Source organism: Hemibagrus wyckioides, linkage group LG07 (assembly GCF_019097595.1).
Source record: "Hemibagrus wyckioides isolate EC202008001 linkage group LG07, SWU_Hwy_1.0, whole genome shotgun sequence".
NCBI classification, from domain to species: domain Eukaryota; kingdom Metazoa; phylum Chordata; class Actinopteri; order Siluriformes; family Bagridae; genus Hemibagrus; species Hemibagrus wyckioides.
Window position 1 is genome coordinate 19,314,901 of NC_080716.1, and position 205,000 is coordinate 19,519,900.

At 39.3% G+C, this 205,000-nt stretch overlaps 9 protein-coding genes across 18 annotated transcripts in view; 1 reads left to right on the plus strand and 8 right to left on the minus strand.

The window, feature by feature from the left end:
• The window catches only part of LOC131355966 (insulin receptor substrate 2-B), a 19,315-nt gene extending 6,811 nt beyond the window's left edge, over nucleotides 1-12,504 (minus strand). The window contains exons 1-2 of one of the 2 annotated variants that reach the window (XM_058394616.1): nucleotides 8,658-12,504; nucleotides 1,193-1,286 (exon numbers count right to left, since the gene is read on the minus strand). In XM_058394616.1, the coding sequence (XP_058250599.1) occupies nucleotides 1,219-1,286; nucleotides 8,658-12,192 (3,603 nt within the window). In that variant the 5' untranslated portion in view covers nucleotides 12,193-12,504 and the 3' untranslated portion in view covers nucleotides 1,193-1,218. The remainder of the gene's footprint in view (nucleotides 1-1,192; nucleotides 1,287-8,657) is intronic. The other variant, XM_058394617.1, reaches the window with a different exon arrangement.
• A 4,548-nt stretch (nucleotides 12,505-17,052) lies between these two features.
• On the minus strand, nucleotides 17,053-38,309 carry gc2 (guanylyl cyclase 2). The gene is made up of 20 exons (XM_058394010.1): nucleotides 38,281-38,309; nucleotides 34,313-34,384; nucleotides 32,683-33,534; nucleotides 32,270-32,574; nucleotides 29,897-30,251; nucleotides 29,657-29,741; nucleotides 29,443-29,539; nucleotides 29,240-29,365; nucleotides 29,068-29,148; nucleotides 27,417-27,593; nucleotides 26,895-27,051; nucleotides 26,531-26,680; nucleotides 26,257-26,405; nucleotides 24,934-25,097; nucleotides 24,421-24,613; nucleotides 22,265-22,439; nucleotides 22,005-22,103; nucleotides 21,800-21,894; nucleotides 19,791-19,876; nucleotides 17,053-18,660 (listed from the first exon to the last, which is right to left on the minus strand). Exons 3-20 carry the CDS (start codon nucleotides 33,443-33,445, stop codon nucleotides 18,540-18,542), a joined length of 3,378 nt encoding a protein of 1,125 aa, XP_058249993.1. The 5' UTR covers nucleotides 33,446-33,534; nucleotides 34,313-34,384; nucleotides 38,281-38,309; the 3' UTR covers nucleotides 17,053-18,539.
• A 3,880-nt stretch (nucleotides 38,310-42,189) lies between these two features.
• On the minus strand, nucleotides 42,190-45,282 carry rasl11a (RAS-like, family 11, member A). The gene is made up of 4 exons (XM_058394049.1): nucleotides 44,716-45,282; nucleotides 44,310-44,366; nucleotides 44,135-44,217; nucleotides 42,190-43,527 (listed from the first exon to the last, which is right to left on the minus strand). Exons 1-4 carry the CDS (start codon nucleotides 44,861-44,863, stop codon nucleotides 43,057-43,059), a joined length of 759 nt encoding a protein of 252 aa, XP_058250032.1. The 5' UTR covers nucleotides 44,864-45,282; the 3' UTR covers nucleotides 42,190-43,056.
• An 807-nt stretch (nucleotides 45,283-46,089) lies between these two features.
• usp12b (ubiquitin specific peptidase 12b) lies at nucleotides 46,090-53,754 on the plus strand. The gene is given in 10 exon segments (XM_058394048.1): nucleotides 46,090-46,293; nucleotides 46,296-46,433; nucleotides 48,282-48,362; nucleotides 48,730-48,943; nucleotides 49,780-50,042; nucleotides 50,305-50,381; nucleotides 51,318-51,401; nucleotides 51,559-51,756; nucleotides 51,876-51,954; nucleotides 53,092-53,754. Coding segments are annotated over 10 exon segments (1,425 nt in total). The 5' UTR covers nucleotides 46,090-46,104; the 3' UTR covers nucleotides 53,194-53,754.
• Nucleotides 53,755-56,175: 2,421 nt separating this feature from the next.
• Nucleotides 56,176-95,099, minus strand: arhgap36 (Rho GTPase activating protein 36). 4 transcript variants are annotated; one of them, XM_058394044.1, is made up of 12 exons: nucleotides 94,641-95,099; nucleotides 77,696-77,852; nucleotides 73,000-73,068; nucleotides 69,166-69,446; nucleotides 63,934-64,135; nucleotides 62,401-62,456; nucleotides 61,826-61,976; nucleotides 61,583-61,731; nucleotides 60,954-61,130; nucleotides 60,700-60,788; nucleotides 60,378-60,574; nucleotides 56,176-58,974 (listed from the first exon to the last, which is right to left on the minus strand). In XM_058394044.1, the coding sequence occupies exons 1-12, from the start codon at nucleotides 94,728-94,730 to the stop codon at nucleotides 58,646-58,648; spliced, it is 1,947 nt and encodes a 648-aa protein (XP_058250027.1). In that variant the 5' UTR covers nucleotides 94,731-95,099; the 3' UTR covers nucleotides 56,176-58,645. The 4 variants fall into 4 exon arrangements, with proteins under 4 accessions (XP_058250027.1, XP_058250028.1, XP_058250029.1 ...); XM_058394045.1 differs by lacking the exon at nucleotides 94,641-95,099 and adding an exon at nucleotides 85,903-86,148; XM_058394046.1 differs by lacking the exon at nucleotides 94,641-95,099 and adding an exon at nucleotides 78,003-78,022.
• A 1,295-nt stretch (nucleotides 95,100-96,394) lies between these two features.
• On the minus strand, nucleotides 96,395-165,940 carry nhsl2 (NHS-like 2). Of its 5 annotated transcripts, none has more exons than XM_058394168.1 (8): nucleotides 164,782-165,940; nucleotides 111,010-111,162; nucleotides 105,302-105,441; nucleotides 104,611-104,800; nucleotides 102,700-102,828; nucleotides 99,961-102,465; nucleotides 99,684-99,816; nucleotides 96,395-99,546 (listed from the first exon to the last, which is right to left on the minus strand). In XM_058394168.1, exons 1-8 carry the CDS (start codon nucleotides 165,059-165,061, stop codon nucleotides 99,231-99,233), a joined length of 3,846 nt encoding a protein of 1,281 aa, XP_058250151.1. In that variant the 5' UTR covers nucleotides 165,062-165,940; the 3' UTR covers nucleotides 96,395-99,230. The 5 variants fall into 5 exon arrangements, with proteins under 5 accessions (XP_058250151.1, XP_058250154.1, XP_058250155.1 ...); XM_058394171.1 differs by lacking the exon at nucleotides 164,782-165,940 and adding an exon at nucleotides 154,820-155,130; XM_058394172.1 differs by lacking the exon at nucleotides 164,782-165,940 and adding an exon at nucleotides 128,695-129,021.
• Nucleotides 165,941-169,563: 3,623 nt separating this feature from the next.
• rps4x (ribosomal protein S4 X-linked) lies at nucleotides 169,564-174,114 on the minus strand. Its single transcript, XM_058394174.1, has 7 exons — nucleotides 174,048-174,114; nucleotides 173,452-173,529; nucleotides 173,156-173,336; nucleotides 171,282-171,379; nucleotides 170,517-170,688; nucleotides 170,134-170,291; nucleotides 169,564-169,724 (listed from the first exon to the last, which is right to left on the minus strand). Exons 1-7 carry the CDS (start codon nucleotides 174,048-174,050, stop codon nucleotides 169,623-169,625), a joined length of 792 nt encoding a protein of 263 aa, XP_058250157.1. The 5' UTR covers nucleotides 174,051-174,114; the 3' UTR covers nucleotides 169,564-169,622.
• A 2,354-nt stretch (nucleotides 174,115-176,468) lies between these two features.
• cited1 (Cbp/p300-interacting transactivator, with Glu/Asp-rich carboxy-terminal domain, 1) lies at nucleotides 176,469-180,089 on the minus strand. Its single transcript, XM_058396069.1, has 2 exons — nucleotides 179,855-180,089; nucleotides 176,469-178,173 (listed from the first exon to the last, which is right to left on the minus strand). The coding sequence occupies exon 2, from the start codon at nucleotides 178,158-178,160 to the stop codon at nucleotides 177,693-177,695; it is 468 nt and encodes a 155-aa protein (XP_058252052.1). The 5' UTR covers nucleotides 178,161-178,173; nucleotides 179,855-180,089; the 3' UTR covers nucleotides 176,469-177,692.
• Nucleotides 180,090-184,655: 4,566 nt separating this feature from the next.
• The window catches only part of hdac8 (histone deacetylase 8), a 24,025-nt gene continuing 3,680 nt past the window's right edge, over nucleotides 184,656-205,000 (minus strand). For both annotated transcript variants that reach the window (XM_058395647.1, XM_058395648.1), the window contains 9 exons: nucleotides 202,625-202,755; nucleotides 201,134-201,275; nucleotides 199,903-200,015; nucleotides 199,622-199,699; nucleotides 198,547-198,655; nucleotides 198,264-198,436; nucleotides 197,524-197,618; nucleotides 189,878-189,983; nucleotides 184,656-185,417 (listed from right to left, as the gene is read on the minus strand). In XM_058395647.1, coding sequence (XP_058251630.1) covers nucleotides 185,395-185,417; nucleotides 189,878-189,983; nucleotides 197,524-197,618; nucleotides 198,264-198,436; nucleotides 198,547-198,655; nucleotides 199,622-199,699; nucleotides 199,903-200,015; nucleotides 201,134-201,275; nucleotides 202,625-202,755 — 970 coding nt within the window. In that variant the 3' untranslated portion in view covers nucleotides 184,656-185,394. The remainder of the gene's footprint in view (nucleotides 185,418-189,877; nucleotides 189,984-197,523; nucleotides 197,619-198,263; nucleotides 198,437-198,546; nucleotides 198,656-199,621; nucleotides 199,700-199,902; nucleotides 200,016-201,133; nucleotides 201,276-202,624; nucleotides 202,756-205,000) is intronic.

Consider the following 205,000-nt stretch of genomic DNA (forward strand, 5'->3'; position numbering starts at 1 on the left):
TTAAAACGTCCCAGGGTTTATCCTCGCTGTTGTATTGAAAAAAACAGCAGACGTTTTTTTTTTTTTTTAATAATGAAACAAAACTGCTGATCTCATTTCATCCAGTTTCATCCCACTTGACCTCTCCCTCGCTTCTGCAGCTAGGCAGTGGGGTCATGTGCTAGCCTGGCTTGACCCTAGTGTGAACAATCGATGCTTTTGATAAAAGGTTTTGTCTGACCAAACAAAGGCATCAAGGACACAATGTGATGGGTTTTTTTTCCGGCTTGAAGCAGGAGAAATGCTGCTAGTGCACCATGTGAGTGACAGCCGGCTTCACTAAAGCACTACAGGTCCATGAGTTGCTCCTGGCACACGACCCCAGCACACATCAGCAACCAGCAAAACAACATGACCGAAGGTTATGTAAGGAGTGGCTAACATGACGGGCATGGCCCAGTGAACTAGACCTGTGCTGAGCATTTTGCAGTTTATGCCAGTAACACAATGTTACTGAGGATGCGCATGGGTGCCAGCGTGCTATAACTGGAAGGATGAAGGTGCCAGAAATGGTTATGCAATGTACTGCGAAAACATCCATCACACAATAATGCTATTATGGTCACTTCTAAACATATCACTACATTAAATTTGATAGGTCATATGAATAGAAGGCATATCCAGTACACAGTACAAGAGCGAGTCAAATTTAGAGGCAAAGCTTCTGCATGCTAGAAGCCATGATGCATGAGGACACTATACATCACGTCCAACAGTGAAGATGCCACTGGTGCACATTTTATACAGCATTCTGAAAATATTTCAAGTGCACGATATAAGCCATAATTCGGAAAAGTGTAATACGAATCCATGGCTAATGGAAAGAAACTCTGGGGATCTCTGTGGGCCTTTCATTTTCTCTGTGCTATGATGCAAGCACTGCAGCAGAGTAACCAAAACCCAAATCCCACATCCTCTTAAAGCATTTTAAAAGTGGATGATGGGGAAAGAAGAGGCAAGAGGGAGGAGGGGGTGTAGCTTGGGCACGGCTAAAGTCCTGGCTGAAGTCCTACGTCACCACTCGGTGCTGATCCTGGCTTCCAGTGTGTCACTGCATAGCTCCAGCAAACCTGATGAGTATATCCAAGTACAATATCCACAATAGCCTGGTGCTATAAGTGGAACAATGACCACACTCCTGCCATGTACTCACACCAGGCTCCACTTCAGGAGCCTATTTTAAGGTGTACTGTTCCACCCGTAGGTACTGGGGTTATCCCTGTCCCAATTGGCAATGTCCACGCTCCCTGTACCAAGAAGAAGGACAGACAGACAGAGACACTTAACAACATTTAACTCTTTTACCAGTACACAGGTGTCTCATCCTGCCAGCAGAATGAAAATCGACTTATTGGACATTTTCAATCATCATAAACAAATGCATTATTTTATCATTGCAGGTCTGGTAGAAAATTAGTCAGTACACTTCTGGTTTTTAGCGCAAGATGTTTTTTTCATCTGTTTTGGATAAACTTCTGCAGAATTTCAGTGGTTGAATAGGACGCCTTCAAATTTTAGATGCTTATGAACAAGCACTTGGGGCATCTGAGAGAAGGGAAAGAGGTTTTATGTCACCATTTACTTTAAAAATAGAGATGTTTATGTGGGGAAAAAAACAAGCTTTTTTTCTATGAAAGTTTTGCCCTTTATAAGATGGATTAAAAAATAAATTCTTATAAAAAAAAAAAAAAAAAAACCCCTACAAATTCTTAAAGCTGAGTGTCTACTTTAATACGAGTCATTAACCTCAACTGTGGAGTGGGGCATGATAAAGAAATTCACTGCTGAACCTGGAGACAAGAAAACCTCTGGTAAAAAAAAAAGGCCTCTGGTAAAAAGAGTTAAAGAAATTCTTAAAGTGTAGCGTGTCAATTATTTCTAAAATACAATAAATGGCACCAAAACAGAAAGTAGTAGTTGAAAGAAACTTGAACTAGGCTCAGACACAAAAATGACCAAGTGCCTAATTCATCCCTTCTAAATCCTATAGCAGGATGACAGTAACTGAGATCACACCAGGTCAAGAGAGCAAGCTCAATGCTTTAGCACAACACAATTAACTCGGGTTACACACTCAACTGTCTGAACTGAAGGTCTCTCATACTCGTCCATCGTCTTCTCTTCGGCTCTTACCACCTTCCCTAATGGCTCTCCGTTTCCGGTACTGGCAATCTAACTGGAGTATAAATACGCAACCTAATATCTCCGATAAGCCCGGGGTGGAACCGCACATTTAATAATGCTCATGTTCTAATAACGATCACATTTCAAGTCAATTAAGTCAATTAACTGCAATATCGAGTTTAGCTGAAGTTCTATGGACGGCTATTATGGTAATATTTTAATAGATAACCAAGCTTCATTTCCTCTAGTGTGCAAGTTCATGAGCTGTTGGTTCATGTTTTGAGTTTATTAGGAGATACACTATATTGCCAAAAGTATTCGCTCACCTGCCTTGACTCGCATATGAACTTAAGTGACATCCCATTCCTAATCCATAGGGTTCAATATGACGTCGGTCCACCCTTTGCAGCTATAACAGCTTCAACTCTTCTGGGAAGGCTGTCCACAAGGTTTAGGAGTGTGTTTATAGGAATTTTTGACCATTCTTCCAGAGGCGCATTTGTGAGGTCACACACTGATGTTGGACGAGAAGGCCTGGCTCTCAGTCTCCGCTCTAATTTATCCCAAAAGTGTTCTATCAGGTTGAGGTCAGGACTCTGTGCAGGCCAGTCAAGTTCATCCACACCAGACTCTGTCATCCATGTCTTTATGGACCTTGCTTTGTGCACTGGAGCACAGTCATGTTGGAAGAGGAAGGGGCCAGCTCCAAACTGTTCCCACAAAGTTGGGAGCATGAAATTGTCCAAAATGTCTTGGTATGCTGAAGCATTCAGAGTTCCTTTCACTGGAACTAAGGGGCCAAGCCCAGCTCCTGAAAAACAACCCCACACCATAATCCCCCCTCCACCAAACTTTACACTTGGCACAATGCAGTCAGACAAGTACCGTTCTCCTGGCAACCGCCAAACCCAGACTCATCCATCAGATTGCCAGATGGAGAAGCGCGATTCGTCACTCCAGAGAACGCGTCTCCACTGCTCTAGAGTCCAGTGGCGGCGTGCTTTACACCACTGCATCCGACGCTTTGCATTGCACTTGGTGATGTATGGCTTGGATGCAGCTGCTCAGCCATGGAAACCCATTCCATGAAGCTCTCTGCGCACTGTTCTTGAGCTAATCTGAAGGCCACATGAAGTTTGGAGGTCTGTAGCGATTGACTCTGCAGAAAGTTGGCGACCTCTTCGCACTATGCGCCTCAGCATCCGCTGACCCCACTCCGTCAGTTTACGTGGCCTACCACTTCGTGGCTGAGTTGCTGTCGTTCCCAAACACTTCCACGTTCTTATAATACAGCTGACAGTTGACTGTGGAATATTTAGGAGCGAGGAAATTTCACGACTGGATTTGTTGCACAGGTGGCATCCTATCACAGTTCCACGCTGGAATTCACTGAGCTCCTGAGGGCGACCCATTCTTTCACAAATGTTTGTAAAAACAGTCTGCATGCCTAGGTGCTTGATTTTATACACCTGTGGCCATGGAAGTGATTGGAACACCTGATTCTGATTATTTGGATGGGTGAGCGAATACTTTTGGCAATATAGTGTATCTGGTTTATTTATATAGCTGAAGACTTTTATTTTGATTGATCAAAATGTTATTTAGACAGGGAGTGGAAGACGGGCATATAATGATCATGATCAGGTCACTGAGGTGGACTGATGAACAGAAGGCAGCTGTTCAGTCTGGGCTTTGTAGTGTCAGAGCAGGCAAAGCTGCTGGGATTTAACACCCTTACTCGAAAGAACCAGACATTCCTTGAAGTCCTGAAATGACTGCGCAACTCACTACTAGCCCAAGCTGACCGGATAAATGTGCTCCCTGAATGTGACACAATCCAGGTGTGCTACAGACAGGTGAGCACTTCCTGTGTCCCATTTTGAACCCTGTGTATCTGCTTGAGGCACACGGCCTCGCTGCTGGAGAGGGATTTATGACGTTTCCATGAATTTGGTTATGACGAATTTTGCGGTGCGCTCACAGCACAACAGACGCGCTTATTTGCATAGTTAAGCCTTGCCACATGTTGCATGTTGAGACAGATTTTGTTGCACCGCGACCAGCACTGCGTGAACGCAGCAGAGCGCTGAAATGTAATGAGTCGGATGTGGCAAGGCGAATTTAAAAGAACAGAAGAGTCTGAGAATGCACGCTCGAACTGAAGCGACCGTCACGATTCTTCTGAATTCAGAACCTTAAAGGGTTTTTTAAACTTTTAATCCTACATAAAAGCAGCCGGCCAATCAGGTTCTAGCTTTAGGCATTGTTTTAAATTAACTAATAAAATAAATAAATAAATAAAATTATTTACAAGTATGAAAATATTTATTTATGTATTGTATTTATTTATATTGATTGATTTATTCTTTTACAAAAGGAGGGATTGTCTAAATATTTGTTTGGCTTAGTGAATGAGTACAAGGAGATTAAAGACATGACTAATCTCAACGCAAAAGGCAAAGAGGAATCTAATCTTTGTTCTTAATGAAGCCAAACAAATAAACTAGTTAATTAGCCAGTGTCCTCGTTAAGCTGGAGCTCTAACAGTGCTGGTCTGGTTACATCAACGGTAAAGACGTGATTAAAATCGGTCCAATCATTTGAACACGTTTCCCTCTTCTGCTGTGAAAAGAACAGAAATCCTGTTTAATCAAAGCTTGTTTAAAAGTCTACAGGAAGTTCTCGGGGCATTATGCAAAACGTGTATCTTTGACGAACGCTTCACACCCAGAGATCCCATGACAGGGTTTAGAGCAGGACATAAAGCAGCTACTGAAAGTGAGTGAGCTTCTTCAGGCAAATGTGTTTTTGTATTAAACCTCTGTAGAAGTTGTCCATTGAACGATGGTACGAGTTGTGTTAACACCTAGCTACATTCTACCTTCACAACACATTCGTAAGCACCACAAATATTTTACACGGGAGGATTTATGAAAGGTGTTGGTCACGCAAGATGACAACTTTGTGTCGGAAAAGAATAACCACCACCACCAGTTATTAATATGAGCTGCTGCATTACTGTTAATTTGTTTTTCTTTTATTCAAACCTTGTTAGTTATTAGCTTGTTTTTCTTTTTAAATATTCTTTTCACACTACAGGAAAATGTGTTGAAATTCCTGCTCATGTTAAACACACACACACATGCTGAGTGTACTATGTTTGTGGTATAATTTTAACTTTAATACAGAACAAATTCCTGAATCTACAATATTAAGAATGCTGTAATGTAGATATAATGCATATGGCTGCATCAGATACCCTATAGCTTGATCCTAATGACATACTACCTCTATCACATTCCCAAAACGTGTGTGTGTCTGACAAGTAAGCATATTTCTAATGCACTGATCTTTTAGGTAAACAAAACTGTAAAACTGACAATGAATATCTGAATATTAACATGAAACATTTTGAATAAATAAAGAAAGTTTAGTTAAAACTTTTGTGAGTGCGTGTCTGTGTACAGATGCATATGCATAACACCCACAGGCACAGCATGCAGTGTTCTGGACCAAGGTGTTCTTGTCATTTCTTAAAACTAATTTGGGGCTTTACAAGTGCAAACGGAACACACACACACACACACACACAATAGCAAGTATACACCCACCCACTCTCGTATATAATCATGATAGCAAGGACACACCCAGACAGACAGACAGAGAGACACACAAACAAACAACAGCAGTTTCATTTACATTGCTGGTTTAAGTGTGTTCTTCAGTATAAACGTTTTTGTCACCACTTTAAATGACACGTGTGGGGTGAGGAACACGCGTTCATGTGTGGGCATAATGAGTCGACCCAAAACTGTCACTGATTCACTAATCACTACACACAAACATGGGGTCAAGGTTTCTTTAAGGAGGGGTGTGCAGCATGCATGTAAAAGGGAGTAGAGGTCAAAGTTTCAGTGTGGAGCTGAGGAGAGCATTAAACTTGTTCACGGACAAACAACAAAAGTCTATAACTGATTACACACCCTGTGATGTTCCTCAAGAATTTCTCATTATGTAGCTGTAAATTCCAGGTTAGCATACTTTTTGGACTTCATAGACACTGGTGGCTATGGAAAAAAAAAGAGAAAAGAACCCACCCACAAGAAATCTCCACATCACACTCCACATCTATTGGTCAGCCAACCAAAGCGTGGCTGCGTGGGTGGACGCCTGGCTGGAAATGCAGTTAAAGAAACATCTGTCGCATGAGACTTATGTTTTCAGCATGAAAGTGCTGACATGGATAAGAGGTAAAATCCTTAGTAGCTGCTGTGGTCAGTTGTGTCTGAAGCAGTAAACAAGGGTGTGATGTACCAAAGAGGCATGAGGCTCTGGCAAACCTGCTGCAAGTTACCTAAATGAACAGAATGGCTCGGCTTTACCTGTTTATTACTCTGGAATTGCAAAAAACAGATACATAACCTGTCGTGCCACCTGCCAACACAAATCCTGGCTGCTATTATAGCACAGCTCACTATCCTGGCAGATCGGGGCATTCCCAAGTAACAGATCATCAGACATTTTGGACGATGTGGACTATTTTAGTGTAATGTATCAGACAAACTGCTTGCAATAGTTTTAATACACTCCTTAACATGCCTTATGGGGCATTCACAACCCAACACAGAGTGTAGAGTAGTAAATGTCAACAGCTCACATTGAATGGCACGGTCACTACACTTGCTCCTAGATCTTCCTGATTGATAACTCCTTCATGCCCCTTGCCCTCTCAATGCCCTGTTGTGGTGCCTCATCTAACCCAAACAAACACATAAGCTCACTGTCAGAAAACTCAGAGCAGCTCGATAAATCTGTCTTGGGTAGATCACCCGAGACGAAAATAGCTTGTTTCTATCCTTTTTCACCTCTGTAAAAAGAAGTCTCCACTCCAGTGTGAATACACTGGCCTGTCCTGTTTACCTCAAGCTGTTTGAAAAGCCATGCCAGACAGCCAGCAGTGAAAAGCATCGTGTGGTGATTGAGGCACATTCCTGTGTAGCTATGCGCTCGCTAATTTACATTCCAACACCACAAAGAGGGCACATCTTCCAAAACCCAGATGGGCTGTCACACTGCCATTGCCAAAAACACTGCAGCAGTGGCCAAACACCACAGAAACACTACAAAGTAAGAGTAGAATCAGAGAACGTGGTCAGGGCATGTCTGATAATGCAGTGGGTTACGACTTAATATGACTATGCTGTAGCGGGCTACCCAGGTAGAAGCGCAGCATGACAGGAAGTGCAACTGTAACATTTCTCAGCAGTTAGGTGTTTCCTGTGTAAAAAAAAAAAAAAAAAAAAAAAAAAAAAAAAAAAGTGTGCCACAACAACCGGGCCAATTAGACTTCAAAGAAATCAGAGTGCTTGTCAGCAAAACATGCACATGCACGCTCTACAAACAGACCCCCACACACACCTGGGGAGGGGGTGCGACATGGGGGCAGAGGGAACAGCTGAACTTCAGCAGATCACACAGAGTTCAAAGTTTAGATGCTTATTGACAGTTCAGGATTTTCTCCCTTAGAAATGAAAGTATTAGGCAACATAAAACCTAATATACACAACACACACACACACACATCCATGGTCACACTCACACAGGTGGTGCCTCTCCCTGTCTTTTCCTCTTTCCCTCATTCTCTCATCTCTACCTCAACTACATGATAAACAAATGAGTCAGCCAGGGCTTGCTGAGAACACTGACTCATTCTCCCCTCATTTTCACTCACACACACACACACACACACACACACACACACACATACACAGAGTATATTTTTCTGCCAAGCACCAAACCGACCCAGGAAGATCTTGACATAAGTGAGATAGAACGATAAATAAGCTGTGAAATAAGGATGACGAGGACTACTACAGAGGACACTAGCTGTCACAGTGTTGTGTGACCAAAATATGAACAATTCTTTGTCCAATATAATTCAATAACATGACGTCGATTTAGGTCCATGCAACAAATATCTGGAGCTCAAAAAAGGATTCGCACAGCTACTGAAACAGACCCTGCTGTGTCGCTTCTAGTGAGTGGAAAGAGGTCGCCATAATGAATACAAACATGGACTCTAGACAACATTGCGAACTACAATAACACACAGGGTCTTTGATCCTTTGCATTCAGTATCTTAACAAGCCTTCATGATTTACTGCAGATTTTTTACTACATATATGTTTGAGTGTGGTTACTTTTACACAGCAGACTAATGGATAAAATGCAGCAGGATTAAGAGGCTCTGCCTCCACACATAAACATACTCATCTCCCAAGGGAGCAGGTTTCAAATGAGGTTAAGTGACTGATGTATTTACCACAATAGTTCGAGCAGAACTTTAGGGAATATTAATAAAATACTCTGTGGTGCTCTGTGGTTTATAAAGCATGCAACAGGTGGAAAAAGGTGGAGTAAACAATCCCCTGATAAATAACTGACTAAGTGTATGTTTAAAATAACAAATGAAGCTAACAAAGTTGCATGCTCACCTTTAGAAGCTGCAGTGATTTGCTCAGATTTAGCGAAATCTATGCTGGCGTATTCCCCATTTTCTGGAAGGAGCACACCAGAGGCCGGCATCTGGGGTTCAGCGCTGGCACTCTCAGTGCCTTGGTCCTCTCTCAGATCCAGGGCAATGTAATTGAGGCCATTTTGGTGTTCCACAGATACAGTCCTTCTGGTTCTCACAGAAGATGCACTTGCTTCAGCTTGGTCTGATTTGAAGCCCGGTGCTTCCTCCGTGTCACCTGCTACTTTGTTCTCCACACACATCCATGTGCTGTCGAAGGATGATGAGCTCTGCCACTTATTATCTGCCACCTGAGGAACAGTGCTAGGCACTGAGGCGCTGTTATCCAGGCCGTTCGCTCCAGTCACTTCCGTAGATGTGAAAGTCTCAGAGCAGTGTCTCCGTCTGCCCTGGGGGTCAGCACGGATAACCTTTGGCTCAACAGGTGTGCTAGAGCTTGGATACCTCTGCTCACAAACACTAAGGTGTTGCAGCATAGTTGTGGGGCTTTTACGTTCCTCACGCCAGCCACAGCTCATCTCGGTGTAGTCATCCGGCTGTCCCAAAGCGACTCCGCCACCACTGGTACGAATGTATGTAGGAGGGTTCCAAGGGGCCACCAGTGATGAACGTGAAGACTGGCTTTTGGGTGGAAGCCCATCTACCTCCAAGCTCATGTAATCCTGGGGAAGGGGAGAGTGCCGGTCCTGCCGGTGGGTGCTTTGGCTGGTGAGAGCGTCCTCTGTAGTGAGCGAGTATGTAGCCTGGTCACTGAACTCAATGTTAATGTACTCTCCAGGACTGGAGGGACATTCCACCATCTCACTGGCTTGTAAAGACCCATGGAAACTGCGCCGGCTAAGAGGGAGGCGGTTTGGACGTGAAGAATGGCGATTCATATCGCTACAGCCATTGTGCTCGGGTGTGGTACTCGGAGAGATGTAGGCAGGTTTGGCAGGTGAACTCATGGGAACGTATTCATCATGCTCACGACGATGTTTTGCTGGGGTTTTATATGAACGTGGTAGAGAGAAATACGAGCTGCAGGAATTGGGTTTCTCAGGAGCGGTAAGTGTGTAGTAATTGTCATTAGAAAATTTTCTTCTGCCCGTCACAGGCCTGCTCTGAGACATATCCATGTATTCTCCATTTTCAGGATGCTCATTTGCTCTCTGTCTAAGGCCTCTGCCGCTAATGTGAGGGCTGGCTGGCATCGGGGAGTCTGCACCCCCACTCACACCTGGGAGCATCATCATGTAGCCTTGTGAGTCCATGTGCTGAGAGGGAGGTGAGGAAACACTCTGAATTTGTGGGGAGGCACAGACAAGAGGACTGGGTTGCATAGGCATGTAATCTGTATCTCGAGCAGAGGGCACCACCCCAGCCATCATGGGCATGTATCCGTCGTCTTTAAAAGAGTCAGCAGCCCGTAATGCGGGGGGGTGGTCCTGGCTGTGTTCGGAGCTGGAGCTGTAATCAGAACGAAGTGATGAGGAGATGGATGCAAGCTGACCATTACTGCCCAGAAAGCTTCCCTCAGCTACAGCCTCGTCCAGCGAGAAGTTGGTCTGAGTCATCTTCTGGTAAACAGCTACTCCAACTGCACTGCTTGCCCCCACCTGTCTGGAAAAAGAAGGAGTGCGCCTCCTAAACAAGCGTGACTCTTCATCAGCAGTTTCATCACGGGAAGCATCCCCAGCACTCCCACTGAACATGTCTCGGCTCCAGCCCATAGCCATGTAGTCACTGAGGCAGTGCTCCTCCCGGATGGGTGGAGTGTTGCTCAGTGAGTCAGGTGTGTTGCTTCGTACTCTGAAGTAGCGGAAGTCTCCAGGGCTGGAGCCATATTCATCAGACGAGTTGAAGCCTCCGTCACTGGGCGAACCGCAGATGGAAGCGCTGGAAGGCCGGGTGTTGGTATCGGTGACAGAACCATGGCCACTGCTGCTAGACATACTGACAGGACTAGTAGTGGAGGGGAAATGAGACACCGGAAGTGAGGCAGAACGCGCATGGTAGGTGGCACCTGGTGGGGCTCGTACATATCGACTCCCCATCCCACCACTGCTTTCCTGTCTACCTAAATTAGCACGGGCTGTATTAAGGTGGATCAGGCTGCCTGTAACTGACCGGAACGGGCGGTTCATAGTGCCCTCGCCTTCACTGGAGGTGCGAAACCTGTATCCACTTGCACCACTGCTTTTACTGCTAGGTGGGGTGCCAACCACAGACTCAGCCCTAGAGCGCCTCTGCAGTCCTGTCTGACTGGGTGGGAGGTTTCCCAGGTGGCGCCGGGTGGTCATGAAAGCCATAGGGTTAGAGCCTGACGATTGACTTTTACTCCTTGGCCTGAACTCGGCATAGGCCTTCAGAGCCTTCATTGTATCTAAAATGGTCTCATGCATACTCTGAGCCACCACAGAATCGTCAACCTGCATCCATAACTCGCCGGGACCAATTGAAGAGGAGCGTCCAACCTCTATAAAGAAGAAACTCTCAGAGTGACCACAGCGCCTAATGTTCATAAGCTGCAAATTTACACACGGGGTCTCAGAGTTTAGTTTTACTAGGTGGATAGTTTTAGAAGAGAGGCACAGTCTATACACACCCGTGAGATTCTTAGTTTGCCCTAGGCCCTTAGGTTTCACGTTTACCTGCCAGACCTCTTTGAAGACGGTCCCTGGCGTTACTGTACCGTAGCCGTCGTCGAGCTCGTCGGCCTCCGAGTGGCCTTTTTTGCCTTCACTCATCAGGTCGCTGAGAGCCAAGTACCAGTCTTCTTGCTCTTGCTCATTTTCGGCCACAATCGCAAAATATTCATCCTTGGTATAGAGAGCTATGAGGTGTTTGTTCTTTGAATCCGCCCTTTTGTTTACAGTGAAGCACTGGTAGAGATAAATCACGCGTTTGGGAGGAGAAGCGCTCGCTGCAGCAGCAGCAGCAGCACCGGCAGAAGCGGCGGCGACAGAGCGAAGGCTACTTCGGAACTTCTTCTCACTATCATAGTACTCCAATCGGCTCGGCCCTGAACGGCTCGCCGAGCGCAAAACGAAAAACCTCTTATGGCCGTGTTTTTGCTTTCTCAGGTAACCGCACTTCCTAATGTCGTCCAGTCCGTCTGTAGCAGCGGCGCCGGTGTGAACAGCCATGGCAGTGGCAGATGAGGTAGTCTGTGTGTGGCTCGCAGCAGCAGAAGCAGCAGAGTCCTCATGTGCTGGTTTAAGAGAAGACAGGAGACTTTTTCGCGCCGGAGACTGTTGATAGTTTTCGTGATCAAAATGTTGTTGTTGGTGGTGGTGGTGATTGTGGTGGTCCTGCGGTTGATGAGCGTTTGGCGGCGCAGCCTGCTGGTGTTGATGGAAGCGAGCGTCGCCGCCGCCGTTAAGCGGAGAAGAAGGGGGATCCCCGCCGGAGGGGCCGCCGTTTGAAGCTGGTTTAGCTCCGACAGTCCTCTGCTGCGCTTCCAGGATCAGCATGGCGGCGTTGCCTTCTGGATAATTCGCAAGATTTGCCATTTAGTTAGTACACGTTAGGTTCAAGTTTATCTTCGCCTTAGTGTTGCGCTATGAGACCCCATTCTTGTTTGGGGAGGGAGGGAGGGAGGGGGTCGTGTTCTCCTCCGGCAGCGGCGCAATTTATTCCTCCCGATGATGCGCTCCTCTGAGCCGCCTCAGGAAAACGCAGCCAACGCGACAAGAATTCAAGCCAAGCCACTGCAACATGACCACATTACCCGTTTCTATTATCGGTAAGATCCTAGCGGCGCTGCCAATCTGCTTTCTCACTCCCTCTGTACACACATCTCTATGGACCGCGGCACAAACAACACGTGACCTCTGCGTCATCCGGCTACAGGCGGGAGCACGCTGCAAATGCCGTGATCTAAATGGTCTAGCTGCCGGACCCTGCAGCGACACTGAGCCAATCGTAGCGCCGCATGCGCAGGCCTCGTCAATCCGCCCAGCGAATCACTGAGCTGCGAGTTTCCTTCCAGAAGAGAAAAATATCCGCTGAAGAATTGATTGACAGCGCTATTGTCCAATAGGATGACGAGTCTCAGTGACACGCCCCGTTTTTACTGTTGTTACTGAGACGGGCATTTAAATTTACAGGCATGCTGCAACAAGTTGGCTGTTTTCCTGCTTGTTAAGCACATAACCATGTTCTTTCACTTTGAGTGGCATTGCACAAGAAAGCGGAGCTTTTTCTCGTGCAAACCGACATAGTGCATCAGTATAAAATACAGCTGAGGTATATAGTAAGATCATGTCATCTGGCAGAGTTAGCAGCGGTGGCTAAGCTAACGTTGTTCGTCATCACTACGGTGCTGTCAAAGCTCTTCTTCCTTAAAGGAAAACTCCACCCTGGAGCACATAAAATGTTTATAGTGAAATATCTGTGATGTGCTAAGTGGTGCTGATTTACTGGTTGGTGCTGTATTTTCGTCTTTCACGAAGATGTTAGAGGTCTTCTTACTCTGACGTCACTGGGTGACATAGTAAGTTGTCTTTATGTGTCACATATACATTCATTCGTTGCATTTCCCATCCTTGGGTGTTGGGGTCAGAGTGCAGGGTCAGCCATGATACAGCACCCCTGGAGCAGGGTTGGTTGGGGGCCTTCATATAATTCCACTGCCCGTTCATATAATTCACATAATCACTCTTAAAATTAATCATAGTAATCATAGCTGGAATCTGTATGTTCATATTGAAATTACTTTGCTGAAGAAAATGAAATGCAGAGATATACATAAGCATGATTGTATACATAATACAAGCATGGCAGAACATGATATTTATTTATTTATTCATTCAGTTTTTTAAGCTATTTTAATAAACTTTCAAACTTAATGGACACCTCATGTCATTTTGCATGTGTTTATGTCCCAATGAGTCTACCTTTAGAAGTGGTTAGAGATCTGCAATCTAATACACAATTAGAGTACCCATGATTGCAGGTGTGTGAGTGTTAGCAGGCCAGAGAGAGGTCTATTAAGATTAAAAATTCAGTTTCGTCATGCATAAGGCATGTACAGAAACCATGTGGATGTTATTACAGAGACACGACTGCTTTCAACGTTTCATACATTACTGTGATAGCATCAAGTTGTAACACCTGGGCTGCAGTTATCATTCACACTGCAATTACATTACAGATCTATACAGCTTTACATTTCAACAGCAATTTACCTTTCAGTCATTTCAGTTTTAATAAGAAAGGAATTTGATGGGGACGGTTCAAGCATGGTAGTGCAGCAGGTAACAAGCTGCCTCACAGCTTCAAGGTCCAAGATTTGAAGCTGAACTTGCATTAGTGTCTGTTTGGAGTTTCAGTGCAGGTTATTGTGTCCTCCGGGTTCTTTGTGTGGATTGTGGGGGAAAAAAAACAGTGAGGCACATAGCAAGATAAATCAGGCAGACATCAAAGGAAGCAGGCTAAATGTACTTTGTTAGTGTGATGGTGTGATCCAGTTGTTGGATAAACTGGAACATTGACTGCATCCCAGGTTTCCTCGCCCAACTTCAGATCTCACTAATGCTCTTATAGCTGAATAAACCCAAATCTCCACAGCCACGGTCTGAAATCTAATGAAAAGCCTTCCCAGAAGAGTGGAGGTTATTATAACAAAGGGAGACTAAATCTGGAATGGGATGTTCAGCAAGCACAGACGAATGTGATGATCAAGTGTCCAAAAAATTCTGGTCATTTAGTGTTTTTTTGGCTTGATAAAACCAATTCTACACAATTTGCGAAAAATGTGAAATTTGATGATGAACATGGCAACAAAAAAAACCTCCCAGATGCTGTAGATCCTCACCTCATGCCTATTGTTCCCATCCTGCACCTCTGCCTTGACCAAGATAAAGTGTTTACTAGATACTGGAAGTACAGGACAAACTGTGCTCAAGCCAGGTATTCACACAATGGAAACACGTTGCATGCTTGTACTGTACTGTGTGTACTGCCCATTATTCCTAGGGTTTGTAAGCAGTGCCAGACTGAGTGCCAGGCAGTCCATAACTTACTACAACACCTTTCCCAGACTGACAGCGGAAATGTGTTCGATGGTCATGTCTTGTCTCGTTGCCCAGTGGAAAGTTCTGTAATGGTATTTGTATTTTTATAAGGGGTCATACATTGCCTGATGACAGCGTACTTAATGTGTGCATAATATCTTGAGCTTGTAAAGAAAGATACTTAATTTTTGGAACTGGTTTAATTATTTCTCATATATAATATACAGACCAGATCTAACACACACACAATTAGTCAATTAATTAATTAATTATTGCATTTTTGAGTGCCTGGACCAGTCAGATGTATCTGATGTGTGTTTTTATGAGCCTGATGATACGCCACAGGCAGGGGAGGAAATACTTTAGTTATTGCAATTTATTATTTACATATTATTACATATTTGGCATACTTATACTTTACTTAAGCATTGCTGAAATTGTACTCTAAAATATCACGTAGTTGTAATCACATTTCCAAGAATACAAATGTACTTCTTGCTCATTAGATTTTTATTTAGTACTCATTACATATCACAAAGCCCTTTTTTTGCTTATCCAGATAATAACTCTACACTTTGTGCCAATCGAATGTGATCAGTATAGTTTCCAGTCATTTCAGTGATAGCTATCAGTGTCTGAACATGATTAAGCTGCAGCATGAAACCTGAGCACGAACTCTCCTGGCCTGACCTCAGTTAAATGTTTTAATGCGCTAGATGTAGAAAAGAAATAAAATGTCATCTTTGCCTCCGTAGAAGGCATGAACTTCATCTAATGTGAAAAAGCATGTTGAGGTAAGTTTCACTAATGCAAACTGGCTATATTTATCTCAATTAGACTGAATCTTTGTTATTGCTAGTTTAAACTAGCAAGGTAGCATGTCTAATTCCAGCTAATGGTTAATAATGTTTATTTACAGGATATTTTATTTCTGATTGATTTATTAGCAAACAGCGTAGCACTACTCATGCACAAATCCAGTAAAACTTACAGAGATAGGAATGATATCTTCAGGCAAAAGGCCATTAAGTCGAATTTAATCTTCGACTTAAAAAAAAAAAAGTTAATTTAATTCCAATGAGTAATTTATACTTTCCCATAATTTCTAAGTAGTTTGTCCACACCTTATCACAGGAAATTGGATATAAAGTAGTGTTATATGAAAATAATAAATGGAATAAGTAAAGTTAGTAGTAAATTAAGACACAATCTCAGGTATACTAGTTAGAAGTGTAGAGTTCACAAAGTCTACACTAAAAGCCAGGCTTGTGCACCTCACCTCTTAGTAATGACTCAGTTGCTCCTTCAAGTGGTAGATGACATGAATAACCCCAATTTTACAATTTCCTTCAATTCACTAACTAATAAAAAACAGAACCTATTTAATGTCTTTTTAAATATTGTGCCAGATATTTAAATTGTGTAGCTTTGACAAATTACAGTAGAAAAAAAAAATGAAATAACACTTTGAAAGAAGATTCTTGACTGTATTCAAGTCTTCTTAAGAATTATGTCTCGTACTATGCTGTAGAAAAATTATTAGGATGTTTTAAATACTAAAAATGTCACCCATTTCAAGGCCTATATATATATATATATATATATATATATATATATACTGTATTACTGTATATGATATTTTTTGAGGGCTATTTTTTGTGCTGGTTAATAGGGAATAGGGAAAAAGGAAGCTTTTAATTAGAAAGCTTGTAAACCATGTTCTGGCCTGTAGGACATTTTGTAAAAACAAGAGTAAGTTTCAAAATCTCTTTTTTGTTTAGTGTAAGAAAAAAATGGCTCCTTTCTTCATGCTCAGTAAAAGCATGAAGACTCTCTTCACTCTTCACCCTGAAATTGTAGTACTGCCGGTAAATACCCATCTACGTCAAAGAGAAAGGGGGAAAAAAAGCAAGTTCTTTGATCCTGACTTGTTAAAATGATTTGGCAACACATCCCCTAACAGAAGGTGAAGAACTGCTCTTGAGAAGTGAACATGATATTGCTCACATTTTCGCTTTGTAGTTTTGATGTATTAATACCGTCTAATAACAACAACGGCCTCATTTGTCATATTTGCACAGATAATCATTTCCAGAAACATGTTCAGGAGTATGTTATAATCTACATGCAGGATGACAGAGAGGCTTTAGGCTTGTGTAATCTGGTTAAGGGTGACCTTGTCACTCTTTGTACTTCTTATATAGAGCCACTTGGCCTAATCCACACAACATCTAGGTCACCATCTGCTGCTTTTACACCTCTGACCACAAAACGGCGTTGTTTCATAGGAAGTCAGTGTTATTGCCTGCTCACAAAACTAATAAACACACACACTGCTGAAATAAAAGCCAGATTTTATTGTTAATGGACAATTTCATTAATTCAACATCAATTTCTTTCTTTTTTACCTTTAAATAAAAGTGTGTTGTGGCTAAAAGAACTGCAGTTTGGACCTGTTTGCATTGCTGACACTCCTGATCCAACTAACTAACCGAACCCTTCAGTCAGAGCTGCACTTGGAAAGTGGAATATTTGAGAGCCACTTGCTTAAAATATGGCCTCAATCAATGTCTACCAATTCCAACAGAGATCGGTCCCAACCTGTAATCTCTTGCACCTGATCATCTGCTTAGCTGGATCAGGTGTAGCAGATTATGGCTTGAATTAAACACTGCAGGTTGGCAGATCGTCCAGAGGAGCTGGTCAGTGTCCTAAATACACAAGTTCAATATTTATATCTGAATTTCATTCTAAACTCATTTGGAATTGTTCCCTGATGTCATGGTAGTACAGAGATTTTGTTTTGTCTTCAGTGATCATTTTTAGTTACATCATAGCTATAAAAAAAACCCAGACACTGTACATTTGACATGTTTGCATCTCTGAGACTGTACAAGTCCATACATTGCTAAAAGGTTTGTGCATTAATGACATCCATGGGAGTCCATGCTAAACATACCCCTTATTAAGATATGTCTGTCTGAACAAAAATTTTCAGTAATAGTCCTAAGGTCTATTCTAACACCATACCATGTCAATAGATCAGTCTAGTAGATATGGAAACTATATGCAGTTCCATTCAGCCCTAATTATACCATGAACAGTTAAACATATAAGTATGGTTTCTTTTTTATGCACCAAGTTTCTGCTCCTTATTTCCTGGCCAGGACAAAGACGACCCGGTTAGGAAGTTTTCTCCTCAGGCGAGAAGGACATTTCTTTCCTATAGATGATAGGAACCAGAGTTTGAAATTTGTATGCAATGGAAAGCACTCAGGTCTTTTATCCCTTCATCCAATCTCTTACCCTCACTTCTATGGCTCTCTGTCGATGTCTCTGTCTATCTCTTTGCTGCTGATCCAATCCTCCTCCTGCTGAGCAATGGATTCCTGGTGGATAATTTTAGTTCCTCATGTGGCTTGTGTCACAAAGGTGCTTCATATTCAGAATAGACCTGTAATCTCTCAGGATGGAGTTCAAGATGGAGAGGCAGTGCTGGAATATTCCACCTGGTAATTGTGTGTGTGTCACTTGTAGCAGTTTAATTCATTTATAGATCATTCAGTCCCAAAACGAGAAGTTACAGCAAAAGTCTCTGAAATGCACAAGGAGACATGCCTTCCCAAACTCAAACAGAAGCCATTAATAATAAAGCAGAAGTCCTGGTTTTAGAGACACACCAACCCAACTACAGGCAGTAGTAAATATCCAGAGCTCAAACCACCTTGACCAGACCAAGGGAAAAAAGAAGAAGGCTGATGTATAAAGATGAATAAAGGACTTCCTGGTTGCATTTGTTAACTGCATGAAGTTCCTGTCTCAAGAGCACGGGTGAAGGGTTGTCAGTGATGGTGCATCATGATGTTGTCTTCATCAGCCAGAGTAATCTGGGCCACCTGACGCACGGCAGAGATCTTCTTCACCGCCTTCTGAAGCATCAACTTAAAGTCCTTGTTCTCTGGCCTAAAAAACAACACACAATAAAGAGCGAACATCAGCCTAATCACTTAAATACTTTATTAAACACATTCATTAGCTGTAGATGCATTGAAGATAAATATTTTGATTATTTATGCCAGGGCTGTCCAATCTTATACGCAGTGGGTTGGCATGCAAGGTGCAGGTTTTCATTCCAATCACGCAGGAGCCGCACCTGATTCAACCTGTTTAAAGAGTTGATCTTGGCTTTTGGTCGACTCAGGAGCGGTTTCTGCTTGGTTGGAATAAAAACCTGAACCCACACCGGCCCTGTCTGGTTATTATTGAACACCCCTGATTTAGGCCTACATTAAGACATTTATATTTGTAACCCTAGGAGGACATATAGAACAGAACAGACAACACAAATAGACACATCTGCATGCCAAACATAGCCGGTATCCGCTTTTCAAAAGCCGGCCACATTCACAGCTATCCATACCAGAAGAGTGCAATGCCATCTGAAAAGAGAGAGCATGTAGAACTGCTATATTTGACTGCACAAATCATGTATCTTCCAAGGCCAAAAACAGAGGGGTTAAAATCTCATTGCATCAGGTTTATAAAGATTTATTTCACTTTGTTTACAGTCTTTATACTGAAGTGGGAAAGATCTTCATTAATATCCTTGAAGGAGTCTCAGCACCAGCTTCTGAAACTGAACAGCTTTGTAAGCTATTCAGTACATGTACACACACACACGCACACACAATGATGGCTGCTATAAAAAATGTAAAAAAAAAAAAAAATAATAATAAAATAATGATAACTGGCAAAAAATAGCTTGAGAAACATAACTTGAAAGTAGAAGAACTGAGTTAATTCATAGTTGGAGAATGTAGTTCAAATATAATGGCACAGATGTGCTAATTGTGTTCCATGTCTCCTATCTCCGACACCACATTCAGTAATGTTATACATTCTCCATGCATAACATTACCTCAGTTATTCTTCTTTGCAAGCTCTTTCTCCGCTTTCCGCCTCTTGTATGCAGCTATTTCCTCCATCTGCAAGCCATGTGCCATTTGCCTGTAAAATATATTAGACAGGATGAACAAGAAAGACACACACAGACACACTGCCAGGTCATTGGCCATGGGATGGCCCACTCTTACCCTGACTTTAGTTCAGGTGGGACAGGAAGTGGTTTGGTGAAACTGTCTCTTCCAATGAGCCAGTAGGTCTCTTCTGTGCCTTTGCCCTGAGGAGAAAAAGCAGTTGAGAGTGTCAGTGTGGAAATAATGTATCATGTGCACAGAAACAGAAAAGGCAGAATGTCAGTTAACAACATAATATGTAAGATATAGCTCTTTTCCAAATGTAGAAAATGAATTAAATTGATTTGAGAACTAATACCTAATCAATCAATCAATCAATCAATCACTTAAATTCCCAGTTAAACCAGTTGATGTCCACTGTAGCATCATTGTAGCTTCTGCTATCCACCTTAAGATTCAGATGTGCTTATGTGTTCTTATGAGAGATGCTTTTCTGCTCCCCATAGTTATTTGAGTTACTGTAGACTTCCTGTCAATTCATGAATAAACCATTTTAATGGCTGTTCATGGGTTTGGATCTTAAATGTTTCCGGTTGTCATGCACATTCAAAACATTGACTGGAGGGATATTAAGCTCGTTCATTTAATCATGTGATTCAAAACATTTAAATTAGGACTGTGTTGCTCAGTGCTTGGGTGTTGTCTAAGACGAGAAACTAACTTACAAGCTTTAATGTCGAGCCTTGATATGTGTGTGGCTATATCTATGTATGTGACAACCCATGAAAACCACATACTTAATGTATTTTGTATTGTCATTCATCAGCAAATATTTTTCCTTACCTTCAAGGAACTAGAAAGCTTGCTTGGTGAGTCTTGGGTGACTAAAATAGAGGTAACTGCCTCCCTACTCTGAACTGCTCTTTGTCTGATTGACTTGGAAAATTCAATGTCTGGCACTGGTTTGACTTGTTCCAACTGTACCACAGACAAGACAAATGTCGTCTACACTTAGAAATAGTTCTAAGCTTCCAGTTTGCGATAAACCTTTACAGCTTCTCTCATATATAGACACACATCAGTTTCAACCAGACAATGATACACATCTGGATACGTTACTTGAGGTAAACAATTTAGTTTTTGACTGAAAAGTTGTTGCTTGAAAGTCTTATTTAGAGAGTCTGGTAATTCCAACTGATCATTTGTTTAGAGTTTTTGCAAATACCTTTACCATTCAATTTGACCCTGAATCAAAAAGTACATGCTTCTCATTTTGTTTTGACAGATCTGTGATTTAAAAATAGTACCACCAGAAATGTTTCAGGATCAGATATGCACAGTAGCATTGCAATGTTTGTTATTGTTTACATTCTTGACATGGTCTATACAGGAGTCTATACTGATTAGATTTTTTTTTTTTTTTTTTTGCATTATTGTAGAGAAAATCTTAGCTCAGCAGTTTCTGTAATATTCAAAGCAGACTGTCTGGCACTAACAAGCATGCCACAGTCCAAGTCACAGAGAACACATTTTCCCCATCGTGATGTGTGATCTGAACATTAAGTGAATTTTACCTATTTCTGCATGATTTTATGCATTGCAATGTTGTCACATCTTGCACAATGAACAAGAGCACAGGTGTTTCTAATAAAGTGGCTGGTGTATATTCACTGGAATAGCTGTGTGTATCTTCAGTGACCACTTTATCCTTTATCTCTGAAAAACTGGGTGTGATGTGTAGACTGACATTGAATGGTTGTGTGTCTCAGGGCACATACACAAAAATTTACACAAAAAAAAACCAGGCAATTGGCCAGCTGTAGGTATTTTTTGTGATGCGGGAGGCACCTGGAAAACCTGGAGGAAACCAGCACAGACACAGGGAGAACACTGCACAGAAACTCTTAACTCAGTAGCAAATTTTGATCCATGGGGTACATTTAAATTTATATTTATATTTATTTGGCAGACACTCTTATCCATTTATCTGATTTATACAACTGAGCAGCTGAGGGTTAGGACCCTTGCTCAAGAGCCCAGAATAGGCAGCTTGGCAGTGGGGGGATTTGGACCTGAGTAAATATTTCTATTGCTGGATCTCTGAGCAAAGTGGCCTTGAGTCTTACCTTGAGTTCAATCCTCCCTCTTAACTGGACTTTATATCCTGCATTCAGTGCCATTAGGATTTTAACTGTGCTGGAATGAACATGAATCCGATATGCTGTAGGAATTCAAGAGCACAAATCAGTTACAGTACATGATCAGAACCTAAAGATATAATATTCAGATATAATATTCATCAGATATGAGTTTGATGTCTTTTTAACTCACGCATCCCTGTGGACTCCATTCTAGAAGCCGTGTTTACTGTGTCTCCAAACAGACAGTACCTGGGCATAGTCAAGCCCACAACACCAGCTACACAAGGACCTACACAAGGACATACATGTGTAAATCAACAGCTATGTACTCTATTTTCGCAATGATCAGAATCACTACTGAAAAATTCACCTCACAAGTGCAGGTAGGAAAAGTAGGAAAAGTACTTGCTGCAGGACATTCTACATACAAAAAATGACAAGTTGTCTGACCTGTGTGAAGTCCTATTCGGATTCGGACCGGGACATCAGGCATGTGTCTCATTTTAAATGTCCCCACAGCACTGAGGATATCCAGAGCCATGTTGGAAATCTCAGCTGCATGGCGGTTCTCGTTGGGCACAGGCAAACCTGATGCCACCATGTAGGCATCACCTATTGTCTCAACCTGGATATAAGAGAAAGAGAGAGAGAGAGAGAGAGATAGAGGAAAGGCATGGTAAAGTAAGTATTATACAATTGGTTTTAATTCCATTTTGTTCCAGTGGAAGAGGAAGAAGCCTTCATTTGTCATATATAGATCACAGCACAGTAAAATTCTTTCCTTCACATGATTGTTAGGGTTGGATTAGTCAGAAAGTAAAAACTTGAGGCCTTTTGAAGTCGTCATCTGATTGGTTGGATTGTACAGGATTTCTGGGTGATGGGCATGTCATGGTCCACCTGGAAACCAAGCCGTGGTGACGCTCTGCTTCCTCACGGAAGAAAAGTCATCATGTTTACAACTGTGACAATGATCGCTTATAAGAATCAGCTAAATGCTGGATTTTCCAAATTATGGGAAGTTATTGATATAGACTCATTAATTTGGACGACTTTCTTAAAAGAACGGCCTATGGTTGTTTTTGTACAGACTTTACATTTTTACCCCCTAAACCTGACTGAACAAAACAAACTGTGATTGGTTGCTTCACATGTCAGTCAGGCACACACTTGGGCAGTTCTTATCCAATTAAAGCTGCTATGGAGTCCAGGCCTTCTGCTGTCAGTCTTAAGGTCTGGCTATGTGAGTCTAGGGTTGTAGTCAGAGCCCAGGGTCAGCCATGATGCAGCGCCCCTGAAGTAGAGAGGGTTAAAAGCTTTGCCCAAAGGACCAACAGTGGCAGCTGTGTGGTGCTGGGGCTTGAAACCCCAACCTTCAGATCAGTAACCCTGAGCCTTGAGCCACCACTGCCTCAATTAAAGTAAACAATTGAACATGGAACATATGGGCTAAAATAACAACACTGATAAAAATGAACATGAGGATCTCCAGTCACATTAAACTACATAGTTATTGTGTGAAGCATCAGTGACAATAATACACATTAGACACAGTTAAGGGTGCTATATCAGCCAGCAGCATATACAATCAAGGCATCTAAATTTTGCCCTAGCACAGAATAGCAGGAACCTACAATACTGCATCGCATTAGACAGACACAGGCAATACTTTTTTACGTTCATTCCCGGTATTCAATAGTAACAAAGCCTCCAATCTGCAAATATTGTCACAACTGATTGACACCATCTTCAGTTTTTACTGGTTGAGCCCCTAGACTAGGATATGAGGAGTCTATACACCACCTAGTTTATGCTCAGTGCCAAGTGTGGCAAGCTCAAATCAACCCTGTGAAATCTATGTATCATGATCATTTTAAGCCTGTGTCCCACCACCATAAAAGTATCTTTAAAGCATTTTTACACTGAACCTAGCAGTTTGTTCTCTCTTGGACAGACTACTAATGAACCAGTGGTTCAAGGATTTCAACATATGGAAATATCAGTTTCAGAAGAATGAGACATTTCTAAAAAACAAGTTTGACAGATGTTTAAACAGATGAGTCACTGGTAGTCTTCAAGCAGTCTTCATGTAGACCTACCCCTTTCTGAAATACTTATTTGTTGTTTAACTTGTTTAAAAATCAACTCAACATATTTATTGATAAAAAGTACTTCTGTAATTTGCTCTGGATAAGGACGTCTGCCAAATGCCATAAATATAAATGTAATGTAAATGCCAGTGGATTTATGTTCCCATCACCCAGAACACAGATGCTAATTTACAGAAATCTTTCAAGGAGATATTATTGTAATACAGAATTATTTCTTGTAAATACAGGGTGATATGTTACTTTATGACTGTGCTGGAAGGTTTTGGCAGGTGATCCTTATCAACTTTGGTGCTTATTCAGGTTCAGAGGATTATAGTTACATGCATAATTTGTATTCACTAACACATACACCAATTTAAGGCAAATAGCCTTAAATTAGACACAGTGAGAGTTACTCCATCATACATTGAGTGCTGTTATATTCTTGGTACAGTAAATACAGTAAATGAATCTGACTCCACCAGATGTCTCACTCCCTGGCCAAATAACAGTTACCTTGTACACATCATGGTTGCTGATGATTGCGTCAAAGAGTGTGTAGAGGTCGTTAAGAAGGTCCACCACCTCGATGGGCTCACTGTTGGCTGAGATTGTAGTGAAGCCAACAATATCACTGAAGTAGACAGTGACACTGTCAAAGTACTCCGGTTTTACTGTGGTTCCCAACTTCAGAGCCTCGGCCACTGACCTGGAGCAGAGGGAAAGTATGAAAACAACAAGAGCTTGAGATTGTGTGCATGTGTGTGTCAAGTGGTACATACAGTTGAGTACAGTAAGAGTTTACTACCAAGAATATAGAGCTTACAGAAATCAGCTCATCAGAGAACATCGGGACAATTTCTTCAGGTCTCAGAAACGAATATTTTCTTTCATATATATTGTATTGAAATACTGACAATTTTTTTTATCTCTTTAACAAAACATCATATTAAATGACTATATAGATAAATGTCCTGTATTACAAAATTGAAATATATTCCATATGGGTCTGTTATTTATTCTACTCACGGTGGCAGCATCTGTGTGAGCAGTTTCTCAGTCTTCTGTTTCTCAATTTCTAGCTCCTCTGTCCTTTCCCTGATCAGCTCCTCCAGGTTAGAGGAGTACTGCTCCAGCATCCTCAACATGGAGTCTATGATGTTAGTCTTCTTCCCTTTATTTATGTTCTTGAACTGAAGAAAGGAAAGGGAGAGGTAGTGGTCGGCCTCATACAGAGAAGGACAGCTTTCTACAGTTTTTGTTGTCTTTTTTATTCTATTCAAGGTTACTCTAGTAAAGTTTTCCATATGTTGCATTGTAACATGTAGTTGAAATCATTTTATACTCTAACAAAATAATCATTGGTCCTGCTTCTTTATTAAAAACCGTTTAAGATTATTTAAAAACTAAAGCCCCATCCATACGCATACAGATATTTTTAAAATGTCTTTTTTTTTTAATCTGTTTTTGGTCAAAGTCTTTTTAAATCACCCTCACATTGTCTGTGTGGATGAGAAACATGTTTTTATGATATTGCAAGGTTGACCTTCTCATATCTGTTACAGCTTTGTGTGATTGATGAGTGTACTAGAAATTATTCAATAATATGTTTGCAGTTTTTCGCTTTGTTTTATTAAGTATGCTCTTATGTAGTACATCCAGCTGTTCATCAGTCCACACTTTTGAATTTGCATATTTGGTTTAAGAACCTTTGTCAAATTTTCACATATATCCTTCTTTACACATACATTATTTTTGAGGTTTTAACTATTGCCACTGGGCTGGCATGCTCCAAATAGGTTTGCAATTTCATGTGGACTGAAATAGTTTTTAAAAACACAATTCTTGTTAAAGGGAAGTAGATGTTTTGTCTTCCCATTCCCAATCCATGTTTATGTCTTCTTAATGATGACTCTGACTTATGTGCAAGTTTAATACAAAAGAGAATGATGTTTGCTGGTTTTACGTCTGCAAATAAGATAAATAATGCAGAACAGGTTTACACCGCACATGTGTGCAAAAACATATTGGATTAATAGCCTCCTTATAATAGTGAATTGTGAGTATGCAACAGCACAAATCAATAAAACCAAACCTGGGATCATTGCCTGTCGATATTTCTCTTCCAATATATTATATCATATAAAGAAATGATTATATAATGTAACCCTCTTTTTTTCTTGTCAGACTGTCAAATTACAACAGACAATATGTCTGTTATTCCTCCTTCCTCGATTGTTTGTTTTAATGATATTAGTTTGTTTATATTTTAAAGACAATAAAAAGTTGATTAAACAAAAAATATAAAGCTTCCCCCCCCCAGAAAATGGGACGAGTGAAAAGGTGGGCCACCTGATCAAAGATCTCATCAAATGTTGGTCTCCTCTCAGGTTGCTCATTCCAGCACTGCTTCATTAGCTGGATGCACTCCAGGGGAGCATGGTCTGGAGATACAGTGGGTCTGCACAGTGGCGGAGGCTTCCTCACCTTCTGAACAATTTCTGTTGTGATCAAAACAAATTTAAATACAGAGGATTGCACACCCAAGGGAGAGGCAATCAAGGCCACTAGTGAACTAATTAAGTATTATAAACTCTTCTAAAATATGCCTGACAGATGAACCTACCCTGAGCAGATTGCTCTAACATACAAAAAGGTGGCCCTCGTACCACCACTTCCTGCATGATAATGGAGAAGCTGTAAACATCCCCTGCCAGACTGCCTTTCAGCCCTGGATAAGAACTTCTCAAGATCTCAGGGGCTGTCCACAGCAGCTCTGTGTAGAGTCCAGAACAGAGAACAAATGTAAGTAGTGTGGTATATAGACATGCATGGACAAGTCCAGGCATGAGACCTAAACCTCAACAATTCTCAAGAGGCTGGCAAACTAAACACAAGCCACCAGGGATCATATGGATAGTACAGAAACCTGGTATCTGCATGAGTAAGTTGAACAGATGAAACAGCTAACAATGTGCACACACACTCACCCTCAGCCACTGGCTCTATGTATGGAAACCTCTGAGACTCCAGCACTTCGTTGTAGCCGTAGTCAGTCACTTTGAGCACAAAACGTCCATCAACCACACAGTTTCTGGACTTCAGCCTTCCGTGACATACATTCCTGTGGTGAAGGTATTTCATTCCCTACATGCCAGAAACATCCACACACAAACAGTCATTTTATAACCTGCCTCATTTATTAGCTTAAGCAAATACACCTATGTCTAGACCAAATATTTCACATCAAATCCATCAAGTTCTTTTCTTTCGAGGTTTGTGGTCTTTCTCCTACATTACCTTTATGGCATTTGGCAGACACTCTTACCATTAGCAACTTACATTTATCTCATTTATACAATTGAGGTTTTAAGGGCTTTGCTCAGGGGCCCAGCAGTGGCAGCTTGGTGGTCCTGCGATTTGACCTTACAGCCTTCTGATCTGTTGCCTTGACCACCAAGCTACCACTGCTTCTAAATAACAGTCATTTTATGACTAATAGAGAGCATTACCTTAATGAGGTCTAGCAGGAGGGAAGATTTAAACATCCAGTCCAGTTTGACATCGTCATTATGCAGCAGATCTTCCAGGCTGCCACGGGAACAGTACTCTGTCACTATGGCAAAGACTCCACAGTCGTGAAAGAAGCCCATGAAAGGGTTAACGTTTTCATGCCTCATGTCTTTCATCTGCAGATGAAAATGTAAATGTTGTATTAATCACTTTGCATGCAAAAAGGATGGAAATGAGAGAAGGCATGCTAAATGAAGATCTAAAAGATGTACAGTTGCTAACAAGCATTAGTCTTTACACATTTTTATTGTTTTGAATAAAATGCATTTATTTTCCACCAATTCGCTAGACTACACATCTATGTGTAAAATTGGAAGCACACAATTGCATGGAATGTCTTTGTATGCTTTTAATATTAATTTTACATCAATGGATCTAAGACAAACCCCAGCCACTGGATGCAGTGCTGGTGTCAAGCCCGGATAAAAATGGGAGGGTTGCGTCAGGAAGGGCATCCGGCATAAAACCCGTACGAAGTTGTTGTGCGGACCAATTGGCCTGTTGTGGCAACCCCTCACACACGTAGGGAGAAGCCGAAAGATCAACAACAACAACAACATCAATGGATCTAAGAAACCAGTTCCAGCATGACAATGCCCATGTATGCAAAGCCTGATCCATAAAGACATGGTTTCCTGAGGCTGGTGTAAGGAACTCAACTGGCATACACAGTGCCCTGATCTCAACCTCACTGACCATCTTTGAGATTAATTGTCCCATTGTAATTAACTCCCGGGTCTTCTTGTTTGATATCAGGGCCTAACCTCAATGATGTTCTTATGCCTTAATGGGCATAAATATAGACATAGGTATGTGCCAAAATTTTGTGGAAACCTTCCTCGGAAATTGGAGGCTCTCAGCAAAGAACAGCAAAATAGGAGTTACCTCTCTATCAATGCCTATGGTTTTGGAATGGGACATTAAAGAAGTACGTAGGAGTGTGATTCTCTTTTTTCCACACATTTTTGGCTATATAGGGTATGTATCTCTACTGCCAAATTGGCACATGTTTATGTACTGAAAAATTATTACATTCATGTTCAGAACAAAATGCTAGGATTTGATTTAGAAAAGTACCAAATAGTAGATGGAACTAAATCAAAATCAAAAGGCCCATAGGGAGTGGTCTGAGTCAGAGGGATAGCAACAGCACAGCATGTCTAGCATCACATAACGAATCCTCAAACAACCCATCCAATACAAAGTGGCTAATTTCATTCTGAGATGTCCTCTAGAGAAAGTTTGAGCAAAATAGGTAAGCAAACATGCAGCTGTTTGAATTTGACAATAAGGCATTTCTCTGTTCACATGCAGTCACTGATTTTTTTTTTTACAGTCCATTTATAGAAGGAGTTATTTTCCTCCCACATTAGTTATTAGTTGCTTAACCCAACAGAACAGCTGGAAAGATGTAATCAAGTTAATTTATAACTATGGTTTGTATTCCGAAGTGATTGTGTGTGTACATATAGAGGTTTTGAAACAGTGCTTTTGTTAATAACCGATGCCTGATTACACCCACTCCTCAAAACAAAGTCTAAGGTTTGAAGTACAAGCATTTAGAGATGGAACAATCTAGCAATGACTCACCAGTTCAAACACATCAGTGGTACTTGGGTTAATACTCCGAAAATTCCCATGGGGAAGTCGTTTTAGCCAAGCCCAATCTCCCTGCAAAACAAGTGGGATTAAAAATATGAACTGTATGTAAGTCTTTCAATCTTCTGTTAAATTTCTGAAATATTCACTGAATATGTTATACCTCAAAGATGGCGACGTTTGAATTCTCATAGGTGGCTGGAGATTGACTAGAGAATGGAGAGGTGTGGCTGCGCTCTGAGAGGCTTTTTCTTGTATCACTGGTCTTGCTTTCTTCCAAACTCATCTTCTGGATTTGGGAAGGTGTGTCAGTCATTAGTGTGTATCTTTATTGTTTGTGTTTGAATGAAATCCTTGAAAAATTACCTTGTTACTTAGTGATGGATTGATGAAGGTGACATCAGCCAAGGTCAATAGGATTTTATTTGGACCTCGGACTAATTGAATCTGAGTGAGTCGTCGCCTAGAAGGCATAATGGTAAGAACGATTATGCATTAAACACATATTAATCTTTCTTTACTATTTTAGGTTATATAGTAGATAAAAAAAAGAGAGAAGTATATAGCAACATGATTTTACCTTATAAAGTAAACAGAAGCAACAAAAGAGAAGATTAGTAGAAAGACACAGATGAAGAAAATAATTAGATGGATAGGATCCACGCCTGTTGAAAGATGGAAAGAATTTTTGGACCAAGTCATAATCATGGATCTTGTAAAAGATATGAATGCCTGTGTGTTTGTGTTTTTGAGTGTTTGTGTGTGTGTGTGTTTGTTTGTGTGTGTGTGTGTGTGTGTGTGTGTGTGTGTGTCCTCCCACCTCCACCACAGATGATTCCTTGTGTGAACCAGCATTTGGAGTCAGTCTTAGGCGGCCCATATCGGGGAAAGTGAATGGACTGACCAAGAAAGTGTACCATGTCCGTCTCCATTTCTATTCGGTAGCAAGGCCTCATTTCCCAAGATAAGCCATCTGTATCCAGCACAACATAATCCAGTAGACCCAAGCCTGAATGACTTGTGTGGATGGGGTGACTGAAACCCTTGAATGTCAGGTTATGTGCATGCTGGGCCAGATTATCACCAGACATCCACTGTCTTGATGCTTTCAAACTCTGCATGGCATGGGCCATGAACAGGATAGAGGAATAGATGGTACCAAACAGAGGGGACACCTGTAAGATTAAAAAATAGGTATTATGTCTAAAACGTATTGCAGTCATTCATGCAAATGAATTGCCTCAGCAAAAAGCGATAGGTACAACCATTGTAGTGTAACACTGGAGAGATACTTACAAAGAGATCTAATATAGTGGCTCTGAGGTTATAGCAGCTAACAGATAGATATTGTTGGACTCTTGAACAAGTCATTTTACTTTGAATTGCTTGGATTGCAATTCTAAGTTTTACTATAAATATAAATATAGAGCAGGTAATCTTCTTTTACAAGTGCAATATCTATGACTTCTACTTGATCCATGCATTTGTCCCTGACTACTGTCATAACTATGACAAAGAAATCTGTGTTCTTTCTTCAGTGACCACCAGCCTGTTGCACTCACACCAATCATCAAGCAGCTGCCATTAAACACATAAAGAGTGGTGTACCCCTCACAGTGGTGGGCCATCAGAGCCAGCAAGGCCTTCTCTGCTGGCCTAAACAGCAGTAATCTAAATCACTGACTTGCATTTTAATATATTTAATATATTTTTCCATAAATGTGTATTAAATTATTCCAAATAGTCTATTCTTTACATTTCATAGCTTTTCTCTTGGTTGCACTGCTTCCAGTAGTGTATATTTATGATAAGAGTATTTATCCAATCATATTTCAGCCAGTGGCTGACATCATGTGTTGCCAGGGTGAAAGAAATCTGCCTTAAGGCCTTCAGAATCAATAGTGCAGGCGTCCGTAGCTTAAAATAGGTGGCAATGAAATTGTTACTTTAACCAATCAGATTTCGAGTTGGCATTACTGGGGCCATCTAGCGGGCGTACGAATACATCAGCAATTTCCCATCCTTTGATTGGATAATTGGAGTAGTCAGAGGCAGTGAACCGCACAAACTAAATAAAATATATATATTTTAACTCACAATGGCTGACAGAGGAGAAGAAGTCAGTTTGGTCGCAGACATTCTTACAAACGCATTTTCAAGGCAGACTGTAATAAAATTGACTATTCCTTGTAAGGTGTGAAATACTGTAGCCTAATTTCTTTTTTACTTTGCTATATAACGGTTGATTAGCATCTATTGCCGTGGCGTCATAATGATGGTATAGAGGTGGATTAATTCAGGAAGGACACCAGTGAAGGCCTAGGTGTGAAGTGTACTGCCCGTTACTGACCCCTCATTACATTTTACCTATCACTCAAACCATTCCATGGAGGATGCCATATCCTCTTTCTTTTAGCTCAGATTGCATCATCAAGTTTGCTGATGATGAGTGATGAGACCCATCAGAAACTTTGACAAGTTAGTATAGAGAGAGTGATGAAGGACAAAAAAATCTATTAATGTTGAAAAGAAGATTGTTGGATTCAGAAACCTGGTGATCAGTCTCTACTGCACATCATGAAAGACTTCACCTGGACTTTCAAAACAGCCATTAGTGACTTCATATGATGAGGAGGATCAATAAAGTAATACACCACTCCTCTTTAATCTGTACCACTTTTTTACAGGGAAATAATACAATGACCAGATCTAACTGTGTGGTATTGCCACTGTGCTGATTGTGTGAACAGTTTAATAGATTACCGGGGTCTCGTTTCCCACTATGCAGACCTCTTTCCATAAACACTGCACCCCAAAGGCCCTTCTCTGAAACATTCAGACTACTGAACACACTGCTACCTGCAACACCAACTTCAAGGCCCATCCAACATCCCCCTTTGATTATCAGTGTTAATCAGCACTTAGAGCAGAATTCTGTGGACTGGCTTATGCTCTTAAAGGCTATGCTAATAATGGTACTATGGATGCTTTAGGAAATTACATTTTGTTCCAGTGTATACAAGGTGTATATGAATGACAGTAAAATACTATATAAGGTTTATGCTGAATGACAGAAGAAATCAACCAGATGCTAAACCAATTAATTAAACCAAATATCAATATAAACCACAAATACTTTGAGCACTTCCCCAGTTTGAGTGACTTTTTCAACCCACACTTACTGTCTTCTCACCTGGTGGGGTTTAATGTTCTTGGGAATCTCTCCGTTGGTCTGTGCCTCAATGTAAGTTTGATAAAATGAGTGCCGTTCAGGAGATTCCACAGTGATTGTAAGCACAGCATCATAAGCATGCAGCAGCTTGCTATTGTTGGGAAGGATGTATTGAGAAAGGTTCTGGTAGGGCAAGCTGTACAGGAGGGTGTCATAGGGCACAAATACCATGGAGCCTTCTGTCATCCTCATATCATGGGCCATCTCAAGAAGCATCTGCTGATCTTTGCCCCCTATTAAGACGGAGTGCATACAGAGGATGACCACTAGAGTATGACAGAAAGAGAGATAAAATGAATGATAGAGAACTGGCAAGAGAAGCTATTGACATGCATTATTACTGTACATTTCTACAAGGGGAACCTTTAACTCACAGCGTAGGTTTTCTACCCTCTTGACCTTGGCTAGGGTCTTGCGCATGCTGACCATGTCCTTCCCAATAGCTGCCACTATGCCAACAGGCATACCATGGCTGCGCAATGTGTTGGCTACCTTGTTTGCAGTCTCTATCCAGATGTCATCACCTGAGGAAATGATACCCACGTGAGCCCAGTGGAAGTGTCGCATGAAATGCAGCAGCACAAGAGAGGGCACGGGCATAGTGCGGACAAACGTGGGGTGGTTGCTTCTGGCATCCAGCTCATCACCAATACATGACCAGGAGAACACAGCTTTGTTCCAGCTTTTCGCCAGAAGGGATGCTGTGTCACAGTAACCTGGGTTGACTGGCCCAATAAAGGCAGACGCCCGCACATAGTAGCCAAGGAAGTGGGAGAGAGCCTGCGATGTCTCACAATCTTCCTCCAGGATGACATAATCAAAAGTGACCCCAGGATAGAGAGATGGGTCCTGGTTGATACGACTTACAGCTATTTGTGCTGCTGCACTGGGATAAGCTTTGGCAAAGAGTAGGTCACAGGACCATGGCCCGACCACCCCTACTCGAAAGATAGAAGCAGCAGTGGATACAGGATAAAGGAGGCACAACAGGATTACAGAGGCCCAGAAGTGCCAAGAGGAACAGGAGAAGAGATGGCCATACTGATGGGGGTAGGGTGAACATTTATCACTGGTCTGGAGTCCTTGGCTGGCCCATTCTGGTGGTAAATTATAGAAGGCACAGAGCCGCCGTCGCATCTCAGGACTACGGCTCAGTAAGGTTGGTGTGCTCTGGAGCCCACTAGGTGTCACATCAGAGGTGTCATCGTTGGAGCCTACCCATAGTTCTGTGCAAGAGAAAATCAAAGAGTTGGTATTCAGTAGTAGTAAATAGCTCTACATAAGTGGTTGATTTTCTCGAGATTATAACCGTAATCTATAAATGTGTTGTAAAAAACCATCCAGATCTATGTTGTGGTAAGTAATAGAGGGATTAAGAGTAAGAATCGGATCAGTACAATCCTTTTAAGTGTACACTATGTCCTATAACTACATACTGCTGTGAGACATTACAATCATCCATTCACAAATTACATTGGAGGATGAAGCGATTTGAGGGTTTAGGTGACTTTTTGAAAATATCATAGTAGCACTTTCGAGTGACTTAGCAAAGCAAACAGTGAATGCACTTTAAGAGGTTGTCCTTTAAGCATCCCCATTACTGCATACAATGAGAACCATCTGTCTTCTTAAAAAGACATTAAGCATTGGTTTCAAAATAGTATCTGACTACTACAGAACCAATTGCAAGACTGCAAAAAATTACAGTAGGATTATCTAATTATGTCTGTGCAGTTTATTCTAATCCTTCTTCAGTAAAGGTCTTCAAGATACCAAATATGTGCATGTTAAACCTTTTAATTCCATTACAAAATTATGTTAAATTTTAACAGCTATTGCAGAGGGCTGTTTCCTTCTGGATGTTGGTATACATCTACGCACCAATCACTATTTTCAAAGTCTAGAGTTGCTAACCAAAATGCACTGTCTTGGCTTGCTCACTGCAATACAATTGCCACGATCAATACATTCACTAACATAGATGTACAAATAGTGTTTACTTACCAATTCTATTTGATAAAGTAAATTTGGATGATCAGTTGCATAGCGCCTTATCATCATCCGTAAAGCGTAAACCTGCAGACCACCAACATTTCACATGCATTAAAATCCAGGAAAAACTGTCTTGGTCTAGTTTTACAGTCATTATGAATCTAAATATGAACTAAATATGAACAGAACGGTATCCAGAAGAAAGCCATTGGTGGTGCAGAGGCCCTAACGGGGCTCCAGCCAGCATTAGGTTACATTTCTAATCCTCTCCAAGTCTCCTCTTCCTGAAGTGACGGCATAGCCGACCTCAAGTGAATGACCTGAAGATTATATCAATCCAATTTTGAGCCAACTGATTTCTTTCTTTTGATTATTTATCTCAGAGCACTCCCTAATCCACACATAATGTAGACTGAAGTTAAGTTTGAAACAACATTATCCGCTAACTGGCCATGATGAAAATTAAAGGTCATTTAATAAGACAATGCTTATATATATAGCAGGCATGAAAACAATTTCATAACAATATAATGGATTACGTTATATCAGTTAGGATATCAAGCGGCTCATTAGTAGAGCAACTAGTAGGTGGTCTTGTACTTGAATGGTTTTGCAGTTGAGTTGATCCTCTAGATCAACCACATGATCCTATTAGTATTTATTATTGCAGTTGTTTTGGAAAGATGTTAAGTGTATTCCCAGAGGAGCGTGTGAAATCACCAACTTAAGGCAGAACCAGATGCCCTACTAGCATGAGTGCCTGAAACCTCAATGCCCTTATAAAGCTAAAGGAGACAGGCACGGCACACAGAGCTACTAGTTGTGGAATATGGATTGACTTGGAGCTGGTGCAAAAACAATGTTTGGCAGATCTCTGGGTGAGTGATAGCAATCTGGTCAAAGACAACTCATTATTATCTGTGAATGTAGGAGAGACAGGCAATGTCAACAGTGGCCTGTCAAAGCAACATAAGCATTTCCTGAGAAAGTGCAAATGTCTGGATAATAATGTCAACTTTATAATTATAAATAAGAGAGAGAGAGAGAGAGAGAGAGAGAGAGAGAGAGAGAATAATAGATGAATAACCCAACCAACATCCAGTCAACATTCAGGCTCTCACAAATAAATATTTGTTTGGAAGTATTGTGAGTAATATTGTAATATTGATATCTATATATTTTGACAGCCACATGTTTTGCCTCTTTTACTTCTTTTAATTTTTTTTAAGGTTCAGGTGATTTATGTAGCATTTCATGGCTGCAGTTGAAGATCAGATCAAAGATTTAGGACAGCCGGAATTCATCAAATTACATGTTTGACACCAGTGCATGTTTTCAGATCTACATGTAGTGCCTTGTTATACAGAATGGAGGCAGTAGAATACAGATTTGCATTGCATGAACGCTGATGGTGTTCAGCGGTCCACCGGGATACAAATGTACAATTATGCCGTTTACAAAGACGTTCCTGCTGAGGTTTCAGAACATAAAATTAACTGGAGTTGTCAGCTTTTTGCACCCCTGATCTGGTTTCTCCATCCTGGAACTTTAGCGTTGATATCTGCTTTCTCTTTATCACACCCAGCCAAAAGCCTGTACAAATGCATTCCCTCACTAAATATTTTCTTATGTTGTTAGTGACCAGTGAGAATTCTTGAATTATTACACTGTTTGGCAAAAAGATATGCTTGTGTTTTCTATGTTGGAAATATTAAAAATATTCAGCAGTGCTTCAGTGTTTCCATGTCTTCATCGTGATTTAGACATACAGAGAAATTAATAGCACTGATACATGATTCAAGTGAAGTAATCTCTTTATCTCTTGAACTTTTTCACCACTTCCTTTTCTCTGCTTTAATTCCACTACAAATTCAACCTGATGTTGAAATTCATCACAGGAGAAACTTGACCATTTTTCCTGTAGTAAATCTCTGCCATCAGCACAACACCCAGTGACCATATTGGGTAAGAATCTTAAAAAAGATCTGCTTCTGATTCTGGTTTGTTTTAAAGTGTGAATGTTTCCCTAGAGGACAAGGTTCCAAGTAGAACCATTTTAGGGAGCTAAGAACTCTTAAGGTCCTTTGGTTATCTGTAGGATTTGTGTAGTATCTCTTAGTAGAGGATGGACCAGACTACAGTAAACTTATTTATACTTGCCAACAGGCAAAAGAAAAAAAAAAACACTGGTTGGCAGTGTTACAAAATGCTGTGTTTGAACATGCTGATAAAGTCTGAGAGTCAATCAAGCTCTGTAGACCTCATCAACTACTCTTTTAGTCAGATGATTGAGATCATGTAGTAGATACCTACACATGTCTGCCTACAGAACAGTTTGGGATCATTCTCTAAGTGCTGTTGGGGTTGCAGCAAGATCAGTTCAGAATGAAATGAGGATGAAAGTAAGAAAGAGAGGGAGGGAGGGATAGGAAGAAATAATTGAATAATGGCTAAATAAATTAATAAGTAAGTAAGTAAGTAAATACATAAATGGGGACGGGTGAAAAGGGGGATGAGGGAAGACAAGAAAGTTTGGATAGATGGATTGAAGATAACAAAATAAATTGAGAAGAATTGGGAAGATGGAAGAAAGATTGGATGAACAGATGGATGGAAAAAACAGCCAACCGACCAAACAAACATACAAATAAATAAATAAATGAACAGATAGATAAATGTGGAAGAATGGATGGGAGTAAAGGAGTAAGGAAGGAAGGAATAAAGAAAACATAAATTAATACATATATATATATAAACACAGGAGTTGTAAGAATGGGCCTTGGCTGAATTGTTCCTGCAGAAAGAACAGTAAATGTCCTTCCACAGTTTGTATGATTTGTTTATAGAGTAGTTAAACGAGCACAGTGAATATGCTGAAAGGTCATTTTTGTGGGACTTTTGATCCAACTCCCAAAATCACATTGCAAATTTCATTTATTTCAGACCGGTCATTGAACTTCAGTGTCATTTCACCAAACTGGTGAATTTTCAACTTTGAAAATGTGAAATATAAAGTAAGTTCCAAACATTTTTTAAATATCCATTAAATGAAGACAGCTTAAAATGAGAAGAAATTGTAGTGTGCCATCTCAGGCACTTCTTATTTTATTTTCAGTCATTTCTTATTTTATGATTATTTATCTATCTCATGTCATCCCTGTCATTTGTTCCTTTACAGACTCAAGCATTACTATATGCTATAGTTTTAATTTCACACATATCAGCACTATTTCAGTCCCTCTATTCATTGGGATTGTTTAAATTGTTAAATTGTCTTTTCTTCTTCTCCTCCTGTATTAGAGTATTATTGAGCCAGTTCTTATCTATAAGGCCATTTCTTTATTTCATTTGCTTACAGCTGTTAATAAGAACAAACTTTTAATAATGCCTCGGCTGGTAGGAATGGTATTCCTACTCATAATTCATCAGACTGTGTCACTTCAGTCATGCTTCGAAAAGCACATATAATCCTAAATAATCCAGATCACCCACTCCATCTGTATTTCGCACCAAGACTAATATTAACTATACCAACAATGCTCACTAAAATGTAACTGATGCTCATATGCTATCCAGAATGAATGATATAAGCAAGTAGCTCAATAATACACCTAGAATGACCTTCGAAAATGTTTGCATTTTACATAGGTAAACTTTAAATACAGTGTGGTTAATGTGACACCTAATCTATGTCATCCCTGTTACTCATATGTCAAAACCTGTTACTCTGGAAAATGAACTGGGCTGACTATTTCATGCAAATTTGCCAATTGTTAGCTAATATGTCAAGGTCACAAATGCACGTTGCAGATTCTGAAAGGATGTTACTTGTCGATATTGCTTATATTAAGTTAAATAAATAACTTTAAAACTTACTTTAAAAAATGGTAACTATATCGACATTGCATGATGTCCCCTTTTTAGTCTAACCTCATAAATCATCAATAATAGAACATTATAGAAGAGAGAGAGAACGTTACTTGTGTTTTAACTGTTGGAATCCTGGTTGAGAGATGATGTAACTTCCTGGAAGTGATGTCACTGGAAAGTACCATTATTTCATTAAGGGTTTTTGGTGACTTATACTAAAAACATTGCTTAATAATGAGACTATGCTTAGAACAATATGCAGATGTGATTTTTGTATCATTTTGTCTTTAATTTGCAAAGGGTCCTGCTAAAAAAGTGAGGGACAAGGCCAAAAACTTTAGCCTTATCAGCATAATTGCAATTTTAATGATTTAAAATAATATTTACCTTGCTTTAATTTGTTGTAGTATTAATAAAAGAACACATAGTATTGTTCTTCCATGTTTTTAAATCACAAATTTATTTGTTGTTATAGTAATTCTATGTCTGATTATTTCATAGGGATGCAACAGGCACCAATTTTATGGAATGACCCTTCATGTGATCCAAGTCCACTGTTAACAGCGATATCATGCAGTTCATCCTTCATTAAAATAAGTGGTGAAACCTCCTAAATCAGTAGGGACTGAAGTTATTATTCTAGCTATTATTTTGTAGCAGGACTTGCATGAGGTTTGCGCTATACTAACTAAAGCTAAAGCGAATCAGCAGGACTTCCTGTTACCAGATACACTATATGTCTAAAGAATTACATTTTCATCAATATTCCCAAATACAGGCAGAGAGGGAGAACTGGCTGTTCTTTATTTCTGCATGTGTGTAAGATATTTATGACCTTGTGAGGACATTTGGCTGCTCAAATTGAGGAAAGTGGCTTTTTAAAGAAAGAAAGAAAGAAAGAAAGAAAGAAAGAAAGAAAGAAAGAAAGAAAGAAAGAAAGAAAGAAAGAAAGAAAGAAAGAAAGAAAGAAAGAAAGAAAGAAAGAAAGAAAGAAAGAAAGAAAGAAAGAAAGAAAGAAAGAAAGAAAGAAAGAAAGAAAGAAACTTAAACAAGTTAAAGTATTTCCTTTTGGTTGCTGAGGATAAGGATGGGGTTAGATTTATACTACTATTCAAAAGTTTGGGATCACTTTGAAATTTCCTTGTTTTCCAAAGAAAAAACTTATATCTTTTTTATTGAAATAACTGTTACATTTTTATCCATTTCAAAAACATTAAATGAATCAGATGATTTTTAAAGAAAGATCTATGTTGCAGCACAGAGGCTCATTATCAGCAACCATCAGTCTTCTGTTTCAATCTCATGTTATGTTTACTTATCCAAGCTTATCATTTTATAAGGCTAATTAAGGGAACAATAAAAGTTAGGTTAGTTTAGTACCTGGAGCATCAGGAGTATGGAGTGGGTTTGTTTACAGGCTTAAAATGGCCAGAAAGAACGAACCTTCTTTCTTTTCATGGTAAGAACTTATCTTACCATGCTGTCATAGAACAGTGCAAACTGGTTCTAACCAGAAGAGAAAAGGGAGTGGGAGTTCCCAGTGAACAACTGGAAAACAAGGAAATTTCCAAGTGATCGCAAACATTTAAACATTAGTGTAGGTGTAGGTTTAGCCTTGTTTATCTGCATTAAAAATTGTTTTTGCAAGCACAGTATGATAAAGAAAATGTGTGTGAGTGTGTGTGTAAGCACACACGTCTTCCTCTGTTTGTACTCCAATGTCCTGCATATCGGTGTCCATCATGTTTCAGAGACGTTTATTGCTGCTCTTGGAACAAATGCAGAGATCTGGAACATATCAAAAAGAAAGTAGAGCAAACTTTCAAAGAACCTGAAACAGAAACAGTATAGGCCACAGATTATTAACATGAAATAAACTCAGGCAGGCTAAAAGATGTCATTCAAGCACAGACATCAGTCAGCTTTGTCAGCTCTGGAGACTTCATGCGTCATAAATCCAGTTTAGTTCTGTCCACATTCCTGACACCTGATCGTAAAGCACCCTGAGCCTAAGACAAGCACAATATGAATGATTTCCTTTGCAAACAATGAGCTACAGCTGCTGGTGAAAAGATGATCATTAGCCATGGATGTATGTCTTCACTTAATGCCTCAGACTTTATTTCTTTAGCTTTTGTGGAAAATGGCCCCAAGACCTTTTCCTGACATTCCAGTCAATATCATGACCTTCCAAATCTTTTTCCCCTTGTGTTTCTTTTTTCTCCTTCTCTTTTCCACTTGGTTCAGTTTCTCCTTGTCCCACTTCCTCTCTCGCTCTGCCCTCTCCACTGGGAGGTGTTTGCTCAAGTTTCCTGACTTGGTGATAACACAGTGGGAGAGAAAATGTCCCATGACTGTTCCTCCCCTACAGCTGTTTCTTCACAAGTTCAGTGCTGATGAGCATTTCCACATAAAACATCTCCCAGACAAGCATTTCCACATAAAGCATCATTTCACAAACAATGACCCGGACTCCTCTGACCCTCCCGCTCTGAATGGCGATAAACATGAATTTTTCTGCATGTCTCACTAGCTGTTGTTAGCAAGCTGTATCTGAGCACAGGAAGTCATTATCATGATGTTCAGAGACATCCGTCTTGTTGGAAGAAAACATGTTGTAGTAATTAGCACTCTTAATCCCCTCAGTCATGCATATATTTGTGACAAAAAAAAAAATAGTTTTTTGTTAGAAACTTTTTAAATGATTGTTGTTTTGAAAATGAATTCAAAATTCAATTCAATTCCATTTTTTTGGGTAGCATTTTTAATGGACATTGTCTCAAACTAGCTTTAAAGAAATATAAAAATTCAGAACAAAAAATCACAAAACAAAGTTTAAAATGTAAATTTTAATGTAATTTAATGAGCAAGCCAGTGGCAAGAAAAAACTCCTTGAAACGATACGAGGAAGAAACCTTAAAAACTAGACTCAGTGGAAAGCCATTCACATCTGGGAGACACTGGAGACTGCGATTAAATCGTTTCTTTATATAGTCAGTGAAATTATGTTATTATTCATTATATATTATGTCATTATATAAATATGAGTGTCAGTGTGATTTCTGAATTCATTATGGACTAAACATAAATTCCTACCAGCTGAAGCCTTCAAATGTTCAATGATGGAGACCCGAGGGCAAGACCAAATGTCACAACAGCAGCTCAAAAGCCATCGCCATGGTCACCAAGTGGTCTCCAAGTGGTACTATCAATTATTACTTTCACATGAAGATTTATTTGGTCTAATTGAGCCATTTACTTCAGGCCTGTATCTAATGATGAGATGAAGATGATGTCTGCATCATAGCTCCATAAATCTAAATAAGGGCACATGCAGTTAATCACTGACGGCATAGTGTGATGTTCCTGATGTGACCCAGACTTGATTACTTTACAACACCACCACATACTACTACTGTATACAATTTGCCAACAGTTGTGTAAACAGTCAGTGTGGAAAACTTTTTTAGGATCTGCAGATGTCCTGATCATTTCCGCAAATCTGAATTTCATAAATATTTGTTTTAGGCCTACATTCAGCCGAAGGTGAAAATGTGAATGCGCCCTACAGAGAGACAGACTGTGGAGTACACACTGGAACTCAACTGTAGTGCACGAGTTTCAACTCCTCTGTTCATTATCAAGCTAGCTATTATCATACCAGACTGTGGAAACAAGAAACTGAACGTTATTGCAGACCTCAAAAACAAATTTGTTTTGTAATTTGAGGGCCATGATTATGTATGTTTCATATAATATACACAGCATATGCCAGAAACAATTAAAGCCTTTCCTTTTTAGCTAAATGCCAGTACATGACCCAAAGAGCAAAAAAGCACTACATGCAGGGGCATGAAAAGTCTTATAATAGCTTTAAAATGTGGAAATTATTACAGAATCCTCTATATCCCTATTCTGTTTATATATAGGCCTATGTATAATCAGCAGGATCTATAATTGGAAAGAATGCCTGTGTGTTTCTGACAGGAATTTAGCAATAAAGAAAAGAAACTACAAAATGTATCAAAATGTCACTTTTACTTACACAACTTTTTCTTTGTTTACAATAGAAAAACGAGACACTCTGCAGTGAAATGTGCTTCTGATCAGGACAGGAAAATCAAAGGTTAAAGGTCAAAGGAACAAGATTGGAGGTCAAAGGCTGTTTGCGATGAATGAACACATTCAAGAATATCCGTTACAGGGAAGCAGCTTCGAGCTGTAATCCCCCTAACAAGTTGGAAAGGATAAATAAAAGAATAACTGAATAAAATATGAAACATTCACCCAACCTCTGGTTTGGCTTCACACAGCCTAAGTGAGTCAAAGTTCATGAGAACCACCAGATGCTTGTCCTTCTTCCTATATATGGAAATCAGCCAGACAGGGAATCTTAGAAATAACTTTATAACTAAAAATAATTGCTCTTATTCATGGGCAGTTATTCCAAATAAAAAAAAAAAAATTCCATCTAAGGGTGTTTAAGAGTTCTACTCGTCTCAAAGCTTACTTTAGCACACAACAATAATGAAAAAGCAAGCCCCAGGCATTTTCTTAGCCAATCATTTCATAACACATCATCTCTGTATTTCTGACGAATGCTAAAACAAGGTTATGAGCTAAAATTACAAATTGTCAAAAAACATATCTTTAACATAACGTATCTTTATTTATCATTAATATATTATAATCATACATCAGTAATGATATATCGTTATATCATTCTAGATATTAGTGTTCTTCCAGGCAAAGATCGTCTCTGTAAAAAATCAAATCAAAGTTTATTTTTCCCCTAGTATATACTAGAGATACAGGCATACTGCAATGAAAAATCAATTTAAAATACATGTTAGGGTTTTTTGACTCCTCAGCCTGTGACTCAATCATCACACTGCAGTTGTTGATTTCCCTCTAGATGAGAGCACTTGCCGGAATCTTCTCTTCAGCTCCTGCATGTTGGGACTCTTTGGCCGAGCAAGGTGCAGTCCTCCCCTCCTTTTCTCTCCGTTCACCCCTCCCAGTGCCCGGCTCACCTCCTGGCACAAATGCAGGAATGCTGCCTGCACGCCCTCATGGTTCTCCCGGGCTGAAGCCTCAAAATAGTGTCCTCCGAGCTCAGCTGCCAGGGTCTGGCCCTCGTCTGCTGGTACCTGGCGCGCCCGCAACAGGTCACTCTTGTTGCCTACCAGGATGATGGGAATGTTGCCGCTTGGATGGATGCGGCGTACATGCTCATAGAGCGGCTGAATGGTCCGGTAGCTGTGCATGTCCGTAATGGAAAAGACCAGGACGTAGCCGTCTGCCCAGTAGATGGAGCGGTTAATCTGTTCCTGGCAGTACAGACCCTCTGCATCATCCTGTAAAAGAAATACATAAAGGACAATAAAAGTTAGTGCAAAAAAATTGAGTATGAAAGAGATTAATACTAGGCTGCAGCAGGCAAGAAAAAAAATTACATTCTAGAGGAACACTCTGTTTTAATGATTGCACAAGTTTGTGTATCCATGACTGTTGTTTCAACACAGCAAGTCGAAAAAACCTAAAGTATGCCAAGACAAGCAAACTGAGCTAGACCGCTAGAAAATGGTGTCCAAGATCAGGAGTGACACATCCTGCAGCACCAGGCCTGTTTGCAGCCTTGTACTGATATGTGTTGAAAAATGAGCAATTTTAACTGAGAAATAACAATTAAGACGGGAGTCTGGACCAGGAAACTGTGATCAGAGCTGAAAAACACTCTCTCCCCCTTCTCACTATAATGACCCTCTGACTCAGAACACCCTCGTTATCTCCACTCCCACATTCTTTGCCTGCAGGGGAAAATGTTTGAACTAAAATTACCCTCGAGGTTCATCAGAAGCCTGCTGAGGTTCCGGAGGTAAAGACTGCATGACCTACATGCATGACACCCAGATTAGATACGGAGCGAGACAGGAAACAGACGTTGATGATGCACTGAATTACCTGCAGCGAGACACAAGGAGTGTCCTGCACTTGTAGAGAAACCTGCTCTCCTTCAAGATTGATCTTTCTTGAATACAAGGCCCCTGGAGAAAGGAATAAGCAGGTTTTCGTTGTTATGGTTACTTGGTTTATGATCCAATAGTTAGAAAATGTTTGAATGTTGTAGGGGTGTTACCTGTGTTGGCTTCATAATCACCGATGAACCTCTTGGTCAAAAATCGTACTATTAAGGCTGCAAAGTGTAATAAAACAAACATTTTTTAAATAATAAATTCACAAGAAAAATGGTATATAGTGAAAATATTTTTCCCCACATGCATCTGTGTGTCGCCCTCTGGAGGACAGCTTCTCCTCAATCCTGCCTGATAATCAGAAACTTTCACATTCAAGTTGATTCTTTGTGCTGTCTTGTATACACGGGATTTATCCCACACTATACCCAGGTTATGATAAGAGATGCTGATGCATATCAAATCCCTCGAGAGCAGCACACTGATACTAGGTTACAGCACCAATAGTTGTAGCTTCTTTTACATGCTTCAGATAAAATAACGAAAAACAAAAAAAAAGTTGATTGTTACCTGTTTTCCCGACGTTACTAGCTCCAAGAACGACTATTTTCACATTTTTATTAGGCACACAGTCCAGGCCCGGGTACTCTGGTATGGGGACTAGCAGAAAGTTGCCAGAGCCGGTGCTCATTGTTCTCGGCTGCTCGGGAAGACGCATTTAGAGAGCTGGCGACTTCATCCGAGTGCCTACGAATTGATGGCAGATCTTAGACTTATCCAAACAGCTCTCTCTCCCAGTTCTCCAAACGCATTCTCATAACTGTGCCCGCATTGAGGAAATGATCTTGACAAACGCCTCTCTGAATGAGAAAGAGTCCAGGCGTACTCCAGACACTCGCTCGCGCTTCCTCGGGCGCTTTTATTCCGGCGGATATGTTTCTCAGATACTCTTGATGTCAGTAATCCTTATTGCAATTGAACTGGATCCTTGTGATCGTGTGCAGAAAGTGTGTCTCCTTAATGTAGCACTGAGTTTATGTGTGAGCACACAGCTTTGCATATAAAGCCGCTCCAAGAGAGAGCTGAGGGGCGGACGATGACACCCATGACAAAGCACACTGCTCTGAAACCCTGCGCTCTGACACATCCGGAACTCAGAAACATCCGGACTGCACTGAAGGGGGAAAGGAAAGAAATTTACTTTTTTTTTGGCCATATGTTAATATAATCTTTATACATTTATGCATTCTATCTAACATTAAAAAAAAACCTTTTGTGACCATCAAATTGATGAGACATTTTGTTTACATTTTTTTTATTGATGAAGCAGAAATTGTACTGTGCAAACACCTCCAGGAAAACAAGCACTTACAGAAAGCTTTTCACATGTAAAACGTAACAAAAAAAGATTTGCAAAAAAATAATAAAAAAAATAGGAGTAAACAATGACAAATAGAGGAAAGTGGATTGTACCTCATGAATCATGAATAATATCACCAAAACAGCTTTCAACAGTGTTTTTTTTTAGCAATTTAACACATTTTAAAAAATTATTATTATTATTATTATTATTATTATTATAAGTTAAATAAAAAAAAGATTTGAGAGAGTAGACTGTGAATTTGAAAACTTTATTTATTAATTTATATGTCTCATACAAAATAAATGAATAAATAAATTTAAAAAATAAAAATAAAAGTTATTAAAAAGATATATTCTTGGAAGTATCAGTATAATTATCATTTAATACTATTTTCAATTAAAGGATTTGGGTTAAATGAGGCTAGAAATTAGACCGACATTTCTGCAGCTACTGACATCATATTATTATTATTATTGTTATTAAAGTTTCCATTCATTAATTACTTGAAATTGAACGACTTTTTAACCATAATCATTTTTAAAATGCTGTTTATTTTCCTCTTCCCCATATTCAGCTCCAGTATCTAGAGTCGCTCTATGAGAATTGCTCACTTGCTTCCTTCCCAGAACAGAGACTCTCCCCTGAGCGAGTGCACACTGTGCAGAGTGCGCATGCGTGGAGATGTCGCGCATGCGCACTGCACACCGGACAGGGACGCAAGTCTTGCAGTGACAGGCGGACGCTCCTCGTTCTGTGTCCAGCTGCTGGACAGGCGAAAGATTTTGCTGTTTTTTGTTTTTTTAAATACCGGAAATCAAGCCTTTTGTGGCTGTCACGGTTTTACAGCTGGGGTTTGGTCCAGTATGGCGGCAGACGGATGGAAATACTGATGACAGTCCGAAAGATCGCCTCGATATGTACGATGGTGGGTTTTTAAATTTTTTTTCCTGATATAGCTGGACTGTGTGTGTGTGTCCGTGTGTCCGTGTGTGTGTGTGTGTGTGTGTGTGTGTGTCCGTGTCCACTGCGTGTAGCCGGTGTTTGGGTTCAGCTAACAAGCACAGGAAGGTAAACAGCTAGCAGGCAGAGACACCGTGTCATCCTAGCACAGGAGATCTCCTCAAAGTTTGCCCAGCAGTCGAGCTCTGGTTATTGCTGAATCAGCGCTCCTGAGATATAATTCCGCTGAAGAGAATATTTGATGATTGACTTATTTAGCATTTTGGAGCCTTCAATCAGTGTAAAAATGAGCGAGTTGGTCTCTCAAGCTGGGAAAAGTAAGCTAGTTAGCTATGTAGAGCTAGCCTCTAAGCTAGTGGACCCAGCCTGTGTCCGTGCATGATTCAGCCAGGGCGTCTCCATGGGCCAGGTTTAACCTGTAGTAACCTGTCTTGTTAAAAAAAAAACTGTAAATATGTTATATGAGTAAACATAACGCTTGTAGGAATGTATATGAGTCTTTCATTTGCTGTGTTTGTGTGCATTTTCCTAACTTCACGTCTACACACACACACTGCACTGTAACACAAAGCAATTAGTTTGCACGTTGTGAAGTGAACAGGTTTCATTTAATTGAGGTTAACGTGTTAAACGTCACTGCCAGCATCAGTTCACACGACAGAAGTGCTAATTCAGAGTGAGTCATCCTGCTCCATCTCTCTTCGTGTTGTTGTGTTTCTGTTTGTTATTGGAGACAGCACTGGTCTGTTTTTCCCCCTTTCACTTAAACACTCCTTTTCATTCTGTATGTTTAGTTACCTAGCATACTCTTGCATAATGTGTGTGTGTGTGTGTGTGCTGTGTGCTGTCTGTCCTAACAGCCAAGGTCATACATTCTTAGAAATAAAGCTACCAAATAGTGTTCACTGAGGTGGTATAGTGTAGACTAGAAGCTACTTAAAGGTGCACCTCATGCACCTTTCCAGGAATAAGATATACACTAAAGGTATAAAAGACGTACATTTGTTGTGGGAAGTTGTAGCTTAGTGGTTGTTGGACTACTGATCTGAAGGTTGTGAGTTTGAATCCCAGGTCCAGCACTGCTGGGCCCCTGAGCAAGGCCCTTAGCCCTCGGTTGCTCAGTTGTATAAAAAATGAGATGGAAATGTAAGTTGTTCTGGATAAGGGCGTCTGCCAAATGCCAGAAATGTAAATAGTACCTTTTGTTTCTGAGTGTATTGAAACCTGTTCATTTAATCTCATGATTAGGGATGTACTAATTAGACAGTGAGCATTGTGACTCGAATGTCTTTTGTGTCTTAAGTGCATATTGCGTTTACTTAAGTTGGCTCAAATTCACTTTGCCTTAGATGATTCGTTTGTAAAGACCCGGTTTGTTTATCAGTATCGGCATCAGCTGATACTCACGGCTCTTACACTGGTAGAAATTGAAAATGGTAAGAGTAGGAATGGTGTGTTGTTATAATTGAATAGGAATGGTGTGTTATTATTTTTATGCCGTTTTACTGACCTCAAGATGAGAATCCACGGAGTGTCACACACACGCTCAGGCTATACTTAAGCTTTGTGCTTTACTTCAGATGACCAGAGCCACTGTTCCCTTTCAGATGTTAAAAACAGTGCTGGGCTGCTTGCAGGTGCTTGGATTGTACTGAACATGTGTTTCCGAGTGCGCGGGCATCCTGTTAATGTCGAGACTTCCCCCAACAGGATGTTCCTGTTCATTTTAACAGGACAGTCTTGTCAGGTAGTAACTTTCAATAGCGATAGTGTGAGAGCTTGAGATAATAACCCTTGTGGATTTGTTTTTCAGGGCGCCAATGCCTCAGCTTTGGAGAAGGAGATTGGACCAGAACAGTTCCCTGTAAATGAACACTACTTTGGTCTGGTTAATGTAAGTGACCTGAGTTTTTGCATCACTGAGTAGGTTAACAATACAGCTTTCCTAAATATATCTCTGACACCTGCAAATCTGGTGCTGGTCTGTGGACCATATTAGTTACTTCCGCTTTATAAAAAAAAAAAAGGACCTTTAACACCTGTTCTTATCTGCAAACCTAGCAGCTTATCTGGTTTTAAAAGCCTCCTGCTTTAAAATTGATGACAGGGTATAATTAATATTTACTTACTGAACGAACACGCCTTCAAGCCCGTAGAATACGCTAACCAGCTTTTATCTGACTTTGTATTAAAAAAAAAAAAAATCACTAATTCATCTCCCTTGCTTCTCCTTTCTCTTCCTGTGGGACTTTTTTTTGCAGTTTGGCAACACCTGCTACTGTAACTCAGTGCTGCAGGCTCTGTATTTCTGTCGTCCGTTTCGGGAGAAAGTACTGGCCTACAAGGTGCAGCCACGGCGCAAAGAGAGTCTGCTCACCTGCCTGGCAGATCTCTTCAACAGCATCGCTACTCAGAAGAAGAAAGTGGGAGTCATCCCTCCTAAGAAGTTCATCTCACGCCTGAGGAAGGAAAACGGTACCACAAAAATGTTGTTAAGAGTGACATTCCTGACTAGACCATGTCTTCATCCATCAGCATGAAGCTGATGTAGTGCAAGGGTGAAGCCACTAATAACAAACCAGTTGATTTAAAGTTTAATCTGATCTACTTTTCCACTGAGGAGTCGGTTAGAGGTTGTCGTTCATCGTCTCCCGGCTTGAGCGAGTACTGGATTGATCACAGTGACGTCTTTATTTTATCGAGCACTGATGCAAGCATTACGGAACAAAACAACCTTCTTCCTGTCTTATCAGCTGCTTAGTTAATTATCTTGTTTATTCTAACATTATTTATGTTTTTGACAGAAAGGTTCAGTGGTGGCTCGTTGCTAATGATGGAAGGAAAAATCCACGCCATGAATAAATTAAATTGAGTCACTAGACAAAAATAATAATAAGTAGAAGCGCAAATAACATTGCAGATGTTACAGATGTACTAAAATGACTCAGTACTCAGTTTGGATGGAAATTATTAGCCATGCTGCTGTTATGCCACTGAAATCATGGTTTGTGCTGTTCATCTCTGTCGGGTTTTAACATATTAAACTGCAGGCTGAGAAATCAAGCAATGAAATTAACTAACCAGGCTTATTGACTTTTTTTTTTTAAACTTTTACCTTGGGCACAATAGCATTAAAGTGTGTAATGGAGGAAAAAAACATAGCTTTATTTCAAAATTAGATACCTGATAAAACCTTTCTTGAAATGGGTTTGTTGGCACATCATATAAATTCTGTCACACCACATTCCTCTCACACTTTAGTGTATTTGAATCAACGTATAATTCTTCCTTATATATGTTTCCTGTATTAGAGTTGTTTGACAACTACATGCAGCAAGATGCTCACGAGTTCCTCAACTACCTGCTCAACACCATCGCCGACCTGCTGCAGGAGGAGAAGAGCCAGGAGCGGCAGCAGAATGGCAAGGTGGTACAAAATGGAGGAGGAGGAGGAAGCGGAAGCGGGAGCAACACGGGAGAGGCAGAATCAGCCGAGAAGAACCAACAGACGTGGGTGCATGAGATCTTCCAGGGCACACTGACCAATGAGACACGCTGCCTCAACTGTGAAGCGGTGAGTTGAAGAGAACAAGCTGTCTAACAGAGCAGCGTAGTGGAAGTCTATTTAAAGAGCATTCAATAAATGAGTGTTATAATGTTTATTTGTAGAAAGGAAACAAGTCATGCATGGTTATTTTAGAAACATTTTATTTCATATCTCTTGTAATTCATCTTAAACCTAGATCCTGCTGATGATTAGATATTCAAACAAATCTGTTCATAAATTAATAGACATGTGAAAAATAATAACAGTTCCTTTCATGTTCACCCCTCAGGTAAGCAGTAAAGATGAGGATTTCTTGGATCTCTCTGTGGATGTGGAGCAGAACACATCCATCACACACTGTCTCAGGTAAATCCATACCTGATGAGGAACCAAAATATATCTGCTTGAGAGTAACACATCCAGTAGCGTATTACATGTTCCATTCCTTCATCCACAAAGCACTTTAATGCTATGCACGACATTCTGTTAGCTAGCTAGTTAACAAGCTGAACATATTACTGCAGTGGATAGTTGTTCATTTATAAAAAACCATAAGCAGCAAGAAAGCTCTGGTCACTGGTTCCATCCCTATGATGTTATCAGTTTTAGCTGCAGTTTACTTCAGTTAAACTCCGTGAGATGTGAGAACGCTACAGGCATTGCAGAGCGAACCAAACTGAAGGCTCATTCGTGAGCAAAACCACAATGTCCACTGAACTACCAAAAATGTAGTGGGTAGAAAATAGCAGGATGTCTTTTCAAATTTACTCCCTTAAGAATAAAATTGTACACCACCCCAATAAGATTATTTTTATCGTTTGTTTATAGAATGTTGTAAACCTTTACTGCACATCTCTGAAGCTGGCATATAAAAAAAAACACAGCATAGCCTACTCAAATGATATGGCAAAAAGATTAATAATAATAATAATACTCGTCATAATATACATTACTGTGTATTGTCATTGCTTTTATAAAGTTTGTGAAACGTGATTATATCTGATTAAACATTAAAATCTATTTTTGGCCAGAAAAATGTTTCGTATCACAAATGTATTTTTATTTTAGAGTTTGGTTCTATTGTTCATTTTGTTAGTAAAGTCTTAGCACATTTCTCCATATTGTATTTGCAGAAGTGAAGATCACGTGTTGCAGTATGGTATCCATATTATCCACCTTGTACTGCCTTGGCTCGTGACGGTCACTGTGCTGACATGAGAATAAAGATCTGTCAGTTTTCAGTGATTTTAAAGCAGTGGTCATTATTAATCTAACATTTCACAAATGTCTCTCCCTATGCAGGGGCTTCAGTAACACGGAGACGTTATGCAGCGAATACAAGTACTACTGTGAGCAGTGTCGGAGTAAGCAGGAGGCACAGAAACGGTACTTTTTGATCTGTATACAGATACAGCCTTTTACAGGCTTCTTAACTCAGCAGTAACAGTACAGCTGCTGGACACAGTAATCCCATCTGGCTTGTGTGTTGTGCCTCAGCAATCAGCTAAAAACAACACGAGCTCACCCTTCTTTTTCTCTTCAGGATGCGTGTGAAGAAATTACCCATGATCCTCGCCCTGCACCTAAAGCGCTTTAAGTATATGGACCAGCTGCATCGCTACACCAAACTGTCCTATCGTGTGGTCTTCCCTCTGGAGCTGAGGCTCTTCAATACCTCCGGTGACGCCACCAACCCCGACCGTCTCTATGACCTTGTGGCTGTTGTAGTGCACTGTGGGAGGTAGGAGTTTGTTCAAGACCACTAGAACATTCATCAGTGCCAGTAAAAACTGTGTGCTTGGTAGAATATGTCTTTGCTCATGCCATCTAACTGCTTTTCATTTCCTTTTTCTATTTCAGTGGTCCAAATCGTGGTCATTACATCACTATAGTGAAAAGTCACGGCTTCTGGTTGCTGTTTGATGACGATATCGTAGAGGTGAGACTGAACACCTGCTATTGCTGTTGCTGATTATAGAAGTCTTTTCTACTTATATTTTCTGTGAACTGAAAAGGGGATGTGGTAAGTGAGTATTAAAATGAATTAGTTTGATAGTGGCTGGTTTCTGTTTGACACATTTAAACCGTGGAAATTTGTTCTGATTTGTGTGCATGCATAGATAGAATGCAGTTTGAACAGCGGGTGGGAAAAATAAGTGTAAAAATAATCCTGTGTCATGTGTCGAGGATTGATTAAGTTTCAGCCTAGCACCGGTCTGGACTACTGTGTCTTGGACTAAATCCTTTCAGTCTGGTCTGAAGTTGTTTGTAATTTATGAAAGATTGATTTATAAGACAGGGTGCTGCTTTCTTTTTGTTCTTATTGGCAGAAAAGTGTGTATCTCATGCAGTGCAAAGCAATCATTATGCAAGAAAAGGGTTTTTAAAGAAACACCATCTGTTATTTGTGTTCCACATTAATTGTTTAGTCTCATGATTTAGTAAAACCACAACAGCAAGGTAGACCAAACTGTAGACGTAGACAGGATTTCCTATGGCAAACGATGCTGCTGGACTCTTTTGTCTTGGAAAAAATGTCAGGGCTATTCTGCAGGTTAAGCCTGAAGGACAGCTGTATGAATTCATGGTTTGAAACACAAGCTGTTTAATAAACGCCAGTAGAGAAGTACAGGAGCGGTGTGCTGTGCACGCAGGAGGTGAAAATATTGTGTTGTTGAGGGTGACGAGTCATATGGCTGCTCAGTGCTGATCTTAATGGATTAGTCAGGCTCCAGAGTGCATTAGAAGAACACAGATTAGCTTTATTTCCACTGTGGGGCATCTTTCCAACACACTGAGAGCTGGATGTGAAGTTTCCACAGTGTACGATGCCGCCAGTCTGCTGGGATTCCTTGCAGATCCACTTTATTTCCCTGAGGCTAGACTCAAACTGCTGGTAGACATCAGTCTGCCAGTTTCCGCTCTTTTACTTCTTTTCATTCCTGCTTGATTATGTTTCTATTTTGTCCTGAGACTTTCTTTCTTTTTTTTTTTTTTTAAACTGTTTATCCATTGACATGAATAGGTTTGAAAGGATGTTCACAGCAATGTTTATGTCTCTTTTTTTTGTGTTTAGAAAATAGATGCCCAAGCAATAGAGGAGTTCTATGGGCTGACGTCTGACATTTCCAAAAACTCAGAGTCAGGCTACATCCTCTTTTACCAGTCCAGAGACTGAGCCAATGGCAGCGTGCGAATGGGACCGCTTTGGCTTTATGAAAGTCAGGCTGAGGCAGAAGGCGGGGTTTGGGCTACGTACGCCCCCACTTCAGACCCTCTCAGACGAGCCCCGAGTCATCTAGGTGAGCCTTTGCTCTGGAGCAGCCAGCAAACAGAAGGCAGGAGCAGTTGATTCCAGAGTGATGTGAGTGGCGCAGTCATCTCCATACAGGCGTAATGGAAGTTTGGAGGTTTTCAGTCATCAGTCATCCCACAGACACACACTCTCCATCAGTCAGCACAGAAAAAAAATAACTCTTGATGGCTTATGGAAAACGTTACGGTTTTATGTGAAACCAGTGACGTGGAGTTCTGGTGTTTTGCCATTCATTTCTGCATGACACTTTGCTTTATGCTTTGTCATGGAGGTGTGTACTGTAAAAGCTAATGCTCTTTTGGCACAGAGAACATGATAAACGTAATCACCTGTAAACATCTTGAAACGGTCAGAGACACTCTCTTTCACTAGACCTTCATTCGCTGTGAAAACACACCACACTGTTTGCCCACTAGGTATCCGGCTATTTATGATCATCTCTTATAACTAGAGTCAAGAGATCATGTTATATGTTGCAATAATATGATGCACCTCTGCTCTAGCTCGGTGACCTAGTTTGGCTGGTTTCGAGTTGTATTATTTTACTGTGTTTTTCTTTGAAAAGATATAAGCAATCATTTACAATGATCTTAGGGAGGAAAAAAGCTTCTGGGTTGCCAGTGTCGTGGAACAGAGAGGATGGTGGGTACGGGCACAGTGCCGGTACCGTGGTTTAGTAATAAGATTGGTTTGAGTTTATTGTTTGGGATTGAGCCATTTACATTCAGACAAGCGAATGCAGTGCTTTTGAATGTCATGCGGTGCACACTTGGTGGAACACACACTACGGCAGTGTGCACTTTGTAGAATGTAATAGAAAACTTGGATTTAATAATGGCACACTTGGATACAAGGGCATCACTTGATTATTTATTGCTATTGCTGGAAAGTTCTCTGTTGACGATTCAGTTGAGCGAGAGAATTCGTTTCACAAGGGATCCAGACCTCGCATTTACAGACCTGGATAGTTCATGGCTTTAAATGAGTAGCTAGAATCTTGTACTCATTATCTCCAAGCCGCTGTTGTTTCCTTCTCGTTGTACTTGGTAAATATTTAACTGGATATCTGTGGATAAAGGAAGTGAAGCAAAGCATGGCAGGTCGTTTTTTTTCTTCTTCTTTGGTGCGACCAGAAACATGTTCCCAGAACAGTCAAACTAAAGCTTGTTCCAAAAACGCAAAAGTGCAAAACTGAAGCATTATGGGTTGTCAGAAGAGCTAAATTCCCTACAACCAGCCGTGTCTGGATTTCACAAAATCACTGAAGTGCAAAGAACAGCATAGGCATGTGACAGTATGAGCTGTTTTTAAATGCTCATGTGCATTTGCAGTAATCCCAGTCTGACATCACTGGAGCAGAGATATGTTTGGTAAATATAACCCCTGGTTGTTGTGGACTTTTTTTTTTTTTTTTCCTTTTTCAGCTTTGCTAGTAAACATATCCAGTCACTGACATTAAGGGGGTGTCAGAAGTGAATGCTGTCCCATTCTGCTGGTTCCCAGCTGATTAATAGGCTCCGTGAGCCGACCTGTGGCTTATAAACATGTCTACAGGAACATGCACATACCCGAAAAGGAAGATGTGGTAATCTTCCACTGAATGAAAAAGGCACAAATGCCCTCATAACAACCTTGTAGCTTAAAAGCATGTTTTAATTTACTTTTGTTTTGTTCATCCAGACCTCTTCCCTACACGGTAGTATCAGTTCAGTGTGTGTTTTTACTGAGATATGGCCTTCAGGAGAATTTGTCAACACCGCTTTTTTTTCTCTTTTCTACTTATCTGTGAGGGGTTTTAACCTGCTGCTGACAAATTTCCACCAATCATATAGAAATCTGTGTTTCGGCTGTTATATAACATGTATAAAATGTTCTAAATGGGTAATAAGAACAAGAATTTTGCCACACAAAGGAATACTCCAGTGGTTTTCAAACCCAGTATCATATGTGCAATTGCCATGGACAAGAACTCGGACATGTTTCTCTGGACCGAGAAATAAAAATCAAATCTGTTTAATGAAACTAATTCCTATTGGAAGTCTAAGTGGAGAAATTCTTGTCTCTAGTAAATGCTGCATATCTAGGGAGACTGGGTGGAAAAAACACTGCGATTAAGGCATGTGCAATTACTTACACTGACGTAAGGTGAAACGTCGTATTTATAACATTTTATACTTCTTTTATAGCAGCCTTAATTTAACTATTAACAATAAACCCGCAATAACTGGATACTTCGTATGTCCAATTTAGGTAAACAGAGTAACAGAAAGACGATGAAGCCTTTTTTTTTTTTTTTTTTGGTCAATTTTATAATTTATATCAAATTCTAGCTTTATATTTTCTTATATATGTTATGTTAATTATTCTTTCATATGGAATGCCACTGGTGCCGTGGACTTGAGCAAATCGTTGCTACAGAAATCCATGATTAAAAACGTCAGATTCTGTTCAGCTGCATCCCAGCGATCATTTTGTTTAAAGACACTTCTGCACTGATCCTAGTGAATGAATGTTGATTATTTCGCATTTAAAGCCAGCTTGCAGATGTCAAGCGCAAGTCTGTGTAACGCAGCACTGGAGTCCTGTGAGTCATGTGATCACCCACCCTAAACCACTGCCCGTCAATGTTGCACTTTTGACAATGTACAGATTGTAATGAAAACAAAAAAAGTGGAGTGAATGGAGTAACTGAAAGATGGTGTTGGTTCTCAATAAAAGCAACAAAATAAAAAAAAAAATCTACTGCTCTGATGTATGTGTTGTATTGGAGAATAATGTCCATTAACCATGTTTACATTGCTGATAATATTTATTCAGATAATGTCAGTACAGTATGTTGTGCCATCAGATGATTTAACAGCAATGATACTTTTATTTATGTATAGATAAAGACAGTTTATTGGATTATGTGCCTTGTACATTCTATTTACACCATCGAGAGAGAGAGGTTTTTATGTAACGTCTGCCTCCTTGTGGTTCAGTGTGCTACTACACCTTCTGTGTTCATCTTCGCTGACCGTCGCTCCACTCTTACTCAAAAGAATTCTCCCAAAGTAAAAAAAAACAAAAACAAAACTGATTAGTAGAAAAATGCTTATATGATCTCTAAAAAAAGTTCACCTTGCCACGGTTTCCCGCTCAACTTTTTGCACATTGAGTCTGGTCTCTGAAGAAGTTTTGGAGAGAAGGCCTTCTGGATCATCTGTAAGGAAACAGATGCAACAGCATCCTTTTGGTCATCTGGTTCATATACAAGAAAATGCAAGAAAAATTCACTGGCCAAAATTTATGATTATACTTTTATTTGAAAGCATTGTTCATACTGGTACACACATCTCTAAAGGAGATAAAAGCAGCTGCCTTGGCCAAGAAGACCACAGAGTTTCTGAAAGGAGGAGGAAACTAGAAATGCACTGGAATGTAGGAATGGGATAATTAAAACCTTACTTTCAAAAGGTAGAGCAGAAAAAAAAACTATACTGCAATGTTGTACTGGCATTAATTCCGTCTAATTCTAAATCTTGATCACTATAAAGTCTAAAAGCTGTACTTTTTTATTCAACCTGTGAATATTCTGTATATATGCACTTATGTAGACTTTTTTAAGATGACGAAATGGAAATTTTCTCCAGCTTTGGTGGACATGCAGGTTTCATTTACTAATTTGATTTATATTATGATTACAGCATTAATAGAATATAAGTAGGATGTTAACAATGCAGTTAACACTTGCACTCACTGATGTCCAAATTTTAACATTTTGTTGTTTTGCTTAATATTTCTGAAAACACCTGTGAGTTGTTTGTGTCTGAATTATGGCAAAAAAAAATTAAACAAAAAATATCAGGATATTTTGACAACTTTAAAATACCATGAATCTAATTCACCAAAAAGAAATATCATTATTTCTTACATTTTGCATTAGCTATCTTCCCATAATTTAAAATAAGAGATGTTGTGTAAAATGAGCACAGCAGTGAAAATAGTCAGTCTGGATAATGATATGAACGTCTGAAGCCTTTGCTAGCCGAGTGTGATTTCCTCACACAGTGAAAGCTACAGTCTGATCACATGGTGATATAGTGACATGGACATTAGCCTAAACAAATTCAAATCAAAATGTCTGTGACGTTTCAGTGTCCTCGGTCAGAATGAAATCTAAAAAGTGCAGCTGTCTCTATTCTCACTTTCACGGGTAAACAGAGTGCTAAATCTTTAAAGTACTGTAAATTTACATGTGCTTGTCATCATGGAGGAACATAATTCAACTCAGGAAAGTCTGTACTTTTTAGAATTATATCCAGTAGATAATACGCATTCAACCTATGAGTATATAAAAATGAACAGAACCACTATTCAGCCAGAATGAGAAATCCTGCCTCCTAAAAATTACATATTGAATTCATTAGTTTGTAAGCTGAAATGCTGCAACAAACACTGTTTAAAGCAGATGTAATCACTGACTTAGTATTCGGCTAAATTAATGCAGGCTTTGTTATCATGTTAACTTACACTGTAAATAATGGAACCTTAGTGTATATGTTGTGTATATTTATTTCCCTGAGCCCTTTCTAACTCGCTTTAATCAGTGCTCTTTTCCCCCCAAAAAGTCTCTTGTAAGTCAACTCATCAGCTAAATCTCAGGCTCTTAATACTCTGACTCAAGACGTCTTAATCCCAAAGTGTTGAGTCTGAGACGAAGGGTTTGGGAATCGCAGTTTTGTAGTGTGAGTTCTGGGTGTGATATGAAGTGGGTGAAACAGTGAAATTGTCTTGGCACTTGGAGGTTCCTTGGAGATTTCGGCTCTGTGGGAGTTATTTAATTCTGTTCAATTTATTTTGAACAAATCTGCACAGAACGATTGCATAAATTCTTGTAAAAGACTAATGAACATTTTAATATTTATATAATCTTACACTATAGAACCTCCATGTTAACGGCTCAAATTTTGCAGTGAAATTCCTTGTTTTAGAGCTCTGTGGTCACATTCATTTTTATCAAAAACTAATCCCACGTATACACTTTCTACACATAATCGTGCCTTTTAGGTTTCTATATTTCCGGTAAACAGTGCCTTCATTTCTCTCCTGGAGTTTGTAACATCGCCTTACATAAACATGCACTGCATGGAAACCACAAAACAAAGGGAGCAGGAAGATTAGCGATTGCAAAAATATATATATATATATATATCATATCTACAAGGTGTTTTATTATAAGGTGTGTTTCTGTAGTAGGGGAGTATTTCAGTCTCTAGGAAGCAGGTGAAGAAGTCCACACACTCTATGCACACTACACTAGGCCATCTAGGGGTCATACTACAGTCTCTGAGCCTGACACCTTGCCAGTGAAAAAGTCCCAGAAGTTGCTTGGTTGCTTGTTGTCCTCTGAAGTAGAGGAGGCACTGGAGCCCTGTCGCACCCACACACTTCTTTCTTTCAGGCTCTGAGGCTGGGAGGTGTCATCCTGCAGTCGGTGACTGAACTGTACACCCTCGACCGGAGTGGAAAGCCCCGTGCCCCCCTGTAGCTCTCGCTCTTCAGTCTGGAGCTGGGTAGACGGGTGGACGAGACTCAGCAGGTTGTGATGGGAATGGAACTGTCGCATGTTGGCTATGGATTTGGATGAAGTGTCTGAAGTGCCTAAAGCAACACACAAACCCACAAACAACACAAAACACAAATCACAAACACTTAAACTTTGTTTATTTTGGGTCAAAATTTGCATTAAATATTTATTCTAAAAATGGAACAAAACAACCTTTCTAACATGGAAATATATGTGTACTCAACTCACTATAACGAACATTAATAATAAAACTATTTTGTTTTTATACTATATTGCCAAAAGTTTTGGGACTTTAGGAGTGTGTTTATGGGAATTATGGGAAGCGCATTTGTGAGGTCAGGCACTGCTGTTGGACGAGAACGCCTGGCTCACAGTCTCTGCTCTAATTCATCCCAAATGTATCAGGTTGAGGTCAGGACTCTGTGGAGGCCAGTCAAATTCCTCCACACCAAACTCTCTCATCCATGTCTTTATGGACCTTGTTTTGTGCACTGGTGTGCAGTCATATTGGAACAGGAAGGGGTCATCCCCAAACTGTTCCCACAAAGTTGGGAGCTTGAAATTGTCCAAAATGTCTTGGTATGCTGAAGCATTAAAAGTTCCTTTCACTGGAACTAAGAGGCCAAAAACAACACCCAGAACGTTTGGCGATGTAGTGTATGTATCATAACTACCAAATTGTTTATGGGCTTGGCTCTGGATACACCATGACCCTGACCAAGAGAGAGTGATTAATAAAGATAACGAAGAATGACAAGAAATGGGATTTCAGATGGCTTTTCACACTTGAAATAGTTAGCTCTAGGTTATTGTAAACTGAGTATATATTATTTCATATTTCAGACAGACTTCACCTGACGTTAACAATTAATCCAGTGTATTCATAATCTCACGTTTCATACTGTAGATTCCTAAACCCTAGGTTAACCTTCTTATTTGCTGTGTCAACAATCATGACTGGATAAATACAGTGTGTGACCACTTTAAATAATGGTTTATCTCATGCACCAAAAATGGACTTCAGTGCCTGAGCAGGTATTGTTAGCTTTTTAATCTTTTTTGGCCTTATAAGATGTGTTGCGTAGTTGACAAGGCGTTCGTTGATATCCAACTTCCACTAACTTTACAGTGTCACATATTTCGCCCTTGCTACAGTGTACAATTCAGTGTTTTGCTGCATGACGCTATCGAACCATTTTTGTACATCCTGGTTTTCATGTGGTATGAGTTACATGCTGTTCAGTTTCTGACTCAGTGTCTGTTACTCAACATTTAGTAATAAGATTGTAACAGCATCATTTCATGCTATAAACTGTTGGCACTATGTTGCCACTGTAAAATTCATGCTAACCCTTCTTCACAGGATAAACTCCTGGTAAAACCTACTTCCAAATTATCAGCGTGAAACAAGGTGTGGTTAAACACAGTATACAAAGCCCTCAATTGAATTGTGGAGCCAGCAGTGACTGAGACTCACGTTTGCTGTTGGTGCTGACACGTAGCGCGTTGAAAAAAACCTCACTGCTCAGACTGCTTCCACCAGCAGTGTCTGTGAACAAAGGGGACACAGCCTCGATAGGTGACATGTCATCACTGGACTGACCCACTGAGTCCAGAGACGTCTGAGTGTCCCTGCGTAGTCCCAATTCTGGCTCCACTGTCATGCTGCTCCCACTGTAACATGGTAAGACAGGTGTATTCAGAAAATATTACCTAAACCTTATTCATTTCTAAGATTCAATAAATCAGGAACAATTTCAGAGAATCAGTGAAGAGTTCCTTTGATCCTGTTTCTCTACCTGAGTTTCCTGCGTAGCAGGTAGTCAATGACATCTGGATCGGTCTGAATGAGACTCATAAGCACCTCCTGCTGGAGCTCTGCTGAAACCTACAACCAATCAACGTGTGAGAATACTGACTCAAAATCATTCCTGACTTTATATGATTGTTATGCATTACATATATGATTATTGAAACAGGATGCAGCTTCTATAACACTCATATCTCAGTATGAGTCTCTCTCTCTCTCTCTCTCTCTCTCTCTCTCTCTCACCGTGAAGAGATATTTGTAGTGCTGGATTAAGAGCAAGGTGACTGAGATGATGGCAGCACTGTCCTCGATGCCCATTGCCTCAGGCTTCAGATCTTTATCTGATCCCTTCTCCTTCTGCAGCAGGTTGGGCCCAAAAATCACGGCCAAGTTACCTGCTGTCATCTTATTACCTGGGATCTGAAAAATAAAGTAAAGAGAAGAGACGGTGAGCTGTGCAGCAAGGAAATGTAAAACTGCACTAATGAAATAATACTTCCCACTGTCTGGGTTTTATAGACATGGAAACAATGTGAAGTGTGATTCTGAAAACTTCATAAAATAATAATGGAAACAACAGCAACACAAAAAAGTTTAGTTTGTTGGAAATTTGATCTCCTTAAACATTCAGTTCATGTGATGCCACAATCATAGCACTAATAACTGTTACATTTCTGAAATATGGACATTTTACTGGAAGATCACATGACCTCTTATATATACCCTTGTGCAGGCAATGCCTGTTCAAATGTTATAAACATTATGCTGGAATTGCCTTAAAGCTATTATGATGATGATAGTTGCAGTGCTGCAGTAGTAGGAAGATCTGTGTGTGTGTGTGAGAGAGAGAGAGAGAGAGATAGGTGTTCTACCTCCTGCTGGTCAGGGCCGACGGAGTCATGAGCGTGCTCCTGAACTGTGTGTAATAAACTCAGCAGCCTCAGCAGAGTGTCACAGTTACACGGAGGCAACAGATACAACAGCTGCTGCAGGTATGCCAACTGATCAGCACCCCACAAATCTGCAATGTGCATGTATATGCCATGTTTATACTCAAGCGCACATAACTGAGTGTAGATCTATGAGTTTGCATGAGTGTGTGTGTGCGTGCTTACTGTTAGCATGTAGAAACGCGCAGTAGAGCTCTCTGGGCAGCAGAGGGTCCGGCATGTCCCTCAGGAACTCCTTTAATAGCGCTGCCACATCATGAACACTGTGTTCATCATCCAGTACAACATCTGTTCCACTGTCAAAGTCCTCACGCAGCTGAGACCAACACACATATTTTAACAGACGTACACAGGCACAAATGAACAGTAAACCATACAAGCATTCAAATATAAATATATAATTATTATTCTATACCCTTTTGAGACCCTGACCTATTTTCTACTAGAAAAAGGATAAGTATTTAATGGAGACTACAAAGCACTTCTGTATGTAAGACAAGGACATCTGTTGCTGTAAACGCTTTATAAATATACTCACACACTTACTACAGACAGCCTCTAAGGAATTACATAAGTAGGAAGGTGCTACATAGACTGAATAATATAAAATACAATGTAAATATATTACATGTTCTTTATAGCAAAGGTATCTGATGGCTAGAGCATATGTTGTGCTTGAAAAGGAGACTGCATGCTTTAGGCTAAATTGACACTAGGGGGTAGTGTGAGCTGAGACTCACTTGGCGGACTCTCTTTTTAGAGCTTCCAACTCGGAAAATCCCCACTGTCTGCAACCCTGAAGAGGAAAGAAGAAGGCGACATAAAGAGCACACACTCCGTTTATTCGGATTCTGTGTAGGTTAATTCTTCTCAGAAAAACATACCTGTAATGCTATTTCCACACATCAAGCCTTAAAGCCTTCATCAACATTACATCTAGTTCTGTGCATATGTGTATCTTCTAAAATCACAGCAGTGTCATTTATGCATGTAGTGAGCAAGGTACATAACAGGAACAGAGTGCTTAGCAAAATATAACTGGTTAAATATTTGAAGCTGCAAAAATATGATAATTAAGAATCTCATTAAATAAATTAAAGGTGCAGTCAGCTATTTTACAGCTATTTTATTTAATGGATTTATGGATTTAATTATCCAGGAGACAGGATAACTGAGCAGTTAAGGAGTAAGGGACTCACTTCAGTGAAAGACCTTCAGTGGCAGTCTAGGTGTTGTAGAAATAAAGTCCAAAGCTTTAACCAGTGAGCCACCACTGCCTGATATTGGTGGACGTTTGCTAAAGTTTGCCTGAATTCAAAATTCAGAGACCAATACAGCTTCTCTTTCATTGTTTCCTCCAAAACACCTGCACATGCACTACTTGGGGTAGAAAGGCCTGAGCAATGAGGTTATATAACCAAATATTGATGATGACTGACAGAAGGTAATCACCCATGATGCATGGGGGAAAAGAATGAATAGGGATAATAGTGATAGCCTACAAATTTTGATTTGATTCTGTGGATCTCCTTTTTAATTTGGTTTAAAACCAGTTACTGCCAAACAGAGGATAATGACTTTCTCATCATCCATGTCTGCATCAGTGGACTGGCGATATTATCGATAATCCTAATATGTTAATAAGGAAATATTGTGATTATTTTTACTAGCTCTAACAGAAATACTGAATTCTTGTACAGGTGGAGGATGTTTGTGAATTGACACGCAACATGGTTAAGAAGTAATGTTGCGGTGAGCCACAGTTTTTGTTTCTGCTCTTGTTTTCCATGACTGGGTTACGACAGAGATCTTTCAGCAGTGTCAGAATACGAGGAGAACTTGAAAAAGTGTTTTGACTTTCAAAATCACTGACCACACCTTTAAACATTCTCCTGGTCAGTTTATACAAGATGACATAGTAGAAGATAGCACTTTATTAATCTTCGGTGAGAAATTCCTTTTTCACAGCTGCAGACAAGAGACATTAATGTGTCATATAAAAAAAAGAGCATAAGTATATATAAACCTAGAATTTTAAACTGAAGTTCTGGCAATGAATTAAAAAAAAAAAAAGGTCATTATGCAGCATGGATCTGAAGAAAGTACCGTAAACTGTGCAGGGATGTACTACCAAGAGGAGTTAAGGACAGAATTGTGCAAGAAATTGTGGGAGAAAAGGCTTAATGTACTGTAGAGCATTGATTTCAGCATGTAGTGGGTGTGTGGGTTCGGTTCTAATGACTAAGAGCCTGTTCGTATCCTGCAGTGCTCACCGTATGTGTCTATGTGCTGGCAGCAGCGTTCCATGACACGTGGCACCTGTCTGTAAATGGGATTCAGGCTCAGTTTGGTCTGCGTGCGGCCCGTTGGCGTCTTCTTGATATCCAATTCGTTCGGATGAGAGAGCTGCAGTGCCTCAAGCAGCCTGGACTGACTTTCTACCAAATCTGAGATGGAGTCCACTGACAATCCTCCCTAGAGAAAAACAGCATGGGAGAAATGAGAAGAAATTGAAACTTTATTTTGTGTTGACTTTTCACTCGAAAGTTAAAGACATGCAAAGAAAAAAGAACACAGTAACTGAGAGAGAGAGAGAGAGAGAGAGAGAGAGAGAGAGACCTGCACATGTGAAATTTCAACTGATTTTATCCAACTATTTCTCATTTGTATAGTAAGAATGATAAATGATATACAGAGTTAAAGAAAACAAAGTGAAATTTTCTCCACTGTTTAATAGTTCACATTAATCCAAGATGTTGAGTCCTGAGCAACTTACTCAGATCCATCATTCCCATTCTTAGCTTTATATGTCTAGAGAGCAAATAATGATTCTTTTCTCCTCAGATTTGCTTTCTGAATCCGATTCAAACTGAGAATTTGATTCAGACTCTGAATTGACCTTTAGTAGCCCAGTACATACTTGTCTATAATAAGAAGCTGACTCGGTTGAATTCGACTCAGCTGAATTTAAGTTGGTTGAATTTGATTTTCTTGAATTTAACTCAGTTGTGTTTGGCTCAGTTGAATTTAACTCAGTTGTATTTGGCTCAGTTGAATTTAACTCAGTTTAATTTAACTCGGTTGTATTTGACTTGGTTGAATTTGACTCAGATATATTTGACTAAGTTTAATTTAACTCAGTTGTATTTGACTCAGTTTAATTTAACTTGGTTGTATTTGACTCAGTTGAATTTGACTCAGATGTTTTTGGCTAAGTTTAATTTAACTCGATTGTGTTTGACTCGGTTGAATTTGACTCAGATGTATTTGATTAAGTTTGATTTATCTCAGTTTGATTTGACTCAGTTCAACCCTGACTCAGATGTATTTGAGTCAATTGAATTTCACTCAGCTGAATTTGACTCGGTTGAATTTGATTCAGATGTGTATGACTCAGCTGAATTTGATTTAATGGAATTTGAAGAATGAAATAACAAAGATAAGGACACAGATAACTCAGATAACATTTGCTAACACAGATAACACGTATTTGTGCTATGTACAATAATAAAAACAATATTTCAGACAAGGGAGCGAGCTGTGCACAGATAGATACTGCACAGAATAGTTTCTGCAAAAACACAGTTCTGACAGTGACGTGATCATCATGTTTGTGGGTTCGTGTTAAAGTGTTCTGTATTGTAAATTCTTGCAGCTGCTTCGTGGCCAAAAGATTGTCACTCTATTTTTGCTGGACATAACAAAGATTTCACTCCATAAGTGGCTGTCTGAGTGAAAAGGCAATGGAAAATACATTAGCATGCAATTACTGCAAATCCTTTTTTAGTCATGAAAAAGTTCAAATGCCGGAATGTAAACACATTTTCAGTGGGGCCCTTTAGTTACTCATCCATTAGATCAGCCACCCAGTGACTGATCACTGGTGCAGCGGTTTCTACCTCACACCACTAGTTCACAGGGTTGGGCTTATGTAATTTGGCTCAGTGGAAAGAGAGATACGGATCTAGGACGTTCACGCTGTGCAGGAGCCACCCAGAGAGAGGCAGTCTCCATTCCCACTGAGCTGCAGGCACTGCACAGGAACCGGTGCTATTTTAACCACATGATACCTGCTGACTATCCACTGCTGCCTTTCTCACTCCACAGCAATGCAGTGATATACTCTATTATCAAATTAATAGAGTAACTTTTATTTTATGTTTCATGCTGCAGCACTGTTCTGAATCGGATTGGCCAGCAGCCTTTAAATCATTTTCTGTAACAGCAGCTCTGACACGAGTTATGGCTGCAAGGCAAAATGAAAAGTTTATATAAATGCACTTGTTCTAATAAGTTACTGATTTATAGATACAGCTCATTTACAGGGAACCTTTACAGCAGACTCTGGAAAGACAGCTTGACAGGAAAAGCTGTTTTCTTTAGATTTTCAGACACAGGGAAGCCTTCAGGGCTCTGCAGTTTGTCTGAAACATGGAAAGCTGCATTTCCTTGTCTTTGGTATATATTTGAAAAAAGAAATCCTGGTGAAGGAATGACTGTTTCAATGTAAGTGATAACAGCTAACTGGAGAAAATTATCCCATCTTTAGTTTACTTTAAAAAAGAAGAGGAATTGATGCCAATGTGCTAAGGTATAAAAGGGCACAAGTCTTCAGATATCATTGCCATGGCCAGCTCTATTTCTACACAATTATACTGCAATATAATAAAGTTAATATTTTCTTTTTGTCTAAATTTTGTTAAAAGATTTTCTTTTATATTTTTATGATTATGTTTATACAGCAATAAAGCTGACTCTGATTCTGATTCTTGCATACTTCCTCAATAGGTTTCAGCAACCCAAAGTTCATCAAAACTCTAGCTGGGTTCTGAATAACAGTATCTTTAGTTATGGTATGTGTTTTATAAATAATACAAATCAAATGGTGATTAGTGATTCGATTATCTTTATCCACTTCACTTTATCTTCCTTCTATCACATTATTCGGCTGTGTTTCATCTGCTCCCCTGAGTGTTATTCCTGAAAATATACTTCTGCACTCAAAGCATTTCTGCAGTTCCCATGTCTATCTACACAAGGGATTAAAATTTGGATCAGCTTTCTTCTTCATCTGATAAAAAGGAGAAGGCTCTCTGCCACTTTAAATAATCAAGTCTAAGGCTTAATAAAGCCAACACTGATAAGGAAAACTTAAACGGCTTTAGCAGTTTAACCTCCGCACCAACCCCAACCCTTCGCAGTACAATATTCCACAAAGCAGTCGTTACAAAGAAAACATGCACATGCTTACACACAGGCATGCTCTTGTTTACAGATATGCATAACTAATCTCAAACCCAGTCACACATACTGTATGATATGGACCTTATTTGCTTCATTTTTGAGTCTGTTTATTTCGCCTCCAGTTTCTTGCTTGTCTTCTGGTTTCCAGTCATCTAAAACTGTGCTTTGAAACATCTTTAGACTTCATAGGGAGATATGAATTGTGACATTTCCTCAGTAGGTTTCAGGATCTAAGCTGTTATCCACTGCTATGGACCGAATTTCATAAACACTTCATTTTTCCTGAATGCAGCTGAATAAGCTGATCAGTAAGTAAGTCAGACTCAGAATCAGAATTGGAATCAGACTCAGAATTGCACTTTTCTGGCTTAGTACACTTCTCTATAATAGAATTTGGCTTGGTTAAATTTGACTCTGTTGAATTTGACTCATCTGAGTTTGACTTGTTTGAATTTGACTCGGTTGAAGTTGACTCAGCTGAATTTGACTCGGATGAATCGGACTCGTTGAATTTGACTCTACTGACTTTGATTCGGTTAAATTTGACTTACCCATGTCTCAGATAATATAGAATGACTTAGGGATTCGTATATAGAAGTGAATACATACATTAAAGTTTTTTTTCATTCAAATTTCATGGCTGTGATTCAGCGCAGGCACAAAGCCGTAACAGTTCTTTAAACAAAACGTTACTATTGAATGAGTGACATTAGGGCAAAATCTTTTATTTATTTTTTTTCCTTCTCCAGCATAAATAGATCATAAGGAAGGAAGTCTCTCTTTAGAGCTTTATATGAAGGTGCTCTGGTGAAATTGGTGCCTTTTCTTCTTTTTCAATTTCATCTTAAGGGCTTTCCTATTGGTCAAAAGTTATATTGTAATGTGCACTGATGATTTCCCTAACTCTACTGTAATAACTTTTTCAAACAACACACACACACTGAAAGGTCTCAATGAGGTTATAGGAAATTTTTATGCACCGTTGCAATGCTGCTCAGCCAAACAGATTAGTGAACGAACTGTTGTACAAAAATGCACATGATGCTGGACTGTGGTCAGTACAACCTGAACCTAGCTCACTATCCCAGCAAACAGTGTTTAATGCACTACTTACTGTATATTTTATATTAGCACACTCTCAATTCAATTATAATTTTTAAGACGGAAAATGAAGTGATGCCACAAACAGACTTTCCACCAGATTTACTGGTAGCCATATAGGTCTGGTATCTGCTCTCTTCTTCTGTTCCATGGTGCATGATGGGACAAGCTACAAATTGTTCATGAATCCATGTTTTATTTGACCAATATATTACATACACTGGGACATTTTAGTGTTCTCCTGCTGCGTTCAAATAGAACTTCATGCTAGAATTTATGCTTTGAACATAAGACGTCACACTGTACCATAAAGAATCTTTTACTATTGCTGCATCTACTAAAACTCTACAACCAAAAGAAAGTCCATGTTAATAACTTGTCTAATTTTAAGTAAGATTATAGTAGTATTTGTTTTATCTCAATCAACACAGAGATACATTTATTTATATATATATATATATATATATATATATACACACCACTGACCAGACATTTGTTGCTTGGTCATGTAATTAGATCATTATCTATATTATTATATTTTTAGCTGGTTTTAGCTTTTGTCCCAACTTAAAAATACCCAGCTTGAAATATTTCCAAGCTCCACATTAGAAGTTAAGAGTACATTTGAATGATGTATAACACGGAATTCTCAGCTAATACCTGAAGCTAACATTTTATTTAGCTAGTATATATTTTTATGCAAAAAAATACTTTTATAGGTTTGTCTCAATGGACATGAGACAAAATAACCAAGAACACTAACATTTCCTATAAAATAAAAACATGTGGTAAAAAAAAAAATTAAAAAAGTAAAATTAATCCATGTTCACATTTACTGTTGATCACAAGCTTCAATTTAATGTGTTGAATACCACAAGAGAAGGCCATTTATATGGAAACACATTGAATGCAACCCTAATAGACAAATAAATGTCTACCTGTTTCTCAGTCCAAACCCAAAGACATCTAGAAAAATATATAAGTATGTAAAGAAGCTTTAGACATGGTGACTGTGAGGGATGTGAGGGACCGTGGCTACACTGGTCAAATAAGAAGTGCTTGCTGAAATGAATGTTACTTACTGAAATGAAAGTTTTGGGTCACTGAGAATCTTGAAATTCAAAAGCAAGCAATGTTAGAGCACTGTTCTATCCTCTTACCCTTCTGTGACTGCGAGAGCTGTTGTCCAGGAATGTTGGTGAAAGTGGCTTGTTGTGGAGCTCCAACAGTGATGAGGATGCGTCGCTGGAGGTTGAGGCTCGGCTGACCATGGGCCGGTTTCCATTCTGATGCCGTTTTTCAGCACGGAAGTACATGACGCTAGCCTCCAACTCCAGACAATCCCGTCGGCTCTCCTTCAGAGCATCCTGTCGCTGTTTATAGGCCCGATCATTAGCGATCACCTGCGAAAGAGGAATCCCAAACGCCTTGGGGGCTGTTTCTGTGAGCAAAGAGTGAAGAGAGACAAAATAAATATTAGATTTCAGTTTTTAGACAGTTTGTAAGGTTAAATAATCCTCTGGTCAGGTTTCTAGATTTATTATGCTGTATTATCATCATTATTATACTTTAATATTCACATCATTGTTTTGGAGAAATTCCATCCTTGGCTAACAAAGTCCACAGAGTTTGAGTGATCCTGGAATTTCGGTATTAGAAAGCCATTTATTTACATTTTGTTCTTGGCACCAGCAGTAATTCTGTTCAGTATTGTCTTTTTATCTGAGTCCACAGATGAGTCTTATGAAATATAAGACCATTAACAAACATATATTAAGATGAAAACAAGGTTACAGCAGCACAGTGCTGTACAAATATATAAGAATTATTCCGCAGCGATTACTCATGAAGTCATTGCATCTTTCAGTTGGAAAGTTTTCATATTCAGAGCAGCCTCTGTTTCTGTGGTCAAACTGACTGATAGGAAAAGTGTATTTATAGTCCAGCAGGAAGGGAGTTTATGAAAGATGTTCATCAAGCACAATTTAGGCCAGAATGTGGCTTTGAAAAGTTTTTTAAACAAGCTCAAAATGCTGATCACACAATAATTCAAAGGTTTTGTGTTACGGTGACACAATATTGAAACGCATGAACATTCAGAGAGAGGTGTAGGGTCACAGGAAGTTAAAATGATGCCTGATACAACAGCATAGAAACTCTGGCTGACTCAGTGGCACGTCATACAGTTGAAATGCATCTCTTCTGTACTGTTTCCAAACAGGAAAAAGACTCATCTGGATCAGTCTCTGGGCTCAGAGATACCGCTCTGCCAGTCTTCTGTCTTCATCCCATCCAACCCACAATGCCCTTACTAAGAACAACAACGGATATGCTGCCCACATGCTCTGCTTCCTTATTAAGCCACCACAGTGCACTCCATACTGAACTCTGAATTGAGTCGAATGCACAAAAAAAACTCACTCAACTGAATTCATGTGAAGCTATGAATAATACACTAACGATTGCATTATTAGCCTTAATACCACAATTAAAGATATAATATTACTAAGTGTAATATTATAATTTTATTAAACTGTGTAGTTGACAGACACAAGAAAGAATCTTAATTGTATTACTTGCCTACAAATAGAAACTCAACACAAACACTGCAAACTCTGCTTCCAAATCTGACAATCCTCTAATGACAGTGCGAGGCACTTTTAGCCCGAGGCACACGTCATGGAAACAACAGATTTTGATGCAATCCTGCGTCAATGTTTACCTGGGTGTCCCTCCTATAGCCATCTGTAGGTAAGCCTATTAAATGAAATTTCAGTTTGTTGTAATTTTAAGCAAAGTTTTTTCCCAAAAGAAAGCTAGGCAGTCTGGTTATAAACTGTAAACAATTACACAGTTTTTGTATGTCTGGTCCTTATTTGTGTATTAATTATTAAAATGGCCTTCAAATCAATTTATGTGTCTTGTGTTGGTCTTTTAATTTCCCCATGGGAATAAAGTTGATATAAGATGATATTGAATTCATCTCCTAAAATAGTTGCTCTTGTTTTGCTTTTGCTTTTTCTTTTTTAACGTTTAAGCCTCAGAAAGATCAGCAGCACAACATGGTAGTAGGATTAAGTCACATGTTGTGTTTGGCACGCCACCTGTCTCACATGCCTGCAGTACAGCCTCATCTCTCTCTGTCTCTCTCTCTCTCTCTCTCTCTGACCTCTATCTCTTTTGCTCTCTGTCCATCTAAAGTCATAAGAGAAGTGTGAAGACGCTCTGGCAGGTCAGCCTACTCCGACCCACTTCTGGAGACCTGCCAGTAATCTGTAAGGACAGGTGGATTAAGTCTTCTTTTAAACACCCTCTGTCGCTCCTCCACAATCCCACTGCTTCTATCCCTCCTTCCATCCTTCCCTTATTCTGCTGTCTTCTAACATAGGGAAACTGAGGATGGTAGCACACACCCCTGTGACCAAAGAAGAAGTAACAGCTTGTCTGAGAAAACAGTAGACAGATGCTGACTATCTCAGACATCTGACACCTAACACTCTGGAATATTAGAGACTGTCATGCGTTAAGGATCAAATAGAATCTCTGATGCTAGATCAGTAGCTGCTTCATCCTGGTCAGGGTGTTGGAGATCTGGAGCTGAGAAGACTAGGCATGTTCATGAGGCAGGAATACAGCCTGGGTTGTATGCCAGTCCATCACAGCGCACCATGCACATAGACTTACAAGTAGGCAAGTTTAGTGGTTGGAGGAAAATGAAGAACCTGAAAGAAACCTATACAAACATGATGAGAAGAAGCAGAACCCAAGAAAATGAACATTGCAAAGAATAACACCCCCCCATACCTTTGAGTTTTCTGTTAGGACAAAAACACACTTAGACAATGTATAGAAATTTTACAACATCTTTCCAAGCATGCTTTGTATATTCCCTCATCTACTCCTGCTCCCGGATAATCTTCCATCATATGTTTTTAGGTCCTTGCAACTGATCCTGAAACAGCAGTTTGACTCTATCTAAATACACCCACATCACATAACTGATACACCTCCTGTAGATTTAAAGCCTTGAAACTTGACTACAAAACCAACCCACAAACTACCAAGTGGTAGAGGGTCAAATCCAAAATTGTTCTCTTTTCCCTTGTGGCTTACAAATTTTGTTCAGCTTTCTTAAAGACATCTTTTCTGCTAAAAGACTGCAGGAAGACAAGAGTTGAGACTTTCCTTGAACATCTCTGGTTCTATTTCTAAAGGTATCTCAGTTTGTTGATATTCTGATTTAGATTAATCTACATTAACATGCCTGGTAGGACTAAGCAATGAGTGCATGATATTTTATTCACATTCATAAATGAATTTATGTTGAAACTAGCTACATGATGAGTAGCTGCTCACAAGTTACAAAATGACAGCCTATAGTTTGCACAAAATAAACGTGCCCATAGCACATGGCTGCACAGACTGTAGATGATAAACCCTCCGTGGCATAGAAATCCGTGCCAAATCTCAATGTTCTGTTGGCACTAAAGCTGGATAAGCGTGTCTCAAAGGCCTACGGGAGAGTTCCCAAGGGCTGGGCACATGTACAAATGCACCCTGCGGTCACAACAGGAATGTCTCTTTATCTCACAATTTTACCATCATCATCTAGGTTAAGAGAGGAAGAGAGCAAGTAATCAGTGTTTTTGGTGAGAAAAGTTAATAAAAATGATGCAGTCTTCATTGAGCCTAAAAGTTTATTTTTAAAGAGAGACTGCATGGGAGTGACAAGATTAAGAGGGAATGTGTGGCGTATTAGAAGACTTTTAGAGCCTCTGTGTGTGCACTTAAAGTCGAATTCAACTGACTTCTAATATTTCTCCTTTCCATGTAGTTTAGACAAAAAAAGACAAAGTGTGAACTGTAAAAGAAACTGATAGATTGAGTCAAAAGTGTTTTGGTAGGTGCCAAATAAGCCAGATAAAACAGAAACATGTTTCAGTCACTCAAGGAAAACAATTTCTGTTGAAATAAAAACAGAAATACTACTTTACCTCGTTCTTTCTTTTCCTTGGAAAAAGAATCAAACTTTCTTCTTAGTGATTTCCTCATCTTGCGAATCTCTGAAACGAAAACAAAGGAGAAAATATTGTAACATGGCAGACAATACATTAGTACTAAACACAACTGTTCACACTACATACACAGTAACTACATGTAAATGATCATATGTATGATTAGCATGGAATTCAGTAAAAAATACTTAAAAGAATGCTCATAAATCTGTTTCATATTCTGTTTGATGTATTAGAAAGCCACAAAAAACATATTACACTTTCAAGAGAAATGAGGTTGATCATTGTTTAACCAAGTTAAAATGTAAATTTCAGTGGATATAAAAGTCTATACATCACAGTTAAAATTGCAGGTTTTTGTCATGTGAAATGTAAAACCAAGATCAGTCGTGTAAGATGTTTTTCCACCTTTAATGAGAAATACGGTAGTAATCAATAAAAGTCTTTATTAGCATCATCTTGATTTCATCTGACAATGTTCACAATGCATTTCTTGTTAAAATTAAGGATCAGGAGAAAAGTACAAAAGAACTTTCAGGACTTTAGATGTACCATGGAAAACCTGGAAGGCATTTCATCAACAAATGAAATGGAGCATTACAGTGACATAGAACAGGAGGTGTCTCCAAGAATGTATGAAAGGACAAGAAGAAAACTTTACAAAGAGACTGCCAAGAAAAACATTAATGGAGCTCCAGGGATATCTGACTGCTACTGGTCAACAAATGCACCTGACAACAATCTCATATATTTGTATACACTTATAAATGTTTGGACTATGGGGTCTAGTGACTAGACGGCATCTCTTTTCAGCAAAATAAAATAAAATAAAATAAATGTCTAAACTTGTCTAAATCAGCCCAAAAGCCTGTGACAAAATGTGTTATGGCCTGATGAGTCCAGGGTAGAACATTTTTTTGCACAAAAACAATACACAGGGTGAAGCACAGTGGTGGCAGCATCATATTATGGACTACTTCTCTTCAGCTGGAACTGAAGCACTAGTTAGAATAGACGGAATTATGGATAGCTCCAAATGGCAAATCTGGCAAAAAATCTGTAGAGCTCTGAAGAGGAGGAGAAATTTCATGACAAGGTCCCAAAGCACACATCAAAGTTAACATAGGAATGGCTGAAGAAGAAAAAGAAGAAGCAGCAGAAGAAGATCATTTTGGAATTGTAAATTCTTCCTATAATGATAGTAGAATGACTAGAGGGCTGCACATAGGAGATCCACTCTTCTAGTTTGATAGATCTGGAGCAGTTTTGCAAGGCAAAGTGGAATAAAATTGCTGATTCAAGTTTGTAATCCTAAAGCCAGAAAGATTTTTCATTACAAGCAAATGATGCTTTAATAAAGTATTAGTTAATGGGTGTGCACACTTGTACACCCAGGATATTGTACAATTTTTCTTTTTAAACATTTTCTTTAGAAATTCTTTGCAAATCTATTCTGTTTTTGCCTTGAATTTTGTTTGGAACAAAACATGGAAAACTACATATATATATATGTATGTATATATATATATTTATTTTTTATGTAGACTTTTTGTATCCACTCTATACTTAATTGAAATGACCACACATGGGTTTGATCATCTGTTGACTGCGAATATTTTTAAATAGGGTCTGCACCCAGGCTAATATGGTGGACTACCATAACAAGCAATCTAGGCTGCTATTGAAAACTATGTTTTTGTAAAATGGAAAGAAGAAAAAAAAAAATCCAAAGTATGCTTAAGACCATATTAACAAAATCAAAACATTTCCTTGCTGGGTGCTGTTGTGATGATTAGCCTTAACCATTGCTAGAGATAGAGCAATTAATCATCAACTGTAAAGCACTAAAAATAAACAACTACAACGCAAAACACATCGCCCACTTAGTGCTTAGAATCTGGAGTTAGCTATTTATTCAGTTTGTGGGAGGAAACAAGGAAGAAAAATCTACACTGGATTTTTTTTAGCTTTCAGGAAAGTTGTGAATATGTGCCTCTTTATAAACTCAATTAATCAATATATATATATATATATATATATATATATATATATATATATATATACACACTATATTGCCAAAAGTATTCGCTCACCCTTCCAAATAATCAGAATCAGGTGTTCCAATCACTTCCATGGCCACAGGTGTATAAAATCAAGCACCTAGGCATGCAGACTGTTTTTACAAACATTTGTGAAAGAATGGGTCGCTCTCAGGAGCTCAGTGAATTCCAGCGTGGAACTGTGATAGGATGCCACCTGTGCAACAAATCCAGTCATGAAATTTCCTCGCTCCTAAATATTCCACAGTCAACTGTCAGCTGTATTATAAGAACGTGGAAGTGTTTGGGAACGACAGCAACTCAGCCACGAAGTGGTAGGCCACGTAAACTGACGGAGCGGGGGCAGCGGATGCTGAGGCGCATAGTGCGAAGAGGTCGCCAACTTTCTGCAGAGTCGATCGCTACAGACCTCCAAACTTCATGTGGCCTTCAGATTAGCTCAAGAACAGTGCGCAGAGAGCTTCATGGAATGGGTTTCCATGGCCGAGCAGCTGCATCCAAGCCATACATCACCAAGTGCAATGCAAAGCGTCGGATGCAGTGGTGTAAAGCACGCCGCCACTGGACTCTAGAGCAGTGGAGACGCGTTCTCTGGAGTGACGAATCGCGCTTCTCCATCTGGCAATCTGATGGACGAGTCTGGGTTTGGCGGTTGCCAGGAGAACGATACTTGTCTGACTGCATTGTGCCAAGTGTAAAGTTTGGTGGAGGGGGGATTATGGTGTGGGGTTGTTTTTCAGGAGCTGGGCTTGGCCCCTTAGTTCCAGTGAAAGGAAAACTGAATGCTTCAGCATACCAAGACATTTTGGACAATTCCATGCTCCCAACTTTGTGGGAACAGTTTGGAGCTGGCCCCTTCCTCTTCCAACATGACTGTGCACCAGTGCACAAAGCAAGGTCCATAAAGACATGGATGACAGAGTCTGGTGTGGAGGAACTTGACTGGCCTGCACAGAGTCCTGACCTCAACCCGATAGAACACCTTTGGGATGAATTAGAGCGGAGACTGAGAGCCAGGCCTTCTCGTCCAACAACATGCTTCTGGAAGAATGGTCAAAAATTCCCATAAACACACTCCTAAACCTTGTGGACAGCCTTCCCAGAAGAGTTGAAGCTGTTATAGCTGCAAAGGGTGGACCGACGTCATATTGAATCCTATGGATTAGGAATGGGATGTCACTTAAGTTCATATGCGAGTCAGGGCAGGTGAGCAAATACTTTTGGCAATATAGTGTATATTAATCTTATTATCATAACTATTCATCTTTGAATATGTTGAGAAAGTTAGAGACTCATTTTCATCTTTATTTTAGTGGGAAGGACAGCCTCGTCCCTGCAGACTGCCGAAAATAGCTGTTGTTGATTTATGTGGATGTGATTTCAGACACTAAGACATTTCCAGTTTTCCTGAGACTATGGTTCAGGCACATGTGAAAGCAACCACCGAGATGTGTCCAAAGGGAGAGACAGAGAGCGAGAGAGAGAGAGAGTGAGAGAGAGAGATGGACAGAGAGAGGGAGAGAAACAGAAGAGAGAGGCTATGACACCACACTGGGGTTTCAAGCATCATGTGAAGAAGCTTTAGGTGGGGTCAAATTCCCATGACTACAGGAAATGAGCATTTATTTCCACAGCAATTCTCCCTCCCCCTCCTCTCCACACCCCAAGGCACCATGGGCTAATCTCCCATCAATGCTCTGGCGAGAGAACAGGGAGAAATGTGGGGGAAAAAGTTTGCTCTAAGGTATGTTAGAGAGTGAAAGCAAAGTATGGAAGCAATTCAGCCAGTAACACGAAAGACCAAAACAAAGTCATATAAGGTATGACTTCAAAATAACCTGTACAACCTCCAAATAACCAAACTCTCCCAGTAACAGTCTCATAGTGGTGGGAAGTCTGGTGGCTTTCTCCATGGGGAAGAGAGCATTCTGTAAATATTCCCACAAAGCCCACTGGGCTCTTTTCTTAGGCGCCAACTGGAGAGTATAATTAGAGCTGCTCACTGCAGAGGAGCTAAAACTCAGGTCCATGGAAGAATGGTTGCATTCCACTGATCTGTACCTTGTGGATGAGCTCACATTGGCTTAGCTGCTTCATTCTGATGTGGGACAGGCGGCAAAAAAACCCAAAAAAAACTCACATTTCCTGAAAGCAAGATACTAAACACCCACTCATAAAACGTGAGGCTTGCAGGAGACTTAAAGAGTGAGTGTGTTTTTCACAGGAAACTCGCATCTTCTTGTGTGACAAACAGATGCAAGACCCAGGCATGATGTTTTAATTCAATGACCCCATAACATCCACATTCCTTGTTGAGCAATACACTCTGTGAAATCCACTTCTTCCTGAAACCGTTTTTGTTTTTCATCTTCCTCTCTTCATTTCTCAACTCACAGACAGCCTCTTTTTTCCCTCCAACATTGAACTGAATAGATTTATACTGTTGAATCCACCTTAGTGTGGTGTTTACAGAGCTCTTTGCAAATTCCAGGCTACTATTATCTTGAAATTACAACAATATTTGAGGTTCATATTATTAGCTCATTAATATTTAGCTCCAAAATCAAAATCAGATCTGTGTACAGTAGAGTGAGAGAGATCTGGTGTGTACACACCTTTTGGAATGCTGATCTTGAAATCCAGCTCTCTCTCCTCCAGGTGATAAAGAGCCACCTCCTGTAACCGGGCTCGCTCCAGTTCTGACAGGCTCTGAATGGCCACCGGTTGCAGCTTCACACTCTGCCCCAACATAGTAGCCCACGTGTGGTCACCCTAGTAGACAGACAGAGAGAGAAATAAAAAGTGAAGGGAAATAAATTATGAAGTTAAACGAAAGAAAAGTCTCAGTGTTAATCCCTGGCAAAAAAAACAAAAAAAACATTGGATGAATGCAAAGCCTGAAAAGATAACTCTCAAACAGACCATCAAGTCAATCAAAACCAGTCAATGGACAAATTTTGAGGCACAGAATATTTTCACGGTAAAATTCCATGTTCTAGAGTGATGGAAAAATAGTCCTTATGCTGTTCGGTCTAGACAGTCTCATGATCCAGAAATAGTATTTCTCCTTAAGAGAGAATGACACACAGCCAGAAAGTTCCTGCTTATCCAGAAAGTTCCTCAGCCCTCCTGCAGCATTGCAAAAACATCTATAAATATCTACGACACTAAAACAAATGCTAGTCTTCCCACATTTGCTATTGAATTTAATGCATATCACACTACTACTTTTAAACAAATGGAATGAGTCGCCCACACATCGTCTTCACAGCTGTATACATCCTGTGTGGAGTCATGCAAAGGCTGTTAAGTGTGAAGTGTGTTTATACGTCTCTGTGTATGTTTGAGACGTACTGAAACAAAAGAACACAGTCATCGGCTTCTTTTGCAACTGACAGCTCAATAGGATTCTCGTCATCTTTTATAGATCAAAAATCCAGACGTACGTAAGCATGACATTTTAGAGTAACATAAGCATGACACTGAGTATTACTCAGCAAATAAAAGCAATTACACTCAGCAATTTATTTATTCTGAATAAGATTATGACATTATGATACGCATGGTGGGTTACTGGCTACAAACACACACAGAGTGTTAAACCCTATGCTGAACCACAATAAATAAATTAACTATGGTTAGGCTAAGACAAGTAAAGTCAAGAAGCTTTTATTGTCATTTCAACCATATATCGCTGATGTAGTACAAAGTGAAATGAAATAGTGAAATGAAACAATAGGAAGTCAAAATTGTATGTCTGGATGAGCCAATAGATCCTGATGAGCTTAAGGTTTTAAATATGAAATGAAAGAAAGGGAGGATGCAGGCCAGGAAGTGTGCACGGGGACCATCATAGCTGAATTAATCTGACTCAGGTTCAAAGAGACAGTGAGAGGCTACAATGCAGTAAACAGAGGCACAGAGGAAAAGAGTAGCCTCAAATCCACTGGGATGAACGCGATGACGAACATGGTAATGACCCTAACATGAGCATCCTGCAGTTATGCTCTCAGGGTGAAAGGGATCTTCTGTCAAGCCACATTTCCCCATGAAAGAATGATGTTCTGGAATAATCATTAAATGATACAAGGATGAATATAAAAATTGTGGTATTTCAGGACCGATTTTTCCCATAGTATTTCTTATTATCTCTTGAGATTATATTGTTTTCTCATTATTTTTGGTTTCCAGCTAAGAGAGAACTTAGCTTTTGTTTTTTGTTTTGTTTGTGAATCGTAAAATCCCCATTGCCGGTTAAGGGAATTTGGGATAATGGAAAACTAACTAAGCTTTCCTCTCTGCAGAGGATAAAACCAAAGCGGAATATATTGCAAAAGCTTTGCAAGGAGATTAATATTAAAATGGAATAACAATAAATTAGTGAGCAGTGAGCTTCTTTGCGATGTATAATAAAAAAGGCTTTAAATTAAACATTACATTTTTATTATATGTGAACGACCGAGATAACCTCATCTGACCTAAATAAAAGACTGAATTTTAACAAGCCTCAGATACATTTTGTTGCTATGGATGCCAACACAAGCTTGATAGAGACAAATAGGATGTCCATATAATCAGAAACTGCTGAGTATTACTCCACTCTATTTTGAAGTATCGGTACGTCCGTTTCCCAGTGCCCACTTGGGGGTCACTTTCCGCTACAGTCATCATCACACCACCTGCTGAGCTGTACAGGTTATAGGTCAGAGTTCAAAAGTTGTGTCTTTGCTGTTTTCTCTGATTATCTATCGTCTCAGTGAATATGATCTGTCCCAGTGCTGTGTCATTTTAAATCCTATTATTAACTACTTGTGCGGTATCATTTGTCTTTGTATATCTATTAAAATCTTTTACAAAATTGTCCTTTTAGTAGAAAGCTTCTGTTATCTATTAATCATGACTATGGGAGAATATGGAAATGGGCGCTAATTGTATATGAAAACATGTCTCTGGTTTTTACAGGCCTTCAGATGCTCTGTGTAAAGTATGCGATAATTGTGTACTTAACATTGTGTATCTTGGCTCTGTAATCAAGACTGCAATTAATTAAATTGGCCATCGTTGGTGTGGTGAGAAAAACAGTTTCCATTCTAGTACACAAAAACTACATTGAAATAATATACAACCAGTATGTTAGTTCTGCCTCTAAATGTTACATTACATATCATATGATGCTTTGAATGACAAAAAGTAAAACTAGTTAACTGATGTATATTGTTTTTCATATGTTTGAGGATATGCAGATAAAACGTCTTCCCTACATAGTGATACTTCTCTTGATTCACTGCTAGTATGCCCTGCATTCAGTATTAGACACTTGATTAACCAGTTAATTCATTAATTCTACCACTGAAAATAACTCCAGACTTCAGAAAGTTCAGGTTATTGTTTTGAATGTCAGAAGCTCCATGATCAGTTAACAACATCCAGCATGGTACTTTTTGAGGAACTGAATACGGCAGGATGGCCCTCGGGGTTCATGCCGGCCGTGTGTTTTCAATGCAAGTGAGACAATAGTGCATTCCACACAAACGCCATGAAAGCAATGCTTTTCCACACAAATAGCCTGAAGCAGTGTATGATGTTCTTTAAGATATCAGATCATTAGTAAGAGCCCGTTTGTCTTGTGCACAAAGGTGAATAAGTGATTCCAGAGCTCAAGAGGCAAAGTATACAGCTTCTAGTCTTGGGTAGGGGTCATGAACTCTTAACATGGCTAAAGTGTTTAAGCTCTTTAATGCTGCTAGCAACAGACAGACTGTTGTAAAACCAGCTGTACAGCAATCTAGCATTTTAACACTATGTTCCTTCGAAAAGTTAATTCCAATCATGAGCAATTATGGCCTGATTAAGTGCACAGTAAAATTATGGGGTTATATGATTAGCTTCTACAAGCCCACTAAGAATTCTGGCAAACAGCCAAAAAAGATGAAAAATATGATTTTGGCTAAAGTATTATATTATGAATATATTCCAACAAACAATGTTGGTTTTATCTAGTTTACTTTACTGCAAGGATCATGTTGGATAAGAAAACAAAAATGTCAATTTTTACCATATACAAGGGCACAAGAGAGATACTGAATGAACCTGAATTGAACAGTCCAATCTCAATACAAACCTTTTTGCAAATGCTGATAGCACCTGTAGAAATATCTCTCAACCATTCTGAATAATATTATGTGTGTGATTCCTTCATGGTATGCTTGATTAACCAAAGCCAAAAAAGGCAATTTGAGAACAGGTCGACTCAAGTCTGTCCTGAAATACTTAAAACACAGTCCACATTGTATTGCTTTGATTACACTGTCTGAAAACATCAAAATGCAACAAGCAGGTTTTGTGTTCTCCGCTGTTATTGACCCGTGTTGATCCCAGCTGCTCAGCATTAATGAACTTGTAGATGGAAAACCCTAAACAGACACAACACATCTAATGACTGTGTCTACTTGATGTCTCACCTCAGATCTGTCCATAAAATCTCACTTATTTGGACGTGATGTGTCTCTTAGATTAGAACTGTAGCATCCAGAGGTCAGCTGCCATAAACTGAGATTTTCACATGCTGCTCAGATCCTCTCAGCTTCACCCGAGCAGACAGACCAGGCACAAGGGCTCTATTGAGATCACTCACTGAATTCAGCAGCATCTCCCTCATTCACTGCTCCTGTTTGATATTCACTATAGTGGTTAAACCATCACCCAACCTACAAAGACCTTCTTGAAGTGACAGAGAATACAAACATGATTTTTGAGGGATGCGGTTCAAATACCTAATCAGAGAAAGAATTCAAATGGAATGGAATTCAAATATCTAGATTTTTTTTTGACAGGAGATGAATCTAGATTGTTTGAAGGCTACGTAGAAGAAGCAGAAGCTTTACAGAACTTTAAGATCTTGTTTAGTTAGATCACTGAATCTGCATTCAAAAAAGGTGTCAGTTACAAACCAACTATGAATAAGATTAAGCATGCTTAAGAAAAAAAACAAAACATGGTTGCTGGGATACCGCTGTTAGATTACTACTGTAACCATAAGAAATGTGTCAAACAACAACAACAACAACAATCACATAGCAGTTAAATAAAAAAAAGTATAGTAAAATGATTGAACTACTATACAACAGTAGATACAATAGTTAAATATGCAGTAAGTGAAATAAGGGCTCCAGTAAATATCGTTACCATTAATTACTGTAGTAAATTTCATATGATGTAAATTTGATCAATAGTTAGCCTAACTATCATAGTCAGACAAAACAGTGAATAATAAATATTTAATTATTATTTGTGCTAAATGAACACTTCTATATGTTACAATGAGAAAATAATCTAATCTATCCAGCTGGATCAGTGTTGGCTTTTAGGTTAATGAGTAAAACAGCAGGAAAATATAACTAAACTAAACTAAATGAAAAACTCAAATTAAATGAGACATAATTCATTTTTCATGAATAATTTTTCTCTTCCTCTCTCGTTCTCACAAACAGAGAAATGTGATACATGTGGTTAGAACTCATATAGTGGAATTTCCACCACACACACACACACATACTCACATACTCACACACACACGGAAAAGAATGTCTATAAACCTTCAAATGAAGCAACTCATGTGTATAGTATACATGCACACACACATGCAGTACACACACTAGTAAATAACACCTTTACCCAGCTATACACTCTTTAAACACACATCCTGACAACACAGACACATGCATCCATACACACAGTCATGACACAAACTTATGCACACAAGTTCCATTTCACTCTACCTGTAGTTTATGAGCCAGATAGTGTGTGTTAGTGGGGGCAGAAATTCTTCAGTCGCTGCTCAGTGCACAGACACGTAGTACCAGTCCAAATGGAGCACGAGAGTCCAAAATCCACAGAGGAGACAGAGATAAAGAGAGAGAGAGAGAGAGAGAGAGAGAGAGAGAGAGAGAGAGAATGCGTATATGAAAGACAGAGGTCTGCTCTCCCCATCTGCTGCCTTCTCAAGAAAATCAGCACAGGGCCACGGGGCAGCCAAGTGCAAGCTCAGTGTAAACACTGTGAGTGAATTGGAGGGAAGGAGGAGGAGAGATGTGGAGTAGAGGGGAGGAGATGGAGGGAAGAGAGATGAGTGGAGGGGCAGTGCAGCTTTAATAAGAACGTCTCAGAGGATCTGCTCTGTTTATGCTCTAAATACAGTCTAACAACAAACATGAAAAATACACTCTTTTATCCACTGGGCTGAACTGGCCTAAAAGTGTGGCACAGCATCAACTCTGACATCATGTGATATTGTAAATAATGAAAATTCTTCTGTAGCATCTATCAAAACAAACACCTTAATATGTCAACAAAATTAAGATGTGATTAAGATATGATGTCCGGTTGCAGTGCACAAAATGCATGACATTCACCTAACTTGCAGTAAAACATTAGCAGCATTAATACACTGAAAACTAAGACATAACCAGATATGGTCAAAAGTTTGTGGACACCTGACTATAACACTCTTGCTGGTTGAACATCCCATTCCAGATTTAGTCCCATTTGCTGTTATAACATCCTCCACTATCCTGGAAAAGCTTCCCACTAGATGTTAGAGCATGGCTGAAGGGATTTGCTCATTCAACCACAAATGTTAGTCAGATCAGGCACTCATGTTTGCCAGAAAGGCCTGGTAAGCGATGTGTTCATCTCAATGGGGTGGAGGTCAGGTCTATGTGCAGGACACTCTAATTCTTCCACTGCAACTTTGACAAATGATGTCTTCATGGATCTTGCTTTGTACACTAGAGCAATTCCATGCTGGTGATGGCCCTCTTAGTCCTAGTGAAGGGAAACTGTAATTCTACAGCATACAACAATGTTTTATACAATTGTGTGCCTCCAAATTTGTGGTAACATTTTGGGGAGGAACCACACGTAGGTGTGATGGTTAGGCATCTCCACATTTTTGGCCACATAGTGCAGTTACAACAGTATGGAACACTCGCAGTTCCTTCTAGAACATGGCAGATATTTGAAGGAGAACCAAAGTTAAATCCCTAGTTGATCATTTTGCAAAAATGGAACATAAACAGACTCTAGATCTGCACGCTCCACATACTCAGAGTTCTCCTTGACTGGGAACAGTAGACACACAATGTTTTTGTATGAATGGAAATGAAGGAGAAAGAGTAGTAAAGTATTTTGCCTCATTATGCATGGAATTACTGCTGTTACAATGGATTTAGAAATAGGAAGTCTTATTATTTATTTTACCCCAGCAGCCAATGTGTGTATGCTGGGTTTGGAGAAAACTTTTATGAAGGTTCACAATCTTTACTGATGCCGATTAGGTAAGATGAACTAAACCAAAGGGATTTCTGAGAGGATTAGTTTTATTCCTAATTCATGTTAATATCAGACAGGATTATGCGAGATGTTCATAAATATTTTCATTGGTGAATCTACCCAACTACAGTAGCTAACCTGACAGGATTGCTAAATGGAGTTTCATCTCCTCTTCATATAATGTTTATAATCCTCACTGTTAATGCCAGCCAAATGGCTAACATAAGCATAAAACTACACCAGCATTCCAAAACAACAATTGATTTGTGTATGTTTGAGTCCATATCTTAACACAAGGATACATCCATTTCTGCTTGAAAAGACACACCTATTAGTTTGCACTCTGCAAGACGTCTCCCCCTGATCCCAGCTCACTCTCTCTCTCTTGCCTGTCTCTCAGTAATCATTATTCTTAAAGTAACACCTGCAGTGAGAAAGAAATCTCCATGTAATCCCCACGTCCACTGCACTGTAGGTGTTCGATGAAATCTTACAGAAACACTGACCTTGTTCATTTACAGCAAAGTCCACAGAGTACAGAAGTTAGTTACAAGCAGTGCAGTACATAGGAAATGATAGCAGCAGCTCAAATTAATACTGAGATAGAAAATGAAAAGACATAGTGAGTGAGAAACAATTGCTGCTCAAAAATTCAAGTGCAGGCTTCCTGTAGATAGAAGTATGCTGTCAGCACACACCCCCTAGACACACACAATAACACAACAAACAAAAGCATGTTACATGCTCCTTCCTCAGTCATTTTCACTGACAATAAGAGCTGCTTCTGTCACATGAGCAGAATCCCTTAGGGTTTTAATCACAATGGAGCGATAAAATGTCTTCTTCTTTGTGTGTGTGTGTGTGTGTCTGTGTGTGTGTCTGTGTGTGTGTGTGTGTGTGTTTTATATCTTAGTGGAAACCAAATGTCCTCCCAGTCTGAGGTTTGACCTTGTGGTCCAAATAAGGAAAATTCCTTATAAAAATGTGTTTGTTTATTTAAAAAAAGTCAAAAGGTTTCTGTTTTCTGATGTTAAAAGTTAAGGTTTGATTTTGTGTGTGTGTCTGTGTGTGTGTGTATAGTCACCACTCAAGGACTACTTCCCTAGCTTTTGTGTCTAATAATAATGGCCATGCAAGGTTTTTCAAACTCTCAACTATAAATACTGTATAAAAATGAACTAAAAAAGACATACTGAGTAAACATCAGTGCTACTTTCATGAGAATCCTGATACAACAGAGTTACAGAAAACACACAGACACAAGCCAGGAAACATTAAATTAACAGGAAGCTGTCAAACAAAATGTAGGACATAGCTAAGTGAGAACATTATCAGAATGTTAAGTAATGTATTCTACAGATTACAGACAGAACTTTCCTGCAATGCTTACTCCACACAGCTAACCACTGACTTAAATAATAGCATTATTGAAACGTATATGCAGGTATGATACAACCAAAATGTTGCATGAAGAAATGTTTATGAACTTTACCTGAGGTCTCAGAAGCTTCAGGAAACTTGACAGATTTAACGTTGTAGGACCAAAGATTCCCCTGAAATGCAACATCTGTAAAAAGACCAAAATCTAGGACCGAAATATCTCTATAATTTGCTCTCTTTTTTTAAAACTCAGAACTGTTAGCTGGAGTGTGTTGTGTGGAGTATGAAGTTTGAAATGTGATGTGTGTAGCAATTGCACAACCAAGATTTCTAAAAGCTTTCTTATCTCTGTCAGACACCTGAACTTCAGACTCAAATATGGCCCTATCATTCAGTCTTAAAATATTCAAGTAGCCAGAAAATCCTTTTCTGCTGAAGATCAACTTAATATCTCATTCTGACTGGCTTCAGAAACAGAATGTGGACCTGGTGCAGTGATTACCCCAGCGAAGTCCTTACTCCAGCTGATGTATTTGCAGTACTTCCCAAAAGGGTTTTAAAGAAAAAGTACTGCAGGAAGATCCATGTGATCACCGAAAACAAAAAGTGACCACAGTCCCAGTGGATGAACGTGTGAATGTTTAAATCCCGATCACACAAAGGAACTACTTAATATGTGTGTTTGACCCTTGACCCTACGTTCCTGTTATCCTGTTTTGACAAAAATAGTCTTGCATCAGGTGAAAAGGTGACTCATACACACTAAATTGTGTCCAAATATTCCCCCCAAAATGGAATGTAACCAATAATATTCAGACAGCATTTTTTTAATTCATGTGTTTAGACCCACAACCGCAATTGAGGACAATATATTTCTAACTTTAAAATGAAACTGTTTGTGTAAAACTGTTCATGCTCAACCAATTTTAAGGATATAAACACCAATAAGCAACAGCTGCTGTGCTTCACTGAGGCTGTACTGAAGGTGGCGTCCATTAGAGACTTGTCTAACAGACAGACCTCAGTGTCTATAATGTGGGTCTTCCACTGCCTTTGATCAGACCACATCACTCCAAACCTTAAAAAAAAGGAGAGAGAGTAAGAAGTGTTCCACATGGACTTGAGCTAAACCTAGAGTGTCATAACTTTCAGACAACAATAAGACTTATGGTATGTTCCAGAGACTAAAAGGATCTTCATCTCTAGGGATTTCTCGCCATACATCATTGAGTCGGGAGAAGCTTATGACGGGTTGGACTAAGACACGAGGCCTGGATTATATTAGTGGAAATAAATCAATGTCAACTCCCACTGTGACTTCATACTGCAGTTCCATCAAACTACAAATGCTGTCCAAGCTTCTCTCTGACTTCTAAACAATATTATTGTGGTTTTGCAATAAATGCTGAAGTTGTTAAGAACATAGTAAAAGGGGGCAGCTTTCACCACTGCCACGCCTATTGCTTCAGACCGTAGACTGCACTGCCCTCTTAAGGGTAGTATGATCCACCATCTTCTTTACAGTACACACTTCTCATACAAATACTTAAACCAGGCATACAGACTGTTGTTAGTGTTCATATTATCTACTGAAAATGTTAAAAAATTCACTTGTTAAAGGAATCTTCAGCAGGTCCACATTGTAACATTTTGCATTCCTCCTTCTCCTGTCTACACATTTCTATTAGATTTGCTGTAGCTACTGAATAATTCATAGTACAGACAGAATAACTTCCTTTAAGATGAATAAAATGGGAGTTGAAAGGATTAATAGATATATGGGTTAAGGGACGTGTACATCAGAAAACAAGACACCATTCTACACCACAATTAAACTAAACCAGTAAAATAACACAGTTGACCCTACAATGTGCAACAAAAACCATCGACTCAAGCTCATTAATAAAACCCTCTAATCTTAAACACACACAATGTCTAAATAAACAGTGGCTTCTTTGTAGGCAGCACAGCATCTAAACAAGCTCAGGTGAAAAGGACGTGGTGACCCTCCTAGTATAAAATGTAAAGCTCTGGGCAAGGGTGTCTGCCAAATTCTGTAAATGTATGCTAAAGAAAAACAACCCTGGTCATTATTTTGCAGCAAAAAATCAGTAACTAAGTCTTGTAAAAACTATAAATCACTGTTTTATCACTAGTGAAATGCATGTTTTCCTAGATTGCCTGTTGAAAGTAGTTCATTAATAAAAACACTTACAAGTGTTGAATGGCAATGCAATCATGGAATCACCTACTTCACAGTATTTGTCTGCAGAGCATGTGGGTTATGCAGTGAGTGAAAGAAGCTGCTAACTTCTGTTTTTCTCACTTGAAACACACAATGCACACACAGAGCTTCTATATATAGACAGAGTTCAGTCAGTCTCGATTCAAAGGAACTCTGCTGTTTGTTTTTTTTTTTCTTCAAAAATGAACATCTGTTCTGCAAATCAAAACACAGATTGCCTTAACACATCCTTTTGCCAATAAGTTGTAATGCATGCGGGGAAATTGGCAAACAGCAGGCACTTTGAAATAAACAAAGAAACTGTTACGAAGCAACTATATTTGAAAAAATGAACAGAAAATAATATTTCCATGCTAAATTTTTAAGGAGGAAATGAAACACGATACATTTATATTTACAGCATTAGGCAGATGCCATTATCGAGACCGACGTACAAAAGTGCTTTGAAGCCTCCATGAATGAATACATCAATACTGGCTCACTAGGACACAGACTAAGGACACCATTAGTCTTAAAAAATCTGTTGGGAGGAACTATAGCACAATATATATATATATATATATATATATATATATATATATATATATATATATATATATATATATATACCGTATATAAACAAATAGGAAAACATAAGGACATAAGGAAGCGCTAGTTTAAGTGTTTCAGGAAGAGGCAGGTCTTCACCCGACATTTGAAGACAGTCAGTATCTCAGCTGTACGGACATCTAGAGGAAATTCATCCACCAGCTAGGTGCCAAAACAAAGAAGAGTCTAGATGAGTATCAACCTTGTATAGAAAGATAGTGGGATCAGTCAAGAGGGAACATGGCAGTATGAGGAGTGATGAAAGCTTTGAGGTAAGAGGGAGCTGGTCCATTTTTGGCTTTGTAGGCAAGCATCAGTATTTTGAATATGATGCGTGCAGCTACCGGAAGCCAGTGGATCATACTAAGTGAGAATTTAGTATGATTTAAAACAAGTCATGCAGATGCATTTTGTATCATTTACAGAAGTCAAATTGTGTTCAGAGGTTGACCTGCCAGTAGAGAGTTGCAGTTATCCAGTCTCGAAATGACAAGAGCCTGAACAAGGACCTGAGCAGCCTGTGTGGATAAAAAATGCCTGAGTATTTCTGATGTAAAGAAGAAACCGACAAGAGTGTCATATTAGCAGTATGTGCGGAAACAACTGAACATAAATGCAGTTCTAACTTATGGACACAGCTCTGAACATGGTCTTAATTTAATACTAGATGTCTACTGATCGCTGATGTTCTGTCCACAGTGGAACCTTGTTGAATGAAAAACAAGAACAGCAATTTTGACTAAAATATCTAACATGAATAAAAGCATTCATTCCTTAGACTTTTTTTTGGTAGGATCGACACTAATCAGTCATAAAATTAAAACATCCTTGTAATATGGTATTGGTCGAAACAGCTCTGATGCATTGAGGCATGGACTCCACAAGACCTCTGAAGGTGTGCTGTGGAATCTGGTACCAAGACATTGGAAGCAGAGCCTTTAAGTCCTCTAAGTTGTGAGTTGAGGCCTCCATAGAACAGACTTGTCTGTCCAGCACAACAAACAGATACTCGATTAGATTGAGATCTGTGGAATTTGGAGGCCAAGTCAACACCTTGAACACTCCTCACATTCCTCAAATCATTTCTTACAAAATGTTGTGTATTATCCTGCTGTAAGAGGACTCTGACATTAAGGAAGACTGTTACCATGAAGGGGTCTCCAACAGTGTTTAGGTAGGTGATATCCCCCACCCCACATGCATCAGTAAAACTTAGATGCCAATGACTCTGTCTCAGGTTCACCATTCATCCTTCCTTGGACCACTTTTGGTACTGTAGGTAATAACCACTTCATACCAGTCGTTAGTATATTGGAAGCAAACTGCATCACAGTTTGCTTGCCCATTTTCCTGTTCTATCAACATAGAGAACTGACTGTTCACTTTCTGCCTACTATATTCCATCCCTTGACAAGTGCCAGTGTAACGAGATAATCAGTGCTATTCACTTCACCTGTCAGTGGTTTTAATGTTCTGGCTGATTTGTAGTACATGGTACAAAAGACGTCTTTTCAACGTAAGCTCATCACAAGACCAAATGTATCTGTCAGTGAATGTCCTTTCAAAGTAATTGCAACATCGTTTTAAAGGAAAATACTTTATAGAACTAGAACACCTTTCTATTGTTTCTGCATAATATTATCCAGACATCCACTCTTTGTTAGCGAGGGTAGATTTGTTAATATGCAGACATGTTTAAATGAGAACTCATCATAATTTTAACTCTTAATCTAAAAATATCTATATAAAAAAAATGATATTTTTCACACATCTTTGCTGTGGTCAAACCTGGAGGGCAGGGTTGCTGGTAAACCTGCTCTGGAACACTGTCACAAAGAATGACAATACAAGACCCTGAGATATATATATATATATATATATATATATATATATATATATATATATATATATATATATATATATATATATATATATATATATATATACACATATACATACATATATATATATATATATATATATATATATATATATATATATATATATATATATACACATACATACATATATATATATATATTCCAATTTACATGTGGAATAAGACAGTTTGACAAAAATATGTTTGCCATGCTCATATGTCGAATTTTTAAGACATGAATATATGGCTAAGTTTAATAATCTAACACATCACTGTTTAAAATTTACAGATAAATGAGCTGAGATTGAGAGATGCTTCTACTGTATCCAGGGGTAAAATCTGTCCTTCCATCTTTCTGCACTCTAAATAAAATCATATGAATTTAGTTTTAAAAGTGTGCACACAATTTATATGTCTGTCTTAGCTATGAAGCCTATTATTAAATTAAAAGTTGCTCTCATCTGAGATCATTCAGAACTGACAGCATATCTGCACAGGTGAATATCTGCTAAAGTTGCATGTCCGCAATTACATTTACATTTATGGCAGACACCCTTATCCATAGAGATGTACATAGTCTGCACATGTGAATATCTGCAAGCATGAATTTCTGCACAGGTGAATATTTGCACAGGTGTATATCTGCAAGGATGAATACTGTATCTGCACAGGTGAATTGTCAGAAATATAAAACACAAGGAAGCAGTTCGTGTTTGTTCTTCTCCAAACCCCACCTCTATGAAGCCAAACCTTGTTTATTTTCTTTTTTTTTCTTTCATTATATCATCAGTCTGTTCTTTCAAACTTCCCTAGAGGTTGTGGAAAGGAAATACTATTTACCAAAAACGTGCACAGGGATGCTATGATTCTCTAAACAGGACATTCCCCACCCATGTTTGTGGAATTTTTTTGCTTCTTTTTTTTGCTTGCCATTCTTACGTGACCTCACACAGGTCACGACAACACCACAAATAAATTCTTGTCTTGTTTTGCTGTTTCTTCCTTCCGCTGCGATTTAGCCCTATCAGCCCAAACATCAGCTTTGTTGCTGGGTGCTGAACATAGATTTATGTCAATTTCTCTTGCTCCCTGCACCCTTGGTAAAATTGCTTCACATCTGAAATCGAAATATCTTACCCTCTGTGATTCCAATATATAATGAGAATGAATCCGCTCACTTAATATTTCATCATTAGGAAAAGTTTGGAATCTTCCAGAGGAGCAGAGAACATTGAGTTTTGTACCAATACTAGCATCTGCATGTGATCCAAACAGCTGGGAATCCTTCATTAAGCCACATGGCAATTACAGGCATACTACGTTTAAAGCCTGGCATCTATGAGTTAATGGAAAACATTCATGCAGTCTTAAGTTCCCTCTCCTAATTCCCCAAATCATGGAAGAAATCTAAGCTGATTCTCTGATTAAAGTTAGACAGCAACAGCCTGAGGTCTGATCATTCACATTCTTTAATGTGGATTTTAATATAAGAGCAGGACCTGAGAAAAACACACAAATCCTTTCTTACTACATGTTTGCATTAGTTCTAATTAAAATCATAGTTAATGCTGTATAAGACAGTGAGCTCAAGAGCTTTAATGTGCTCAGAACTTCAAATAAGCTTGACTTAGGTGTTGATCTCGTGAAGGGCAAAGAGAGAAAATTAGCATCTTAAATCTGCTGATATTGTAATATGCATCAATATTGATGAAAGTTTTAAAGTTGTGACATATCGGGCTTGTCCTTGTGGGATTTCCGAGGCAGAGCATTGCCTTGATGAAGATTCTTATGAAGCTGAATTTCTTATTCGTAATCTGATTGGTCAAAAGGTATTTTCTATAAGAACAGCTCGGACAGTATGTTAGTTATTAGGTTATGTATGACAGATGTGGCACATAATAGAAGCCTTATAACAAACAGATTAAAAATGTTCGTTTATTTAAATAAACAAAATGTTTAATCTATACAGTGAAGCTTTCTATAAGGTTTATTTATTATTTTTGGAAGGAGTCTCCAGTGTCAGCAGTTTGTTCCGATATTCAGTAACATGAAAAATCATATTTTTTGACATAAAGAGAGAGAACAAAGAGCCTGGTGAGGGAATTCCTGTTTATAACTGCAACTAACTTGTCTTACCAACGTTCTACAATATTAACTACTACACATGGATAAAAAAAGTATAAGATAAAACTGACTATTCTTTAATTAATGATCAACATAATCAGTGGCAAAATGATGTGGTACAAGTATAATAAAACTTAGAAGCATACAGTTATAGGGGAAAAAAAATCAACTTCCTGGGTAGTAATACCTCACACCACCCCATTGCTGAATACTTCATATATAAGAGTGTAAGTATATAAATTGTAGTTATCATATTTTTTTAAGGGGAATCAGTCATTTGATTAAAAAAAAAATCAGAGCGTAATACATTTGCTTGTTTTAATTAGAAACACATTTGTATTATGTTGGCATGTAAATAAAGGGGAAAAAAAGCATCACTTAGTCTAAGTCTTTAACCAGCACATCCAGGAAAGTTCTAAAGCTCCCACATATAAGGACTCAGGGACAAAGACAGATCCTTTACTTTTCAGCTTTTCACCAGAAAGCCTTAACCTGTGAAAACCTGGAATGTTTTCTGATGTTATTTTTCAGCAGGAATATATACATCACTTTTTTATTTATTTTGCCTGTGAACAGATTTATGTTCCACACATGTCTGACTTTCACCAGTTCAGTTTTCCAGATGTAATCCTGCTCTGGCTGTACAATAGCGGTGCCATAAAGCACTCAGTGAAAAGATGAAGAATACAGCACATTTCCACTCACATCTCTATGTTTTGCATTAATCATGCAATGAATTTAATATACTGTATATAATGCTGATTTAAAGTTGAGTCATGTGCTGTATAATCATCAAACAGGCACAGCAGTCCAAACCTGAATCTCTCCTTACATAAACTGCATCCATTTAGGAGATTTTGTTTCTTACATAAACTGTTTGTGCTCAGTTGAAAGTTCAGAGGAAGCAGCAGGATCCTGAATTCTTGTAGAAGCAACAGCATGATGAGCAAAATGAACACAAATAATGCAGACGTTACACCTGCCTAATCAAAATGCTGTTTTTGGTGTTAAAACTGCCACAAATGAAGCTAATGGTGGTGAATAAGAGAACAGTCTCACTTTCCCCTGTGTCATGTGGTCTTAATTATTTTTTGCTTTCCAACATGTTGAGCAATACCATCTTGAACCAGATGTTTGAACAACTTCCACTTCTCACTATCACAATGAGAAGCAAATTCCTGGTAAATTGCTTTTTCCTATTGTTTTATCTTTATCTTCAGAGTTTGAGAGGAAACTTAGGAGTCTTTTTTTGAAACTATTAGCGTGGACTATAAGTGACCATATAAGTGATATACTGAATATAATTTGCCTGGCGCAGACTAGGCAGACATGTCAGGACATTGCATGTAGATGTATTACAGATATTTTGCAGCTCTGTTCTTGTTCTTTTCTCATGAATTCTCATCAAACCACTTTTAATAATCGCATAACCATGCAAAAAACAGAAGTGGTGACTCAAGTTAATCCCATTTCCAGTACTGCACTTTTAAAAACCCAGAAACCGCATGTTTTATAACATGCTTGTGAATGACTCATTCACAGACCACAGTTTGACTTATCTCTGATCTATAAACTGCATCCACTTTGTTCATACTGACGTTAAAGCCTAGAGTTCATTATGAGAATAACTCAGTAATGGCTATTATATGATGAGTCATGTGCCACTGTTATAAACATATAGTCGTTGCAGTCAGTGAACACGACACAGTTTCTTAACAAGTGCTCGTATAATAATAAATTAGTTCAATTAACCAGCAAAGCATTTTTGTTTTGTTTCTTACTTCAAAAATCGGTATCTCATGCGAGTTTCTAAACAGAAATGTATAATTAATGATCAAATGAGAAACATGAAACAGCTTGGAATCAGAGTAAAGTATGTATAATATTGTATGGTCTTACTAAAACTATGACTTGCCCAGACAAGACCGATAAAGACACGATAAAGACTGATAAAGTCTGTCTGTTATGAGTAGTGAAATGGCATTAACCCAGTGTGAAGTGCATCATAACTCACCACATAAAAAAACTGCAGTTCCTGACGCACAGGCTCTTCAGGCTGCATCACTGTAGATGAGGCTCCATGAGATCCCAAAAATAAAACCATACCACCTCAGCAGCTGGTTTTCATTAAACATTTAAACCACAATAATAAAAAAAAATCCAATTTTTTTTTCTTCTGTGCTCACCAGCTGAAAGGGTCATACTCAGATATCCGGTGTGAGGAAGGACCCCATAACCACAGCCATGACTGACCTAGGGACAATCGAAGACTAGGAGTCCATCAGAACATCCTCCGTGTGGATGTGTATCTGTAAAGTGATAGCAGGCTTTCCTCTGCAGGGCGCTCTGTGCATGTGTGTGTGTGTGTGTGTGTGTGTGTGTGTTCCACTTTGATAAAATACGGGCCTCTAACGTGCAGCAGTGCACTGTGCTTGTCAGAAACAGGAAACGCTCGACTGATGGCACAGGGCTCAGCTTGCTCTCAAGCAGAAGTCCTCAGCACATGGACCAACCAGGGATTCTCTCTCCATTCCCTCCCCTTTCCAAAGCATAACACAGACTGTTCTAAGGTTACAAAAGAAGCTGAAAACACAGATTTGAGTTCTGGTAACTCCAGGATAACTTCTAATTGCTGTTTTGTGTTTGATTTCTTTGTCGTTTCTTTGCAGTATTGTACAGGAGCTATGATCAGTTTTTGGAAAATTACTCATTAACAAAAATGTGTTGCTGTCTGCGCTACAGTGGGAGGCACGATGGCAAAAACAACACATGGCATACAGTAGAGAGCCATGCATATCTAATAGAATCACACAATTAAAAATGCAGTGTTGTTTGCTAAACACGTGATATATTCAAATAAACAAACGCGGGCGATGCTAAGCATGACTGCTTGCTGTGTTATCAATATGAGACTTCATGTGCAGACCATCTGCTTTAAATCCTAAACTTCTTACATATACACTTATTCATTTTGTATTAAATATTATTCAGTAACTGCTATGAATATATAAAGGGCTGTAATAATGACAGTGATGATGTCTGGCCCCACTGACACGTTCCTGGGAGGTTTAATCATGCTTACTGACACTTTCTCTCTTTTTTGAGTGTGGACATACATCTGGGCTTCATTCTGTAGAGTAGAGATTCTTCAAATTGTTTGTGGCCATGGTGATGATCTAATGCAGATTCAGCCCACATGCATGCAACTCTATCCTCCATAGGCCCAGAAATATACACACACACACACACACAGCCTTGTGAGGACCCACCACACAAAAAATTATTATTCACATAATTAATGCTATGTCTACACCTAAATCTAACCATAACCTTAGCTTCAGTAACCAAAAGGTAAACCTTTGGCTGTTTTATTAGGGTTGGTTAATGTTTTGGTAGCTTTTTTTTTTTTTTTTTTTTTTACATTTTTGCTGCTGTTTTTCTACATCTGGTCCCCATAAAGATGTCCACAAGAGGGCAACGCAATCCTAAATTTTCTGTCCAGGAGCAATTACATAAACTGTGGAATAAATAATTTTCCACTCCTTAGTGTTTTGAAAGAAGAAAAGTCAGTGTACCAAGTACAATTTTAATCTGGTACTCATGTCCAACTCTGTAATACAGAGCATGAAAAACAAATCCATTTGTTTTTTACAAATCAATTTAGAATAAAACATTTCAGTACTTTCAGAATAATTAGTAAATAATCTGCTGTATCATTTCTAGATCTCGAGATACCATTACCTAAAAAATAAAGACTTCCAAAGAGAATTTAAGCAAGAAAAATAATTTATTTATGTAACTTTTTTTTAGCACATAGGCAAGACATAGCTGCTTGAAGAGCTCACAGCTACATATCCTTACTGCTGGAGAGGGAGGCTCATAATATTCAGAATTTTTATATACGTCTTTCCAATGATAAAATAACAAAAATATAATTCCCAGTACTTTCTTTCTTTCCCACCCAACTTTTTTTTGTCCCATGGACAAGGGGAAATTAAAGCTTTTTTTTAAAAGAGAGTCAGCATACTCTAAGCTGATCTTTAATAGCCTTAATAATCCTCTGTTATAGTTATCTCTGTGATAAAATTGACAAAGTTTTAATAATTATATGTATATATACAGAATTTAACATTGGCATTAAGTCATTTGTCGTGCTGAACTTTTTAGGCATAGAGGAAGGTGCAGGCATTTTAAATTTTAAATTGGTTACCAAATATGTTTTAAGGTAGATCAAGAGCATCACTTTAAACATTTTGAGCAATAGTTGCTGATCCTAAGCACAATGCTTTTGGGAAACTAGACCGTGGAGGGCCTGAATAGGTATTAATGTTTACTAGATTATTGATGTTTACTGTGTTTTTGAGATTCATCTCTCCTCTGTGTACAAACATGAGCTCTTGTTGGCGTCTTTATGCAAATAGGTAAGATGGAGGGAGAAAGGAGGATGAATACAGAAGCAAGAATATGTTTTCACTGTAGGTTGTCACATAAAGAAATCTACTATACTGTAGGTCAGTGTATCATACTGGTCTGTGTCTTTTTAGATTTCTGTGAAAAACTCTCAGTGACTTCTAACAGTCTGTTTTCCCCCCACATACTTTGTATATCTAGGCATTTTGACTATCTTGCTCCCTCTCCACCTTCCTCTGGGAATTTTGATACTATTATTGACTAAAAATGGATGCAGCACAGAGTACACAAGAGTATGATGACCGTTAGAGTAGTATTCATAAAAAGACTAAAAGAAACTCTGGATATTTCTATAGAAGTGCATTACCAAGGCATTTAAAAACACAGGCTTGACGCCAGAGTACAAGGCAAACAAACACAGGTTGTCTTTTTTTTTCATTCACTAAATACTGAAAACAAGCTTCACTCACTATTTTAATGTAATACTTTATATTCTTTGTTATATTTAGATGCTATCAGAATACCTGAAGGAGTCAGAACAGATTTTTGCCAGGTGTGCTTCCCCTCCTGGACTGCAGGGGGTGCTCTGGCTCAATAGCACCAGGTTTCTTGATTCTGATTGTGAGTCAGAGAAGCACAGTCACATGTGGGAGAAATATTTTAAAGGAATGGGAAGGAACAAGTAGTCTTTGTGAGAAAATTCTTTGCTTACCAAATGATTCTTTTTTGTCTCCAAACGTTTTACATGATAGTCTCTGTCTATGCATTATAACATAGAAATAAATTTTCTATTCTGCAGTGATATGGGCGGTGACTATACAAAAAAAAACCCAACCAATAAACCGAAAACTAAAGTAAACTGTTGAGCTTTGTTCCCTCTTCCTGACATTCATAGGCATTCACTGCTATTTTGCCACAGAACTGGCACAGAAGCAGCACATCCAGCCTTGATGCATAGTATGAAATGATCATATAATGAGTGACAAATACAATGTGGACATATATAAAATGTTCAGAAACACATTGTAGCTGCAGCTTTAAATCTGGGTATGTGGTGATTATAGCAGTCTACAGGACCACATCTCCCACACTTCTGGTCAAAAGGATATGGAGGTGACGATAAGAACTTCTTTACCATTCTTAATCCTTGGCAAATCCCTTCTGTGGTTCCTTGAGTGTTAAACAGTGCAGACTCTGCATTCAGTAGCCAGAACAAGAAACCCCTGACAGGTTCTCCATACCAGACAGCCAGGATTAAACACCCCATTAAGAGGATTTGAATCCGTCTGTCTATAGCCATTGATCATTTCTCTCTCTTTTTTTTAGTTTAGTTTTGTTTCTAGCTCCTATTTACTTTCATTTGGTACTGTTCACATGATCTGCTCTGTGGTGGTTTTGGTTTTTCACTGTGTGTATGTGCTACACGTACACAACACTACAACCCACTGTATACCACTACTGGCAGTGAGGGAAGATCTATAATTTAGATTCAGATTAAGTATATTGCATGAAGGTTATCCATTTTGTGACTTTAGTCTGTTTGTTGTAAACTTGCCGAAAATAGGCAGTTTAAAGGAAAGGCATAAAAATTCTAAATGTACACTTAAATATTGTATATTTATAGTTTTATTCTGGGTTAAATAAAAAACCCAGGAGGCTAAACAGGAGCTTTCATATATATTTTTGGAAATAAACAAAAGCAACAAATAGTTTATCTGTAAACTACTTTTGTAATAAAAAGTGCTTTTTAAGGGAACTTGTTTTACATTTTCTATATGGAATGTTTCTCTTTCTGTATAGGATAATCATGCTTGTTGTGTGTATACATTTGTTTTGTCTTGCCTAGACTTGCAATAATTTTGCATGTTAAAGGTGGGCTCTGGCAAATTTGAGAACATACAAAGGTTCCTGATCCTTTGTACCGATTGTGTATTTCCACAGAGGAGTTAATATAACACATTCTCAGTGGTAAAATACAATGCTAACCCAACTATTTCTGAACCTCACATCAACATTAGGTTCCTTTCCTTTGATATGGACAGCACTCCACAGTAACATGACAAAAAGGTGAGACCCATGGTATTAAACAACCTCACTTCAGACGGTGCAAGATCCTGGGAAGTAAAACCATTTAGATGTGCAGTGGAGCACTAACTGAAAATCAGCCATAACATTTGGTTCTCTACAAGTGGAATCACTGGTCTGGTAGAGCCATTTTAGATGGGTCAGTTCCAGCAGCATCCAGATCTGACTGAGAAAACTCAGTGACACGGCGAGCCAAAGGGTTTGTGCTCTTCAGCAGTTCCATGGCAGAGACCCGTGTTCCACTGCTTGATTTGTTGCCCTTCTTCTGTAGAAGAGCCATGAAGTTCTCATTCCGAGAATTTGACCTTGGAGTGCTGCCCAATGTCATTGTTCGGATGTCACTGCTGCTGCTTTTCACAGGTGACACAAGGCTCTGACGACTGCCAAATGCTGGCTCCTTACGGCCAAGGACTTTTCGCTTAGATCTGGGTAAGAAGAATCCATTGTTATAATATAGGTTTATATAAAGATACATATATAGTATTTGTTTAGTTAACACATTGCAGTTTTGCAGTTGGTTAATAAACCGGCAGTAACTATGATGAACCAGTGTTTGAAAGACCTGTGTATGATGGTGAAAAGGTCTTCAGTTGTATGGGTGGTAGGTGTGTGCACAAGCACATCATCATCTGTTTCTTCAGTGATGTGCAATTCTGGCTTATCTTTGACAGAGCTGTTTTCCTCCAGTGAAGCTTCTGTAAGCAGATTTTTAATATTAAAATACATTAGTTCAATTAAAAGCTAAATATAACTAAGCATTATATAATATTCATTATGTTTTTATATTTTGTATTAATTGTTATTAGTACTGGGATCACAATTTTCAAAAGATGACATACCTGACATTATTTCTGAAGTGAATGCCTTCATGTCCACATCTGGAATAGATCCAATATCCTTAGGGGTTCCATCCTCTGGTGTATCGTGGTTTTCTTCATTTCCAAGGACCTCCAGGTTACCTTGATTTTCAAGTTGTACATCGCTCTCACAAGTTTCTGGAATCTCTTTGTTAGCAGATATTTCTTGGTCATCTTTGTTATAAGAAGCTTCCTCAGCTTCAGATGGTGGTGGGCCTAGAGGTGACTGAGAACCACTTTCAAATAGGAGGCTTTGCTTTTCTGTAAAGTCATTGCTTGGTGTCTGGACGGTAGGAGAAGGTAAGAGAAGAACATTTGGCTTTTTGGGTACCGGTGGTGGTACCTTGGGTTTCTTCTTGTCCAATTCAGCTATGCAGGAAATTGGACTTTGACTACGAAAGGTCTTGCCTATGTCCTCTTTCTCTGGACTGCTAGGAAAGTTATAATCCTCCTCAATTGGAATCCCATGTTCTAGGTCAAGCTCAGGTAGTGGGGGTGGATGTCTTGGCACATGCTCTTGAGGTGTAACTGCAGATGGACTGACTGATGATTGGGATGGCCTCTTAGGTTTAGGCTTCCTGACCACCATGTAGATGTTGGCTACAGGCATTGGTCGGTCTATTGGGGAGGCTGGCGGAGATTCCTGAGCATGGGGAGATGATGAGGGAGACTTCAGCATTAAGTTCATTGGTCGTTTGGGGAGTGGTGGCTTTACCGCAACTGGTGGTTTGGGTGGCTTAGAGCTACATGGAGTGGTAGGAGGGCTAATATCACGTCCTTGCTCCTCCTCTATAATATCAGATGAACCATCAGGACTGTCTTCAAGTTCTGAGCGGCTTACTGAACGGAGTCTGATATTTCGCAGATCTGTTGTGGTAACCATGGGTTGCGATGACTGACTCGATTTTCCTGGTTTGCTGCTGGTAGATGTGTCTGAGTGCCTCCGGTTAGCTTTAGGTTTGGGCTTGACAGAAGACAAGTCTACTGGGGAATTCACAGGTAACTCAAAAGAGAGACGAGCCTGAGATTTGTCTTTTGGTGAAGTGGCTGGAAGTGAGGACTTCCTCTCTGGGATCTTTGGACGCATCTTGCACCCTGTTGGGGTGAGTCCAGTGATGGCAGAGTTTGTAATAGTTGGGGTCGGAGTCTCAGACTGACTAGAGTATCCACTTGAGGGTGACATGAGACATGGAGGCTTAAATGGAGAGACCTTAGTCTCTGCTTCAATGGAAAGTGGGGAAGGGGAAGTAGCGCGAGAGTTTGATGGTGAATTTAGGGATTCTGAGCTTCCACGCACTTTAATGCATTCAATTACTGTTGTACCTGTAGCAGTGCTGGACCCTGATAATGAACGATAAGGGTCATTGTTGGACTTCCACTCACTGAGCTGCCAGTGAGGAGGGAAAGCTAGGTCAGCTTCTTTTTCAGGGGGCTGAGATGTATCAGAAGCTGTCTCCAAACTGCTGTGTGTCTCCTCATCTGGTTTAGATGCCATAAGAAACTCAGGCCGGAATGAATCCTGGAAATTATGATCTCGTGGTATGAAAAGGCTCTTAGGCCTACCGTCTCTGATATGTCCTTCACCATGGTGTGAGCCCATCCCACCAATGGCTGACAAGTTCTTTACTAGGGACACACTGCGTACAGGAGGTGGTGGTTTCTTTTTGGGCTTCTTTAGTGAGATGCTTCGTGATCGTGACCTCAGTCTGCTCACTGGGAAAAAGTCAGACCCTGTTGTTACAGACACAGTGTCAGTGCTGGTGTTGTCCTCAGAGCTATTGCTAGGGTACAGCAAGGCATAGCTCTCACCTTCTCGGACTACAGGCACTGTATCTCCTGGACAGCATATATTGTCTGTTGAGCAGAGAGATCCAGAATCTGTTGGTGTTGAAAGGGAGCGTTCACGGAATTTAAAAGCATTGGCTCGCGATGATCTCTTTTCTTGCTCACATTTGTTGTGGCCATTACCAGCAGCTGGACTGGATGCTGCACCCCCAGTCTCATTTCTTTTTCCTTTAATTGCATGTTCATGTGTGACTATATTTGTCCTATGTGCAGAAGGTTCTGAGATGAAAGTGAAGGAGCTAGAGTGTGACACAGAGCTCATGGACATGACAGAGCTGGTTTGGGAAGGGCACATGAGGCCACCTCCACCAGAGTCTAATGTTCCAGGTTTGGACAAAGGCTGCTTGGCAACAGGGTTTGGGGTCAGGGCATAGTTGTAGGAGTCATTCCAGGAGGGAGAGAAGGTGGAACCCTTTGGGCCATTCCAAGAAGAGCTGGGGCACATAAGAGTGGCATGGTCCATCATGCCTGAGGGAGCTTTGGGGGATGGGGGGACACTGTGCTCTCTGTCACTCTGAGTTTTCCGTAAGGGTATGTGCTGCTCGCCTGTATTCTCTGTGGTGGGTTCCAGAGATCTCGGCTGGGAGGAGTCAGGAGAACAGGCACCTTGTATCAGATCAACAGCAAGAATCTTGCCATCACCTAAGGGAGAGATAAAAACAGACTGAACTTAGAAACCTAGAGCACAAATATAATTACCATAATTCTAGAAGCATGCAATATTTTGTACTGAATAATGTGTGAAAGGCCATACATTCTTGCACTGAGGCCAAAAAAGCATACATAGTAGCAAGAAAGCACACATTGTGGCCCATTGACCTGACATTCCTCTTGCTCTCAATCCCTATCAGAACTTGCTAACTTCCTACTGGTCACCTTGGCAGTGTAGCGTGACATCAGGGCCTGCGATCACACTCCTTGGGCGGCGGATGGTCTTTGGGTTAACCGCCTTTTCAGTTCTAAAGGGGGCCTGGAGTTCGCTGGCGTGCTTATCAAAGCTCTGGCCTGAGGCGAGACATGAGATACCACTTCTCAATCTGAGTGTCAGACCTTTGTCAAAATGTGTGTGTAAAATATATAAATAATCGAATAGTTTGTTTCTGAGACACATAATGCCTTCAAAATGATCAGTGTCTAATACTTTTGAAGATTTTAGACAAATACTATGCTGAATCTAATTAACAGGTTTTCATTTATTCAAAAAATCTGACATATTCTAGACTTAATTTAAATGGTTGGTTCACAACATCAAGTAATATATCCTAGCAAGCAGAATGGCCAAGGTGAGATGAAGAATTACTTGTGACTTGGTGGTGGCTAGTTGATATTTAGGAAATGGAATAAGACACTAGACATGTAGACCGTGCACAGTGTCTGCGTGAATGGTTTTGATATTCATGGACTGGTAAAAACAAAACAAAAGAAAAATGTACAATTACTTTTTAAAGCTGCACCTGCCCTACTCAAGATGATATTTCTCAACTTCTGTACATTCCCAAACCTTCAATTCTAGGATAAGTTTTACTATTGCAGAGTTACCAGTAGTGCAAAAAAGCTCAATGTAACAAGATTTATTTTCTTCACATGCATCATGCTGTAGGAAGCAAATATTGCTATGTATGTAGTGTTAAATATTACAGGTGAGTGAACTTGCATTTACTCATTTGTCTGATGTTTTTATCCATTCAACTTACAACTGGGACAGATTCAACTGGGCAGTTGAAGGTTAAGGGTTTTGCTCAAGGGCACAACAGTGGCAGCTTAGTAGTGCTGGCACTTGAACCCACAAGCTTCCAATCAATAGCCCAAGCCTTAACCACTGAGCCACCATGGCTACATTGCACAAACCCAATCTGTCCTCTCTCTCACGAAATGTCCAATGAAGCAGCACTCTCTCCTAACAAGTGTGTTTGCACCATTCATGAAAATGAAAAAAAGAGGAGGGGAAAAAAGGGTTCCCCCACCTTCTCCTTTACACTCAAACACCCTCTCTGTCACTGTCTCCATCCCTTTCTTTCACTCTGAGCAGCTTTTCCATTCCTCCTCACCATGCTAAGAGGGAAGAGCTGGGCGTTGCCATGGCAACAGCTACCTGTTCATTTTCTTAGGCGGATGGGGAGTGGAATGGCACCTCTTTGCGAATTAGGGCCTGAACATGGCATTACCAGAGTTTATAGTTTACAGACCTAGCCTACTCTACTCAGAGTCCAGAGAATAGAAATGGACAGTGCAAAAGGGGGACAACGAGAGAAGAGGAAGACAGGGAAAGACAGAGTAAAATAGAGAATAGGTAGTGCTAGTGCTTTGCTAAATAAAAAGCCAGTATTGAGAGACGTGGGAGGTACTCATGGATAAAAAATGTCACAGCACCCATGAGTGGAAATGATTTGAGATGATTTGGTATGTGATACAAGTTATATCACTTAGGCTGGGCAATTTAAGGTTGAACATGAACATACAAATAGGAAATGGGCCAAGGAAACAATATGAGGAAAATGATGTCATGTAGGAAATCCTAAAATGCCTGACCTGGGCTGAACCTCAGTTCAGACATCAGTGTAGCTACAATAGCAAGCTAGGAGCCTAGAAACACTTTAAAATGTTTCATATTTTGAATATCTCCTTTAATTTATCTGAGGAGCAAAGACCAATTGATGACCAAATTTAATTGACAGAAAAGGCAGATAGTTATTAAATATTGCTAATAACAAACAAAAGCAAACTGTGACTCAGACTCTTTATGATAAAAACAAAGTGCAACAGCGGAATGTGTAAAGTGTTTGTTACCTGTAACATCGATAGGTACGAGGTGTGCAGAGGAATGTCGACTCAGGTGCCAGCGAGGTTTTTCAGCAACTGGGGGCCCTACTGAAGAATTCCAGCCCAGGAAAGAGCGGTCTGAGCCACAAGCACCCGGGTCCTGAGCCCGGATCCCTAATGACGTTGTCTCATCCTCACACACCTGTTTATTTGCAGGCTAGGGAGAAAGATAGGAAAATGGATTAGCTGAATTTGATTTCTCATGAAGGAAGTAACAGATCATTACTGGCATACACTTTTTGTACACTTTTTAAACCCTCGCTCAAGGGAGTCCATTTATTTTGGGGGACATTACAGGAAACCTATAGGTTCTTGATTTAATCTTTGCAAAAAAAATCAAAATATGTTTATGTATTGATTTATGTCTTATAGCTGATCATCAAGGAGTGTTATCAAATGTACCAGGAAGCTCTATCTCAGACTCTCTGGGACTTTTTATTATTAATGATTATACCTGATTGTTAAAGCTCAAAAGAAGTTATAGACAAAAAAGTTTATCACAGAAACATAAGCCTGAATCTGGAGAACCTCACTCAACATCCATGTTTGGAATAGAGAAATTTGGCCTAGAGGATACACCTACCCATGTTAACTATGAACTTTTCCACAAATTATATATACCAAATTTTAATCTGAAAGTAAACAAGTAGATAATTACCAGGAAGACAAACTCTGTTTTCTTGTTGAGTGATGAAGGCGAGCGGCTGAGCGTGGTGGAGGTGTCCTCTGAGCTCTGAGAGGAAGGGTGCCGGAATGTCTGCCCAGTTACCCTGTTATCATACAGCTGCTCCTCAAAGTCTGCACACAAACAGACTAGCATTAGCCTTAGCACATGCACACTTTTCTTTTATGAAGAAGCGGTTAGGCTTCAAGTAACAACTTAATATGCAATATACTTTTCTCTATATTTTTCTCCCTTTCAAGCCCATCCTGAGGTTCATAAAAATATTCATGAATATTTCAGCTAATCTTTGAAAATTCCCGTTATCCCTGTGGTTATTTGGATACCCTAAAACACGCACTACCCCCAGCCACAGCATGCACACACACACTTCAATCTAACTTTTCCCTTCCTCCCTCTCTTTTTCTCCTAAAACACAGTTTTCTGTGTGTGTGTGTGTGTGTGTTGGGGCAGTGAACTTGATCCCTTAAAGCAGAAAAGGGATGCCACAATCTCAGAGTTAGGTTGCCTAGCAATGATGGGTACTTTGAGACAATGGAATACCTTTTGAGTCAACAAAAGCCCCCAGCCCAAAGCCCACCACTCTAGGGACAAACGCATACACACACACACACACACAGACACACTGCAAGGGCTGCAAACATGCATGTGCTACACCACTATAAAGATAAGTATCTCCCAAACACATTTCTTATAGTGTGCTGCAAATAGCTGGCCATGTTCCAAAGCTAAAAACGTTTAGAAAAAGAATTAAGAGCACTATTCATTCCTACAACAAGATTAGTGTCCCCAGAGGGTGTAGCTGTTATCTCAGGATCTCAGTTCACAGTTATGGAGCTGTAGGCTCAGTCACCTTCAGGACTTGATCAGCTTGTTGCTGCATGCATTCAAACAGGAATACCAGAGGTGCAGAGGAAAGCTGATATGACTTAGACATGGTTTTTAAAAAAGTACATCACTGATTTGCTTGATTGTTGCTGATCACTTTAATAAAGGCCTAACATTGAACAAATGTCGAAAATGTTCCCACTGTCATAAAGAACACCAGAAACTTGTAGAGCTAAGATACTTCCAAGACACCATTACAGCAAGAGTGATATTAATAGGTGTTTATGTGCATGGGACCTAATATTTTACAACTGCACAAACAGCTGTCTAACAAGACCATAAGTGCACCAGCCACCTGCCCCCGCTTTACATTCCATCTCAAATGGACACCAAACACCCTAATCACTCTGAACATTGTTCACAATAGTTAAAACTGACACAAACTGTGTTGCGCATAGTAAACCTACTGATCCACATTCACAATCTAAACAGCATTTTTTCTATATTTAGCAAAAACATGGTCCAAACAGCAGCAACTCACCAATTCATACAGGCCGCTTTGTGAAAGTGAGGATTTGGCTTTGAAGACCTCGCAAGCCACTTCAAAAGGAGATGGGAAAGAGAATCTAACAGAGAAGACACTGAACTGTGTGTCTTCGTCTGTGCACCTGTGTGTCTTTCTGTGTGTGTATGTAAAGATAATGTGGACACACCCACCCCTCTTATGCTGACCTGCCTTCGGCCACTGAACACTGCTAGGACACAAACGTCTCCGTTCCTCTCAGCCAATCAGATGAGTCGTGCAGAAATGCAGCCAGCCACTCATGCATGCTGAGAGCCACAGCAGCCACGAATAACCTCAAAGCAACTCGCCTAACAAGATGCACCCCGGAAAGCAGCCATTTATTAAATATGGGTCAGTCCTTTTCTTGTGGATCCACAGAAGGCATGGGAGCAGAGGAGAGAAACAATGACTCTTTTCTTGTCTATGGCCATTTCGTTGGGCCTGTTTTGTTTCTATTTTTTTTCTCTCTCTCCAGTCCTATTCAGGATCGAACATTCACAGTTGATCAGTGTTATGCAAGGGAGTGAAGTGCCTTGGATGGAAAGGAAAAATGTATTTTCTCCTCATCAGGAAAAAATACAAACTAAATAATACATGTAATCGTTTTCTCACAATGCCAGTCACTAAAAGAAACTGGTTCAGATTCTTAATTTATCATCATTCTTCATTGATGATAAGTAAAAATGTTTATTATTTACTGAAAGCTGTAGACAAAAACTTTGCACAAGGAAGCTGTTACAAATGTAAATCTTCTCTAAACACTAGAAATCATATTTAAACAAGCCTACCACTTGAAAACACTTGAAGTTCCTAAATAAGACTTATAAACAACTCAAAAAACAAAAAAAAGTTTTATTACAGTTTCAGGGAAATTCTTTGACTTAGAGGAAGGTCAGGAGTTATTACAGATAAAGTAATGTTTGACTGACTTTGGTGGTCTCGATGATAAACTTATGAATGAAATTCATGTTGTAATATTAGTCTAAAAAAAGTAAATAATAAACAGAAAGTATCACCTACATGAAAACAACATGCATACAAAAGTTCCATCATCTAATGATCAAATTTGTCAGCTTGTGTGTGTGTGTCTGTTTGTGTGTGTGTGTGTTTGTGTGTGTGTGTGAGAGAGAGAGAGAGAGAGAGAGAGAGAGATCGTGCTAATTTAATTAGTGGTTGATTTTAATTTAGATTTAGCTACAGTTTAACTAACCATGAGAAGATAGCTAGTAAACAATGGAAGATAAACACTTGAATAATGTGCAGTGTGGAGAGAGCATTTAGTTTGATTTTACAACCCAAACACTCAGTGAGGTATTTCTAGTTCATCTGTGCTGCTGAACTACATATTTACTGTTGCTGAGCAGTGGAGGGCTGTCAAAACTTCAATCCTGTCTTGCATTGCTTTTTAAACTCCACAACCTCTCATCCTCACAACCGAAAAAACACCTTCTAAGAGCTTGCTGCCAGTAAAAACAGTAAACAACTAAACATGATTGAACTACTTTAGGAATAACTTGGATTCAAGAGTCTAGAAAGTCACCATGAAACTAAACTGCACCAGGTTTAATTATAGTGCAAAAATACTAGGTATTAGGTAAAACTAGGTACACAGTATTCCTAAATCTACTAGTACAGCTAAAGGTATCATCAAGGACTTACAGTATACAGTGTGTACAATTTTATCATCTCATTGGGCTGGATTCACATTCAACCAATCTGACCATTAAGACGACCCCAAGTTCTTAGCAGCCTATGTGTGAATTAATCAGAGGACAGTATTTAATATTATTTGCATTCAACCAGATTATACACTTAACATAATTAATGTTAGCACATTATACGGCATGGCAACCATGACCTGTCAGACAAAATGTAGTCTGGAGAGATCATTTACTGTTTGATTTATAAAAAAATCCAAAACACATGAGAGTATCCAAGTGCAGGTTGCCACTTCAGGTAACATCACATTGCTTCTCTTGTTATAATTAACAGATCCATAATACACACAAAGCTAATGAATTCTTGAATTTGATTGGTTAGAAAGAGTTGATTATTATTATTATTTTAGATTTTATTAATGCACTTGCTCTGATACATCATAGTTAATTTAGTAACCACTTAAACAGTGACTTGTATAACAGATGCTCTCCATAATATAAGCTTAATAATAAACAGATTCAAATGTTTCTGTGATTTAACAAAGAACATCTCTTTTGTAAAGAGATGTTTATATACCATGTTTGGAAGGAGTCCCGGGTGTCAGAACTTAGTAACATTTAGTAGGACTTTCTGATATATGGTTCCTCAGTAACAGGATGGTGAGGGAATAACTGTAGCTATTTAATAATATATTATATATATATATATATATATATATATATATATATATATATATATATATATATATATATATTTAGCATTTTAAACCGTTACAAAATAGCTGTGGTTTAAGAGGAATAAAAAAAACATTAGGACATGCTGTTAATGGAAAATAATGAGGCAATGGATGGATGCTCAGTACATTTCTGCAGGTTGCAGTGCAAGAGCTGCTTTTATTAATGCCAAAATGACTATTAATTAAAAATGATCATAAATTATTAAAAGGTTTTGAATTTTCTGAATTACTTTTAGACTCAAAAGAGTCCTAAATTGGGGACAAGCATGCCCATATTTTTTGGAAAAATGTTCTAAATGATCCTCGATCATTTTAACCAATAGCAAGCCGAACAACTGTAAAGCATTTAAATGTCAAAAGATTTAGATGTAGCATCAGCACAAACATCATGTTAGGAGCTTGAGAGCATCTTTGTGGCCACACCTGACAAACAGGCGCTTAAACACTAAGTTCAAAGAGGCTTTGATCTCTCGTCAGTTCGGGTTCATCAGGGAGCTACAGTAAGTGCATTCACGTTGCACTTTCATTCAAACAAAAGCGAACATAGACAAACCTTTCCATCACTATTATGTTGCTGCATACTGGAAGGTTGGAGGACAGTGCTGTAGGAATATGCACGATCATTTCAAATGACATCAATTTCGAGAGACAGAATTAGTTGTTAACATTAAAAAAATAAAAAAATCAAGCAACATCCTTTTCATGTATTTTTAACTCCTCAAATGAACTGCCACTACTCCTTACGGAGCAGTACAACCACTGAGTCACAGCAGAAGCATTTTGTTCACGGCTTCTCGATTATATGAATTCGTTTTTGTAATATTTACTTTTCTGTTCTCACACTAACATGATATGCGATTTTACATGAACTATAAATATATCAGATTTTAATGTCTGATATTATTATTAGACTATGTTTGGGTAGGTGTCTTTTAAATGTACAAATCATTTTAATTCATGCACTGGTGTGTCATACAATGATGCTCTAATCTGGAACTTGAACCTGAACTAAATAAGCAGACTGAACATCAAACTGAGCATCTGATAAACTGTCATTCATAAAAGGAAAACTGTAATCATTAATGACTCACCAACAGTTAAAGATCCAGCTTTTATACCATATGTGTCTAGATATGAAAATATGAGACACACACACACGCTGACCACCCACTCTTCGCTGTTTAAGCAAAATCTGTGCTTTCAGTGTAACACAGTGTTCGGCAAGTACTGTACCACACACACACACACACACACACACATACACAAACTCACAAAGCATGACGAACATCTGCTCATCCTTAACCATTAATCCATTAATATGTGAAAAGCAAAGACTGACAGAGAGCAGAGGAAGGAGAGCCCCTGAGAAGGAAATGCAAGCTGCATACAAACACATACACACTCTGTGAAGCGTCAGGAGGCATCTGCATCGATGTATTCATTCAGTCAATTATAAGAATGAAACGAACAGACAAGAGGTGACTGTATCTTTCTCCCAGAACAAAATACAGAGAATCATAGATATATAGAAGGAAAAGAGGGGAAAAAAGGGGTGGACATGGGCAGGATGTAAAGACGACGCAGCAATAACATGGAGCAATACAAACACTGTATTGCTCACACACACACGCGCACAAGACATTTGCAATAAAAATAAATACATGCAGTCATAAAAGATACAGCCACACACACTTCAAATAACAATATTCACTGAATATTATCTAACATCTAGCATATCAGTAATCTGAACATAAGTCATTGACCATCAAAAACAGATCCTTCTGAACCCCTTACACAAGCACACATCAGCACACACACACATACATACACACACATACTCACAAACACACACACACACACAACTTGCACACACGCCCTGCGGCTGGAGGTTCCTACCTTGCAGCAGGCTCTGGAGGTTGAGCTGAGCCTCTTGGTGCAGCTCCTGCACACACTCCGGCCTACTCCACGAGCCAAACACATTCACATGCTGTTGCCATGACGATTGGAAGTGGGCCGTTCGCTTGCTCTCCGAGTCCAAGTTGGTGGTGGCTGGCAGAGGGAGAGAGAGAGAGAGAGAGAGAGAGCGAAGAAGGGAGAGATCAGAGAGAGACAGAGAGAGAGGGGGGGGAGGGGGGGAAAGAGAGGGAGAGAGAGATCAGAGAGAGGGAGAGAGAGAAGGACCCAAATAAAAATTGATGATATTTGCATAGGTAATATCAGCAAGCGAGGGTTAGGTGTGGTGACGTTTGTGCAGAGATACAGGATGAGCCGCTACAGCTGGCTGCATTATTGTAATCACAATAACAGTCCATTTATCATTTACTTGTTTATCTGCAGAACTATAAAAAGGCAAAGAAGTGCACATGCAATTCATTATATCTGTATTCATTACAGCAATGGATCAGTGGCTAAGGTTCAGTAATTATGTCTGGAAGTTTGTTAGCTCAAATCCCAGAACAGTTGGAGAGACTGCAAGGCCAGTGAGCAAGAGCACGACCTCAGCCAGGTATTTAACTTGACTGCATTATGGCTTTTCTGTTTTCAAGTGACTGGGTCACATCTAGTTCAGCGTTAAACCTCTTGCCCTTGCTCAGTTTTTTGATACCTTTAGAATTATATGTGATATCTAAATATGTGGTGAATCTTCAAAATGAGAGATTTCTATTTCAATTTCAATTTTATTCGTATAACGCTTTTAACAATAGACATTGTGTCAAAGCAGCTTTACAGAACAAATATAGAACAAATAGTTCAAGATTAATATTAGATTTATATTTACATTGACTTGTATTTACCCCTAATGAGCAAGCCTGAGGCGACTGTGGCAAGAAAATATCTCCCTTAGAGGAAGAAACCTTGAAAGGAAACAGACTAAAAAGGAAACCCATCCTCATTTGGGTGACACTGCAGAGTGTGATAATGAATAATGTCCTTTCTACAGTCATATGTAGTCAGTTGGAGTTGTGTAACCAGGAGCTCCTGAGCAACTCATAAATAAACTCAACATCTGAGTTCATTATAGATTTAACACTAACTCCTCTGCTTTCTTTTGGATTTATTCACTCAAGTCATCATCTTCATTCATTCATCCTCAGCAACCTTCATTTGTCTGCAGCAACTGTTCCTATGCCAGTTCATTGCACACAGACATTCACACCCAGGGTTAATTTAGATTCACCTAATCATCTACCAGCATGTTTTCAGTAAGTGGGAACCGAAGAACCCAGCTGAAACACACAGAGATTTTAGAAAAACCATTCACAAAAGCCCCACAAAAGCAATAATCTGAGCTCAGGAACGCTACATGCTGCACCACCATGCCACCCTTCACTCAAATCCTCAAACTACAGTAAGTGAATAGAGATGAGCAAAACTATCCTTTCATGTGACTTTTCAGCTGTAAAGCTGCTTTGAGACAATGTCCATTGTTAAAAGCACTATACAAATAAAACTGAATTAAATTAATGTCCTCTGTCACTGAGGAACGTCTATGAAAATACACCACTCCAGGAGTTTGACTGCATGGTTAAAGTGATGGCTGGATACGCAATACAACTCACCAGTTCTTAAGTTTAGCCAAAGGCAAATAAATTAAAGAATGTATTTTCCAGATATTATATCAGCACCCTAAAGCATGATTCCTTTAGCATGAGACAGTAATGAAAGGGAAAAAAGAAAGTGAGAGAGGGAAACTTATTCCCCAGGAGGTAAGCTGTGTATAGTTAATTACATGTTCAGCACTTCTTCTCCAAAAAGGAATTTCTACACGATTCCTCTCATTATGTAACACTGCCTGATGAGACACCCAAAGGAGCAGATTTAAAAAAAAATCGAGCTGTGAATAGGGAAAAACAGAAGGGGTACTAGAAGATAGGACAGGATGGGTGGGTTGTGGAACAGTAATGATGGTAAGAGGCAAGGTCATATGCACAGTGCAGTTTATCTACCTGATATAACATGTGAATGCAAATGCATTTGTGCTCTAAGGGCACAATACTGTAAGATTCCTGTAAGACACACTGATGAAAAACTCACTGTTAATGAGACCATCATGCACTGAGTGCATCAGGAAATCTTTGGAATATCTGCATCGCATCCCATTCAGAATGAAACCATTTTTTTTTACTAGCATTCAAAAGAAATAAATGGATTACAAGTGAATTAAGAGTTATTTATCATAAACAGATTTCAGCACATGGCTCTTCCTTTTGTGTTTGTTCAAACTGAAGACTGTTACTCTATTTAGCCACAGTGACTTAACCTTAAATGGGCAAATAAAACAAGTACTGGGTGGACACATGTCCTTCATTTCTTATTTTTCTAAGTTGATCCATGGTTAAAATAAATTAGTTGCAACTTTACAGTAGTCTAAGCAGACTTAGTTTAGGCTCAGGGTTAGCTTTAGTTAGCCAGCTAGCTATGTTTTTCAGTAGTATTCTGGTTGTGTTTTTAAAGCACTACAAGTTATAACATATAAAGGCTTTAAAGGCTTTCCCAAAACATATTGTATTGTGATACAATAATACACAGTGCTTTGTGTGACTACACAGATAACACAGATCTAAGGTCTAAGGAGGAGCTCCAGTAGGCAGAAGATCAGAGATCATGTCCTTCTTGTGGCATCTGAACCCCCACATGCACAGTGACATACATGCTATGATTAATTAGCCAAATATATTCAGTCTCATTAGCATCTGATTAACTGGCATGCACAGAGTCAGAGCTCCAGGACACTAAGTAAGGCCCAGTGTGGCCCAGTGGCTAAACCAAAGTTCTTCTCAGTGTGACTCTAATCACTGTGAAGGAGAGGGCATTCAAAAGGGTTCGGGCCAAATCTACTAACTCTACAGCCAAAAAACAGCAAGAGAATAAGCTGCCATCTTTTTTGCAGAACTTCAGTTTTAATATTTTTCTGAACACAAGCAATCTTTCAACCCAGTGGTGTAGCCAGGAAATCATTTCAGTGGAGCAGAATAAAGAAATGTTAAATTTATCTCTTAAACAGAAAATCACATGAAAGAGAAAAGTGCTTAAATCATACCACTGTCACGTCATCAACTCTAGAATCTGCACATTTTCATTGCTATATATTCATCTATTTTCCTGAGGGAAAAAAAAGGGACCTGAAGACAGACACATCCACAGCACTATTTTTGAGGCTACATAAGCACAGCGGAAGTTTGTGGGTGGCTGCTGTCAACAAAAGGTAGAAAGAGAGAGAAAGAGAGAAGCTGAATCATTTATTCATTTTTATCTCTTGTTTGTTTGTTCGTTGGATTCGTGGCCATTGAAGCGCAATGGCTTTAACAAGCACAGGGAGTGACTGGCAGAGTAAAACAGCTACCCTGTGGAACAATCAAGTGTGTGTGTGTGTGTGTGTGTTCAAAGGACCAAACCTTCATGTCACTTGCTTTATATTTTATGTAGCTTTTGTCTAAACTGTATCTCAGTCGACAGCACATATCATCAACTCATTAGAGCAACACAGCACAACACACAGGGGACTGGTATGTGCAGCTGTATTCCCTAGCGTAAGGCGTATACACACAGAGCACAGGACAAAAAGGTGATAGAACTGGGACTTGAATCACCCTTACAATGATACCCTCTGTCTCATTTTTTATGTTGTTTCAGGACAGGATCGTTTATCATCAGGCCTTCATCGTTAACCGAGCTAACTTTTCACTGTGCACTGTAACTAAGTGTTGTCTTAACAAGCCTTTGGAAGAAAACTTGTGAAGATCTCACACAGCATGAGCAAAAATATGCTTGAAAGGTTAAATCACCGTCTGTCAAGCTCTCTCATGGACAGAATTTGGCTGACTGACGATCTCACACATGTTCATGAGGAGGCTTTAATGTGTGTGTGTGTGTGTGTGTGTGTGTGTATGTGTGTGTGTTTGTGCTGTGATCACAAGCCGAAAGCTGCCAAAAGCAATTACTCCCAGAAAGTAATTGTAGTGACAAGAATCCCAATTCAGATTCTCTTTATGGCCCCAGTTTTCTGATGCCTCTCTCATTCTCTCTTTCTCCCTTTCTTCTTCCACTGATGTGTGAGATTGCAGCCTTTCCAGCCAGTGAAGCAGATGCCGCACCTGATGAGGTTGTTACGTGGTGCAGAGAGACCAGCACCACTGATAAAGAGTTTTCAACTAATATGGGCAGAAAGATGTGCTCTACATTAGCATAAAAATCTGTTCAGAACTGTCCAAACAGGAATTAGAGAAATACTCCAATCCACTGCATCTGTAGTGTACATGTGATTGTCATGAAAAATGTTTCCTTTTACTGAAAAAAGAAGAGACCTGTTTATTCAAAACTTGGATGTGTTCAATTCTGTTAAAAAATATAGTTAGAAATACAATATGAAGACTATACCCCTTTCGAATAACAATAAGATTACAAAAGCTGTTCTTATGCAGTGGGATTTAACTTCCTCCTTATCCTTATTATACTTCCAACCTTATCTGAGCACTCTAGAAAACTTGACATTAGTAATGCATAAGCACAAATTCTTCCTCTTCTAAAAAATACACATTTACAGCCTAAGTAACAAATACAGTTAACTAAAGGCTTCATGAAAGTATTGTATTTCAGATAAATTTTCTGGACAAGATTAAGCATCTTAGATTACTAAAACCTTAAACTATTAAAATATGTTTAAATATCTTTTGCTTAAAAAAGGGAAATTCTTATCTGTTATATTCATATGTACACTGTGATAGATAAAGATTACTTTGAGAAGTGCTGAAATATTCTTTTTAATATGCTGTTCCTCTGCTTGTTGGAGACATATGGAGGATCAGAAGGAAAATTGACCCGAGGACTTGAGTACAGACAGAAAGGGCATTGATGGGTGCATCGCTCATGCTTTTGTACCACCGAAGGTTAATCGTTTTCACGATCGGGTTAAAAAGGTGAATCTCATGAGCAAGACGACACAGGTAGATAAGACTAATTGATTCACCTGATCTGTTGAAGGGATAGCGCTTTTACACGCTTGCAAATGAAAGCAGCTCCAGCAAGTTTTTTTTAAAGCCATGGTCTCAATCCAGAGTTGAAGGAAACGATGACATAATATTTATACTGTGATAAATGATGTCACAATACAATACTGTGAATTTTAGAACACTAATCATGCTATAAAACTATCATAGCAAGTGCAAATGTCTAGAATATGGGCAAATTGATCTAATATTTTTATAATGAGATGATTAGAAATTATATATAAGGTATAACATTATGGGTATTGGCAGATGATGTGAATAAGACTGATTACCTCCTCATCATGGCACCTGTTAGTGGGTGGGATATATTAGGCAGCAAGTGAACATTTTGTCCTCAAAGTTGATGTGTTAGAAGCAGGAAAAATGAGCAAGTGTAAGGATTTGAGCGAGTTTGACAAGGGCCAGATTGTGATGGCTAGACGACTGGATCAGAGCATCTCCAAAACTGCAGCTCTTGTGGGGTGTTCCCGGTCTGCAGTGGTCAGTATCTATCAAAAGTGGACAAGGAAGGAACAGTGGTGAACCGGCGACAGGGTCATGGGCGGCCAAGTCTCATTGATGCACATGGGGAGAGAAGGCTGGCCCGTGTGATCCGACCCAAAAGATGAGCTACTGTTGATCAAATTGCTGAAGAAGTTAATGCTGGTTCTGATAGAAAGGTGTCAGAATACACAGTGGTCATGGCTCATGGATGGGTCATGGCTGTTTTGGAAGCAAAAGGGGGACCAACACAATATTAGGCATGGTTGGTGTATAGTCAAGATATTGTCACTGAGTTAAAATATACTGAATTTGTAACATTTCTATCTCCTTCTTTTTGTGTATTAGTTGCTTTTGAGTAGATCTTAAATAAAAAATAATAATCAAGCCAATGTTTTCGACAGGATTTTTAAATGCAGGTAAAAACTAATCCGAGTGTGAACTCAACACAGACAGTATGAAAGTCAGAGATCACATCTGCTCTAAATACAGTATATAAATAAGACTCATAAAAACAAACTGTTCTGTTTTTTTTTATTTTGTGCATATGTTTATCATGGTTGTGTCTGTGTTCACCATGGTTACTGTACATCTCTACAGCAGTACAGCTCAAGAGAGAACACAATGTGATTACAGCAGAGAGATAAAGAGAGAGAAATGTTTTGAAATCAGATTTAATCTGTTTAGCATTTGCGTGGTAAGCATAAATACAAGTGTGTAAGTCATAGAGGCATAGTCAACTGGCATTAATAGCTGTAGGTTAGGTGCACACACACACACACTCACACAGTCTGTAGTCATATAGACTATATATAGATAGTGCTACATAAGCTCTATGCCAGCGAGCAATGAGTCTCTCTCTCTTACACATAAACACTATTACACATACACACTATATATATATGATATGGACCTATATATATATATATATATATATATATATATATACTCTGTGTATATGTGTGTGTGTGTTGGCTCAACTACCATGTGTGTGTGTGTGTGTGTGTTGGCTCAACTACCAGTGTCACTCACTATGACTTACACACTTGTATTTCTGCTTATACACACACACACACACACACACACACACACAGAGTGCCGTAAACAACATGTCCTATTTGCCCATCTCAACACTTTTGAATATCAGAGCCACTTCGACCAAAATGCTCAATTTATGCCAATCATTGCAGCAGCAGCACAATGCATAAAATCATGCACATACAGGTGAACAGTTTCAGTTAATGTTCACATCAAACAACAGATTGGGGAATAAATCTGATCTCAGTGACTTTCAAACAAGTGCCAGAAGGGCTGGTTTGAGTATTTCAGATTCTGCTGAACTCCTGGGATTTCTGTCTCTAGTCTCTAGTGTTTACATGGAATGGTACAAAAAACACAAAATGTCCAGTGGGCAGCAGTTCTATAACTGGGGCCTGCATAATTATTACTAATTTATAATCTCACACACACACACACACACACACAAGCTTGTATCCGAATGGCTACAGTAATATTTGGAGAAAGAAATGGGATATTGAGTGATAGTGATGCCGTTGTGTGTTTGCATGCTCTGCAGTGTCCCCAACTCCCAGCAGTGCTGACTAGAGGGACTGCTGCTTCCTTGCTGCCTGCTCTGCAACACATCATCCCCTCCTGCCTCAATTTCCTGCATGTGTACTCTCCTGCATGACACAGAGTGACAGGAAAGGCAGATTGGGAGAGAAAGTGTGTCTGTGTGTCAGTATGTCTGATAACAAAACACACACACACACACACACACGTCATACACAGTTCCCTCTGAGAGGAAGCGCCTGGGAGGCGCAGGGAGGAAACTGAGGCAGTGGCCTTTGAGGGGTAAATCAGCATCCACCCTGGTCTTCTCCACCTCTCACATTCATTCTGGACACTGCTTCCCATCTGTTATCCGTCCATCCTGGCCTCTACAGTCCAAGATTTTCAAACAGAAACTACATTAGTCTAGCCTCAGTGAATTAGTGAAGTAGTGTTAGATCCTTATTTTTAATCACCTTTATTTGAAGAAAAAAAAAAGCCCTGGGCTTGTTATTTTTTTCAACAACCTTTTACAGTGAACTGTACTGAAAACAAGGCATCCAATCTGGCAACCCTGCTGGGTTCATGTGTGTAAACTCAATTTTATTAAAAGGTAATAAAACATTACAAGTCTTATTGGGAACATATTAAGGTCTTATTAAATCTGTTTGCTTTTTTTTCGCTTAGCGAAAAAAAAAAATTGGCTTTGAATGCAGTACAGTAAAATAAGTAGACCTTTATATAAACGCACTCATTAAGAGGTCCATAGCACTAACCACATTTCCCCTGAGATGCTGAAATGAACCAGTCTTACTTAATCCCAGCCTACACCACTAAGCAACTAAATACTCCCCATGTGCCTTGCAGTGCTAGGTGTTAAAAGAGCCTTTTAAGAGCTTTTTCCCCACATTACACCAGTGTTTGGTAATAAGTCAGGAGCACTGGGAGACATCTCGCTGTTGAAAGCCCAGTGTTGCTGCTGTGAGATCAGTAAAGAGTAGCACATCTCCAACACGTTCACTACACAAGAGACTTTTTTTTCTCTAACAGGAGATGAGAGAAAAGCAACGTGCCCTCATACACCCGTCATGTGCTTTGTTCCACTTAATGGCTGATAGAAAATACATAGCTAATGCTACAAGCTCCTGTAAGTTTTGCTGTCCAGTGGTAGGCTTAAATATTACAGTAGATTAAGACTATTTATACCATGACACTGCTGAATTCTCAAATCTGATTGGTCAGAAGGACTTGATTCATTACCTAGCACGGCAGCTCTGACAATAGTGCCAGCGAAGTGTAATTTAAATGATAGGTTTATATCAATGCGCTCCTTCTAATGTTATCTTTTCTATAGAAACAGATCAAATATTTTGTGTAATCGTTTTGGTGAAGTAAGATTGCCACTGATTCTTATACCTTTTTAAGAATCAGAGGTAAAGCTGCAGCTTTAAGTTTTCTGACACAGAAAAGGTCTTTAGGGTGGAATAATTAAAGCAGGGTCAAATAGCAACCAAAGGAAAAGAAGAAAATGACTAAATTTGACAATGCAGGTTAAAGTAAACACCGTTCAGGTGCAGCTACTAAACACAGAGCTGACAAACTGAGCTTGAGCACGAGTTGGCAGAGAAAGCAACGATCAGAAAGAGGGGAAGTGCGGTTCTACCAAAGAAAACAGAAAGAGCCCATGCTACAAATGCAGAGAACAATCGTGTGATTTCCCCTTCTTATGTGCTCATGGTGCTATTACTCTCCATATTAGGGCATCACTGCTATATGAATCTGCTGTGTATTTCAGAGAAATCTGTACATGTTTGTATACAGCATGTAAAAAAAAAAACAGCATTCACTGTAATGATCAGGGTAAAAATTATCTTGTGGCAGATAAAAAGAGTTATATGTTTATATAAAAATATATGTTTATCCATATATGTGCTTTTAGGCTTATCTAAATGGATGGCACTGAATGCATTTCTGCAGGCAGACAAAACTAACTGCAATAATTGCAATATTTAAAAAATGACCTAGCTGCAAGCTGTTGAACTTCCCATAAAATGTTAAAACAACCAAACAAACAAAAAACAAACTAAAAACTAATTACTATCTGGCAAGCAACATTTCTTTTCAGATTAAACTGTTTTCCTGGCTCTAGGCTAATTATGGTTTTATGGATGCTAGGACCTTGTCTGCAAAAGCAGAAACAATATATAAATTTTTAACATCATGATAATAAAAAGATAACATTTTTATGATTGTTATTTTTAGTAATTCACTGGCAGTTCAGAACGTCTGACTCAGTGTTCCTTCTCAGTGCCATTGCTTTTGACACTAAGTCTGCATAACATTTTCTCAGGGAAACATTGCTATGATGTAATGTCTTCCAGCCAGGTTCACAATTTATTCCATATCTTTAAACCGACCTGCAAAAGGATCGCTACAGTCAAAGGTTTGTTTTATATGCCTTTAGTGTGTGTGTCTCATTCACACTTCCCTACATTTTTTTGCCATGAGCTATATATGAGAAGTTCTGGTGACAGAAGCATCTGGCTGTAGATGCTTTACCTGAATCAGTTATCTACTGATACTGATCCTTTTCTCATTATACAAATTTATTCTACTTTAATGTGATGATGTTTATGTGTATGCTGCTATTTGTTTGAGATTTTTAATCTGTTTGTGCTTTTCATGGTAAAAAATAAAGGCAAAATAAATGTGTATGTGTGTCTGTGCATGAACACTCTACATGCCACACTTCTATTCTATAAAGCTGTGTCAGCACACACTCAGTGACTAATGCACAAGTCTTAGGGTGTTTTCACACAAGGATGTTTGTACTGAGGGGTTTGTCCTTCACATCACCTTCTCAGCAACCCAGCATGAGGTAAGTGAGCATGATTTGTATATTATAATCATATGTAACAATACAGTGTTTATGTACTTTGGCATTTAAGTACACTAAACAGACTCAGAAAAAAACAAGGACCCAGGATTATATCCACCTATTTTTGGGTGCTCCCTTCTCATATCATGAACGTGTAAAGTTTGTTGCCTGGGCACCTTAAAGGCTCCCTTCACCTAGGGGACTAGGCTAGGCATTACACTTCGGTGGAACTTCATGGCTTGGTGGTAAATACACATGCAATATTTCATAACACCCACGGAAACCAGTAGGGCAATAAATACAGTGACTAACAAGGAATCTCGAGCAGCATCAACCATATAAGGAAAGTGAAGAGCAAAAAAGGACAAAAACAAGACAGACAGTATATTGTATGGGGAGAAATGAGGGCAGAAACTGTGGTTATAATAATGTGCACACTGTCATGTAAGCTAATAATGTTATGAGCCCAAAGTATTCATTATGTAAGGCTAATGCTATAAAAACTACATTTTTTATAGAACTCTTGTTGTGTTGATGAATCACACCAATCAGCACAAAGTCTCATGACAGTATGCATCAGTTAGAAGATGCATGTACTCATGCATGTAGACATGCTACATGCTCAGAAATAAGCACTGAGCAGCATTAATAAGAATAGTAAAGCGTGGAAGTGTAAAAACCCCTTTATTTAGTTCAAACCTGCTACCACACTTCCACTTACAATACATGCAAAAGCCAGGAACACAGCTTCAAGTACACAATGCAAGGTTAAATTAGTTCAATGATTCAATGCTGGGAGGCAAAGTATTACGACATATATAGATTATGATCAAAGTACAAAAAATAAAAATGCCCGTTGTGGGCTAATACATATCCAAAAATCCACACAGTGTATAAACACGCACAGTGGGAACAGAGACCAATCCCTCTAATAACTTCCACAGCCCAATGACTGTACAACAGCCTTCAGAGGAAACAACACTTCATCAACTTCCTGTCATGCCATACATGCTCTATGATGCCTGTGAAAATGCTAGATGTGGATGAATGAGTGGCACAGAAGTAGAGGAAAGCAGAGACAGATGCTTATTGGTGGGCAGAGGAAGAAGTTGAGAAAACCCTGCTGCTTCAAGAGCAGCATAATGAGGGCAAAGGAATAAGGAAGTTGCTCATATGAAACCAGCTGTGATGTGCCTTCAAAAAGTTAAAGCGGATTAATTTCACCATCAGTAAATATGCAAAGTTAAAAAAAAAAGTCTAACCCTAACCCATAGGCATGTATTACCACTGAATTACAATTTAATAAAGTATATTAAATATTGTGTTTTGGAGTGTTCATGACTAGAAACTACTACCATTCCCCTCACAGCAAAGAAACATATAGGCAGAATTGCACTTAGTGGATCAAGCTACAGAGTTGATGCTATAAATTCCACACTGATTAATATGGGAGCAAACTGCAATGGCAGTAAGTCATACTACAGCAGCATGGATATCATGTCTCATGTACAATAGAAAAAGAGCTTAGGATTTGTTTTGTAAGAACATCAGTGGATGGCCAGAAATAAAAAGACATCAAAAGGTCTAAAGATCTAGGGGAAGAAAATTAATGGAAATTTATATATAACCTCTGGTGAACAACTAACCTTTCCTACTGGTTTCTAAAAAAAAAAAAAAAAAAAAAGGCCAGAGATAGGGAAAAAGGAGAGTGGGATTAGCTTGGAAAGATATCCTGTAATCAAAAGATACAGATCTATCAGCAGTTGGATCAAAAGATGACTGAGATAAACATGCAGGTTTGGCAGCAGCCTCAAAGACACATTCACACACTCACATATTCAACACATATGTCTCTTTGGGTTATTTATCTATTTACCCAATATTGGCATGGCACTCATAGTGGAACAGTCTGTCACAGCCAATACACACAACAACACACATAATAGACACACAGGTTTTAACCCTGAGAATGATGCTGTAGTATACATCTCTCTCTCTCTCTCTCTCTCTCTCTCTCTCTGTCATAAGGCCTGTCAGACTGCCAGAACTCGAAGGCTTCATTTAGAAACTCATTTACATAAAAATTCTATGAAGCTTAATTTTCTCTTCCATTCATTTTACATCCATAATTAGCCAGCAGGCTTCTCAAAAAAGAATGTGTGTAGACGTAGCCGTGAGTGTGAGAAGGGTTACAAGGGCAGTTTGTGTGATTATGCGTGTGAGTGTAAATATTTGTGTATGTATGTGTGTGTGTGCATGTATGTGAGTGTGTGTGTGCCTGCGTGTGTTTGTGTGTGTGTGTGTGTGTGTGTGTGAGAGAGAGAGAGAGAGAGAGAGAGAGCAGTGTCTGTGTATTGTCAGTGTTATTACACTATGCTTGTGGATGGCGTGGCTGTGCTGGAATCCAGTGGTGAAATGGGAACAGAGTGAAAACCAGAGCAAAAAATGGGCATGGGGCCCATTTGTGTGTGTGTATGTGTGTGTGCGCGCCTGTCAAGATGCTGCATAACCTCAGGTCACTTTCACGCACATGTGATAAGATTCCATGACTCAAGGCTCCATGAGTGAAGCTTAGCTCTCACGCTCACAGTCTCACTCTTATACACACAGGACGTAACACTGTATAATTTATCAACCAAAAATTACATGTTTTAAATAAACCAGCATCACAGTGGCTAGAACTCATCCCACATTCACCCACAATGCCCAGAAATCTAATACTGCCTGGAGGCTTCAGCATGTTTATAGCATTCACAGGTCATATGACTCAGAATAAGTTTGGAAAAAATGTTATAAAACTACCCAGTAATTGCACATTATTAAAACAGTTGAAGCAGAGTTCTGGATTTGTTCGAAAGTCAATGTAGCATGAGCTGACATAATGGGCGTTCTATCAGGGTATTCATTTTAATGAATAACATTCACCAACAACAAATGCATGCATAAACTTAGACATGGCACATATACGTAAGGAATATATCAATGTCTTAAAGGGAGTTTAGGGAAGAAAAAAACAGTCTAAAGAGACATCTCTATATATCTATTATCTCCTTTCATTTCTACAGCTGTAGATATGAGATGAACTACCACGTCTGCTGCTCATTGTGGACCTGCACACACAGTCTGCTGCCATGAGCACTCCTCATAACACTCAGTGGAATTCAGACTACCTCACAATTTCTGTTTGAAGGTCTGAATATAGTGTCAAAGAGTGAATAATAGAAGACTTCATCCTACCTGCTCTGTTCTTCAAGATGTCTAGCTTTTCCATGGCAATATTCACAATGGAATTGAGAGAGGAGGAGGAGAAGAAGAGAGTGAGACACAGAGAGACAGAGAAGGAGGGACTGAAGACAAAACTAGCGCCATGAAATTGCTCCAGCTAGTTAACATGAAGCAGGAGAGCAAACAGTAGATGAAGTGGAGGAGGTATGTAGGTAAGAAAGATGGATAAATTAGAGACCAAGAATATGGAGAAAGGAGAGACACGGACAGACTCAGAAAAGAGTCAGACTACCTAGAGAAAAAAGGAAACACAGCAGAGGGAGAGAGAGAGAGAGAGAGAGAGACAGAGACAGAGAGAGAGAGAGAGAGGTGGGGGTCTGGATTTGCTTCCTTCACTATGGCACAGTGAAAGGCAGGATACATGAGCTCTGCATGTTTGGGGCTGCTCCCCCGCTCCATTGTGACCACGTTTCTCTTTCCGAACTCACACATGTCTTCCTAAGCAACAGAGAGTGACATATAGCCTAACACACACACACACACACACACACTCCTTGGGTTATGGAGTCTTTACAGATTCTCTACGAAAAATCCACCAGGAACCACAGCTGATGTCCACCTTGAGCTGCAAAACAATACACACAGCCACACGATCACACATCAGCTTAAGAAAAGAGAGTGGGCAAAATGCCAGCGTGACTCAGCAGCTTTATCAAATCCGCGTGCCGTGTGAAACAGCACACCATCACGGTGCTCACACAGCCTGCAGATAAACAGAACAAAATATCAGTGCATCACTGCATGCATAGCAATGAGAAACCTGGAGCATTCAAACACACACTCATGAATGAAGACACACTTAGTAAATTAACCAAAGATTTCCAAGGTCAAACACACACACACACTATCAGTAGGCTGATCCATTGCTGAAAACAACCAGACCAAATATCTGACCCAAACAATCACTCTTTCATGAAAATCTGTCCACCTGCAAACTAGAATTTCATAACAAACCTAGAATTTCACACAATCAAATCATTGTCTCTTTGTATCTGGGGTCTCAAAGTACCCGAGTAGCATAGAGTGTCCTCACAAGAACCTCAAGAAGGTGTGTCATCTGAGCGCATCACGAGTAGAGGTGGGTGGGTTTCAAAAAATCTCATGCTATATTCAAGAGGTGTGTAAAAATAATCCATAGAAATATTCCATAGAAGGAAACAAATCGAAGAATTGAATTGCAACAAAGAAATAACAGCAGTGACGATTACATATAATTGACAAGCTGTAAAAACAGATGTCACTAACACTACAAACTTTTCGTGAAAGTAACATGACTGTAAAAGTATAGCAGACACTAACATATAGCTGTGAATTAATCTTTTAGCTATTAATGATACATAGAGCTGACAAATGTTTAATGGTAATGTGTTCCAGATCTTTGGGAAACCAGAAGGCTGCTTCAGCACTGTTTTTAATTTTCACACACAGAAAGTGGAGTAGGCTAGCATCTAGGCTAGATGATCTCAAAACACGATCTGGAACATATTGTAGACTAGTTTTTCCGACATTCAGAGTTGTAAAATGGTGCATGCTGTAGCATTAAGAGATTTAAAAACTAGTGATAAAATTTTACTGTCACTTCTGAAGGAAAAAAGACAGCCGGTTAGAGTGAGGCTAAAAGGAGAGGAATGTGATCTCTGTCTCTAGTACAGGTTAAGTAATCTTATTGCTCCATTTTGTTGTAGTAGTGGGAATTGAGTGGTGCTTTTTAATATACAATAATAGTCAAAGTGGAACAAAGAAGCATGGATCAGTTTCTTGGCATTTTGTAATTAAACATACTGTAGGGTTTTACACATGCTATGTTTCTTACATAATAAGTCTGTTATATAACTTTTTTTTCTTCAATACCAATTACAATTTCTGTCATCTTTATTTAAAAATGCTATTCATCCAGTAAACAATGGACAGACATTATAGCAGCTTAGAAGAGTACAGTAGTGACATCATCTGGTGTTACAGATCTACAGAACTGTGCTCCAGTGACTGTAATCTTTCACAGTGGAAACATATACAAAGAAAACAAACACAGGCCAAGTACCGAGCCTTGTGGGATACACGATCAGTAACAAGTTTATCTTAGACATAATAAATTACTGCCTTTAAATAGGTGAACTGGAGTGTGTTAAATAGTTAAACACCACCATAGAAAGAACAACTCACACTGCCTGCATTAGATCATTGTGCTACTTTCACTAATGCTGTGTCAGTGCTATGATTTAAATTGAAGCCAGACATCAGTTTCTTCTAAAAAGGAAACTTGAAAACAAGTTTTTTTTACAGGGTACTTACTTCTTAGAGAAATGTTGATATCCACTTTCACTGGTTTGCATGAAAAGCTTAATGACATTAGCTGGCTAAATCATTAGCTTCAGTCATTAGCTTATGCTCAGTGGTCTTGTTTCCCAGTTGAACTCTTGCAACATCCAAGTCAGAAGCACAAACAGGCTAAACGTTTTATTTGAAGGTTATTTCAGATATACACAAATATACCTCAAATATACATTCAGATGTTGACTATAGGCACATAAAGGCTAGTTCTGACAATGACATTGTATAGCCATCTCCTCTTTGCCTTGCTTTTCTCCATCTCTGGCCTTATTTTTCGAAGAAAACAATCATTCCACAGTCATACATAAACTAGAACCTTTTGTATTTTTATATATAAACATTCGCTATTGCATTAATTCATTTTATGACACTTCTACCTTAATGCTTCATGCTGTGGATACACAGACAGATGCTATGACATTTGTTTATGCAGGACTCATGTTGATCCTCCTCTCCTTATTTAACCCAGTGACTAGTATAAACCAAACTGTTCTGCTCATCCAAACCACTGCCATGTGAGTGCCAGTGCTAAGATCAGTGCACTAGTAAATCATAGCTGGTCCTGTGGTGGTTCCACTGATGGACGGGGTAAAGGGGCTTACAAATTTTGCATAGCAACCGTAGGGCTACAGGCTGGAACTGTATGCCTACAGAGCACTACTTTATTATAGGTTTTTCCCAATTTTTATAGTTTTTTTTCAGGTTTAAAATGGGGTCAGTCATAGCAGAGTAAGTGTAATACTGTAATCACATTCAGATGACAAAGGTCTGACTGTGATAAAGTGTATACACACACACACACACACACACACACACACAATCAGCACTTTTCGAATAATATTTAAATAAGATGTGTGTTTGCAAGATTTAAATAAGATGTGTATATTTTTTACATGTAGTACCAGGGTCATGGAAAGACCACCATCACAGTGTAAAAAACACACACACACACACACACACAGACACCACGGCCTGACAAGCAGTGAACAAGCTTTCGATTGACTAGCTTTACCACCTATCTGTCTCCATGACAACTGCTCACTCTTTCTCTCTCTCTCTCTCTCTCTCTCTCTCTCTGGTAGAATGATGTCATGGTAGAGAGAAAAACATGAATGAAATAGCGGCATGCGCATGAGAAGAAAAGTGTGTGCACAGCAGTCTCTTGCTTTATTTCTCATCAAACCAATCACTCCAGCGACAACGCGCACACACATACACACACACACACACACACACACATGCATGCAGTACTCTACTCAAGGTTGCCACCATCCTTTTTCCACGGTGCATAGGGTTCAGCAGAGGGTGAAATTCTGATGTGATCTGATGCACATGGCCCATCACTGAGCTGCATACACAACTGCACACAAGACAATACACACTCTGTGCTAACACAAGCTGCACACTCATACACTGAGGCACAGGAACATAGTACCGTCTGACCAGATACACAGACATCAGGTACAGGAGCAAGACAATAAATAGGTATTCACACACCGTGGCAGAACAGCAGAACTATATATAGATGGATAGATAGAGAGAGAGAGAGAGAGAGAGAGAGAGAGAGAGAGAAAGCGCTATATGTAGAACTATATGTCCTGTATATACTGGATACGTAATGTGGTAGTGTGTGTGGTGATATCAGAGGTTAGTGTCAGTGCCAGGTTGTGCTCGGCCACATAACCCTGTGCTTGTTCAGCTGTGTATGGACTCAATTCACACACACACACACACACACACACACACACACAGGGTTACACTGTCACACCTGACACTGACACTAACCTCTGATATCATCACACAAAGTCTCTCACTCTCTCACAGTTACATACTCACACACACACACTTACACACACTTGTATTCTGACACACACTCACATTTTCACAGGACTGTCAGCAATGACAAAATTATAAAAAAAGAAAAAAACAGACATGAGGTGATGAAACAAAATGAGATTCACATAAACATATCAATGTACGCATGTATGGATGTAAAGGAACATCTGGTATGTTACTTGTGCAAAATGTGTGTGTGTGTGTGTACTGTACCTGTTGCCCCTTTAGTTTTGTGCCTCCCTTTAGCCCGGCGTTGGGAATTGCCCATGGTCCCGTGTTTCCTGTCCCAAAACATCACCTCATCCCAAGCTCACGCCCCAGCGAACTGACAGAGTCTGACAGACAGCGTTGTATGTGTGTGTATGTTTGTGTGTGAGAGAGAGATTGCTGCTCCGTGTGTGCACGTTCGGAGCAGAACGGTCTGCAATCTGGAGTGTATTTGTTTGTGTGAACGCGAGTGCATGCAAGTGTGTGAGTGTGTGAGAGAGAGATAGAGAGAGACAGCATGCATTCACATCTCTCATAAATTCCAGCCAGTGAGAGAGCTGTGCGTTCACTTCATTGAGAGCCAGGGAGGGCTTGACGTATAGAACAGGTCTGTATGGAAAAGAAAGGAAGAAAGAGAGAGAGAGAGAGAGAGAGAGAGAAAGAGAGAGAGAGAGAGAGAGAGAGAGAGAGAGAGAGAGAAGGAGGGAGGGAGGGAAGGATGGGGAGGAAAGAGAGGTGAGCCGAATACCGAGAAGGGTATAAGGGGTGTGTGAAACACAGACAGAGTGTGAGAGGAAAAAGAAGGAGGGGGCTGCTTTATCACTACTGAGTGCTTCTCAAGGAGAGGAGGAGCTACTGCAGCTGGATAGAGAGAGAGAGAGAGAGAGAGAGAGAAATGAGGATGGAAGGCAGGGATGATAGAATTCGTTAGGAAAGAGACGCAGCAGAGGAGAGGTAGAGAGAGCTGACAAGAAAGGAGGGCTGTAAAGAGAATGTAAAAGGAAAATCAGAGAAGCTGAAGAGCAGAATACTGAGTGCTGAGAAAAGGGGCACAGATGAACAGGATAGGCAAAAGGTAACGGACAGACAGGGACTGGAAAGGAAGACAGGAGGAAGGGAGGGGCTGCCACAGAGAGGAGTGCTGGAAGGCAATGGCACTGATGGTGTTCTGCAATCACTGACTACACACACTCACACATACACACAATCATAAACACACTCATCAACCTAGCTGGACATAGTGCACTGGCATTTTTAACAAAAGATCAGTGCTTAGGACAAGACAAAGAAAAGCCTGACAAGGAATGAGGGATAATAAATGTGGATGGATGCCTGTTATTACTCAAGGGTAAGGGTTATGGTTAAGGCTGCCAATACACACACACACACTGCAGTGGAGAAAGGGCAGGTCCCTCCCTTTACTGCAGCCTGAAGCTTAGCATTCTGAACCACAGCACCACTCTGCATTATCAATTCATCACATACAGCTGTCTGGTAAACATCACACACACACACACACACACACATAATCACAGTACACTTAGCCAAAATCTACAAATTAAGAGTGCTATCAATTGACGTATAATGCTAAACATTGGTAATGCAGAGAAAATGTATAGATTTTATTTAAATGTACATACTCAATACAGCAAAGTCATCAGGCAATACAAGACAACAACCCAAGACTCTTAGCAGACAGTCAGTAATTGTTTATTTCTGAGTTCTACAAAATGCCATGAGTTAAACAGCAGCATGCTTAAATACAGTGCATCTGGTGTTCATATCAGGGGTTGTGTTGTGTCTGTTAACATCAAAAATCATCAGAATATGTCAAATCTCAATTCATATTCATGTAGCTTCTCAGAACAATATCAGCCCCATGTTGGTACCTGGCATCAGTGCATTCGCAGTCCATTATCTGACTATAAAATGTGTTATTTAAAAAATGTTTAGATGTAGAGTTTAGATGTAGTCTAGAGTCACTGCAGTTACTTATTAATCTTACCCAGTTAAGGTCATTCTGTTTCTCCCACACTCACAGGTCGTAATCAGAGTTGCCCCATAGTTGCACACAGCATCAGCTGCAGCATGCCTCGTTATCAATCAGCTCTGAACACACTCCACTGACAACAGCCTCTCTGAGTGTCCATCAATCTCTCTCTCGCGCTCTCTCTCTCTCTCTCTCTCTCTCTCTCACACACACACACACACAAATGTATTTTAATCTGAAAGTAATAAATGGGCAGCATGATGGCACAAACCTGAGCTCAGGGTCACTGTGCAGAGCTTTTGTGCATGATCTCCATGTGTCCTCATGGGTTTCCTCCCTTCCATTAGGTGGATTAGCTATGCTCAATTGCCCCAAAGCGAGAAAAATCATGAATGTGTCCTATCCAAGGTTCCCAGGTTAAGCTCTAGATCCACTGCAACCCTGACCATGATCATGTATTTACTGAATTTAAACGAATCAATGAATCAATGAACGTCTATAAATGACTGAGATGGGAACTTGATACATACTGACAAGTATATCTTGTTTAAGAGCTATAAAACAGACATTCTTAAGACTGTTGTCCAGATAAACTTACAGCCTGCCTATAGACCTATAGACCCTTGATCCCAGTCCAGCAACACTTCACCTTTTTGTGTCTTTTGCTTATTATAAAGTGGACTGTGTAAAAAAGAGAGGTGTATGTGTGTGTGTGTGTGTGTGTGAGAGTGTGAGCATTCAGGGTGGAGGGTAGGTCTGGAGTAGCAGCCATCTGGCCTGCAGAGATTATGGATAATTAGTCCCAAATTAATAATCCCACAATCACACATTGTATCTGTTGTTCAGAAAGAAGGATTATTAATAGTTTGACCTTAAAATACCTGACCAAAAACATGAGATTCCACTTCAACTACAAACAGCACACATATGCTTAGTGTGAATACAAATAAGGGAAAATAACCTTAAATGTCTGTCTTAAATATACACACAGACACTTTTTATATGTGTGGCATGGGACTAATTTGGGCTCACAAATTAATCTAAAATGTGCCAATGTCAGAGTTTCCATTATGGCAGCAATCAGTCCTCCCCAAAGACAGGGGAAGGAAGGGGCAGAGGACACAGGACAGAGCTGTTCCCCCTTACACACCACAGACCAGGGGTGATGTACGGCTTCACAAACACACAGAGTGTAGCTAGTTTACACACACACACACACAGAAAGAGTAGGAGAACAAGACAGAATGCTTATCCTCTCATATCCTGTTTAACCTCCAAACACACACACACACACACACACCCATCCACACAAACACACACACACAGACACACACAGTATATAACATATTCTACATTCAGTGCTATTTCGAAACAATAATGTTATTGCTCTGAGGCAGACAGTATTATTCAGCATGTCTTCAGCACTTCCTGCTTATCTTGTTTAAAACAGTCCACACACAGACTGGCAGCTGTAGACACTTTCTAAGCTAATGGTCTCAGTGTACAGGTTTCTAAAGATCTGAAATTGGGAAGGAAAAATGCCTTTGTCATATCATACCAATAGGTGGAAAAGCACTATTAGAACTGTAATAGGTGCATAGTGTAATTATAAAATATACAACTATGCAACAGGATATAAAGAACATTTTGAGCCATTTATCAGATGTTTTTCAAATAAAATTCATGAGCACTTAAAACATGTAGGGAAATATGTTAAATGCAAACCATTTTTCAAACCCGTGTTTCAAGTCTGCAATTATGTTGTTTCATACAAATAACTCTTCAATTTAAACCACACAAACATTACTGTTCTATCATATGTGCTTTCATGTAGCTTGTATTTGTACTTTCAAAGGCATTTAACCCTGCTTGTTCAGGCTTTTAAGGTGGCCAAGCACCAAAGGTGTGTAGTTATACCTGTTACTGTATTTCACATGCACCTTCTCAATTGTGCAGCATTTATTCAAGAATGATAGGATGTGAGAATCTACAGTCTGGTCTACAAAGAAATCAGTCCTAGCCTCTGGTCCATACCAGTCATATACAGTAGGCTTATGATTGACGGAGATGCTTTTGTTTCTGGTTCTACAAAAGTAAAAACAAATCTCCTTTTTATAATTTGATAACAATAAAAAAGATAATGTGTTCCTGTCTAGTGCATTTATAGCAGCTGCCTCTTCTCAGTACTCCTGGTCTACAAGATGAAATCAAGCAGTGACTTATAGTGGAGGTAGAAATCTCTGAGAAATCTCTGAGTTGTGTTGTATCAGTTGTGTTGTCAGTATGACAGCAAAGGCTGAAAAATGCTCAGATAATTGATAGCAAAGCTGACATTCAGCTGTTATCTTGAGACAAACAGGGTCTTGCTGAAGAACTGCAAGTGAAAGAATAAGAACAGGACAAAAACCCACATTAGTGTTGGATATGTGTGACACACACACACACACTTTCAAAACGGATAAGTGCAAGCCTCTCTTGAGTTCCAGAAGGAACAGCTGTGTGTTGTGGGTCACAATACAAACTACAAGAGAGCTATCCTACTCTCTGTCCCTGTTTCTCATACTCACAAACTGAATACCGCATGGTGTGTAGCAGCTGCTCTCACAGCTGCACTCACACTCTTGCTTCCAATCAAGCAATACAGTGTGGGAACGAAAAGCAAGATCCCAAGTCATGTATCAGTTCTTCCCCTCCCTCTGTTTCCGAATAATAACCATAATAACGATGATAATGTGCTGAGATAGACCATAAGCTTTCTCACGGAACTTGAGCGGCTTGGATTGCACAACTGCTTTTCCTTCACCATCATCAAACTCTCGTGAACTGACGTAACAGCGTAACTATTCATTTAGCCTGAATAATGAGCTGGATGCAGGAGCTGTGGATGCATTAGAGGCACAGACCTGCCCTTCTAAACACTGCCAAACTCCACACAGTAGCAGATCAATCACAGTTACTGTCAGCGCCTTTAACCCACTCTGTTAAATAGGCTTCTTTTTACAGGATGGACCATCAAATCGAAGGTGTTTACAGCACATACCACTCAGCCATTTAGTCAGACTCATAATATATGGTCAGAACTTACATTGCCAAAAATCTGGTATCTGTGACAAGCTAAGAAGAAATAATTGCTAAAGGTCCATCAATTTCAAAAGGCCATGAGATCATGATTTACCTTACAGCTGCTCAATTACAGTCCAGATAACCATCTCAAATATCATCAGCTGATCCCGAGATTGTATGCATGGTGTGTGTGTGTGTGTGTGTTTGTGTTTGTGTTTGTGTGTGTGTCTATGTGTGTTTTTAGTGCATAAAACCCAGAGAAGCAGCCATCTGCTATGTGGATGAGGATTACGGATAATTAGTCTCAGATTAATAATCCCACACCAGGAAGGACTGCATGGAGCCTAGCGATCACAGCATGTACATATCTCACAGACGGCTGGATTACACAGCAAAGCAGCTCCAACGCTTCTCCATCCATCACACCATTCTCTCCTTCTGTTAGCCCACTTTCCACTGACATTCACTTCTTTATTTCATTCTCTTCTCTCTTTCATTATGCAGTCTTTTTCTGTCACTTCCAGTCTATCTCTCTCTTATTAAAGTCAGCCATGCAGTAGAGGATTAGGGGATTGTTATTCCAGCTGAAATGTGCGCTTTACTGGAATTAAATGCTAGCAGACGATGTCTAGAAGCACAGAAGTTTAGAGTAGGACATTTGGTTTGTGTGATGATGTAGCAAGATGTAAACGAGACCAAGATTAAATGGTATAGCTGTAGGACAAAGTATGGGATTTCCAACAGTTCAGCAAATGCTTTGAAGCTACATTCCTTAACTAGTTCACTGACTGATGGATTGATTATCCCATATGTCTCAGTTCAGGCCATTGATCCCTGACCCAAAGCTGTATAGTTCATACAGAAGTGTGTAGAGCAGTATGACGAACTGACCCCAGCTGCTTTGGAAAAGGCAAGATTTCTCATAAAATCAAAAATCCATACATTCTTCTGAGACCAATTCATCAGTACTCTTCTCACAAGTATAGAGTCGAAAAAAGTTTACAACACTGTGATCAGCATATAGAAGAAGGTCTAGTTGTACTGTTAGATAAAGGGTATTATGGATATTTTCCCCTTTACCTTACACACACACACACACACACACACACACACACTCAGCATTACATAAACCCTGTGTGAGCAATAACACCTCTGCCTTATTCGCACGTCTTTGGTCTTCAGTGTCCCAGCTTCTTGTCTTTATTTCTCACTCTCCCTCCCTCTCATACACACCCAGTACACTAAACACACAAAATGTCTTATTCACCCATCCCACACTTCTGATCATCTGATGTTCCTGAAAAAACTTTCAGTAACGACAGAGGTGTCAAAATTCATTTACACTTTGATGCTTGCTTCAGCTACATCTGTAGGATAGACTTTTTTTAATGCTCTAGTAAAATAATGATTTTGGGGGTTTTTTAAGCTGCAAACTGCCTTTGAAACTTTTCCGTTTTGTATGAGTGTTAAATATGTGTAAAGCAGCTTAATGACGTGAAGATGCGTAATGTGTGTGTCCTGGAATATGCTGCCTAAGCTCTGTAATACTATGGGGTTCAAGGGTATAATTAGGTTTCCATCTTGAAACTGGACCCCCAGTCAGGTCATTAGTCTAGCACCATGCTCTCACACACACACACACACAGACTTGTTTTCCCCCAATCCTTCAAAATCAAACATTCACCAAGTTAAGCACACCTCAATCAGCCTGTAAAGTTGGAGGAAGTTCTGGGGTGTGTACACATGGGTAAGAAACTAAAAGTCAGGAATTTGTGAGGGAGCTATTATATTTGTATGAGCTTTACTCACAATGTGACCTTGATGAGCCACAGACATTCTGAACATTCTGTCAATAATACTCAGAGCCATATGCCATGGACCCAAACATTACCACCATCTGGAATTTAAAGGACCTCTCATTTTGTACAAAGCTAATATTATTCAAATGTAGTTATGTACAAATTCAATCTATATTTTTAAATAAAATTAGACTGATTAGTAGATGCTAGAATTTGTATGTCCACTGCATTTTTGTTTTTGTTTATTTGGGGGGTTCTTTTCAGTCTCAGGGCAATGGGAACAAAATGACAAGCAAGACTGGTCAGTATTATTACTATGTTTAGTGTATGTATATCAATAACACTATATCTGAAATGTGGAAAATAAAATTCAATTAACTGCCTTCACATATAGATTCTGCTGACATGAATTGTGATTTATGAATTAAAGACATATTAATCACTGTTTAAGTGTAGACTGTCACAGACAAACAAACATATTCTGACCCAAGGGGCAAAGAATGGATTGTGTGCAATAATCTTTAGGGTCCAATTCTGTACCTTAACACTCTTTCCCAGAAGCCAAAAATGGAATTTGAGGCTGTTTTGTTGTGTCAGCTTTGAATTTCTTCATCATGTCACACTCCACAGCGGTGGTTAATAGCTCAAATTAAAGTAGACACACAGGGATTTAAGAGTAGTGTTAATGCTTTTTTATGCTTTTGCCTTAGGAGTAGTGTAGTGTGTGTGTGTTTCTGTTTTTATCTAGCCTACTAGGGCCAATAAATTGATAGAAATTCTCCAAAAAAAAGGTGTTTTTTCACACAAATGTTTCTATCTTCAGTAAACGGTGATATAAAACCTGTTTCTGCTCTCTGAGATGCCATAAGCATCAAAAATTTGAAGACATTATCTGATGAAAATGCCTAACCCTGAAAACCAACAGTGTCCTGACTAATTTTATATCAGACTTATGGCTATAAAATAATATAATTTCTTCATACTAATTCAAGTCAATTTCCATGCACTGGTAAGAAGTAAATGAATTGTAATGCTACTTTGTATTCTCTAGGTCCTCTGTTTATATGGATAAACCAAAGAATGGGAACAGGGTTTTAATACGAGTGGAAGACAAATGCAGCAGAATTTACCACAAATTCATAATTGAAATACACACAGTAGTAATATATACACACAAACGACAATAAAAGATTAAGTCTAAAACTAAATGTGAATATAATTTTATCTTAAATCAGTACAGTTCCTTTAGGAAGTAAAAAAAAAAAAACCTACTGTGATTAAAGAACTTTCCAGAAACCATTTTTTTCCTACCGCCATATACAGAAAGCGAGGGATTTCAACAGGTCACACCACTTTAATCCAGTGTGATCACCTGAATCTGATTTCTCGCATCTCTGATTTTCACATTACTCTAGCTGTCAATCATCCTTGTATACGATCTCATATCATTTATGAGTTATCAGATTCAGAAAGCTAATGAATTAAAAGTAACTTCTGTAAAAGAGATGCAACAGAAACTCTTCCAAACTTTCGCCAAAGAAAGAACTGCATAGTCATGTAACTGTAGATCTGAGTATACCATAAAATAATGCCTTTTTTCAGAGAGCTGACTCTAGGTGTTGACACTCACCTGCAGCTAAAACTTGAATCCACTTGGCATTAAGAGACAGAGGAGAGAGGAGAAGTCATGTTCTGTCCGATCCCTGATACGGAATGGTGGGAGTGGGGTGCAGACAGGGGGGAATGAGTTTGGGGGCTTAGAGGGAAAAGAAGGAGGGGTGTCTTGGGCCAGAAGGAGGGAAGAACAAAAAAAAGTGAGGGAAGAAGGAAAAGAAAGCTTGCTTTTTCTTTTTTTTCCTCCTGACATACTTAAAATTAAATCCCTTAAAAGTTAAATCCCTGTGGGAGTTTGTTAGAAAGACACTGGCTCAATGTTTATCCTTCCTCTTTCCATCTCTTCCTCTTTATTATTACATTCATCCTTTTTTAGCCACTTACTGAGAGTTCTGAGAGCTGTGTGTGTGTGGGCAAGGGGTTCAATCCTCTTACATTCAGAATGAAGAACTTATTGAATCCTGAAGACAGAGAGAGCAGAGTACAAAAAAAAAAACTAGACAGACACTAAAGGGCATCCAATGTTGAGCTTTACATTTTACATTTCTTCCTCTAGTGAAAGTGAAAATTACTTCTGCCTCCCGAAGCTAAAATTGATTTGCAACCCTTTGCCTATAACACACAAGGGCACTACTTTGTTGCTCTAAGACTTGAATAATATTATTTCACTGTGCTCAGGGTTTAAAAAAAAAACAACTACAAATCCAAGCGATGGATGAAAAGAAAGACGGGATGCGTTTAAGCAGAAACAGATTAGTGAAAGGATGGATAGAGGGGTAGAAACAAGATTCATAGACGAAACATTCTACAGTAGCTTTCGGGGGAAAAAAGTGAGCCAATCAGAAGTAGCCATCACGGTAAAGAAGATATTAGCTGGTAAGAAAGGCTCAGTGATGCGGACCTCGTCGCCCCTCATACCCCACCCCCACATGCCTCCACATACCCGCACAGAATATATTTCTTTAGACTCACATACGGAGTTTGTTTGATCAGACTGACTTTTATGGCTGAACAGGGAAAAAAGCAAGACGTGGAGGACGAGAAAGAAGAAATGCACAAGAAAAAGAGGTGGAATAGGTTCTAAGAGTCTGATAATGCATACTAATATGAGAGAGAGAGAGAGAGAGCGAGAGAGAGAGAGAGACTGAGAAACACATTCAGAGGAAATTTGAGCCCAGTAGAGAAGCAGACTGTGCTCATGGAAAACAAAGGGTGTCTGTGATAGAGCAGGGTTCTAGCAGATACATGAGAAACGTCATGGGTGGGCGAATGGAACCCAAGATTGTGGGCAGAGAGTGAGTCAGGACCATGTTGCGATGCTCACTTCTCCACCGCAACAACACCTGGCTCTTTACTCAGCCGCAGAAAGTCTCAGCTGGCAGTAAAAGGAGGGAAATGTGAGAGGGGGTTAGATGAGGAGAGGGGGATGAATAAACCAGTGAAAGACCGCCCTCTACTCGGCCATTTGAGAGGATTAACATTAGGAAAGAGATTCCCGCCAAATCTGTTTTCTCTCTGTCTCTCGTTCCATCTCGTCCTCTTCCTTTGAAGAAGCAGTCGGTGATTTTGGAGGAAGTTAGCTAATGCTGCCTTTGTGTCAAATGGGAGTAACCATAATTACCAAAGTTTATATCAACATCTGAGTGGGAACGGAATCAGAAAATGAGAACATGCCATGCATCCAAGGAGCTAAAGCCTTAAAATATTTCTAATTATAATGAATTTCAGCTGATGCATATTAATGCTTGCTAATTACAGTTGAAAACTACAATCAGCATGTAACCTAGTAAGCAATGTGACATTACAGGAACACTTTTAGGAAGAAATAATAGGAAGCTTTCCCCCCCTTCCTTGCTTTTTTTTTTTTTTATAACAGCCCCATCCTGTTTTCTTCAAAGACATCAGACATAACATTAAAACTGCCTGCCAAATATTGTATAGGTCCCACTAAAGCTATTTGTGCCACCAAAACAGCTCATCCCACAGTGCATCTTGGTGCCATCTCTTCCCCAGATAAGCAACACACGTGTCTGGCTCTCGACATGATTTTAAGGAAAAAGGATCAGACAGGCTAGTCTTCATGTCAGTGAGCCTTGGGTGCCCATGACCATATCGCAGGTTCACTGCTTGTCTTTTTGGTAGATACTAACCAATGCATACCTGGAACACCTCACAAGACCTTCTGCTATTGAGAAGCTCTAACTCATCTAGTCATCATTATTTGAGCTTTGTCAAAGTTGCTCACATCCCTACACTTGCCCATTTTTCTGCTTCCAAAACATAACCTTCATTTCATTTGCTGTCAAATATATTCCACCCCTTAACAGGTGCCAGCGTAATGAGAAAATCAATCATCACAATTACTATTAAGGTTAATTTCTCACCAGGATAAACAAAACACCCCCTCACTTTGGAATTCATAATTCTCCTCAACTCTTGATCTCTTGAACCCTCGGAGTTCAGCATCAAATCATCATGGCTGTACACAGCATCAGCAGCAAACAAATTTGCACTTCTCTTCTTACACTGAAATTAAAATCTATAACAGTGACTATGCAGTTTGCTGTTTCATAAAGTAAATATACATCACTCATCACAGTTAGCTGGCTAGCTTGTTGTTAATAAGAGGCATCCACATTTTTTCTCCCACTTTGTAAATTAAATTCCAAAATGTTCCAAGATCAGTCACATGCAGAATAAGTGAATGCTATAACTGAACTACTGAATGCTATTGCACCAGACGTGTACACTGACTCCACAGGCAAAATGACTGACAGGCAAGTAGAGACGCCTCTTTGTCCTGATTGGTTGGATGTTGGTGGTCTACATTTATTTATTTATTTCTCTTGATTACAGATCCTGGGGCACCACAGAGACTGTAGATTTTTTTCCTTGTTTGTAATAACGCAATAAGATATGCAAGCAGTAATTTAGCGATGGCCCTGTGCAGTTTTGTGGAGCGATTTAAACAGCAGGCTTGTTATAATGAGGTCACATGGGACTTGTGAGTCACCCGTGCAATGGCTAGTGGATGTTTACAGATTTTAAAACACAATTTAGCTACCATCCCACATTAAGACTGTTTAAATGCTGATCATTGATCAGGCATGTTGATCTATGCACTCTACTGTGCTAAACACATTTAATTTATGCTTTTGCCTTAGACCTGTCCATTAAGCCTGGTGTCCCAAGACCTGTCTTCCCCACCATGCCTATTTACTTTAACTGTATTTTTTTTAAAATAATTTTGTAATTATTATATAGTCTGTTATATTATAATGCAGTGAATAACTGAATAATTATCTATTAAGGGCAGACTTTGCCTAGTCAAAGAGCTGAAAATTAACAATGAAAACGGCAAAGGATCATGTGTGTACACAAAGCTCACGGCCCTAAGGCTTTAACAAGCGGTGCTCTTCTGCCTCTTAGTGGACTCTAGTGGCCCTGCAAGCAGCATTACCTCACAACACCACCTCACATCTATGTTTCTTTCCTTGATAATACAAGACAGACAGACAGATGGCCATGAAGTGTGATCTGTGATGAACTGCGTTCAATCAAAGCCAGTACACTTATTATGCACATGTTGAATGGGTTCATTTCCAGTTGTGGAAGCTATGAAACATTTTTCTGTTTTTCTTATATCCTTTTAGGGGCAAAGACACACAGAGACAGCATTTAAGCAAGCAGCTGCAGAGAGACAATGCCAAATCACAATCAGCTAAATAGGTTTCAGCATTCTACATTTTAATGCATCCATCCTTTATTCTTTCCAAACAAATCAACTAACATCCTGGTCCATCTTTTGTCCAACTCATGAATGAACAAAAAATAAAAATGAAAGCAACTAGGTCAAGTATTGAATACCAAAATAATTCAATATCAAGGTCAAATAACTAGCTTAAAAAACAGGGGATATTTTTTTAGTTTTCTGTGTACCAAGCATTGAACAAGTGCACAGTTAAAGACAGAAAAGTTGAGCCAGAAAGACAGAAAGAGTTAAGCCGATAAATCAAGAGACGTGTAAAATCACAAACACACTATTGCTATCTCAATAAACTCTTATTTACCTGTTAAGTGACACTGTAGGTGTTCAAGCCTCAGGTCTCTTCTCTCATCAACACAGTCTGACTGACTGACAGAGGTTCTTAGATGTATCAGCACATGAACATATAATGTGTTCCAAACAGATACAGATAAAGATATAAAGAGGCGGAGCAGTATTGGTATGTCTGGTTTCAAATGACCAAAGTTCACTGGAAGTGTGCATTGGGTGCAAAAGAACAGAACCTGTTGAGCAATGCATTTACAGCATTCAGTTATATATCTTGAATAACTTCCTGTTACTAAACTACTAGTTTGTTTATATGTTGAAAATAGAGAAATATTTTAGAAAATATTGCTGGCAGGTAATAACTAAAATGAATACTTAAGAGCTTGAGTGATGAGGCTGAGGTTGAGGAACTGTCAGAGCCAGATGGTGTGTGAATAGGGTTCATAACTTTAAAAAAGATCTTGTCTATTTTAGGTTTTATCTATCTATCTATCTATCTATCTATCTATCTATCTATCTATCTATCTATCTATCTATCTATCTATCTATCTATCTATCTATCTATCTATATATAGGGAGAGAGTGAGAGAGAGAGAGCAAGAGAGCTCTGTAGTCTCAGTCATTGACTGATGTGGAGTCAAAAGTTGTTTCTCTTGCATACACAGGAAGCATAAAAATAGACACGCTCACACACACACCTGTCCACACTGCAGACAAAACCAGTTTAAATCTGGACTGCATCCTACACAATGCCTGGAGACCACAACAGTTCCAAGTCAATACAGACACTCTCTCACACGAGCACTTACTCTGACACACTGAGTAAATGAGGGATACATGAGATTATAGGACACACACTTACACAACTATAGAGTCTGAGTGTCAGGGATATGTGTGCCGCCTCCACATTCTCTCACACACAAACATTCACACGCACACACCCTCTTCATGATGCCTAGTTTAGCTGCGCAGGCTCCCAGCTGCCTTCTCTTTCAGAGCAGCACATAAAGCTAGCTCTATCTCCACTCACAACTCCCTTTAAACTCAATTAGCCTGTCAACTGCTCTTTCTCTCACCACATCCGCCTTGATTCCTCTCTCTCTCTTCACCTTTCTCTCTATTGCTCTTCATTACTTTATGTATTCACTTTGATTTCTCGTCTTCTCAGCATCTAGGCTAATCTAATAAAATAATAACTGAAGAAAGTGCTTAAGATTTCCCCGCTCTTTGCTCCTTCTGCCAAATCTACTTTCTGTAATATAGTGTTTCCAAAAATCTCCTGATGTGGTGCATTAACCAACAATTATGACCAAGTGCAGTGCATGAGATTAGCAGATTTCTAAAACATGCTGGGAATCAGGTATGTGTTTATATTTAAAGCCTGTTCAGAGACTGTTCTAGGTGTAACTGCGCTGTGTTTATGGGTCTTGGGCCTGTCCCAAATAAGTAGTGTGAACTGGAAGGGAAAGTGGGAAAGAGAGAAATGAAGGGAATAAATAAATCTCACTGAACATGTTAAGTTGAGTTCACAGGGCTACATTACACTATAAAAACCTTCTTTATAACAACTGACATTAACCTAAACATTAAAAATGTCAGTAGACAAGCATCACCTGTCATAAAGACTGATTACGGCCATGTTAAGTCTAGTGACAAATTTGTGTTGGTATAACGTTATGTCATGACACTTTCCAGACTGGCTTAAGTTAAAACATCATGACAGCTGACGCTGCAGTTTAGTAGACTTTTGATATATGGGTCACACAATGATTATAAAGTGGCAAAGCTTGTTATTTAGTGGTTAATTGGAAAAATTAGCAAAAGTGACATTCCCAAAATACATATTGCAGTGTCTCTTGTACTTGGCAGGAACATCCACATGAAAAGCAGCTGTATTAGACTGTTACATAGTGAAGGTTAGGACATTTACCCTCACTGCAGTAATGACAGAGGTCTGTATATATTTCTGGCTCTTAAGTAGATGAGTTTATTTTTGCTGTTTATAATGATAATAACTAATGACTATAATCATGACACACTAATGACACACATTTCCCTTAACCATAATTAGTTTATTTTGACTATTTCTAGAATGTTTAGATTAACTACACCATCTGTAAAGACATAATTGTTTATTTTGCCTCTAAATGAGCATTTTTAGCAGTTATTTTGATGCATGACTATGCCCCATCATCACTATTATGTGACATAACAGAAATACACAGTAACTTATCATGATGATGATGTACGAATATCAGTGAAAATTATGAAGACAAATTAACATCAAACTTAAAGCAAGTAGTCTTTATGACCAGTGAGATCTGTTGAAATAAGCCTTTATCAATCCGCACAGGATTTCCATTTTTTGTGGTTGTTGGCCAAACATGCTTGATTTTGCTGTGGGTTTGTTTGTTTTTTTTGTTTTGTTTTTGTTTGTTTTTATCAAAATTTTTGAGGCGACTTATATAGTTTTTGTTCTTTTTCGCATTAAACTACTTGGAACAGTGAAACTGTAAGAACATGATTCTTCCTTTAATCTGTATGGTAATTTTGAAAAATTACAAACTCTTCCAAATGTTGCAGAGTTTGTTTGATTTTTTGTTCATTTCTACAATTGCAAAATCATGAAATCAAGGACAAACTGCTTTATTAATCTTTTTAGAGACAAGTGTTCCACTTGCTGCACTAATTTTCCCACACAACTTTTTTCTGTTGTCCTGAATGTTTATGGATTTTCTTTTTTTATCACTCATCACACATTGTTTGACTTTACATAGACCTGTATACTGTGTGTGTATTTCTATGTGTTGCACTATGGTCCTGAAGAAACAACATTTCGTTCTAGTGTATACATAGACGAACTGGTGGAATGACAATAAAAACCTACTTGAATACTAATGTATGCTTTTGTTATGTAGTTCGTAATGCAGCCCTATAAACGACACACATTTGTGAAAGCTGACTGATTCTTTTGAATCGCTTTACCTGTTAGATAACATATTTTATGTTACTGTGTGTTTCTCTGGAGTTTCCTCTATAGTTTCTCTAGTATCAGCCACGCCGCTGATTCTCAGGAACAAATGATGACATTCCAGTGACATTCCACACAACTCTTCTTCCGCAATTAAACACACAAACATTAAAACACACAAACTGCTGCAGGCTTGGAAATCCAACACGTCCAAAGTCAGCTGTTCAAATCTACAGGCAGAGATGGGTATTTTTTATTGAGATAATATTACTGAGTAAAAGTTACACAAACAGTGCATTGCTTATCCTAATTCTGTTACTCTAACCACTTCACCCTGACCTACAGCTAATGGAGAGCCTGCTGAGTGATGCCTTAAAGAAGTGTGTGTGTGTGTGTTTCTTTCAATGACAAGCCTCTGGGCAAAGACTGTAGCCTATCCCATAATGCCTCTCTCTACCCATACACCCACTCATATAACCTTCTGTCACCACAGTTAAATCTGCTACAGCTCAGTTTGTGTGCATAAGAGAGAAAGTGGAAGAGAGAGAAAAAAATGATAAGAGAGTGGCAGCACTAGAGAGGCAGGCAATAAAATTATGAGGTCCCACTTTATATAACAGAGATAGTAGTGTCATTTTCACATAATAGAGAAACTGAAAATTATACATTATTAAAGATTGAACGTGGGCGAAAATATTTCATCTCTTGTTTAACGTAGTAAGTTGATATGGCGGTTGTCCCAATGTCATGTTTTATATATTGAGTGGGTCGATTTGTTTTAGTGTGTGTGTGCTCTTTATCTAAAAATATGTTACATTTACAATCCCACATAGTAACTCTATTCTCAGCCTAGCTCAGCTGCAATGAAAACATATGCAAACTTCTACCTCAGGCAAACCCACCTCCTCTGTTGAGTGCTCTACATACTGCATATCATGTGAGTTGCCTTGTAAGGAGAAAGAAGGCAGAGCTGAGCAGTTCAGGTCAGAGATCTTTGCAATGCTAGAAAAATGTCAACTGAAGGCTGAAACATTGAGAGGACCTAGACACTGCGAAGCCATATTATCACTTATAGTTTCTAAGTACTTTTTATATTATAAGATTATATTATGTATATTTAGAAACGCTTAAACAATACAACCTGCACCTTTTAAATATACCCACTGAATCCTTCCTACAGTCATATTTGTGAAAAAAAAAACCAAATGACTACAGGAATAGCTCTTACTTTAATATTAATACACACATAAATCAAAAATCTTCATTTATCTTCAGTAACAGCTTTATCCTGGTAAAGGTTATGGTGGATCCTGAGCCTATCCCAGGAATCCATTAGGCATGAGGTGGAAACACGCTCAGCATGGGTGCTAGTACAATGCAGGGAAGCATGCACACACATTCACACATTCATTCACACTATAGCAATTTTGAGTCACCAGTCCAACTACAATAGTGTTTAGTAGGAGGGAAGAAACTAAAGAACCCGGAGAAACAAAGACAAAAACCTGAGCTCAAACCTGATGTTACAAATGTTATGAACAATTAATACTGATTATAGATTATATTCTGTAAATGTTCTGACATAGCAAACATAGCAATGTGATGAATTATTGTTTCTTAGATGAGTAAAACAGGTAGGTAAAGTAAAGTATCAACTGTAGGTAGAAGTAGCAGTGTACTGGATGACTAGCTGCGAGTCTAAAAGCTTCTTTAGCAGGCAGTGAGTGTTGTGGGCACTGTTGCTATTCCACAGCTTTGTTCTTACCCACTTAGGTTTGGTTACATGTAGAGGTAGGTTATAATGTTTAAAAGACTTGTACAAATAAATCTTGTATATGTACAAGATACAATGTATATATCTACATATTAATTACTTACAAAAATGGATTTGACCTTTTCATATTTTTATGAAAAAATTAGCTCGGCTGTAATAATAATAATAATAATAATAATAATAATAATAATAATAATAATAATAATAATAATAATAATAATAATAATTGGCTTAAAGTACTTCCCAAGGAAAGTAAAAAGATGGTGAAAAAGAATTATAATAACCAATAAAATAATATAACTAGCAATAAGAAGAAGAAGAAGAAGAAGAAGAAGAAGAAGAAGAAGAAAGCAAATAAAAGGAGGAAATTACATACAGTAGAGTTTGGTTGGTGGTGGAGGAAAAGGGAAGGTCACTATTTAAATTGCTGCTTTATTCATTCATTCAGTCATTCATTCATTCATTCATTTATTCATTTATTTTCAATTCACATCAAAGGCACAAAAATTATAAACTGTTCCTTTAAATATTGATACTACTGGAGGCTGAAGTAAAAATATTGGTTGGTGTATAGTGATAGCTCTATGCACAAGCCTAATCACCCAGATCATTACTTTACTGAGAATAATTACAGTTCTCAAGCAGTATTACTAAACCTGGGACAATCTGGTAAACCACAACTGAATTTTTATGTAACTGAATGTGAACTAAACAAATGGGCTGCTCAAACTGGCCTTAAATCAGGCTTTTTAGAGCATGAAGGAAGGTCCAACTGCAAATCATGAAGCAATAGAGGAAGTAATAGAGGAATAAGATTGCTCTAGGATGTGAGCTGTGTTCTTGGCAGGTGGGTTTCTGTTACCACATGGTTACATAAGCAGGCAGGGCTGTGGCCTCTCTGTAGCACTATGAGGTGTGTGTGGTCAGCGGAGAGACTCCTAATGTGGGTCTGCAGCATCCAAGATCCGAGTTTGAGCCAGAACAAGCAGTCGTCACCAGAACACACACACTACAAAGGGCCAGTGGAATGTGCAGCACAGCATTTAGGTGCAAAACACAGGTTACACAAACATGAAGAGAAGAGTAGTGCTGATTTATAGAAAGAAAAGACACAAGTACAGGCACATGGTCAACCAAACAATCCAAGTATTTCTGCACAAACCTCACTAGCTAGGGCTGAATAAACTATGGTGAAGTGTGCCTCACATTGACATTATGAGCTAGCACAACAGTGTGGCCAGTTTAAATCCTCTGGAACAGTTAAAAGTGCTCTGGAAGATCGAGTTTTCCACAGGCCTGCACCACTGGCAGACATCCACAGTCTGTAAAACGTCCCTCGATCTGAACAGAGACCTGTTTTCCATAGTGTTACCGTAAAGATGCAATGTATTAAGATTAGGGCAAAAATGCTCCCAGACTGCAATGGCACCAGAGACAGCCTGTAAACATAAACCAAACTCTCTGAGTATGTAAACAAGACTAATGTGGAGGAAACAGACTGGCTTGTTAAAGATGATGGAATATGGATGAATAGCAGCAAACCCAGCATTCTCTAGTAATTCTTTACTGCCTTCTATATTCCAGTCGGGAGAAATGCAATGTTACAAACAATTCTACACAATATTATGGTTACATTTTTTTCCTGTAGTTCTTCTCATTCTCATTCTAGCTGTCAATAAAATCTGATCAGAGGGAAAAAACTCTAGTGTCTGTTGTACCACAGGTTTTGTAAACAGGAGAAAACAGCAACTAATGTGGACATCCAATGTCTAACCAATCATCAGGACAAGCATGCCTGACATGTCAATTCAGAAAGCTCTGCATTTTCTTCTAGAATTCTGACGTTGTAGCATGTGAGGATATGGCTTCATTAAAAGGAGGGGCTTTCAAAGCAGCTAACTTTTGTTAACTCTTGCCAAAGTTCCTCAGGCTGGCCTCTGGCTGCTCTTGAAGGCTCGTTTTGCGCTGGAGTAACTGGCGAACGGAGGGAGGCGTACTCTTTGAGTGCAGAGGGGTTCAGAGAATGTAGTATTAAAAAAGCAGAAAATGTTGGTTTTGAAGGATGAACAAAGATTACAATCATTTCAGTACTCATTGGAACTGGAAAGACTCAGGTAGAGAGAAAGAGTGAAGAAAATGAGAGAAAACAGCAATGTATTGGAACAGTTTGCTCCCCGATGGGTCACGTGATTGTAGATTAATACGAGAAGGGAGAGTGGAAAACATCTGCTGAGCATTATGGGCCACTAGGGGAGACCCTCACACCTCTCACCCTAGAGAGTGACAAAATCCCCATCCCCACCATCCTTCCGACCCATGACACACACACACACACACAGTCCTCATTTCCTCTGCTAGGGTGCAAAGCTGGGCCATCGGCCCCATTCCTTCACTCCTCACCCCACTCTTGCTCAACCCCTCTGCTTTTCTCTCTCCATATTTCACACACTCAGACATGCAGGAAAGCTCAAATAAAGCATAGAACCATAGTGAGTTGAAGAATAAGGTTCTCATAACATGAGGTTTTCATAACATGATGACATAACCCAAATCACTCTCAACAAAATCGTTTAAACCAGAGACCGATCGATACAAACTCAGAAAGATGAGCAGTGCAACTGGTTTACGTGAAGAGGAGAGATGACATCACACCACATGGGGAAAGGAAGACAAGCAAAGACCAGAAATGTGCTTTACAGCTCTCATTACAGCTGTGAGATCACCATAAGAAATCTGATTAGGGGAGAGAGTAAAATGTACAATGAGACAACACTCACTCTGCTGATCACAAAGATTGAAAATTGAAAGAGATACACCAGCAACTTTTAACACAATCCATATGTACAGCATCTGCAGTGTGCATGTGATTACAACTGCTCAGGATTTTCGACACGTTTCCCTGCAATGAAAGAAAATGTAAAACACTTTAAACTCACTTTCAGTGGAAGACTCAGAGCAGTTGTTGAGTTTCACCATTAAGCGTATTGGCTACATGTATATTAGTAGAATATGTCCTTGAGTCCGAGATATTGGTAAATGAAATGTTACATTTGTAAAAATTAGTCCATTCACAGTTGGAACTACATTTTCAGGAGGAAGAATATGGGGTTATACCAACCAGTGTAGACACTGAAATAAACACAGAACAGTTATAGTATAGAAGATGTAAAAATACACCATGGCTGAGCATGCTGTTATAGGAACATAATCAACAACAAAGAGGTGCAATGCCGCTACCACCCCAAAGTTCATCTTTCTATTTTCTGAAAACAGCATGTCCCCAAGTGGTGTTTAATCTTCTAATACCACAAAATTTTGCCAACAATTACAGTTTTTATAAATTAAACAGCTATAAACAGTTCCCTAATCCTCCTTCTCTTTTTTTCACTTTCATGAAGTTATTAATACAAAAAAAACAGCTTGTCATATCAGGAAGAAATCTGTCCTGTTGATATTCCTGTCTTGGAAAGCTTGTTGACTTTTAAGATGAGACTTCTCCCATAAATATTCAATAACATCTCCTCACAAATTCTTTACTTTATCTTTGATTATATATATCTTTGATAAATAACATCACATTTATCATTTTTATTTATTTGATTTATTTCTTAAATTATGGGGAAGCTTCCACCATACACTATAGAAACAATATTGTATTAGAACAAGCATATTAATATAAACCTGCCATCAGTCTGTTCCACTATTAGATCTGCTGTTATACAAAAAAAATGCATGGAAGTCATTATCTGTCATTATCCCATGCTGACAGTTTAGTCTGAAACAGTGCAGGGTTTGCATAGAAAGTTGTCATGCAGAACCCGAGATGACCTATAAAAGATGGTCTGAATTCAGCTGAACTGGAACTGTGCTGTGATTCCTATGAATATGAAACCATTCTCGGGTCCACACTTTTTCAGGAGTAACTTGCGCATGCATTTTAGCCAATGACGATGATGATGTTTCCACAACACTCATACACCACGAGTGACAGGGGGACGTTGTGGGAAGCTGAAGAGGTGTGATGCCTTACTGCTTATAACAGCACCAAAACAATAAAAAAATATGGTGAGTCACATCATGTTCTCCATGCGCATTCTTGATGACGTAAGATGAACACAAACGCATTGGAGTTCAATAGAATCAGTCTGAAACCAGACCAACGCTGCAGGGGCTTAGGGAACAATCACGCTCAGATTCCAATCGCGGCAAGCATGTGCAGTGTGAAAACCTCTTTAGACTTCCATTAAAAGTGAATTTTATGTAAGCCGTATTGTGATACATTCGGTGGACAAAGATAGGGATGAGAAGCATTCCATATAATGATCTTTCTTAATATTTAACTCACTACTTATGACCTTGCCAGTGAATCCCTCTGAGCAGCTTATTAGTCACCAGCCTCAGTCGGCATTTCCTGCAGTGATTCCCTACAGAGCAGGAACAAGAGTCGTCCAACTACGAAGCCTAGTTCAGGAACGGCAGGGCACAAGCTGCCCTTTCTCACAATCTAACACCGCACCATAAATCCTCACCTTCTTTATTATTAGAGAAATCTCACAGCATGATCTGGGTGATTTTATTAACACGGATACAAAAGCTATTGGCAGGGTCAGAGGTGCAGCTCGAACAGCGTGCGCCTGGCACGACTTCTGTCCCCAGGTGCAAATCCACGTCGCTGAGAGAGCAGAACAAAACCTGCACATGCAGAGCTACCTTCTCAGCAATCTGTGCTAAAAATATCACCATAAAACAAACAAACACAGGGCGAGTGGTCAGGAGAATCTGCCAAGAATGAGCTAATGTCACCATGCAGGAGGGCAAAAAATCTCAGAATCTAACTTCAGCAGGTGTATATGAGTAATGCAAAATGTGTGGGTCCTGTAAGCTGATCATTACACAAGCAGCATGTCAAGAGAGCTTTACAAATATCTGGACAGTCAGAGGAGCTGGACACATTTCTTTGACACGGGCAGAGCTTGAGTCATCTAAAAGCTGCAATCAGAAACAAAATTTTTGTCCGGTCCACATCGCAGAAATATGTTGAAACACCAATTTCGTATTTTTTAAAATCTCCCTTATTGTATCCTTCCATAAAGGCTCCAGTTACACTATATAATTTTGTTTAGTTAACTATTTTGATTAACACACAGTTACCAGGTACTGGTCTTAGAACTTTTTCTGAATTTCTCTTTCCTATTTCTTCCAAATAACCCATTAGATTTCAAGAGTATAAAAGGTCCTTGTAATAATATACCAAATATGTCGAAAAATGTGCTGTTTTATCAAACTAGAAATGAAAGACATACCACAAATTTTTTCTTGCATATGTTTTCAAAATTTTTACAGCAAAGAATAAAAGAGAATTTTAATATCAACAATAAACCAAAGATTTTACCATAAATATAGTCCACTGTATGTAGATAGAGTAGTTAGTGGTCTTTATTTTAGTTATTACAAAAGATTTTCCAGTAATGTTCAGTATAATAATAATAATAATAATCATCATCATCATCATCATCATCATCATCATCATCATCATCATCCTCATTAACAACTATTTTGTCTGCATATTTTAAGTAAAATAGCTTAAAACCTGGTAAAAAAAAAACTCCACAATGTTCAGAAACTATTGAGGTACAGACGTCTGTGTTCTCATAGCTAGTTATGGCCATAATATGAAATAATAGCGCACTGTTTAGACCATTGCGTTTTCCTTTAATCGCTTCCAGCAGCCGAAAAAGAAGAAGAGCGAGCATCAAAGAAGCGCTCAGTTGTAACACTGAGGACTAGTCCCTTGGACCACTATCAGACATATCCGAGACCCAAGTTTCATGAAATATGGATCAAGTGAAACACTACCACTCCACCCAGGGACCCAGAAACATCCTGTTTTCAAAGAGCATGCATTTACTAATGAATGAAAGGCTTCAGCGCTGCAGCATAAGAATATTATCTACAACCTGCTGTGTTTCTATTACTACTTTTTGCTAATTTGCAAATAAATAGCGTCATGAAAATATAAATCATATGCCATTCACAAAAAAATGCACTCACAAATATCTCCATGTTTCACAAATATGTTTGGAAACCACATGCACTTGCATTTATCATTTTTTTTCTTATGTCAGATTGTTCAAAGAAGTCTTTTTTTTCAGTTTAAGCATCTGGCTGGGTTGCCAGGTTCACAGTTTGTTTTTTTTTTCATCTAAGCTGTTTCTGTGGGATGTTTGGGGGTTTTCACAGTTTGAATAACTTTGTATTATTTATTTACAAAGCATGCAACACAAAATACCTCCACATACAGTCAAGCACAGGACAACCTACTCACTCAAGTAGAACACTTTTATTTAAAAATAAATCAAGATGAATACCTGGACATCCGTTTCAGTACTGGAAGCAGAAGAATCCATAAATATTCTGCTTAATGAAACATACCCTTTAAAGTCTGGCCATGTCATGTGATGACAAAAACAGAGCGACTCCATGCCCGTAGGCCAGACGGCACGGCTGAATGCTCTATCTTATTTCTTCCATTCTCTCTTTCAAAAAAGAAGTGCAGATGCTGACTCAGAGTGGAGGCATGCAGGAAGACAGCACACACAGCTGAGTGTATGGCAGGCATAAAGTTCAGCAGTAATAAACACATCCAGCTCAGCTGAAGATTCCTGTCCGATCTGCTGTTTCTAACCAATTCAGCTAGATTGTAAGCAACAGACCACTGTACAGTTCAGTTCACCACTTTTCTGTAGACTAAACTCAATTCATTTTATTTGCATAGCACTTTTTAACAATGGACATTGTCCCAAAGCAGCTTTACAGAAGTATAGAAATCTAGAAAAAATAATAAAGTTACTATTTATCCCTAGCATTTATCTCTAATGGGCAAGCCTGAGGTGAGGGTGGGAAGGAAAAACTCCCTGAGATGATATGAGGAAGAAACCTTGAGAGGAACCAGACTCAGAAGGGAACTCATCCTTATTTGGGTGACACTGGACAGTAAATAATGTAAATGTTGATAATGTCCTTTCTTCAACAGTTTATATTCACAAACAACTACACCATGTAACTGCATATTAACTGTCACTAACTAACAAGGCTCCAATCCTCCAGTATTCAGAAGGCAGCTTGTAGAGTCTGGGTACAGTATGAATACATGATAAATATTTCCCAGTCACTTAAATGTACAGACATTCTGATATGGTTGGAATTTTGCTCGAAAAATGCAAATAGTGAAGTTAATTTCAATGCATATGTACCAGTCATCCTACACAGGAGCCTATAGCAGTGGACATGGTGCACAAGGCAGGGGACACTCTGAATAGGTCAAAGGCAGAATCACACACACTACTGACAATTTAGAGATGCCAGGCAGCCTACAACACATGTCTGTGGTCTGGGGAGGAATTCTCTAAAGCACAGAGAGAACATGCAATCACCACACATAGAGGATAGAATGGAAATTGAACCCCAAAACCCAGATGTAAGAGGCAAACATGCTGACCATTAAGCCCCTGTGCACGCTGTAAAGACATTAAAATGTCATAACAGACTTAAAATGATAGAGTTACAAAACAACACAATTTAAGTATTTTCAGTTGCTGTTCTGTGTGTATGTCCAGCATAGGCCAGGATCAAGAAACCTGCCAGCTTTTTTGATCATAACCCCATGTTTCCACTTATTTACCAACTAAACCATTTCGTCATCAGATGTGGGAGTTTCCTAACGCCCGGTGTAAAAATATCGACTGTGGAGGAGTTAACAAGTCATACGTTTTGGCTTTGAGTGCAGATTTTACCATCCACAGTCAAATCCTTCACCATCTACACACAGCACAGGGATCATCATAGACACTCATTACTGCAGATAATTTTTATTGCTTTGAGCTGCAGCTAGTAAAAGATTAAGTAGCAGTACAGTTGTAAGGTACACTGAATTGTTTGCTGTTTATTTTATACAAGCTTGTTATTCAACTAAACCAGTCTACAAAATGATCATCAATCATACATTATTGACATTACACTATTATGACTATTATTATGACATTAATTACTATTGGGAGCCTTTATGCTATTAATTCTGTGTGTTCCTGCTCAAACAAACTTCGGGCTTTTTTCTTGCACTGGTAATTTTCAGTTCATTCATTAAATTTCAGTTCTTCTTAAGACCACTTATATAATAAAAACTATAGTTTTTAAGGACACCTTTGGAAATCTGTGATCCATAATATGCCAAACAATGAATCTCACTAGCTTCATTATTTTAGGTGTAGAAATAAGCCCCGTTCCTTTTTAAATGCCAAAAACATATACGCAGTTTCAGCATTGCTGGTGGAGGCAGTGGGGAGAAGTGAACGTCAGGGTGTTAACTGCAGTTGCATACTGAAAAGTATGCACTGTGTCTTTACTGTTCACATGTTTAACAAGAAGCTGCAACATCCAAAAATGTCCTGAAGATCATGCAAAAAAAAAAAAAAGAAAAGTAAATTATTTTCAGAAAACTCTCATTCTTTTTCTCATTCATTCCCTTTCAACTCACAACCTGCTTCACAAATTACAGACTGAAAGTAAATAAATCATATCATAAGCATGAACAGGTTTGTAATGCTAATAAACCACAAGCTACGTTTAATAATTCTATCCTAAAACTCCATCGTCAGCAAAGGGACCTTGTAGAAAAAGAGAATGATGTCTGAGATTAAATGCATATTTACATTTTACACTGGCTAAATAACATCCAGTTGGTTTTAGACCAGCAGCACTGACTCTTTCTGGTGTTGTCAAATAATTAGCTCTGTTACAGTTGGAGTGTGATAAGAGCACCAGCACCTTGTGTGTTTATGTATGTAGGTTGTGTAAGTGATTGAGTGGTCTACACTTGAGACAACACATTAGTCAGCACAGTAATATTACTTTAAATTTACAGAATACACATACTGTACAAACACACAGACAATCAAAAGTACAGTAGTCAATAGTCAAAGCTATGAATTACTCATTTACGTCCACACAGGAATACAGCAAAGCACTGACTCAAACATCTCAAAGATTTCAATCGTACACAAGTCTCACACTGGGAATAACATGTTACCTCTGAAGAACGGTGTGGTGAATGAAGAATTCGAACCCTTCGCTTCCACCTGCCTCCCCTGACCTGGAGATCTCCTCCGCTTCCACCGCATCGCTGTATGCATCCGAAAACACACACACACGCACACACACACGCACGCACACACACACACCCTCTCTCACAGACAGATACACATACTCACACACATTCCCATGCTGCTCGATGTGTAGCAAGAGACAGAAAGAGTGTTTTATTTTCTCCTTCTGCTCTGCAACCTAATGGAGTTAAAGTCAGAGAGAGAGGGAGGATGCTGCTGCATGCATCTCCCTCCATCCCGTTCCATCTCTCTGCCTCTCTTTCTCTCTCTTACTCTCTCACTTGGATCAGCTTCATTCCTGTACATACACACTGCAGCAAATTCTGCAGTATTAGTTAAAGCCACATCTCTCTCTCTCTCTCTCACACACGCACACACACACACGCACGCACGCAAACACACTCTCAATCACTAGTAAAAAACTAGGAATCTCATCCTATAGCAGTTTACACCATTTTGCAATCCAGTACTAAAGGCAAATATGCCTAAAGCTTCCATAAACACACACCAAGAGTTATTGCAAAGGCACTTAGGGTCAGTGTAAAAAGCTGACTCTCTGTTTATGGCATTATTAACTACACAGAGGCCATATTGCCGCAGAATCTTGGTTTACATTAGCATATCTTACAGGCATTTACAGAGAAAAACAGCAGATAACAATTCTCAAGCTCTTTTTTTTCTTCCTTACTTTCCTTCCCCAAACACAACAGAGAGTGAAAATTAGCGGGGAGGGAAACAATTTTACAAGGAACAAATTTATAGGCTCCAGCAGTGAGAGATTTTGAGTTTAGGTTGCACTTCACTTCTGGTGGGTGATTCATAATGAAGACAACAAAATGACAAGACATTGACTAAACAAAAGATAAGCAGTACTCGTTTCTTTGAAATGTTTACCAATAGACGTAGTAGGGGAATGTGGAGCAGTGAGTGTGTACATACGGTAGGTCCAGGCAGGGTGGGGCTGGGAGGCCTGGGGCGCGCTGGAATGCAGGGGTGCCCTCACACATACGGTCCCCATCATGCGAGCAGAATTAAAACTCAGCGTGAGCTTCAGAGGCGGCACTGTTTGTTCTCTTAGTGCCCACTCACACCTCACTTCTCGTGCTGAGTAATGAAATCTGCCAACTCTGTGCAGCACCATAACTGCATCTATTCCACATTAACCATATTATCCAGTGTATACAGACACTATTCCAGGCATTATCAGTGGTGCTTTCTTATAAAGCACAGCTAGAACATAAGATAAGATGGTATAATCCAGGTATTTTAAATCAGAGTACCAAAAATGACATGGCTTTTTATTATCTATTTAAAGTACCAAATGCAGGCACTCATATAGATCTAATCAGAAATCATACTGAACACATTCCTCTCCTCTCCTCTCCATGTTTCATCTTTATTTTGATTTCTTGCCCCTCCCTTCAAACCCTTCCCTCCAGTCCGAGTTCACAACCATCTGGAAATAATTCCCCAACTATTACGACAGACAGTCTTGGCCTGTTTGTTGATCTTGACAAGGAGTTATTCTATAATTAAATATTAATTTCTTTCCTTGCTAATGATATATTGATAAATCAACCTCCCTCAACCATGTCCAGTCACAAAACACTTTTTAATACTGACTGTATCTTGATGGTTACTTGAACAGATCTAAATTTTTTGGAACCTTTTCTTGGTTAAGAAACCTTCTTCTGTTTTTTTTTTGTTTTGCTTCTAATCAGCTTTGTTTCACAACACCAGACAGACGATTCAAAACAGTATGCTATGTTTCACACATCCTGCTAGAAAAAGGGTTTTAGAAGTGAAATTGTACCGAAGCTTTTTTTGTAGTTCAACTTCCCTCCGTTTGTCCGTTTCCGCTACAGACACAGGCCTGTCGAGGTGAGTGTGGCTGATTTGTAATTCCCATTCCAGTTCTCTCTGCAGTTATTTCAGTTTCTACACATATTTTCTAATAAAATTAAGGGCGATATTTCCATCCAAACAGCCTTTCAACCATTAATATAGGGCATTTCACAAGGCAGTGGTGCTGCCTCTTGGTGGAGGAGACTGTCCAGATTGAAGTTGCAAGTATTTTATGTTTCCCATTAGATGATGTGAGCCTACATTCATCTTCCTTGTACATAACCACAACAAAAACAGCAATGTCAAAGCATTGGCATTTTATTTGAAAGGACAACAATAAATGTGCACTTTTGCATATTATGCTTGCTGTTTACAACCACTGCATTGTTTGATGGACAGATAAGGTCCTCCTACTGTTCTGAAAGACTATGAAGGTTCTGGCGTTTCAAATGTTTGTTTCTGTCAGCTTTCAGAAGCAGCTCTGGAGCATGCCCTTTCAATAGGTCTTTTTCCGAAAAAATATAACTAAGCATATCATAAGATCCTGTTTCCATCACACCCACCTTCAGGCATGTGGGCTAACCAAGGGGTCCAAACTGATCCACAAAGGGCCAGTGTGGGTGGAGGTTTTCACTTCAACCAAGCAGGGCCCACACCTGACTCTACCTGTTTCATCAGTTGAGCTTAGGTTTCAAAATCCTATGACTTCTGGCTTCTGCTGGGTTAGAATAAAAAGTTGCACTTGCACTTACGCTGGCCCTATCTGATAAGAATAGTCAACCTGATCTAATCTTTACTAATGTTTATATTATTACAATATTGCGTGATCATCCTGTTAGTACAAGATGTGCATTCAGATGCCCTTTGCTTTACAGATGAGATTTATTTACTTGTACTCACTCACTAGCGCCTCGTCTTATGTAAACATGAATAAATATGGTTGCTCTTGTATTAAACAGTACCTTCAGGATATCACAGAGTTTTATGTGATTCTTGCGTCCAAAAATGCATGATTTTTTCGTCGGCTTTATTCAAAATTTGCAATGCAACTTGAAGAGTGCTTTATTTTTCGGGAAAACCGTTGGAATTGCAAGCACAGGACTCTTCTTTTAAACTACTACCAATGAAGACACATATGTAATTACTTTCCATGATAGCTGTACACGTGTTTGACGTACATGAATCAAAGTGTACTTTGGCTCAATGTGTGCTGTGATGCCACATAACATGTCTTGGCCCAAATATGCAGAATATCTGGTAATTTTGAAAAATTGCATGCTCTTCCGAATACGCCAGCGTTTGCTTGGTTCTGCGATAATTTCTGTGATTACAAAATCCTTGAGGGGCTGATTAAAGAGTGAGCTATTATGTATGTCAAGTCACATGCTCCATTTTATTGCAAACATGACTGTTAATCACAACAGTAAAGCAATACAGACGCGTTGATTAGTTAATTAATATATTGTATATGCTTCAATTTGCAAATGTATTTCTCTGACAACATTTCTGTCCACCCCATATTCCAAACATCCAGGAATTGCTTGTAAAGTGAACAGAATTATGGGCATGTCTGTTCGGAGAAGTCTACAGGCGTGACTGCTTTAACAATTTGCCAAAATAAGGTACAGATGTCTTCTGTTACCTTCCAAATAAGCCAGTCTTAATCTCCAAAGTGTATAATACTCTCTGAATAAAGCAAGGTGATATTTTGTCAATATTGCATGATATTGGTACAGTGGAAACAAGTCAAATTAAGTACGTGATGAGTGAGTTTTTTGAATGTCAGCAAAACAAGGAAGCTCCTGTTAATACTCACAGTATAAGAGCTATAAACTGTTGTTTCCTTACATGAATAAGTGAATAAAAGGAAATGATGTGAATTACAGCCAGGAGTATTGTCATAGAAAATGACTCAAGACCTTCAGACCAAAATGGATTCAGGAAATCAACAGCACCGATGTGTTGATATATTGCATGTGAACTATAATGTCTCATGCTCAGCACATACACACATTTTGAAAGCTAAGACTGAAGCAGTACAGTTCATATCTATTTCTTTTGTCTTTACAAATATATCTGCAGTATGATTATATACATTACACATCTTTGTACTTCTTGCAGATATAACTATCCAAACACAACAGAGAAAACTGTGTGTGTGCATGTGTGTGAATTGGTGGGAAAAGGAGGGGGGCGGGGTCCTAAAGGAAGTATAAGCCTGGTCTTTCTGATGATAGAAATCTGAGAAGAGTGGACAGAGTAAACACTGACCAGGATCCAGTGTGTGAGAGTATGATTTTTCCAATGCACTGTCAAAATATGAGGAAAAAAACAGAAACAGTATTTGGGAAAGTAATGGAAAACCTGATGCAGAGCCTACAATAAAACGAGAGAGAGAGAAAGAAAAAAAGAAACGGAAAGTACCTACAACATTTCCATCCACCTGACTGTTCTCTCTGCAGTGTATTTTACAGTACGTGTAGGAAGACAGGACCACAGCTGCAAAAACTAATCCACAAAATGAATTAGATTTGGTCAAAGTAATGATTTATGTGGTCTATATTCATCACCACTTCACACTATATGTTTGAATCACTAAGTTTATAAGTAGTTCAACTATTTTTTCTACCCAGTATTCTTTTTATTATACAATATGTCACAAGCATAACAATATAAACAGGTCAGCAAATCACCACCCTGAGGTTTCTGAGTCGAACACATGATTTCAGGCATCAAAAACTTTTGGTCTTTATTCTGAATTTGATTCTCTAAACTGAAAAACACATGAGGAACTAGTCCAAAAAAAAAAATCCTGATCAGAGTCACATAAGATCTGGAATGTAATAAATATTTTGGTATACTAATGGACTAATTATTAGGTCGTCGTTTTGGCTTTAAGCAAAGTTTGGCAGGAGTGCTGCAGTTCCTCTCAGACCCAATATCTACCTTTTGGATTGTTCTATCTTTAAGACTGTATATTGCAAGAGCATAACAGCAGTCTGTTACATTGTTATAGCAATGTGTCAGAGTGGGAGTGGGAAGACGGCTGTGTTGCAGAGTTACATGGTCTGTGTCATAAGATCCAGAGCCAAAGACTGAGCGGCCAAGAGAATCTGAGGCACTGCCCAGAGCCTGAACGAGTTGCAGGGACAGGAAAAACAATCACATACTGCACATGTTCAACATAAAACACACACATGGTCTCCCTTCTGTAAAAGCCATGTGACTGGGCGCATACAAGCACACAAAGCCTGGACTGGACAGAAGTGGATAGAAGCGTGTGTTGTTATGAAACTGGTCCCTGAGGCGAAATGACTTCATGATCACGCTAATGTGGTTACTGCTACAGTCAACATGAGAGTGCAGCCATGAAAATCCCACTCCCATCAGTCAATCCCAAACATGACTTTCCCACGGGATGCTTCAGAGAGAAAGAGAAAGAGAGGGGGAGAGAGAGAGAGAAAGAGAGAGAGAGAGAGAGAGAGAGAGAAAGAGAGAGAGAGGGGAATGAACCTGTTGCGTAACTTTTTCTTTTCATTTCAGCTGACAAACTGATTCCTTTTGTGCTTGTTCTTACAACTTTGGACGAAGCATGAGGAGAGGGAGAAATCTAAAATCACAGAATAGTGTAGTTGCTAGAGTCTAATGTAGCACTGCTTTAACTTGTTCTTGAGACATTCCTGTGCATATGATGCCTGAGTTCAGCTTGACTGAGCTTCTCTTGGCAGCTGGAACTCTGCCACGGCAACCAAACTCCCAGCCAAGAGAGCAATAGAGGCGCAAAAATGATTTAAATTATAGAAAAACGTTCTATGGTGCACAAGAGGGGACTCGGGCACGCGGCCAAGACAGGAAGTTGTTAATAGTTTCTTCTGCATTTCACCTGAATTTATCTTTCCCACTAGAATGATTTCTCTTACCCTATTCAGACGCTGCCTAATTTTCCCTCTCTCTCTCCCTCTCTCTCCCACTCCCACTGTCTCTCCCAGTCAGTCTTTCTTTCTTCCTCACTCATTCAATCAGCTCAGAGTTTTCTTCTCCTCTACGTCTCTCCAGCTCATTATACTTTAAAGGAATACTCAAGCTTTCAACCTCAAAACCGTATTCTATTGAGCGCTCAGAGTAGTTATTCTTTTAGGGATTTTTAGGCAAATTTTTCAACAAATTATGTCTAGTAGACTTCATGCTCATTAGATTTGGCTAGTTTTCATGTTTAGAGAAAATTGATGACATGCAGAAACAAGCAGGTGCAGAGCAGCACAACAATTAGTAGAATTAGTAAAATTTAGAAACCTGAAATTAATCTCATAGTTTTTAGGCATTCGTTAGTTAAATAGTTGCATGTCAGGTTCATAGACATTTTGCCTGTGCTAGTGTACAAGAGGTCATTTCTGTTTAGTCTGTAACTCTAAAACACCATACTGAATTATTTTCATTAATTTAAACACAATGATTTCCTGACAACTAGACTACACACACACACACACACACACAAACAAACCCACCAGACACTGTATTTAGCCAGATGAAAGTTATAGTAACAAGCCTGAGTTTTGTCCAGGCCTCCTGTCACATTCATCTTTAGGCCCTTTACTGCATACATTATTAATCACCAAGTTAGTCTCTCTTTGCTCTCTTCAAGCATGAATGGACTAAATACAATATATATTTAGCTGCTTCAGTGTGGTTCTTGAAGGAAGAAAAGCAATTTTTTATTCTAAATTTCACTCTAAAAGAGTAATAAAGCCTTGCACTCATCATGGAACACTATAACAAAGATGTACATTAATACTTGAAAAATAAATTGGTTAAATCAATATTGGTTAAAAATATAATCCTGTGTCCATGATCTCTCAGACATCTCTGGCTGTATATTGTTTGTTGCTATGATTCGGCTCCATTTGTCCCTTTAGATGGTAGACGCACTCAATATAAATGTTCTTCAGACTGAACAGTTTTATGCTACAAGGAATTATCTCTATCTGGACCCCCATCAACAGAGCATGAAAGCTCACTGAATGGTTTGATGAGAATGAAAATGATAAACATCAAAAGCTATGACCTTCACAATCACCAGCACTCAAACCAGTTGGAGATTTTGGACAGCTGTGTTAGACAGTGCTCTCCAGCATTGTCATTAAAACAATAACTGTGGGAACATCTTTCAGAAGAGTGACAGTCATCGTTTCAGGACAGATCCAAAGCTTGTAGACAATCTATGTCTCACTCTGCTTCTGCTTCGCTCTCAACTGCAACTAAGTTTCATTACCAGAGGCTATGAATTCTACAAGGATCCCTGTTTACAAAAAAATGCTCTTTTAAACTGAAGACTGGAATGGGAGGAAAAATAAACGGTATGATAATAGATAAAGTTGATATATCATCACAAAGGAATTACACAAAATGACAAAAGACTGGTGTAAAAGAATTTTTTGTGGCATGGGGAATTGGTGGAAAAATTTCAAGCAGTTTCTCTTAATATGGTCACTTTTCAGCAGTCAAAATACCAAAACAATGTAACTATAAATATAAAATAAATATAACATAAAATATAAATACCAGTCTCTCTGAGATTGCTTGCCCTGAAAAAATGAAGGACAACCATTTAACAAAAAAAAAAAAGATCTGTCATTTGTCCCATAATACAGGATGTTCCAAAAGTCTCCATAGATAGGGGAGTACTTTTTAGCAAAATGACTAACAAAATGTTTCAGATAAATAGTTCTAGATCATTTATAATACAACATATTTTAAGATATGCCTTTAAGAAGACTATTATTGAAATCATTCTAGGGTTAGAAAGCTGTCACAAGGTTACGATGGACTTCAACAGGAAACTTGACAAGCACATCACACACAACACTGCTGCCAAACTGGGAGTCATGAGAGACGACTGTGTATGTTTGTGTTTACAAAGAAATAGCAATCATGTAGAGGATATATTTTATTTTAAAAGTGTTCATTTCCTATACATATGGAGACATTTGGGACACCCTGTTGTATATTATTATTATTATTATTATTATTATTATCATTATTATTATTAACAAATATCAACACATCAGGATTCATTCACACTAATGCTAGCTTCTGTTTGTTACCACCCAAATAGTTTCTACAGTGAATAAGCAAATGTCCCAAATATATGACTAGTCTAGGCATATAAACCTAGTCTAATGCATATCTGTCAGATTTATTCAGTAGATTCAGTGAAAATGATTCCACAACTCTGCTCAAGGCTAAAGATTGCAACACAAGGTATGCCGTAAAAGCTTGATCTATCATGCCTTATCTATGTTCTGGTGGTGACAAACATTTAGTTGTCCACTTGGGAGCCATCCACCAAACATGCATTCATCTTTATTCGAATCCCTGCCTCGTTTTTTCTTATCATGCCCTACATGGATGTTTTGCTTGAAGGAATGACCAGCATCCATAAAGCAGTAGAGTCATGTTTTTGTGTATATGCTAAGGCTAAGTATAACACGAATGGATAACTGGGTGAATTTAAGCTGCTCCTTCACCCTATGTCCTCATCAAATGCTGACACACAGTCTCCAGTGGGACATGAATTCCAGTTAGCATGCTCTGAAGAAACATTCGTTGCTGCCAAGTACTGCCTTTCAGGATCTGATTTGGTTATCTAGAACTTGTCAGAGCAAGGGATTTATCGTACAATTAGGCCATGACCCTAAGCAAATACAGGTGGGTTATAATTTAACAAACCAAGTCTAGGCCTAATCATCATTCTTCTGTTCATTAGAGAAGCTTGATAAGCTCATGCAGAGTGCATCACCAGGCCAGATGTGTGCTATTAAGTGGACAAAGTTAGAGAGTTGCTTCCTCTGCTAAGACAAAAGGAAGTGGACAGAGGAAATATTCTGCTCTTCCTCAGCTTAGCAACACAGAGTAGCGTAGGAGGCATCATAGTGACTGCATGCCAAAACTGTGGAGCCGAAAATGAAAAGAAGAATAAGCACATGATTGATTTGACAGATGAACCTGATGGAGATGAATACGCTACAAGGAACGTCCCGTGCAGTTTATTTGCTGCTGATTATTATCTGACAAGAGTCCATTCAGAAGGATTTCTGGATGGCTGTCCAGTGACCTCGGTGTCCACACAGATTTGTCTTGTTCATCTGAGTGAATCTCTTACTTGTACTGAACTCTATGGCTATTCTAGGTCTAAATCTTTTGTGGACCTATAATACAGCCTTGTGGCATTTCACTCTCTCTGCCTGGAGATTAGTTACAATGGAAAACCCACTGGAGCCAATCCATGTAAACAGTACAGCTCTTGATTTTCATTAACACCACTCTGTGACTGGCCTCACCAGTTTGTTAGGACACTATTCATTCTGCTTAATCCTCGTATTAAAAAAAGTTCACTTTAGAAGTAAAGCAGATATACTTAGAAGCATGGTTATAAAAGAGGGGTCCAGGCACCATCAGGGGTCCAGAAATCACCTAAAATTGTTACAGCCAGGAAAAAGCCACAGTTGTCAGTTATTATGTCTATAAATAATGTCAAATGGGCATCTAATGCCAATCTAAATGTAAATAATAATGGTCTGATCGTGTGGAAAGCACTAAGGGGTTCAGCTATTATGGGTCTCTATCCCCTGAACTAGTTAGAATCTTATTTAAGGAAGAAAACCTATTCTCGTGCACTCATGTATAAAAATCATTTTGAGGCAGTAGAAGCACTTTACTGTTGCTCTCCTTTATGAGCTTTCTTTCTCACCAGCTGTATCAACAGTCTATAACAGATGAACTTCATGGGGTAAGAGAGCTATATGTATTGCACAAGAGCGCAACACAGGCAATAAGACAACAGTCTCATGCCACATCCAGTCATGCCAAACTGCCATAAAAGTCACGCGCACGCATACTTTTTCTATCTCCTATGCCAGCAGAGCGAAGACATTTCACCAAAACAAAACAAACACCGACCTTGAACTCTGTTAAACGGTGTAACAAGTGACCCAGCAGAGCTCAGAGGCTTCCGCAAATTGAAAGTAACAGAGCGCTTGCTTACTTTTCAGCGGTGGTTTGCTGGCTGCGAGTGCCGAGACGTGTCTTTGCAAGCTGATAACTTTGCTCTCCAATGTTCCCGAGCGATGGCAAATGGACGCGATTTCTCCTTCGAGTTCCTCCAGGATGCTGACTGACTGCCTGCACAGATCGGAGAGCTGTCTGAGGATGGAGCACAGGCTGAAGCCGCACACGTCCGCCAAGTCCGTGAACGAGGCTCCGCCGCTCCTCAGCGCGCTTTTGCACACGTCCTTTGGCGCAATGATGCGCTTGCAAAACGGCATCTTCTTCTCTTTTATCTACTTCTCTGTTGCAGTTTGTTGATAGGGCTGATCAGCGCGCGCTTTCCCCGCGCTGAACTCCGTGGCTGTCTCGCGAGTACAGTGCGGGCATCTTTTTTGCGTTGCAGCTGATTGTCCACTGCGCGGAGCTCTGATCAGCCTGCATGAGTCCAGAAAGAAAGCTGCGAGGGAGGATTCAAAAGTCAGCGGCTTTACAGGAGGATGCAGCCCAGCCACAGGTACAGGAGCTGCGGCCAAAAAACGCTACTACTAAACTAAATACCATGTCAGATTTCTGACCTCTGTAGGACGGTATTACGCGGTTTTGGATGTAGCCACTGGAGCTGCTGTGCTATTTTGACACACTATTTGATACAGTAGTGTGCGGTTTGGATGCAGACTCACACACATCTGAAACTGTGAAACAGTCCTCGGCTGCAGGTTGCTTTTCATGCCCAATTGAACTTGACTGACTTTTGCGCGCCGACTTTGCGCCTGCGCGAATTCACGCTAACAAGACCACCACTTTGTATGACACGTATTGTGGCTTACAAACACTAAAAATCTAACGTTTTTCTGATTGCAAGCCAGATGTGCAGCTACAGCAGTTCAGGCAATCGGTGCTGTAAATAGAGAGATGAATCCATGGACACTGATGAGCCAAGAAACCAGAAATGATCCAGGACGAGGAACCTGGTCCTGGAAGAGTCCACTGGTATTATAGAGTAATCTGGTGTCTATATCTGCAGTCTCACTCACACCTGAACGATTCTTCCTGCAGATCAGAAGATTTTTTGTGGCATTTTGCAACACATTTCTTATTAGATGAAAAAGTAAGCTTGGCAACTTTAAGTTTTAACAGCTGCACTCCAAGACCGTAAATTCCAACACTGGAAAAAATGCAGCCAGGTTCAGCAGTGGAAAAAAAAACTTCCTCCAATCCTTACACTCCTTACTCCAGGCCAGATGTTGGCCCCTCCCAAAGCTCACATCTGCAGCATGTGTGCACCCCCACCCAAAACCATAACTTGGCTCACCTACATGTTTTGTTCATCTATTCATACATTTCCCAGAACTGAAGGCTGCACAAGGAGTTAAGCTGAACAGCACTGAAGAAGAAGAAGGAGGAGGAGGAGAGCAGGTAGATGAGCAGCATGTCACCCATATCCACTCATCAAACATATTTCCATCCATGCATGACTTTATAGAAGTCTGTCATGCGGAGATATTGATCAGAAACATGTGGGGAACCGTGTCTGGCTGCTAGTGAAACATGACTGTCTCCATTGTTCCAGGTTCCCCCACCCCATTACGCACAGGCCAAACACGCAGGCAGAAATACTCCTAAAGGACCTTGAGCGTGAACCCACCCCCACACTGAAATACCATTTTCTTTTTCACTTTGCGTGCACATATATAAATGTGATTCTGAAACCACAGAGCTCATGTGTAATCAGATGAAAGTGCTAGCTTTTATTTTGCAGAAGGGGGAGATGTGAGCAGTGCACAAGCAGTGCTGGACTCTGGCATGCTTTATGTTTTATTTTCAAAGGATGCCATTACACAAAATGTCCTTCGACAAAATAAAGACCACAGACCTGCTACAAAAAGCATGTCAGGTCCATTTAAGATTCTGCTCTCAAAATAGATGCACTTAATCAGTAATCAATAATTATACATACATTTTTAGGACACAGCATTGCAAGAATGAAAATGCGCTTATGAGTATAAAGTATTCGAGAGTATTAAAAAAAATGCATCCTAATGCCACCTAGAAGTAGAAGCATATATAGCAAACTCAAGGACACAAGACACTGTGTAGGTGTGTGTGTCTTATTCTGGACCCGAGCCCCAACAGCGTGTTGGAGTGGGATGAGCCGAGCCATGCTGCAGCACTGTGGACCATCAGGCCAAAGGCTGCAGGACAAACAGGCTGAAACCCAGCAGGACCCATATGGCCTGGAGAAGAGCCACAGCCAAATAGAACACACACATTCACATGCAAGTGTACACCAATCAGCCATAACTTTAAAACCAGTGACAGGTGAATTGGAAAGCACTGATTATCTTGTTACAGTGGCACCTGTCAAGGAATAGGATATATTAGGCAAAAAAAATGAAGTCGCTTCTTGAATTTGATTTGTTGGAAACAAGAGAAAGGATGGTATGCAGTGATTAGTCCCAACCAAAAGTGGTCCAAGGAAGGACAAATGGTGAACTGGTGACCGGGTCATTGATTCACTTGGTGAGTGAAAGCTAGCCCGTATGGTTGGTTCCCACAGAAGAGATACTGTAGCATAAATTGCTGAGTGCCCATACTGACCCCTGTCGTCTGCTGAAAGTGCCTAAAATGGGCACATGAGCATCAGAACTGGACCATGGAGCAATGGAAGAACGTGGCCTGACCTGATGAATCACATTTTTTTTGCACTATGGGAAGAAGGCAAGCTGGTGGAGGCAGTGTGATATGCATGGGCATGTTCTGCTGGGAAACCTCAAGTCCTACATTCATGTGGATGTTACTTTGATGCATATCAGATACCTAAACATCATTGCAGACCAAGTACACCCCTTCAGGGCAGGTTTTCCTTAATGCAGTGGATTCTTTCAGCAGGATAATGCTGCACTGCAAAAATGGTTCACAGGAATGGTTTATGGTGTTGAATTGGCCTCCAAATTCCACAGATCTCAATCTGATCAAGTTTCTGTGGGATGTGCTGGCCCTCCTTGCAACTTACAAGAGTTTCTGCTAAAGTCTTTTTACCAGATACCACAGTTACACAGTACACCTTCAGAGGTCTTGTGGAGTCCATGCCTCAACAGATCAGAGCTGTTTTGGTGGAACAATGGGGACGTATACAGTATCAAGCAGGTGGATTTAATGTTATGTCTGATTGGTGTATGTTCCTCCTGTGGCATAACTTCTTGTGACTCTTTAACTTGACATACAGGATCTTGTTTCAAGTTGCATGGTAATAATTCTCAATGGCAATTGATCTATACTTAATGTGCATCTACACTGATCTTGGAGAAATAAACACCCAGATTCTGAAAATTTTGGTTACATAAACACATATAATACATCAGAATCCCTCATCAGACACTCTCTGTGGGACTACAGCAGCTCACTTCAAATTCTAGTGGAACACCACCTTTAAAATAGTCTTGGGCATGTTAATTGAATATCCATGTTCCCTTACCTCGTGTCAAGTCCACACTTAGCGTCTTGCTGTTAGGTAATGAAAAAATAACAGTGAGAATCAAGGACAAACATATTGGTTTTACTCACTGGAACATCATTCTGAAGTGACTTCACTTATCAATGATTTAACAAAACTGCATTTCAGGGACTCAGGCTGAGGGATCAAGGTACTGTGGAAGAAGCAGCTGGGTTATTGGAACACAGCCACTCATTAGGTTCTACTCAGCCTCAATCAATACAATCTGTGAGCAACTGGGCTTGGTGAGATCACCAGCACATACAGCAAGATTGGGTACCAAGTAAGGAATGGATGGCTGAGCTCCATTTACTTTAGCTAACATTACAGCATTCAAGATGATGCAGCTCTCCAGTTGTGTCCTCTACCACTGGGTGTGTTACAGCAATGGGTCACATTTTTATTGCAAAGTGATGTAATCTTTCATGATGACCTGACTTTGCAAGATTGATTGGTATTGGTAACTTTTAAACAGCTTTTTATTCAAAAGTTTAAAAAAAAAAATCAATTATTCTATTTATTTTATTATTCAATTATTCGAATAATCTGAATTAATCAAATTAATTCTATATTAGCGTATAAGCTCCTAAATTTTACTGAACTTGTACTATAGAGGCATTTACTACATTATAGGATTATTACATTTAAGAAACGTAAAACTATGCACAGCACGACTTCTCATTCATGCTAAGTCAATGGACTCTACATACAGAATTTAGCAACGCAAGTGATCATTTTACCCACTTCTGTATGGTTCTAATTAGAACTTCTAATTAGTAAATCCACAAGTTATGGTTCTCTCATGTGCATACATCTTGCATTTGGTGCATCTTTAAATTAAATAATTGGTGGATTACTCTCCAGGGATTATTAATATATGAAATGAAGATCCTTTGGTTACTCCCATCTTAACACACTGCAGTTCTCAAAGTATTTAGAAAATCCAAGTTACAAAACTAATCAATTTAATTTCACCGTTTATCTGCAAACTATAATTGCTAGTTTGTATCCATTCCATGACTAGAGCACTAAATAATAAAAAGATATTATTCAGAGTAACAGACATACACTAAATAGATTAAAATGTACATGCTTTCAAAATGACTGTGCCTTGCTAACTCAGTTACATTTCATTTGATTAAATTTAATGGACTAAAACTGTCACTAATGGAAAATGTGACTTCAAATAGTAACATTCAGGAGTTGTGTACAAGTCACACTGAAAGGTGGATGCTTAATTTTACACTTTTAAAAAAATAAAACTTAGAATAATTCAATCTTGTGCCATTATTGTTGTAAATATTTTTATTTGAAACCAGGTTTGGGGGAGCCAGTCCTGAGTGGACTTAGCTGCTGCTCTGCTTGGCAGCCAGTCTCTTGTCTCTCTCCTCAGCAATGGTCAGACGGATACCCTTTCCACGAGGAATGGACACCCATGGCTTGTTACCCTGGATAAGTGAACAACCACATAAGAAATTAACCTCAGAATTAAGAGTTCACTCTTCACAGGGCTGCAGATATTAACATATGGTTTTGTTTACAATCTAACTGCGGATAAAAAAAAATCCACTCAGATGAGCCTGTTTTGTGTTACTCAGAAAAGGATTACAGATGAATAAAATCCCACAATCACACATGACTTGTTTACAATTGTTTTTTGATACCAAATATCAGCTCTTTTGCAAGTTTAAAATCTGATTAAAAATCTGATTAAATTGATCTGATTCCCAGCCAACAATATGAAAATTTTTTAAAATTTTTTTACAACTGCAAAAGCAAGCAAAAATAAATAAATCTAAGTGGGACTACAGAGCATTGAGCAGTTATCGGCAGAAGACATGTCCATTTCTTTCTCACCTTGCCAATGACAAAGATGTTGGAGAGCCTGGTGGCGAAGCTGTTGCCCGTGCTGTCCTTCACGTGCACCACATCAAAGGAGCCAGGGTGCCTCTCTCGGTTGGTGATGACACCAATACGACCCAAGTTAGCACCACCCGTCACCATGCACAGGTTACCTACACACAGGTAGAGACAGCAGACATGTCACTCAAGTGAAAATCAACAAGACATTAAAGCTGTCTGGCTTTTCAGGCAGAGCTCATACCATTTATATCATGAATTATAGTGTAACTGATTGTTACCAGTTTGTACAAATTTCCATTGGCTCGGCATATCAGTGTGGGCTAGCTTTCACTATGCTTAAAGATTTCAGAGAGAAAAATAGATAAGGCAATACTGACCGGTGTCAAACTTGATGAAATCTGTGATTTTGCCAGTCTCCAGGTCGATGCGGACCGTGTCATTGGCCTTGATCATGGGATCAGGGTAGCGGATGGTGCGGGCATCATGGGTCACCAGGTGGGGGATTCCCTTAGTGCCAATGAGGATTTTCTTCACCTTGCACAGCTTGTACTACAGATACATACAGGGTGAGGTGAAAAAACTATTTAAATACAAAATAGTCACAAGACTTTGAAGCAGTAGTTAAAAAATTTGAACACAGTGAGTCTTTTAGCAAGCCCTTTATCCATCAGCTGCTCAGCTAAATCCTGTCTCAACTGTAAACCAAATATACTAAAGGTATATATAAAAAAAAGCTAATCAATTGGAATAAGCAATTTCCAGGAGCAAACAAAAAAGGCGGATACATTACATCAGAAAATAAAGCTGACATTTAAAGCATACAGCCAAGGCCACTAAAGCTGAATAGCTTAATTGAAATTTTAATTGATAGCCATGTACCACCTTGATGTGTTAAAGCCTCATCTGTTTCCAAACTTATAGCCCTTGGTATTTTAAATGGTATAAACAAAAACCAAAAGTTGACTGAGGTCATACTAACACAGAACAATTAACTGAGCTCACTGACAAGCCATCTTGATGCCAACTTTCATCAATGCTCATGATCTTTCAATGGAATAATCGTTGAAATAAAAGCAGTCCCAGCTCAAAATGACAAAATGTTCCCCAATTGAATTTTTGCCAAAATCACAAAGATTGCTCACCTTGGCCTCCTCGTTGGTGATGCGGTGGACGGTGAAACGGCCTTTCACATCATAAATCAAGCGGAAGTTTTCTCCGGTCTTCTCAATGCTGATCACATCTGTAACCCAGAACACAATACTGTAATTCTGTACATACAACCTGCTCCAACTCCCCTGCAAAGCACCCAGGCTGTATAGTGCAACATTCTAGTGGTTATTTCACAAAGCTTGGCATCACGCTACATCACCAGGTTTTGACAATGAATCAGATCAGATTTAATATCCTCTTGGCAATACTATCTGAACTCCCACTGGGTGAATGACGATGGCTCCATTAAAACACTTCAACATGTGCCAGCCTTGGAGGAAGGACATCTAACAGCTCATCCATCTGTTAAACTGTGCCATCAAACTCATCCATTACACAACTGAACACTAATTATAACACGGCAAACACACTGCTGTAAACAACTGCAAAAGGGAAATAAGCAACAGTAAACAGATGTCTGCTGTATCAAAGTGACTTTGCACATCATAAATAACCACCAACCACTAAAGAAGCTGAATTATTTCAGACACCTCTGCTGAGTCTCATCTTTTAATCACTGACGGATGCAAAAGTACCACAACTTTAAAAACCCCACACCATCAACTGTAATTTTGTGACCTAGCTCACCTCAACAACATAAATGTTTGTCTAGTGGTTTAACGACTTCTTAATTTTCTTAAAATGTCAAACAAACCATACAGACAAGTACAGAACACACACAGTGTTTGTGTTCATCTAGATCCATATGAAGTGTGTAGAGTCAGTTAAAGGAAAATTACCAACAGTAATATTTGGACAGGATAAGCTTTCTGGACAATGCATGTTGAGTAAGACTGCTGGAGCACAGGAAGAGTGAAGTCTGTAAATCAGTCTGTGAGTCTTTACAATGTACATTTGACTACTAGTGTAGATGCCTACTCCTTCTTTTAAATATAGGCTGATTTGATTTTTATTTTAAGCACCAGGAACATAACTCAAAATCTACCTGTTTAAATACACTTCACTAACAGACACTTAACTTTCATCTGTTCCATTGTTCCGTTCCTCTTTTGTGCAGGAGAACACAAGTCTATTATTCATCTTACACATGCAATACTGTACTTCTGAAATCCAGGTATTTATTGGTCCATTTAGTTTCATTTGTATTCTTAGTGGCATTTGTTCGGGATTTCACCAACAGAATTTTGTTGCGTCAAACCCAACAATAAAATCCAATAGGAAAGAACTAATAAAACATTTCGAGGTGTAAGTGAAGAGAAGGAGCGTAACATTTTCCTGAATTATACGGCTTACTTACAATGACAGACATACAGTACCACTGGATTACTTCTACCAGTCATTTTATAAGCTAAAATATGACTTAAAAGTTTGAAGAGAAGACCTTGCATAATCAGTGAAAAATTACTTCAAGCAGGATAAAAATCTGAGATTAGTTAAGGAATATTTCATTTCGGGAAGTTTTTCCTTGCCACCGTCACCTCAGGCCTGCTCATTAGGGATAACTTTAAACTTTATATTTTTTCCTCTGTTCTATACTTCTGTAAAGCTACTTTGAGACAACGTCCCTTATTAAAAGAACTATACGAATAAACCAAATTGATTACTTAGCCCACTCTAAATCCACAACAGATATGAGATATCTAACAGATATCTCCTACAACAGATATGAGATCTGGCTTGTGCATGACTTCAGACTTCAATTCTCTTGCTTTTAGAAAACCAAGAGGCTCTTATACCATAGTTAGGCCATTCACTGAAATGACCACAAGTCACAATCCATATGGTTCTACTTGGCTACCTCAGGCACTTAAACTCTACATTCGCTAACATGATCTCAGTGACTTACCCATAAATCCAGCAGGGTAGGTGATGTCGGTGCGGACCTTGCCATCGACCTTAATGAACCTCTGCATGCAGATCTTCTTGACCTCGTCTCCGGTCAGCGCGTACTTGAGCCGGTTCCTCAGGAAGATGATGAGGGGCAGGCACTCCCTCAGCTTGTGGGGACCGGTGGAGGGCCGAGGAGCCTGAGAGTGACACAAAACACCGGATCAGAGCCAGCACACATTTACCACACTCAAGCAGACACAGAATATCATCAGTGTGGACCAATGGAGTCACGTGGGGGTGAAGAACACTCACAAACACTCCAGTAAGTTTGTCAAGCATCCAGTGCTTGGGCGCTGCGACGCGCTTCAGGTGCTTCTTCGGTCCTCGGGCCTAAAACACACAATAACCCAAATTTAATGTTCAACTTTATATCAATTCCCAAGCGCACTCTTAACTGAAGCAATCCTGGCTAACAGGCTTAGCATTATTAGCACTAGCGAGCTAATTCATTAGCTTCATAGACACGAACACAGCAGAGGCCTTCAGTGACGGAACCGAGTAATTCTCACTATAAACTACAAAACTGTGACCGAAATCTCATTTTTAACATCGAGGATGAAAGTTACAAAGACTCTGAAGTGCAGAAAAAAGGCATTGAGTTACTGAAAGCTGTATTAAGGCGCCATGTAGCTCTAATGTGGCAGCGGTACAGAGACCGCTGAAACCCAGCACTTTCCTCTAAACATCTTTATTAGAAACATCGGATCAAATCGCAACAATATAAGGATTTATCGACACACATCATGTGAAAATATGATATTTTAATAGTTGGGTTGATTAATACTGCGCAAAAAGGCTGATGATTTTGGATAAAATCGGGAGAGGAACGCAAAAAGAAATCTGCTCACCATGTTGGAGTCTGCGGAAAAGGGCCACCTACTTCCGGGGAAAGAAAGATATGCGGCACATACGGCTACTGAAGAGGGTCAGGAGAAGCGCAAAGTGAGGACTGCACGCGCTTCTGCCCTCTAGTGGCTGGGCTCAGAATCACACTCAAACTCAGGCCAGTTTTAATAAAGGATGAAGGTTTAGCACTAAAATCTGCTACAAAACAAAAACAGTAAAACTCTATAACTATATAATCAGTCAACAATTTAAAAAAAGGCGTTTTAATGATTCCACTATTTGTACATGCTATTATCAAATTATTTAGCAAATATTTAAAAAAAAAAAATCATGTTTAAGCTAAGATGATGTTTCTTCCCTCAAGCCATCAGGCTCCTCAACACCCAGGACTGATCTGTACAAAAACTCCCCTTTCTCTCTCTCTCTCTCTCTCTCTCTCTCTCTCTCTCTCTCTCTCTCTTTCTCTCTCTCTCTCTCTCTCTCTCTCTCTCTTGTTCTGTACATTTTTTCACAATATACACCTATCAGGCATAACATTCTGACCACTGAGAGGTGAAGTGAATAAGACTGATTATCTCCTCATCATGGTACCTGTTAGTGGGTGGGATATATTAGGCAAGTTGATATGTTAGAAACAGGAAAAATGGACAAGATTAAGGATTTGAGCGAGATTGACAAGGGCCAAATTGTGATGGCTAGACGACTGGATCAGAGCATCTCCAAAACTGCAGCTCTTGTGTGGTGTTCCCGGTCTGCAGTGGTCAGTATCTATCAAAAGTGGTCCAAGGAAGGAACAGTGGTGAACCGGCGTCAGGGTCTTGGACGGCCAAGGCTCATTGATGCACGTGGGGAGTGAGGGCTGGCCCGTGTGATCTGATCTATCAGACAAGCTACTGTTGCTCAAATTGCTGAAGAAGTTAATGCTGGTTCTGATAGAAAGGTGTCAGAATACACAGTGCATGACGGGTCAGGGCTGATTTGGCATCAAAAGGGGGACTAACATAATATTAGGCAGGTGGTCATAATGTTATGCCTGGAATGTGTATTCTTATGTAACCATATACAACTATGACAATTAAATTTCAGAGAAGAGCAATCCTGCTCTCAAATTTGTCAAATGGGACAGTCTTCCCAGAATCTCCAGAGTACAAACAGTGAAACTAAACACTGCCAAGAAACAAACTATTGTATGAATGCCTATTGTATAAACTACTGAATGAATCACAGGTCAGGTGTGTAAGACATATTGTGTCGTTTTGCATAACCTGCTCAGGACTGTTGAAAACACGACTCAGAACGTTTATTTTGTCTGATGTGACTTCAGTGAGTGTGTAAAAATGATGTTGAATTGTAACATGAAGTTTATATATAAAAAAAAAAAGTATATTAGTGACATCTTTCCTCAGACAAGTCAGTTAGTGGTTTAACATGTAATCGGTTGTATTTTTAGTCAGATATCACTTCTTCATGAAAGACGATCTCTTCCAGGAAATACCAAGCAGTGGGACAGAAGAGCTTTGTTTTTATGATAGAAGATAGTGTGTGCTCTTTCCTCATTTGTGTGTGTGCCATGTGAAAACTGATAACATGTTTTTATACTCAATATGTCATAACTATAAGGCTGTGTGCTGTAATTTACATAGTCTATATGTGTGTGTGTGTGTTAATGTATAATAACTTTACAGGGTGTGAACTACTAATTGTTTTTTTTTTTTCATGCTTGTATTTGCGGTGTGTAAACACGGGCTAGCATGTGACTCTGTGGCTAGTTTTCACAGGACACGACTCAGGCTAAAAACGTGCCACTGCAATTTTTATTTATTTATTTATTGATTGATTTATTTATTTATTACTGAGAATGGACGCAGTTTCATGAATGTCCACTAGATGGCACTGTATCGCTTATAAGCTTTTCAACTCCGTCTGGAAATGAATGCAAATTTCCTATCTGACAGTTAGTGTCTTTGTTCCTGGGTAGCTATGAAACAGGATAGCTTTTTAAATGTACAAATATATATTTATATTAAATCACTTTAAAAGCAGCACAGCTTTCTGGTTATTTATTTTGGTTATTTAAAAAAAAAAAACCCATAAAATCACACTTAGCTTTTGAAGGTTTCTGAACCCAGTGCAGAAATTGTTTTCTACATATATTTGGACACAAAACTTAAAAACCAAGCAGGCTTCATGAGACTTTGTCATTTGTATTTGTAAAAGTAAGCTGTAGTTTTCAGACTTTTCTTTAATACTTGTTCATCATCACACTGCCAGTATCAGCAGAGTTCATTGATCATTTTCCTCTAATTAAGCAATAAATTGAAGCCACAGATTTCATCAGTAATGTGTTTTGCCAGGCCTCTAATTTCAGGTTTCATCCCATTATCATCAACAGAAACAAACAAACAAAATAAGACAAACTAGAGTAAAAGGTTTGAATTCTGTACTTTTTATTTATGTATATTTTGAAAAAAAAACAAACAAACAAAATAGAGTACACTTTAAATATAACAGTAATCACATCTTTTGTAGAAAAATTACACAAGATGGAAGGAAAGTGCTAAACAAAACAAAAACACAATCACCACTTATGATTCATCCAGGAGTGTTAAACCAAAATAAAAGAGATTACTCCATTATCAACACAGGTCTGCATTAGTCAACGCTAAACAACATGACAGTAGAGTCTTTTAGATCATTTTTCTATTCTTATACAAGACAAAAAAAAAACAGACATTTGATTAAACACATACAAATATAGTGCTTTTATAATAGGGTTCATAATCTAAACTATTTAGTTTGCTTGGAATAATCGGCTGAGTTTCTGCTTCTGCTCACAATCTTTCTAGACCTAAAGTGAGGCTATGAGTGGAGTAAATGGACACGTCCATCATTAATATATTTAACCATGGAAAACTGTCGGATAGATCAGGTTACCTCAGTGGAAAGGAGTCTTGTGATGACATGCATTTTGGAAAAGAGTAGCCCATGCTGGTTTCAGGATCACCTTCCATTACAGAACAGAAACACCACCCGGCTGCTCGTATGGACAGAACCCACAGATGGCAGGTGGCAATACATGAATCCAATCCATTAGAGACCACATAAATATCTAATCTTTCACAAGAAATGTATTGTGAATTCACATAACTTTTATTGTATTTTAGATCTCAGGTGGTGAAGATGCCCACTGGGGAAAAAAGTCCATGAAATGAAGTTTAAAAAAAACCTCAGCCTGCTTCTGTAGTAGACATGGGGGAAAAAATGTCTGGTAGCGTTCGTGTTGGAGGTCTAGTCCATGTGTGAAGCTCATGACTTAACTCCATGTCTGGTGACTTGTTTGAAATTCTTGCACCACTTTGAAACCAGAGCTTGGAAAGGTGGAAAGGATTATAACAAGCAAGACCGTGAATAGCAAGAGTTACCAAGTTTTAGTTTCAAGAGAGCCTCTCAACTGGAGTGGTCCAAGTAGTCTTTTGATTGTGAGAGTACATAGTTTCCTATACATCTGCAGCTTGAGCTAGTGTCTTTACACATGAAAAAGAGCTTTCAAAAAAAAAATTCTCACACTTTCATGAGCCATCCAACAGTGTCTCAGGTGCAAAAAAAGGAGGCAGCAAAAAAGTGAGTAGGGATTTTCTTTCAGGGGGTCAGCACCCAGCAGGTACATCTGATATGAAGTCAAACTCATTCTGGCCCAGCCACAGCTCTGGAAGTTCATTAGCTCTGTCCAAACCAAGCTCCACTACCAGAGACATCAGGACATCCTCATCCACTGGATCAGAATCTATGATCCCAGACCCTTGAGCCATCCCAGGGCCAGAGATTTGTGTCGGACTCATTGAAGCACTGCCAAATCCTCTGTTGGGTCCAGAAGAAACTGTAGAAGAGGTAGCCAGGCTCTGATAGTGGCTGTTGAGTTTCTGCAGCTGCATGGAGGCTATGAGGTGCTGGCTGGACTGCAGACAGAAGGGCTGGGACTTGGTGAGGCCAGGAGAGGAAGAGTGGAGATTGGGAGGTGGGTACTGTGGGCCTGTTTTGCCAGAGTTTGTGTAGTGCAGGAGGGTCAGAGAGTCACGGTCCTTCATGCTTGAGCTGGAGAGCAGCAGTAAGCTCATTACCTGGTGACACCTGTGACACACACACACAAAAAAAGAAGTTGTGCAAATAGTGAAGCAGGCAGCATAATTATAAGATGGTTTCCCTAACAATGAGTAACTCTAAAACAGAACTTTCATCATATCCAGGATAAATGTTGACATTTAGTCTATCACTAGACCAATTCTGCGACCAGAAATATGCCTCTTTACCCCCCAAATACATTTGCAAACCAATAAGAACACTTAGTTTGTCAGTTGAGTCAATTTATTATAAATCATGCAGCATCAACTAAATTACAAAGCACTCAGTCGACTCTGGTAATTACCAACCTGCACCTGTACATTCTTAATGGGAGCAAATTATAAGCCCCAATCCTTGAGCAGAGAAAAGGAGTATTAAGTAGAACCATTAGTGCACCAATTAGATTTTTCTTTTTGCTAATGGTAGCACACTTTTAGTACAGCAATAATGTTTGAACAACCTACTTATTAATGTACAACCTGCACTATGTACTGTGTTCATAGTCATGAGGCAGTCAAGAAGCTGTTCAGGCAAACCCTTACTGGGGTTTAAAAATCAGTCCCCTAATAATTTAATAGCATTATAGAACAGAATATGCAGGGGGACCATTTATGAGCCTATGAATGTGGTAGTGAAGTCATGTGACCCTGCATCACTCCCAGTGAGAGAGTCATGAGGCTGACTTTGAGGCACTTAATCATTTAATCATTCACACTGCCCCATTTCCCTGCATTCCTCTTTAGGCTCATGTTTAGTGGAAAGACATAATTGCAAAAGGCTGGCATGCAGCTGTAACAGGCCTCTAGCAAGGAGCAAAATACACAAGCTCATCTCATCAGCCCTCCCTGACGCCGACAGCTGTGGGGCATTCAGCTCAGGATCTTCATGATAAGACATTGTGTGCATTATTCATTGCCTGGAAGCAGTTACATACATGGTTAAGCCTACAGCTTGATTAGCATTGACCAAATGGATGTGTTGGTCCAGAGGGAGACTTGTTTGATCACTTGTAGTCTGTCCTAAACTACTGCCTTCATTATAAAATATAATGTATTTTGTGTGTGTCAATAGAAGATTATTTTATTCAGCACACCTGTGTGATGAGGTCAAGGACAAGAAATGTGCAATAAACTCCAAACAGTAATTCTTATAGTCCTGGGATCATTTCCCAAAAGAAACAATTCATAGTGCCAGTAATGTCACAAGCAAGACATTGTTTTAAGAACTACTCTACCACAAGCCAAGCTTCTCTCTCTCTCTCTCTCTCTCTCTCTCTCTCTCTCAGTATCAATAGCCAATGAGATGGTTGGGATTAGTCAGTCATTAGTGGTGTCTGTTACACAACTAATTATGTTGTTAAGTTAGTTCAAGTTTGTTTCATTCACACAACTGACATGGATACATTTTTTCCCCTCAGTGGATTATACATGTTAAAACTTCTGAAGATTTATGAATCAGTGATTCATTTACTTCAAGGATAAGCATTATGATTTGTCTAACATATTCTTTCATCACCATAAAACTTTCGGAAATATAAAACCCTCGCATATTTCTGCATTTTTGATTTAAGAAAACAATGACATAAAGCTGTAAAGCTGCAACTTCCAACTGGACAATATATACAAAAGGAGAAAAGGTCAGAGATAAATAACAGAACTACTTCACAGCTTATTTCTATGTGAGAATTTACCTTAGAGAAAGTCAGCAGTGTCTTGTTTGCGCCTGCGGCTTCAGTATCACACCGGGTTCAAGGCTGGCTGCTGGTCATCAAATGATTCAAATATCTTTAGGATAAATAAACGAGAGGGGAAACCTGCGTTGACAAGTTCCCGTGAAAGATGCGACGCGCTGTATATACGCTGCTGAAGACTTGTCTCTCTTCCCTCAGCAGGATCAGAGAGTCCAGCTCCTCAATCAAAGGCACTAAGCCTAAATACACACACACACACACACACACACACTGAGCGCGTTCACTGGAGTCAGCTCATTAATGCGGAGCGGATCCTTGGGACTGGACTGAAACTCAATGAACAGTTTAATTGGTTTCAGTCCCTGAATTTACCATATTGTTACTAAATGTGGCTTATTTGGTTGTTATTTTCTATCATTCTGTAATTAAAATAATCAACTAAACAGACTAAATAATAGAATTATTTAACTTGTGAGTCACATGATATGGAAAAAAACCCTCTTCTTGTGGTCACTGCCTAAATAACCTACATAAAATGTATTAAAGGTGAACCAAGGAGTCAGTAAAGTAATTTTGTTGTAGATTTAAAACATTTTTTAAACACCCGAGCCTTCTAACTATAAATGGACATATTACAAAACTATACAGTTATATAGGCAGCGGCCATGTGCTCCTTATGCTGACCAGTTGTTTATGTGTATTATTTTTTTTTCCATAGGAAAGATCGACTATATATATATTCAAAGAATTTGCCTATTTTAAATAGCATGATGCTGAAATTGTAATCCATGCTAATATAGATTATAGATGTAAAAGGCTACTAGTCTAGTTTTTTTGTTTGTTTGTTTCGGGTTAAAAGTCCAGTCCAATGCTCTGTCCGTGTTTTCTCCTCGGCCGATGTGAAAGCGAGCTAAGTGGACAGATGCTGGCTATTCACACACACACACACACACACACACACACACTTCAGCAACGGTTCCAATAATAACCCAGTCAATAACTATCAATTCGGGCGACGAACAAAAAATAAAGCTTCTGAACAATTCGCATGATTATACGCTCGTCTTAGTCTTAATTGTGTGAATTTCCCTTTGGGATGAATAAAGTATCTATCTATCTATCTATCTATCTATCTATCTATCTATCTATCTATCTATCTATCTATCTATCTATCTATCTATCAAAAGCACTGTAGACAGCAAAACACTTCCTAACTGTGGATTTCTTTTTATCTCTCTCTTATTTTTATGCCATGTCTATATGCCTGTAACAAATACCAGAGTGTCCAGTTTATTATAGACTATAATAATATTACGGAGTTGCAAAAAAGTGGGCATCATCTCATTTTGTTTTATTTGCAAAACAGCTTTGTCACATCAGGGAATTGTTGCATTAAACCTTATGACAGATCTATAGTTCTTACTAGAACATGTGTCATGCTACTGTAAACAACTTTGTGAACTGAGTAGAGGTTATTGTTGGAGTGGCAAAGGATTATTTTTACCCTGTAAGACACGCTGTTTGGACACAGCCTGATATTTAGAGCAAATATTTATATTATAGGTAATCTGATTAGGATTGGTAAAATTTTATGAGTTACCACACAGGTAACATTTATTCCAAGCTGACGAGGGATGGCTATTTTTTTTTTTTCAGCTTAAAAAGTTTATAGTTAATATGTGGGAAGCCTTATTTAATTCTCATCTCATCCTTTAGGCTCTGTCCCAGCTGCTGTGTAATATATCTCAAGACCATGTTATACTTAGAATTACTTAATAAATAATAAAACAAATTCCTGCTAGACGCCTATTTCCTATAATGCACTGCTATAATGTCTGTTTTGACGGCTGTCCCAAACAGCACGTGCTTTTCATTTTGTCCTCCGCAACCGTTAACTCGAATCAATCCTAATAAGCACTCTCCTAACAAACACCGATGTTTGGGATTCATCCTACATCTGGCACTTTGACTCCTGTAGTTCACACAGTTCACATGTAGATGAGGAACAGAATGATGTCTCCTTTAGGCTACTCCTCTGGGGAAACGGGATGCAAATAAGAGAGACAGTTTACCGTTTGCTTGTAAACGCCCAAGACACGGGTCACAGGACTGATTGTGCACAAAATCAGGACAGATCCTCGAGAAAATGCGTTTGTTTTAAGCTTTAAAACTAACTTTAGAGAAAACATTGAGATATTTATATATTGGGCATAACTAAGCTTGTGTGGTTGTGAGAGAAAAGCAGTCTATATGTGTGGTAGTAAGAGGCTGTTGCCCTGTAATAGAGCCAGATGAGTACTTTGCATAAACCCGTTGGGAAGTCAAAAGAGGAGCACGAGCAGGTGCGCACAAATTGGTGTGTGTATGTGTGTGTGTGTGTGTGTGTGTGTGTGAGCCTTGCACCAAAAAAAGAACAATGCAAACCTACAGAATAAATTGGCATTAGGCAATGGATTTACCCATATGTGCAAAATTAAGAGAGGGGGGAAACATAAGCAAATAATAATAATAATAATAATAATAATAATAATAATAATAATAATAATAATAATAATACAAAAGCATTCAAGGTGCAATAAAACTATTAAAATGTAGTATTCATCCATTAACTGCCCCATATTTCATTTTTACAATATCACAGATTTCACAATTTCTACAATATTATGTCTTACATCTATCTACTGAAGTCTCCTTCTTGACAGACGTCTGCTTTATCACAAAAGTCTATTCCCTAAATGTCTATTATCTGTACTTATTTACTTACTTTAGTTCACATCATGAGGTTATTCTAATGAATAGTTCAAGAACTATGAGTAGTTGTTTAAAATTAGGATGTCACGGTGGTGCAGCAGGAAGCATTGCCATCTTACAGTGGACCAGGTTCCTGTTTTGAGCCTGAGCTCAGATTACTGTTGAGTGTGAAGTTTCACATGTTGTCCTCGTGTCCATGTGGGTTCCCTCCAGGTTCTCCCGTTTCCTTCAACGGTGCAAAACCATGCTGTTAAGTGGACTGGCTATTATTAATTGGCCTTATGTGTTACTGGCATTTCATCTAGGGTGTATTCTGGGAATGTTTCCTGGACAACCACAACCATTACTAGGATTTAGCAGTTACTGGAGATAAATGAAATGTTTGAAATGAGGTACTGCTGTGTTGCTTATAGCATTGCCACCTCACACCTCCAGGTTGCTGTCTGTGCAGAGTTTCACATGTTCTCTTTCATATGGTTCCCACTGTCCAAAAACATACTCTGAATTTATCATGACTGGTAAATTCCCCTAGATGTGGACGTGTGTGTGTGCACATGGTGCCCTGTTATTGGTGCTCCATCCAGGGTGTATTCCCACACAAAAGTTCCTGGAAAACTCAGTTACTTAAAATGAACAAAGTGAGACTAGCAAACAAGAGATTATCAAAAAAATGTCCTTCCTTTGAATTTTTTTTTTTTATACACCATGTGGTAAAAACCACTCAGAAAACAAGGACGAGAAAGTAGAGCATCTAGGCTCATCAACAGCATAACAGCACAGCTTCAGCACAATACTGTGACAGTGAAAAATAACCTACCCCACAGCAGGGAATGCTGACAGACAGCCATTTGCCCAAGATGATATGTCTGTAGACAGCAGACTGGTGGGTGTGTCTTCATGCTTCATGGGCGTAAACCCTTACATGAACTCATAGGCACACCCTTCATCTGTTTCTGAGTAGGCAACCAGGCCTCAAAAGGAATTTTATAACTGCCTCCAAAATAGAAACTTTTCTCAAATATTCTGCCAGGTTTGTGCAAGGTGTGTGTCTGAGGTATTAATTCATATTCATACAATTTTTGAGTGCTCAAATATAACCATTTAGGTCCATGTCAAAGCCATGGGTATTAACACAGTGATGGCAATCAATCAGCTGACACTTAAATGGAACTGCTATCAAGGTGCTGGTATACTTTCTCCAGGTGAGAATGAAATAAATCACTTCATTTTGTCTAGAATCCATTTGCAGGTCAAGGTTTTAAATTTTTAATGTACAATGAGGAATAGATGTTTGCCTTACACTCTCAGTAAAAAAAGTACAGAGCTGTACCATTCCTTTTCACTGTGGTGGAACGATCAAGGATACATCTTTTGTTCATTTAGTATTTAGACTTTACCTGAAATGTAAAGATGGGTAAAAGTCTCCAGATATAAAGGAAATTAACAATTGTTTTTGTTATCCAGAAGTTTACTTACTGTACTTCGTTTCTACTTAGTTTTCAGATAGACTTTAAGAGTGCCTTTGTCTGGAGCTGGATCTGGAAACAGTTGCAAGGTCACAATGTACATGTAAGCACATGCATAAAATAAAAGAAATGGTAAACAGACAAAAGATGCCCTGTAAATAAAGTTACTTTTTGATAAAAAAAAAAAAAAAAAAAGAGTTAGTTTCCCCCTATGTACTATGACTTTTATGACCCTGTATAATTTAAAGTACCTAGACCATAAGAACCATTCATGTGCATTAACGATATGCCACAAGCACCTTCTTCCTTGCAGAATTGTAAAAGCAAAAATCCCAGAGACTGCTATCTTGCCAGTCTGCTCTTTTTTTTTGCTGTAGAACCACTGAAATGGAATAATGTTTCTCAGTGCTAATAAACAAGTTAATGAATCACACTTGCAGTGCCATTAAAAGAAACCACAGCCACTGAGAAAACGATAAAGATTATAGGTGAGGAAAAGCAGCACTGTTCACCATGTGGCCGCACCAGACTAACACACACAAAGCTATTAGACAGAAAGGACACACACACGCACACACTTATCCTTACGATTTTTATTAGGAAACAAATATTTACACTGCAAATGTTAAAATCCACAGGAAAAAAATATTGTAAAAGGGGGCGCCAGCATCAAACAGAATTTGACAAGTTTGGTTGACCTACATTCTCCATTCTTATCCTTCTATCCTTTCTGTCCATCTTCCAGTTTCTGTGAGCATGCCTGGGTGGTGCAGTTTGTTGTGTTTTTGGAGAGTATGAGTGTGTGTTGGCAGCATTATATGACAATGACTTCATTTCACCAGGGAACATTGAGAGGCATACCACTTAAAATAATACATAGAAAATAAAAACAATCTTGGACAACAAATTCACTAAACTCTAAAAACATACTCAACATTTTTGAACCCCGTCTCTCCCCGTGACGTTAACAAGTGATGGCTATCAAAACAAAAAAAACGCAATGAAGCACCGAATATCCACATTAAAATTCTTTCTTGACAAGTGTAGAGGATTTGCTAGGTCAGGATCTTACTTTTCAATTCATATCAATGGAATTTTTAAAAATATGATAAAATCCTGTGGACTGTTCACCTTGTGACCCGCTCTTGACTAAAGACATCTCGGATGGGCCAACACTGGCCCGCTCATATTCCCATTAAACACAGTTCCTCTGAAACATTCGAGTAATGTTTTCCAAAGCTCCGCTCTGCTGATGGCTCGCACATACTGTCTTCATTAGGAGAGCAGGGTCTGATTTGGAAACATGAGCTTAGAGCCCACTGCTTAAACGACATTCTTCAGATTCCCTGTAAACAAGCAACAAAAAAAAAAAATGGGAGAGAAACAATGAGAACGAGGATGAAGCAAGTTACTGCACAAAACAACGAACATGATCATTAATGCTTTAACGTTACAACAACAGTTGTGTTGAGTATTCATGAACAGAATAACGTTTTAGTAATACAAGTACTTATTTCAGTTCAAACAAAGTCTTGAAAGAGCTTTCCAGAGCCTTTTGACATTTTGACTCTCTTTCTCCACAAATGGAAAAAAAGTGACGTTAGCTCATTCCAATTCTTTCCAAAGAAAAGATAGACCAGTTCAATACACCAGTTAGTAAAGTAGATTAGTAATACTTTTAAAGTTGATATCTGCTATTTATAAGACTTATATAATAAAATAAGGTGACATTATAGTTAATTACCAAGTCATTCATCAACACATACTGTAAACTGCATTTGATCTTCTTGTATTATCTCACGCTGACATGTTTTCAAAGCAAAGTTCACACCTCGTCAGAATGGAAATATCCGGGTTATTACATTTCCAGGGGAGGCAAAAAAGGCATGCAAATCTTACAACATGTAAATCGATTTATCGTCGAATTTAAGCCTCCTGTTTTGATTTGCATGACACTTAACATGCGTTGAAAAGGACATCCCTGTCACCCTGACCAGCTGGTGTTTTTATAACATTACGCCTGTGTAAGCAATGAAAAGCAGCTAACGAAGCTAATATAAAGTCCTGTGTTCAAAAAAGGGAAACGTTTGCACATTTCTGACTATGGAGCAACAGAAGTGATTGGCACGTCCTGTTTCCCTTTTCTCACAAGTCATCTTTGTGTAAAATTTTCAGGCAGCTGTTTTAGGCTATGCGATATTATTGGTTCCGCATTAGACCACAAATTCCTTCAGCTCGGATGGAACATTGTTATGAGCATTTAAAGTGTGCTAACTTTACCCTTATGTCTGTTTGGGTTTTCATTAGTTAGCTCAGTGGGGCTCTTGGTTCAGATTTGTCTGAGCAAATACCAGTTAGATTTTCTAACAAATTTTGATAGATGTTTCATCTCACTTGCTTTCTGAGTAGCACAAGGGATTTTTGTGTGCTTTAGTATTTTAAGTGCAGCACAGTAAGACTCAATTTGACTGTGGGAATACATTGTTAAAAAAAGGATAACCGTAAAATAATGATTTCAGGTTTTTTTTTTATTGGCTACATTATTTCCTGTTTATTTTGCAGAACACAGCACTCACACAGCCAACATTTCATTAGTCATTCCTGCTGTTGTAGCTTAAGCAAGGCCACAGTCAATAGGGATTTCAATTGCTTTAGCAACGCACTAAATGGGGGTTAGTGAAATCAACCAAGTGTTGTGTTTAAGCCTTTTTTTTGTTCTTTTGCTCCCCCCCATATAGTGGAGGGTTAAGAATCTCATAAATGTTCCACAGATGTGTTCAGAAACCCTGCTAATGTGCAGGGGCTGAAGGCTGAGCCATTTATTACGTTATGTTAATCAATTGCAGTTTTTTAAAGAACTGTTTGCCTATGTCCAAAACCACTTAATGCAACACTAAATAGTTTGACAAAATAGCACCAGAAGCATGCTGTTTTGATATTAGTGTAGTAGTTTGCAGTATCAGCCCCCTGGATGAATGAATAGCCTGTTTGCAGAGCATGTGGGCTAGTGGTTATCTCGTGCTGCCCTGCTGCGTGCGCTAATCTCACGGGTTTATTTTCTCCTCCGCACTCCAGGAGGTGGTATTTCACACCACCTCTGTGAACACAGCACACACACAACATAAATTAGATAATAATAATAATAAAAAAAACTACCAATCCTGCCACAGCTAATTAAAATATGGTCTAGCTGAGATAAGCAGGAGACTGCTGCAGTAGAGGAGAATCACTTACAGATCTGTTTTTCCCCAAGAAGTGGTCATGACAGCCAGATACAAGTTGGTAAAACATCTACAAGCCAAAGTTTATTTTTAAAGCATGAAATCACAGGCGGATCACAACGTGTGTTACGTGTGCTGCCTCCTCCCAGGCAACACCTTACACCATCCACAAAGAGGGGGAAAAAAAAAAAAAAAAAATCACAAAAACATTTAGTGGAAGAAATGGAATGGAAGAAACCTTGGGAGGGGCAACAGTCCACCACAAACTGCTAGGCTCCAACCCTGACACCAACTCAAATGGCTTTCATTTACTCCATGATCTCATTAAGCACACTTAAGCAAGTAATCCATTTCATTTTCTCTCTGACACAGTGCAGATTCCAATGCCATGCCCAGCATTGGTCAAGCAGCAGTCCATTATTCTTTAGAAAAGCTCTCAGTCTTGTTTGAGGTTTCCAAGGGTGGGGAAGCTCAAACACTGGCATGCGATGCTGCCAACCTACTCTTAGCAGGGACACAGAGGCCAGCTGTTACACCACATTCTGCTCGCCTGGCACAGGAGATGTGTGAGAAACCCGGGTCCGTACCCACATGGTGCAAACTGCATGACCTGCACAATGGCTGGACAGAGTAATCAAGAGTCATCACATCACATAGCAAGAATCTCTCATTTAAACCTGTTAGATATTTTTTCCTCATGTATCTGAGCATGTACTTTATATAAGTGCAGCTCTGCAAACAGGAAAACCTTGACACTTTTCCTATACTCCATTTAAAGCTATCCAGATGGCCAGATCCTACAATCATACATATGTTTCTAGAGACACCCTGGATAATTCACCTAAAACACTACAGGGGCCGATACCAAAACAAACCAAAGATCAGAACTCCTTTGAACTATTCACCGATGACTAGTATAAATAGTAACAGAAGACTGACCCCAGATCTGTTCATATAGGATATGCACAACATGTCATTTCTAAAGCTTAAGAAAGAAACTGGAAAGTCTGCAGCTTAAGCCCTTTTTAATTAGTCTCTGGTGGCATGGCAGGGAGGGAGCACAGCCGCTACATTGTACACATACCACATGGGTACTAAATATAAGCAGGGACTGGCACTGTTGAAAACTGGCATTTTTTTTTTTCTGATCCAGAGTTTGCTCTTGCTTTCTAATAATGAACAATCTTGGGAGCTAAAGTAGTAAAAGCAACCCCAGTGGACCCATCTGTCTGAAATGTAAATCAGAAACCTGTTGTTTCTACAACTGTTTAAACAAAGCTGAAAAACAGCTCAGCTTATAGTTGCCTACAGAGATTTCTCAGCATTTCTGTAGTAATACAAAGAAGAGATATATCCTCCAATTGTTTTGTAGACTAAAAATAGCTGGGCACAAAACATAACGTATTGATGTAAATGTGTAACATGTAAACATATAAATAGTGCTAGTCATCACACAGGCCAAATGGTAATCTCTTACAGATTCTTGAAGGTCAGCTGAAGTCTTAAGGGTGCCTGTGACCTCTGCATGACCTTTAGCTTAATGAACAAGATCTAACGTTTCTCAGGGTGAGCAGACATCAGCCAGAAATGAGATGAGGGTGAAAAACAGAAATACAAAGGAATACAGGGTTCAGTTAAAGATGAGTCAAAGGAAACGTGTACTGAAGGTAAAGCAGATGAAACTATCATTCTTGAAGCTAAGATTGTTCTTAAATTGACTTTTACTGGCATAGACAGCCTTTCATTTCCATTTCATTTCCAAAGGCAGTTGAGTTTCAAAGCCTGAACCCAGGCTAAGTCCAGAGCGGTTTCATTCCAGTCAGGCTGGTCCCAAAGGGAGTGATGTGCTCAAGACAAAAGAGCATGATGATGTTTGTCACCCACCTCACACACACACACACAAACATTCCACAGGAGATGAAGAGCTGGAGCAGGCATTACTTTCTCACAAGTAAACCACACAGCGGTGACTCAAACCCAGATTGGATATATACGCCCAAAACACATATTCATGGAAACAAAAAAATCTCACTGTTTCAATCCTAAACATACCAAAGAACCATGCTGATCACAAAGAAAGAAAGAAAGTAAGAAAGAAAGAAAGCATAAAAGAGAACAAAAGAGATTTAAAGAGAATGCTGATGTCTGCATAGCCTACTCTCTCAAAAGGTTTCCTTAGGGTCACCAAGGAGAAGCCTTGTTTACTTCCTGGAGACTTCAAGCCTTGATATTTTATTCATTTCCGTGAATCAGTGATGCTGATGGTAGCAGAAGACGGGTGGCCATGGTTAGTTCAGAAGATTTATAGGAGCGTAGATCATGGTGAAAGACTTTTGAGTCAGAAAGGACAACTGAATGAATGAATGAATGGCATATGGAAACCGGCTTTACACCACTCAGCCGATCATCAGTGACCGTCTACATAAACAAACCAAATGTTCTGGACTTTATAAGCAGTTCCTTTGAAGAGGCCAAAGTAATTCCATCTGTAGAAATGGCACTGCTCTGAGGTGTACAGCAGGGGTGTAGTGTGGGTCCATAACAGTTGTGTTTGGTGCAGCTCTGGTTGTCATCATAGCAATTACCTTTGATAGTACTGATGACCCGCTCCAACTGCTGGCTCTCATTGCGGTCGGGTCGGCAGCTCGGGCTTATCTCCAGAGTATAATCCGGACCGTATTCCGTAAAGAACTGCATGAGAAATAAAAACAACTGCTGCTCAGAATGCAGAACATTCAGTCTGGAAAACCACTTGCATGTTAATTCAATAAACCGCTATTTTGTGAAAGCTTCGGGAATGACTGATCTGAGATTTTCACTGATGCTTAACATACTTCTCATAGCAGCAAACATAAATGCCTTATGTATTAGCGGCCCATAGCTGGATGTCATTAACCCAATGGATAAAAGTGTCTGCTTATATATCCTTTTTGTAATCAATTTAAGATAATAGAAATTAGTAATGATAGCAGTAGAAAGAAGAATAAATATGTTAATAATAAAATCCAGCACTGGTAAAGTTAATGAGAAGAAGTTGAGCACACAATTATCGAACAGGTAATGGGATTTATATGTTAGAGTATCAACACCAGCCTTTAAAGGTGATCTATAAAAAAAAAAAAAAAAAAAAAAAACCTCTTGTTTTTTTCAGATATCCTTTTCCACACATGGATACAGACACACATTCCAAATGGCTCGTAGAAGCCTGTGCTCTTTGTCACCTCACCCTGTGTCTGACCTCTTGCTTTTGAAGGCCAGCCAATAAGCAGAAAAACTTTCCCTTATTGTGCAATAGCAAGAGAATTCCAATTAACACTGCATTATGTTTTTCAAATGGAAACAATATTGGCTGCCCGACAATACAGCCGGCCATGCTGCTGTGCTAATTTGAAAGACATTGACTGCTTTGTCTTGTAGATATATTTGGCATTTGTATTGGACTAGCAGCAGAGTGGGCTGTGTGTTAGTTCAACTCTGCTTTCAATTATCTCCTGCTTGTTTATCCGGCTTACCTCCGATCCCAAGGCGCTTCGTCATGCAAAGGATTATAGAACCTCAACAACGTGCATGCACACACACACACACACACACACACACACACACAGATGTATAAAACACATTCATCTGTCCATCCATCCATCTCTATATGTATGTATACACACACACAAAAATCAATATGCATGCAAATTCACATTTATTTAAATACATACACACAACATATTCCACAAGCAAATTCATTTACGTATACTGTAGCTATTCCCATTATCACATGCTAAACACACACACACACACACACTCCCGTATTTTCCCATGAACTCAAGCTTTCCCATGTAGATCAAGCTGAGACAACTCTGTCCGCTTCACTGCTGGACTGTTTGGTTTGGACCACATCAAGACCACTTTGAAGAACAAGCCGAAGCACTACAAGCGCACATAGTTATCTGCAGTATTTTGGAGTTTGTGTTACATTTGGTGCATACTTGTATCTGTTATTCTCATATTATACCCTTGCATTCTTCCTAAAATCATACTGAGTATAAAAGTTCTTCAGCTTTATTCAGGAAAGCTCTGCAAGAGCTAAAATCAGTCACAGCTATCTATCTTCTATCTAAACCTTCATGGAAGAAAGAAAGTTTCAAAATGCTTCATAGGACATGGGTTACAAAACACAACAAAGGTCAAGTTTCACACAGGAACAGCTATGGGAAACCCACACAGAACTCAAGAACAATACGTTTAGCATAGAGGTCAAAACCCTGCTCAAAATCTCATTGTCCCTCATAGACTTATGCAACGTGAAAGCTGGTTTAAATATCAGCTCTTGGCTTTGGACCTCTAACCCTCGTGTCACAACACCAAGCCGGCTCTGTAACTGACTTCCTCTAGACTTGTTTCCTGCATTTATCCCACTCCAGGAATTGTGGGAGCCAGCCATTTCCCTAACGGGATGGCAGCATTTTCCCAGCCATACAGTCCTGTTTGCTGATCTGAGGTCAGATGGTGAGCTGTAGTGCTTTTTCCAATGACATGTGAATGGATTTACACAGAACAGCTATTAAACACTGTAATGTGCAGTCAATGGAAACAAACACCTCAAACAAAAAAGCCTTGGAGTTGATAACAGGGGTGTGATGAACATCACAATGTGTCACGCTTCCTCTCTCCAGACAAGACAGGAAGGGGTTACAGAGAACTTGTTCTGGATATCTGTTCCTTAGTGTCCCTGATAGATTTACCTCAAATTCACACAGGATGTGATGCATGTCATAATAACCTAAGCAACTTGTTCTTATTAAGTGCTACATCCCCAACATATTAAGTAAACAAACGCCTGTAAAAACTAGAACATCACTGAAAAATGGCTGATGGGGACAACTGAACCTGGACCAGCTGTAATTTAAAACACAGTCTACTTGAAATAGTCTACTGGAAAATTTGTGTTTATTCTAGATATCCAGGACGATCTAGTTACTATCATTATTGTACACACGTAGAAAGTTATGACTTTTAATAGTGCCACACTTTCAAATTCTCGATTCTGATTGGTCAGAAGGTGTTAATTAGTTGTCCAGGCTATAAATCAAATCACAGGCGTATATTATTATGTTTGTTAGATTACGTTATTGTTTCTATAGTAACAGAGTGCACAGGGATTTGGTGTACACTGGTATATGGTGGATGCTCCAGATGTACATTAAAATTCATGTGCAGTTACTGATATGGTGAAGTTTTCTGTAGGTGACATTTATTTAAGATTTTTGGAAGGCGTCTCTAGTATCAGAGCTTTTCAAACGCACAAAATCTTCAGGGCTGAAAGCTTTTTGCTTTCTAGTTTCTTGGTAACATGACGAGTTATTTACTTCAAGTCAGGAAAAAAAAAGAAAAGAAATGCTGGTGAGGCAACAGTGCTAGCATAAGTCATAACAGGAACTAGCATGTTTTTCGTGGACGTTATCCTTTTTTTAGATAAAAAATTATTAGCATGGGTAAATTACTGTGATTATACTGTAAATGAAATAAAACACTTTCATTCGTTCATTCATTCTTTTCCTATGGCTGCATGCTCCATTGTGTTTTATTCCACATAAATAAAGGTCATGTCATAGAGAAAGCAGAAATGTGCGACGTAAATCAATCTCTATACTGCAAAAGACAACACGCTGATCATCTTTCATGAGGGACACGAGTCACACGGGCTGCTTCAGAATGCTGTAAATGCTACAGAAATGATTCTGAAGTGAATTAGCATTTACAATTTACATTATGAACTCATGAAGAAATAATCCTTTAAACTACTGTTGTACCGTTTACTATTCATATTCTGCACATCCCACAGGATCCAGATTTCAGGTTCAGTTAAATCTCTAAAAATCTAGTTAGAATTGAAAAACAATCAAATTATCACTGGCTAGACTTTGTCAGATCAACTTTTGCCTGGTTTCAATATGTTGAGAAGCATAATGCAATACTGATGTACGATATTACATTCATATGATGCTAGTTTTTTCCAGCTCTACTTTCTACATAAACTAAACATAAAAAAAAACAGGAAGTCAACCCACGTTTAAGGGGCAAAGCCTCAGACAAGGCAAAAACATCACGTCGTCTAGTCTTACTGCCTTCCTCTAAAGCACCACCTCTGCGTGTGCTGTGTGTGATTTGGCATGTGTACCACAATACTGTGTGGAGACAGACTGGGAGGTGGAGGAGCGGCGTAACCGTCGCCAGAGTTTGGTGGAGCTCAGAAAAGACCAACCACTGACAGAGAACGCACGCGAGCACACAGCCGCATGCACCATCACACGTACACAACGCTCAGGAATAAACGCTGAAATGTTATCACGTGTTACATAACAACTGAAAGAGGATGATATGAACCTCTTTAGATCAGCAAACCAAAATCTGGGATGTGTTACTGCCATACTGTCCTCTTTATCTAACTGCATTCCAATTATTCAACAGATCCGAATGTACCACAAGGGTGAAACGGTCAAAAGGATTTCTTTGTATTTGCAGCTCTCACACTCTATTCACACCTAATTCTCTTCGCCTAAGAACCAGCACAAACACTAGAAAGTGCGGTCTCTTTTATTCCGCGAGCTCATCCCAGGAGGGCCAGACCCCCCTTTCCAAATATCATTCACATGGGACAGGAGTGCTTCTAATCCATTTAGCAATGTTTGACTAGCATGGCCACAGCTGTCCTCCAGTGTGTGTGTGCTGCATGTATATATCCTCAGCTTGTACAGCTTGTAACATGTGAGCTAACTATACAGTTATCTGTATGAGGCTGACTGTTCAGTCTCGTTTGAACACATACTGTTTTGTGTGTGTGTGTTTGTCTCATCACACAATTGAGGGAAACGGTGCTGATTGTCCAGCTGCCGGTCTCCAACACCCTCAAACTTTTCTAGGACTCCTCCCAAACTCACCACAAAGTGAATGTAGAGTACGCGAGAGCATGAGTGTGCGTCTCTATCTCCGCGAAAAGGAGAAAATGTGTGTGAAAGACTGATGGATATGGGAAAGCAAAGAAGACAGAGAGACTGAGAAAGGATGAGTAATGGAGTGGGTATATGGTGAGGGGGAAACACAGGGCTAACTGTTTGTTATTTCACTGGGTTGTTCTGGGAACAGCTCAGCGGAAACGAGTAAAAACAAAGCCTAAAAAAAGAGGAGAGAGGATGTACACATGTGGGCGGCCCGCTGAACAGCGATGGCCGTTTCCACCCATGGGTCACAGTGGAGCACCGAACGCCAGGGGTACAAAAACATTATCTGCTTCTCCCACTTATCACTGATAAGGACAGATAAAGACAAAGCCTTGCCTAATTTTGCCTAGACAGTCAGCTGAGGCTTATTTTTAGACTGACGTGAGGAATGCAACTGTTATTCTATTAATTATCCTATTATGAACATATAACCTCTTTTAATTTGTGAACCTCAAATGGAACATGGAAGAATCTAAGCTGAAGATCAAAGAATAAAATCTAATGAAGGGAGAGAAATGGACAAAGACTTAACAATGCTTCTTACTCAGGCTGTATGTATGCAGAAAGGCATCTGAATATATACAGTGCTGCCTATTGAGACATCCTTCATTTTGCTATGTGTCCAATAAGTGAACCATATGAAGCCTACTTTGAACACCATCATGGATATCAGATATCATTCTTCTAGGATGCAGCCTTATTAGACAGCACAGACAAGGCAGCTACACCTTATGTTATGGACACAGCTTAATACCGCAGCTCTACCATAGGTCAGGTGCACGCAGTGCATTATGAGAATGTGAACAAGTGCCTGGAACAGCAGGGAGCCAGGAAAAGATTAGGTTTATTTGTTACAGGCATGAGCTGATGAATTAAAACTTAAGAAAACTTAGTACTAAAATCTTGTATACTGAAAAGCAGACTTTTGTCCACATCAACTGTAAACCATAAAGTATGTGTGAGAAAATGCTTCATCAAACTCATGAGCTACTGCCTAAATAAAAGGAAAAGAAAAGACGGTTCTGTCTTCGGCTGGGGTCTAGCTATATAACCCTCTGTTGGACTTCCATTTGGTCATCTGCCTGTGTGAGTGTGTGGAGCTTGACTGTTTGAATGAAGCTGTTGTATTCCCTGCCTGAGTATCTCTGCCTCTTATTGTTTCCACTGTTGGCAGGGCAAAACACAGAAAGAGTTTACAGCACAGAAAGAAAGACAAGTAAAGTAGAGTTCCATGCTCGAATAGCTTTAGACATTCGGTTAGTTCTTTACACTTTATATCAGCTTTAGGTCGTTCTCTTTCACCAACTGTCCATCTGATCATCTTTTCTGAATTCATACTACGGCTAAAGAGTGTTTTGTTTGGCTTGGATGGACACACAATAGTGGCAAGGAGAGGGTGTCTGTGCATGCGGTGGGGGACTCTTGCTGTGATTTGAAAGACTGGGGGGGAAAAAAAATAAAAGACACTATGAGAAGGAGGGGTGTAGATGGGAAATGAGGAAAAGAGAGGAAAGTTTGTGGTGTGCTAAAGTTTAGACAGGAAGAGTTGGGGTTAAAGATAGTTTAAGCAAACGAAAGTCACCTCTACTGGGAACACATCTATAGGGTTAAGGAATATTATAATGGCATGCAATGAGAGACAAGGCTGGAGCGTCCTAAAGGGACTGGGCTTAAATTCTTTTCCAGAATACAACAAACCATCCTATCAGAGTTCCTAAATACAATACCTCATCATTAACTGATTAATTGATTCAGCAATTATCCTGGCTGTATATTTCTGCTAGAACACTAACAGTTGACTATAAACTACAATGTCTTTATAAGCTGAAGTCGAGCTTTATGTCGAAATTGAATCGAGGTGTTTAATGGAAATTATTCCACTGCACTTTTGATTGCTCAGTTATGATTAGTTAGATTTATATTCTACATCACAGCTTAGACAGTAGATCTGGATGCAAGGTTTTTTATTAAAGATATTCCACATAATATCAGCCTAAACAAATTAAATCAATGTATGTAATTTTTTGACTGGTGAAGTTGTTTGTGAGGAGATGTTAAGGTAAAACTACTCCTTTTAGTTTTTCTGACACCAGAAAGAAAACTTTGCCCTTTGTTGTTTCTTGTTAACATGAAAAGCTGTGTTTTTATTGTCTTATTATGTCATTTGAGGGGAAAAAAAACAGAGGCTGGTGAGAAAACATCTGTTTACAGCTGTTATAAAGTACGTAACAGGAACTCGCTTGTTTTGATGATGTTCTACAACATTAGGCATAACTAAAAATGAATAAAAAAATATGGTGTTTAATTAATAACAATAATAATAATGATAAATTGATGTGGTTTTAAGAGGAAGAAATAATTTCTGGACATTTCATGACTAGATAGGAACACATCGTACCATTCAGACATTTATTTTTTTATTTTTTTGTATAATAGCATGCACTATTGTGTTGAATTCCTTTTATAGCCACATGATCGGATAAAGCACAACAAGCCCCAGATGCCTTCTATTCCAATTCATGGTCAGTCCACATTTATGCAGTCTTATTTGAGGTGCTTGGCCAATAATGAGGTTAAAGGTCAACCTCTTGACGGAGTTCAGGTTTGAAGAAACAAGAGCATCTTTTCTTTAGCTGACCATGAAAGCGCCCTCTATAGTGCTAAAAGACCCTCTTTGTGAGTGTGAGAGGGAGAGAGATATCAACCTATCACTGTACATTCAAAAAGCTCTTCCATCCAACTACTCTCCCCTACAAACACTGTCTCTCCGGCTCTCTCTTCTGAAGAAGCAATTATGTGGGAATTTACAATCCTTCTTCTCCAAAAAAATCTCCATCCTCCAAAAAAAAAAAAAAACCCTTCCTTTCAGTATGATGTGTGCAAACACATGCCCTCTCTTTCTCCAAGGAAAGAGGAGAGAGGGAGAAAAAGGTTGAGGAAAGAAAAGCACAAGCCCCTCTCTGTCAGGCGGCAGGGACAGAGTGGTATTGTTAAGACCCCCTTCACACTGCACACACACACACACACACACACACACACACACACCCCTCCTCTCCGAATCACATGAAAACAAATGCGTTTATTGAGAGGCGCTCGGACATCTTTGATTAGAGCCAGTGACTCAGCAGAGAGAGAGAGAGAGAGAGAAAAAGAGAGAGAGATGGGATAGGGGCAGAGGATGGAGGGAAGAAAGAATATTTTCAGGTAGTGCTGAAAGGAAAGAAGGGACTGTGACTTACTTCGTGATCTGGTATCTCTGAGGATAGAGTCTGTTCCAGGACTGTCCCTGTCAGATAGGTCCAGCAGCGGGCAGTATTGGCAAGGTTATACCCACCTGAGACAGAGAGAGAGAGAGAGAGAGGGGGGGGGATCTCTGCAAAGAGCCTTATTGTACTGCTGTAATTACTACCTTTCATCCAATGCTTAGTCAGGCAGGTCTGGAGTTCAGAGCTTCTTTCAAAATGGACTAAAATCACAAAGTTTACTTTCTTACCCGCTCATTTAATCACACACTAATAAACTTTTTGGCCATGGCTTCAACCTGGCAACAGGAACAAGAGGCAACCAGCAGGAACAGACAAACACACTCAGCATATGACATGAGCTTGTCTTTATGCTTTTACGCTTGACCAACTTGACTGTGCAAAATTTTTTTTTTTTTACTTAAATGGACTTCCATGTATCAACGCAAATAAACACAATGCTGTACTCATATCTGATTGTGATAAGGTTCGTAAGAGTTAACTATAAATAGTGTTTAAAGATTTCCATGTCATCTTGAAGCCTGCCAAACAAGCTAGAGGCATTCAAATTGTGGGATTTGGCTCTATTGTGGACATGTGGGCATAATAAACGAAGCAAATTTTCAAATGAACTTCTCCAATTATTTAAATATGCTTATATTCTGTGTTGATTAGGTGTAGTTGGTATTTGTATGATTGATATATAAGGAATAGCAGTGGACTAGACAAACACTGACCTCCTCCCAGCAGAAGTGTAGGTAGCTTCCACTCCAGTACATGGCTAAGGCACTTGCTCACCCCCAATGGAGTCATGTTAAAAGAGCACATAGGGTCGCCAGCAATGGTGTCTGCCCCTAACTGCATCACTACAGCTTCAGGGTTAAACAGCGCTTTCACTTCCTGCATGACGCTGTCAAAAACAAAAAGGTTCAATAGTTTTTCATATCAGCTGCCGTTCAATCTGCACAACCTTGTAGGTGAATTAGCACTGAGGTTCGCTTTGAGGAAGCAGGAGCAGACCTGGTGAAGACCTGGAGGTAGCGATCGTCTCTGATTCCGTCCTCCAGAGGCACGTTAACAGCGTACCATCTGCCCTTTCCAAGGCCTGTGTCGGACACATCACCTGTACCTGTAGAAACAAAAACACTATTAATAAACACTCACACTGTAGATCAGCATACTTCCTGGATCACCAGTGAACAATGCTACTCTCATCACACCTTTTTACTGATATGCTTGTTACCCGCACTGGACGTTTCACGTGTCGATATTAAATGTCACTGTAAAGATTTTATCACAGTATGCTAAATTACAATTTTAGGACGTAATTCACATCCACACCTGTGCTGTCAGATTTCTTTAAAAATTAGACACAAATAATAATTTCCATTGAGCATTTAATACTTAAAACAATGTTAAATAAAATTAAATTGATCAGATTATGAGTGTATTAGTACTCATTACAATCATGTTTTTTATTGAATTTTTTTATTAAAAAATGAAAATTTAATTAACTCATAATACAATATTTATTATTCTGACTAGCTAGAATTAAATAATAAATTTAATTTAAATGTTTCATATAAAATATTTTATAAGATAAATTATTATTCTTAAGTTAAATAAAAATATCTATCTCTCTATGCTCTTTAAATAAGCTTTAACGAAGCCTTTTGAACAGTTTAATATAGAAGCACAGACTTGAAGCGTCCTTGCGGGTTGAAGTCATAGTATCTGTACATGCATGCTGGGCGTGATGGGTGGGATGGGTTATGGGTTATGGAGAACAGCAATGGGTTCAGATTATATTCCTTCCAGTGCCAGTGCAATAACATTTGGTAACTGAATGTAAGAAGAAAAAAAACAGCACATTAGCTCAGTGGCTGAAATGCTGGTGCTGGCCCCTGTTGCGCACCATTCTCCTCAAGTCAGCAAAGCCATTGTGTTGAACTATCGGATCGGTAATCAGACTCTACGGGCACTGATGTGGAGCTGGCTGCTCTGAGCTTGGCATCAGTTAAAACATGGCTGTCAATTTAGTGAATTAAAAGGCAGGCTGATCTGCGCTGAAGCAAAAGAAGCATGCTGAACCAACCTGGGAAGAAGCCAGGAGAGAACTTATGTAGAGACACAGTCATCACTTTGGATGTGAAGCTGAAGGCATCTTCTACGCCTGCGGATTAGACCACAGATCAGATAATGAGGATATATATATATATACGGAAAAGGGCCATTCCAAAATGTAGGTTTATTAATAACATCAGCTATTTTTTAGCAGATCCACACTTCAGTTAGTCTACTACATCTATAAAACTAAGTGCATGAGTTAAGTAACAGATAAATGAAATTGCAGCTATGACAGTGAGGAGCTATTACCATCACCATGGTGAAGGTCCACGTCTACATAAAGCACTCTCTCATACTTCTCCCGGAGTTTGAGGATACCCAAAACAGCATCGTTCACATAGCAGAACCCAGACGCCTCATCCCTACACACACACACACACACACACACACACACACACACAGACACACACAGACACACACAGACACACCCACTTTGTTAAGCAATGGCCTATACCATCATTGCAATTATTCACTTGGATAAATATTTGGTTATTCAAAGATCTATGCTAATGTTAAAGTATTTAATATCTTCTCATATCAATCTCTTTTTATTGATATATAATTCATTTAGAAAAAAAATCAAATAAAATCATAAATGGCACAGAGCACTGGTATAATACATGAAATTTATAGGCATATATTAATGCACTTTCTTGTTTCAATAGTATAATTTTTATTTTCAGGCAAATGTCAGCGCTTTGTAACCGCCAGCAGCAAAGTAAATTTGTTTTCTGGCATTGGAAAGTCTTCAGGATGGAAAGCTTTGCAGTGTCTCTGTTACCTGCCAAACTGCATTTTTTCTTATAAACTTCAAGAGAGAAAAAAATGAGCAAGGCTGGGGAGGGATCAACTGTTTCTAGCTGTTATAATGGAAATTAAAAATAGTTAGCTTTGCAGATTGCTGTTATACGAGTGTAATAAATCACCTGAGGACATGCTGTAATAGGAAAATAATAAATGACGAGATGGTGAGTTGCAGCCGAACGAAAAGAAATGCTTTTTCCAGTGGATGTCATTCAACGGTCTTAACATTAAAGTATTTTAAACATCTAACATCTGATGATCTCCAGACCTCAAATTGTCTAAGTCTATTCTAGGCTTGATCTAAGACAAGCTTATGATAAAATATAGAAAGTATTTTGATTAGAAGCTTTCGATTATATGTACTACCGACAAAGACCGGCCTACGTGGTCCACAGCCAGCACTCTAAATGTCTGAGCACTGTTAATCTTTTGTGTGAGTGTTGGAGAGCTCGCTGGGGCATCTCTGACCCCGTCAGCCAGGACAATCAAATGACTGTCTATAAGCACAAATTAGAGCTTGATCTTTTTTTTTCAGCAATAGTAAAGTAGCGGCAAAGTATTTACAGACTTTACTGGGTGCATTTTAACTTTTAATTGGTTTTGACAGTATCTGTCAATCTGTTGCCTCAGTGATTGTTTAAAAGGTTAACAAAATAGACTTGCTGTGTCCTCTTACTTTTTGGCATGGTGCCAGCCTCCTGCCCAATTGATGGCAACTTCACACTTTCCATCCAGCAGACACTGGGCGGCCGTCAGAGTGGCTCCACCGACAGCGGCCGCGTACTCGAATATGCCCTCCACCACTGGACAATCATACCCTACAGGATGCAGGGAAACAATAACCACAGAGTCACACACAAACACTAGATCTGGCGGCTGCGCTGTTTTCGTTGCTGTAAGAATAATAACGAAAACATTTCCATCCTCACAATGAATATGAAGCGCCAACATGTCAAAAAATCTTAGGCACACATGGACAACATCCAACATAAATTCAAACTCTCACTATGTTGACTGACTTAACCTGAACATGAGCTGGCTTTTAAGGGCTTCTGACCTGTGCTGCCCTCTGGTGTCTGAAATGGGAAATCATGCAATAGCATAATGCACATGGATTCATTATTTTATTCTTCTTCACAACTACTTTGTCCTAGTCAGTGTTGTAGTGGATCTAGAACTGAAATGGAAAAACTGAGCACGGGGCGCACACGCGCACACACACGCACACACACACGCACACACACGCGCGCACACACACACACAATCTTTCATCTAATGGTGTTAAGGATCAAATGGCAACTACTGTATTATTACAACTAGAGTAAAGACCAAAGAAAAATCTCTAAATAGATGACCTTTAACACAGTTCTCCTGTGACATTAATGCATCAGACAACCAAAGAAGCACAAAAACAGTCCTGATGGACAAATTAGTTCCTGGATCGCTAAGCAGATCACAAATATAAACTTATTTAATGTGTCTCAGGTTTGGCTCTTAATTTTCCTGTAGGGCATCTACTGCTATGTACATTTTATTAGCCTCCTCTATCCTATTCATCAGTAAGTACAGTCGAGGGCTGATGAGACTGAGAGCTGATAGAAAGGGCAGTGGAGAGTCAGATTTCATGAAGGGTTTGTTAATACATCCAAGAGACACAGGTCAAGATGTTTTAAATATTAATGATGTGTCATTAACTGTTTTTACAAATACACTGATGTTTTATTTCACCACGGAATAGACAATGACTTATCAGACAATATTTTTTATCAATATACACAAATAAATTATTTTATCGCCGCAAGTCTGATATGAAAAATTAGTCAGGACACTGTTGTTTTTTTTTTAGATGTTTTACCTCTGCTAATATAAATCAATAAACTTAGGCAGAATTTTAGTGCTTGAAGATAACGCCTTCAAATTTTGCAGGCTATGAATAAGCACTTAGGGCATCTGAGAGAGCAGAAACGGGTTTATATATATTGCACACAAATGTTTCTATCTGAATATATTGCCCCTAATAGGCTAGGTGAAATAAGTTTATTTTTAAATCCCTGTGTGTTTCCTTTCACACCAGCCATTAAGCACCACTGTGGAATGTGAATGCAAAACAGGCACAAATAAACAACAGAGAAAACCTATTTAAATACATAAACGCAGAAAGTCTTACCCAGTCCAAAATCCACTGACTGAGGGTCATCATTGTCTCCATTCTGACTGATCTTGTGCAGGTGCTCGAGGTAAGAGTGTGTATGAAACACTGCCATCTCCTCCATCGTAGCCACACGAGGCTTAACCACGCTGTAACGTTATTCAGATGTATATTACAGACTAAAGCGAGATCATCAAGCTCACACTCGCAGTAAACCAGACATGAAATAGCTGTCACTGGTGTGACTCCTTCATGAAATTCATACTGTTACTGTATCTCTGGAAATAATTCATGCAGTGCACCTTTAAAATATTCCTCTAACAGCTAAAGTACCAGAGTACTCCTTAAGGGCCAATTATGTGTTTTTAAAAGGTATGTTACTCTCACATTACCATACACACTGAAGCTACAAACAGTGAGGAATACACCCCCATGACCTGTATTTTTAACCATTAACCAAAAAGACATAGAAACTTTGAAATCCTAATACATAAATGATAACACAAAACATCTTCCAGTACAAACAAATCTACATACACACACACAAACAGAAACACACAGACACACACACACAAACAGAAACACACAGACACAGACACACACACACACACACACAAACAGAAACACACAGACACACACAGATAGAGAGAGAGAGAGAGAGAGAGAGAGAGAGAGACAGACAGACAGACAGACACACACACACACACCAGACAGACAGACAGAGACAGACAGACAGACAGACAGACACACAGGCACCAGACAAAGACACACACAAACAAAGAGACAGAAAGACAGACAGACAGACACACACACACACAGAAATACAAAAGACAGACAGAAACACAGAAACACAGAGACAGACAGACACACACACACAGAAACACAGAGACAGACAGACACACACACACAGAAACACAGAGACAGACAGACACACACACACAGAAACACAGCGACAGACAGACACACACACACACACAGAAACACAGAGACAGAGACACACACACACAGAAACACAGCGACAGACACACACACAGAAACACAGCGACAGACACACACACACACAGAAACACAGAGACAGACAGACACACACACACACACAGAAACACAGAGACAGACAGACACACACACACAGAAACACAGCGACAGACACACACACACACAGAAACACAGAGACAGACAGACACACACAGAAACACAGAGACAGACAGACACACACACACACACACAAACACAGCGACAGACACACACACACAGAAACACAGAGACAGACAGACACACACACACACAGCGACAGACACACACACACAGAAACACACAAACACAGACAGACACACACACACACATACACACACACACACACACAGAAACACAGAGACAGACAGACACACACACACACACAGAAACACAGCGACAGACACACACACACACAGAAACACAGAGACAGACAGACACACACAGAAACACAGAGACAGACAGACAGACACACACACACACACATTAACACAGCGACAGACACACACACAGAAACACAGAGACAGACAGACACACACACACACAGAAACACAAGAGACAGACAGACAGACACACACACAGAAACACAGAGACAGACAGACACACACACACACACAGAAACACAGAGACAGACAGACAGACACACACACACACAGAAACACAAGAGACAGACAGAAACACAGAAACACAGAGACAGACACACACACACACAGAAACACAGAGACAGACAGACACACACACATACACACACACACACAGAAACACAGAGACAGACAGACACACACACACAGAAACACAAGAGACAGACAGAAATACAGAAACACAGAAACACAGAGACAGACACACACACACACAGAAACACAGAGACAGACAGACACACACACACACACACACACAGAAACACAGAGACAGACAGACACACACACATACACACACACAAACACACAGAAACACAGAGACAGACAGACACACACACACACACACACACAGAAACACAGAGACAGACAGACACACACACATACACACACACAAACACACAGAAACACAGAGACAGACAGACACACACACATACACACACACACACACAGAAACACAGAGACAGACAGACACACACACATACACACACACACACAGAAACACAGAGACAGACAGACACACACACACAAACACAGCGACAGACAGACACACACACACACACAGAAACACAGCGACAGACAGACACACACACACACAGAAACACAGAGACAGACAGACAGACACACACACACAGAAACACGAGACAGACAGAAACACAGAAACACAGAGACAGACACACACACACAGAAACACAGAGACAGACAGACACACACACATACACACACACACACAGAAACACAGAGACAG

Excerpts from the sequence above, each read along its gene's own strand:
- arhgap36 (XM_058394044.1), bottom strand. The coding sequence starts at position 94,730 with ATGGTTTTATTTTTGGGATCTCATGGAGCCTCATCTACAGTGATGCAG. Across the intron at positions 69,447-72,999 it reads CAAGGAAAAGAAAGAACGAG|AAACAGCCCCCAAGGCGTTT; the intron begins GTAAAGTAGTAT and ends CTTTGCTCACAG. Across the intron at positions 62,457-63,933 it reads CCAGCACATAGACACATACG|GGTTGCAGACAGTGGGGATT; the intron begins GTGAGCACTGCA and ends TTTCCTCTTCAG.
- rasl11a (XM_058394049.1), bottom strand. The coding sequence starts at position 44,863 with ATGCGTCTTCCCGAGCAGCCGAGAACAATGAGCACCGGCTCTGGCAAC. Across the intron at positions 44,218-44,309 it reads TGATTATGAAGCCAACACAG|GGGCCTTGTATTCAAGAAAG; the intron begins GTAACACCCCTA and ends TCCTTTCTCCAG. Across the intron at positions 43,528-44,134 it reads CTCCTTGTGTCTCGCTGCAG|GATGATGCAGAGGGTCTGTA; the intron begins GTAATTCAGTGC and ends TTTCTTTTACAG.
- nhsl2 (XM_058394168.1), bottom strand. The coding sequence starts at position 165,061 with ATGCCGTTTTGCAAGCGCATCATTGCGCCAAAGGACGTGTGCAAAAGC. Across the intron at positions 105,442-111,009 it reads CCTCCAGAGCCTGCTGCAAG|ACTTTGAGGAGCAGCTGTAT; the intron begins GTAGGAACCTCC and ends GTTTGTGTGCAG. Across the intron at positions 99,817-99,960 it reads CACTTCAGAAATAATGTCAG|AAGCTTCACTGGAGGAAAAC; the intron begins GTATGTCATCTT and ends ATCTGCTTACAG.
- gc2 (XM_058394010.1), bottom strand. The coding sequence starts at position 33,445 with ATGCGACGGCGGCTCTGTGCCTTCTATAATTTACCACCAGAATGGGCC. Across the intron at positions 22,440-24,420 it reads GCAACCATGATGTGTACAAG|GTTGAGACAATAGGTGATGC; the intron begins GTAACTGTTATT and ends TCTTATATCCAG. Across the intron at positions 19,877-21,799 it reads GAGGGAGGATTGAACTCAAG|GGCAAAGGCACAGAAGAGAC; the intron begins GTAAGACTCAAG and ends TTTTCTCCTCAG.
- rps4x (XM_058394174.1), bottom strand. Across the intron at positions 171,380-173,155 it reads CTACCCTGCTGGATTTATGG|ATGTGATCAGCATTGAGAAG; the intron begins GTAAGTCACTGA and ends TCTGGGTTACAG. Across the intron at positions 170,292-170,516 it reads TTTCATCAAGTTTGACACCG|GTAACCTGTGCATGGTGACG; the intron begins GTCAGTATTGCC and ends ACCTGTGTGTAG.
- cited1 (XM_058396069.1), bottom strand. The coding sequence starts at position 178,160 with ATGAGCTTACTGCTGCTCTCCAGCTCAAGCATGAAGGACCGTGACTCT.